We start from the raw sequence: 288358 nt of genomic DNA on the forward strand, positions 1-288358 counted from the left end.
ATGAACTAGCTGCAAGGGCTTACTACTTGATAGTTTATCTTTGACTTTGAATGATGTTCCTGTTATTTTTCCCATCTGACAGGACATGCAGATAGTATTTTGAGGCCTTTTATTGTTGGTAGATCTCTAACTACTTTCTTCTTGCTAAGTTTCATGACATGATCAAAGTTGAGATGCCCCAATCTCCTATGCCATAGCCAGGATTCATCTTGTTTGCTGATGTAGCATTCCTCATTCTCTTACTTCAATATATATACATTATTCTCAGTTCAAACTCCTTTATCCAAAAGCTTCCTTGTAGATGTTGACCTAATTTCATAGTCTTGAGCTCTAAAAATAATATCATAGCCTTTGTCACACATCTGACTTACACTCAACAAATTATGTTTTATATCATCTATAAACAGTACATATTGAGCCTTTGCTAGTCCATTATTTAAACAGATTGTACCCTTTCCTTTAATTCTACTTGCTTCATTATTACCGAATGTGACATTTCAAGTTTTATTTTTATTGAGGGAAAAAAACTTTCTTTGATCTCCTCTCATATTTCTATAGTAACCACTCTCAACGTACCATTTATTATTTTGATATTGAGCATGAAAAAGTAAGTCACACTTGTCAGGTTTCTTTTGTTCTACCTTCTTTCTCCATTGCATGCATCCAATTGTTTTAACATTTGCGAATCCATTCTTTATCATCTTAAAATTTCCAAAATCAATTCTTCTAACATAAGCTCCAAATTTTTTGAGGTAATAACAATATCCATAAATAAAATATATGTACCTGATAGAGAATGTTGTTTGTGAATCTAACCAACTTGACATTTGTTAACCATGTCTTCTAAAAAAGTGAGGTATCTGATAGGTTGTGTATTGATTGTCCATTTCTTTTGCTTCATGTACTACACCGACAATGTCCTTTTGTAGTTGTTCTCTTCGTGATGAAATGTTGCTCAATTTTTTTTCTTAGATTGATGTGAGTTGTCATCCTCTCTCCTAGCATCTTTTACAGAGGTAATTTTCCTTTTATGCTCTGCCTTAGATTTATTGGATTCTCGTTCATAACCTACCCTTGTCTTTATGAGTGGAGACATTTGAGAATTCAATATCACATCCATTTTTTCAGATCCCTTTGTCTATTGAATATTTATATTTAGTTCAATATGAGCCTTCTCTAATTTTTCTTTAGGGATACCACCTCTTCCTCCAATTTCTCACACTCCTGGTTTTTCTCTTTTATCTGCTACAGTAAAATGTCTTCCACCTTCTTTGCTTCTTCAAGTTCACCTTTCAACTTGATAATGTCTTCTGCATCCAATTCTTCCTTTGCATATTTTAATAGGATATCTTTCTTCTTTTTATTCTTAAGTTTAAGCCTTTCTATTTCATCTAGGGCACTAATTAATTCCACCTCAAGGTCTACATCACCTACCTCTTCTTTTTCATATTCCTCACAACCATTTTCAAGTTCTTCCAAGGTCATTAGTATAAATTCACTTGTTCCATCTTCACTATCAGATTCGTTAGAGCTTTTAGGTCCACCACTATCTTCTTCAACATAGAAATTTTTCTTTTTGAATTGTCTCTCTTTTTGTATTTTGTTAGACTTGTTATTCTCTTTCCCTTTAAACTCATTTTCCCCGTTCTTAAAAGGGAATTTTGATGCATAGTGTCCCACTCTTCCATAATTAAAACACTTCAAGTTTTAATTTATACTTACCTGTGCATTTCTTCAAGCTTCTCATGAAAGTTTCTTCTTCTTCATCAAAACCTGAGCATGATGACTCCTTTTCCTCTGTGGGCTTCTCTGCCTTGAAAGCTACCACTGTACTAGCTGCCTTTCCTTTTGGAATTCTCATCTCATACATTTTCAGAGATCCACATATTCGATCTCTGTTGAAGGTATCAAAGTTTGATGTTTCTTCTATAGCTGAAACCTTAGGATTGAATTTAGAAGGTAATGACTTGAAAATTTTCTCAACTATTACACTTTCGTTGATTGTTTCACCTAGACTCAGCATGATATTCAAAACTTCATCAACTCTTAGAGATAATTTAGCTATATCTTCATCTTCATTCATTCTCAATGTTTCAAACTGAGTTTTATACACTTGTAGCTTGGCCATCTTCACCTTTTTATCTCCTTCATGAATATTTTATAATTTATCCCAAATACCTCTAGCTGTCTCACAGTGTATTACTTTGATAAATTTACACTCACAAAGACCGCTCAGAAGTTCATTCATAGCTTTTTCATTAGCTACAAAGTTTAGTTTGGAAGCTTTATCACTACTTGCTCACTAGTTGTTTCCTTTCGTTCTTCATACCACACCAATACAACAGACTAGACTTCTACTCCTAGAGACATTGAATATGTCATCATTCTTACTTTCTAGAAGGCATAGTTTGTACGAGTAAATATGGGTGCCTTATCTATTGAACATCCTTCTTAGATAACCATTTTACTTACTTAGTACCTCCTTCCAGTTGTTAGACTGATACAGAACGAACTACCTCCGATACCAGTTGATATTTAAGAAGGGAAATTACTGAGAAGGGGGGGGTGAATCAGTAGTTTGTTTGTTTATTTATGTTCAAGTTATATTATTCTTATGGATTTAATGATTTATGCATGTGCTCAATAGTTATTGTATTTATTTTGTAGATTTCAAGAAGAACGGTTTGCTAATATGTTTATCAAGACTACATTGCATTCATACAACATGCAAGAATCAAACGCATGAAGACACCAGATATAAGTGGAAACCCTGGAGGGAGAAAAGCACAAACTCTTAGGCTAATAGTGATGTGAAGGCAAGATGCTACTCCTTTTTACATCAGATTTTTTATAGGCTCCTACATATAAGAGGTTCCTACCTCAACAAAAGATTCAACTCCCACTAGTTTTCTGCAGGCTACAACCAACATGAGTTTTCTACGTCAACATGCTACAACATATTATTTTTCAAGTTGCAACATAGAAAATAATAGAAGTTTCTCAAATCATAAGTGTTGGTTACCTCATATCCAATTTTGTTGTCAAGTTTTTTGTTGAACTATTCATTCTCCTTACACTTCTTCTCTTCCTCTACTGCACATCCTTTTATTATGCAGACCACTTCCATACATAGTGAAAAAGGAACACTATCCCATTCCACATTGTCTATTTTATAAGAAAGCCCTCTTGGTTGTTTGTCTTCTTTGGACGAATATGAAATGAAACATAGTCTCTTTGACTTCCAAAGCTACCCACAAGTTTTTCCTTTAATTTGCAATTCAGAAAATTGTTTGTAAAACGAAATAGAGCTTAATTAAAACACATTCAGAAAGAATTACAAGAGATAAGTCAAATTTGGATTATACACATTTTCTGCTCAACCAATTATATGTATTCCAACTTTTGTCTCAATGTTTAGCTTTCACAATGATTAGCATAGACTTTGCACTTCACATCACTTTCAACCTTTTATATTCAACATAAATTATCATGAGTGAGCTTAGTAACATCAATAAAATTTATAAACATTAATAAAAAATAAAACTTGACATCAATGCCAATATTGCCAACAGAAAGGTGCACCTATTTGAAAAATACATGTAGGCATCGAAAGGAGGAGAAATCTGAGTGTATATCTAGATATCTGGGTTTTGACAAATGGTATTAGTATGAATTATATTTGGTAGAGGGTGCATGAAAAAGTAACGAGAAAGAAAAAACCAAATCCAATGCATGAGAGAACATAAACAATCCTAATAGAAATATTTCACAACCGCAAATGTTGAATTTCAATCAATAGGAAAACAGTACATCGGTTTGATATTTCAGATGGGGCCAAATACAACTCAGAAATATATTTGAGTGTAGACAAAGGTGCCATAATAATAATTCGAGTTTAACTAGGAAAGGGACACCTTCAGGCGCAACCAGGAAACACATCTGAGTACGAGAGAAGTAATCGTAGTTAATTTTCGAACGTTTACATTGTACCATTGAAGAATAATAATATGAATTAAACCTCCTTTATAAGGTAAATTGAGAATGAAATTTCCCCTCAAGAATATTACAAGCATCCACATAGTCAATTTATAAACAACTTAAACGATTGAGGCAATCTCTTTCATATTTTGGTATATAGAAACTCCTATTAATTCATTGAGTAAATTCACACTGTAACTAAGTGAGTTTGTAGCATAAATTTGATATGGCAAGTGTGGAGAATGAATATTTAAAGAATAAATCACTTCACATTTGAAGTATCATGGAATCTTGTTTCTATATACAGTTCACAAGCAATTAGAAATAAGAACCTCGGGATGGGGCCTTTCATCTAGTTTATTACAACTTACATTAGAGAAAAGAAAATAAAGGAGATACAAATAATAGTCGTGAGTACTCCAAATTGAATTCCCACATGTAGAAAGATTTGGGAAAAATAAAATAGACCATTGGATATACAGCTAATACATTCCAATACTATAATAAAGAAGTTTGTTAGTAAACCAACCCTTATGGGAGGTCTTGTTGGGAAAAGTATCCAATACGGAATGACCCTATCCCACTCTAAGGGTGACAGTACCTCAGCAACAACTGAATGCAAAGCTATTCAAGATTACTTCTTCATGAGATGAGAGAGAGAAAAGAAAGGGGATCCACTAACCGTTATCTTCTGCTAATGGTTGATCCAATCTTCCCTCTTTGCTGCTTGCTCCTAGCTCCTTGCTCTTTCACCGGCCCAGCTACACAAAGATCCTGTAAAAGCACAAGAAAAGGAAACTACAAGAAGCATACATCCATAATCGATTCAGGGATTAGAATAAATCAAATATACAAGCATCAATTCACCATTAAGACACATGGATATAGAAGAACCTCAAATACTTTATTAATGGAAGAAGTAAAGTTCTGAGAGTGTTACAGCCATAATAGGCCCAATCCAGCAACACCTCCCAGCAGAAAGAAATCTCCTCTTCAACTCCTTCAAGCAAATCACCCAATAGTTCTATGCTCAAACCAACAGCACTTCCTTACTTGCACAAAATTCCAGCCTCCTTAGACCTCATGAGAGAGCTCTATATATAGGAGTTTTGGAGAAAGGATGAGTGAGCTTGAGGCTGGCATGAAGCTGACTAGTGTCCTTTCCCACTTCAGTTATACTTCAGTTCTTGAGTCCACTTGGAGTTTCTTGTTTCCACTTGGAGATCTAGATCCTCTTACTCATCACAAGGCGAATACCCTGATCCAAGTGTCATTTTGGAAGCTTCCTGGGCATTTGACACCTTGCAGAATGATTGTGCCACTTGGCCAATCTCGCCCAGCACAGGTAGCCTGCATTGCTTTTGACATTCAGCGCAGGTACAGAGTGGAGCAGTTGACATTCAGCATAGATGCTCAGTGGAGCAACTGACATGATCCAGAAATAGCTTGTTTTTGAGTGTTTTCAGGTGGAGAACTGATTTTCAGTGTTGTGGTTTGTTGACCTTGTTCCTCTAGGGGTAGGAACAACATGTTTATGGACTTTGGATCCCTTAGATTATCGACATTTCATGCTTCATGCTGTTAGGCACAAAAATGTCTATAACAGTTGTCCCCTAAAGTATGAGGTCGCTTATCGGGTGAAATGCTTTATGAGGAGGATCCGAAGTTCATTCAATCGGTGAGAGGTGCCCTGTAATAAAATACAATACAATACATTATTTTTCATTCTGCTTTCATGATCTAGCTGAGGCGGGCATTCCCATGCTCAGCTTTATACATTCATTTTGGTACATAGAACAGACGATCGTCTGGTGGTAGACTGATAATTCTCTGCTGAAATTATCATCCTTTGAGTAGGATGATCATCTGCTGCAATGATGTACATAACAAATGTCTTTATATCCTGAATATATATATCGCAGCCCGGATGGATGAAACTAGATCCGGGGTCTTCAAACTCGTTCGATCTTCACTCTAAGTACAAGTCGATCCATGTGAGAATTGCGCTGAAGTCGAACATGGAAAGACATCGCTTGATTACCGGTCAATATTGTAAACCGTTAACAAGCGCGAGGGGAATCACCAATAATGACAATGACCCTCAAGGTATTGCAGTACAATTCACATGGTGTGAATAAAGGACTTGGCGTTGAACACCACGCAAAATCTGCTGGTCGAAGGTCATTAATGTATACATGTCGCCGGAAGTGAGAAACCTGCCATTGAGGCATGCAAGCTTCAAAGTACTGGGGAGTTTGTTCCTAGATCAACTTCTTGGATAATGAGCTGAAGTCGACAAGAAGCGATCCGTCAAAGGAGGGCCTTAATGAATCCCACATCAGTGACACGGAACGGAGCTAATGATTTTAGTGGAGGTGAAAACAATCTGTGAAATATGATTCAGGGTGGCGATCATGAGTGGATGAAGGATAATGTATGGCAGTGGATGGGACACGGTTGACTCTTTCTGAACAATATCTCTTGAACATATAACGACACTGATGTGATGGACTGGTAGTATTACCCCAAATGTGGATGGTTTGGCGAGGACCATGGTGATGAGACCAGCGAATGAAACAACCCAACCCGATGTGATACGGAGGACAAAGTGTCATGTTCAAGAGCGACTTGCTACCATTAAATCTTTGAGGTTCTCCCAATTTTTCCCCAGTCATTTCTGACCAGTACCTCTTTATTTTTGTCAAGCTTGAGGAGGATAACATATGCTTGTTCTATAACCTGCCCTTCGGGGAAGCCCATCGCTATGTTTTAACGAGCCTAGCGATAGGGAAACTCGTTCTCGTCTAAAGACAAGTTTGTCGCTATTTAATCATTTTAACGAGTCTAACGACAAGGAAAACTCGGTCCTTTTCATTTTTAGAGATTCTGAAAAGGCACAGAAAGTTAACTCCAAAATTACTTTTTCATCATCTAATCCCTTAAGTCCGAAAAAATATAAAACAATACAGAAGGGATGAGTTTTCGATAACTTTAACGAGCCAAATAAAACAAGCGCTCGACCTTTTTGTGCAATAATCCCTCAGGTCCAAAAAGATTAAAATCTAGAGGAGGGATAGCTCTTCCGGTCCTTTTAACGAGCTGGAAGGCCAAGACTCGGCAAACTTTTCATATTTTACGAGTTAGATGAAAAGAGCTCAAAGAAGACTCGCCTTTTGAGGAACGAGTGATAAACAAGGATAGTAGCAGATTCCAGGTACATGTTGGAATTTTCCAATCACGGCAGTGTCACAAGGATGGCTAGGTGAAATCACTCTTCGCAGCTGTTCCTCAAAAAAGGTAAACAATCATATCGAGGTGAACGATTGGCCAAATGGAATGGAGGTGGCGGGTGCAAACACGACCAAGGATTTTTATGGCTAATAAATTTATGATCACAGTGGTTATTTACCAAGATGGGTTCATTTTTTAATGAGCTTGAAAGCGCCAAAACAGTGCTCAATGCTTATGTTTATTTTTTAACGAGCATGAATTCCCCGTTAAAACTGCTCGGATCTCGCTTTTCTATTTTTTAACGAGCATAATTTCCGCGGTAAAACTGTTCGATTATACCAGTCGTAAGATAAGAATGTCTCTTGTGAGATAGCTATTTTTTTATGGAGCTTTATCTCACGAAGCTATGCTCCTAATTTGGCGAATTTTGACCTTTGCCCCACATCCTTTCTTTACGCAAGTTAGGAAACGACTTATCCAAAAAACAGATAAATAACTGCTCTTCGCTTGCACTCCAAAAGGTTTGCATGCCCCCAGGTATAAAATACAATTTCAAGGCTGCCCCTACTTATCCGATAAAACATTTGTTTTAAAGGGTGAGGCTTACCTCTTTCAGGTTACCCAAAAATTGTTTTGTTAATCTTTCAAACTGAACACTTCTTCGGCGATGTCTACCGAAGTAGACAACGGTGGGTGAAAAACAGATTATTTCACTCACATAACTTTGACAAAAGAATCTTATTCCAGAACAACCCCTCTTCCTAGACGGATGGTGTATGGACTAGTCATATTCTCCCGTGGAAATCTACTCTATACCCAAGGTTTTCTCTGCCCAAAGCAGACCAGGATGCATGCCCCCTGGGTTCCAGTCCCGTCTTTCCGAATCACTCGCACTCATCGGGAAGGAGGACTGGGGGTGGAGACATTTCTTGATTGAATAGACCATTCAGGGTTGGTATTTGACTATTTGCGATGCGTGATCCTGGAAATGAAAGTTGGTCTACGAGCTTGACCATTCTTCCTTCGTGTGGAAAACACATTACTCTAAAGAGTGAGGAGACTATAGCTCCCATGCAATATATATAGTCTCATCCAAGGAGTAGGTTATAATCCAAGGGTCCTTGAACGACCATCACGTTCATTTAAACGATCTTCCCTTTCAATGTAACAGGCACATTGGGGAGGATCCCTAATGGTCGACTGGTTCCTTTATCAAAACCTGAGAGATTTCTTATCTCAGGCAAAAGCGCCGGGGAACCCAGTGCTTTCCAAGCAAAAGAGGAAAGGATACTCACAGATGCCCCTTCATCAATGATAGTTCCAGCCATTACCATTTTGTAAATTTTGACTATGATTCTGAATGGTATACTGGCTGGTAACCGGGGTCTGCCTAGTTGGTTCCAATCAAAGGACACAACCATGTTGCTTGGTGGTGGGACCGAATATACGGCCGGATACGATCCTGACGATGTTCCTTCCTACGATAAAGGAATGGGCGCATTGCCCTGGTGCTCATCAGAGTCTGTGTTGATGAAAAGAATATGGATGGTTTCATCCTTATTCTCTTCAGTGAGGGTGTCATTTGAAGATGAATCTTCAGTGACGATGTCATTTGAGGATGAAACCTCTGAAGGAAGAACCGGGTCAACTGCCGTATCGACCTTTAGACTTTCGTCTGGTCTGGATTCAGTAGGTTCATTTTCAATGACTGACGCTTCAGCTGACCACTTGGGCAGGCCAGCTGTATTTTCAACCAACGAAGGACTTGGCACGAGTTTTTTTATCCAGGAGGAAGCATTACCGGTGAAACCGGACGATCTTCCAAAACTCTCTTCGCCTCGTCTAAGAAGGAACAACGGTGGATGGCGTGATGGCCTTCACATAGTCTACAGGGGGATCTTGCTCCCCCTCTTTGTCTTGAACCTTCACTTTCGCTGGTTGACGGTAAGCAATCAACATGGCTACCAGAGGTTGATGCTCCTGAATTGTGCCAACGAGGTGACCAATCTCTTAGTATCCGGGGAATACAGGGACAATCTCTATGGAAGTGGTCTCCCCTACATATGACACATGGCGATTTAGGCCCGGTCTGTGCTGTGTGTGGATTTTTGTCAGATGTCTTTTGCTTGCCCCCAGTCGCCTTAGGCTCTTTCTTCTTCTTCTCCTTCTTCTCCATGGGAGCTTGGCTTTTGCCGGCTCTACCCTGCGAAGATGAAGGATTGGAGGAAGAGTTATAAGAAGTAGAAGGCTGGTGGGAAGCTCTAGACTGATCTAACTGTTGACTCGACTATTCAGGAACCATGGTGGTCTGAACTACATTGGTTGAGAATAGCCAAATAGGCAGGCCAATTGTCAGTCCTGGAAGCGACAATGTGGCCATGTGGGGTGCACCAACTTCTCCCCAAGAGGAGAATGGACTAGGATTTCCATCATGTGGAATTCCTTGGTTGGGGCGTTCCATGTTCTCAACTTAAGATCAACGCGGGAATGGGAGGTGATTATGTTCCATTTAAAATAAATTTTATAACGACGCTTAGACACAACTTGCTTTTTCACTTTTTAAGAGTCGAGAAAAAGCTAAAGATGACTCTAGTCTCCTTCGATGTTTTAACAAGCCCGAAGTGACAAATGCTCGGATGGACTTTTTCAGTTATAGAGTTTGAAAAAGGCCAAAAGAAACTGCTCTGGAGTTCTAGGCAGAGGGTGTGCCAAACTTTTCGCAAAACCACAGAATACATTTTACGGTACGAGTGGTCGATCTTCGTGAATACTGTGTTCACTGCATTGTTATCAGTAGGGCGGCCGACACGGTTTCCTATTGGATAAAGGTTTTGTTCCTATAGGGGTCTCCCAATATATACGCGACGATACGTGGGAGCACAAGTCCGTATTGATACTTATCGCTTCACCATGGAGGAATCACCCAACCACTCAACGCTAAGATATCACGTTTAACGACGCCGGAACACGTCTCTAGCTTAGACCTCTATGTGTTTGCGTTATGTTTCAATGCGTTGTTATGTAAATTCAATTTATTTTAAGGTTGATCTTGTTTAGCAGTTTGCCTTTATGGATCACCACGAGATGTATGATAACACTCCTAAATGCAGTCTAAGATGATAAGCAAGCTTTTCAATCTTTCAACTTTGAAAATATTAACTACTGAGGGGAAAGAAAGATAACATATTTTCACACGGATCATAGAGCACACACTAATGCACTTTTTCCTAAATCAACATGCAAGCTGTCAAAATGCACATGCACAATGCAGGTATTTCTTTTCTCTTTCTTAATGTTGGCGTAATGCAAAAAGAAAGCTGTTGTATAATTTTGAATTCAATTTCAAGTGAAAGCAAACAAGCTTGTCCAAAATCAAAAGACACCTTAAGATTTACTTGTTTCGACACTAGAAATATATAAACTCAAACCAAATGACGAAAGTAAAAGCTCAATTAGCTATGAACAGCAAACAAACTAACTCTTAAGATCAAAACGACACTTTATCACAGGTCTAGATCTAAGAGGTCACAGCAAGACTTGTTCACTTTCGTTATGGGAAAATGTAAATGATATAAGAAATACACAAAGAACAAACATATTTTCTTTATACAACTGAGGCAGAATAGTGGCAAGGAAAGTTGGTTTCAGATAGGCACATTGACTGGTAACAAACAACAAAAACAAGAGTGAAAACAGGGCAAGAAACAACAGGAAACCCCAGTAGCACAAGGCAAGACTGGTCCAGCGCAGGTGGGACACTGTCTCTTTGACCTTTAGCGCAGGTATCCCCTTCGGGAACTGCGCTGAAATGCAGACAGCCTTTGTACAGCCTGCACTGAAGAACGAAACTTTTGTTTCTCTTGGTTTCCGGGTCACAGATTGCTCAAAAATTCACAGTTTTTGCTCAAATCAGAAGCTATCAGTCAAGGACACACTAAGGGATGACAAGGAGGATGACAAGCTATCACCAAGAGCTTATTAGAGTCCTTGTGGATCAGCTCTTCAAATCATAAACTTGCCCAGAAACTGAGCTAGAGTTTCTGCCCTCTACTTTGCATTTGAAAGATTCAAATACAGTTCAATTCGGTACTCCCTTTGTTTATGAAATGAATAGCAAAAACACAAACAACCAACAAGATACGATCCCCAACGGAGTCGCCAATTTGTTGTTGGGAAAAGTAGCCAATACGGAATGACCCTATCCCACTCTAAGGGTGACAGTACCTCAGCAACAACTGAATGCAAAGCTATTCAAGATTACTTCTTTATGAGATGAGAGAGAGAAAAGAAAGGGGATCCACTAACCGTTATCTTCCGCTAATGGTTGATCCAATCTTCCCTCTTTGCTACTTGCTCCTAGCTCCTTTCTCTTTCACCGGCCTAGCTACACAGAGATCCTGTAAAAGCACAAGAAAAGGAAACTACAAGAAGCATACATCCATAATCGGTTCAGGGATTAGAATAAATCAAATATACAAGCATCAATTCACCATTAAGACACATGCATATAGAAGAACCTCAAATACTTTATTAATGGAAGAAGTAAAGTTCTGAGAGTGTTACAACCATAATAGGCCCAATTCAGCAACACCTCCCAACAGAAAGAAATCTCCTCTTCACCTCCTTCAAGCAAATCACCCAATAGTTCTATACTCAAACCAACAGCACTTCCTTACTTGCACAAAATTCCAGCCTCCTTAGACCTCATGAGAGAGCTCTATATATAGGAGTTTTGGAGAAAGGATGAGTCAGCTTGAGGCTGGCATGAAGCTGACTAGTGTCCTTTCCCACTTCAGTTATACTTCAGTTCTTGAGTCCACTTGGAGTTTCTTGCTTCTACTTGGAGATCTAGATCCTCTTACTCATCACAAGGCAAATTCCCTGATCCAAGTGTCATTTTGGAAGCTTCCTGGGCATTTGACACCTTGCAGAATGACTGTGCCACTTGGCCAATCTCGCCCAGCGTAGGTAGCCTTCATTGCTTTTGACATTCAGCACAGGCACAGAGTGGAGCAGTTGACATTCAGCGCAGATGCTCAGTGGAGCAGCTGACATGATCCAGAAATAGCTTGTTTTTGAGTGTTTTCAGGTGGAGAACTGATTTTCAGTGTTGTGGTTTGCTGACCTTGTTCCTCTAGGGGTAGGAAAAACATGTTTAGGGACTTTGGATCCCTTAGATTATCGACATTTCATGCTTCATGTTGTTAGGCACAAAAATGTCTATAACAGGAGGATATCTTGGCTGAGAAATTGTTATGCACATACATATACAACAGTGGAGAAACCTTATCTTAAGGCACATAGAATGAACATATTAGCAGCGAAAGCATGAAACAAAACAATGGCAAGGTAATGGGTTGTTAGTGGAAAGAAGTTATTTCATGGTGTGGAGGAAAAACAGAGCCCTGATACCATATTATCTCCTTACCAGTAGACATACGCTCAAAGAAATCTCAGAAAATACTGAGTAAAGAGGTGATCGTTCAAAGAATTATTAGGTTTCGGAAGAAGAGAAGACCAATCTTAATACCCATAATCGAGAATACACCTCCAGGTTCCTCTTTTCTTGGAAGATAAAAACACCATTAATATCATCAATTCAGGCCTATAATGATGCATAAATTGTTGGATACTATTCAACAGAGGATACACAGAAAAAAAAAGGACATGTAAAGACCTTACAATTAATGAAAACCCCAAACTCCTAGGTACCAAAAGACTCTGGAAGACTATAGTTGGGATGAAAGAGGTTATTTCTTAAAACACATATATTGGTATACCTTTTAGAATTAAAATGCTCCGAAAATAGAAAAATAAAATTCACCCCAAAATTCGCGAGGACAAAACATATGTTTTCTAGCAGATTTGAGAGAAAAAATTCAAACTAGTGATTGTATAAAATAAAACTCACATGTGAAGAATGTGTTGAAACCATTGAAGAGAGACAGCTGGGAGTTGTCTTAGCTAACTGAAGCAAGACCTAGTGTCTATACTCAAAGGCTTTGCATTAATACAAAATAATGAATATAGTACTATAAATAAATCATAGAGAGGAAACACAAAAACACAACATAACATTGAAATTACTAGTCATGTCCGATGAAGAGAATGGATGGAAGCATCAACATGCCATCGAGTAGAGGAGCTCACTTGTAAATCCCTTGCTTTTCCTCCTGTTGGTGAGCTACCATATTAACACCAAGCAGAATGAAATGGAAAGGACACGAAAGGGTTAGTTAGGTTTCAGTAATACATGCTACACTATCCAATAATCCTCCAATCATCTCGACCGTTCATAGAGCAGGTCTAGATTCCCATGTGAATATCACATGGCATAGGTTGTTGTGATGAGCCTTGATTTGTGACACAATATTCCAGGAGTACAATACCTCCACCACCTTAATTTCCCAAGTATTGATTACCTGAATATGGAGATACGTTGTGATAAATGAAATTATCACCAAACAAACTTGTTGTGGGGAAAAGTATCCGACTCGGAATGACCCTATCCCTACTCTAAGGGTGATAGTTCCTTAGCAACAACTGAAAGTAAAGCTTTGATATTTTTCCTTTATGAAAGTACAGAGAAGGAAGAAAATATTGACCAACCGATGTCTTTCGCCTTTGTCGATCCTGTCTTCTCTCTTTGCCTCTTGTTCCCAGCTCCTTGCTCCCTTTGCCGGCCCAGCTACACGAAGATCCTGCAAAAACAAGAGAGGGAAACTACAAGAAACATGTACTCATAACTGATGCATGGATTAGAATGAATCAAATATACAGATAAAAACAATACATCATTGCAATACAAGTATATAGGAGAACATCAAAGCTTTATTGATAGAAGAAAAAGGTTCTGAGAAGGTTACAACCATAAATGGCTCCAATCCAGCAGCACCTCCCCAGCAGCAAGAAATCTCCTCTTCCCCTCTATAAAAGCAATCACCCAATAGCTTTAACTGTAAACCAACAACACTTCCTTGCTTTGCACAAAATTCCAGCCTCCTCAGACCTCATAGAAGAGCTCTATATATAGGATAAAAGAAGAAAGGATGAGTCAGCTTGAGACTGACATAAAGCTGCCTTGTGTCCTTTCCCTCTTCAGTTAATCTTCAGTTCTTCAGTCCACTTGGAGATCCTTGCTTACACATGGAGATCAAGTACCTCTTACTCATCACAGGGCGAATTCCTTGAACCAAGTGTCAGTTTGGAAGCTTCCTGGGCAATTGACACCTTGCAGAATGACTGTGCCACTTGGCCAATCTCGCCCAGCACAGGTAGCCTTCCTTAGAGTTGACTTTCAGCGCAGGTACAAGGAGGAGCAGTTGACATTCAGCGCAGTTGCTCAGTGGAGCAGCTGACATGATCCAAAAATAGCCTGTTTTTGAGTGTTTTCAGGTGGAGAACTGATGGGAAGTGCTGTGGTTTGCTGACCTTGTTCTTCTAGGGGTAAGAACAACATGTTTAGGGACTGAGGATCCCTGTAATTATTGACATTTCATGCTCCATGCCGCGAGGCACAAAAATGTCTATAACAGTTGCCCCCTAAAGTATGAGGTCGTTTATCGGGTGAAATGCTTTATCCAGAGGGTCCGAAGTTCATTCAAGTGCTGAGTGGTGCCCTGTAATACAATACAATGCAATATATTATTTTTCATTATGTTTTCATGATCTAGTTGAGGCGGGCATTCCCATGTTCAGCTTTATAAATACATTTTGGTACATAGAACAGACGATCGTCTGATGGTAGACTGATAATTTTCTGCTGAAATTATCATCCTTTGAATACGATGATCATCTGCTGCAATGATGTACATGACAAATGCTTTTATATTTCCTAAATATGTATCGCAACCCGGATGGATGAAACTAGATCCGGGGTCTTCAAACTCGTTCGATCTTCACTCTAAGTACAAGTCGATCCATGTGAGAATTTCGCTGAAGTCGAACATGGAAAGACATCGCTTGATTACCGGTCAATGATGAAAAACCATTAACAAGCGCGAGAGGAATCACCGATAATGATAATGACCCTCAAGGTACTGCAGTACAATTCACGTGGCGTGAATAAAGGACTTGGCGTCGAACGCCACGCAAAATCTTCTGGTCGAAGGTCATTGATGTATACCTGTCGCCGGAAGTGAGAAACTTGCCATTGAGGCATGCAAGCTTCAAAGTACTGATGGGGTTGTTCCTAGATCAACTTCTTGGATAATGAGCTGAAGTCGACAAGAAGCGATCCGTCAAAGGAGGGCCTTAATGAATCCCACATCAATGACACGGAACGGAGCTAATGATTTTAGTGGAGGTGAAAACAAACTGTGACATATGATTCAGGGTGGCGATCATGAATGGATGAAGGATAATGTATGGCAGTGGATGGGACACGGTTGACACTTTCAGAATGACCTCTCTTGAACATATAACGACACTGATGCGATGGATCGGTAGCATTACCCCAAAATGTGGATGGTTTGGCGAAGACCATGGTGATGAGACCGGTGAATGAAACAACCCAACCCGATGTGGTACGGAAGAAAAGTGTCATGTTCAAGAGCGACTTGCTACCATTAAGCTTTGATGTTCTCCCAATTTTTCCCCAGTCATTTCTGACCAGTACCTCTTTATTTTTGTCAAGCTTGAGGAGGATAACATATGCTTGTTCTATAACCTGCCCTTCGGGCAAGCCCATCGCTATGATTTAACGAGCTTAGCGATAGGGAAACTCGTTCTCGTCTAAAGACAAGTTTGTCGCTATTTAATCATTTTAACGAGTCTAACGACAAGGAAAACTCGGTCCTTTTCATTTTTAGAGAGTCTGAAAAGGTACAGAAAGTTAACTCCATAATTCCTTTTTCGTCATCTAATCCCTTAAGTCCGAAAAAGTATAAAACAATACAGAAGGGATGGGTGTTCGGTACTTTTAACGAGCCGAACAAGACAAGCGCTCGATCTTTTTGTGTAATAATCCCTCAGGTCCAAAAAGATTAAAGTCTAAAAGAGGGATAGCTCTTCCGGTCCCTTTAACGAGCTGGAAGGCCAGAACTCGGCAAACTTTTCATATTTTACGAGTCAGAAAAGAGCTCAAAGATGACTCGTCTTTTGAGGAACGAGTGATAAACAGGGATAGCAACTGATTCCAGGTACAAATTGGAATTTTCCAATCACGGTAGTGTCACAAGGATGGCTAGGTGAAATCACTCTTCGCAGCTGTTCCTCAAAATGGGTAAACAATCATATGGGGGTGAACGACCGGCCAAATGACGGTGGAGGTGATGGATGAAAACACGACCAAGGCTTTTAAGGCTGATAAATTTACGATCGCAATGGTTATTTACCGGGATAGGTTCATTTTTTAATGAGCTTGAACTCTGGTGGAAACTTTTGCTCACGCTTTTCTATTTTTTAACGAGCATAAATTCCGCGGTAAAACTGCTCGATTCATGGTCAAATTTGATTTTTTACTTTTACTAGCTTTTCTCTTTTCAAATGTAGTACTTCACTTTCAATTGCTGCAACAAACTTTGTTAGAAATGGACAATATTTGCATGAAAATGAGATTATAACCCTAATATTTAACTTTAAACTGTGTAAAAAGTCATAAAAAGGTGTTTTTACCTCTCATTTACCATTTCATTTGCATTTTGCTTGTTGGAGCTCTGGAGGTGCCTCTTCTTCCTTGATTTTCACCAGCTGATTCCGGGAGATTCTGTGGACGATTTTCGGCGCCGTTTGGACCAGGTAGGAGCTAAACCTTAGCCCTTCACTTTCATGGTTTCCTTTTTCAGTGTCATGCACATTTTTCAGGGTTTCTGAGCCTCAGGGGTTTCATCAAGGCGCCCTGGCATCAGCGCAGGTTCTCCTTTCGAAACTTGTGCTGCATGTCAGGTTGTCTTAAGGCAGACTGCACCTCAGCGCAAGGGAGAGACTCTCTGCCTGTGCTGGGCCTAGAAAAACTGATCCTGCATGTGATTTTCGATGATTTTTCGCCAGTTTTTCATCAAAATTAGGAACTTACTCCTTCTCTTGTTTGCTTGCAGGGAACTTTGAACAAAATGTCCCTTACATGGCGAGAACGAGAACATGAAGCAGAGGACATGGTTGCACTCCATGACCCGGTCACGGTGAACGCGCTTCGGAACTGTGGCCTACTGAAGTTCTTCCGTATCTCTAGCATGAGAGCACAGATTTCTTTACTGCAGTATATGCTTGATGCTTGGGATCCCGTTAACCAAGTATTCCAGATTAGGGGGAAAACCATCCCCTTGACCATAGAGGACATGTACTTCTTGACTGGGTTGTCAAGGTGGGGTGCCCCCATTTCTTTGTCAGGTACGGCTCGAGGGACTAATTCCACCAGAGACTATATCCGTCAGTATTGCCGGGAAGGTTCACAGCCGAGCAAAGACGGCAAGATCAATATCCGTGACATCACTGACAGGTCTCTTAGGTCCATTCTGTTTACCATTGGTAGGATGGCCGTTAGCGCAGCTTTACATGTTGCCAACAGATCTTACATGCAGCACGCCTTGGAGTGTCTCCAACCGAAAGTGTTTAACTGGTGTGATGCAGTACTTGTTCAGATGAAAAGTCAATTGACCAAGGTAAAGGACGGGAGGCTGAAGAATTTTGGATTTGGTTCTATTCTGACTGCCTTCGCCTTGGAGAAAATCCCATTGATGCAGCCTCAGTACATCATACTTGACTTGCCTTCTCCGACCGAGCCACGCATGCAGAGGTGGGTTGACCACATGTCCCGACATGCTGGTCAACCTCAGATTACTTTCACTGAGGCCTTCTTTAGGTGGTTCGAGCGTCAGGAGATGGTGTTTTCTGAGTATCCATATGTGGGTATGGACTACCGAGGTGATCCGGACTTGGTGCTACCGGATGGCGAGCAATGGGGCGCTATTGGTAAAATCTCTGACCATATCACTGTTTACTGTTTTTACTCATGATGTTACTGTGCAAAAACTAATCAAACTCTTGGGTGCATGCAGATGTTGGTCCTGTTCGTCCAGCAGCCCGTCCACGATCGCCAGCTGCTGCCCCAGCAGCAGAGCCTGCTAGGAGAGTTGTTATTCGCGACCTTGGTGATACTGAGACACTTACAGCTGTGCAGGAGCAGGTTGAGAGCCTTACTCGTGGTCTTCCGGATGTACAGATTGACGAGTTACCTTGTTGCAGCGGCACACTATTGGCGTGCCTAGAGATGGACTCGTCTTTTGCGCATGATTGCACAGACCGTGACGTACTATCATGAGCACCACTAGGCTAGGGTGCCCCCTAGCATCTTTTTGAGTTCTAGGTCATACGACCAATTTTGTTTTGATTACAGCACATCATGTACAAACTATAAACAGCTTTATATATTTTGATTTTCGGGGTTTATTCTGGTTTATTTGCGATCCACTTGCATAGCACCGATGCATCTCTTTTTATATATGTCGTAAATGTCTATCTAATACATAGTTTGCTAATGAATCTGTTAATGTGTTCAAGTTTCTGGAAATATGTTGGTATTGAATTGAATCAAACTCTCTTTCCAAAATCTTAACCCTTAGAAACATTCGATAAATAGCTGGATTGCGGACTGAATATATACCAGTGAGTTGTAGTATCACAAGCTGTGAGTCTAGCCTAACAATTAGTCGGCGTATACCATGAGCGATGGTATCAGAGAGGAGTTCAATCAACGCGCTATACTCAGCGATGTTGTTCGTTGACTGCCCAATACACACACCTCTGAAACTCACTAACTCGCCGCTTGGATCAAAAATGGCCCAGGCTGCGGAGGACAAATTCCGCGTACTACGACTCGCTCCGTCGGCATATCCTACATATGTCTCAGAAAAATTCGACATCTGCAACAAATGAGAAGGGTGGATTACTAAACCGAAACAAACACTTTAGCGAAAACAAAATACAACAAAAGCACTCAGGTTACTATTCAGGCATAGTAACGCTTGAGGTACAACCCGTTGCGGGGTTGCGCCAGTGGTATCCCGTCATAATCCATTAACTCGTAGGCTCCTTTTGCTAACACCCTTTTAACAATATAGGGACCCATCCATAAGGACTTAAATTTTCCTGCTCCTAATTTGTCGGATTCTTGGTCGTAAAGCAAAACCAAGTCACCCTCAGAGAAGATACGAGGTTTGACATTCTTGTCGAACTGTGCCTTGACTCGTTTCTTATGGGCCTCGTTCGCCAAAGCAGCGTCACGACGGTTTTCATCCAACTGGATCAATTCCAAGAAACGAGCCTCTTCTTCTGAGGTTCCGGGGAGGAGGTCAATTGCGAGTTTAAGAGACGAAATTTCGCACTGGATCGGTAAGACTGCCTCCAGGCCATACACCAATTGGAATGGTGTGAACCCAGTGGCGTTCTTTACCGAGGTTCGGTAAGCCCACAATGCTGAGTACAGGAGTAGGTGCCATCTTCTTTTGTGAACCCCGATCATCCTTTGCAACATACGCTTCAGGACCTTGTTGATTGCCTCAACTTGTCCGTTGGCTTGTGGATAATATGGGGTAGAGCTGTCGTGAGATAGCCCTAGTTTGGCAGCTAATTCAACCATCATGTGATTGCGAAAATGCGATCCATGATCTGTCACTATAGCCTGCGGAACGCCGAACCTGGTGACTACATGATTAAAAAAGAAAAGGGCAGCTGTTTCACCAGTGTTATCCAATGTAGGCATCGCCTCGGCCCATTTGGTAAAATAGTCAACAGCGACTATAATATACCCATGCCCCCCGGTCGAGGTGGGGTTACATTGCATGAAATCGATGCCCCACTTGGCGAAAGGCCCAACAGCAACTATAGGCTGCAAAGGTGCGGGCGGTCTCCTGGTTTTGCTATCAAAGATTTGACACGCATGGCAACTTCTGACAGCTATTATGCAATCTTTAAACATAGTTGGCCAGAAATATCCTGCTCGTAAGATTCTTTGTGCTGTTGCATATCCAGATTGATGCCCCCCGCACGCGCCTGAATGACAATCATTCAGGGCTTTCTCGGCCTCCTCATGGGTAAGGCACCTCCTCAGAACCGTATCGACACCACGACGGTAAAGTGTATCACCGACGATCATGTAGTCTTTAGATTGGTATCGTATACGCTTCTGTTCCGAGTGTGAGGTATTAGGCCTAAATTTTTGGGTTTGGAGATAAACAATGATGTCTCCATACCACTCATCGCTTACTGATATCAGAAAAAAATTTCATCCACGATTGACTCTTCTGATGTTTCATCGTTGGACGACGATGGGAGATCGCATAATAATTCCGCGAAAACTAGAGCTTTCTTTGATTTGGATTTTACAAAATCCAAATCAAACTCTTGAAGGATCGCTATCCATTTTGAATATTTTCCCCCAAGCAACTGTCGCGACAGTATATACGTCATGGGGTTGCAATCTGACAGAATGGTAGTTTTCCTAAAGAGGACATAATGTCGAAACCTTTGAATCGCTTGAACAGCAGCAAGCGCTAGTTTTTCAACATAGGAATATTTACTTTCTGTGTCATTTAAGTTTTTACTTAAATAATAAATAGGATGTTCAATTCCATCGACTTCTTGCACTAAGACCATCGCAATGGTCGTATCTGCTGCAGCTAGATACAGGTTAAAATCTCTTTGATAGTCCGGGGCGTACATTAATGACGCTCTTACTAGGGAATCTTTCAGAGCGTCAAAGGAAGCTTGCGCAACCTGGTCCCAGACAAAAGGTACATCTTTTTTCAAAAGACGAGTATAACCTTTGGCAAGTTCTGCGTAATTTGGAATGAACCTCCTCAGAAAGTTTGCTTTCCCTTGGAGTTTCTGAATCTGAAGCAAATTTGAAGGTGGAGGCAAATTAATGATTGCCTGAACCTTACAGGGGTCGAGACGAATCCCATCCTTAGAGACTACAAAGCCAAGTAAACGACCAGAACCGACGCAAAACACACACTTGTGCGGATTGAGTCTTATCTTGTAGTGTCGGCAACGTAGAAATATTGCTCTCAAATGCCGTGGATGATCAGTCCGCTTCCGCGAATGAGCCGGAAGATCGTCGAGGTAAGGTTGAACGATGTTCTTGATGTCATGGAAGGCATAATTCATTGCCCTCTGAAACGTCGCCCCTGCGTTCTTTAAACCAAAGGGTAATTTTCGATAAGCGAATGTGCCCCACGGACAAATAAATGCAGTCTTAGACTGGTCCTGTGGGCGGATATTTATTTGATTATACCCGGAAAATCCATCCATAAAGGAAAAGATTTCACATCCGGCGCATTCATCAATTATCTGGTCGATGAAGGGTGTAGGGTAGTTGTCCTTTGGACAAGCTTGGTTTACATCCCTATAGTCGACGCACACTCTTATCGTCCCTTGTTTTTTCATAACAGGGACAATATTCGATACCCAATCGGTTAGAGGAACCGGGTAGATGAATCCAGCATGGAGAAGTTTTTCAACTTCTGCCTTAATGGCAGCGGCTTTCTTGGGGTGCACCTGCCGAAGCCGTTGTCTTACTGGTTTGACATCAGGATACATTTTAATCTCATGTTCAACTATGCTCGAGTCAATGCCTGGCATTTCATCATATGACCATGCAAAGACATCTCTAAATTCGCGAAAGAGAGCACCATATATTTCCAGTTCTGAAGGGGAACAACTTTTGCCGACATGAATATTCTCTACAACATCAGGTTTTGTCGAGATGTTTATGGCTACGGTCTCTTCAATATTGGATAGGTTTCACTCTGAATCCACCGTATTTACAGTATTTGTTAGGAATTCAAACACTGAAGGGTGATATAGGTCGTGTTGAGTTTCTTCTTCACACTCTGGAAGAAGGGAACGATGGTGGTGATCATTCCATGGTGCCCCCTCAATCATCATTGATTGTAAGATTCCTTCGTCAGTCCCATGAACTTTTGACCATGGATCTAATGGGGTACCATATTCTCCAGACCTATCTACCCAAACGCTTGACGAGCGTTGATTTGGGCTCGCCTCCCATGCCTGAAACATTGATTGCTACAATATTTCTATAGGGCTAGGTGGCAAAACCACTTGATAATCCATGACGACTTTGTCTCCTGCGACCTTCGAAGAAGATACCATGTTGCATGTTGCTACAAACGGGATATCCCCTACATGGAAAGGAGGTGGCAACGCGAAAGTTCCCATCATTGTGGGATCTTTTAGCAAGCCTACTCTGATATCTTGCACTGAATGGTCGCTCCCATGGATCATGGGAATGCTTCCAGTAACTTGTGAACCATTAGGGAGGAAATTCTGCTGGTCGACGATCGTAATCCCTCCTTCAAACGGGAATGCGATCTTCCTAAAATATGTCGACACTACAGCTGCCATGGCATATATCCATGGTCTTCCCAGTAGGATGTTATAGTCAAGATTGCCATCAATGACTTCAACATCAATTTCCACTGTTTTTCCTCCTAGTTCAACCTTAAAGTTATTTAGGATACCGTACGGAGTGTACGTCCTACCTTCAAATGCTTTCAATGTCGTCGAAGATCGCGACAAGGTTGGAGATCCAAGAGTTTTCCAGCAACTCATCGACATGATACATGTCGATGCTCCCTCATCAATAATCGTTCTATGAACAGTTTTGTTGAGTGCTTTCACTTGAATAAGGAAAGCTAGTTGCGCTGGTAATGAGGATCATATCCTCTGTGATCAAAGGATACAAGATTGGAATCTTTAGGATCCACTCCACCAATTGCTGATAACAATGCCTGCCTTTGGGATGGACAATTTTGTAGTACCTCAAGAGTCGACATAGCAGATGGCGATTGGGCCAAATCTTCCACTATGTTATAATGCTGCGCCGCTCTGGCGCGAGGATTAAATGTCGACTTGTGTACTACTCCCTTAGGTGGCTTTATTGTTAATTCATGCGTGAGGGGGGGTACAGCTTCTGCCGAAGTTGTTGTCGAACTACTGGGTTGATCTTTCCCTTTGTCGTTCGACACCGGCGGATTCCCATAATCTTTATTCCTGTTCGAGATCAAAGCATCATTTTGCTTAGAAACCGACAACATAAGCACTTGTGACGGGGAAGCATTTCCACTATCAACCATATTTTGACCTGGGGTGGGAAATGGATCAGTCAACACAGCTGAAGTTTGGGAACTTTTAAAGAACCTCTTTAACTCAGCTTTGAATGGACAGTTCTTTGTCGAATGATCCTTTTCATCGCATATCTGACATGGATAAATTTGTTTCCCTTGCCCAGGAGGGTTTGAAGGAGTTTTTTGAGGGGATGACTCACCCTGTTTCTTCTTCTTCCCTTTGTTTTGTTTCTTCTTGCTTCCTGGTTGATTGCAGTTTTTGCCTTTATCCGTAGATACAACATTTACCTCCGAAGCAAGAATCTCTTGATTTGCTTTTTGATTCGAAGTCTTACGGGCTTTCTTATTTGAATCCTTTGTCGACTTAGCGTTTGCAGTTCCAATCACGCCATCACCGGCATGAGAGTCACTATTTGATCCGGGAGGAGGAGGGATTGAAAATTCTGGTCTGGGGGCGTCAGGTATCTTATCATAGAGCGTGCCCGACTGAGTATATACTAAGTCCAAATATTGAGCACGAGCAATAACCTGCTCCTCTGTTACGACGCCTCCCTTGGCCACATCTTCTGTTATAGCAGGAAGAAGCGACTTTATAAAGCACTCAGCTAATAGCTGATCTGGAACATAGGTCTTTACCATTCTGCGACGACGACGCCACTCATGTATATGATCTGATATATGTGTGGCCGTTGTCTGCTTGAAATTGGTCAAGATCTCTGTTCCAGTTTCGTACCTTATAGGTAACTGAAAGTGTGTTAAGGAAGTCGTGGCTAGGGAACTAAAATTGTCGAAAGAGGCTCTAGGTAATTCAATATACCATTTAGCCGTCGGACCAGTCAATGTCCTCTGGAAAAGGCGAAGCCTTATCGAATCATCATTCAAGGTATTCGACGAACACCACAGATGGAATGTCATCACATGATTCGACGGGTCTTCGCCAGGATTTCCATTGAATTTAGGAATGTCCGAAGGAAGTTTGTGAGGAATCGCTGGCCACCAATGGGCATAGGCGATTGGATCGTTCGTCAATCGATGTAAATCTGGTAATTCTAGAGTCGCCACGAATGGCAACTGCTGATTCAGGTTTGGCGAGGCGTACCCAGGATACGATGGAATCGCCTGAGCAGTAGGTCTTTGCATACCAGCATAATGCAACTGATTTTGATATGACTGATATGGCTGGTGGGCTTGGCCACTGTAAAGTGGTTGATTTAACCCGTTCTGAATATAGGGTTGCCCACTATTCGCAAAGATCTGTTGCTCAGATCCCTGGTACACCTGTTGAAACTGAGGTTGTTGGTATTGCACCATCCATGGTTGTGAAGCCATGTTTTGCTGTGCGACACTAACCGACGGACCAAGTTGCGGGGTTATGGTTCCCGTTTGTATCTGTGTCGTCCCGGCAATTGGCGATTGTGGTTGTGTTGCAGGGTCAATGGGTTGTTGCATTACAACTTGGGGTTGACATACAACAGGCATCGATTGAACTTGCGAGACGGTTACAATTGCTGGCGTCGTTGGGATACTAGACATAGGTACACACTATTGCATGGAATATACAACTCTTGGTTGTTGGGGTAACATAGGTACCCAACCACTCGTCGTTACTTCAGTCAAACCTGAATGTTGTTGAAAACTGTCGTATGGGTATCCCCCCGGAAGGGGAAGTGAAAGGGCATATTGCCCCCCATATGGTAACAATCCGGAACTCAAGGGTATAGATTGCCTTTGAGGACTGGATGGCCCAAACTGATTTCCAAAGGGATCAATTTGTCTAGTTTCAACATAAGAATTACCGGGTATTATACCGGAAGAACAAACTGGAACAGACCAAGTTGTCGTAATAGTCGCTGGGTGGACTCCTTCTAGCTGATGAGAGCTAGTCGGTACAGCTGGTATGCCGGCAAACATCATTGGAGTGACATCAGGAGTTTCTGCTGTCGCTGTGTCATTTGGCACAGTCCTAGATGTCGACGGTTGCTCAGACATTTTAAGTCTATCCAATAAACTGCCTAACGATTCTACAGGAACTTCCAGTGGCGATGGACAAACTTCTGATGCAGAAGGAAAAAGAGTGGTGCCTACTCCAAAATGAGTTGGAGTATTTGCTTGCTGGTCCTCTACGATTTCCTCTATTGCAATCAGACCAGGAGGAAGAGGAAGATCGTCAGGTCCGTAAAAGATCTCTGAAGCCGAAGAAGGGGTTGCTTCGACAGCGACAGTTGTTTGAGCAACAAGACTCTGTGGACTGGTTTCAGATGGAACTGGTTCAGTTATGCAAGTACTTGTCGTCAGACTAGGATCATTACAGCTGTCCCTCTGTTGCTGTTGAACTTCTTCAATAGAGGCAGGGATTCCAAAAATATTAGGAGTGACCAGAATCTCAGATGTTGTCGGAACTGTTGTTCTAACTTTAATGGGAGATTTTGACCCGGTCAAGCGAGTTCACTTCGTCCGTACTACTCTCGATTCCGGAGACAAAGACGGTTGACTCGCGAGTCTCCTCGAACGACGGAGTTTTAATTGACTTTCCTCCATGGTTGCGGATTATTTGATCAACTAAAATACAAAAAGGGGAATTATGTTTCCGTATTGAATGAATTTTATTAGACGCTTTTAGACACAACTTTGCTTTTTCATGTTTTAAGAGTCGAGAAAAAGCTAAAGATGACTCTAGTCGCCTTCGATGTATTAACGAGCCCGAAGTGACAAATGCTCGGTTGGAATTTTTCAGTTATAGAGTTTGAAAAAGGCCAAAAGAAACTGCTCTGGAGATCTAGGCAGAGGGTGTGCCAAACCTTTCGCGAAACCACAGGATACGTGTTACGGTACGGGTGGTCGATCTTCGTGAATGCTGTGTTCACTGCATCGCGATCAGTAGGGCGGTCGACACGGCTTCCTAAGGATAAAGGATAAATGCCTATAGGGGTCTCCCAATATACGCGACGGTACGCGGGAGCACAAGTCCGTATTAGTGTTATCGTCCCTCAGGAGGAATCACCCACCTTCGTAGAGATCGACAGTCACTACGTTTAACGATGCCGGGACACGTCTCTACCTAGACCTCTATTGTGAGCGTTATGTTACAAAGTGTTTTTAGATTCATTCAATATATTTTAAGTTGATCTTGTTTAGCAGTTTGTCTTTCAGGATCACCACGAGATGTATTGGTACAAATTCCTAAATGCAGCTAAAATGATAAGCAAGCTTTACAATCTTTTTAGCTTTGAAAATCCTAACTACTGAGGGGAGAGAAAAACATTATCTTTCCACACAGAGCACAAAGCACAAACTAATGCACTTTCCCCTAGATCAATCACGCAAACTTATCAAAAAAATGCAAATGCAAGATGCATGTATTTCTTTTCTTTTCCCTTAATGTTGATGTAGACAAAAGGAAACTGTCGTATAATTTTCGAATTCAATTTGAAGCGTACACAAACAAGTTTTGTCTAAAATCAAAAGACGCCTTACAGGTACTTGTTTCGACACTAAAAATGTATGAATTCAAACCATAAAATGAGAAACAAACAAACTCAAACAGCCATGAACAGTAATAAAACTAGCTCTTAAGATCACGACGACACTTTTATAGTTCAAGATCTAAGAGGCCACAGCTATACTGGTTTGCTTTTCACAATGGGAAACTGTAACTGAAACAAGAAATACTGAAAGAACAATCACAGTTTCATCACAAAACTGAGGCGGAATAATGTCAAGGAAAGTTGGTTTACATCAAGTACAAATGACAAGCAATCAGCAGTAAAATAACAGTGAAAACAGGGCCAAGACTCAGTGGGAAACCTCAGGAAGACATAGCCTAACTGGTTCAGCGCAGGCTCTGGTCTGTCAAACTGACTCTCAGCGCAGTTCCTGAAGGGAGTACCTGCGCTGAAATGCAGACTGCCTTTGGACAGCCTGCACTGAGACACGAGAGTTGCGTTTACAAGGGTTTCCGGGTCATAAAAAGCTCAAAAATTCACTGTTTTTGCTGAAATAAAAAGCTATAGGTCAAGTACAAGCTAAGGGATGATCAAGAGGATGAAAAGCTATCACAAAGAGCACAAGAGTCCTTGTGGATCAGCTCTTCAAATCATAAACTTTCTCAGAAACTGAGCCAAAGCAGCTGCCCTCTACTTTGCAATTGAAGGACTCAATTGCAGTTCGATTTGGTGCTCTCCTTGTTTATGAGATGAATAGCAAGAAACACAATAAACCAACAAGATACTGGGATCCCCAGTGGAATCGCCAGTTTGTTGTGGGGAAAAGTATCCGACTCGGAATGACCCTATCCCTACTGTAAGGGTGATAGTTTCTTAGCAACAACTGAAAGTAAAGCTTTGATATTTTTCCTTTATGAAAGTACAGAGAAGGAAGAAAAGATTGACCAACCGATGTCTTTCACTTTTGTCGATCCTGTCTTCTCTCTTTGCCTCTTGTTCCCAGCTCCTTGCTCCCTTTGCCGGCCCAGCTACACGAAGATCCTGCAAAAACAAGAGAGGGAAACTACAAGAAACATGTACTCATAACTGATGCATGGATTAGAATGAATCAAATATACAGATAAAAACAATACATCATTGCAATACAAGTATATAGGAGAACATCAAAGCTTTATTGATAGAAGAAAAAGGTTCTGAGAAGGTTACAACCATAAATGGCTCCAATCCAGCAGCACCTCCCCAGCAGCAAGAAATCTCCTCTTCCCCTCTATAAAAGCAATCACCCAATAGCTTTAACTGTAAACCAACAACACTTCCTTGCTTTGCACAAAATTCCAGCCTCCTCAGACCTCATAGAAGAGCTCTATATATAGGATAGAAGAAGAAAGGATGACTCAGCTTGAGACTGACATAAAGCTGCCTTGTGTCCTTTCCCTCTTCAGTTAATCTTCAGTTCTTAAGTCCACTTGGAGATCCTTTCTTACACATGGAGATCAAGTACCTCTTACTCATCACAGGGTGAATTCCTTGAACCGAGTGTCAGTTTGGAAGCTTCCTGGGCAATTGACACCTTGCAGAATGACTGTGCCACTTGGCCAATCTCGCCCAGCGCAGGTAGCCTTCCTTAGAGTTGACTTTCAGCGCAGGTACAAGGAGGAGCAGTTGACATTCAGCGCAGTTGCTCAGTGGAGCAGCTGACATGATCCAAAAATAGCCTGTTTTTGAGTGTTTTCAGGTGGAGAACTGATGGGAAGTGCTGTGGTTTGCTGACCTTGTTCTTCTAGGGGTAAGAACAACATGTTTAGGGACTGAGGATCCCTGTAATTATTGACATTTCATGCTCCATGCCGCGAGGCACAAAAATGTCTATAACAAAACTAAGGCGCAATATGCGATAAATTTTTATTCTAAAGAAAGTGTGGCCAGGGGATTAAGGTGGGGGGGTTAGGAATTGAGACCGTTGTCTCCTAGGGGTCCGACTTACATATTACAATTATATAGAGAAATAAAATGTTGGGGAGCATTATATAAATAAATTAAAAAAATAGAGGAGGGGAGGGTGTATTAACGTTAGTCAACAAAGAAATCAATATCATGGATTGTCAAGTTCACAATGAACTGAAAGTAATAATCAAAATGTAATAATAATGAGGATAGTATAAAAAGGAATACATTATAAATGAGCAATGTGACAATCTTTCTAAATTTATTTAATAAATATTGTTTATGATAAGCCATAAAATTACGAGAAAAGGTGGTAAATTATAAATTCACTTACGAGATAGTTAGAATATACTTAATTCTCTCCCTAGAGATAAATACTCATAGTTGGGAAAAGGAAGCTAAGAGGATGAGAGGGAATAAAAGCCGAAGAAACCTTGTGAACTTGGTAATTCCTTGGAGGGGGTCCAAGAGAGGAGAATAATGATGTAAGCTTGTGACCCTCAGACAAGACATTATTTAGGGTGGTAGGACACTGCGAGATAAAGGATTATTGAGATGGTTGGTTAATGGAATCCCAAAATGTAGCCTAGGTGCTTAGTTGAATTTCTAGAATAGGAATTAGTTGGGGTCAAGGAGAATATTGAAACAGACTAGTTTTATTCACTATTCATATAATTTTCTTGAAAGTGAAACAGCTTAGGGGGAGTTTTGGAAGTGGATATTGTACTCATTGGTTGGGTGGGGCACTCTTTTCCTTGGAGGTCGCATGGATGGTTCAAAAAATTAAGGAAAAATATAAGTATCATTTGTGTGTTTTGTGATGATTCCTTTCAGATGAAATTTGTTTCTGTAGGTTGCTATGGCATAAATTTTCCTTACTCAAACATAATAAAATTTTGTAGTAAACTAGTGATTGATACGATAAATGGAAAATATGCAAGTCTAAGGGTGAGTTAGATTAGCCCTCGGGCAAATCTAGGCAAGCACCAGTAGCCTACAAGAAATTCTAAGTTCAATAGAAAGGACTGGAGAAGGTAGGCAGGTCCATTTCTAGACCCACACACATTACTCCAAACCCAAACATAATTATAAAATAGAGTTATCTTAAAATTCAGTCTAAAATGAATGAGAAAGGAAATTGTCACATTATTAAGTATATAGGAAAATTAAAAAGACATCATAAATAAATTATTGTTTGGTTTAAACTATTTTGTATGGGTTAGTTCCACGCTAGAGCCGACCCTTGTCAACTAGCCTGTAACAGTTTTGAACTATACTTATTTAATTCAAATACGGAGATAGGTCGTGGGAACTAGGACCCATCAAACCCTATACTTAAATAAAATATAGCAATATCATTATCTTAAAAGTAAGGAAACTTCGCAAGAAAAATATAAATAAAATTGTTTTTTGTTGAAAATAACCCCATAAACTCTTCACACTAAACATTAGTATCTTAATGACAAGAAATAAAATTTGCAGGGACAGATTCATTAGACAACCTAGAAGGATGAAAATATATAATATATTTGTATATATAGCTTATCAATAGCTCATGGGAATTCCAAAATCTAATAAATCATGAAAAAATAAATTCTCTAATAGAGCATTTAAATTTTACAGACATGAGCAAACTAAAATAAAAATTGTAAGTACAAAGTCATATATGGCTTCATCATAACAACCATTAGCAACGCAAATATAAGGATTCCACTCATTAGGAAACTAAGTTATGTTGGAGAAATAATTGATTCATTACAACTATAACCTAGATTGATATACTCTATGGCTTACGATTAATAGAAAAATTGATCGACAAAGAGATTATAACCTTCATCTAAGTTCAAAATGTATAAATAAATTCTTTAAAATATAAATGATTTTAACCATGGCGGAGGGCCATAACCTGACAGTAACAAAGAAAAATATAAAGTGTTATATATTCCATAGTATATATTTGAATTCACTTTACAAAGAAACATACATTCGAAAAGTTTAGAATTTCATAGACTCAAGGGTTGCCGAAGGTCGCAAGTCTATAAATTTAAAAACATCTATGTAATTAATGCAAGAAAAATAACCTAAAACACTAAATCCAAACATGTCGAGAAATTTGGGTAGGTTATGGATGACAACACGCTCACCTATAACATACAATGAATACTTAATCAAAAAGAGCCTGACACCCATTGATCTAAAGAAAGGCACACTCTATATCCAATCCTCTTGAGATGGAAATGCATACTTGTATATGTCAATTGGGGATCCCAATTAGACTAGAGAGAAAAATAATACTATACTTTAATAGAAATATAAGGTGCACGATCACATATATTTTACCTTTGTTTGACATACCAAGAAACCCTATTTATTTGTAGACAATATAGACCAATCCAAATTAATTATTATTGCTTTCAAGGCAAATCCCCTCTGTGGACAAAGGCGATCCCTCTAGCCAAATGAGTGTGTCTAGCAACAAACTAAAATATACTTTCCTATGTTATGTTTGGAAAATGAATAGAGAAGGAGAAACCTACATCCCTCTGGTGCTAATCGCTCAATCCTTTGGAGATGACTTTGAATATTTCACTCCAGGCCTCACTCCTTACCTTTTCCTCATGCTTGAGTACTTGCAAGGAAGATAAAAGAAAAATGTAAGATACACGAGAATATATGACATAAATCAAACATAAACTACTTAATAGATCAAGGAGTATTAAGCTAAAAGCATAAATATTTACACAATTATGGAAAGTGAACATAGATGTATATATTAATAAGCTAAAAAGGAAAGAATATAACATGTGCTTTGATGTTGGAGACCTCCTTTGGGTGGATGTCCAAGTCCAAGTAAAGACTCTTCAAGAACTCCTTCTTGAAGCTAGAATGGGTAGCATGTAACCATAATCCTAGCATAGGGATGCAATTATTAATGACCAACCAATTGGGGATGAAAGGGGGTAAATTTATAGGAAGGGATAGGGAGTTAGGGATCCACAAAAGAGGGAGGAAGGTCCACATCTCAAGGGGAAATCCCATGATGATAAGATACAGAGGTCCAAAAGGGAGAGCTCAACCACATCAACAACAACCAATATGCATCTCATTGTTCTCGAAGGTTCTAGTGCATGAAGCTTCTCCTCCAATTTGGAAAAATAGGACAGAAGAGGTTAAACGTAGGTTTTCCTATGAAAATCTATGCTGATAGCTATAGCGTATAACTGTTCAACCTTCCATCAGCACGATAAGGCAATGGAGAAAGACATGCTGATGCTAAAACTTGGGTTTTTAGTCAAGCTTCTTCATAATGGATTTAGGGTAGTTTTCGTTTGATTCTTCAAGGAGGTTTTCATATGTATATCATGATTGATATGTTGCACAATAGTCAATTTTTTGGAACTTCGGGATATGGAAGGGGAAGCGAAAAGGAGATATGACAAAATATTGTGTAACATATGACACATAAAGCATGAAGGAAGAAGAGGGGCTGATGGTTGGTATGCTTTAAAATTTAATGCAAAGATGAGAACAACATTATCAGGAGACTTGCAAATCAAGCATATACATATACATATATGAAATCTCTAATGATCATGCTTAATGATACATAAATAAGAATCTAATAATACATGAATCCATGGTATGGAAGCAACCATATGAATAGAAGGGATCATGTAAAAAAAAACTTAGAATGGTTACAACCATCCGAATAGAAAGGATCACGAATATGGATCCATAGTATGGTCGTAGCCATCCATCTAGAGGAAACATGTGTACAATAATGAATAACTCATAACTCCATGCAAACTCAACTTTATCATAAAAAATCCAGGTATTTTGCTCTATTTCAACCCAATCAATGTATGAATTATACCATGTGAATAGATGTATCGAATTTGAACTTGATAGAAAAACACTTGATTACCAGTTAATGAAGCAAACCATTAACAGGTATGAGAAAAACCACCAATAATGGCAATGGATCTCAAGGTACAATCAACACAATCCACGAATGTGAATAATGAAGATGAAGTCAAACACTCGTGGAATCATTTGATTAAAGGTCAATGATGTAAACCAATCGTTGAATGTGAAGAACTTTCCATTGAGGAATGCAAGCACTAAGATACTAGAAGGGAGTTTCTAGATCATCTTCCTTGATAATGAGATGAATTCGACAGGAGGTGATATGTCGAAGGAGGGCGATAATGAATCCCACATCATCGACACGAATGATCTGGATTTAAACAGGAACGCAACGAAATATAGAGATAACCGTATACACAAAGATGCAATGGAAATAATACTTCATTTCATTAATGTACAACACAGAAATATGCTTACAAATAGAAATGGAAATAAACCAGCCAGGGCGATGGTAGCTTATCTCTGAGAAGAGATGTGGCAGCTACATGCCTCTAAACTATGTCAAAATGAGCCTCGAAGGCCTATTTATTGTTGAGAAACAATGGGAAAACTTGAAAATCGAGAAACCTAACCCTAGAAGATGAAACGGAAAATTATGGGCCCTGTTTGGGTAAATTGGTACATCAACTTCGTGGGGTCATAACTTTGGCATAAGATCTCCATTTGATGCGCACAATATCTCCTTAGAAAGATCCATCCAAGAACTAAAAAATTTGGGAAGAGAAACATCGGTCCATGGACCCATGTCGTTCTCTGTTTTCCCAAAAAACATTGTTTAGGGCCTCAAAACGGCTCTGAAATTTCAGGACTCGAAAAACTGCTAAAAATAGTAAACAGTGCTACATTTAAGGAAACTGAAAATTTGAAAGAAGCAATGGTGCGGGTCCAAGTGGACTTGGAAGGTGGCCACCAATATCAACTTGGATCATTCCCCCGCCCCGCCAAGGATGTAATGGTCCCCATTGCGTTGAGTTCCTCCATGAGATGAGGAAACATCTGCTGAACTTCGTCCCTGGTGAGCCACCTGCCCTGGTGAAGGAGCTGGCCTGCTTTGAAAACTTGATACAATTGGATATTTTGCTAGCAAGTGTACTTCATCTGTGTGTCCACAATCCAATCAGTTGCAGCTTGTTGCATGCAATATGGATTTAACTCTGTGGGTGTGAGTTGTTCTGCAATGTCGAATGTGTCGGGGATACCCACCCGGTCTGAACCTTAAAAGCAACTCTTTTTCCGTTTGGGATGGTGGGTCCGACTGGGGATAATGGGACCAGTTTCCCAATTTGTGTGTGTGTTTTGAGAATTGATATTTCCTTTCTAATAATTTCTAAGTAAAATGATTTTATTCTAAATCTAATTTAATAACCTACAATTGTATTCTAATGAATATAACTATCTAATTCTAAAACTAACCTGGGATTTGATCTTTCAATTATATCTAAAATAATTTCTAAATGCAATTGGCAATAAAGATCATTCAATTGTTATGAGAAAAGAATTCAATAAAGATGAACCATTTCGTATAAAAATTTAACGAAAACAAACATGAAAAAAATATCACATAATAAGTCACTTATATATTAAGCGTAAATAGAATAGCCATCACCGTACAAAAGTTTCAAATGATAACTCAGATATTCAAGCATTCACATATAAATAACTGAACATAAATATCACCTTAACACATCAGCAGAAATCGTTAAGAGATAAAAGTACCATTGATAACAAGTTCTACTCATGAGCTTCAGCAATAATGATTTATCTCCTTTTAATTCAACATCTACTAAGAGTACAAAAGTGTAATTTTAGTAGCAGATATTAAACACAGATATCAATAAATCTTGTTCCATTCATTCATCAAAACCTCCTTAGAGGGTGCAAAAGTGCATGTTCTGAGGAAACGTTTTTGACAAATTTCATGACCCTTCTCTAAATGCATGAGAGGGGTTGAAATACTACTAGCTAAATCTAAAAATAGTTTATTACAAAAATATAGGAGGAGGTTTAAATGACCATCCTCATCTAAGGCAAAAATAAATTAAAACTAAAACTAAAACTGAATCTGGAAATTAACTATCTATGTATCTATTCTCTGTGGTCACAAGCATTTAGCAATTGCTTGAGGAGAGTTGGTTGGCCGACCTCCTACTTTAGTTTCCCTATGAGAATAGAATCAGTAAGAGCTGGCGCTATCTTCTCAGTAGAGTTAGTGAGACATTTGAGAGTCATGCATTGACTGTGTGGTTTAACCAAGTACTGCCAGTAAGAATACTAATTCAACTTGGTTAACCTCTTGATGGATTCTGCTCTATCTTTAGCCTTTCATCTCCATCTTTTCTGTAGATGCTGTGCATTTGGTAGAAATCCTCGAGTGTTCTCCAATATGAGATTTTCCCGTTCTAATTTTTCATTGACACGGTCGATAACATTGTTTGCCGTTGTGGCTGCTTCTTCTGCTGCTTGTTTTGCTTTCCTAATCTATGCATCCCACTTATTGAAGAGCATTTCTTTGTGGGCTTCGTTGATTATGGGTGTGTCTGCCTTTTTTCCTTCCTCTGATTCCTACCAAACCAAATACTCAAAAACTATTTTATAAATTGAATCATAATCATGTCGCATGTCCATGGCTTGATTAGTAAGTTTGTCACTTATCTCGCAATAGGAGCTCCATTGCGATATTCTTTGGCATAACGTTTCTTGTTGCTGCAAGAGTTGGTAATTTAAGGAAATGACTTCTGTGACAAGCTCTGTAAGCTTGGGATCATCTTTATGGATCTTTTGCATCACCTGTAACTGATTTTATTTTTCGACCAAACTGTTCTGGTATCCGAGTTGCATTTGTTGAAAATATTGCTGTAATTGTTATAGCATCTTCTCTGCTTCGCTGTTGGAACTGGCTTGCTATAGCTATTGCTACAAAATCTGTATTTGATCCTTTATTTCCTTGAGTAGTTGTTGTACTTTAGATGCTTTATCAATGGTTGCAGAAGTGTAGGCTCCTACGATCTGAGATAATTTAGTGACATTTTCTGTAGGTTCAGTGGTAGGATCTCGTCAAAGGACGTCTAACTGCTCTGCCTCAGGTGAGAGCATGCTTTCCAATTTTCTTTTCTTTCTTTTCCTTCTTACCACTGCCTTATGCTGCGGACTATAAAATACATCTAGAGGAGGAATTTCCTCTATTTTGAGCATGATTTCAGAAGACGGGGAAATGGGGATATGTTCCATTGCTAGAGCATTGCTGATTGTTCCAATGACCATACCATTCACTGTTTGTACATTACCCTCGAGTGTCTTTGTGCTTTTCCCCTTAGTGTTAATTAAATCATTGAATGCCTCCCATTCCTTATCTAGGTCAGTTCTTACTAGTGGTGGTTGAATGATGAGAGGGGGAAGATTTACCTGTGGAGTAGTCAAAACCTATTGTTCTGGGTTCTCTTTAGATTGGGCAGTACCTCTTACTGACCCTTCACTTTTATTATGGTCACTCTTGGACCTTTTAGAGTGTTCTGATGATTCCTTCCCAGACTTAGATCTAGAATTGTCTGTGTTTGAACTTCCACTTAGAGTCATACTTGGAGCTGGCTCCCTTATTTGTTCTAAGCGTAACTTATCCAAAGGGATGTTAGCTAATCTCCTTTCTCTGTACAATTTGAATTCTTGAAATTCTGCTGGAGGAAATTACATTTGGGCTGAATGCAGAAATTCTTTCAGTGTACTTTTCTGCTGAAATATATCATCAAAAAGATCATCTTCTTTGGAAAATACTTTTATTTTGATGGCAGTAGTGAAATTCGTAACGATATCATAAGGATCGAATTGGCTTCCTGGAAATCTGAACAATCGTAGACATAATATATCGTCTACTTCTTTGAATGCATGACCTATATTAAAGAATGAAAAGGCTGCACTGGCCATAGGAAATTGCAGCCAAATGGCCTTCTTCTTGTCCTTTAGCTCTTTGTTCATACCTCCCACATCGTAGGTTTGGTAAGAAATCTCTCGTGCCAATAATTTATTAGGGACATATAAGGGTAGGACATGAGGGGAAGAAAGGCTTCCAAATACTCTGACATAGATGAAAAGCTCTTCTCCAAACCATCTTGCGATAGGGAGAATATCAACTTCTGCATCAGGAGAAAATCTTGGAGCATCCTTATTATAAAACATTCTATACAGAGATAACATGACTCCATGACAAACTTTGTAAAAATACGGAATAAACTTAGTATCCCATAATTCCTTATGATAAACATGAATTGGCAAGAGATCCTGAGTAGTCCATTTCCAACCCATTAAAGGAAACATGGAAACATAATAGATCGCATCCATACCATAAGCAGCTAAATAGAAGGGAGGATAAATTCTCTGAGTAGTAGTTCTTTTGGACCGATAGTGCAAAATAGTTGTGGCTAAATTATCAGACAATATTTTAGTCCAATCCACAATAGTAGCATTAGTGGCAGCATCTACTAAGGATAGCCATTCAGATGAAAACTTGTTGATGTCGGGCTTCCAAAAAAGTCTACAGAGCATAGCAGCAACAACGCAATATAGGGAAGAGAGAGAACCAATACTATACATACCGTGTTTACCCCTTTTTAGTGGTTCGTCCCTTATTGACCAGTCATTGGTGCATTCTACCAAATCTTTATTTTCTTTAGCAAACTTCTCCATGAACTGTTTGTTGTAAGTTACCTGTGGCTCTGGTAGATGATACGTGGTCCTTAAATCTTGTGTAGTGAATGACCCAATGAGTCCTTGGCTCTAAGTCTTAAACTATCTGTCTATTATATCAACGCTATCCAACACCCATTTTACCATTTCTGTGTATGGAAGAATCTTGGGTCTCGCCGTTATCCGGTGCAAGAATGAACATGCTAGTTTCGTAATTGACACCTCAGATGACCCACGTGAGTCTGCAGTTGTTGTAACCTCAATTACTGTAGGATTTTCTTCCTCGAGTAGATTGTACATGCCTTCCCAAGTAGTGACATCAGCGTCTCTATTACAGATGATGTCTGTGTAAAAGGGCATCATGTCCTTGTCTTCAGAAATTGGAGCTTTTCCCTTCTTTCCCATAATATTCTGAACACTATTGTGTATACCTTTCCGCTTTCCACTCCTGTAATTTACAAATAAGGAAAGAGTAATGATAAGAAACAATGTGATGGGAAAGTTTTAAATGCTGAAATCGTATAAAATATATCACTTGATGAACCCCAAAAATGAGTAACTTATTGGGCTCATTTTGCCTATTGTTGTTCATCAATCCACTATTTTTCATATTTTATGCATGTTTTTTGAGTATATTTATGTTATTTGAACGAATGAGGATAGTCACTTGACCAAGAAGGCTAACACGTCGTTATTGTAGATATTTGGACAAATTTTGGACCAAAGAAAAGCAGTTATGAGCCAGATGACAGCCAAGAATGAAGGAACAAGGGTGAGGATTCATAGGAAGGGTGTCTCCTGCACTAAATGGCCCCTTCCTCGAAATCTCCACCCTCAGCTCGGAGTTTAGCAGGCCACTGAAAGGGATTCCCAAGGGCAGTTGAGCAGTTTTGTGTAAAGTGACTGATCATTGGCAGTTTGAGAAGTCGAGCCCCTTGGGTTAAGGATGGTTGTTGGAGACCCTCGTAGTGCATAAGTAGGAAGGTTTCCAAAATTCGTATTTGACTTTTTGAACAGTTGTATTTTGCACTATAGTGCTGCTAGTTTCGCAGCTCATCTTTGTAGTTTCTGATGTACAACTTTCTGGTGACATGGTTGTTTTTTGAATAATGAAAAGCAGTTTCATTTGGCATCAGTCCTGAGTTTTTTCTTAGGAGCCTGTAGCTCTTGGGGTTGGGCCCAACCCAAGTGCCAATGCTTCCTTCTTGTATTGTTATATGTTTTGAATCTCTTTATCAAATAATTTTTGTTAAGTAGATTACAATTTTTCTTGATTATATAGGTCATTTTTGATGATTAAAAAGGCTTTTTAGGTTCATATTGTTTTGATAGGTTAATAACAGAGAAGATATTCAGAAAAAGGCCATCAAGCACCCCTAATCTCACCTCTCCCCCTGTGGGACCATGAGCTGAGACCAAGGTGTCCTTGCCGCTACACAAAACATTGTCTTTGCTTCATCATGCAATTGTTACTATAGATTCTCATATGCAGAAGTTGATACCAGTTGAGGTTACATGTTCAGGTTCATGATTACTTAGTTTGGATAGCTATTTCACATGATTTCGTTGCAATAAACTTCTTCTCATTTGCTTTGCTGATATTCAGGTCAGATTAGGTTAAAGTAGCAAGGTCTTTAGTTTTTCGAGTCTTTGTTTGAATAGTTTGGGAAAATAACTTGTACAACACCTATAAAACCTCTTTGCCTACCCATAATCCATCAATACCACTTGCGCCACCCTCCAACTCTGATTCTTGCCTCACATTTGCTACATTCCCTCACTTTGACCTAATTTCCATATTTTTGTGCAACATTGCTTTACCCCTCCTTGAACAAATCCAACCATCCTTATCACTCACCCACTTCGTTCACCAGGTCCTGGACGATTCCACATCATCATCAACCTCCATACCCACTTCTTCACCTATTTTCCACCATCAACCCTTCAAAAATCTCCTTTCAGAACATCTTGTAGAAACATCCTGTAGAAGCCACAGAACATCCTGTAGGACCCCTGCAGACTTCCTGTAGAAGCTCACGAAAGTGGTTTCTTGGAATATGACCACTGTGAAACTCTTTGGAAGGGTGCTAGGGACCCCTTAGGCCCTCTTCTAACCTTCCCAACCTCCTGCAAGCACCTACTCCATTTTCCTTTTCTAGTTAACCTCTGCACATTCAAAAACAATTAAAGCATATGGAAAATAATCTTGACGAAGCACTCAAAAATACAACAAGATGTTTTCTTCATATTTCTCTTCAGAAGTAGCTTAGTCACATGCATTTTACCTTTCTAGAGTTTAATGGCATCCATTCCTATAACTTCATCCTTTTACTTGCACCAGTAGGGTTAGTCGGTAAAACTAGGATTTGTTAGGGTTTGCGTTCCTTTCTAGCTTTCAACTTCTTTCTACAAGTAGATTAGCCTCTGGTTGACTTAGCTTTCATCCATCACCGTTAAAAGCTTCTTCTGAGAACTCATAGAAGTTGGCTTAATCTCCTAGCGGACTTGTGCCAGCTAATCCAATGACGCCTGTCGCAAGAGCTAGTACTTGTGCATATAGCACCGTCGCTTCCAAGTTTGTTACGAACTACCGGGTTGATAAAAATAAGGAAGGAAGTCCCAGGAGTTGCAACATTATTGTTGCAATACTGGAGCCCACCATCACCCTATGTGAAATGACCTTCCGATCAAGTCCAAACCCTATTTCGTTAATGATCATCAACTAACTCATTAAATTAACATTAATGCGCATAACTTGGCATCGGATTACGAAAACGTTTTGAATGACGAGCTGTATAGATGTGCGATAAAGCGATTTTGCGATTTGCTTCACAATATCAAAGATCAGAATATCGCTAATCCATTTCATTTGAAAATCATATATTACCATATGTTTCTGTGAAATGCGATTTGCGAGACGCGTCATCACATATCGGCAGCTTGAGGTATTTCACCTTGAGTGATACTTGAGGCATATGAAACTGCGATGCGAAGAATTTCTTTAGTGTGTGATCTTGCATCACGATTCCGCAATCTTAGGAGCTTTCTTATATGATATTGTCCTTTTACCTTCTTTGCAATTTGACACTTTATTGTTGAGAGAACGGTTTTGTTTGAACTTATCATAAAACTTATGTCCTTTTGGATTTTTGTGGGTATTCTCTTAAGTTTATGATAGTAAGATTTATTCAAAAAGGGAATACAAATTCTAATTTATTTTTTTAATTTTTGGATAAATGGTCCCCACTTATTTAGTATTAGTAATAAAAATAAATAAGAAGGGGTTTTGTTGCTGGCCACAACAATTGGCGATTCACTTGGAAGAACGAGTTATCTCTACTTTTCTTTTTAATTTTCTAAACTTCCAAAACAGAAGGATTTTTTAGAAAATCAAACTTTATTATAGAAAGAGAAAGTACACTATGCTTTCAGCTATTAATGATAGTTTGTTTCTTCTATGTTAACTTTGATTATTTACTTCCTAGAGCTAGTCCTTGTATTTACATCAGCCACTACTTGGTTTATAAAGATAAAAACAAAGTCTTCTCTGTAAATGAGTTTTAAATATGCTCATTTGTGGCAGGTAGAGCCTTTGCTACCAGCAAGTGGTTATAGCCTTGACAAAGTTACCTATTACCCAGCAATGATCCTGTATCCTACTTTGATAAATATACGATTTTCAAAGAGAAATCCATATTCACACTTATTGCTTTTATTTTCTTTTAATCCTTTAAGAACAATGCCTTGGTTTGGTAGCCAAATTATGACAGTGCCACTCACTTTATTTACAACTTTGTTGGACAAGTTGTCTCGTGATGAGACCCCTTGTCTTTTGATTACAACAATCTTGAGTGATTGCCCTATTGTGGTATGCAGTTTTGGCAAAGTCAGCGAGCTATAATATCTATGATCATGATAAGTTGGCTCATGATGAGACCTCTTATTCTTTAAGCTTAAAGTGTATCACTAGATTATTCCTTGAAGTTTGTAATTCTCTAAGTGGGGAGGAAGTCATTGTTTCCTTAAGAATAGCTCTAGACGGCAATTGTAGAGTTTTTGGAAAGAGCTTTTCTACAGAGAATCTTTGTTTTGTTATTGATGCTTTTCATTTGACTGATATAAAACAAATTCGCACTAAAGGTCGCTTTTTATCAAAATCTACAAGGTTGAAAATAGTATCATTTTCAGGCTTATAGCCTTTGACTATATCTTTTAATAATAATGACCAATTTTCCAAATTAGTTCTATTTATAGAAGCGAAAAAACAAAATCTAAAAGAAATACTAGTCTTTTTCGTGAATTCCAAATGAAACCATTTACAACTGGTTTTATTATCCAAATAAAGGAAAAACTAATTTACAATAACGGAAAAATGATCTCCTATGTAAAGTATTTTTTGAGGATCTTCCGTTAACCGGTAAAGATTCTCTTTTTCCTGCTAAATCCTGTAACATAAAAGTAGATGGACCTATGATTTCCACAATTTGGAAAGGGCCAAGCCACATTCGTTGGAATTTCGTATGTTTTCCTTTTTCTTCGTGAGCATTATCCCATTTTAAAACTAAATCTCCAATTTGAAAGTCCTTTCTAGATACCATGTTTGAATCAAAAGAAGCCTTTACTAATGCTTGGTGATGAGCATGAGTTATTTTAGCCTGTTCTCATTGCTCTTCTAGCTTAAGGATTTGTAGCTACCTTAGTTGTAAGGATGAAGTTGGTGTTTGGTCAATAAATTGAACTAAGGAAAAAGAGGGAATTGCTAGATGCATCGAATGGACCACTTCTTTCCCATAAACTAAATTAAAGGGAGAAGTGCCAATGGAGGCTTTCTATGTTATTTGGTCTGCCTATAGAGCATACATTAAAGATTTGTGCCAATTCTTATGATTTTGATCAATGGTTTGCTTAATGATTCTGATTAAGTTTTTATTTGTTGATTCAACCAACCCGTTCCCTTGTGGGTAATAATTGGCAGAGTATTTAAGCTTAAAACCTCTTTTGAGCACAAATTCAGTCATAGCATTGCCAGAAAAATACGATGCATTATCAAACATTAAAGCAGAGGGTAAACCAAACCTGGTGATTATGAACTGATCTATGAAATCAATGATGTGTTCAGCATTAGCTGTCTTGAGAGGAACTGCTTCTACCCATTTAGTAAAATAATCTGTAGTTGTAAGGATATGCCCATGCTGTTTAGAAGAGTGAGGAACAATCTCACCTATTATATCCAATACCCATTGATAAAAGGTTTGATCGATATTGACTGGATGTAAAGGCAATGATGGTTTCTTTTTTCTTCCAGCAGCAGTTTGACAAACTTGATATTTCCTTACATGGTTATGTGTGTCTTTGAATAGTGTAGGCCAATAGTACCCTGCGCACAAGATTTTAGGTGTTGTAGCATCTCCAACATAATGTCCACCTACTGGTCCATCATGGAGTTCCTGCAACACCTTTTCAGCTTCAAATTTATTTCGACATCGAAGGAGAACAGAATCATAATTCATCCTAAAAAGTACATTGTTCACGACTTGATATTGCTTAGCCTTCAACCTTAGGGCTCTTTTCTTTGTATAATCTAGGTTTGAAGGAGCATATCTGTTCTTTATATAAAATATGATATCAACATATAATGATTCAATATCGTTTAGGCTTACCTCATACATTTTTACTTCTGAAGACGGTATTTCAGAAATAATCGATGCTCCAGCTAGCATTTTGCAAAATCCTTGACCTTTTACAATATTTGCTGGTTTAATTTCAACATCGTATTCTTGTAAGGCATTAACCCAATTTGCTCTTTTCTCACCCACATCTTTATGTACTAAGAGATTTCTTACCGCTAGAAATGGTACTATGATTTTTGTATGGGTTTTAATTAGGAAGTGTCTAAAGTGTTTGACCACTTTGAAAATAACATAAGCTTGTTTCTCGATGTCAGAATAATTTAATTTGGCCCCTTGTAGATTTGAACTGAAAAAGGAAATTGGGGCTTCGCGTTGTCTTGATTTGCTTGAGTGAGTATCACAGCATATGATCTATCAGAGGCAAATGTATACAAAATGAAAGGATCAGAGAAATTTGGAGTTGCTAAGGATGGGGCGTTTACAATCGCTTGTTTAATCAGGTTGAATGCTTCATATTCCTCTTGGCCCCATTTGAAGATTGAATTATTTTTAATCATTTCTTGTAAGGGAGATACGATCCTTGAGAAGTCTGGAACAAATCTCTTAACAAAATTAATCTGGCCAAGGAAGGATTGCATGGCTTTCTTGTTGTGAGGCAAGGTTATTTCGGAAATCTCCTTAATTCTATCAAGATCAATATGGATTCCAGATTTTGACACTATAAATCCAAGAAGTTTTTCTTCACTTAATGTAAAAAAAGAATTTTTTGGATTAAGTGAAATCCCATACCTTTGGCAACGTTGGAAGATCTGTTTTAAGTCTCTGAGATGATTACCATATTTTTTAGAATATACAGTTATATCATCCAAGTAGATTACTACTGATTTGTTTACTAATCCCTTAAATGTAATGTCCATGGCTCTTTGAAATGTGGAACCAACGTTGATTAGACCAAAGGTCATCTTTTTATATGCATTAGTACCCCATTTGGTTCTGGATGTGGTCTTTAATTGATTGTCAGGATGGACCAAAACTTGGTTGTAGCTGGAGGAACCATCCAAAAAGGACATTAATTCTAATCTTGTAACTGCTTGCAATATTTGCTTCATAGGAGGAAAGGGAAAATTATCCTTTTGCCAAGCTTTGTTAAGGTTTTGAAAGTCAATGCAAATTCTAATGTCTCCATCTAGAATGTTGAACGGGAAAAATGATTTTGGCTTTTAATAATTTATTAACCTTAGAATTAATCTGGCTTTCCAGATTAGGATGGATATTTCTCAGCTTTTGCTGGACAGGTTTTTCATCATTTATCATTGGGATAGTATGCTGAATGATGGATGTGTCGTAAGTCTTAAGGTCATTGTAGTTCCAGGAAAAGAAACTTTTGTATTGTTTAAGGAGATGAACATACGCTAATCTTTCTTTAGGGGCTAAGCCAAGACCTAGATTGATATTTTGTAGCTTGGTATCAGTTCCTAGATTTACTAATTCATAGTTCAGAGCTGAGCTTTGAAGTTTTGAATTGGTATATCTTTTGAACCGGTCTTTCAAATCATATAGGTCTTCCAGCTTGACTACTGATTTTGGCATAGCATTATTAGTACTATCTTGTTGCAATTGATTTCATGTTGGTCCTCATAAATTATCTGATTAGTATAAGATCCATCTGATGTGAGGAAGCTTACAATATCGGTCTCATCATTGAAAAATCTCTAATTGGTAATATTATTAGGAATCTAGGGTATAAAGATCAATTAGATTGAGAATCTGTCTGGGATATAGTCTTCTGAGGGAATGAGCTTGGAAGCTACGTTTGCCAAGAGGTCAGCACTAGCATTTTGGAGTTTCGGAGTTGATGAAACATTGAATGCTATAAAATGTTCAGTCAGATCTTGAACTAGAGATTGATAATCCTTCAAATGACCTAATAGAAAATGTATAGCATTCCATACCTTTCTAATAACAATTTCAGAATCTCCGAATACTTGTAGATACCTAATATCTAGTCCGATTGCCTTGTATAATCCTTCGACCAAAGCCTCGTATTCTGCAGTATTATTGGTGCAATCGAACTCAAGTCTAGAAGTTAGCATAGTTTTGTTCCCCTCTGGACTAACTAATACGTATCCTACTCCTGCTCCATTGTTGGAATTAGAACCATCAAAAGATAACTTCCAAAAAAAATATTTATTTACAGGACTATCTACAAAATTAACACATTTAGAATTATCTGTTTGAGAAAATCTTTCTACTTAATACAAAACATAATGTTCTAAGTAAGGGAAAGTATGAGCATTAAAATTTCCTAAGAAAGAGTCAACAAAATAGTTGCCAATTATATTGTTGCTATATGCTACAGGTTCATTTTCTCCTTCCAATTATGTTACTATGTATTTTTTATGTCTTTCTCGCTCAACCTTTATCTGATTTGGTTTACCATTGTAAGGGAGCCACATATGCAACCAGTCGGTTGCAAAGTGTCCATGAAGATTTTTAGACCAATCTCTACTAAGAATTAAGCCATAAAATTCTAGAATGTCTCCAACTAAAATATCAATAACTTGACATACCTTTGGATTAGATGACAACCTTATGGTAACCTGATTTAGTTCACCAATCACTTCAACCTCCAACCGATCCAGTTGAACTATGCGTACTACAGATTTTTGAGGTTGAACATTCAACTTTGCACATTTTGATTTAGATAATATATTAGATGAAGCTCCTGAATCTACTAAATAATTATGCAAGTTTTTTTGAAAACTTCATAAGTAAGAAGATATGGGGGAGTATGAGATATTGACCTTCCTCCAATTAAAGTGATATCGTTTGGATCAACCTTATTAGTCACATTAGTTGGAGGTCTTCCCATCTCATGAGAAGCTTGCGATATTACAGCGACAGGTAGAGGTGCAACAGGTATTGCATGTAACTCTTTCAAAAGTAGCTTTTGCTGATGATTTAACTTGTTCAATTCATGAAAAGTAATGTTAGCCCTAATATTCTTTATGTCTTCTATGATATTATACTCCATCTCATCAGAAACAATTAATGTTTTATATGGAGTTAATGAATCAGATTGAATTGGGCTTTTTTGAGTCGCTTTGGGTGACATTTTCTTATCTACGACTTTATCTTTCGACATTGAGCTTGCGGTCTTTGGTTTAGGAGTCGGTTGTGGAGGATCGAGTTGATTTCTACTTTTGGTACTAACTAGTTCTGCCTCTTGATCCTCTTCATCTGGGAGGATGAAGTCCCACATTCCCTGTACTTCTACAACTTCTTCTTCATCAATAGGGTCCTCGTTAGAACCTATTCTTCATCTCCTGATTGTGCATTTGTAATAGCATTGAGGGGCTTAGAATTAGTTGAAGGATTTTTCCTATAAGTTGTGTAAGGATTTTTTGAAGAAGTCTCTGCTACTTGTTTCTTAATGTCAACCATTTCGTTAGACATGGTTTTCAAAAATTTCTGTAATCCTTCCAAATAAAATGGGTGTTTTGATTGTTTTTTCTTGGGATCTTCTTTAAAAGTGACCTTCTTAGATTTTCGTTCATCCACAGTGTTTTTCTTTTCTAATGCTATGATACGTTTCTCTACCGCTATTGCTTCCTTCATATTTTCATCTAAAGTTGTTTTATTAGCCCTATCAACGAAAATTGCTATGTTTGACGGTAGAGCAGATATGTACTCTTCACTTCGAACTTCTTCGCTAGGCTTGGAAGCGATAGGAATTTTATTCAAAAGTTTATTGAAACACGAGTTAAAATATTTGATAGGTTCCCTTGATTCAACCCTAAGATTAGACATGTCATTGATCAGTGTCACAGTAGACCTGTCATCACCAAACTTAGTCAAGAATTTCTCTTGGAAAATTTCGCAACTAGTGATAGATCTGGATGGTAATGAAAAATACCATGATCCAGTTGCTCCTTCCAAAGTGTAAGGAAAGAGTCGTACCATATCATCTTCATTAGTAACTCCATTGAGATTTATAGATAACATAAAGGTGTTTTTGTGTTCTTCTGCTGGCATACCTACCTTAGGATTAAACTTAGGCAGCCATTTTTCAGGATGGATAGGTATTTGACTCAAGGGCATAGGCATTAAGACAGCCCCTGGGTTATTCTATGGGGTTTGGTCCATCGTTGAACTACTAACAAAGGAAAGCGCAGAAGATGTTCCTTGCGATTGGGAAGATGAAGATATTATAGTTCTAGATGATTGAGAAGCAGATGTTGAAGTTCCAGTGGTCTGGTGGACAATAATTTGAAATGGAGGGGTGAATGGTTGACTTCGCGGTGGAGAGATTGAGATGGATGATGATGATGAAATAGTCTCACTATCAGACTCTTTAGGAGATTTCCTTGCTCTTTTCCTTTTAGGTAGAGGTAATTCGGTTGGTTCAATACCATACTTTTCACTATGCAATCTGGTAAGAGGATGAGAAAGGTTATATTGTGAAGTCACACAACCTTGATATTTTTCAGATTTTTGGCATGATATATAAAATCACTGAAGTTTATGGATCAAAGATTCAACTTCAGGAGGTTGAATAGTAGATTTCTCTGAAATGTTTGGATTTTTGGCAGTGGTTGTTGTTTTATCAACTTCTCGCTCAAGATTAAAAGATTCGAAATGCAATGGAGAAGTTGGGGGACATGTTGAGGGCGATTTACTCTTAGAATGGTATCTAGATTTAGATTTACTTGCCATTCATAGTTCGGGCCCTCCTTCTAGCGCCAAATATGTTGAAGCCCCGAAAATCGGGTCTACAACAAGGAGGATACCCACCCAGTCTAGACCTTAGAAGTACCTCCTTTTTCGTTTGCGATGGTGGGTCTGACTGGGGATAATGGGACCAGTTTCCCAATTTGTGTGTGTGTGCTGAGAATTGATATTTCCTTTCTAATAATTTCTAAGTGAAATGCTTTTATTCTAAATCTAATTTAACAACCTACAATTTTTTTCTAATGAATAGAAATATCTAATTCTAAAACTAACCCGGGATTTAATCTTTCAATTATGCATTCTAAAATAATTTCTAACAGTAATTGGCAATAAAGATCATTGAATTGCTATGAGAAAAAAATTCAATGAAGATGAACCGTTTCATATAAAAAGTTAGCCGAAACAATTGTGAAAAACATATCGCATAATAAGTCACTTATATATTAAGCGTAAATAGAATAGCCATCACCGTAAAGAAGTGCCAAATGATAAATCAAGCATTCAAGCATTCACATATAAATAGCTGAACATAAATATCACCTTAACACATTAGCAGAAATCGTTAAGAGATGAAAGTACCATTGATAAAAAGTTCTACTCATGAGCTTCAGCAATAATGATTTATCTCCTCTTAATTCAACATCTACTAAGAGTACAAAAGTGCAATTTCAGTAACAGATATTAAACACAGATATCAATAAATCTTGTTCCATTAATCCATAAAAACCTCCTTAGAGGGTGCAAAAGTGCATGTTCTGAGGAAACATTTTTCACAAATTTCACGACCCTTCTCTAAATGCATGAGAAGTGTTGAAATACTACTAGATAAATGTAGAAATATTTTAATACAAAAATATAGGAGTAGGTTTAAAAGACCATCCTCATCGAAGGCAAAAATAAATTAAAACTAAAACTAAAACTAAAATTGAATCTGGCAATTAACTATTTATGTATCTATTCTCTATGGTCACAAGCATTGAGCATTTCCTTGAGGAGAGTTTGTTGGCCGACCTCTGACTTTAGTTTCCCTGCAAAAGTAGAATCGGAAAGAGCTAGCACTATCTTCCCGGTAGAGTTCATGAGACATTTGAGAGTCATGCATTGACTGTGTTGTTTAACCAAGTACTGCCAGTAAGAATCCCAATTCAACTTGGTTAACATCTTGATGGATTCTACTCTATCTTCAACATTTTGTCTACAGCCTATCTGTAGATGTTGTGCATTTGGTGATGAGCCCCAAAAATGGACAAATATTTGGGCTCATCCAACCTCCTAATTTGACTTAATCCACCATTCTCATTTGTTTATTGCATGTTTTGATTATATTTGTGTTAATAGAGTGAATTTGGTTAGTCATTATGCCAACAAGTCTAATGGGTGCTTTGTGTAGCCTTGTTGGTCAACTTGGAGACAAAATTGAAGGTCTTAATGAGCACTTGGTAGCCAAATTCGTGGGAGAACAAGCTAGAGGATTTGTAGGAAGGTGTCCCCCTCATTTATGGACCCTTACCTCGAATTCTCCACCATCAGCTCGGAGTTCAAAGGCCACCAAATCAATGAGCTCAAGGGCAGCCAAACAAGTCAAGTTGGACTGCTGTTAACTACAAGTCTTGGGCAGCCAAGTCCCTAACTTTTAGGAGGACTGTTGGGTCCTCAAATGGTATAAATAAGAAGGCTTGGGGCCTCATTTTGGTTAGCTAGTTGGTAGTCATTTTTGTAGCTAGTTAGTCATTTTGTTTTAGACATTAGTTAGCTAGCTTGTAGTTCGATTTTTAGGCCATGGATTAGCTTTGCTTTCAGCTCATTCTCAAGCTCTCCTTATGGACAGTTTTGATGTACTTTTCATTTCTTGATTAATAAAGATGGATCCAGCTTTGCACCAGCTCTAAATCTTTCATGGGAGTCTGTAGCTCTTGGGGTTGGGCCCATCTCAAGCGCCCAGTACCTCCCTTGTGTATCTTTATGTGTTTGCTGCGTTCTTGAAATAAAAATCTGCTCTTTAGATCTTGCTTTGTTATGGTAGTTGGTTTTGATGGGTAACGTAGCTTTTTATGCTTAGAATCGATTGGTAGGAGTTTGTTATGCATTTAGATCTTTTGGAATTCTCTTTCTCACGTGAAGTACATGGTTCTCTTTCCAAACAAAGCTGTTGTTCATTTATTTCATTGACAATTAGATTAAGTTAGCTAGGACTTGGTTTGTTTGCAAGAATTCATTGATTCGTTTAAATGAGCATTGTGCAGGGCATCTCTATCATCTTCATCACCTCCTCAATTTCTATTTAACCTCAGTCTCACTCATTTACCCTCCAGCTCTCTCATTTCCCACATAGCTCCATCTCCTTCAACTTTCGTTGGTTCCATCCTTCCAATCATCAAACCATTGCATACACTCTTCCCTCATCTGATTTTCCAGCTTCTACAGCCATCACCAGCCTCATTCCTACCTTACACATCTCCCCCTACCATTTCACCACCCCTCCATCACGCCAAACACTCACGGTAGGTCATCCTGTAGCCATTTGTAGACATCTTGTAGAACCCAGAGTATCCTGTAGGATCCCCTGCAGACATCTTGTAGGAGGCCACCCTCTCGGTTGCTGAGCATCTGAATGCGAGGAACCTCTGTGGATGGATGCTAAGGATCCCTAGGGACCTCTCTTAGCCTCCCCAACCTGTCCCACGCTTTCCTTCCTTCTCCATCCCATCTGCACAACCAAACCCTAGTTAGCACAAAATCACAATCATTCCATACACTTAAAGGAAAAATACAAAAACATAACTTTCATGATGCAAGTAGTTTAGATCCATGCATTTTCACTTATTAGAGGTAATGACAGCATTGGTAGAAGTTGCATTTACATTCTTTGCATTGTAGAGGTTAGACTAGTCAAATTAGGGTTTCCTAGGTTTACATGCTTTGATTTGCTTTCAGTTCATTTTTGTCAAGTAAAGTAGCTTTCCTTTGAGATTAGCTTTCGTCCATCAATTAGCAAGCTTCTTCTGAGAGCCTATAGAAGTTGGCTTGAGCCCTAGCGGAGTTGTGCCAGCTGACCAAGTGACAGCTGCGACAAGAGCTAGTACTTGTGCATATAGCACCGTCGCTTCCAAGTTTGTACGAACTACCGGGTTGATAAAATTAAGAGACAGGAAGCCCCAGGAGTTGTAGCATTATTGCTACAATACTGGAGCTCACCATCTGTTTTGCGTCGTTGCCGGGGAAGTGACAGAGTATTGGTGATTGTTGATATTCTTCTATTTTCTACTACAACCTTCTGCTAAGTAGTTTATTTCATTTCCATTATGCAATTTCATTTATGCAAAAGTAGATTAGCATTTCTTGCTTTCATAGATTAGCATTTCCTGCTTTCATAGATTAGCATTTCTTGCTTTCCTAGAATAGCCTTTCAATTCCGCAATTTCAATTCTGCAAGCGTAGATTAGCATTTCAATTCTTGCAATTTCATTTGAGCAAAATAGAATAGTCCTTTCCTTCTTTCATTTCAATTTCGCAAGAAAGTTAGTTGCAGTTCAATCATCTCGTGCTTTGTAGGAGTAGAGATAAGTTAGAAAAATGATTGCACAACCCCCCCACTGCTTCACACAGCCAACGTTCTTCTTCGATGGCTGTGATGAAGAACCCCTGGGTGGACATCAAGACATATCTGAAGAACCTCTAGGGGAGAAGAGGAAAAAAAACACTCCTCTGAAGCAAATGGCTACAAGCAGAGATGTTGGGAGCAACATCTTGTCCAAGGATGAATTTGAAAATCAGATCAAAGATTTCAAGAGTGATATGAGGCAGTTTCTTGCCATGCAACTCGATACCTTGTGGATCCAAAAGAAGCAAGAAGAAGCCAAGAGGGCTTTGGTCATTTTTTGTCCTAGGTGCCTTAAAAAGCATCCCAGGAACGAATGTCCAATGCACTCCCTAGAAGTGTGTTTTGTATGTGAAGAATACCATCCTACAGATCAGTGCCCTTCCTTGCCCAGAATCAAAGCCGCATATCAAAGAGCCAAGGGAGCCACTGAATCACTCTATTATATGAATCAAAGGAGGCCACATGGACCTAGATCTTACCAGCAGGAACTACAAGGGACACCCGAGACCTATTATGACCCTTATCAAGCCACCTTCATGCCTTCTTGGGGTCCCCCTGCTCATCCTTCCTGGTTCACACCTCCTCCTTATTCCTTCACAGATCCATATTATGCCCAACCAGCTGCTCATTCGTTTCACTCTTATGCTCAGCCACAACCTCAGTGGAATGCACCTTATCAGGAGTGGAGGCCCCAGTACAACTCTCATTCCGCTCATTTTCCTCCACCACCTGCTCATCCACAACCATCGCCTCCTCCTCCACCAAGGCACCCCCAAATGCCTACCCAACCACAATGCCATCCATCTCCATCTCAATTTCACACCCCCACTCAGCTACCCGTACCTCCATTTCCAAAACCATGCAATGGAGTAGCTCAACCCAAATGCAAAGCTGAGGCACAACATGTGCAAATGACTCCTTTTGAGCTTAATGATGTTCACCAAAGCTCAAGAAAAGTAATGCAAAAAAGAGAACATCTTGAAAGCATTGAAGGATCACATCCAGCAAAAGAAGATTCAAAACAGGAGATCAAAGAACCAAGGGCTGCACTTGATGAAGAAAAGAGATCAGAATCAGAGATCGAGAGAGTTCCCTCATGGTTACCATCAAATCCTCCATGTATTCCAGAGAAAAATCAATAACAAGAGGAAGATCAGAAGGTCGTGATAGAAGGTGACATGAAGAATGATCCAAATCAGCAAGATGACCAAGGATATCAAAGCTATATTGAGATATGGTTTCAGAAGGTCACTAAGTTGCAGCAGTACTCTCCTCCTCAGCTATGTTTTGTACTTTCAAAGTCAGATCATGTTGTCTCTGAAAGTTGGATAGTTGTCAAAGCATGCATTCTGAGCCTTTACATCATCTTGTCTCTAATCTCGATGTGCACATGGCTCCATTGGAAGTATTCTTATACTTGAAAATGATTTTGTTTTTCAAGTAGGGTAGGGTAGAAAAAAAAATGAAAAAAAAAAGAAAAATAAAGTAAAGAAATGAAAAAATGAAAATAAGAGAAAAATAAAAATCTAAGGTGAAAACCCCCTTGGAGGCGCCTTAGATTGGCTCATTGATTGAAAACCTCCATGAGGCGGTCAATGGGTTGGAAAAAAAGAGAAAAGAGAAAAAGATCTTTGGGTGAAAACCTCCCTTGGAGGCGCCCAAGGCAGGCAATTAGGGTGAAAACCTCCATGAGGCGCCCTAGTTGTTTTTAAAAAAAAAAAAAGAGAAAAAAAAAATAAAAAATAAAAAGCTAATCTCCATTTCATGTTGCAGTAGTGACATTGCAGGTTGCAAGAAGGACATTGTAGATCAGGTGGATCACTCAAAACAAAGACAAAGGAGTTTTTGTGCCTTCTACAGGAAGTTTCGTATCTTCTACAGGAAGCTTAGAAAAAAGCCAAATTGATCTCCGAGGAGGACCTGAAGGCTTGGAATGTGTCCATGAGGCCTACCCACATCCATGTTTCCATTCCTCAGCCCCTTCCCATCATTTTTTTCATGTCATTATGCTTCTTTCCTCAAAACGGTGTCTTCTACAGGAAGCTCTGTATTTCTACAAGAAACATCCTGTAGAACCTTTGGAGGAGCCAAATACAATTTCAAAAGTGAATCTAATGGTGGGAATCTGTTGATTAGGCCTACAAGAACTGGTGTGTCCATCCCTTGCCTTCATCCATCACTTTTTCCACCTCCTTGTGCTTCTCATTGTGCTTCTACAGGATCTTCCTGTAGAAATTGTGGGAAACTAGGCATACATTTCAAAAAGTGGTTTTGCAAGCATGGTAGCTTCCTCAAAAGTTCAAGAGTCCTCCTACAGTCTTCCAACTCATCCTCCATCATCTCCATACCTGCATCACAACAAAAATTCATTTTGTCATACCATGCAAACACATGCAAAATGCCTTGAAGCCAAAAACACATAGAACAGAATTTGTTTTTGCCATAACTTGAGAACCATGCATCCATTTGACAAACCATTTTATGGGGGATTGTACAAGGTCGATGAAAACATGCCTGAGCAGTTTCATGCAATTCCGGTGCACGGTTTCCAAGAAATCAGCCTCCATCACCATCAGCCATTTTTGCATTTTCTCCATAACCGTGCATCTGTTTCAAAACCTGTTTCATGGGGAGATGCACATGGGTGATAGTAGCCTACCCAAGCAGTTTCAGCTGATTCCTATGCCCGGTTTCCAAGAAATTGACCTCTGAAATTTCAGCCATTTTCCATTTTTCTCGAAATCCGTACATCCATTGATCACGAATTTGCTATGGGAGATGCATAATGGTGGTAGAAACATGCTCAACAAGTTTCAGATCGATCCGATTTCGCGTTTGGGAGAAATGTCGAAAACAAGTTCTGGTTCGGGGAAGATGCGGCAACAACATCTTGAATGTGCAAATTTGAACGTGGAAACGATTGTCTGGAGCTTGGATCCGTCCAGAGGACACCTGCACAGAGAAAAAAACAGCCATGAATCATCAATCAAGCCACCATGCAACCACATCAACACATGCATGCAGCAAAGCTTCACGGCAGCCAACTGACTTTCAGGTACGTGACAAAACCGATTCCTCTGTTTACATGAATCTAATCTGAACATTGCATGAATGAATGAGATGGTTAGGATTAAAAAAAAATCGGTGGCCAGCTAACTAGCCACCCACATCTAGTTCAACAACACTTGGTGGGTGAATGAGACACGTGCGCTCAGCCATGCACGTGAAGGAAAAAAACGGACAGTGTTGGTTGTTTAAACTCCAGTGCAACGGGTGGATGAGATCACAGGCAGAGAACACACAGTCGACAACTGCAGTTCATGATGGCACAACAATTGCATGGGCTAGCACACGTATGTGCCACCTCACCCCAAAAATCACGCATGTAATCTGAGCGCTCAGCTGAAATTCGAAGGCTGTTGTTCACCTGCACTTGCCACATCATCAACTGAAGTCTGCACAACCTATTAACTTGTCATCCTCCACCAAGCTTTCTCGGCCATATATTTTTTTAACCCACCTATGCAATCACGTTCTACAGGAAACGGGTGGGGTCTTCTACAGGAAAGTGCAGCAGAGCAGAGAAGCTTGAAGAAATGAAGTCAAGGTTGTTGCAAAACAACTACAGCCCAAGAACAAATGGATTGCTTCTCCGCGGTAGAGTTTGGACAGGCTAAACAGGGATAAAGCACAAAGTCTTGAGCAAAAGAAGCACTTGAATGAAAGCGAGGAAAAGAGCTCAAGATTACGAAGTTTTTCCAAATAGAACATTATTTTCTGATTTGAAATGTTATGCTTCTTCATTGGTGAGTCTTCACCAGGGAATTGATTATGGGACAGAGCTGTATATTTTGAAGTGATTCATTTGAATCCTTCTTGGAGGAAGCCCCGGCTTCATTGAACGATATGGAAATCAAAGAGTAAGAATACCTTTGGTAGGTTCTTTCATCTCTTAGGAGTTGTATGAGATTTTCTTCAAAATCATTTGAATTTATCCTGGACCAATATGGAACATGGGGAGAATTAATTGTTGAGGAAAGATTCCATCTTTGCAATATGATCATGAATTCAAAACAGAGCAGTAGAATGTTGATAACATAAATGAATTCAACAGTGTCTATAGTTCTTATTTTCCTTGAAACACATGCAGAGCCATAAATGAAACAATTGACTGCCAATTTTATCTGAGCCTGCAAGATCTTTTCTCAGTTGAAAATGATTGCAAGGTCCTGTGCGCTACAGTGAAAAAATGAACAGATGGACTGAAACAAGGTGTAGCTGTCAGTCGAAAAGTTATGAAGATTGGCACCTGTCTTTTGTGGGAGATGACTTCGTCTATCATATTCTAAGGGGACATTATCAGAGAGCTACCTTACTGATTGAGAGTTAATACGGTTGTCTGTGGTCATGCTATTCAGCCCCAGCATCAAGTTTTGGTGCCAGGGTAAAGGAAAATAGGAGCTACAATGAGAATGCTTATAAGGGTTGGCTCGAAAATTGGTGGAGAGTCATTTCTGAGGTGGAAGCAACAATAGGGACTGTTGCCATTGCTCAAGTTTTAAGCAAGGATTTAAACTTTGCTCATCATCTAATTGAAACGAATAACTGGAAAGAGGTTAGGGTCGTCTTTGTTCTTTCGGCAGTCGCAAAGGAGAGGCAGGTGGACGATATGCGATTCTTTGAGGACTCAAAGCCATTGATAGAATGAATGAGGGGAGGATATACAATAACTAGAACCTACTGCTTCTAGATGCAATAAGGATGGCTAATGACAGTAGTTCCTCACATATCTACAGAGAGTAAAACCCTGAAGCTGACAAGTCTTGCAAATAGGGCCAAGGAATTACAGTATGGGATGATTGCAGCAAGATGAGGTTTTATCATTCCCCACTTAACAGATTCTTGAGTAGTTTTTTATTGTGGCTATGTGCTCTATCCTGAAATGGTTTGTGCTTTACCCCGGGATGGGATATTACAGGCTTGAGTCTAGGATAGCCACAACCAAGCTGAAAGGAAAAACACCCACAGCCGAGCAAGATATAATGGTGCTGTCTGTTTCTACAGGAAGACAGAGTCTGTTTCTACAGGAAGACAGAACAGTTTCTACAGGAAAGTCTGAAAAGCGGGAAGCCAAAGGAGAAATTGGCCGGAACGCTAGCCAAGGAAGTCACCAAGGCCATCAAAGACAAGGGGAGAGATTTGGTTTCTCATAGGATGAGCAACACTTTCAGTAGGGGGGTGATGATGAGCCCCAACAATGTACAATTATTTGGGCTCATTCAACTTCCTAATTTGACTTAATCCACCATTCTCATTTGTTTATTGCATGTTTTTGATTATTTTTATGTTAATAGAGTGAATTTGGTTAGTCATTATGCCAACAAGTCTAATGGGTGCTTTGTGTAGCCTTGTTGGTCAACTTGGAGACAAAATTGAAGGTCTTAATGAGCACTTGGCAGCCAAATTCGTGGGAGAACAAGCTAGAGGATTTGTAGGAAGGTGTCCCCCTCATTTATGGACCCTTACCTCGAATTCTCCACCATCAGCTCGGAGTTCAAAGGCCACCAAATCAATGAGCTCAAGGGCAGCCAAACAAGTCAAGTTGGACTGCTGTTAACTACAAGTCATGGACAGCCAAGCAAGTCAAGTTGGACTGCCGTTAACTACAAGTCTTGGGCAGCCAAGTCCCTAACTTTTAGGAGGACTGTTGGGTCCTCAAATGGTATAAATAGGAAGGCTTGGGGCCTCATTTTGGTTAGCTAGTTGGTAGTCATTTTTGTAGCTAGTTAGTCATTTTGTTTTAGACATTAGTTAGCTAGCTTGTAGTTAGATTTTTAGGCCATGGATTAGCTTTGCTTTCAGCTCATTCTCAAGCTCTCCTTATGGACAATTTTGATGTACTTTTCATTTCTTGATTAATAAATATGGATCCACCTTTGCACCAGCTCTAAATCTTTCATGGGAGGCTGTAGCTCTTGGGATTGGGCCCATCTCAAGTGCCCAATACCTCCCTTGTGTATCTTTATGTGTTTGCTGCGTTCTTGAAATAAAAATCTGCTCTTTAGATCTTTCTTTGTTATGGTAGTTGGTTTTGATGGGTAACGTAGCTTTTTATGCTTAGAATCGATTGGTAGGAGTTTGTTATGCATTTAGATCTTTTGGAATGCTCTTTCTCACGTGAAGTACATGATTCTCTTTCCAAAGAAAGCTGTTGTTCATTTATTTCATTGACAATTAGATTAAGTTAGCTAGGACTTGGTTTGTTTGCAAGAATTCATTGATTCGTTTAAATGAGCATTGTGCAGGGCATCTCTATCATCTTCATCACCTCCTCAAGTTCTATTTAACCTCAGTCTCACTCATTTACCCTCCAGCTCTCTCATTTCCCACATAGCTCCATCTCCTTCAAATTTCGTTGGTTCCATCCTTCCAATCATCAAACCATTGCATACACTCTTCCCTCATCTGATTTTCCAGCTTCTACAGCCATCACCAGCCTCATTCCTACCTTACACATCTCCCCCTACCATTTCACCACCCCTCCATCACACCAAACACTCACGGTAGGTCACCCTGTAGCCATTTGTAGACATCCTGTAGAAACCAGAGTATCTTGTAGGATCCCCTGCACACATCCTGTAGGAGGCCACCCTCTCGGTTGCTGAGCATCTGAATGCGAGGAACCTCTGTGGATGGATGCTAAGGATCCCTAGGGACCTCTGCTAGCCTCCCCAACATGTCCCACGCTTTCCTTCCTTCTCCATCTCATCTGCACAACCAAACCCTAGTTAGCACAAAATCACAATCATTCCATACACTTAAAGGAAAAATACAAAAACATAACTTTCATGATGCAAGTAGTTTAGGTCCATGAATTTTCACTTATTAGAGGTAATGACAGCATTGGTAGAAGTTGCATTTACATTCTTTGCATTGTAGAGGTTAGACTAGTCAAATTAGGGTTTCCTAGGTTTACATGCTTTGATTTGCTTTCAGTTCATTTTTGTCAAGTAAAGTAGCTTTCCTTTGAGATTAGCTTTCGTCCATCAATTAGCAAGCTTCTTCTGAGAGCCTATAGAAGTTGGCTTGAGCCCTAGTGGACTTGTGCCAGCTGACCAAGTGACAGCTGCGACAAGAGCTAGTACTTGTGCATATAGCACCGTCACTTCCAAGTTTGTACGAACTACCGGGTTGATAAAATTAAGAGACGGGAAGCCCCAGGAGTTGTAGCATTATTGCTACAATACTGGAGCTCACCATTTGGTAGAAATGCCAGAGTGGTCTCTGAAATGAGATTTTCCCTGTGTAAGTTTTCATTGACACAGTCGATAACATTGTTTGCCGCTGTGGCTGCTTCTTTTGCTACTTGTTCTGGTTTCCTGATCTGTGCATCCCACTTATTGAAGAGCATTTCTTTGTGGGCTTCATCGATTATGGGTGCGCCTACCTTTTTTCCTTCCTATGATTCCTGCCAAACCAAATACTCAGAAACTCTTTTATCAATTAAGTCATAATCATGTCACAAGTCCACGGTTTGATTAGTAAGTTTGTAGCTTATCTCGCAATAGGAGCTTCATTGCAATATTCTTCGGCATAATGTTTCTTGCTGCTACAAGAGTTGGTTATTTAAGGAAATGGCTTCCATGACAAACTTTGTAAGCTTGGGATCATCATATGCATCTCTTCCATCACTTGTAACTAATTTTCTTTTTCGACCAAACTGTTCTGGTATCCCAGTTGCATTTATTGAAAATCTTGCGGTAATTTTTATAGCCTTTTCTTTGCTTCGGTGTTGGCACTGGCTTGCTGTAGTTGTTGCTGCAAAATCTGTATTTGATCCTCTTTTTCCTTCAGTAGTTGTTATACTTTGGATGCTTTATCAATTCTTGCAGAAGCATAGGCTCTTGCGATCTGAGATAATTTAGTGATATTTTCGGTAGGGTCAGTGGTAGGATCTCGCCAAAGGATGTCTAACTAGTCTACCTCAAGTGAGAGAATGCTTTCCAATTTTCTTTTATTTCTTTGCCTTCTTACCACTGCTTTATGCTACGGACTATAAAATACATCTATTGGAGGAATTTCCTCTATTTTGAGCACGATTTCAGAAGACGGGGAAATGGGGATATGTTCCATTGCTGGAGCATTGTTTATTGTTCCTTTGACCATATCATTCACTATTTTTACATTACTCTTAGGTGTCTTTGTGCTCTGCCCCTCAATGTTAATTAAATCATTGAATGTCTCCCATTCTTTATCCAACACAGTTCTTACTGGTGGTGGTTGAATGATGATAGGGGAAAGATTTACCTATGGAGTAGTCAAAACCTGTTGTTCTGGGTGCTCTTTAGATTGGGCAGTATCTTTTACTGACACTTCACTTTTATTATGGTCACTCTCGGACCTTTTAGAGCATTCTAATGATTCTTTCCCAGACTTAGATCTAGATTTTTCTGTGCCTGAACTTCCACTTAGACTGATACTTGGAGTTGGCTCCCTTATTGGTTCTAAGCGTAACTTATCCAAAGGGATGTTACCTAATCTCCTTTCTCTGTACAATTTGAATTTTTGAAATTTTGCTGGAGGAAATTTCATTTGGTCCAAATGTAGAACTTCTTTCAGTGTAATTTTCTGCTGAAATATATCATCAAAAAGATCATCTTCTTTGGAAAATTATTTTATTTTGATGGCAGTGGTGAAATTCTTAACGATATTATAAGGATCAAATTGTCTTCTTGGAAATTTGAACAATCGTAGACATAACATATTGTCTAATTTTTTGAATGCATGACCTAAATCAAACAATGAAAAGGCCCCACAAGCCATAGGAAATTGCGGCCAAATGGCCTTCTTCTTGTCCTTTAGCTCTTTGCTCATACCTCCCACCCTGCAGGTCTAGTAGGCAATCTGTCGTGCCAATAATTTATCAGGGACATATAAGGGTAGGACATGAGGGGAATCAAGGCTTCTAGATACTCTGACATAGGTGAAAAGCTCTCTCCAAACCATCTTGCGACAGGGAGAATATCAACTTCCGATTCGGGAGAAAATCTTGGAGCATTCTTATTATACAACATTCTGTACAGAGGTAACATGACTCCATGACAAACTTTGTAAAAATATGGAATAAACTTGGTATCCCATAATTCATTATGATAAACATGAATGGGCAAGGGATCTTGAGCAGTCCATTTCCAACCCATTACAGGAAACTTGGAAACATAACAGATCACATTCATAACATAAGTAGCTAAATAGAAGGGAGGATAAATTCTCTGAGTAGGAGTTCTTTTGGACTGGTAGTGCAAAATAGCTGTGGCTAAATTATCAGACAATATTTTAGCCCAATCCACAATAGTAGCATTAGTGGTGGCATCTACTAAGGGTAGCCATTCAGATGAAAACTTGTTGACATCGGGCTTCCTAAAAAGTCTACAGAGCATAGCAGTAGCAAAGCAATACGGGGAAGAGAGAGAACCAGTACTGTACATACCATGTTTATCCTCTTTTAGTAGTTTGCCCGTTCTTAACCAGTCCTTAGTGCATTCCGCCAAATCTTCGTTTTCTTTAGCAAACTTCTCCATGAACCATTTTTTGTAAGTTACTTTTGGCTCTGGTAGATGATACATGGTCCTTAAATCTTGTGTCGTGAATGACCCGATGAGTCCTTGGCTCTGAGTCTTAAACTGTCTGTTTATTATATCAACACTATCCAACACCCATTTTACCATGTCTTTGTGTGGAATAATCTTGGGTCTCACCGCTATCCAGTGCAAAAATGAACATGCTAGTTTTGTAATTGATGCCTCAGATGATCCACGTGAGTCTGCAGTTGATGTAACCTCCATTACTTTGGGATTTTCTTCCTCGATTAGACTGTACATGCCTTCCCAAGTAGTAATGTTGGCATCTCTGTTATAGGTGGTGTCTGTGTATAAGGGCATCATGTCCTTGTCTTCACAAATTGGAGCCTTTCCCTTGTTTCGCATAATATTCTCAACACTGCTTCTGCTTTCTGCTCCTGTAATTTACAAATAAAGAAAGAGTAATGACAAGAAACAAGGTGATGGGAAAGTTTTAAATGCCAAAATCGTATAAAATATATCACCCTACGTGAAATGACCTTTCGATCAGATCCAAACCCTATTTCATTAATGATCATCAACTAACTCATAAATTAAAATTAATGCGCATAACTTGGCATCGTATTACAAAAACGTTTTGAATGACGAGTCGTACAGATCTGCGATAAAGTGATTTTGCAATTTTCTTCACAATAGCATAGATCGCAATATCTCTAATCCGTTGTGTTTGACAATCATCTATTAGCATATGTTTCTGTGAAATGCGATTTGTGAGACACGTCATTTCATATCGGTGGCTTGAGGATTTTCACCTTGAGTGATACTTGAGGCATATGAAAACTATGATGCGATGAATTTCTTCACTGTGCGATCTCGCATCGCGATTTCACAATCTTAGGAGTTTGCTTATATGATGTTATCCTTTTATCTTCTTTGCGATGTGACACTTTATTATTGAGAGAACGGTTTTGCTCGAACTTATCATAAAACTTAAGTCCTTTTGGATTTTTGTGGGTATTCTCCTATGTTTATGATAGTAAAATTTATTCAAAAAGGGAATACAAATGCTAATTTGTTTTTTTAATTTTTCGATACAGGGTCCCCACTTATTTAGTATTAGTAATAAAATTAAATAATAAGGAGGGTTGTTGCTGGCCACAACATGACCATATTGGAGTGGTATGAGTTTCCGATAAGCTCTGGTAAGGCGTTCCTTTTGCAAATGCAACGAGACATTGTCGCGCACTTGAAACTTGTGTGGCACCCGATGTTGATCATGTTGTTGCTTGTACTTGGCCTTTGATTTCTCCAGAATGTCATGGACCTATTGGTGAATATGTTGGATGTGCTCAATGAAGTTGTACCCACACTCATTCAAAGAAGAGTTTAGCAATGGCTTTTGCTGTGATATTCTTCTTGCAGGCGGCCATAATGGCCATCTTCAATAACCTATCGAATACCACAAAATCACAGTCATTTCCATGCTTAGTGGAAGGAAGACCTGACATGTAATGCATGGAGATGGATTCCCAAGGTGGACTAGAGGTAGGCAATGGGGTATATAGACCTTTCTTCTTGATGGTTGGTTTGGCAATGGCGCAAGCAGTGCACAATCTGATGTACTTCCCATCATCATGTTGAAGATTCAGCGAATAGAAATACTTCTGCAGTACTACCACCATTTTCTTGGACCTGAAATGTCCAGTAGCCCAACTATAGTGTGCTTCCCAAATCATCTTGGCATGCTTGCTTGAAGGAACACAAAGGTGACCCAGGTGGCATAACAGGGCATCCTGGAGGTCAAAATATAGAACATGCTGACCCTCCAAGAGTGTCTGGTATGTGTGGCTGAATTCTGGGTTGCTTTTGTAGAGAAGTGACCAATCATAAGTCTCATTCCCACAAGAGTTGAGCACAATGGTTAAAGCCATGATCAGTGGTCGATTGAGACAATCTCCAACATTATTGGTGCTACCGTTGTTATACTTGATATTAAAATGGATCTATTGTAGGTCTGTGGACCACTTTTGATGGCGATCATTCTGCGATTTCCGTTCGGTCTATATGAACTACAGGGACCGCTGGTCTATGTGGATGACCGTTTCCTTCCCCAAAATATAATGCTTCCATTGTTAGCATGCCTACACAATGGAATACATCTCTTTGTCATAAGTGGGATACTTTTGAACTGTGTCTGAAAGTGTCTCACTGTGATATGCCATTGGATGCTCATGTTGAGTAAGGACTGCCAAATAGCATAGTCAGAGGCATCTGCCTCAACCTCAAATGGTTGTTGCAAGTCTAGTAATGTAAGCATAGGTGTTGTGCAGAGGTGATCTTTCAACTCTGTGAATGCCCTCTCTTGAGATTCAAACTCAAAGAATTTTGCTTTCGCTCCTCCCTTGGTGACTTGACTCAAGGGCCAACTGATATGAGAAAATCCCAACACGAACGAGTAGTAGAAGTTGGAAAGACCTAGAAAGCTGCGAAGCTCTGTCAGAGTGGTTGGAGATGGTCAATCTTGAATGACTTGGATCTTGGATGGATCCACATGCACCCCCTTTTCATCAATAATGTGTCCTAGATACTGAACTTGGGTCATGCCAAAAGTGCGTTTCTCCAGATTGGCACATAACTTGTGTTGCCGCAGCGTCTGGAGAACCTGTCGGATCTGGTGGAGGTGCTCTTCCCAACTCTGGATGAAGATCAGGATGTCATTCAAGTATACCACTATAAATGAGTTGGTGAATGGCCGCAAGATGTCATCCATTAACCTCATGAAGGTTGCAGGAGCATTCGTCAATCCGAAAGGCATCACCAACCATTTGAACAGCCCCTCCTTGGCTTTGAATGTAATCTTCCACACATCAGAGGGTTTGATTGGTACCTGGTGGTATCCTGGCTTCAAATCGATCTTGTTGAAATATTTTCCCCCCTTCAGTTGGTCCAAGAGGTCATCAATCTATGGGATCGGGTACCTATTACAGACAGTGATCTTCTTCAGCACCCGATAGTCAATACAGAGTCTCCAAGCCCCATCCTTCTTTTGTACCAACATGATTCAGCTCCCAGAGGGTGATGAACTTCGATGGATGTAACCTTTCTGCAACAGTTCTTGAATCTGCATCTTGATTTCATTAGTCTCTAGAACAGAGCACCGATAGATTGGTCCATTGGGCAGCGGCGCACCTAGGGTCAAATCGATGGAGTGCTTGACCTGACAGTGCAGAGGAACCCCTGCGGGGGAGGTGAAGATGTCCTCGTACTCCTCCACGACCTTGTCCATCTGTATTTGTCGTGCGGAGGGGCCCTGTCTAGAGGTTGTGGCCATCGTCTTCTTCTTTCCTTGGGGGCGTATCATCAGGAAAACAAATTTCTGACTTCTAGAAATGAACTTACTGCATTGTTTTGCAGTAATCAAAGAGATTACAATAGGCGGTGCTACCTCCAGTATCCTGTACAACTTAGTTCCAAAAGTAACAATAACAACATGGGGCGTTGATTCATACAAAGCATGCCACTTCCACAAGTATGGTTGTCCTAGTAATACATCACAAACTTCAAGGGGAGAAATGTCACATGATACCTCATCCGTGAAGGGCTTGATGTTGTATGTGACGTGACACTGCTGGCACGTGCGAAGATCCCGTCCTTGGTGAAGCCACCCGATGGTGTACAGTTGTTGACGTGCTATGGTTGGTAAGCCTATTCGCTTCACAACCTCTGTTGAAATGAGGTTCTTTTGGCTCCCGTTGTTGATAATGAACTGTAGCGAGGAGCCCTTTACCCACATCTGGGAGTGGAACAGACGCTCCTCCTCCTTTATATCTTCGGGTTCCTCCTTTTGGATCTTCATGGTGGCAACGGTGGTGTTGGGCTCCGCATCGATAATCTGCTTCCCTTTGTCATTCCCCTTGTCGGGTTCTGACTAAGAGTTGGAACCTACACCTGATTTTGAAACCTTTAGCTTAGCCATGAGTGACTGCTAGGCTTGACACTCACTTATGTTGTGAGTGTAGCTCTTATGGAACTCACACCAATTTCCCGTGTCCCTTTTTGGCTCTGTGATGTTCTTATTTTCTTGTAGCTTTGGTGGGTTGTCTTGGGTTGCGTTGCATTGCCTTTTTCCTTTGTTTTGTGGTTTGGAGGCACCTTTCCATTGCTTCAAATTTGCAGATCCAAAGTCTCGCTTCTTCTGTTTAAACTTTTGGTCGACCCCAACGACATATCAATATGCAATTCCGACTGAGGAAATATTCATGAATTCTATTTCTTCCTAGGTGTAATTGTGCAGGTAGCTGTGGTATTTGAGTACCAAATGCTGCTCTGAATCCTTGATACCCAACTTTATGTGAAGGGTATGGAAAATATTGGTGAACTCCAACACGTCTTGGTCCCTTCCCTGCCGAAGTGTGGTCCACTTTATGTATTGATCCTCATAGCTTCTGATAGGGTAGTATTGCTCCTTGATGGCATCCCAGAACGAATTCCAAGTGGGTATGACCGAAAATAGTGAGCCTCTACTTTCATCCTTATGCTTGCAATAGGTTTCCCACCAGTCCATGATGTGGGGGGCTGCTCTGAGAAGAACGAAAATAATCTTTTCCAGACTGGAAAAATCATGAATAGAAAAATAACCCTCTAGAATATTTAACCATTTATCAATGGAATCTGTGTCTATCTGACCCGCGAATATGAGAATTTCAAAATTAACTTGTACATTAAATGGTGTGGCGTTTCCAGAGTAGCTGTCAGAAGCTCATGCGTTGCTCCTAGGTAGTTGTTGAAGGATTTGGGCAAAGTTGTCCATCATAACGTTCCCTTATTGCTTGAGGGCTTCTTCGAGCAAGATTTTGATAGGATCTGCTGCCCCCTCATCTTTCTTTTCATCCACCATGGGAGGTCGTCGGGATTTGCGAGGCTGGACTTGCAAAGGTTCGACCATTTCGAGCCCTAACTCCTTATATCCCGACCTCGTTAGGGACATGCAAAGAAAAATAAAGAAAAAAGCAAACTGCTCTTATACCACTGATCCAGATTTGAACAAGAATGCAAAAAAATACAGAGATAACCATATACACAAAGATGCAATGGAAATAATACTTCATTTCATTAATGTAAAATACTGAAATATGCTTACAAACGGAAATGGAAATAAACCAGCTAGGGCGATGGTAGCTTATCTCTGAGAAGAGATGTGGTGGCTACATGGCTCTGAACTGTGTTACAATGAGGCTCGAAGGCCTATTTATTGTTGATAAACAACAGAAAAACATAAACATCCAGAAACCTAACCGTAGAAGATGAAATGACAAACTGTGGGCCCCATTTGGGTAAATTGGTACATCAACTTCACGGGGTCATAACTTTGGCATACAATCTCTGTTTGATTCGCACAGTATCTCGATAGAAAGATCCATTTGAGAACTACAACTTTGGGAAGATAAAAAACGGTCTATGGACCCATGTTGCTCCTTTTTTTCCCAAAAAATGTCGTTTAGGGTCTCAAAACGGCTCTGAAAGTTCAGGACCCAAAAAACTACTAAAAATAGTAAATTGTGCTACAATTAAGGAAACTAAAAAGCTGAAACAAACAATGGTGGGGTTCCAAGTGGACTTGGTACATGGCCATCAATATCCACCCGAATCAACGAAACAAAAGGTTATAGTAGAGTAAATAAGTGTGATCCAAGATTGTGGCAGAAAGTCAAATAATGCATGATTGGTAAAGAAATGTAGATATAAATTCTCTTAAACATATCGGCAGCACGACTCTGTAGTTTGGTAGTGTTTGACTCAACATAGGATCACAGGTCATGATGATGAAGTGGTATAATCAGATGAGAGACAAAATCGATTTCCCAAACCCAGGAAGGAAAGTGACCAAGTGAGGATGTCCCAAACCAAACACGAGTAACAAATGAGTGTCATGTTCAGGAGTGACATATTGCCTTTATAAAAACACAAGAGATGATCTCTTTCAACTTCCACCCCACCATTTATGGCCAGTACCCCATATATTTTTTATCGTACGCTTGAATGGGATAACATATGATGGCGATATAAGTTCATCCTTTAGATTAATCCATCCTAGTAATTTTTACGAGCCCTAGGAAGGAGAAACTCGATCTCATCATATGACAAGTGTTGCATCATTTATTTTTTGAATGTCCGATGAAGGTGAAACTTGACATCTTTTTCATGTTTAGAGAGTTCGAAAATGAAGCGAAAAAGAAAACTTTAAAGGTCCATTTTCGTAAATTGTCAGTTGAACCCAAAAAGGTAGAAAACAATATCCAAGATAATCTATTAGCCATGTTTGACTAATATATTCGTTTTTCATAAAATAGTCTATCTCAATCTGGAAAAGGGTTAAACTGATACTGAGTAGACTTCATTTCATTTACTTTAGTAAAGTTTGAAACGACAAGTACTTGACGATATTTTCATTTTTCGAGAGTCGGAAAAGAGCTTAAAGATGACTCTAGGGAGTCGCTTTTTCATTTATTTTTGAGGAGTCCAAAAAAGTGATAAAATAAAACTCGTTGAATATCTCAAGATAAATCACCATCAGTAAGAATACATGACCTGTCACTACACAAGGAAATTCACATTGCTGATTTCGAGAAAAATTATTAAAAAGTGAGTGAAACATACCCTAATTTGGTAAAAATATTATTAAAACTTATAAATAGGGAAAAAAGTAAGTCACTTTTTCCATTTTACCAATGTTCAATTGTCAGAGTATTTTTACCTCATTTCACCTCAATTTTCAAGCAAGGAGCATGATCAATCCAGGACACCATTCTCTAGGTCACTTATTGCAGGTAAGAGATATATTTGTTCCCTTCATTGTGGTAGTCATTTCATGCGTTTTAATCCATATGATAGGCTTCAAAGATGACTTGAAAAAAAATCATATCGTGGGTGATCAGCATGGGTTTTACCCATCAGACTCGCGCTTCTCACCCTGTGGTCAATTAGGCCCTTGTGCACGGAACGCGAGAAAATTCATAAATAGATTGCGCCGCGATAAAAAATTAAAGTGAAATCATCCATGTAAAATAGTTTATCTTGGATTTTCTCTCCATGGATGCTCATGAACTATTCATTTATTGATTTTCCATAGGATAACCAGTCCAAAAGGGTGATTGAATGGAAAGAAAGGGGTTATGAAGATGAAGACCATCAGGCTATGCAAGATCAAGATTGTGTTGATGCCCTACGAGCATGTTGATTCCTTAAGTTCTTCATGATTCCAGGGATCAGATAACAACTTGAGTTATTGTAGCACTTGATCAGTTGATGGGATGTAGATTTCAAACTATTAATGTTCAGGGATCAAGAGCTCAAAATAGAGGTCAACAACATTTATTTCATCACTGCGTTGTCTAGAAAGGGACAACGAGTGCAGTTGTCAAGATCAAGCATTGGACGAGAGAGGATGGATATGCTCATTGGTGATGCCTTACCTAGAGGCCAAAAAGACCCATAGTGGTAAAATTGATATAAAGACCATTACCAGCCTCCCACTATGAACAATCCTTCATACCATCTCCTAAGTAGCTGGGGCACAAGCATTGCATGAGGTAACAAAGTGTCATTTCCAGTATGAAATCAAGTGTGTGAATCCAACAATTTTCAATTGGAGTGAGGGTTTGTTGGTGTGCATGAAGTGCCAAGTTACCAAGTGCATGTGAGGGAATCTGAAACAATTTGGTTTCCAAACTAGTTTGGTGATTTTCATCCTAGAATGTTTTGCATTGTTCCATTATTAGTGGTTGGAAGTGGATCCATGGACATCTAGAGGTCCACAATTACTTAGATGGGGATAGTTGATGCCTTGACATGGAGGCGGCCAACAAATGTCATTCCCTTCGACATTTTTTGGATGCTTGTGTCTGTAGATAATCATAGTTGAAAATTAGGTGTATGCCGACACAAATTTCCAAGGAGACCCAAATCTTCTACTTCCTCCAATGGCATAGTGGACCGATCCAGGTATAAATTATTTTTAAAGTTTTTGAATTTTTTATATATATTTTTATATGTGTACGAAGATTTGACTTATGAAGTTCTGCAAATGTTGGACCAAGGAGACCTCCAGGGGTTTCTCCAATAGGCAGGCGATTAGCACGATAGATTGAGGAGGCTTCTTGTGAGGAGGGAGCAGATCCTATCGTGGAGGTAGTGCGTAACTTGTAAATTTTGACCAGGGAGATCTCAGGGTATGCCTCGATCGATGAGTTGCCATTATGCTACCAGAGGAACAACATAGGAGTTTCCACCAGACTGCATTGGTGGTTGGGCTAAGTCATTAGGGTCATCTCGTGTTATCATGAACACCATGTGGGCGAATAGCCAACTTTAATTTACGTTCTGCAACGTTGTAGGCTTTTAAAGCCATGTGTCTCAGAACAAATTTTTTGTTATTTTGATGTAGAAAACGCCTTTGCAAACTCTCTCTCTCTCTCTCTCTCTCTCTCTCTCTATCTCTCTCTCTCTCTCTCTCTCTCTCTCTCTCTCTCTCTCTCTTTCTCTCTCTCTCTCTCTCTCTCTCTCTCTCTCTCTCTCTCTCTCTCTCTCTCTCTCTCTCTCTCTCTCTCTCTCTCTCTCTCTCTCTCTCTCTCTCTCTCTCTCTCTCTCTATATATATATATATATATATACATGTTTTTCTTTTTACCATGTTTGATATGTGATGCTTTTTGATTTGAAACTTTCACAAATGTCTATCTAATACATAGTTTGCCAATGCATCTGTTAATGAGTTCATGCATCTCAGAATGTCATGATAAGTAATAAAATAAACTTCTCATTCCAATACATTATCCAAATTTGAGGGTTTCCATATGAATATTGTCCATTAAGATGTAGTACAATGAGGTGTGAATCAATTTTGATGATTAAGTCTCTAATTCCAAGAGCAATAGCTTCTGAAAAAATCTCAATGACTGCACTATATTTGGAAATGTTATTAGTCGTACGACCTAAACATATACCTTGTAAATTCACTAACTCATCATTAGTGTCATAGAATTCCCATGCAACAGAAGATATATTTCATGTACTACGACAAGCACCATTAGCGAAACTGATGTAACAGTTGGATGACATCTGTAAACCAAGTAGAGCATGAGGTGAACAAAAGAAAACATTTGCAAAAGGAAACTAACACACCAAAACCACACTACACACTAATGAAAACACTCTAATGTACATAAGTATTTACATGGATCATCACGCATAATAATTATTTAGGTAAAGCCCATTTCAGGGCTTAGCCAAAGAATTTCCTTCATAGTCTACTAACTCATAGGCACCTTTCTATAAAATGTGCTGAATAATGTAAGACCCATGCCACATTGGTTCGAATTTCCCAGCTCCGAATTTGTCATTGGCTTAATCATAAAGCAAGAACAAGTCATATTGAGATTTAACTCATTTCTTTTGGGCTTCAAGTAGTAACGTTGCACACCAATGAGTTTCATTGAGCGTTTCGAGGTAAAGTAAATGTTCCACTTAAAGTGCGGTATGAGGAGTAATTCGATAGCTCGTTTCAATTGCCTCCAGACCATACACCAGCTGAAAGGGTGTGAATTTGTTGCCATTCTTAGTTGTGTTTCAGTAAGGCCAAAGAGCTGAAAATAACATGAGATGAAAATTTGATATATGCATCCCAATGTTGTGTTGAAGCATAGTAACCGAGACTTTGTTGACTTCCTCAACCTGGCCACTAGCTTGTGGTTAATAAGGTTTTGAGTTATTGTGATGCAAACCTATCTGAGTAGTGAGCTCTGTCATCATGTAATTTCGGAAATGAGATCCATGATTAGTAATGATTTCTTAAGGGACAAAAAATCTAGGTATGACATGGTTGAAAAGAAATTGAGCAACATTTTTACCATTAGCATCACGTATGGGCATAGCCTCGACCCATTTAGTGAAATAATCAATGGAAACAATGATATAACCATGCCCCCCAGCCGAGCGAGGATTACATGTCTTGAAATCAATACCCCATTTAGCAAATTGGCCAACAATAACAACTAGGTGTAGGGGTGCGTGTGGGGCATGCTATTTATGGTTGTAAATCTTGCAGGTGTGACATTTTTTGACTGTTAAAATGCAATCTTTAAAGATTGAAGGCTAGAAATAACCTACATGAATTATTTTCTAAGCAGTAGCATAGCCTCACATGTGACCATGACAAGCCCTAGAGTGGAAGTCATTTAGGACTCTCTCAGCTTCTTTGAGTGTAAAACGTCTACGAAGGATAGAACCAACACCAACACAGTACAAAATATTGCCAATGATTTGATATGGTTGGGATTGATGTTGAATGTGACGATGTTAAGAATTGGAAAAACCCAATCGAAATGTTTGGGTCTGCAGATAGACAATAATATCCCCATATCAGGGGTCAAGAGTGCTGATGAGAATGAGAGTCTCTTCAGGAATGGTCTCATCGACAGCCATATATTTGGTTGCAAAGGGAAGGTCACAAATAAACTCAATGAAAACTAGTGATATATTTGATTTGGTTGTAGAAAAATCCAAATCAAACTCCTGAAGAATAAAAATCTACTTAGAGTATTCCCCCCCCAGCAACTGACAAGTTAGGATGTAAGTCATGGCATTCCAATTGGAAATCACAGTAGTTTTCCGCAAGATAATATAGCATTGAACAATGTGAATAGTTGCTAAAGGAAGTTTCTTGGCATGGGCATACCAGGTTTCGGTACTGATAAGATTTTATCATAAGTAGTAGATCATGTGTTTGTTTCCATCATCATTGTCTTGCACTAGTACCATGGAAATAGTACTATTAGCTACAAAATTAAAACTAGAATATAAAAAATTTAAAATGTAAATCAGTAATTAATTAAATATGGTTTTTACTTTTCGTTTTTAGAATAAAAAATATTTAAGAGGTAATTATTTCAATTTTATTACATTTCAATCAATTTAATACATTTATAGATAGTGCATTTTTAAATGGGAAAATTCTTTTCAAATTTCTTATAACTTTTAAGTATCTCTTTTTTTTTTTTTGTCTTTTAATTTGTTTTACATCTATTTTTTCTTGTTTTAAATCTACTTTTTCTGTAAAATTTTATATCGTAGAAAAATAAAAATAATTTTATTATTTAAAAAAATATATTGTTTATTATTTAAGTAAAGAGTATTTTTTTAATTTAATTATTATAACAATTGTAATAAAACTTTATAATTAATTGTAATAAAGATTTTAACAATATGTCTATTTATTTTTTATATTATTTTCATTTAAAAAATTTAAAACAGGAATAAACATATATATATATATATATATATATATATATATATATATCATAAGCTTGGAAGTTTCTTTCTATTCCATTTTTAAAAAATAGGCAATTTTTACATCAATATCCAACATGATCAGATGGCCTCAATCTTCCCACTGCAAAAAGAGGTATACTGGCCATCTAAGCACATTATATGTCATCCAAAATATGAATATTTTATGACCATCTAACAATGCTATATAAGTTTGATTGCCTTTAAACTCCCTATTAGCTATACTCAAAGCATGCAGACTAGTCATTTATACATATCAAAATATGGGAAACCAAACTATGTGTATCTGGTTATTACTCATCAGACCAGTCTATGGCCACCAAATCTTTTTCACAACACCTCGGTAGTTTAGTCTGAGGGAGACAGGGGATTTGCATCTCTATACCGCTAACGCGAGAAATTTGTCGTTTAATCTCACATTAGATAAGTTGAAATTCCTTATGAATTTCCTGAAACTCAATTTATGTCTTAGATGTTCCTGCAAAAGAGGTCATCAAATATTTTTCCACAATGTTTTTCGTTATCCAGTATAATTACACTATCTGTTGGAACTAGGTATACCATCCTCAAGAATGTCCAGGGTCTGGGACAAGGATCTCCCATTCCTCCATATCCAACTCTATGTTTTCAAATTGTTGCTTTAATCTTGACTCCCACCCTGATATTAATTCACAAATTTGAGGTGGTGTGTTGGCATGATAGGCCTCGATTGCCTCCTAAATTAAGCTTGTGGTGTTTTGATGACCTTGACCCCTAACTGCTCGTGGCTGGGACAGTTAACCACAACATACCACGAGCTCCCCTTGTTGTGTTCCCCATGATTGAGGAGGGTCATCCCATTAGGTTATCCTGCAAGCCACAATGGTGAAATAGAAACCAATACTCAAATACCAACACCGTTTTCACCCAAGACCTCGTCCTAAGTAGAGACAAGCTCGTAGGAAGACAACCTAGTGTAGGGTCCTAATGACTCTAGGAGATATTCAAACCTATCGAAGTGAAATAAAATAATAAAATAGGTTAATAAGCATTAGGCCTAGAGGACACATAATTCCTCGCTACATTGACCTTAGCTCAACGGAGCAAGCCCTTAACATCATCCCACAAGTCACATAACATCCTTCAGACTTGGGCTGTAATCAATTTGGGTGTTTTCTTCCCCAATTCACTTGATATCATGCCATAAAAATGATTCATCATAGATATTAAATATTGAGAAAGAGCCCCCATACAAGAGTACTAGACCGAAATCGAATGCCCATTCCAAGAGTGCATGCACATCAAGAAAAACCAAATTCCATAATAGAAATATATAATTCAACAATATTCATCCAAACCAGCAATATAAGATTTACTACAAATTTCGACAGGTTTTGTTACTATCACATCAATCCATATCAGAAACATCCATCCACAAAATTATGAAATAATATATGAACACAGGGATAATGTTGTGCACAAAGAAAATGAATTGAACATACATGGAACAACTGCTTACAAATTGAGAGACATTGTCATCTACTCTCGGGATTTTGTTCTGGTGAGTCCCCTTATCTATCGCCCTGGAGGACTCCATAAGACTGATTTCAATACATACAAGCCAAATTGAAATCTTTACATGAAACCCAGCATGTGTTCATTCTAGTGGAAGCTAGTGCTATACTTTAATTGCCTTCACTCATCTTGCGACCTTATGCATGGGAAATTGTGTGTGGGGGACTCCATTCAACCACCCAATGTCCTTTCCCGTAATTCCTCTGACCATGGCATGGATCCCATATATATATATATATATATATATATATATATATATATATATATATATATAGATATATATAGATAGAGAGAGAGCGAGCTATTTTTGTATCTATATATTATGAATTTCAATCTTCTTAGTTCTTAAATCCTAATATCGAAAAGTGGATTTCATCTTTTTCATAAAAGAAGATATGATAGTATATTTTCTAGATTGTAAATTAAATAATAAAAAAATGAATTGACTAGTTTTTTGCCAATCATTGTTTTAATTTTCACATATTCATAATATAACTAAAATAGTATTTAAATAAATTATTGATATATTTTTATTATAAATTTTGAAAATAAAATTAAACTTTGATATTTAAAATTTTAGGAAGAGATGTTCTTGCCTAGTAAAGATTGGAAAATTTAGCATGATTTTAACCAAACCTTATTGAAATTTTTGGATATCCAAATTACAACTCTTAAGGTTTAGAATTTTGGGTACCGAAGTGAAAGCACGCTGCTCTGGTGGCCTGCTCACTAACTCCGAGAGTCTTCCTTTTTTTTATTTGTGTGGAGAAGACATATTTTTCTCTGACGTTTTCCACCTTTGAAGTTCCTTTTATTGTCCTTTATGAAGATTGTGTTACATTCTTAAGGTTCCGGCTTATGCACTTTGAATTTTTTTTAGTCAAGAAAAATCGTTTTCGAACTCCTCCCTTCATGTCCACACACCTTCAATTTGTTTTTCTTTACCAAGTAGAGAAGTGCCTTTTATCTCATGAGATAAATCCTTTCTCCTTTTCTTGGCATGTCATCCTATTAACTATCCCTTCCGCTCGTAGGATATAACGCATTCAATAATGTGTTGAACATCGAATTAATCAATTGATGCCCAAATAGTAAAAAAATAATATGCAAATTCCACATCACAAACCAAAAATAATTTATTTATTATAATATTTTAATTCTATATTTTTAATTCTGATTAGTTCTCTCTACTTGAGTGTTATTATTGATGAAATAGCTTGAAATTTTTAGTTTCTAATGAATTTAGACTCAAAATAATAACCACATATTTCTTCTATTCAATATGCATAAGGTAAAACATATGATAGAAATGAATCCAATGACATGTAACCATTCAATCACAATTAACATAGTATTTCCAATGGGGAACCCAACTGGGAAATTCCCTCCTCTATTTCGTTAATCAAGATCATAATATAGATGTATTACAATGACAACTTTAATCCTTGAAGCTACACCTACACTAAAATACTAATCTCCTCCTCCTCTAACAAACACTTATATAAAATAGGCCTCAACCTTACTCCTACTTCCTTGCACAATCGTTGAGGAAATTAACCCCTAAAAAATAGGATAATTCCCTATCTACTTGCACAAATCCTAGAGGAATTGATGACCTACTCTAATGAAAAACCTGTACTCTCAACTAGTATACACTTGACAATTACAGTTTTCCTTTTCCTCCACCTCAACTAGGAAATTTGAATTCCATCCATGACTAGGGTTGTTTTCAGAAAATTGATTAGTTAACTGAGATATCGGTGAGTTAAAAATAGTTACTATTACACAATTTAACTCCTACTGACTCTATTCTAGACTAGAGCTCTGATAACTGAGCTTAACTAATAATAACTCCACTAGATTGTTGTATTTTAGAAATAAACTCATGCCCAACTCTACCTCTAGCCTACAGAGTCAAATTGATTGATGTAACTATGTGCTTCGGCCATGTTTCTCTTGCTAAGTGCAAATCAAGTCATCCTTCTAATGTGGAAAATCCAATTTTTCCATTTGAATAATGTGCAAGTCAAATGAAGCCTTTTCTTGCTACAATTGAACACTCCCTCTTAGCAAGAAAAGGGTCCTTTACCACCCTAATCCTGCTCCTATGGAAATCAAACTTGCCTCTTTGAAAAGCCTTTTCCAAAATATCTACATCTTCTCCTCTATAGGAATATATTGTAACATGATGATCCTCCTCTACACATAATCTCTTAGATGATGATACTTGATGTCTATATTCTTGGAGCTATCATGAAACACTGGAATTTTAGAGAGTTTGATATAACTCTGGTTATCATAGTGGATGAATGTAGGATCCATCCCTTGACTAAAGTGACCAACCATGGCATTCCTATTCCGAATAACCTCGCTTGTTTCTTGACTAAGAACCATATACTCAATCTCCATTGAGTTGAGTGCTACATATATTTGTTTTGTGCTCTACCAATAAACTATTGTTGACCCAACATTTAAGATAGCTCCCAATGTGCTCTTCCTATCGAATGGACTCCCTTCCCAATCTACATTTATGAAGCCTTGGAGCTTCACTCCATGAATCCTCTTGTAACATAAACCAAAATATATTGTGTGTCTAAGGTATTTGCGAACATGTTTTTACGCCTTCCAGTGAAGCTTGTTAGGATCTACCATAAAATGACTAATTTTATTAACTACAAAACAAATCTTGAGCCTAGTGTTCGCAAAGTACATCAAGCACCCCACCAATATCTATAGATAGTACCATTAACTTCCTTTCCTGTAGAGGTTGCATCTTTCCTCTAGTTAGTAGCTCGAGGAGTGTCCATGGGTTTGCAGTATTTCATATGGAACCTACGAAGGATTTTAGATGTGTGCCTCCCATGACCATCAAATACCTCCCCATATCCCTACCACATGTCCAAACCAAGGAATTAGTGCATCAATCCCATATCCTTCATCTCAAAATCTCTTGCAAGGTCCTCCTTGCAATACTGGATCAACATCGCATCTCCTGTTAGTATCAATTCATCTAAAGATAGGAATAATATGAGCATTCTATCATCTACCAAAATGTAGTAGATATTCTCATATCCATCACTCTTAATGAAGCTGAATCCACTCAGATAGGAATCTATGCACGTATTCCAAACACGAGGTGCCTTCTTGAGACAATAAAGGACTCTCCTAAATCTACACACCATTTCAAATGTCTCAAATCTTGTAGGCTTCTCAATGCAGATCTCCTCCTCAACCACTCCATTGAGGGAGGTAGTCTTAACACGCATTTGGTGGATCTTCCACCCAAACTATGTTGCTAATGATAGTATGGTCATGATAGAATAATATCTTGCCACAAGTGTAAATGTCTCCTCATAATCAACTCCCTCTACCTATGAGAATTCTTTGAAAAAAAAATTGTCTTGTACTTCTCAACGCTTCCATTAGCTGCAAATTTCACCTTATACACCCACCTAGAGGAAATAATATATTTGCACTTAGGTATAGGCATAACCTCCCAAGCATCATTATTAATGATGCAGTCATACTCCTCCACCATGGAATCAACCCACACCTGTTGTCAAATGGCCTCCTCAAATGAAGAAGGCTCATAATCTATCAGTTCCGTCATGAGTGCCATATATCTGGTATATTTGTCTAGTGATTTCCTTTGTTTATGAAAATAGCTAGGAATTGAAACATTCTACTAAGTATCGTGCAACAATATTTCTATATCCTTGGTCCTCTTCCTCAATTCTCTAGAAGGCTCTATGTGAGTGGTTTCCTCCACTCTACCTCCTCTCTGCTCCTCCATATGTATCTACTTCACAACACTGTGTGGATCTGACTAGGGCTCCTCCTTTGGACGTAGAAGCTCGTCCTCTAGTGGAATGCTCATCTCTCACTCTAGAGAGCTTCTCATGGCATTTTCCCCATAAAATATGAAATATCTCCGCATGTAAGTCATCATGCGTGAAGGAGTATACACATGGTAAATATGAGGTGTCCCTGTGTATCCTACAAAGATCCCCCTCTCTACAGTAGGCTCCAACTTGTTCCTGCTATCTGTGGAGACATGAAAATATACCATGGATCAAAAAATATGAAAGTAGGAGACATCTGGCTTCCTCCCAGAGGAATCCTCTTCAGGTGTGATCTTTCCACAAATCTTGTGAGGTCTCCTGTTATGCAAGCACATATTTTTATTTCATGCTTTCGTCGACATGTATAGTAGTAGTCAATGATCATGAAACATTTATCTTACATACCCTACAATGCTTCTATTTTTCCTCTCTTCCACCCCATTTTGTTGTGGGTTTTGAGGTGCAGTAAACTCTCTTCTAATACCCTCCTTGGCACATAACTCTTTGAAGTGATTACGCACATAATTTCCTCCATTATGACTTCTCAGGGATTTCATCTTTTCTTCAGTTTCATTTTCAACTGAGGATTTGAATTCAAAAAAAAACGAATAGACCTCATCTTTCCTCTTCATGAAATAGATCCAGTATTTGCAGCCAAAATCATCTACAAAAATCACAGAATAACAACTAAAACTATAGAAAATGGTCCACACAAATCTGAGTTAACTCACTCTAGAATGGCTCCAACTCTACTGCCTTGAACCTCAAATAGGAATTTGACATATTTTCTAAGAGCGTAACCAATGGAAACATCATGTTGAGAAAGGGTTCATTTTGGAGGTGCAATGGTGATATGTTGCTTTAATTTCAAAGCTCCATGATGTAAGTATCCAAGGCACCTATGCAAGGTCTCTCCAACATTTCAGCCATATACATGTTCTTCTTTGTTTCTTAACAGAACGCATGCATCCACCTCTAACTTGTAGATACTTTTAACCTAAATGCCAATTTGTTTTAGTTGTCTAGTAGAAACATTTTATATATAAGCTTTCCCCTCACTGAACACCACATCATATCCATGGTCTTCAACTACAGCTACAAAAACTAAATTTTTGTTTAGACCAGGCAAATACATTACATTCCTTAGGTGAATATACGAGGTTGACTCCCTCTTATAGGTTACAGTGTCAATCGCTTTACTACTATACCTACCAGCATATCCAAGTTCTATGTGTAATTGTAGGTCCTTCTCCTCGAGGCTATTGAATAACTTAGCTCCTGTAATATGAAATGAAGCACCAAAATATATGTACCATACACTCCCTCATACAGTACTTTCCATGCACGCAATGAGGTGAAATCCAATTCAAATTGTGAAGTGAGAGCATCACCCCTGCTGCTTTTGTAGGCTTATTTCTAGATTTCGTTTTTGGACACTTGGTTGCATAGTGTCCACTTTCATGTAAGTGAAAACATTTTTCTTACGTAGCTCTTTCTTCTTTCCATGGTATGAGTTGGATTACTATTTTCCTTAGGCCTTATTTCCCTTAGCATTTCTTCCTTTTCTTTCTAGAGAAAATTTTTCTTCCTGCTTAGCTTTGGGTGTGACACCATCTCTAGTGTTTCTTTTCATTGCCTCCTGCACCAAATTAGACCAAAGTCTCTCCCAATTTGGTAGCTTGTCTCTTTTATTAACTAAATCTTTATAGTTGTGTGAGGATTTCTAAAGCATAAGGAGTTCTAAGCTCACAAGCTCAGATGATGGCACATTTTCCCCTTATTGTGCAAGTTCATCTCAAACTTTAGTGAATCTAGATATATATTGAACAATAGTTTCATTTTTACCCATGTGAATGTTCCTGAGCTTGTCTCTCAATGGTAATTTCTTGGCATCACTACTGCTCCGAAATAGATCTATGATATTTTTCCACGTTGCAAAAGGAGTTTCCTTTCCATTCAAGTTCGAAACCACGTGATATATTTCATGCTCTAGAATAATCCTCTTTCCTTCTGTTGTGTATTTCTTTCACTGAGTTTTTCTTGTGGATCAGAGTTTGGTGGTTTTGGAGAATCAGTTTTTATGTACTCTAATACTCGATTATCACCCAGGGAAACTTCCATCTTGAATTTCCAAGCACAAAAATTTGAGGTGTGCTCCAATGGATACTAAAGCCTCAATCCATTAAAAGACATTGTTCCTACATTGAAGAAGTTTTGCACCATAAAATATCCAAATCAAAATTTTCTGAGTGAATATATGGAACTTGGTTTCTATGTAGTCTTCAATATCTTTGAGACCATGAAGAAATAACTTGAAATTTTCAGTTGCTAATCAATTTAGACTAAAAAAATTAGACACAAATTTCTTCTTCTCAATATACGAAGGGAAATCATACAATAGAAACACATGTCATAATGCAACCATTCAATCACAATGAACATTTTTTTAATGGGGAACCCAACTGACAAAAACTCCTCACCTATTTTGGATTAATTCAGATTATATTATGGATCTATTACAATGACAAATTCATTCCTATAAGCTACACCTACACTACAATACTAATCTCCTCCTTCTCTAACTCACATTTAGGCAAAATAGGCCTCAAACTTACTCATATTTCCTTGCACAAACCTTGAGTAAATTATCCCATAAAACATAGAAGAATTCCCTATTTCCTTGTGCAAATCCTAGAGGAATTGATCACCCACCCGCATGCAAAACGTGCACACTCAACTAGTATACAATGGACAATTACAATGTGCCATTTCCTCCACCAAAACTAGGAAATTCAAATTCCATGCATGAGTAGGGATATTTTTGATAACTTGATGATTTAATTGAGAAATCAATGAGTCCAAAAAAGTTACTACTACTCAACTGAACTACTACTGACTTTATTCTAGACTAGAGCTCAGATAACTAAGTTTAATTAACAATACCTCCACTATACTACTAGATTCTAGCAATCAACTCACGCACAATTATACTTCTAGCCTAGCATCCCCAATTAACTAATTTAACTGAGTGATTTTTCCATGTCACTCCTGCTAACTGCAACTCAAGTCATCATTCTTGTGTGAAAAATTGAATTTCTTGATTTGACTAAGGCATAAGTCAATTGTATCCTTTTCTTGCTACAATTTACCAATTATGTAATGATGTTTGTGTTGATGATAGGTACAATTTCAAGGCTACCAATACTAACACCACTACTGACACCAGTGATATTTTTCATTTGTCTGTAGCGCTATTTTTATATTCTACCATCAGACTGCACTATAGCTCAAGATAAAAAGCTACTCTATAACTCAATTATATATTTTTTCTTCTAGCTTTCTTTTCCTATGTAGTGGTAGTGCTCAAAGGGTAATTTATTTTTCATATCGATTTACGAGTTGACAAATTTATAATTTTTCATTGTAGATTGAAATTCTATGCGCTAGAGAGAAAATCACTTAACTGAGACATCGATGGTTTTTTCTAGTAAAAAAAGGTTATTTGAGCAGTATGAAAGATTGTAGTGACATATTCCACAAGTAAAGACTCTCTTTGAGTAGTACGAAAGTTTGTATTGATCGATATGTAGTGGCTCCTATTAGCATTTGTTTTAATTATTATGGAAAAGAATATTGTACATACTACTTCAATGTAGTTTAAGGAATGAAGAATGGAAAAAAAGAACAAGAAACCCATAAATTCATAGTTTTAATTTGTATTAGTTATTTAGTATCTGCATTGCATTTTTTGGTCCTTATGGTTAAACGATTATATATATCAATCATTTATAATTTTAAAAAATTTCAAATATGTTACTCTCAAAGACTTATCCTAAGTGACTTACCTGTCCTTTTACCAAAATGAAGACTGAGTTGTTTAAGATTTTTCCCAACCACTGAAATAAATCTATAAATAAATATTTACTTTAATTTTAGATAGAAATAAGCTTGATTATTAAAATAAATCTTATTTTAAACATAAAATAAACTCTCTTAAACATACTATTTGAAAGACATAACCTATTGATATATTCCTTACAAACTAATAATATATACACATTGACATATTTCTTTTACAATATATTTAAAACATGCTATGATAGTTACTTTATCCACACTTCTCTTGTTAGCGGGCTGCAACATTAATTGGGCACATGTAAAACTTTTTGATCATAACTTATAAATGACAAAAGAAACTACAATTAAAATTACAATTAAAAATAATTCAAAAACTACATAGTGATGGTAAATGCACACCATTACACCTTGGAAAACCAATAACCACATGCCTATCAACGTGCACAAATATAAAGCCAATAATACTAATTTAAAAGCATGGAGCAAGCATAGGCTGACTAAAGTTAGGTTTGAACCAAAACTATGAAGAGAGCGGCAGAGTCAAGTGGCGGTATATTGAGAGAGTCAAACTCCCTGACCTACCTACGGTCTGATTCCCTACTGAAATTGTAGCATCAAAAGGCTTCATTTGACTAGTGCCTTAGTCAAATAGAGAAAATTTTATTTTCCACATCAACAGGATGACTTGGATTACAGTTAGCTAGAGTGACATGGACTTCTCTACTAGTTAAGTCAGTAAATTTGAGTTTATAGGCTAGAAGTAGAGTTGTGAAATATCTTATTGCTATGATCTAAAAATCTAGTTGAGTTATTGTTAGTTGAACTCAGTTAATTGAGCTCTTGTCATTAGTTAATTCAGTTGAAGGTCGGTTGATTAGTTATGATTGTTGTTAATTCACTGATATCTTAGTTAACTAGTCAATCAACTAAAAATAGACCCATTCATGCATAAAATTTTAATTTCCTAGTTGCATGGATGGAAAAGGAACATTTGTATTTATAATTGTATATTGTTCAGTGTAGAGTGCTCTTCCACTAAGCATTTGATCAATTTCCTTTGGATTTGCGCAAGAAAATAGGAGGTTGGTTGAGGCTTGAATTGGCTACATGTTTGCTGGAGCAGGTCAGGAAGCAAGATAACAATTTTATAGTGTATGGTGTGATTTAGAGTTGAAGCAAGAAATCATAATTATTTCTCTTTCTTATCTGAATTAAAGGAAAGCAATGGAGGGGTTTTTCCTATTTGGGTTCCCCTGTAAAATCATTGTGTTACCTGTGTTTTGATGGTTGCATGGTATTTCATGTCTTTGTATCACATGTTTTCCTTTCTACAGAATAGTGGAAGAAATTTTTGTCTCTTGATAGCAGTTCATTTTCATTATAAGTAGAAAATTTATTGACATTTCTACATGGTATTAGAGCCTTAGAAGACTACATAGAAACCTTGTTACAAATCTTCTCCCAGAGGAATTTTTATTTGCTAATTTTTTTGCGTAGATTATCTTCAGTGGAGGAAAAATGTGTTTCAAAAAATTGAGGTTTGAGTATGCATTGGAGGGAACCTCAAACTTTTGTGCTTGGAAAGACATGATGGAAGTTGTCTTGATCGATAATGCAGTATGGGAATATACATAAGTTGATATTCCAAAACCAATATCATCAAATGCACAAGCACTTGGTCAGTGGAAGAAATACACAACAAGAGTGAGGAGGATTATTCTGGAGGGTTTCATAGATCATGTGGTTTTGAACTTAAATGGAAAGGATACTCCTTTTATAATGTCAACAACTCTCACAAATCTATTCTAGAGCATTCAAATGTAGAAAAATGAAACCATTCCTTAGTACCTATCTACATTCAATAAGGTTCAAGAAAAACTTCGAGGTGATCCACGAAGATCCGTTGATTCAATTTCACACGTGTTTAAAGTTTCGTCATCAATGTTCATGGGTGTCATTCATTGTTGTCATCGCTTCAGTTTAGCTTCAACAGATCGATAATGTTGGTTATGATCAAGTTGTTCAGGTAATGTTCATAAGCTTTCATGGTTTTCAGCGAAGATTGTTTAGCGCCTCGTTCTCGACTTGAGTTCATCGACAGTTCCCCAAGGTTTGGTTGACAACATGTGTTTTGTTGTTCGACAAATATGATTGGTGTCGAAATGGTTGTATCATCCATCACATAGGTTTGATATTTCGTAAGGGTGTTGTCTGTGGCATAGGTTCATTGTCTGGGTTGTCATTGCAAAGACAGCTGCAGTCGACGATGTGCGTGGGTTTTGTTGTCGCAGGTGGCTTTATGTCACATTGTGACGAAAGATTGTAAAAGGGTTTTTAAGATTCTATACCTAAAACCCTAATGCACTATGCCAAAAATCAAGTCTTCTGCTAAACACCTTTCCCTAAGTTCTAAAACCATGCATCAAATCCTACCCTAAAACTCTAGTCCTAAGTTCTAATCAAACCCATGTATTATAAAAATACATCAAAATCAATGTATCGAATACATTACAACCTATGTTAATACCCTCGGCCTATTGTAATATTAATAAACATTACAAATAACATAAAACAATACAAATGTTATATAAACAGTCTAACCGTCAATAGACTAAACCATGGTGGAGATGCTAACCGTAGCAGAGCAGTGACATGTGATTAGGATAGGGATAAGCCATCAAGGCTTGGGAATTGCTATCTTGACTGTGCGGGAACTGTTGGTCTCTAACTGCATCACACAACATGTGAGCAGTTGGGAGGTAACCGTCAACCAGACGGAGTTTAACACAACCGCAGTGGAACCACTGACATCATAACCATGTGATGTCACCTGCTCACATGAGTTGTCCATACATCCGCCCGGTTAGCAAGTTGCTAATGGGCTATATTAAAGTCAGTTTTGGGTTTTTATGAATTAAATTGGTTTTCAATTAATTCGAGGACCTTAATAAACCCTAAGGTGTCCCCTGAGGTGGCTAAAATCAAACCAACTCAACCTTCAAGTCAGCTTATTCACCCCAATTTGAGTCAAAGAAGTTTTAATGTACTTGCAGGCCTATAAAAGGCAGATTTTCTCATTGAGGAAGAAGAGAGTGGTTTTGGTTTCTGTATGCAGGTTTTCGAGGACATAGGCTGTTTTATTTTCAGTCCTTCACGAGCATTCTGTGTCGTAATTGGAAACCATAAGTGGTGTTGGAAAGCTAGTTTAGAGGGCTATCTTATGATAGAGGTCAGAATTTCCTGTGTGTAAGCTCTGTCGGATTAAATCACTATGTAATCGCTTCCTTCTTCCCCTTCTTAATAAAATGGTCGCCCATCTTGAAAGTGGACACGGAGACGTAGTCCATCAAGGACAAACTACGTAACAAATCTTGTCGTCTGGTATCACTGTGGTTTTGCTATTTCACTTTTGTGTTGCATCTTAATCATGGTTTATCAGGTATCGTAAATTGATCAATTCAAGCAGTTTTCCTCGATTTACCTGCTTTCAGTTAGCATTCAAGCTCATTAATGGCTAATCAATTCTACATCAGTTTTTAATATATGGTCATTTCATATTAGGAGGAGTAGGAGAAAATGTGCGATGATCTAAACTTGTGAGTTTAGCACTCCTTTCTATTATGAAATCTCGACATAGCTATCATGATTTAGTTAATTGATTTGACAAGCTAACAGATTAGGAGAGACTTTGGTCAGATTTGGTGAAAGAGGATATTAGAAGAAACAATAGAGATGGTGTCACATCCATTACAGATGAGAAGAAGATCGTTCTCTAGTTTGAAAAGGCAAGAATGCTAGAGGCATGAAGGACCAAGGTGGGGCAGAATCCAGCCAGAACAATGGCAAGAAGATGGACCTCAGCAAAATAAAAAAAAAATCACTTTCATGGGTAAGGACACTTTACAAGCAAGTATCCCCACAAGAAATCCAAAATGGAGTCTACAACAGGAGTAGGAGGAGATGCTCTAGCATCTCAATTTGAGTTACATTTCACCCTCTTTACTTGAATAACATGAACAGTAAAAGGCAGTGAGTGGTATATATATTCTGGTACCTCATATTGTACAACAACAAAGAAGGAATTCGCAGTAGCCTAAAAGAGAAGGATCTCAAATTGCACATAGAATTTGTTGATGATGGCAGTCATAGAACCAAATGAATTTTTATTGTCACCATTAAGAGGGAGTCAGGCTGTCATTTTCACCTGAAAAATGTAATGTAGGTGCCTAGGTTGAAGAAAAAAAGTATTCTTGTAGATGTAATGGAGGGAAGAGGTTATGGTGTGGTGTTAAATAAGTGAAAATATTTTATGAAGCATGTTGCTACTGGAAAAATGAAACATATTGGAGTTAGAATGAAAAATCTCTACAAGCTAGAGGTACATTTTTCCATGCATGTAGCTATAACTACAGGAGTGAGGTGGGGTACTATAGAGCCTTAGTCCCAGAGTTAGAAATAGCTGGTAGGGTCCATAGCAGAGGTGTAGCAGTCGTACTATACTCTTCTCATGGACCGTTACCCTTGATATAAGTGTTTGCAATATTCAATAGTGTAAGGTTTATGTCAATTGGTGCAGTTATATCTTGAGCGAGAGTTTCAAGCTAATAATATTAGGAGACTCGGGAGACAATTGTAGTTCAAAGGCATAATTGATTCAATATTCTCGATGCTTCTCAGTCGTAGTTGTTGTAGTAGAAACAAAAACAGTGAGAGATAGTGTTATTTATGCTACAGTACATTCCACAAGAGTTCGACTCGGGTTGTGCAAAACCTTTTTCTTGCTAAGAGGGAGTGTTGAAATTGTAGCAATAAAAGGATTCATTTTACTAGTGCCTTAGTCAAATGGATAAGATTTGATTTTCCACATCAACAGGATGACTTGGATCGCAGTTAACGAGAGTGACATGGCCTTCTCTGCTAGTTCAGTAAATTCGAGTTTGTAGGCTAGACATAGAGTTGTGCATGAGTTGATTTCTAATATTTAGAAATATTGTTAAGTTATTGTTTGTTGAACTCAATTAATTGATATCTAATCATTACTCGAGTTAGTTGAAGGTCAGTTGAGTAGTTATGATTTTTGTTAACTCAATGATCTCTCACTTAACTAGTCAAACATATAAAAATATACCCACTCATGCATGGAATTCAAATTTCCTAGTTGTGTTGATGGAAAAGTCTTATTTGTATTTATAATTTTACATTGTTGAGTGTACAATGATTTTGCATGGAGAAGGTGATTAATTCCCTTTGGATTTGCGAAAGGAAATAGGTAATTTCCTTAATTTTTATAAGCTTAATTCCTCCAGGATTCTGCAATGAAATAGGAGGTTGGTTGATGTTTGAATTGGCTAAGTGTTGGCTAGGGTAGGTCAAGAAGCAGGAGAACATATTTACATTGCACCGTGTGCTTGAGAGTTGAAGCAAGACATTGTAATTGTTTCTCTTTCTAATTTAAATTAATGCAAAGCAATGCAAGATTTTTTTCCCAATTAAATTCCCCTATAAAATCATTGTGTTAGGTGTGTTTTGATAATTGCATGTTATTTCATATGTTTTTATTGTTCCTTTTCCTTTCTACATAATAATATAAGAAATTTATATCTCTTGATTTCTATTGATTTCTATTCGATTTCATTAATAGTGAAAAATTTATACAGTCCAAACCTACCTTGAGAATCATGAGGGCCTTGAGATTGGTGTGTAGAACGTATTTAAAGGGAAGAATTGAAACGGTACAATCCGAAAATCCAAAAAAACCAAACGAAAACAAGAAAGTCATCATGTATAAGTTAATCATTTAAATGAATAATGACAATGAAAACCCGAATCTGATCCTTTAATCCTTTTCCAAAAGTGACTTTTCCACATCCACAAAATAACAAATCAATGAAAGGATCCTTTTGCGTTCTCATATATTCATTTATATATATTTTTAGTAATATTTTAATGAGGTTAATTGCTAGCCTTTTCACTTTCCAAAATAAAACAATCTACGTAATTAATAATTAATTAATTATACATTCTTCAAAATTAAACAATCTACCCAATTAATTATTAATTATTTATATATTCCTCATGATCGTTTGAATTGTGGTTTTCTGGCGATAAACTAAATTGGAGGCTTCTCATAAATAAGATAACCAAAAATATATTATATGCACGAGGTAGGAAAAGATTTCCATGGGCCTTCCCTTACATTGCCTATTGGTTCTGTTATATAATTAGTTTTAGTACAAGACCGTTGACATTCATTTAATTTCTATAATATCTACAATTAATATAAAAACGATTATCATTTATATTCATTAAATTTATAAAATAGAAACGATTATCATTTATATTCATTAAATTTATAAAATTGTCCAGAACGTGTAATCAATATAAACATCTCACAAGCGTTATGCCAAATACTAGCATTTCAAAGAGCATTCTTTCATTCATTTTCAAAATCAAAATCAATCTTGATCATGTTTACATCCACTAATCTTAAATCTGTCGAATTTGATCCTTTATGTCCTTTTCTGCTCATGCAAAACACAAACCAGAGGTGCAGTCTAAAATTGGCTAAAGCATCATGCGAGATTATCAAAATAAGACTTGTGTCTCACTTCTGGTGGAGCAGCCCCAGGTTTCTTTTTTTCCACGCAAAATAAATTTGATGTTACTCCCTTAACGATCCTTACTTTGTCGATTTACGAACTTCACCACCCCATTCGTGAGGGTGCTTCCAGGGGTAGGGGTCGGTTTAGTCTCTTCTCTTAATCTTTTCAAATGAGCTCAAGGTCCAACCTCGGGGTCGGTTTAGTCTCTACTCTTAATGTTTTCAAATGAGCTCAAGGTCCAACCTTTCACTAGGGGTCAGTTTAGTCTCTACTCTTAATGTTTTCAAATGAGCTCAAGGTCCAACCTCTCACCTCTCACTAGTAGGGTTGGGACAACCTTTATCAAAAATTTTATGAATTGAGCGAAAGCGTAACTGCTCCAGGTCAAAGAATGTATAGGGTCGGGTTTGGCATTGATATATTTGTTTGACTCTATCCCCAAGAAGGTAGTGTCCTCCTACCTGACCAATATAGGACTGACTAGTGGGCTCCTATTGTCGAACACAAAATTTCTCAAGTTTTTCACTGAGATAACGACTCCTTATTACGAAATTCTCAATTTGATTTGATCAGAAATGTCTTCACCACAATCCTTTAGCATTGATACCACGACAGCCGCACATAAAAAACACATCTCCTCATCACACGTTGACCATCGAAAATTTATGTGATTGTTTTGAACATCAAAAGAGTGAATAGGACACCGACATAGAGAAATATAGTTTTATAACTGAACTCACTCCACCATAAGACTCTTAATGAAGATTTTCACAACCAAGACATAAAATATCAGCGCGATCTTCCAATGGGATTTTGACAGACGGAAATTTGGACCAAAGTTCTTTAGGAAAATTAAAACTTTTCATTAGGCCCGATGATAGCAAGCCCCTCCAGTGGGCATTTCCTGATTGTAGCAGGCCCGTCCGGTGGCCTGCTTATTATGCCCAAGATACTTTCCACAATACTTTTCATTCTTTGAGTTCTCGTTAACTCTTGTGTCGAAATAGTAGAGATATGTTCACTTATGTCAACATAAGCTATAGACCCTATTAATATGTGTGCATACAATTCGTGGTTCCTATATGAAATTGAACCTCGAGGCAATTTGTTTGGAGTCACCCTTTTCTACGGCTAAAATCCTCACCCTTTTTGTATTCAAATAAAACCCAACCTCCTTTGTTTATTTGTGTTTTTCTCCTCTCACATGTAGCAACTCCTTTGTTACTTTTTTTCTCAAACTATGGAAATGAATCTTCTTGTGAGAATGAAACCAAGGACCTCCTTTTATATCATCCCTTTGAAACACTTAACCACAAACTTAGGGGTCAGGGTTGACTCTAATTTGAAGGTCGGAGGTCAAACGTCTGAGCCCTGCTACCATTGAGCTATTTTATGTGATGTCCCTAGCTTCTGTCATGCTTGACCATTGAGTGGTGTTGCCAAAGGCCAACGTCTCAATTTGGCCTCATTTATTTGTTCGTTTCAACTAATACATCGACCACTTTATGGTCGGACTTAATTGTGATAATCCCTTCTATGATAATATGTTGTTATTATTGGATTATACATCGTCCCTTTACACATATTGAGAATGATTTCATATTTGAACAAGTCTCTGGCTACCTGAGTTAACACTATTAGTTGTGGTCCAACAATTTTGTCGCAACTATGTAATATTCCCTTTTCTTTATATGGTCTAAATGGATGTAATCTTCCCATGGTATTTACTATTTACCTTTGGTTTTCAAGGAAAAACAATAAAATAAGGTCTCTAGAGAGTCCATCAAGCTATGAAAGTGGATAGGAGCTAGGAACTTGGGGCCATCAGTAGTTTATCAATATTATTGTGTTTTATTGAGAACTCGACATGGCCAGTTCTAGTTTGATCATGGCACAAAAACATCGTTTGGGCTATGTTTGGTGCATCCAGTTAGGGTCAAAAAGTGTGCTTCAAATTCTAGTTGGTCAATTATGCTGATGAGCAGCCTTGCATGCCATTGGAAAGGGTTTCTATGTTAATCATTCTGGCATGTATTATTTGAAATTGTTAATTAAATAAAATGATTGCTAGCTTGACATGTGTTCTGTGTTTTTCCAGCTTGGTTTATCAAATGTTTTGATTTGAAATTGTTAATTAAATAAAATGACTGCTAATTCTAGCTTAACATATGTTTTGTGTCTTTCCAAATTGATTTATCAAATGTTTTGATTGCAAATGCATGCATTATAATGAGATCTGAAATTTTTTATTAATTGGAAGATTTTGGTGATCCAAATATCTTTATAATTTTCCTATTGGGAATCTTACAGTGGTATCATAGTTGTTCATCCTACTAGCCTAAGGGTTTTATGCAAGGAACTTATGTGGGATTTATTCTCATCGTAGCCAACATTTCCATCTTCGGTGGTATTGAGTATAACCTTATTTGGTATCTTTTCGAAGTTTTCCTATCACCAATTAGAGGAAAACATCTTGATATATATTGTGGTAGAGGGGTTTACAATTAATATATATATATATAGACATTTTTCTGGGTTTTTTTGGGGCATGGTTATTTCCTGTCAGAGGTTGAGGAGTCCATCATATTACATAAGGCCATGAATTGTTGAGATGTGAATCACTCTAGAAAGGGTCTTGACCTATTGTATATCTCTCGAAGCAAGTTCATTCTATGTTGGGAAAGTCAAGGAGATATTTCACTATCATATATTTATATAATGCTCACAATGGTATCAACACACGAGATTGAGAAAGATTTGTATATTTTTGAGGGAAAAATAGTCTAAGGTTGCAAACCTCAATAATGTGGGGATTAGAGGGTTGAAAGGCCAAAATCCAATAGCGTCGGAGTCATATAGTGGTGTTGGTTTGGTTAGGCTAACATAAGTTTGAATTTTGTTGAACACCAACAAAACCCTCAATCACTCACCATTTTGGCGATGACCTACAAAAAAGTCCGAGTCTCATAGAAAGTGACTATGGTAGGTTGGAGAACCAAGTTTCTACAGCCTTGAGGGATATTGTGATGTGGCAATTTTGTATTTTCTTATCCTTTAGCACTTTTGAACTACTTCGAAAAATTACATTCATCACTTAAACATATCATAAACATACATAAACTTCATAGTACTAAAATGAACTACAAATTATAATAAAACACATGAAGACACAAATTTTAATGTGGTTCATCCCAATGTGGGACTACGTCCACAAGAACTATTGCTTATAATAGGGAATTTGTTACAACAAAAGAAATTTCACCTGTGCACACAACTGCAGGTTGTTTGTAAACTAAGCTGCAGATGGTTTGCGCAGTAAGTTGTAGACCCAGGCCTATGCGCCCGTAGCTATGGAGCTTTGCCCTTTGTCTGAAGTACAGATAAAAAAGATACAAACATAGAAAACAGATTTCGATCAATGCATAGATACATTCGTTCCTTCTTTATTATTCATCTCTATATATGCTATTACATCGAGGGATTACATCGGTACATTACCGTGGACCCAATACCATGGTTTCCAAAATACAAGGAAGTATGGTCCAAAACCATCCAACTTTTACAGTGTTATATTCTTTTATAGAAAGTGAGGGGTTTTTCCATGAGGCCCCTATACTCCGTGGTGATTTTTCTACGCAGTCTTTGTTGGGCTTTGCTTCTCTACTGCGTGGTCCACTTTTCACTCCATGACATCCTTTTCATTGTGCACTCCACAAAATTCATAATCCTTTCCCAAAATATACCCAAGCTTAGTTGTGCCCAACAGGCCCACAACACTCACATGTGACTCGTCCCGGATCACTCAATTGCTTTGTCTTTGATATTGTTTGCAATGTTCTTGTATGCCTTGTTGAATTGTTTCAAAATATCTTCCAGTTCCTTTTCCTCACTATGCACTTCTTCTAATAGTGCTTCTATCACATGTTCTACAACCTTGTTTGTTAATTTTGCCTCCCTTTGTTGAAGTTGTTGAAGCTTCTCATCCACTTGCCATGATAGCTACAGGGCCTCATCCTGCCAAGGGTATGTCCACTCTATCAAACTTTTCTCCTCCTTATTCAATTGTTCGATTTTCTTCTATAGATCCTTTGACTCATTAATTTTTGTGAGCCTTTGTGAGATTGGAAAAGTCTTTGCAACTCCCTAACTCTCTTCCAATTATTGCTTCTTATTTTGCATTTCCTCCTACATTTTCTGAACATTTGGATCTTCTTGCATTGAAGTCCAAATTTGCATTCTCTCATCCAGTAGCTTTCCACAGTCTTCCAATGTTGCAAACATGCTCGCCATCCCACTCTTTAGGTTAATCTCCCTCTGTTTATGCACTTTTAGGGGCATGTATGGCTACAACTTCATTTTCCGCTCACTCATCTGCATCTCATACCTAAATTACATTGTGAAAATTTTATCCTTATGCTCCTTGACTACAAGGTCAAGCTTCGTTAACTTATCCTTTGTTGAATCATCCTCACTGACATCCATGTCTGGAATTTTCCTGTAAGTAGCTTTGACCACATCCTCCAGTCTCTGCTATTGTAGCTCTGCCTGTCCCTTGTTCTTGATGGCATGGTTCAGTTGTTTCATCAGTGTAGTGTGACCTTGTTATATCTAAATGTGTTAAGTGTGAGGTGCATTATTCACACTATTTGAGCTTATTCGTTATAACTTGATGCAATTCATGTAGGATCAGAGTGAGAAATGCAGTCATGTTCATATTGACATGGTCCCAACCTTTTTCTTGATGCTTCTCTTCAGCGTAATCGAACTGCAGAGCTCTGGAATGTATCTACATTATTCTCTTCCTGAATGTAGTTTCCATGAGTATTTATCGATGGAATCCTTGGCCTATCTATGTTGTTGATCTGGATGTTTGTGCCCAAATATTCAGATTTGTAATACTCTTCTCCACACCTATGATAATCTTACCATTGAAATCTTCCAACCTATTCGAGGATTCCATTGGTATCTCATAAACCTTGTCTCTGATTTGATCCAGGTCACCTTCAGTGAGAAGCATTAGTGTTATTTGTTTTGATTTATCTGCCTTATGTTGCTTTCTGCTCTTAATGGTAGCTCCACCTTGGCTCTTTCCTTTCTCCACAATAGTTTTCTTTGTTTCTGCATTTTCTTTCTCCTTAGACATATCCTTGCTTCCTTGAGGATCCTCATCATGGTGTTATTCTTCCTATTCCTCTTCCTCTTCTTCCTTCTCCTTGTCTTTTTCACTACTTTCGCCATGTTGTGAAGTGTCCAGATCTTCTTCTTTTGTTGCTTTGTATCCTGCTTCCTCCAGCGGAGTTCCATTCTGTAGGACATGTCTATATTACTTCTACCAGATCATCTTCTTTGACCATATATGGTAATGCATGTCATTCATTCTTTACATCTTTGTGTGCCTATATGTATAATTTATGGAAATACGCCTTGAGCCTTGCCACAAGGTTTCATTTTTTGTGAAAACTCAACAAAAGGCAAGGGTTTTGGTCTACTAGCATGTGTAGATCCATTTGGTATAATATAAAAAATATCCTATTCTGCTATGCTCGTGATGGTTGAGTGGTACTCCACAATGAAGCATACCTCGCAGCCTCACATACATATTCTTCTATTAGAGGAAATTGAATAACCTCTGCATCCTTCCATGCCAACATAGCAATGACTAAGATTAACGAAGTGTAATTAGCAGATGTACCTTTTTCCTGGGCCTCTCTATAGTTGTCCAGGAATTCATTCAATAAGTATCCAACCCAGTTACGCTAGACTCCATTTGTGCATTGCACGGCTAAAGACACCACCTATGCATGAAATTCATTGGCATGACACTTCCTAATGATCTTCTAGGCCAAAATATCTACGGTGAAGCAGACTTCTTGGTCATTGATTGAGTTTATTTCATAGCTCTTGTTGTTTATGACCAGCCCATACTTCTTCTTCATATTCTCTGCCACAATGTGGTTGTCAACCTTTCCCAAAAACTTCTTTGCGGGGTTCTGCCCTTGGTAAGGTAAGGCATTGATCCTCCAAATTAGCATTTAGTCTATGGGGACCTTATTTCCTATCCAAAGGTGTCCATCATGTATTAATACCAATAATTGGTGCACACAATTTGTGTTTGTTGAGTTTCTACCTAAGTGTGACATATTCAACATGTTGACTAGTCTAGATTGTGCCAACCCATTTGCCCACAATTTTAGTTCTAATCTTGTCACTCTGCTATCTAGGTATTGAACTTGTTGTAAGTACTTGTCTAGTGTGAACTGAGGGTACTTATTTTGGTCCCTAAAATCTCTCCTAAATATGGCACAACTTCCGGCAATAGTCATGTGAATGTCCCATACTTCGTGTCTTTGGAATCCTTTGATATCTTGGAATTTGGCTTCGTTGGTAGGATATATGAGGGTAGAGGTGATATGAACACTGCACCACATTCATTCACTGATAGTTCCTCCACTTATTCTTTAATATTAACTTTCTCAAGTTTATTCTTAGGTTTCACAGGTTTTCTGATGTCTGTTGTTTTTGTGGCAGTGGTGTTGTTGTTGTGGGTGATTCTACTATGAGTGCTTCAACTAATGGCACATACATATTTGTGGTTTCCGTGTGTCTAGAAAAACCATGCTCATGAAAATTATTTAGAATATCCTCTAAATATTTCTCAGGTGACATACACAACGAAGTCTCCTGCAACTTATCTGCACTATTAATCACTTGAGCTCTTGATTTAGAAAAGTTCTTAATCTGAGTGGGAGTGAGATATTTATAAAAATTATAGCCTTCAAACCTCATCATTAGATTTGATTTTGTCCTCATTATGATCAAATTTCATCATTAAATGTGTATTTATTATTAAATCCTACCAATCTATCATCTTAAATAAAACCTTGTGCTTGTTTTCCCTTTTAACAATCATATTTCTACTTTTCTGGTGAGCTTCAACATGTTCCCTATTATAGCACGCCTTTTTCTTACGTCACGACTTCCTACAAACTTCGACATATTCTCGACTATAGTGAAGTAATTCCTTTGTTGAAGCTCTTTCTATAGTCTATTTTATAGTCTAGTGGTCGCTTTCAACTACATGTGACACTAAGACTTTTCTTCTTTCTTCTTTAGGGTGAAGCTATAAGGGTAGGGTTGTCCCTATATAACTTCAACCTACTGCCATTTACTTTTCCCTGAATTAATTCTCCATTTAACTTCCCTAACTGCACTCTGCCTCCATGAGTAATACACTTAATTACATATGGGCCTAACCAATGTGTTTTGAATTTTCCTGGAAATTTCACAAACCCATAATTATAAAGGAGCAGGAGGTATCCTATTTGAAACTTATTTTTCTAAATGTTCCTGTCATGCCAAGCCTTTTCTCTTGCTTTTTATAATTGTTGATGAAATCTTGCTACAAACTTGTCTTCTTCCATAGCAAGTAATTGCGACATCCTTTATTTCGCATAAACCATTCTAAATCATCTCTGACCTGTTAGCTTTTTGCATGTAGTACTATAAGCTCATAATATTGCTAGAATCCTAAGATCCCAGTCATCCCTGTTTACATTGCATACCTTGGTCAGTGCATTCTCCAAAATTTTATTGAATGCTTCCACAGTTCCATTTTCCTGGGGATGATAAGGAGTGGTATTTTGGTGGTAAACTTTAAATTCCTTAGTTAATGCTTCAATCATCTTATTTAAGAAATGTGATGCTTGATCACTCATTAATATCTTTAGTCACCCATATTTGGATAGTATGTATTAGATGAACTTTCAAACAATTTATGTGATGCAATCCTTTACTGGTTGTGCTTCGACCCACCTTGTCAAATGATTATATACCTTGCACTAGTCCTTTTTCCTAGTTGATTGATTGTTCCAACAAAATCAATACCCCATTTATCAAAATCTTGCAATGTTACTTGTGGAACTAGTGGAATTTCATCTCTCCTTGAAGTTTTTCCTATTCTTTGGTAGATATCACAAGCTCAACATTACTCCTTTTCAGCTTTGTGTAGTGTGGGGCACCATAATCATTCTCTTAATTTTTTCTTGGTAGTTTCTTTTCCTCCATAATTTCCACCAGCTGCACCACTACGAGCTTTTGTTAAAATTATTTGTCTTTCATGCTCAGGAACATACCTATGTATTATTTCATCTAGTCCCATAATATACAAATGTCCTACTACTAGTGAGAAAATTTCTTCCTTAACCACCAATTTTGTCTTCTACTATGTAGTGTATTCTAAAGGGGCCATCCCTATGGTTAGAAACTAAATAATATCAGCAATATGATCATCTGCAATGTTGATTGCAAACAGTTGCGCATCAAGAAGATTTTCCTGTATATTCGTTGGTTCTTCTCTTTTTTCTAGCCTTACCAAATGATCAGGTTCAACATTTAGTCTTCTTGACTTAGGAAAAAATTCAAAGTCATACTCCTAAAACAATAATAACCATATGAAAATCTTTCCTCCTAAAATAGGCTTATTGACCAAATATTTTAGTACAGAGTGATCTATAAACATCTTGAAATGTGATCCTAGCAAATAATGTCTAAACTTTTGTAAATCATATACCATAGCCAGTCCTTCCCTTTTTGTAGTTGTATAGTTCTTTTCTTCTTTAGACACTTTCCTACTTGCAAAATCTATAGGGTGATTGATTTCTCATGCACTAGGGTATGCCAATACCACTCCAAAATCTATGCATGAAGAATACACATGAACATGAAATTCCTTATTCTAATATGGGAATACTAGGTTAGGAACAATAACCATCTTTTCTTTTAGTGTGTAAAGGAGTTTTTGACATTATTCATTCAATAGGAATGTTACATCTTTCTTCTGTGGTTTCTCCATAGGAACAGTGATCTGTGCATATCCTTTGATAATTTTTTTGTAAAATCTTGTATGTCCCAATGTGTTGCGAAGTTGCCTCACTGTCTTTGGTGGAGGTAAATTTATAATAATAGCAATCTTCGTAGGATCCACCATCAATCCTTTTTTCAAACAATATGTCCCAACAATATACCAAAAGGTACACAAAATATGCAGTTTTTGATATTCATAGAAATATGATATTGTCTGCATGTGTCAAGCATATATCTTAAGCTTGCAATATGTTTCTTCAACAACCCAAATATTGTCCAAGCATTGAAATATACTTCTAAATACTTATGAATATATTATTTGAAAGTTTCAACCACCACTCTTGAAAATATGGCGGCGACATTCTTCAGTTGAAAAGGAATCATTGTATATTGATGTGAACCCCATTTTTTAGTGAAGGTGGTCTTATGTAAATCCTCTCGTGAAACTCTAATCTGATGGTAGCTTAAACATCCATCTGTAGATTAATAGGCTTCCTCACCTCCTACATTGTCCAATACTTCATTAATGAAAGGAGAAGGGAATTGTTCATTCAAACATGTATCATTTAACTTCCTTAAATCAACACAAATCCTGATTTGTCCTTGTGTTTTCTTTTCTTGTACCACCATAGGACTTACCCACTCTCATTCTTCCATAGGTTCAATGATTCCAATTGCTATCATTTTTTCAAGTTATTTCTTCACTTTTTCGTTGTTCTTTGGGTTCATTCTATGAGGTCTTTGCTTAATAGGCTTTAGAGGAATCTTCATAACTCCTAAATCTTCTACTATTCCCTCCATATCTGAAAAGTTAATGGGGAATAACTCGTGGTCTTCATGCAGAAGATCTGTCACTTTGCTGATTGTTTCTTCATCCAAATAATATCCTAGGGTTTCAAAACTTCAACTCCTCTTTTGATCCTATATCCAGCTTCTTTGCCTTCAATGGCCTTGTTATATCAGAAATTTCTAATTCAGGTCCATTCACATCATGGTAGCCTTCAGATTCTACCATGTCAATATTGCAAGGGTCTTCATCTTATTCTACAGTGATGTTGTAGCATTCGATTAAATTGTATAGATGCCCAATCAAGCTACCAAGTGAGAGGAATTTCACTCTCAAAAATATTCTTTTTAACTATCTGAAGCATTGAATCTATACATTGACAATCATCTTCATAGCTAAATGTCAAGATAAACCCATCAACCATCTTTCCCCAATTCACGGTTCCATGTCAAAGTTTTGTTTATAAGTACCAATTTAAGGAATTGTCTCCAATGTGTGGATGAATCCATGCACCCATTATTCTTGTGGAATCTCCTTCCATGTTGTCATGCACAAATTAATGTGCTCTCCAGGATCATTTTGACCATCATATTTGTCTACCAACTCTGCTTTTACTTGACTAAACTTTATCCATATTAACCCTCAACATTCTTTCCAAGTTCCTAAATTATTCTTTTGTGTACCCCATCATATAGTAGGAGTAGCTCTTAGGGCTATCATATCCAGAGCTAACAATATTTGACACTCTGGTTGTTGCTTTTCATATTCTTCAAGAAAAGTAGTTATATCACCCTAACCATCATAAAACGGTAAGTCACATACCTAACTTTTCATACAACTAATTTCTTTAGTAACTCTTTCACATCACCTCATAGATACTTCATGTAACCTATTTTTCCAGTTTCCCAATTCTTCTTTAGAATCTCAAGCAGAGGAACTGTCATGCTCCGAAATTAACTTACCTTTAGTAGTTATTACGATCTTATTTTTATTTTTCATCTGATAGATGTTATCTATATCAGCTGTGTTGTACTCCTCCTTAACTGGTTCAGTATACCTTTCTCCTTTTGATGGATCCAAGTGAACAATCACTCGCATACTGTTGCTTTCGAATATCATTTTCCATTTCTTTAAGTTGATTATAGCCATGTTGGCAAATGCCCAATCTAGTCCATGTAATGCAGGGTAGGGGTTACTGTCATCCATAATTTCTACCAGTTCAAAATCAGTAGTAGTGTGACCCCTTCAATGTCTATTATAATTCCTAACAGTCTTCCTAGAGGAACAATCTTTTGTTGATTCACCATTCTTAGCTGAATAGGTGACCATTACAACTTTGGTTTTCCCATTAGCTCCCATGTTTTCTTTGTTAGGACATTATCTTGATATCTGAGATCTAAAATAACTTGGTCCATGTCATATCCTCCTATTTGTTCACTAAGACTCATTTCCTTTCCAGTTCTCTTCTGTCTACGTAAATTGTTAACTTCACACATTTGACTCCACGGTACTTCTATATATGCACAGAAATTTATGAATTCCTAAAACCCTTCTACAACTCTTTGATCTCGCAATAATTTCATAGAAGTTTGAAGAAAATATTTTAAAGTATGTACCTTACATGATGTATTATGTTCCTATATTATAAGAGCTTGGCTTTGTGTCATCTATGTTACACCATAACTATTCTTCTAATTCTTCTATGCGCTACATGTCGAAGTTCCTATATACATAAATCTTCTCTTCACTTCCATAAAGACTTCTTTTTCCTTCTGAACATCAAAAGGAATGAACTTTCTCCACAATCTTTCTTACCCATGTGGCTAAATATTCCTTTTTTCCATCTACTTAACCATTCCTAGTCGTGGCTTCACTCCTTGTTATAATATTAATGCAAGGTTCATCGATCCTTCGTTCCACAGTCATCATCTGAATGTTCTATGTCAGCTATCGATTTTATTTTTCTTTCATTTCTCCATAAGTACCAGACACTCAATTACATGATCAAATTATTTGCAATACTTACATGTCGTAGTAGGATTCTGACAATCTCTTGCAAAGTGACCTTCCTCGTTGTAGTTGTAACAAGTAATCTATCCATGAAATCAACCAGCTTTGTCACCTCAACCTTTTCTTGGATAGCTTGTTGGGGGGAAAAGTATCTAATGCATAATGCCTCTATCCCACTCTGAAGGTGATAGTACTCCAGCAACAACTGAATGCAAAGCTATTCAAAGTTTCTTCTTTATGAGATGAGAGAGGGAAGAAAAGGATGATCTACTGTTATAGACAATTTTGTGCCTTGCAGCATCAGGCATGAATTGTCAATAATCCAAGGGATCCAAAGTCCCTAAACATGATGTTCCTCCCCCTAGAGGAACAAGGTCAGCAAACCAATAGCTCTCAGATCAGTTCTCCACCTGAAAACACTCAAAAAAAAAGCAATCCTGAAATCAAAGCAGGTGCTCCACTAGGCTTCTGCGTTGAAACTCAGCTCCTCCATGGTGTACCTGCGTTGCAAAGCAAGTGGAACAAAGGCCACCTGCGCTGAGCGAGATGGGACAAGTGGCACACTGAGTCATTGCTCTGGAATCTTCCAAAAATGACACTTGGATCAGGGATTTCGCCTTGTGATGAGTCAGAGGCTCCGTTTCTCCAAGTGGAAGCAAGTTTCTCCAAGTGGACTCAAGAACTGTAGATCAACTGAAGAGAGAGAGGACACAAGGCAGCTACACATCAGTTGCAAGCTGACTCATCCTTTCTCAGTTCATCTATATATTGAGCTCTCTCCCATGAGCTCAGGAGGCTGGAATTTTGTGCAAAGTAATGATATGCTGTTGGTTTCACTATAGAGCTATTGGGTGATTGCTTGAAGGAGGTGAATAGGAGAAATTCTTTCTGCTGGGAGGTGTTGCTGGATTGGGGCCTTCAATGGTTGTAACTCTCTCAGAACTTTACTTCTTCATTAATAAAAGCTATTGAGGTTCTTCTATATGCACTTGTTTCAATAATGTATTGTGATAATTGTATATTTGATTTATGCTAATCCGTGAATCAGTTATGATTGCATGCTTCTTGTAGTTTCCTTCTTTGTTATTCTGCAGGATCTCATTGTAGCTGGGCCAGCAAAAGAGCAAGGAGCTGGGAGCAAGCATCCAAAGAGAAGAGTTTGGATTCGACATTAAGCGCAAGGCAACGGTTAGTGCATTTCCTCATTCTCTCTTGCTTTCGTAAAGAAGTAAACCTTAAGTAGTTTTCTTTACAGTTGTTGCTGAGGTACTATCACCCTTAGAGTGGGATAGGGTCATCCGAATCGGATACTTTTCCCTACAACAAACTGGCGACTCCACTGGGGATCGTATCTGTTTGATTGTTTGTAGTATTTTTCTATTCATTTCCTGAACAAAAGAGTACCAAATCGAAAAGCTTTTGACTATATCAAAAGCGAAGTAGAGGGCAGCTACTCTAGCTCATTTCTGAGCATGTTCATGATTTGAAGAGCTGATATACAAGGATCCTTGTAAGCTCTTAGTGATAGCTTTTCACCTTCCTTATCATCCCTTTGTGTGTGCTTGACTGATAGCTTCTGATTTGAGCAAAAACCGTGAATTTTTGAGAAAATTGTGACCCAGAAACTGTGAAAACGCAACTTTCGTTTTCCAAAGCAGGTAGTACACAGGCTACCTGCTTTGCAACGCAGGTCCCGAAGGGGCTACCTGCGCTGAGAGCCAGACTGGCTGTGCAGCACCTGCGTTGGCCCAATTTTGCCTTGTGTTGTTGGGGTTTCCTCCTTTTCTCTTGCCTGTTTTCACTATAGTTTTTGCAGCAAGTTGTCTTTCTTGTACCTGTTCTGAAACCAACCTTACTTGCCATCATTCCGCCTCTGTTATATAACGAAATTGTACTTGCTCTTTTGTATTTCTTACATCATTTACAATTTCCCATAACGAAAGTGAACTAGTCTTGCTTTGGCCTCTTCGATCTGAACCTGTGTTAGGCATTTTGCTGGTCTAAAGAGTTAGCTTGTTTGCTGTCCATAGCTGATTAGTCTTTTTACTTTCGTCATTATGGTTTGATTTCATGTATTTCCAGTGATTAAACAAGTAAATCTTAAGGTGTCTTTTGATTTTGGACTAGCTTGTTTACTTTCGCTTTAAATCGAAATCAAAGTTATATAACAACTTTCTTTTTGTAATACATCAACATTAAGAAAGGGAAAAGAAAATACATGCATTGTGCATTTTGCATTTGACTGATTGCATGACGATTTAGGAAATATTGCATTAGTGTGTGCTCTATGATATGTGTGAAAAGATTTTCCTTTCTTTTCCCTCAGTAGTTAAGATTTTCAAAGTTGAAAGATTGAAAAGTTTGCTTCTCATCTTAGACTGCATTCAGAAATTTGTTACATACATCTCGTGGTGATCCTTAAAGGCAAACTGCTAAACAAGATCAACATTAAAATAAATTCAATTTACATAACAACGCTTTGTAACATAACGCAAACACATAGAGGTCTAGGTAGAGACGTGTTCCGGCGTCGTTAAACATAGTGACTGTCGATCTCTACGAAGGTGGGTGATTCCTCCTGAGAGTCGGTGGCACTAATACGGACTTGTGCTCCCACGTACCGTCGCATATATATTGGGAGACCCCTATAGGAACAAAGCCTTTATCCATAGGAAGTCGTGTCGACCGCCCTACTGATCGCGATGCAGTGAACACAGCATTCACGAAGATCGACCACCCGTACCGTAAAACGTATTCTGTGGTTTCGCGAAAAGTTTGGCACACCCTCTGCCTAGAACTCGAGAGAAGTTTCTTTTGTCCTTTTTCAAACTCTATAACTGAAAAAGTCCATTCGAGCATTTGTCACTTCAGGCTCGTTAAAACATCGAAGGCGACTAGAGTCATCTTTAGCTTTTTCTCGACTCTTAAAACATGAAAAAGAAAAGTTGTGTCTAAAGCGTCGTTAATAAAATTTATTTTAATCGGAACATAATCACCTGTTATTCCCACGTTGATGTTTCAGTTGAAAAGTATGGAGCCCACCAACTAAGGAGGTCACCTTGGCGGAAGTCCCAATCCCTTCTCCTCTTGGGGAGATGTTGGTGCGCCTCATATGGCCACATTGTCACTTCCAGGATTGACAATTGGCCTACCTATATGGCTCTTTTCAACTAATGTAGTTCAGATCGCCACTAATCCTGAGCAGTCGAATCAACAGTCAGACCAGTCTAGAGCTACCCACCAGCCTTCCACTTCTTACAATTCTTCCTCTGATCCTTCATCTTCGCGAGGTAGAGCCGACAAAAGTCAGCCTCCCATGGAGAAGAAGGAAAAGAAGAAGAAAGAAAAGAAGCAGAAGGGGCCTATGGCGAAGGCGACTGGGGGCAAGCAAAAGACATCTGACAAAAATCCACACACTGCACCGACCGGGCCTAAATCGCCATGTGTCATTTGCAAAGGGACCCACTTCCATCGTGATTGTCCTTATATTCCCCGGATACTAAGGGACTGGTCCCCCAGGTTGCACAATCCGGTAGCATCAACCTCTGATAGTCATGTTGATTGCAGTCCGTCAACTAGCGATAGTGAAGGACGAAAAGGGAGACCAAGATCACCCTGTATGTTGTGTGAAGGCGATCACGCCATCCACCGATGTCCATTCTTAGATGAGGCGAAGAGAGTTTTGGAAGATCGTCCGGTATCACCGTTACGACTTCCTCCTGGATACCAAAAACTCGTGCCTAATCCCTCGATAGTTGAAAATCCAGCTGGCCCGCTCAAGTGGTCAGCTGAAGTGTCAGTCATTGAGAATGAACCTGCTGAATCCAGACCAGACGAAAGTCTAAAGGTCGAAACGGCAGTTGACCCGGTTCTTCCTTCAAAGGTTTCATCCTCAAATGACACCGTCGTTGAAGATTCATCTTCAAATGACACCCTCACTGAAGAGGATAAGGATGACACCGTCCATATTCTTTTCATCAACACAGACTTTGATGAGCATCAGGGAAATGCGCCCATTCCTTTATCGCAGGAAGGAACATCGTCTGGGTCGTATCCGGCCGTGTATTCGGTCCCACCACCAAGCGACCTAGTTGTATCCTTTGATTGGAATCAACTAGGCAGACCCCGGTTACCAGCCAGTATCCCATTCAGAATCATCGTCCAAATCTACAGAATGGTGATGGCTGGAACTATCATTGATGAAGGGGCATCTGTGAGTATCCTTTCCTCTATTGCTTGGAAAGCATTGGGTTCCCCGGCGCTTTTACCTGAGATGAGAAATCTATCAGGTTTTGATAAAGGAACCAGTCACCCGTTAGGGATTCTCCCCAATGTTCCAGTTACATTGAAAGGGAAGACAGTTCATATGAACATCATGGTCGTCCAGGGACCCTTAGTGTATAACTTACTCCTTGGACGAGACTATATATATTGCATGGAGGTGATAGTGTCCTCACTCTTTAGAGTCATGTGTTTTCCGCACGAAGGAAGAATGGTCAAGCTCGTAGACCAACTTTCATTTCCAGGATCACGCATCGCAAATAGTCAAATACCATCCCTTAACGGTTTATTCACTCAAGGAATGCCTCCACCCCCGGTTCTACTTCCCGATGAGTGCGAGTGATTCGGAAAGAAAGAACTGGGACCCAGGGGGCATGCACCCTGGCCTGCCTTGGGCAGAGAAAACCTTGGGTATAAAGTTAATTTCCACAGAATAATGGGACTAGTCTGTACCCCGTCCGAAGGAAGGAAGAGATGGTTGTTCTAGGATAAAGTTCCTTTGTCAAAGTTATGTGAGCAAAATAATTGGCTCCCTTTGTCTAGAAATTAGGCTCTCCTGAGGAAGGAGATCCATTTGTGGCGGCAAGTAGCCACCATCTTTGAAGGCAAGCCTCACCCATTAAAACATATGTTTTGAAGGATAAGTAGGGGCAGCCTCCAAAGAAAGAGATGAAATTGCTGCGACAAGTAGTCACCATCCTTAGCAACCTAGTAATAGACATCGCCGGGAAAAAGAGTTTAGTTTGCGGCAGCGAAAATAACCATTTTTCGGATAATAAGTAAGAGGAAGAACCTAGAAATTATACTTTATACCTGGGGGCATGCAAACCTTTTGGAGTGCAAGCACGGGACGACTATTTATTTTTTAAATTTTTAGGTCCTCCCTTTAAACCTGTAGGTCTAACCCGTTAAACTCGTAGGATTAGCCGTTTCCAGCTTGCATAAAGAAAGGATGTGGGGCAAAAGTTAAAACTTGCCAAATAGGAGCATAGCTTCGTGAGATAAAGCTCCTTAAAAAATAGCTATCTCACCTGAGGCATTTCTTGTATTATGACTGGTAGAATCGAGCAGTTTTAGCAATGTTCATGCTCGTTAAAAAATAAACGCAAGATCCGAGCAGTTTTTAGCACATAGTTCATGCTCGTTAAAAAATAAACATAAGTTGTGAGCAATCTTCCCCTAGAGTTCAAGCTCACCCAGAAAAAAAATGAACCGGTAAATAACCTTGAGAAATGTAACCTTTGACTGCCATATTAAAAGCCATTGGTCGTGTTTATATGCCATCACCTCCATCCGTTCATTTGGCCAATCGTTCATCTCCATATGTTTGTTTACCCATTTTGAGGAACAGCTGCGAAGAGTGATTTCACTTAGCCATCCTTGTGACACTGCCGTGATTGGAATATTCCAACCTGTACCTGGAATCTGCTGCTGCCTTGTTCATCACTCGTTCCTCAAAAGACGAGTCTTCTTTGAGCTCTTTTCACTGACTCGTAAAATATGAAAAGTTTGCCGAGTTTTGGCCTTCCAGCTCGTTAAACGACCGGAAGAGCTATCCCTCCTCTAGATTTTAATCTTTTTGGACCTGAGGGATTATTGCACAAAAAGATCGAGCGCTTGTTTTGTTCGACTCGTTAAAGCAATCGAAAATTCATCCCTTCTGTATTGTTTTATACTTTTTTGGACTTAAGGGATTAGATGACGAAAAAGGAATTCTGGAGTTGACTTTATGTACCTTTTCAGACTCTCTAAAAATGAAAAGGACTGAGTTATCCTTGTCGTTAGACTCGTTAAATTCATTAAATAGCGACAAACTTGTCTTTAGACAAGAACGAGTTTCCCTATCGCTAGGCTCGTTAAAACATAGCGATGGGCTTGCCCGAAGGGCAGGTTATAGAACAAGCATATGTTATCCTCCTCAAGCTTGATAAAAATAAAGAGGTACTGGTCAGCAATGACTGGGGAAAAATTGGGAGAACCTCACAGCTTTAATGGTAGCAAGTCGCTCTTGAACATGACACTTTGTCCTCTGTATCACATCGGGTTGGGTTGTTTCATTCACCGGTCTCATCACCATGGTCCTCGCCACACCATCCACATTTGGGGTAATGCTACCAATCCATCACATCAGTGTCGTTATATGTTCAGGAGATGTTGTTCTGCAAAGAGTCAACCGTGTCCCATCCACTGCCATACATTGTCCTTCATCCATTTCATGACCGCCACCCTGAATCATACATCACAGTTTGTTTTGACCTCATCACAATCACTAGCTCCGTTCCGTGTCACTGATGTGGGATTCATTAAGGCCCTCCTTTGACGGATCGCTCCTTGTCGACATCAGCTCATTATCCAAGGAGTTGATCTAGGAACAACCCCTTCATTACTTTGAAGCTTGCATGCCTCAATGGCAAGTTTCTCACTTCCGGCGATAGGTATACATCAATGACCTTCGACCAGAAGATTTTGCATGGTGGTCGACGCCAAGTCCTTTATTCCCACCATGTAAATTGTACTGATGTACCTTGAGGGTCATCATCCTTATCAGTGATTCCTCTCGCGCTTGTTAACGGTTTACATCATTGACCGATAATCAAGCGATGTCTTTCCATGTTCGACTTCAAGAAATTCTCACATGGATCGACTTGTACATCGAGTGAAGATCGGAAGAGATTGAATACCCCAGATCTAGTTTCATCTATCCCGGCTGCGATATATATTCAGGATATAAAGACATTTGATATGTACATCATTGCAGCAGATGATCATCCTTCTCAAAGGATGATAATTTCAGCAGAGAATTATCAGTCTATCATCAGACGATCGTCTGTGCTATGTACCAAAATGAATTTATAAAGCTGAGCATGGGAATGCCCGCCTCAGCTAGATCATGAAAAAGTATGAAAAATAATGTATTGTATTGTATCTTATTACAGGACACTTCTCAGCATATTGAATGAACTTCGGATCCTCCTAATAAAGCATTTCACCCGATAAACGACCTCATACTTTAGGGGGCATCTGTTATAGAAAATTTTGTGCCTTGCAGCATCAGGCATGAATTGTCAATAATCCAAGGGATCCAAAGTCCCTAAACATGATGTTCCTCCCCCTAGAGGAACAAGGTCAGCAAACCAACAGCTCTCAGATCAGTTCTCCACCTGAAAACACTCAAAAACAAGCAATCCTGAAATCAAAGCAGGTGCTCCACTAGGTTTCTGCGCTGAAACTCAGCTCCTCCATGGTGTACCTGCGTTGCAAAGCAAGTGGAACAAAGGCCACCTGCGCTGAGCGAGATGGGACAAGTGGCACACTGAGTCATTGCTCTGGAATCTTCCAAAAATGACACTTGGATCAGGGATTTCGCCTTGTGATGAGTCAGAGGCTATGTTTCTCCAAGTGGAAGCAAGGTTCTCCAAGTGGACTCAAGAACTGAAGATCAACTGAAGAGAGAGAGGACACAAGGCAGCTACACATCAGTTGCAAGCTGACTCATCCTTTCTCAATTCATCTATATATTGAGCTCTCTCCCATGAGCTCAGGAGGCTGGAATTTTGTGCAAAGTAATGATATGCTGTTGGTTTCACTACAGAGCTATTGGGTGATTGCTTGAAGGAGGTGAAGAGGAGAAATTCTTTCTGCTGGGAGGTGTTGCTGGATTGGGGCCTTCAATGGTTGTAACTCTCTCAGAACTTTACTTCTTCATTAATAAAAGCTATTGAGGTTCTTCTATATGCACTTGTTTCAATAATGTATTGTGATAATTGTATATTTGATTTATGCTAATCCGTGAATCAGTTATGATTGCATGCTTCTTGTAGTTTCCTTCTTTGTTATTTTGCAGGATCTCATTGTAGCTGGGCCAGCAAAAGAGCAAGGAGCTGGGAGCAAGCAGCCAAAGAGAAGAGTTTGGATTCGACATTAAGCGCAAGGCAACGGTTAGTGCATTTCCTCATTCTCTCTTGCTTTCTTAAAGAAGTAAACCTTAAGTAGTTTTCTTTACAGTTATTGCTGAGGTACTATCACCCTTAGAGTGGGATAGGGTCATCCGAATCGGATACTTTTCCCTACAACATCTACTAACCGTTATCTTGCGCTAATAGTCGAGCCAGTCTTCACTCCTTGCTGCTTGCTCCTAGCTCCTTGCCCTTTCACCGGCCCAGCTACACATAGATCCTGTAAAAGCACAAGAAAAGGAAGCTACAAGAAGCATACATCCATAATCGATTATAGGATTACCATAAATCAAATATACAAGCATCTATTCATCATAAAGACACATGCATATAGAAGAACCTCAAATACTTTATTGATAATAGAAGTAAAGTTCTAAGAGAGTTACAACCACAATGGGCCCAATCCAGCAACACCTCCCAGCTGAAAGAAATCTCCTCTTCACCTCCTTCAAGCAAAACACCCAATAGCTCTATACACAAACCAACAGCACTTCCTTACTTGTACAAAATTCCCAGCCTCCCTAGACCTCATGAGAGAGATCTATATATAGGGTTTTTGAGAAAGGATGAGTCATCTTGAGACTGGCATAAAGCTGACTAGTGTCCTCTACCACTTTAGTTAATCTTCAGTTCTTGAGTCCACTTGGAGAATCTTGCTTCCACTTGGAGATCAAGACCCTCTTACTCATCACTAGGCGAATTCCTTGACCCAAGTGTCAGTTTGGAAGCTTCCTGGGCAGTTGACACCTTGCAGAATGACTGTGCCACTTTGCCAATCTCACCCAGCACAGGTAGCCTTCATTAGTTTTGACCTTCAGTGCATGTACAAGGAGGAGCAATTGACATTCAGCGCAGATGCTCAGTGGAGCAGCTGACATGATCCAGAAATAGCCTGTTTTTGAGTGTTTTTAGGTGGAGAACTGATTCTCAGTGCTGTGGTTTGCAGACCTTGTTCCTCTAAGGGTAAGAACAACATGTTTAGGGACTTTGGATCCCTCAGATTATTGACATTTCATGCTCCATGTTGTAAGGCACAAAAATGTCTATAACAGTTGCCCCCTAAAGTATGAGGTCGTTTATCGGGTGAAATGATTTATCACGAGGATCCGAAGTTCATTCAATCGCTGAGAGGTGACCTGTAATAAAATACAATACAATACATTATTTTTCATTCTGCTTTCATGATCTAGCTGAGGCGGGCATTCCCATGCTCAGCTTTATAAATTCATTTTGGTACATATAACAGACGACCGTCTGATAGTAGACTGATAATTCTCTGCTGAAATTATCATCCTTTGAGTAGGATGATCATCTGTCGTAATAATGTACATATCAAATGTCTTTATATTTCCTGAATATATATTGCAGCCCGGATGGATGAAACTAGATCTGGGGTCTTCAAACTCGTTCGATCTTCACTCTAAGTACAAGTCGATCCATGTGAGAATTGCGCTGAAGTCGAACATGGAAAGACATCGCTTGATTACCGGTCAATAATGTAAACCGTTAACAAGCGCGAGAGGAATCACCGATAATGATAATGACCCTCAAGGTACTACAGTACAATTCACGTGGTGTGAATATAGGACTTGGCGTCGAACACCACGCAAAATCTTCTGGTCGAAGGTCATTGATGTATACCTGTCGCCGGAAGTGAGAAACTTGCCATTGAGGCATGCAAGCTTCAAAGTATTGAGGGGGGTGTTCCTAGATCAACTTCTTGGATAATGAGCTGAAGTCGACAAGAAGCGATCCGTCAAAGGAGGGCCTTAATGAATCCCACATTAGTGACACGGAACGGAGCTAATGATTTTAGTGGAGGTGAAAACAATCTGTGAGATATGATTCAGGGTAGCGATCATGGGTAGATGAAGGATAATGTATGGCAGTGGATGGGACACGGTTGACTCTTTATGAACAACATCTCTTGAACATATAACGACACTGATGCGATGGATTGGTAGCATTACCCCAAATACGGATGGTTTGGCGAAGACCATGGTGATGAGACCGGTGAATGAAACACCCCAACCCGATGTGATACGGAGGAAAAGTGTCATGTTCAAGAGCGACTTGCTACCATTAAAGCTTTGAGGTTCTCCCAATTTTTCCCCAGTCATTTCTGACCAGTACCTCTTTATTTTTGTCAAGCTTGAGGAGGATAACATATGCTTGTTCTATAACATGCCCTTCGGGCAAGCCCATCGCTATGTTTTAACGAGCCTAGCGATAGGGAAACTCGTTCTCGTCTAAAGACAAGTTTGTCGCTATTTAATCATTTTAACGAGTCTAACGACAAGGAAAACTCGGTCCTTTTCATTTTTAGAGAGTCTGAAAAGGTACAGAAAGTTAACTCCAAAATTCCTTTTTCGTCATCTAATCCCTTAAGTCCGAAAAAGTATAAAAAAATACAGAAGGGATGAGTTTTCGATAGTTTTAACGAGCCGAACAAAACAAGCACTCGATCTTTTTGTGCAATAATCCCTCAGGTCCAAAAAGATTAAAATCTAGAGGAGGGATAGCTCTTCCGGTCATTTAACGAGCTGGAAGGCCAAAACTCGGCAATCTTTTCATATTTTATGAGTCAGTTGAAAAGAGATTAAAGAAGATTCGTCTTTTGAGGAACGAGTGATGAACAGGGATAGCAGCTGATTCCAGGTACAGGTTGGAATTTTCCAATCACGGCAGTGTCACAAGGATGGCTAGGTGAAATCACTCTTCGCAGCTGTTCCTCAAAATGGGTAAACAATCATATGGAGGTGAACGATCGGCCAAATGAAAGTGGAGGTGGCAGGTGCAAAACACGACCAAGGCTTTTATGGTTGATCAGGTTACATACTTAATGGTTATTTACCGAGATGGGTTCATTTTTTAACGAGCTTGAATGCGCCAAAACACTACTCAATCTTATGTTAATTTTTTAATGAGCATGAACTATGTGCTAAAACTGCTTGGTGATAAGTTCGCATGCCCCCAACGTAATAACGCAAATCGAGGTGCATGCCCCCCAAGCTTCATTGCATTCAACTCGGTGGTTGGAATGAAGGTTTACCTTTGAGAAAGGGGATTTGTTTCATTTTTTAATGAGGTTGACACAAGATAAGAACCGTCCTCTGACTCCTTGTTTCATTTTTTAACGAGGTTGACATGAGATACGAATTGTTGGTAAGGTAAATCCCCTCTGTGGATAGAGGCGATCCCACTAGCCTATCACAGAACTAGCCACAAACAAACCACGCTGCTACGCAAGTTCCTAGTTATGCATCAAAGGTGAATCAAGAAGACTAACCTGGAGTCCAACGCTATGATTGAAGCAGAGTTGATATCCTCGCTCCCTTGCTCCAACAGATCATAAACGAACACCTGCACATGCAAAGGAAGAGACAAATACCAACATAGAAACTACCAAGGCACAACTATATTTCAGTCAGAAAGGAAATAAATCAACATATCACCATGATAGATAATGAGATTGGAACTATAACAGCAGTCGCTCATCAATTAATAAACAGGAAAAGTTACAACCATTGTTCTGACGTCGACCCTTCTCCTGGCTGGGTGAGTAACTATATGTGTCTTGACATGCATCTCCTCTCCGGCAGCATAACCTCTCTAGCACTCATTAGCATTCTCTCCATGACCAATAATCATCACTACCATAACTCAATCACCAAATCACTAGCATAACACTAACACCAACACTCTCTTTTGCACTAGCTTGTCCAATGCATAATGACAAGCTTATATAGATGGAGAAGGGAGGAGGATGCGATGAACCGGGACACCTTTCGTGGAATTAGCAAAAGCCATAAAGATGGATAAAGCTCGACAAAAGACTGCTTTTCTATCCTCAGAAAAGCTCCATGTAATGAAGGAAACAACAGTCGGACGTGCATTAAGGCAAAAAGCACGACTAAATTTGGTTGGCGCGACTGTTGCTCTAAGATAGAGCGCCAATGGTCGCGCCCTCTTTTGAGGATCTCCATCATTGGCGCGGGTAGGATACTGTGGACTTGCGCCAATGGAAAAAGGGCACTTTTTAGGGATGATCTGCAGAAGGTGTCTTAAGGGAACATGGAGTACATACTCAGGGGAACATAATGCAAGTGTTTTTAGCCCTTGTCACTTCTTATAACTCCCGGAATGAGTCCTCCAAGGTACGACAAGAGGAGTAACAGGGATGGTGACAAATTACTGTGTAACAGATGCCCCTTAAAGCATGAAGTCCGAGAGGTGGAGAGGGGTGAAATGCTTTACTAGAACGCACATGAGAGCACACAAGAGCACATATAGTTACTGCCGCCGAGGAGCTGTATTAAGAGACATGACTGATAGTTCAATTACATGATGTACGTGGCATGGTCGCAACCATCCATAAGAGAGTACATAAATAATCTGGATCCATAGTATGGACACAGCCATCTGGTTAGGATCAATGAACTGACTCAGGTATGGTCGCAGCCATCCAGTGAATGAGTCAAGTACCAAGAATCACGCCTGGATTACAACAGACACAATCCAGGGTCTTGCGCTCCATCTCGACCCGAGCAAGAGTACAAGTCCAAGCATGTGAATATAGGAGCTGAAGTCGAACATGCATGAACATCGCCTGATTACCAGTCAATAATGGAAACTGTTAACAGACGCGAGAGGTGCCACCAATAATGACAATGGCCCTCAAGGTACTATAAGTACAATCTACGGCGTGTGAATTAATGTGCTGAAGTCGAACACCCGCAGAATCATTCGATCGGAGGCCAATGATGAAAACCTCACGTCGAACACGAAGAACCTGCCATTGGGGCATGCAGGCTCCAAGGCACCGGAAGGGAGTCTCTAGGTCAACTTCCTGGATAATGAGCTGAAGTCAACAGGGAGTGACCTTGATCGAAGGTGGGCCATAATGTTTCCCACATCATCGACACGAGACAGAGAGATAATTTCATGAATCAAGATTGTGCGAAGTATCAGAGGGAGGTTGTTTATTTGCAGAGGTCAACTTCTCTTGAACATATCGGCGACACATTAACGGAATTGGCAGTATTTGACATCAATGTATCAAAGGTCATTATGACGAGGCAATGAGTGAATGAGAGGTCAAATAGGGTACCCAAATCCATGGAAGCAAGTGAAAGATATGAGATGAAATATCCCCACCCTGGACACGAAAGCAAAAAGTGCCATGTTCAAGAGCGACATACTGCCGTTACGGTAACAATTATGGTTCAAAAAAATTTATTTTCCCCCACCATTTCTGGCGAGTACCCCAGTTATTTTTAACAAGCTTGATGGGGATAGCATATGCTTGTGTTGTGACAAAATCCGATGTCATTAAGTTTTAACGAGTCTGACAAAGGAAGAACTCGGCGTCTTTTCTTGTTTAGAGAGTTTGAAAAGACAGCAGAAAAGGAAACTCCAGGGATGTCCTTTTTCGTAAAGTTGTGTCTCTCGGGCCCAAAAAAGTATAAAATAATACCCGAAAGAACCGCCCGATCATTACGATCGAGGACTACTTTTCATGATTAGTGACTTCGACCTGAAAAAGTAAAAAAGCGGTCAAAACCACGTCGTTTCGTAACCACTAACGAGTTTGAAACGACAAAAACCCGGTAATCTTTTTATGTTTTAACGGTCGACAAAAAGAACCTAACACGACCGCCCCTTATCACCATTTAACGAGTCAAGAGGAGCGACTCGGCAATCTTTTCCTCTTTAAATGGTCAGAAAAGAGCTGAAAGCGGACCTCCATTTTTATTTTCTTTAACGAGTCAAAAAGGGAAAAATACTCGGCAATCTTTTCATATTTTACGAGTCAGAAAAGAGCGTAAAGGCGACTCGTCCTGAAGGAACGAGTGGTATAAGGGATAGCAACTGGTTCCGGTAATGGTGGAACTTTACTTGAAACACGTAAAGGTTAAGAGGCTGGCTAACAAGACCACTCATCGCTGCGGTTCCTCAGGAAAGGAGAACAACCAAGTGAAAGCATATGATCGGCCAAAAAGATGGTAGCGATGGAATGAAACAACCAGGGCTCATCTAGCAGAATTTTAGCGGATAAAAGACAATCACGGGATGTAACTGGGTTCATTTTTACACAAGCTTGAACCATGAAGAACTTTGCTTGGATTCGGTTTCATTTTTACACAAGCTTGAAACGAAAAACTATGCTTGTTAAAAAATATTTTGTTGCATGCCCCCAGCATGATTATACCAATCAAGGTACATGCCCCCCAAGCTTCATGGCATTCACGGAGTGGATGGAATGAAGGTTTACTTGGAAAGACTTGATTGGAGGATGCCCACGGGCTTTAGTCACGCGCCCGGGCGAGCCGCCGTCATTAGAATGACGGGGTAGGTGTTGGGGCATTTCCTGTGGAAATAATACCATTTAGGAATGGCAAATGGCTATATGTGAAGTGTGAACCGGGGAATGAAAGTTGGTCTACGACTTTGATCGTTCTTCCTTCATGCGGAAAGCACATCACTCTGAAGAGTGAGGACACAATAGCACGTATGCGATAAATATAGTCTCGTCCAAGGAGTAAATTGTAATCTAATGGACCTTGGACTACCATGAGACCCATTTGGATAGTCTTCCCTTCTAACGTGATAGGTACATTGGGAAGAATTCCTAAAGGTCGAGTGACTTCTCGATGGAAACCTATAAGGCTTCGCATCTCAGGTAGAAGCAGTGGGGAACCAAGTGCTTCCCAAGCTATTGAAGAAAGGATACTCACAGGAGATCCTTCATCAATAATTGTACCAGCCATAACCATGCGATAGACTTGAACTATAATTCGAAATGGTATGGAGGCTGGTAACCGAGGATTGACTAGGTGATCCCAATTAAAGGAAACAACTAGGTTGCTCGGAGGTGGGACTGGATAGACAGCCGGATATGCCTCTAATGGAATTTCTTCCTGTTGTGAAGAAATGAGAGGGATGCTCACTTGATCATTAACGTCTATGTCAATGAATAGAATTTGGACGGTGGGTTCATCATTCTTGGCAGTGATAACATCATCTGAGGAGGTAACTTCTGAAGGCGAAACCGGGTCACTTGTAATCCGGACCGTTTGACTGTTGTCTGGTTTGGATTCAGATGTAGGATCATCTAGGGGTGGAAGTTCTGAAAGCAAAACCGGGTCACTTGTAAGCCGGACCTTTTGACTTTCGTCTGGTTTAGATTCAGATGTAAGAGCAGCTAAAGATGGAACTTCTGTAGGCAAAACCGGGTCGCTTGTAAGCTGGACCTTTTGAAAGACCGGGTTACTTGTAAGCTTGAACTGTGGACTTTCGGTGGGTTTGGACTCAGGGGGTTCATCTTTGATGATCAAGTGGTGCGTAGATGATGAATATAAATCACTTGTTCCGACCAGGGACTGGTCTGGAACAGGCTGAGCAACCTTCTTTCCGACCAGGTACTGGTATGGAACAGGCTGAGCACAGGTAGGTTCAGGAAGAGAAAGCTTGACCAAAGAGGAATCATGTTTGATCACTTGGTTAGTGGAGAGACGCTCTGCAGGTGTAACAAGACGCTGATATCCAGCAGGTAGTTGGGGTAAGGAATCAGACAGACTTGCCAAAAGACGGGAAGCTTCATCCATAAGTGGACAAAGGCGAAGGAGATGATTACCTTCACAAAGTCGACAAGGGAAACGAACCTTCCCTTTTCTGTTACCAGCTAGTAAGGTGTCGTCAATTTGCGACAGAAAGGGACGAGTCGGGTCACGGGACCATATATCTAGCATCCTGAGAATGCCAGGACAATCAGAAAGAAAATGGTCCCCTTTGCATAATCGACAAGGAGACCGGAGCTTCCGCGGAGGAGCAGAAGGTGGTTCCACTTCTGATAGCTTCATGGTAGATACGACCTTTCCCTTAGGAGACTTCTTCTTTTTGGTCTTCTTCTTCTTCTTCTTAGCCACCTGGTTAGTGAAATCCAAGGTTTCACCAGGCGAAGTAGAAGATGAGGACACAGCAATAGGCGAAGAAGGGAAGGGGTCCACCTTAGAATCAACATGGTGTTGTTCGGGTGGAGGAGGTGGTGGTGGGACAGGATTCATCACACTTGAGACCACCGAGTTTGAAAACAACCATACAGGTAAACCGATGGTCAACCCAGGCAAAGACAATGTTGCGATATACTGAACACCAACATTTCCAACAGAAGGAAATGGGCGAGGGTACCCATCAGGAGGAACACCTTGGCTGGTGGGCACCGGAAAGGCTGCCATTGAATGAGAATTAACCCTACTCAAGCTAACGCACGCAAAATCTAATTGGGTAATGTTATCGTGGCCAATAGATTTTAAGACACTGAACTTAACCTTTTCATTTTTTAAGAGTCGAGAAAAGGGTAAAAGATGACTCTAGTCTCCTTCGAATATTTAATGAGCACGAAGTGACAAGACGCTCATAGGCACCTTTTCGTTTAGGGAGTCCGAAAAGGGTCAAAAGTGACTGCTCTGGAATTCTAGGTAAAGGGTGTGCCAAACTTTTCGCAAAACCACAGAATACTTTTTAGGGTACGGGTGGTCGATCTTCGTGAATGTTGTGTTCACTGCATTGCGAATCGTAGGGCGGATAACACGGCTTCCTATGGATAAAGGCTTTATTCCTATAGGGGTCTCCCAATATACTCGATGGTACGTGGGAGCACAGTCCGTATTGGCAGCTACCGTTTCACCGTGGAGGAATCACCCAACCACTCGACGATAAACTACCAGGTTTAACGACGCCGGAACACGTCTCTAACCTAGACCTCTAGAGTGTTTGCATTATGTTCCAATGCGTTGTTATGTTCATTGAGTTCATTTTAAAGTTTATCTTTGATTATGTTTCAGTTTTTTGGTCCTACCGTGTGTGATATCTCGAAAACTTCTTACATGCAAACTATATGCCGAAATTAAATCATTTGATTCGATGAATTCTATCTACAGGAGGGTTGAGATCTTTTTCACAAACGAAATGATCACTTCAACAAAGAAAAAAGATCCTAATGCAGCTAATAACAAGAAACAAAATTTTGTCTTTTTTCTTTTCAATAGCAACAAATAACAATAAATGCTAACTACTATAATGCAAGAGATTTTTAGTTTTTCTTTCCTTTAAGATAGCATGATGCATGTAAACAAATTCTAAGAGATATGCACAATCCAAGTTCAGTCAATGAAATAGAACCAATTCTAAAACACAAAATGAACCATCCAAGCAAGGAAAAACACAAAAACTAGTGAACTTCAAAGAGGCTAGAAGTGAAGTATTCAGAGTATAGAAGATCAAGCTTTAACAAAGCACTGGATAGGTGTAGAACAATCAACAAGTTGACTGGATGATCAAGAGACCGAAACTTCCCACAGAAGGCTAGACATGCAAAGTCACTGGAAATAAGAAAACAACTGAGGGATACAGGCTAAAACCAGTCAAGCAGAGGTTCAACACAGTTCCAGAGGCTGAAAGAGATATATAAAGAGAATGAATGAGCTTTCCACCCACACACAGGAAAAATTTACAGAGCTGGCGCGACTGTCAGCCTGCAACTTGCGCTACCACAGAATTGGCGCGAGTTGCTTTTGAGCAACGTGCGCCAACTGGCACGACTGTCAGAGAAATAACCGCGCCAATTAAGCTTGCCAACTAAAAAGATAAATGATACGACCTCAGGACGGGTTGACAGTGCTCAGATGGGTCAAACAGTAAAGAATCAACTCAAAACTGACTCAGGAAGCTCATGCACTCAAGCAAGCAGAATAAAATTAACATGCAAGACAGAAATCAAAGAGTTACTCCCCAGCGGAGTCGCCAATTTGTTGGTAAGGTAAATCCCCTCTGCGGACAGAGGCGATCCCACTAGCCTATCACAGAACTAGCCACAAGCAAACCACGCTGCTACGCAAGTTCCTAGTTATGCATCAAAAGTGAATCAAGAAGACTAACCTGGAGTCCAACGTTATGATTGAAGCAGAGTTGATATCCTCGCTCCCTTGCTCCAACAGATCATAAACGAGCACCTGCACATGCAAAGGAAGAGACAAATACCAACATAGAAACTACCAAGGCACAACTATATTTCAGTCAGAAAGGAAATAAATCAACATATCACCATGATAGATAATGAGATTGGAACTATAACAGCAGTCGCTCATCAATTAATAAACAGGAAAAGTTACAACCATTGTTCTGACGTTGACCCTTCTCCTGGCTAGGTGAGTAACTATATGTGTGTTGACATGCATCTCCTCTCTGGCAGCATAACCTCTCTAGCACTCATTAGCATTCTTTCCATGACCAATAATCATCACTACCATAACTCAATCACCAAATCACTAGCATAACACTAACACCAACACTCTCTTTTGCACTAGCACTTGCACTAGCTTGTCCAATGCATAATGACAAGCTTATATAGATGGAGAAGGGAGGAGGATGCGATGGACCGGGACACCTTTTGTGGAATTAGCAAAAGCCATAAAGATGGATAAAGCTCGACAAAAGACTGCTTTTCTATCCTCAGAAAAGCTCCATGTAATGAAGGAAACAACAGTCGGACGTGCATTAAGGCAAAAAGCACGACTAAATTCGGTTGGCGCGACTGTTGCTCTAAGATAAAGCGCCAACGGTCACGCCCTCTTTTGAGGATCTCCATCATTGGCGCGGGTAGGATACTGTGGACTTGCGCCAATGGAAAAAGGGCACTTTTTAGGGATTATCTGCAGAAGGTGTCTTAAGGGAACATGGAGTACATACTCAGGGGAACATAATGCAAGTGTTTTTAGCCCTTGTCACTTCTTATAACTCCCGGAATGAGTCCTCCAAGGTACGACAAGAGGAGTAACAGGGATGGTGACAAATTACTGTGTAACAAGAACCATCCTCGGAGCCCACTGTATTTACAGTATTTCCATTAGGGTGATGATCCATGCTGACAAAATGTTTAGGAATCTTCTGAATCCATTAGATATAGAAGATTTCATATTGTAGGTTTCCACTGTGGCCACTTCCGCCAGATTTCTTGCAGGCGGTAGGGCCAAAGTACCCATTAAGGAAGGGTCTTTTAGGAGACCTACTCCAATATTTTGAAGCGAATGATCGCTTCCATGGATCATTGGAATGCTTCTCGTAACTTGTGAACTGTCGGGGAGGAAAGTTTTTTGATCGACGACTGTAATCCGTCCTTGAAAGGGAAATGCAATCTTCCTGAAGTAGGTCGACACGACTGCGGCCATGGCATATATCTAGGGACTTCCTAGTAGGATGTTGTAATCGAGGTTTCCATCGATTACTTCAACATCGACTTCTACTGTTTTGCCCCCCAGTTCAACTTGCAAGTTACTTAAAATCCCGTATGGAGTGTATGATCGTCCATCAAATGCTTTTATGGTTGTTGACGATTTCGACAAGGGTGGTGAGCCTAAATTTTTCCAGCAACTCATCGACATAAGACATGTAGATGCCCCCTCATCAATAATTGTTCAATGAACATTTTTGTTGAGGGCTTTCACTTGAACAAGGAAAGCTAGTTGAGCTGGTAACTTAGGGTCATATCCTTTATGATCAAAGGCCACAAGACTGGAATCCATTGGGCCAATCCCACCTATTGCTTATAATAAAGTTTGCTCTTGGGAGGGGCAATTTTGCGGTACCTCAAGTGTCGACATAGCGGACGGCGATTGGGCCAGGTCCTCTATTATATTATAATTCCGTGCTATTTTGGCACGAGGATTAAATGTCGATTTGTGTACTACTCCTTTTGGAAACTTTATCATTGGTTCAGGAATGATGGGTGGCACAACTTTGGTCAAAGTTGTTGTCGAACTACTAGGTTGTTCATTAGCCTTGTTATTCGACAGTCGTGGATTCCCATAATCTTTACTCCTTGTAAAAGCATTATTCTGCTGCTTTGAGGTAGACAACATAAGCACTTGGGATCGGGAACCATTTTGATTAGCAACCAGATTTTGACCTGGATTAGGAAACGGATCAGTCAATACTGTTGGGGTTTTTGAACTCTTGAAGAGTTTCTTAACTTCAGCTATATGTGGACAATCTTTCGTCCAATGATCCTCATCGCATATATGACACTCTGCCGGGGGTTTCCTTTTTCTCCCTGTCTTTTTCTTCTTGCCCCCTGGTTGCTTCAGTTGTTTGCCCTTGTCGGTTGACATGGCATTTACTTCTAAGGTAAGAAGTTCTTCATTTGCATTTTGAATATAAATTTTGTGCTTGCCAATCACGCCATCGCTGGTGTGACAGTCATTGTTTGATTTAGGAGGAGGAGGAATTGAAAATTCCAGTCTAGGAGCGTCGGGTATTTTGTTGTAGAGCGTGCCGGACTGAGTATAAACTAAGTCCAAATACTGTGCACGAGCGATAACTTGCTCCTCTGTTACGACTCCCCCCTTGGCCACATCTTCCGTTACAGCAGGAAGTAACGACTTTATAAACCATTCAGCTAACAGCTGATCGGGAACATATGTTTTCACCATCCTACGACGACGACACCACTCATGTATATGATCAGATATGTGGGTGGCAGTCGTCTGTTTGAAGTTGGTAAGGAGTTCTGTTCCCGTTTCATACCTTATCGGTTATTGAAAATGGGTTAAAAATGTTGTGGCTAAGGTACTGAAGTTGTCGAACGAGGCTCTAGGCAATTCAATGTACCATTTTGCCGCTGGACCCATTAACGTCCTCTGAAAGAGGCGAAACCTTATCGAATCATCATTCAGGGTGTTCGATGAACACCATAAATGGAATGTCATCACATGATTCGACGGATCTTCACCCGGATTTCCATTAAATTTAGGAATATCTGACGGAAGTTTATGCGGAATCGCTGGCCACCAAGGAGCATAAGCAATTGGACCATTCATCAGCCAGTTTAGATCTGGTAATTCTAGAGTTGCTACAAAAGGCAACTGTTGGTTCAGGTTAGGCGAAGCATATCCAGGATAAGATGGTATCGCCTGAGCAATGGGTCTTTGCAGACCAGCATAATGCTGGCAACTTTGACAAGGTTGATGGGCATAACCGTTATAGTATGGTTGCTCATTACTTACAAAGACTTGTCACTCAGGTCCTTGATATGATTGTTGGAATGGCGGTTGTTGAGATTGAACCAGCTCTGGTAGTTGGACCATTTGCTGTTGACCAATACTGGATGATTGACCAAGATGAGGAGTCACAGTACTTGTTTGAGCCTGAGTCGCTCCAGATAAGGAGGCACTACCCTGAGATTGTGATTGAGTCGTTGAGACAAGAGGTTGTTGTATTGCAACCTGAGAAACTTGGGGTTGACATACAACAGGTAGCGCTTGTACTAGCGACGCATTCACCATAGCAGGTGTGGTGGGAATATCCGACACAGGGTGCACTGGTTGCATCGAATATACAACCCCTGGTTGTTGAGGCAGTATTGGTACTCAACCTCTGGATGTAATTCCAATTTGACCTGAACTTTGTTGTAAACTCCCATATGGTTGTTCTCTAGGAGGGAACAATGAAAGAGCATACTGCCCTCCATAGGGTAAAAATCTAGTACTTAAAGGGTAAATTGGCCTTTGAAGACACATTGGATCAATTTGTTGAGTTTCAACATAAGAAATACCAGACGATAATCCGAATGAAGATATAGGAACTAACCATGTCGTCGTCCCTGATGGGACTCCGGCTTGTTGTTGAGGACAATTTGCCGGGACAGATGGTATACCAGCGAACATCGTTGGAGTAGCGGCAGGAGGCTCTGCCGCTGTTGTGTCGGACGACACAGTCCTAGACGTCGACGGTTGTTCAGACATATTGAGTCTATCCAATATTGTTCAGACAAGAACTTCACTGGTGATAGACTAAATTCGAAGATCAACGAGGGAAAGGTGATGATTATTCCGTTTAAAATAAATTTTATAACGACGCTTTAGACACAACTTGCTTTTTCACTTTTTAAGAGTCGAGAAAAAGCTAAAGATGACTCTAGTCTCCTTCGCTGTTTTAACGAGCCCGAAGTGACAAATGCTCGGTTGGACTTTTTCAGTTATAGAGTTTGAAAAAGGCCAAAAGAAACTGCTCTGGAGATCTAGGCAGAGGGTGTGCCAAACCTTTCGCAAAACCACAGAATACGTTTTACGGTACGGGTGGTCGATCTTCGTGAATGCTGTGTTCACTGCATTGCGATCAATAGGGCGGCCGACACGGCTTCCTATGGATAAAATATATATGCCTATAGGGGTCTTCCAATATATACGCGACGGTACGTGGGAGCACAAATCCGTATTAGTGCCACCGACTCTCAAGAGGAATCACCCACCTTCGTCGAGATCGACAGTCACTACGTTTAACGACGCCGGAACACGTCTCTAGCTTAGACCTCTATGTGTCTTTGTTATGTTTCAAAGCGTTGTTAGGTTCATTCAATATATTTTAAGTTGATCTTTTTAAAGTTTTCCTTTGAAGGTTCACCACGAGATGTTTTGATACAAATTCCTAAATGCTGTCTAAGATGAGAAGCAAGCTTTTTCAATCTTTTCGACTTATGAAAATCTTAACTACTGAGGGAAAAGAAAGACAACATCTTTTCACACAGATCATAGAGCACACACTAATGCACTTTCCTAAATCGACATGCAAACTGTCATAATGCACATGCACAATGCAAGTATTTCTTTTCTCTTTCTTAATATTGATGAAGTGCAAAAAGAAAGCCGTTGTATAACTTTGAATTCAATTTCAAGCGAAAGCAAACAAGTTTGTCCAAAATCGAAAGACACCTTACGATTCACTTGTTTCGACACTTAGAAATATATAAATTCAAACCATATAACGAAAGTGACAAACACAATCAGCTATGAACAGCAAATAAACTAACTCTTAAGATAAAAACGACACTTAATCACAGGTCTAGATCTAAGAGGTCAATGCATGACTGGTTCACTTTCGTTATGGGAAACTGTAAATGACACAAGAAATACAAAATAACAAATACAATTTCTTTATACAACTGAGGTGGAATAATGACAAAGGGAGATGGTTTCAGATGGGTCCACTGACTGGCAACAAACAGCAAAAAACAAGAGTGAAAGCAAATCAAGACACAGCAGGAAACCCCAGTAACTCAAGCCAAGACTGGTCCAGCGCAGGTGTAACACTACCTGTTTGACCTTCAGCGCAGGTAGCCCCTTCAGGAACTGCGATGAAATGTAGACAGCCTTTGTACAGCCTGCAATGAAGAACGAGACTTTCGTCCGTCTTGGTTTCCGGGTCACAGATTGCTCAAAAATTCACAGTTTTTGCTCAAATCAGAAGCTATCAGTCAAGGACACACTAAGGGATGTAAAGGAGGATGAAAAGCTATCACTAAGAGCTTATTAGAGTCCTTGTGGATCAGCTCTTCAAATCATAAACTTGCCCAGAAAACTGAGCTAGAGTAGCTGCCCTCTACTTTGTATTTGATGGATCCAAATACAGTTCGATTCGGTACTCTCCTTGTTTATGAAATGAATAGCAAGAAACACAACAAACCAACAAGATACGCTCCCCAGTGGAGTCGCCAATTTGTTGGGGGGAAAAGTATCTAATGCAGAATGCCTCTATCCCACTCTGAAGGTGATAGTACTCCAGCAACAACTGAATGCAAAGCTATTCAAAGTTTCTTCTTTATGAGATGAGAGAGGGAAGAAAAGGATGATCTACTAACCGTTATCTTGCGCTAATAGTCGATCCAGTCTTCACTCCTTGCTGCTTGCTCCTAGCTCCTTGCCCTTTCACCGGCCCAGCTACACACAGATCCTGTAAAAGCACAAGAAAAGGAAACTACAAGAAGCATATATCCATAATCGATTATAGGATTAGCATAAATCAAATATACAAGCATCTATTCATCATAAAGACACATGCATATAGAAGAACCTCAAATACTTTATTGATAATAGAAGTAAAGTTCTGAGAGAGTTACAACCACAATGGGCCCAATCCAGCAACACCTCCCAGCTGAAAGAAATCTCCTCTTCACCTCCTTCAAGCAAAACACCCAATAGCTCTATACACAAACCAACAGCACTTCCTTACTTGTACAAAATTCCCAGCCTCCCTAGACCTCATGAGAGAGATCTATATATAGGGTTTTTGAGAAAGGATGAGTCATCTTGAGACTGGCATAAAGCTGACTAGTGTCCTCTCCCACTTTAGTTAATCTTCAGTTCTTGAGTCCACTCGGAGAATGTTGCTTCCACTTGGAGATCAAGACCATCTTACTCATCACTAGGCGAATTCCTTGACCCAAGTGTCAGTTTGGAAGCTTCCTGGGCAGTTGACACCTTGCAGAATGACTGTGCCACTTGGCCAATCTCGCCCAGCGCAGGTAGCCTTCATTAGTTTTGACCTTCAGCGCAGGTACAAGGAGGAGCAGTTGACATTCAGCGCAGATGCTCAGTGGAGCAGTGGTGAGCTCCAGTATTGTAGCAATAATGATACAACTCCTGGGGCTTCCTGTCTCTTAAATTTATCAACCCGGTAGTTCGTACAAACTTGGAAGCGACGGTGCTATATGCACAAGTACTAGCTCTTGTCGCAGTTGTCACTTGGTCAACTGGCACAAGTCCGCTAGGGCTCAAGCCAACTTCTATAGGCTCTCAGAAGAAGCTTGCTAATTGATGGACGGAAGCTAATCTCAAAGGAAAGCTACTTTACTTGACAAGAATGAACGGAAAGCAAATCAAAGCATGTAAACCTAGGAAACCCTAATTTGACTAGTCTAACCTCTACAATGCAAAGAATGTAAATGCAACTTCTACCAATGCTGTCATTACCTCTAATAAGTGAAAATGCATGGATCTAAACTACTTGCATCATGAAAGTTATGTTTTTGTATTTTTCCTTTAAGTGTGTGGGATGATTGTGATCTTGTGCTAACTAGGGTTTGGTTGTGCAGATGGGATGGAGAAGGAAGGAAAGCGTGGGATAGGTTGGGAAGGCTAGGAGAGGTCCCTAGGGATCCTTATCATCCAACCACAGAGGTTCCTCGCATTCAGATCCACCCACCGATCGCTGTTGAACTAGATGAGGGTGTCCAGTTGGCTGGCCACCGATTCTCTTAACCACAACCATCTCATTCGTTCATGCAATGCTTCGAATTACATTCATGCAACAAAGGAACAAGGTTAAGTCACGTACCTGCAAGTCGTGCGTGGTTGCTTTGTGAAGCGTCTTGCTGCATGCATGTGTTGATCTTCATTTGCTGCATGTATGGTAGCTTGATTGATGATTTATGGCTGTTTTCTCTTGTGCATGTGCCCTCTAGACGGATGCATGCAACAAAAGTTCATTTCCACATTCAGATTTGCACATTCAAGCTGTTGTTGCTGCATCTTCACCAAACCAGAACTTCTTTTTGCCATTTCTCCCAAACGGCAAACCGGATTGAGCTGAAACTTGCTGGGCATGTTCCTACCATCATTATGCATCTCCCATAGCAAATTCGTGATCAATGGATTCACGGATTTCGAGAAAGATGGAAAATGGCTGAAGAATTCAGAGGTCGATTTCTTGGAAACCGTGCATCGGAATCGGCTGAAACTGCTTGGGTAGGTTACCATCACTCACATGCATATCCCCATGAAACAGGTTTTGAAACGGATGCACGGTTATGGAGAAAATGCAAAAATGGCTGATGGTGATGGAGGCTGATTTCTTGGAAACCGTGCATCGGAATTGCATGAAACTGCTCAGGCATGTTGTCATCAACCTTGTAGAATTCCCCATAAAGCGGTTTGTCAAATGGATGAATGGTTTTCAAGTTATGGCAAAAACAAATTTGGTTCTATGGATTTTTGCCTCAAGGCTTTTTGCATGTGCTTGCATGGGATGACAAAATGAATTTTGTTTGTGATGCAGGTATGGAGATGGTGGAGGATGAGTTGGAAGACTGCATGAGGACCTCTGACCCCTTGAGGAAGCTAGCATGTTCGCCAAACCACTTTTTGAAATGTATGCCTAGTTTCCCACAATTTCTACAGGAAGATCCTGTAGAAGCACAATGAGAGGCACAAGGAGGTGAAAAAAATGATGGATGAAGGCAAGGGATGGACACACAAGTGCTTGTAGGCCTAATCAACAGATTCCCACCATTAGATTCACTTTTGAGATTGAATTTGGCTCGTCCAAAGGTTCTACAGGATGTTTCCTGTAGAAATACAGAGCATCCTGTAGAAAACACAGTTTTGAGGAAAGAAGCATAATGACATGAAAAGAATGATGGAAAATGGGTGAGGAGTGGAAACATAGATGAGTGTAGGCCTCATGGACATATTCCAAGCCTTCAGGTCCTCTTTGGAGATCAATTTGGCTTTTTTGTAAGCTTCCTGTAGAAGATACGAAACTTCCTGTAGAAGACACAAAAACTCCTTTGACCTTGATTTGAGTGCTCCTCCTGCCATGAAACATCCTTCTTGCAACCTGAAATGTCATTGCTGCAACATAAAATTATTGAATGATGATTAGCTTTATTTTTCTTTTTCTTTTTTTTCTCTTTTTTTTTTTTTGAAAAACAACTAGGGCGCCTCATGGAGGTTTTCACCCTAATTGCCTACCTTGGGCGCCTCCAAGGGAGGTTTTCACCCAAAGATCTTTTTCTCTTTTATTTTCTTTTCTTTCCAACCCATTGACCGCCTCATGGAGGTTTTCAATCAATGAGCCAATCTAAGGCGCCTCCGAGGGGGTTTTCACCTTAGATTTTTATTTTTCTCTTATTTTCATTTTTTTCATTTCTATACTTTTTTCTTTTTTTTTCATTCTTTTTTTCTACCCTACCCTACTTGAAAAACAAAATCATTCAAGTATAAGAATACTTCCAATGGAGCCATGTGCACATCGAGATTAGAGACAAGATGATGTAAAGGCTCAGAATACATGCTTTGACAACTATCCAACTTTCAGAGACAACATGATCTGACTTTGAAAGTACAAAACATAGCTGAGGAGGAGAGTACTGTTGCAACTTAGTGACCTTCTGAAACCATATCTCAATATAGCTTTGATATACTTGGTTCCTTTGCTGATCTGGATCATTCTTCATGTCACCTTCTATCATGCCCTTCTGATCTTCCTCTTTTTGTTGATCTTTCTCTTGAATACATGGAAGATTTGATGGTAACCATGAGGGAACTCTCTCGATCTCTGATTCTGATCTCTTTTCTTCATCAAGTGCAGCCCTTGGTTCTTTGATCTCCTCTTTTGAATCTTCTTTTGTTGGATGTGATCCTTCAATGCTTTCAAGATGATCTCTTTTTTGCATTACTTTTCCTGAGCTTTGGTGAATATCATTGAGCTCACGAGGAATCATTTGCACATGTTGTGCCTCAGATTTGCAATGGGGTTGAGCTGCTCCATTGCATGGTTTTGGAAATGGAGGTACGGGTAGCTGAGTGGAGGTGTGAAATTGAGATGGAGATGGATGGCATTGTGGTTGGGTAGGCATTTGTGGTTGCCTTGGTGGAGGAGGAGGCGATGGTTGTGGATGAGCAGGTGGTGGAGGAAAATGAGCGGGATGAGAGTTGTACTGGGGCCTCCACTCCTGATAAGGTGCATTCCACTGAGGTTGTGGTTGAGCATAAGAGTGAAATGAATGAGCAACTGGTTGGGCATAGTATGGATGTGTGAAGGAACAAGGAGAATATAACCAAGGAGGAGGTGTAGACCAGGAAGGATGAGCAGGGGGATCCCAAGAAGGCATGAAAGTGGCTTGATAAGGGTCATAATAGGTCTCGGGTATCCCTTGCATCTCCTGCTGGTAAGATCTAGGTCCATGTGGCCTCCTTTGGTTCATATAATAGAGTGATTCAGTGGCTCCCTTGGCTCTTTGATATACAGCTTTGATTCTGGGCAAGGAAGGGCACTGATCTGTAGGATGGTATTCTTCACATACAAAACACACTTCTAGGGAGTGCATTGGACATTCGTTCCTAGGATGCCTTTTAAGGCACATAGGACAAAAAATGACCAAAGCCCTCTTGGATTCTTCTTGCTTCTTTTGGATCCGCAAGGTATCCAGTTGCATGGCAAGAAACTGCCTCATATCACTCTTGAAATCTTCGATCTGATTTTCAAATTCATCTTTGGACAAGGGACTGCTCCCAACATTTTTGCTTGTAGCCATTTGCTTCAGAGGAATGTTTCTTCTTCTTCTCCCCTAGAGGTTCTTCAGATATATCTTGATGTCCACCCAGGGGTCCTTTCATCACAGCCATCGAAGAAGAACGTTGGCTGTGTGAAGCAGTGGGGGTGTTGTGCAATCATTTTTCTAACTTATCTCTACTCCTACAAAGCATGAAATAGATTGAACTGCAACTAACTATCTTGCGAAATTGAAAGGACTAATCTATTTTGCTCAAATGAAATTGCAAGAATGAAATGCTAGTGTACGCTTGCGGAATTGAAATGCTAATCTACGCTTGCAGAATTGAAATGCGGAATTGAAAGGCTATTCTAGGAAAGCAGGAAATGCTAATCTATGAAAGCAGGAAATACTAATCTAGGAAAGCAAGAAAGGCTAATATACTTTTGCATAAACGAAATTGCATAATGGAAATGAAATAAACTACTTAGAAGAAGGTTGTAGTAGAAAATAGAAGAATAGCAACAATCACCAATACTTTGCCGCTTCCCCGGCAACGGTGCCAAAAAGATGGTGAGCTCTAGTATTGTAGCAATAATGCTACAACTCCTGGGGCTTCCTGTCTCTTAATTTTATCAACCCGGTAGTTCGTACAAACTTGGAAGCGACGGTGCTATATGCACAAGTACTAGCTCTTGTCGCAGCTGTCACATGGTCAGCTGGCACAAGTCCGCTAGGGCTCAAGCCAACTTCTATAGGCTCTTAGAAGAAGCTTGCTAATTGATGGACGAAAGCTAATCTCAAAGGAAAGCTACTTTACTTGACAAGAATGAACGGAAAGCAAATCAAAGCATGTAAACCTAGGAAACCCTAATTTGACTAGTCTAACCTCTACAATGCAAAGAATGTAAATGCAACTTCTACCAATGTTGTCATTACCTCTAATAAGTGAAAATGCATGGATCTAAACTACTTGCATCATGAAAGTTATGTTTTTGTATTTTTCCTTTAAGTGTGTGGGATGATTGTGATCTTGTGCTAACTAGGGTTTGGTTGTGCAGATGGGATGGAGAAGGAAGGAAAGCGTGGGATAGGTTGGGAAGGCTAGGAGAGGTCCCTAGGGATCCTTAGCATCCATCCACAGAGGTTCCTCGCATTCAGATGCTCAGCAACCGAGAGAGTGGCCTCCTACAGGATGCCTGCAGAGGATTCTACAGGATACTCTGTTTTCTACAGGATGTCTACAAATGGCTACAGGATGACCTACCGTGAGTGCTTGGCGTGATGGAGGGATGATGAAATGGTAGAGGGAGATGTGTAAGGTAGGAATGAGGCTGGTGATGGCTGTAGAAGTGAAGAAATCAGATGAGGGAAGAGTGTATGCAATGGTTTGATGATTGGAAGGATGGAACCAACGAAAGTTGAAGGAGATGGAGCTATGTGGGAAATGAGAGAGTTGGAGGGTAAATGAGTGAGACAGAGGTTAAATAGAACTTGAGGAGGTGATGAAGATGATAGAGATGCCCTGCATAATGCTCATTTAAACGAATGAATGAATTCTTGGAAACAAACGAAGTCCTAACTAACTTAATCTAATTGTCAATGAAATAAATGAACAGCAGCTTTGTTTGGAAAGAGAACCATGTACTTCACGTGAGAAAGAGCATTCCAAAAGATCTAAATGCATAACAAACTCCTACCAATTGATTCTAAGCATAAAAAGCTACGTTACCCATCAAAACCAACTACCATAACAAAGCAAGATCTAAAGAGCAGATTTTTATTTCAAGAACGCAGCAAACACATAAAGATACACAAGGGAGGTACTGGGCGCTTGAGATGGGCCCAACCCCAAGAGCTACAGCCTCCCACGAAAGATTTAGAGCTGGTGCAAAGCTGGATCCCTCTTTATTAATCAAGAAATGAAAAGTACATCAAAATTGTCCATAAGGAGAGCTTGAGAATGAGCTGAAAGCAAAGCTAATCCATGGCCTCAAAATTGAACTACAAGCTAGCTAACTAATGGCTAAAACAAAATGACTAACTAGCTAAACGAATTGACTACCAACTAGCTAACCCAAAATGAGGCCCCAAGCCTTCTTATTTATACAATTTGAGGACCCAACAGTCTCCCTAAAAGTTAGGGACTTGGCTGCCCAAGACTTGTAGTTAACAGCAGTCCAACTTGACTTGCTTGGCTGCCCTTGAGCTCATTGATTTGGTGGCCTTTGAACTCTGAGCTGATGGTGGAGAATTTGAGGTAAGGGTCCATAAATGAGGGGGACACCTTCCTACAAATCCTCTAGCTTGTTCTCCCACGAATTTGGCTGCCAAGTGCTCATTAAGACCTTCAATTTTGTCTCCAAGTTGACCAACAAGGCTACACAAAGCACCCATTAGACTTGTTGGCATAATGACTAACCAAATTCACTCTATTAACATAAAAATAATAAAAAACATGCAATAAACAAATGAGAATTGTGGACTAAGTCAAATTAGGAGGTTGAATGAGCCCAAATAATTGTACATTTTTGGGGCTCATCAAGCAGCTGACATGATCCAGAAATAGCCTGTTTTTGAGTGTTTTTAGGTGGAGAACTGATTCTCAGTGCTGTGGTTTGCAGACCTTGTTCCTCTAAGGGTAAGAACAACATGTTTAGGGACTTTGGCTCCCTCAGATTATTGACATTTCATGCTCCATGCTGTAAGGCACAAAAATGTCTATAACATAGCCACCTTGACCACCATGTTTTCCACTTCCTTCATGTCCATGTTCTTCATCTTGCATCCTATATGCATCAACACAAGACTCATGCCCTACTAATTTTTAGAATTTGTAATATAGGTTTCTTGGAGTTTGGACATACTTATGCAATAGGTAGCAATATTCTACACAATGTTCACATCTAGTTTTACATATCACACATTGATCTGATAATGAGATCTAAGACAATTAATAAGGTATTACAAACTCATGTGCATGGATTTGCCTATGTTATTTTATGCAATGTATCGATAAGATTGCGAAATACACAAATAACGAAGTAGTAAACAATAACATAATAGACAATGCATAACATAGAAAATCTAATAAGGAGTTCACCCAATACTCCTGGGCTACATCTCTTGGTCCAACCTTGAGTGGTGACCTCTCTATTATGTCTTCAAGCAGAGTTTCAAAATAGTATGATCTCAATTTGAGACCCAATACACAACAAATACAACAACAACAGTTTGCATAAACCTCTTAAGCCTGTTTGAGTACACAAACTCTCTTAATCACTCTCTGTCTCTATCATAGCTCGGTCTCAGCTCTGCCTTCAATATTACTTCCCCTTTTTTCTCTCTGTCTATGGCTTTAAAGCCAATTTTTGTTTTATGTTCACTTCCTCTTCTCGGCTTTCTATATCCCGGCCTCTGTCCACTGGAATCCCTCCGTCAAGCATTAGAAATCATGGCATAACACCTTTAGGGGTGGTGGCCACCTGTTTTGCAACAGATGAGTGCTTTGGGCCTTTGAAATTCTTGAAACAACCACTTTCTTTTAACATAGAGAAGCACAAGAAAAATCCGCCAAACATTGCCTATCACACTTCAAGTATCTGTCAATCTACCTTATACTCTTATTGAATCCACCTATACATCGAAATCACATCTCCACCATTGATCTGGGAGATCCAAATCCAATGTCTATGGTTCATTTCGGGTGATCCTTTCATATGAGGGTTAACCACCCGATGAGGGTGGTTTTCTCTCTCCTCACCCTCGACACATGGGAGCCATTATATGGGATCGGGTGGAACCCAACCTGTTGGATACCTATACCAATAGGTTTCATATTTCATGATTGGCAAAGAGAAAGGCCAAATATGCTCTGCTTTGAGTTCACAAAGATCCCATATTTCCTAGAAAGCAAGAGGTGGGTAAAGTGTTTCAAGTATTGAGGACCTTATTTCAATTTTGTGGATGATTCAACAGTCTAATCTGGATCATGCCATCTTTCAATTTTGAGTTATAGAATAGAGAAAGAAGTCTGGCCAAACTGCTTAATCTTGGCAGACAACTAGTTTAGGTAGAGAAGCAAAGGTTCCCAACAGCTTAATCTGGGACCTTGGAAGAGATAAGGGTAGAAGTAGATAGAAAGGAAAAAGAAAAAGCCAAAGAAAAGAAAAGGCAAGTAAGGGTTTGCAAGTCCAAATGCACCCTCTATGGAGAAACAAAAAATGCTAGGAAAATAGCTGGGTAGGCAGTTGTGGTTGCAGAAAGGGTATTTTCATCATTACACATATGTCAAGAGGTGTTTTGCCAAAGCAAAATCTATCAATGAACAAAGTGGTTAATCCCATCATATTACAGCAAGGAGCATAACTAACCTCCCTCTTCCCCTCTATTCCATTACTAACACTCCCTTTCTTTAGCTGAGATTTATGAAGAGAGATCATGGTTTTATGGTGGTTCTAGTTCATTCAGAATCCACATTTCTTGTCTAAGATCTTTTCATTTTGATCTACTCTCAAAACCAAGTCAATTTCAGATAAACTCAGTAAAAACCCCTTCATTTGCTCCCTTCATTCATATTAACCTCTAATTGTACTATATAGCTCCCCTATTTTACCCTTTCCCCTAATAATACTAACACTATGGTGTATAAAGCCCCAAATCTTATAAATACTCCTTCCCCCTGGCATTATAGCCATATGTTCTTCAAAAGGGACCAAACTGACATCTGGTCACTTTGGTGAACCTGTCCCATCCCATTCCCCCTTGCTGCAAGTCAAACTGCTCCTCAAACCACCATTTGCATTGGAAAACCCTTATAAAACCCTCTTCCGCCTTTAAATCCTTTGCAAAAGTTACCAAAGCCAAAAAACCCGCCTCTGGCGCATTTCCAAAGGTTAGCGCATTGTTTGTTTTAAATAATAAACAATGAATAAACAATGAAAAACCAACAAAAACCCTCTACCCAAAGTTTTCCGCCCGCATACAACCCGAGCATCTTCCTGTTCCGCCCACCGTCGGATCAAGGCCCGAAGATCCGACGATCCACGTCAATATCGGAGCGGCTCCCACTGCTGTCCTTTACCGCCCGAGAAGGTGACGTTGCGTCACGTCAGTACCTCTCCACGTGTCAAACGCTAAAGCCTCTCGGAGCAAGGCCTGACACATTCAGCGTCGTACCTAAACCGCCCCGAGAAACCGTAGCGGTTAACCCTAACCGTAACCGCTATGGTCCTAACCGCCACCTGTTTTCCGCCAACGGATCGCCACGTCACATCCACCTGTACTCGCTCCCGCTATTCGTCCACCTGGCCGCTGACATGGCTGCCACCTCATCGCCCCCTTGGACCAATAGTCTACCGCCACGTCACCCGATGACGTCAGCTGACGTCACCTCACCTTGACCCACCAATGACGTCATGCTGACGTCATCACTAAAAAGCGCCAAAATGGTAAAAAAGTCTATATTTACCCAAAAAACGTGTTTTTTCCCACTTTTCACTCCTGTCGCTGTTGTTCTCTCTGCATGACCGTTTACGTTCGAATTTCCGCCAACCTGTTGATTTAACCCGGGCGACCTCCTCAGCAGCAACCGTGCACACCTGCACAACCTCTGTTCGTCAATTAACAGGTATTTACCATTGTTCTGCCCTCCATACGACTGTTATTGAAATTTAAGTTGCTCAGAAGGCTTAAGACACCTTGAAACTACATTTATACCGCCCATTTCCCTCTGCACGTCCACCATTGTAACTGTGAAGTCCAAAAAACACCGGCCGAGCCTTAATACCTGTATTTTCGCCCAGAAAGCAACACTCACTGCGTATTCTCGGCTAATTCCTAGTTGGTCTCAATTTACCCGCAAAAAGAGGACATAGTCAGACCTTAGAGAAGCTTTGCTCCTAAAAAACAAACAGTATTTCAATTGCTGTTGAGTAAATTCCCCTCTGGTATCCAAAATACAAACTGTCTTTACAGAGAATCACCTCTATTCTGTGTTGCTTCCATTTTGACTATTCACCTACAACTGTTGCACTTTGAAGAACTATGGAGACTCCTATTGCTCTAAATATCAAGCCCCTCAATGCTCCTCACCAGGAATTAGCATGGAAAGCCCTGGGAGACATGGATTACCAAATGCTGGACTGGTTCCCTATGGGAACCAAATACAATATCCAGATGATGAATGAGTTAAAAGCCCAGCACCTGAGTGGGGCAGACATCTTGGGAATTTGGGACTCAAATTTGCCCATCTACAACCTTCCCCAAGTAAATCCTATGCCAGAACTGATCTACAGCTCCCAGGAATGCTATGACCCAAGCCAAAGAGCTGTCATCAGCCCCACAGGCTCAATCCTGTTCCAGATTACCCCAGAGAGTATAAATGGAATGCTGCACTTCCAAACTGCCAAGCAATTGACTCCCCTCTTTATGCAGAATTTGATAAACAAAGGGACCAAGCTGTCAAATGACCAAATCATTAAAATCAATCAGTTGTTTGTAAGACCAGGCTCTGAATCAGTCAGAACCCCTCCTATTGGGTATCACTATTTGAATGAATTGGGCAGGATGTTAGTGGATTTAATCAGTTATGTCCTAGGATTCAGGGGGATAGAGGATGTGGATGATAGCCTAATGGCAATGCTGTGTATATTCTCTCCTGGTAAACCCCCAGCTGTACATTATGACTATGCAACCTACATTGCAGATAAAATCCATGAGCAGTTTATGAACTTGAAGAGGGAAAGACTATTCAGGTATACTTCATATATATACCATCTATTCTTGTTCTATCAGCCAGCCACCTTCTCTGTTCCTTTGAAGCCACTCAATGCCCAGGGAATTCCAAGGTCAGTTGTGTTCTGGACTTCTGTTTTTCATCATACCTCTGTATCACCTTACACATACACTGAGTTCATTGACTTATTCATCTATCCAGTCATGACAGTATTGCATGGTACTCCTCCTCCTAGACTAACTGATGACATGAGGAGAATTCTCCATTTGAATAAGTCCTACAGCATTGGTAATTGGTACTTCTACCAAAACCACACAGTCATCAGGATATATGGCTATGAGTTGAACCCATTTAGGTTGCCAAGATATGTCCCCATGAGGCTTTTTGCCTTGGAATATTTCAGACAGTTTGGGAACTCAGACTATCTTCATTTTCAGAGCAACAACAAGAAGTCACAGTTGAAGGTAAGGAACCAGCTGGGTCCTTTCCTATATAACAAGAAAGAAGAGGGATGGAAAGAGGCAAACACTATCCTGGAAGGCCTCAGACTGCAAACCAGCTTTGAATGGATACCCTATGACCCCAATCATGCTATCTCCCTCAGGAGGATTAGATACAAATTGGGTAGCTATGCACACAAGAGACAACCCGAGATTGAACAGTATGCCAATGCATCAAATTGGGAAGAGGGTACCCTAGAGGAGGAAATTACTAATGAAGAGTTACTTGAGAGAGAGGCTAGAAATATGCAAAAGGAAGCTGACTTGGAAACTTGTGGACAGGTGCCCCTCTCCTACAAAAAGCAACTTGGAGCAGCTGCTACATCATCAACAGCACAGCAGCAAACTGCCGAGAAAGCACAACAGACAGCAAGCAGGGATAAAGGGAAGCAGGTGGAACAGCCACCTCCATTGACAGAAGAACAAGTGGACACATTGCTACAGCAGCAAGAAGAGATGGAGCAGCAGGAACTTGGGCAGCAACAAGAAGAGGAACAGTTTAGTGAACAGCAGCCCTTGCAGCAAGAAAAAGTGACTGATCCTCCAAGCTCCACTGAGCAACAGGCTCAGACAATAGTGCCTCCTAGGGCAGAAACTACTGTTGATACCTCGGTCCTCCAAACCCCACAAAAGGAGGACTTAACCAAGAAAAGGGATAGAGAGACTCCCCTGACTTCATCCATCAATCGGGGAGAGAAAAGACAAAGACTAAATGACTCCCAAGAGGATGACATAGCAGTGAGGCAAGCAATGGGCATGGGCCCACCCAGTGGAGAAGTTTCAGCCAGTTCATTTCAGCATGAACATGATAGAACTATAGGAGGAGAGGTCAGCTCCTCCAGCCAGCACAGAGAAGGACAGTCAAGCATCAAACAGCAATTTATTGACATTAAGAGGAGGAGTGATCCTATTAAAATACAGCTGTACGATCATTTGCTGAACCTGGCTCCTACCAATCAGCAAAGACTCATGTCCGCCTTTGATGTAAGTGAAGGCAAGATGATCATGAGTCACTTCATGCCCACAACGCTGCATCCTCAATCTACCTCGGATTACCTAAGAACCAACATGGAGGTTCTGGCCAAAGACATACACCCTATGGATAAGATTGAATTACATAAACAAACTGGTGAAATGGTGTATGCCTCCTTGGCAGGTGAGACATTGGAGAACTACAAATTGAAGAGCAGCCTTGATAATACAGCCTCTCAGCTGGAATTGGAGAGAGCATCATCACAAGCCAAGGACAACAGGATCAAGTCCTTGGAAGAGGTAATTATAGAAATAGGACATGATCCTAAAGATGTTAAGGGTATCCAAGAACTCCTGAAGATAAGGGATGCAGACATGGCGGCTTTAAGAAAGAAAATCAAGCTCCCAGCCACCATCCACCCACAAACAGACGAGGTTGCCCAGCAAAGGCAGGAAAAAGATGCTACAAACCTGCTGGTATCCCTGTACAAGGAGCTGGTTCGGACTCAAGACCAGCTAGGACAATCAGAAGCTGCAAAGGCAGCACTACAAACAGCAATGAAGCAAAGAGAAGAGGGCCAACCCTCCCAGCCTCCTCCTGTGATAATTAATCTTGAGGAAGTCCCTCCAACAACTACTCCTCCTCCTCAGCAAACGGGAACTACAGCACCATCTACAGCAACAACTACACCAACACCAGGACAGACTCCCAGTCTGGATATGCAGAAGCTACAAGCTGAGATCCAAGTTCTTGAGTCCCAAATGAAAGAGCTTGATGAAGTCAAGAAGACTTTGGCCAAGGTGAATGAAAAATTTGACAAAAGCAAGCAGAATGAAGCAACAAAGGAGAGAGAGATAAAAGCTCTAAAAAAGAGAATAGCTGAACTAGAAAAAGAGCTTGCACTAGAGAAGGTAACAGCAGAACTAAAAGCAGTCCTCTGGAGTAACATCGGTCGATCCATCACCAATCAGTGGCAGTACATTGAGACTATGGATGAGCAAATAGTACTCATCACAAAGGCAAACAAGGAAATACACAGAGCAAGAGCAAGCCTTGGCCACATGCCAGATGCTGCCAGCAGAATGGTCAATGTTTTAAATAACAAAACTAGCTCTCAACTAGCTGCCATGGGAATTACTAACAGGACTGAAACAATCTACTGAAACAATCTCAGTAGTTAAACGAGTCCTGACACTAAGAAGCCTAGTTGGAACACTGGAGAGGAGAACACAGGACATGCAGACTGAAATCAACAAATTCCTGGACAGATTCCTGGCATTACAGAACAGGGGCCTCCCCAGCATTTTAAGCAGTGTAGGAAGACTGCTCACCCTAGAAAATTACAACAAAAGGATTGATGCCCATGCAGTAGCACAAATTGCAAAACAGCCCAGTACCTCAGCAGACACAGGGCCAGCATCGGGGCAGAATCTGTATGATAGGGTGGATAATCTGTTTTTTATTATGAATGAAATTGATCATCTGTTTGATACACCACCGAATTTCTTTAAGTATACTGAGGCAGATGAGACTATGGGGGCAATCATAAATCATCAATTGCCCACACAGGAAGTATGGAGGAATTTGACACAGATAATTTTGTCAGGCCAGAACCTGTAGCGCTAATTTTCTCCAGTACATGAGCAGTCATGCGCAGGCACAATTTTGATGAATAAAATCTACAAGGAAGAGGCAGAGGCTGAGCCAACTCAGCAGAGCTATTCTCTCACGACAGCAGCAGTCACAATCACAGGTGACAAACACAGCATACAGCGCACAAGCCATAAAGTCGGGTTCTCCAGCATTTAATCAAAGTATCTCAACCGACTCAGCAGATCCCAAAGGCCAAAATATCTTCTGACAGAACATTAAAGCGCCTTTATCTTGTATTCAATGCTGTAATAAATTTCTGATAATAATATCTCAAAGTTGGTAAGAACATTAAGTCTGAGATAACTCAGGACTCAGATATTTTTGTAAACAACCGCAAGTATATATTGGCCCCTCACAGAAGCTTAAGGGTTGTTGTTATTTTCCTTTTGGAACTCTCACTTGCTGTAAAAATTCTCAGAGAAATAATACAAAGGGAGAATGGAATTTCCAAAGCTTGGTGTATTTGATGCGTTGTGATGAATGGTGAACGTTGCAGGATTTCAGAGTGTTTCATAAAACAATAAGTTTTCTTAAATCTCTGTATTACATGTTTTCGAGTCTTTTGTTCTCTTTTGTTGTCTAAATATTTTACACTTAATAGCAAAGTAGAAGAATAGTTCCAGGATTTAATCACTGATTACCCTGAACTCAAACTGAGCTATTATCCATGTTTTCTTCAGATACAGTAAAAGAAGTGTAATTCTTAGTTGCTGCACTTTAAAACTATATCTTTTACAGTGATAGATATTCCCAGGGATTCAAGTTTGCCCCTGAGACATCCATCCATTTCTTATAACCAGTTTGGTGAAAATACTTAAACATTTAGTGAAAATCCTTGAATGCTCTCACTGCTTGTTTTTCCTGTTCGTGTTATAAATCAAAATTTGTTCTATGAAGTATCCAAATGGCCCTGTAAGTTTCACCAGTTCATCTCAAGGTTTCTAAACACCTACAGCCATAGACTCCATTGCCCAATGATATTTAACTCTTTAAAAATTACATCACAAGAGATCTGAAAGAAATTCTTCAACCAAAACATAAACAAAACCTGTGCATAATAGCTAGCCTAAAACCCTATCATAAACAGTTACAAATCATAAAGAGAGAGCCCTCTCTGATCACAGTTTGGCTAGAAACAGTGATCCAAAGATTGGTTAGTGGTTACCCCGGCCGTATTCCCTTGGGAGTCATAGGGAACAACCTGGGTGTTAACATAATTGGCGACTCCACTGGGGACTTCTTAAAGTTTTTTCAATTACTATCTATCTTCCAAAGCTACCATCAAGCCTGAAACTAGCCAAGAGGCCTTAGGACTGTTTCTGTAAACACAGGGACAGCTCTAGGGAAGAGCTAACTAGGGAATCTTCATCCTAGCTTTGAAACATATATAGTCATTCCTGAATTCTTACCTAGTCCTTGTACATATAAAGCCTCCTGTATAAAGTTCTAAAAGAATATTTAGAAGCTGGCTCCCAAAAGAAACCCAAGGCACACTAGGGCAAACCCTGACCCTAATCAACCCATCGTTGTTGATAATCCAAATATCATTCCAAAGAACATTAGGAGACAGCAAAAGCAGGAGAAGCTTGCTGATTCAGATATAAGTTCAGACCAACCTATCCTCATTCCTACTCCTTGCAAAGTCCTTTTTCGGTCCACCCCTAGTTCCCCTAGTTCATCATCAACACCTCAAAGCCCTCCTCTCCCATCTTCACCATCTGCACATACTCCCTCAAACAGTTCCCCGCTTATTACCCATCCTATTAACCCTGTTACACCTGTAATCCCTGCTGTCCCATTTATTCCTGTCAACCCCATAAACCCCATAAACATGGCTAACAGATATGCACCTCTGCAGATACCAGCCAATGCTCCAGCTTTACCCCAAGACTACCAAACCAAAATCTCATTTTTTGACTCCCATGGCCCTTTGACAGCTGTCCAGCATGCTAAGAAGATGCAAGACCACTTTGAGACCTATGAAATAGATGATGACAGTGTCAGGATGAGAATTTTTGTTCAAAGCTTAACCGGGGATGTCAGAACTTGGTTTAGATCCCTGAATGCAAATTCCATTGCAACCCCTGAGGTCCTGTACCAAGAGTTTACCAACAGATGGGAGAAGAAGAAAGATCCTCTACATATACTCGGTGAATATAACACTATTAAAAGAGGTCCCCAAGAAACAGTTTTGGAATATTGTGCTAGGTTTAACAATGTATATAATGCTATCCCCCAGAACTTAAGACCCCCTCCTGATTTGGCCCTGTATAACTTCCCTGACGGTTTTGACTCTGATATGGCCTATCAGCTGAAAGAAAGAGATCCCCCAACCCTTGCAGAAGCTCAAAGAGTTGCAGTCACTGTAGAGGCCAACCTAATTGCCAAGAGAAACAGGGCAAAGCTGGAAAAGAAGGCTGGCTTCAGAGAAGAGCCCTCAGGTTTTGATCAAAAGTTGGATGCTATACTAAACAGCATGAAGAGACTGGGTGAAAGAGTGGAATCAGTTGAAAGAAAATCATCATGGGAGGCCTCACAAAGCAACCCTCCTAGAAACCCAAATTTTAGGAGAACTCAGAACCCAAACATAGGAAAAACAAGTGCAGACCAAGATATCAGACCCCCTTTTCAAGAGAACTATGCAGAAACTTCTTCAGCCAATCAGCTCAATGAAGACCCCGAAATCAACTTAATGGGTCTGGATGGTAAAAGCCATGTATTTTTAACACAAGAAGACCATGAGGAGGATGAAAGCAAAACATTCCAAACTAAATCAGGAGAATCCTTTGACTTTAAACAAGGATATGATACTGCTGTCTATGAAGTCCATAAACAATACAAACTAAGGAGTAGGACTGTGAATGTAAATCAGCCTGAAAAGACAAAAGAGAAACAACAGTCTAGAGAAACCTCAGTCACAGAACTTAATGACAAAACAAACTTGCCTACAAAAGAAGTAGTGGTTGAGGAGGTTACTGAACTACTGTCCCCACTACAACAGCCCATGGCGACCTCGTCCTCTCACCCTAACCCAAACATTATCCCTCAAGACATGAATGTAAGGGGCAGGTTCCAAAATCAAGATGAAATCCAACAAGAAGATTTAATCAACAGAGAAAGGACTGCTACCCGTGACTCCAAAACCCAAGTTGACAAACCCTTTGACCTAGGAGCAGAGATCGGCAAGTTAAAGGTAGCAATTCCCCTTTCAGAGCTAGCCAAACATGACATATATAAGCAACAGATCAAAAAATCCCTTCAGCTCACCAATAGCAAAGATGATGTAAATGTGCTAGATGACACTCCAGAATTACTGTTTGGCCCCGAGGTAGATGGAAAAACAGTAGTCACAGGGGTTTTACCTTTTTATGTCAGCCTGCATGTTCATGATAAAATACTGCATAATGCAATGTTTGACTCAGGTGCCTCTCACAACCTGATGCCAAAAGCAGTCATGGAAAGATTAAACTTGGATATAACAAGGCCATACAAAGACCTGTTTTCCTTTGATTCCAGTCAAGTCAAATGTTTAGGCCTAATAAAAGATTTATGTGTGTCCCTGGTTCAATTTCCCAACAAGACTATTCTAATGGATGTTGTAGTTGCTGATATCCCACCCAAATATGGGATGCTGTTATCGAGATCATGGGGAGCCAAGCTCCAAGGCTCCCTGCAATTGGACATGTCATATGCAACTATCTCTGTCTTTGGGCAACCAAAAAGACTTTACAGGGAAACACTCATGAAGTATATGGTCAGCAGTGAAGAAAAGCCTCAAAATTTTCCAATATATGCTGTCCATTCGGACATAGACTCCTTCATCCTCTTCAATGACAGCACAAGCCTCTCAAACAATGACATTAGGACCGAAGCACTCATACAAGAACAAAACATTGATCAAACAAGTAGCACCTGCCAAACTTCAATCAGCCCAACAATACACATTAACCCTCCTCTAGTTGTCAAAGATTGTCAAACAAGTGATGAAATTGTCCTAGAAAATAAATGGGAAAAGAAACCCCAACTCATGCTCACATTGCCATCCCATGAACAGAATTTTAAATCTCCTGTTCAGCAAGACATTCTGTGGGTGCTAGAGTTTGATGGCTCAGTTAACAAGTTAGGGGCAGGAGCTGGAGTGTGGATACATAATAAAGAGAAAGATTATGCAGAAGGCAGGGCTTACAGATTGAATTTTAAGTGCACTAACAACATGGCAGAATATGAAGCTCTGTTACTAGGCCTCAAGATAGCAAAATCATTACAAGCACCTAGCCTCTCCATCATGGGGGACTCTGACCTAGTAATTCAACAAGTAAAAGGAAATTTTGTCACCAATGACAAGAGATTGAGGTCCTACAGGTCTGCTGTAATTGAAATATTAGAGACCTTCTCTGAGTTTGTTATCACAAAAATTTCAAGGGGCCACAATCTCCATGCACACAGCCTGGCAACATTTGCCAGCACCTTCAAATTCCCATTGGAACCCAACAATTGTTTCACAGCAGAGGTCAAATACAGACCCTCTATTCCAAACAATGTCAAAGAGTGGCAAGTATTTGAGGATGACATGCAAATAAACAATTTTTTGACCTTGCAACAAGAGTTCACAGGATTAAATATTGATATTGATGGAGCATGCCAATCACAAATGCTTGAGTCAGCATGTCAATCACAAATATTTGAGGGAACAAGTCCATCACAAATACAGTTTCAACAGTCAGCTCACCCAATGTCACCTAGGACAGCAAAACAATTACTGACTCCAACCATTTTCGACAATGAAAACATTCAGCAAATTCACCAAATTGACTGTGAAGAGGTGAGCAACGCTGAAGATGAAATCATACAACTCAAAGACAATTTCCTTCCAGCAGGCCTTACCCCACTAGAGGACATTTTTGACTCAAATGATGTCCCCAGAAAACCAAAGATGCAGCCATTAGATGCAGCAATTGAAGAATGCAACATTGGTACCACTGACAAGCCTAAAATAATAAAGCTATCTGCTGCTTTGCCCCCTGATCAAAAACCCAAATACATTGATCTCTTTAAAGAGTTTCAAGATGTCTTTGCTTGGGGTTATGAGGATCTAAAGTCCTATGATACCTCTGTTATCCAGCATACTATTCCCCTCAAATCTAATCAAAAACCATTCAAACAGAAATTGAGAAGGATCAATCCTATGCTCCTTCCTTCCATTGAAAAAGAATTACAGAAAATGTTCAAAGCTGGTATCATAGCACCAATCAGGTTCTCTGAGTGGATTTCAAATTTGGTCCCTACAAGAAAGAAAACTGGTGAGATTAGACTTTGTGTAGACTTAAGGAATTTGAACCAAGTGTCACTCAAAGACAACTACCCCTTACCCAAAATGGATCACATTCTTCAAAGAGTAGTAGGGGCTTCAAGGATATCATTGCTGGATGGTTTCTCAGGTTTCAATCAAATCCTGGTACACCCTGATGATCAAGACAAAACTGCATTTACTACCCCATGGGGAACTTTCAAATATGTCAAAATGCCCTTTGGATTGAAAAACGCAGGGGCAACGTTTCAAAGAGCAATGGACATTGCTTTTGCAAAAGAGATTCATGACTTCTTGGTCATTTACTTAGATGATCTAACACCCTTTTCAAAATCTGACCAAGAACACTTGAAACATTTAAGACAGATTTTCATAACATGCAGGAAATATGGTATTTCCTTAAACCCCAAGAAGTCATTATTTGGCTTGGAAGAAGGGAAACTTCTAGGACATATTATTTCAAAAGATGGCATAAGAATTGATCCAGATAGGATACAAGCTATCCTACAAATGCCCCATCCCAGGAATGTCAAGGAGTTGCAAGGATTTTTAGGGAAAATCAACTTTTTAAGAAGGTTTATCCCGAATTTGGCAGAATTAATCAGATTACTAAACAATATGCTAAAGAAAGATTCAAAGGTCAAATGGACTGTTGAAGCAAAACAAGCCTTTGAAAGTATAAAGTTAGCCTTGACTCAAACCCCAGTGTTAACCAATCCTCAGTTTGACAGAGACTTTATCATTTTCTCCTTTGCCTCCCAACATACTATTGCTGCTGTATTATTACAGAAAGATGACCAAGGGAATGAGAAGCCTATTGCCTTCTTCAGCAGAGCTCTTAGAGATGCCCCCCTAAAGTATCAAATAATGGAAAAACAAGCCTATGCTTTGATCAAAGCTATTAAAGACTTTAGGATTTACATCCTTTACTCCCATGTTGTGGCTTATGTACCAAGTCCTATTGTCAAAGACATTCTCACCCAAGAAAACTTAGAGGGCAGGAGAGGAAAATGGATTGCCAATATACTAGAATTTGACATTGAAATAAAACCCACAAAGCTAATAAAAGGGCAAGGTTTGGCCAAATTAATGACAGAAGCAAATTTCCAAGCCTTAGACATCAACCAACTGGACAGTGAAACAGAGCTGGCGACTCCAAAGATCAATGTAGCCTTTGAACAATCTCCTTGGTACTCTGATATCTGTTATGTGTTACAAAACCTGTGTGCTCCCCCAGGACTGTCCAGAACTAAAAGTAGGTTCCTAAAAATGAAAACATCTAAATTTTGTGTAATAGATGGAAATTTACTTTGGAAAAACCATGAAGGTATTTTGCTGCACTGTCTAATAGAGAATGAAACTAACAATATCATGCAAGATTTCCATGCTGGAGACTGTGGTGGACATTTGTACTGGAAGTCCACTGTGGACAAGATATTGAGGGCTGGTTATTACTGGCCTACTATGTTCTCTGATGTTAAGAAATTTACAGCCTCATGCCACAAATGCCAACTGTTTGAAGGCAAAAGACAGTTGCTGCCACTTCCTTTGAAGCCCATTGCAACAGAGAGACCTTTTCAACAATGGGGCTTGGATTTCATTGGGGAAATTCATCCCTCATCTTCAGGGCAACACAGATGGATTCTAACAGCAACAGACTACTTCACCAAGTGGATTGAAGCTGCCCCATGCAGACAAGCAAATGATTCAGTAATCATTCAATTTTTGGAAAACAATATACTGGCTAGATTTGGCTGCCCAGACAAGATAATAACAGACAATGCTGCTGCCTTCAGATCCAAGAAGATGGTGAACTTCTGCCATAAATTTCACATTACTTTGGGCCATTCTACAGCTTACTATCCTCAAGGAAATGGCCTTGCTGAATCATCAAACAAAAGTTTGATAAATATCATAAAGAAAGTGCTGGAAGAGAACAAAAAGAACTGGCATAAGAAACTAGTAAATGCTTTATGGGCAGACAGAATAACAACTAAAAGATCAATTGGGACCAGCCCATATGAGTTAGTCTATGGATTAGAGGCCAGATTTCCTTCATCACTAGGAGTGCCGGTTATGAAACTTCTGCAAGAGAGCCAAGCAGAGCCAAATGACATGCAAAGAAGGATTAACCAGATAATTTGTTTACAACAGACCAGAGAACAAGTTTTCAGCAGAGTGCAGATACTACAAGAGAAACTGAAAAGGGCTTTTGATAGAAGAACCAAAGCAGAAGATTTCAATGTAGGGGACAAAGTTTTAAAGTGGGATGCAAGAAGAGAAGAGAAAGGGAAACATGGAAAGTTTGACTCTTTATGGAAAGGACCATTTGCTGTCCAAGCAGTACAGGGGAACAACACCTATTTCCTCAAAAGTCTTACTGAAACTGACTTGGATGAAGGTCCTGTCAATGGCAGGATGCTGAAGCACTACTTTGACTATTCCCCATGAGTGGAACCTAAGGATTCATTGTATATATACAGATGTACATATTATCTTCTGTTTTAGATTGTAAAAAGTAGTTTTCCCAAGTGATTCACCAACCAGCAAGAGGCTGATAGAATCAGAAGTCTTCCAAAAGAGAAACACACCATTTTGACACATTGAGGCAGCAAGTTTCAAAGATTGGTATGAACAGCTAAAGAACAAGGCAATCTGACCTGCTGTTCTTGGTCTTTCAAAAGAAAAACCATCCCCATGTGGAGCCACTGTTGGATACCTATACCAATAGGTTTCATATTTCATGATTGGCAAAGAGAAAGGCCAAATATGCTCTGCTTTGAGTTCACAAAGATCCCATATTTCCTAGAAAGCAAGAGGTGGGTAAAGTGTTTCAAGTATTGAGGACCTTATTTCAATTTTGTGGATGATTCAACAGTCTAATCTGGATCATGCCATCTTTCAATTTTGAGTTATAGAATAGAGAAAGAAGTCTGTCCAAACTGCTTAATCTTGGCAGACAACTAGTTTAGGTAGAGAAGCAAAGGTTCCCAACAGCTTAATCTGGGACCTTGGAAGAGATAAGGGTAGAAGTAGATAGAAAGGAAAAAGAAAAAGCCAAAGAAAAGAAAAGGCAAGTAAGGGTTTGCAAGTCCAAATGCACCCTCTATGGAGAAACAAAAAATGCTAGGAAAATAGCTGGGTAGGCAGTTGTGGTTGCAGAAAGGGTATTTTCATCAGTACACATATGTCAAGAGGTGTTTTGCAAAATCTATCAATGAACAAAGTGGTTAATCCCATCATATTACAGCAAGGAGCATAACTAACCTCCCTCTTCCCCTCTATTCCATTACTAACACTCCCTTTCTTTAGCTGAGATTTATGAAGAGAGATCATGGTTTTATGGTGGTTCTAGTTCATTCAGAATCCACATTTCTTGTCTAAGATCTTTTCATTTTGATCTACTCTCAAAACCAAGTCAATTTCAGATAAACTCAGTAAAAACCCCTTCATTTGCTCCCTTCATTCATATTAACCTCTAATTGTACTATATAGCTCCCCTATTTTACCCTTTCCCCTAATAATACTAACACTATGGTGTATAAAGCCCCAAATCTTATAAATACTCCTTCCCCCTGGCATTATAGCCATATGTTCTTCAAAAGGGACCAAACTGACATCTGGTCACTTTGGTGAACCTGTCCCATCCCATTCCCCCTTGCTGCAAGTCAAACTGCTCCTCAAACCACCATTTGCATTGGAAAACCCTTATAAAACCCTCTTCCGCCTTTAAATCCTTTGCAAAAGTTACCAAAGCCAAAAAACCCTCCTCTGGCGCATTTCCAAAGGTTAGCGCATTGTTTGTTTTAAATAATAAACAATGAATAAACAATGAAAAACCAACAAAAACCCTCTACCCAAAGTTTTCCGCCCGCATACAACCCGAGCATCTTCCTGTTCCGCCCACCGTCGGATCAAGGCCCGAAGATCCGACGATCCACGTCAATATCGGAGCGGCTCCCACTGCTGTCCTTTACCGCCCGAGAAGGTGACGTTGCGTCACGTCAGTACCTCTCCACGTGTCAAACGCTAAAGCCTCTCGGAGCAAGGCCTGACACATTTAGCGTCGTACCTAAACCGCCCCGAGAAACCGTAGCGGTTAACCCTAACCGTAACCGCTATGGTCCTAACCGCCACCTGTTTTCCGCCAACGGATCGCCACGTCACATCCACCTGTACTCGCTCCCGCTATTCGTCCACCTGGCCGCTGACATGGCTGCCACCTCATCGCCCCCTTGGACCAATAGTCTACCGCCACGTCACCCGATGACGTCAGCTGACGTCACCTCACCTTGACCCACCAATGACGTCATGCTGACGTCATCACTAAAAAGCGCCAAAATGGTAAAAAAGTCTATATTTACCCAAAAAACGTGTTTTTTCCCACTTTTCACTCCTGTCGCTGTTGTTCTCTCTGCATGACCGTTTACGTTCGAATTTCCGCCAACCTGTTGATTTAACCCGGGCGACCTCCTCAGCAGCAACCGTGCACACCTGCGCAACCTCTGTTCGTCAATTAACAGGTATTTACCATTGTTCTGCCCTCCATACGACTGTTATTGAAATTTAAGTTGCTCAGAAGGCTTAAGACACCTTGAAACTACATTTATACCGCCCATTTCCCTCTGCACGTCCACCATTGTAACTGTGAAGTCCAAAAAACACCGGCCGAGCCTTAATACCTGTATTTTCGCCCAGAAAGCAACACTCACTGCGTATTCTCAGCTAATTCCTAGTTGGTCTCAATTTACCCGCAAAAAGAGGACATAGTCAGACCTTAGAGAAGCTCTGCTCCTAAAAAACAAACAGTATTTCAATTGCTGTTGAGTAAATTCCCCTCTGGTATCCAAAATACAAACTGTCTTTACAGAGAATCACCTCTATTCTGTGTTGCTTCCATTTTGACTATTCACCTACAACTGTTGCACTTTGAAGAACTATGGAGACTCCTATTGCTCTAAATATCAAGCCCCTCAATGCTCCTCACCAGGAATTAGCATGGAAAGCCCTGGGAGACATGGATTACCAAATGCTGGACTGGTTCCCTATGGGAACCAAATACAATATCCAGATGATGAATGAGTTAAAAGCCCAGCACCTGAGTGGGGCAGACATCTTGGGAATTTGGGACTCAAATTTGCCCATCTACAACCTTCCCCAAGTAAATCCTATGCCAGAACTGATCTACAGCTGCCAGGAATGCTATGACCCAAGCCAAAGAGCTGTCATCAGCCCCACAGGCTCAATCCTGTTCCAGATTACCCCAGAGAGTATAAATGGAATGCTGCACTTCCAAACTGCCAAGCAATTGACTCCCCTCTTTATGCAGAATTTGATAAACAAAGGGACCAAGCTGTCAAATGACCAAATCATTAAAATCAATCAGTTGTTTGTAAGACCAGGCTCTGAATCAGTCAGAACCCCTCCTATTGGGTATCACTATTTGAATGAATTGGGCAGGATGTTAGTGGATTTAATCAGTTATGTCCTAGGATTCAGGGGGATAGAGGATGTGAATGATAGCCTAATGGCAATGCTGTCTATATTCTCTCCTGGTAAACCCCCAGCTGTACATTATGACTATGCAACCTACATTGCAGATAAAATCCATGAGCAGTTTATGAACTTGAAGAGGGAAAGACTATTCAGGTATACTTCATATATATACCATCTATTCTTGTTCTATCAGCCAGCCACCTTCTCTGTTCCTTTGAAGCCACTCAATGCCCAAGGAATTCCAAGGTCAGTTGTGTTCTGGACTTCTGTTTTTCATCATACCTCTGTATCACCTTACACATACACTGAGTTCATTGACTTATTCATCTATCCAGTCATGACAGTATTGCATGGTACTCCTCCTCCTAGACTAACTGATGACATGAGGAGAATTCTCCATTTGAATAAGTCCTACAGCATTGGTAATTGGTACTTCTACCAAAACCACACAGTCATTAGGATATATGGCTGTGAGTTGAACCCATTTAGGTTGCCAAGATATGTCCCCATGAGGCTTTTTGCCTTGGAATATTTCAGACAGTTTGGGAACTCAGATTATCTTCATTTTCAGAGCAACAACAAGAAGTCACAGTTGAAGGTAAGGAACCAGCTGGGTCCTTTCCTATATAACAAGAAAGAAGAGGGATGGAAAGAGGCAAACACTATCCTGGAAGGCCTCAGACTGCAAACCAGCTTTGAATGGATACCCTATGACCCCAATCATGCTATCTCCCTGAGGAGGATTAGCTACAAATTGGGTAGCTATGCACACAAGAGACAACCCGAGATTGAACAGTATGCCAATGCATCAAATTGGGAAGAGGGTACCCTAGAGGAGGAAATTACTAATGAAGAGTTACTTGAGAGAGAGGCTAGAAATATGCAAAAGGAAGCTGACTTGGAAACTTGTGGACAGGTGCCCCTCTCCTACAAAAAGCAACTTGGAGCAGCTGCTACATCATCAACAGCACAGCAGCAAACTGCCGAGAAAGCACCACAGACAGCAAGCAGGGATAAAGGGAAGCAGGTGGAACAGCCACCTCCATTGACAGAAGAACAAGTGGACACATTGCTACAGCAGCAAGAAGAGATGGAGCAGCAGGAACTTGGGCAGCAACAAGAAGAGGAACAGTTTAGTGAACAGCAGCCCTTGCAGCAAGAAAAAGTGACTGATCCTCCAAGCTCCACTGAGCAACAGGCTCAGACAATAGTGCCTCCTAGGGCAGAAACTACTGTTGATACCTCGGTCCTCCAAACCCCACAAAAGGAGGACTTAACCAGGAAAAGGGATAGAGAGACTCCCCTGACTTCATCCATCAATCGGGGAGAGAAAAGACAAAGACTAAATGACTCCCAAGAGGATGACATAGCAGTGAGGCAAGCAATGGGCATGGGCCCACCCAGTGGAGAAGTTTCAGCCAGTTCATTTCAGCATGAACATGATAGAACTATAGGAGGAGAGGTCAGCTCCTCCAGCCAGCACAGAGAAGGACAGTCAAGCATCAAACAACAATTTATTGACATTAAGAGGAGGAGTGATCCTATTAAAATACAGTTGTACGATCATTTGCTGAACCTGGCTCCTACCAATCAGCAAAGACTCATGTCCGCCTTTGATGTAAGTGAAGGCAAGATGATCATGAGTCACTTCATGCCCACAACGCTGCATCCTCAATCTACCTCGGATTACCTAAGAACCAACATGGAGGTTCTGGCCAAAGACATACACCCTATGGATAAGATTGAATTACATAAACAAACTGGTGAAATGGTGTATGCCTCCTTGGCAGGTGAGACATTGGAGAACTACAAATTGAAGAGCAGCCTTGATAATACAGCCTCTCAGCTGGAATTGGAGAGAGCATCATCACAAGCCAAGGAGAACAGGATCAAGTCCTTGGAAGAGGTAATTATAGAAATAGGACATGATCCTAAAGATGTTAAGGGTATCCAAGAACTCCTGAAGATAAGGGATGCAGACATGGCGGCTTTAAGAAAGAAAATCAAGCTCCTAGCCACCATCCACCCACAAACAGACGAGGTTGCCCAGCAAAGGCAGGAAAAAGATGCTACAGACCTGCTGGTATCCCTGTACAAGGAGCTGGTTCGGACTCAAGACCAGCTAGGACAATCAGAAGCTGCAAAGGCAGCACTACAAACAGCAATGAAGCAAAGAGAAGAGGGCCAACCCTCCCAGCCTCCTCCTGTGATAATTAATCTTGAGGAAGTCCCTCCAACAACTACTCCTCCTCCTTAGCAAACGGGAACTACAGCACCATCTACAGCAACAACTACACCAACACCAGGACAGACTCCCAGTCCGGATATGCAGAAGCTACAAGCTGAGATCCAAGTTCTTGAGTCCCAAATGAAAGAGCTTGATGAAGTCAAGAAGACTTTGGCCAAGGTGAATGAAAAATTTGACAAAAGCAAGCAGAATGAAGCAACAAAGGAGAGAGAGATAAAAGCTCTAAAAAAGAGAATAACTGAACTAGAAAAAGAGCTTGCACTAGAGAAGGTAACAGCAGAACTAAAAGCAGTCCTCTGGAGTAACATCGGTCGATCCATCACCAATCAGTGGCAGTACATTGAGACTATGGATGAGCAAATAGTACTCATCACAAAGGCAAACAAGGAAATACACAGAGCAAGAGCAAGCCTTGGCCACATGCCAGATGCTGCCAGCAGAATGGTCAATGTTTTAAATAACAAAACTAGCTCTCAACTAGCTGCCATGGGAATTACTAACAGGACTGAAACAATCTCAGTAGTTAAACGAGTCCTGACACTAAGAAGCCTAGTTGGAACACTGGAGAGGAGAACACAGGACATGCAGACTGAAATCAACAAATTCCTGGACAGATTCCTGGCATTACAGAACAGGGGCCTCCCCAGCATTTTAAGCAGTGTAGGAAGACTGCTCACCCTAGAAAATTACAACAAAAGGATTGATGCCCATGCAGTAGCACAAATTGCAAAACAGCCCAGTACCTCAGCAGACACAGGGCCAGCATCGGGGCAGAATCTGTATGATAGGGTGGATAATCTGTTTTTTATTATGAATGAAATTGATCATCTGTTTGATACACCACCGAATTTCTTTAAGTATACTGAGGCAAATGAGACTATGGGGGCAATCATAAATCATCAATTGCCCACACAGGAAGTATGGAGGAATTTGACACAGATAATTTTGTCAGGCCAGAACCTGTAGCGCTAATTTTCTCCAGTACATGAGCAGTCATGCGCAGGCACAATTTTGATGAATAAAATCTACAAGGAAGAGGCAGAGGCTGAGCCAACTCAGCAGAGCTATTCTCTCACCACAGCAGCAGTCACAATCACAGGTGACAAACACAGCATACAGCGCACAAGCCATAAATTCGGGTTCTCCAGCATTTAATCAAAGTATCTCAACCGACTCAGCAGATCCCAAAGGCCAAAATATCTTCTGACAGAACATTAAAGCGCCTTTATCTTGTATTCAATGCTGTAATAAATTTCTGATAATAATATCTCAAAGTTGGTAAGAACATTAAGTCTGAGATAACTCAGGACTCAGATATTTTTGTAAACAACCGCAAGTATATATTGGCCCCTCACAGAAGCTTAAGGGTTGTTGTTATTTTCCTTTTGGAACTCTCACTTGCTGTAAAAATTCTCAGAGAAATAATACAAAGGGAGAATGGAATTTCCAAAGCTTGGTGTATTTGATGCGTTGTGATGAATGGTGAACGTTGCAGGATTCCAGAGTGTTTCATAAAACAATAAGTTTTCTTAAATCTCTGTATTACATGTTTTCGAGTCTTTTGTTCTCTTTTGTTGTCTAAATATTTTACACTTAATAGCAAAGTAGAAGAATAGTTCCAGGATTTAATCACTGATTACCCTGAACTCAAACTGAGCTATTATCCATGTTTTCTTCAGATACAGTAAAAGAAGTGTAATTCTTAGTTGCTGCACTTTAAAACTATATCTTTTACAGTGATAGATATTCCCAGGGATTCAAGTTTGCCCCTGAGACATCCATCCATTTCTTATAACCAGTTTGGTGAAAATACTTAAACATTTAGTGAAAATCCTTGAATGCTCTCACTGCTTGTTTTTCCTGTTCGTGTTATAAATCAAAATTTGTTCTATGAAGTATCCAAATGGCCCTGTAAGTTTCACCAGTTCATCTCAAGGTTTCTAAACACCTACAGCCATAGACTCCATTGCCCAATGATATTTAACTCTTTGAAAATTACATCACAAGAGATCTGAAAGAAATTCTTCAACCAAAACATAAACAAAACCTGTGCATAATAGCTAGCCTAAAACCCTATCATAAACAGTTACAAATCATAAAGAGAGAGCCCTCTCTGATCACAGTTTGGCTAGAAACAGTGATCCAAAGATTGGTTAGTGGTTACCCCGGCCGTATTCCCTTGGGAGTCATAGGGAACAACCTGGGTGTTAACACAACCCAAACAACTTACTACCTTTCGGTTCTCCCCAAATCCTACCTATTTTATTATTTCCCTTTTATATTAAAAAATGTGTTAAAACATCGAAAATAACACAAAAGTGGTTTTGGGTGGATTTGAAATGATATACATTTTCATTCCCAAACCCCTTTGGGTCTGGGTTCCATCGCATTGACACTGTTTCTTTGTATTTCATTAAATAACGAAATATGAGAAAATGCATTTAAAATGCCTTTCATCAGATCTCAAATCTCATGCAATAATGTTTATATATCCATTGGGTCTGGTTCATCGCGTCGAATACATATATATGTATAAGTCCCACTCCTCTGTGTAGCTCCAATTGTGATATCATGATGTGATTGATTGCAATTGCATACGATAATAACCCTAGTCCATTGTAAGCACTCTTTGTAGTTTCTGATAGTGATCCTGCGATGCAACATGGGCCGTCGATCTGCGCGCTTGATCAACGGTCCTTGTTGACCCTGCCAATCGCTACCGCAAAATTTGTATAGTCTCTGCCGATATCCACCAATTGCCACTATTGATTGCAATCCGCCGATCATATCTGGACCGTTGATCAGCCAAATCTGATGGCTACATGCATTCCCTGTTCAAGCTCCGCTACTCTATTTTTCAACATTTTCTTTGTGTTTTTGGCTCCCGATTGCGTTTTTCGCTTCTTTGTGAAGGTTCAATTATGCGATAATTTTGATGTTTTAGAGGATTTTTGAAGACTTCGAGGATAAATGGATCCATTTTGGATCACGACTTCCCATTTAAAAAGGCTTTTGGACCACCAAAAGTTGGTTCTCAGGAATCTCTCATGTGAGGATACACCTTCCTCACTTGCCCAATCTCTATCCATTTTGCAATGTTGGGTTTTGAACCTTGGAGCCCAATTCTAAGGTACTCCACATCCCCTCTGCATGTAGTCCTCACCTTCCTATCCAGAACTATATCTTCCTGTAGTTTATTGAGATATTCAAGCAATAGATCATCAATGAAAGGAAATTGAATTTTCTCTTCAGGATCTTCAATTTATGAAGGTTCAAACAGTCTTAAGTTTTCTACATTTACCACTGAATAGATGTGCATGTATGATGGCAGATCAAGGCGGAAATCATTCTCACCAATTTTCTCGAGTACCTTAAAAGGCCCATGTCTTATTGGCTTCAACTTCTTTCCTTCAGCTTGCATTTTGTCCTTACTGATATACAGCTAGACTTGATCGCCAACTTGGAAGCTATCCTCCATCCAATGCTTATCATGCCTTGCCTTGTACTTGGCTTGGCTCTTTTCCAGCTGTTCCTGCACTAGCTGGTGAATTTCTTGGATTAGTTCAATGAACCTAGTTTCTCTGTCCACATTGTTGTGTCCATCAACCGCTATGTCCTCTTCAAAGACAAAATCCAAGGGAGACCTTGGTATAAAACCAAAACAAGTCTCAAAAGGAGATCTTTGTGTAGAAGAATGTTTGGCATAATTGTAAGCATGTTGCACATAACATAAATGTTAATCCCAAATCTTGGGATGCTTGCTGCAATAGCCCCTGAGCAACTGTATCACTGTCCTGTTGACCAGCTTTGTTTTTCCATCTATTTATGGATGAAAGGTTGTGCTCTTTTTCAATTAGGTGTCCATCAATTCCCACAGACTTGAGCAAAACTTCCCAACAAATCGGGAATATCGATCAGATATTATGGAAGTGGGTAACCCGAAATGCACCCAGACATGCTGAAAGAAAAGTTTCATTGTTTGTTCAGCTGTAATCTATTGGTTACAAGGTATTAAAATACACATTTTGCTGAACATGTCCATAATAACATATAAATAGTCATGACCTTTTCTAGATTTTGGAAATCGCCCAACAAAGTCCATGGAAACACTTTCCCAAGGACCAGAAGGAATTGGAAGTGGTGTGTGGAAGCCTAGTTTTCTATTGTTGGGCTTGCTTTAACACATGTGGTACACCCTTTAACATATCCAGAAACTATTTCATGCATTCTTGGCCAATAGCAAAATCTTTGTAGCTGTGCAATTGTTTTACTTACACCAAAGTGACCTAATATCAGAGAAGTATGTGCTTCCCGAATTATGTTAACTCTTTCAGTTTGTGGAATGCATAGCTTTCCAAAATGATACAAGAGTTGGTCCTTAACATGATAATCCAATTCTTCTACTTGTTTGCCATGATTTAAAGTTGTGTATAGATCTTTAAAATCTACATCTTGAGCATATTGTCTAATGTGGCTTTCATGAAATGCTAAATTATGCTTAAGTATAGTAGATGCATTTATGATTGGTCTAGACAACATATGTGCAACTTTATTGTGTATGCCTTTTTTATATTTGATGACTAGATGAAACTGTTGCAGAAAACCCATCCATCTATAGTGTCTTCATTGTTGCAATTTAGTTTATGAGTGCAAATATTGAAGTGGCTGATGATCAGTATGTATAATTGTTTCTTTGCCCATTAAGTAATGTTTCCACTTTTTCACACCCTGTAATAATGCATACAATTCTTTATCATATGTGGGATATTTAACTACTACAAAATTAAATGTCTCGGAATGGTAGCCTATGGGTTTACCATGTTGCATCAACAATGCTCCCATGGCATAGTCACTAGCATCTGTTTCAATCTCAAATGGTCTTTGAAGATCTAGCAATGCTAGTACTGGTGTTGTACTAATTTTTTCTTTCAAGGTGTTGAAGGCTTTCTGTTGTTTTCCGCCCCACTGAAACACCTTGTTCAATCCTGTCAAAGCATGTAAGGGAGCTGAAATTAAGGAAAAGTTAGCAATAAACTTTCTCCAATACTGTGTAGCATCTAGGAAGCTTCTAACTTCCGTAGCAGATTTGGGTTTAGGCCAATTTACAATGACATCAACCTTAGAGGGATCTATCTTCAATTCACCACTCCGTACAATATGATCGAAATAATTTAAAGATGTTTTGCCAAATTCACACTTTGATAACTTAACATAGAGATTTTCTTTTTTCAAAACATCTAGAGTCTACTTTACATGCTTCAAATGTTCTTCCCATGTTTTACTGAAAACAAGAATGTCATCTAGATATACAATTACAAAATCATCAATAAAAGGCTAGAGTACATCATTCATAACTCTCATGAAAGTGGTAGGAGCATTAGTTAAGACAAAAGATATAACTATCCATTCATACAGCCCTTGCTTTGTTATGAAAGTAGTCTTCCATGCATCTTTCTCTGCTACTCTGACTTGATGGTAACCACTATGTAAGTCTAACTTGTAAAGTTAAAGAACTTCTTTCCGCTGATCTAATAGATCATCAATGTGAGGAAGGGGACAACGATTCTTGATCGTTATTTTATTCAGTGCTCTGTAGTCAATGCACATCCTCCACGAACCATCTTTCTTCCTCACCAACACGATTGGAGATCCACATGGTGATGTGCTTGGTCTTATGAACCCTTTCTTGAGTAGCTCCTGTACTTGCTTCTTGATCTCTGCATTCTCTAAAGCGGATAACTTGTACATTCTGATGTTAAGCAATGGAGCATCTTGCTACAAATTAATATCATGTACAATTTCCCTTTTGGGTGGCAGACCTTTATGTTCTTGAAATAGGATATCATATTTGGAAACAACTTTTTGCAAATCAGCTTGTTATTTACCATCACAACCTTCAAATACAGTGGCTTTATCAGGTTTCTTTTCCTTTACAACCATCAATAAAAATTGCTTGCATGAATTTACAATTCCTTTCATTTTCCCCGAGTTTATGAGAGTATAATTATTCTTGAGTTTATGAGATCATAAAATATACTCTATTCCATATTTAACAAGTTGATAGCTATTTTTAGCTTTATAGAAAATGGATTTTCTATCACACAAGTAAGGACTTTCTAAAACAATTCCACATATATCAGAGGGAACAATATTTAACTCAACCTCATCTACAAATCTTGACCCAAAATAAAACCTAAGTTTACATTATCTAGTCACTTGTAGCTTTGCTTTATCACATACCCAACCTAATGGATATGGCCTCTTGTGAGGTGTGGTTAGTAATCCCAACTTCTTTACAATTTCTTCATAAATTAAGTTTACTTGTGAGCCACTATCAAATAAAGTATCAACCTTTTGATGCTTGGAAATAACTCTAATATCAAAAAGCTCATGCCTTTTCCTCTTATTTTCTTCATTATCAATAGTTTGTGCAGAATTACTATTAGATGATTCAAAGTTTTTACCTTTCATACCTGTAGCTATGATTGTTGTTTCATCACTTGAGTTTGACCCCAAATATTTTTGTATACCAGGAGCAATCTTCTTCTTCTTGCCATCGAACTTCTTGGGTTTCAGCTCCGGATGCAAAGACCAACAATGTTCATCATCTTGTCCATCCTTCTTGCAGTGAGTGCATGAAGGTTTGTCCTTTTGTACAACATTTTCCTTCCTCTCTTTCCATTTATGCTTCCTCTTTTCCTTGTTCTTGCTTGTAGTGGGTTTTGATGATCCCCCAATCTCTGGGTTCACATTCTTGCCTCTAGCCTCTAGATGTGTAGCCTGAATAGATACCTCATCTATGCTAGTAGGGTTAAACATGAGAATGGTGTTCCTCAAATAACTATGCAGACCACCTATATACTTCAACAAAGTTTCAAGTGAGTCTAAATAAATGCCTAGAATTAAACCTCTTCTTCTAAATTCCTGGGTGTAGCTTTGTACACTTTGCCCTTTTAATTGGCGAAGAGTTTGCTAACTCATCATAGCTTGCTTCATATAAGCTACTGGAATAGAATTGTTTTTTAATGGAAGAAACAAATTCACTCCAGACATAAAGAAATTTACCATGCTTCTTCAAGTCAGCTTGTGCCTTGCCTTCCCACCAGACTAAGGTAGTTCCTCCAAGGCGTAGGCTGGCAAGCTGAACTTTACTTCTGTCTAAATCAATATTCTACACCCTGTAATACACATCAATTTGTGTAATCCAGTTATCTAGCTTCTCTACATTTAATTCTCCATCATATATTGGAAAATAAAATTTAACATCTAATTTAATTAAAAATGTTTTCTTCTTTTTATTTTCAGGGCTATCAAGAGGTGTGGATAGAGGAACCTCTCTTCCTTTCCCTTATCCTTCAGAATGGCCATCTAGAAGAGATTCTTCTATTCCTTTGTCTTGTTTGGAGGTTGAAGAATCTTCACCTTTAACTTTCTTAAATTCTCGATACATCTCTTCTATGATGGCTCTCATGTTCATCAAACTGTCCATGAACTAAGAGTGTGATTCCAAGGGATTTTCTTCTGCCAATTTCCTCCTAGGATAGACTCTACCAATTTTTGGGTTAGTCTCGATCAATTATCCTTCTCCTAATCTGAGCTTTTACGTAGTTAGCATTCAACATTCCAGCACAAGCTTGTTTAACGTTAGCAAACCTAAAGCTCTGATACCACTTGATTCGATAATGAGATCTACGACAATTAAGAAGGTATTATAGACTCATGTGCATGGATTTGCCTATGTTATTTTATGCAATGGATCGATAAGATTGTGAAATACATAGGCAATGAAGCACTAAACAAAAAAATAATAAACAACATATAACGAAACAAATGTAATAAGGAGTTCACCCAATACTCCTCAGCTACATCTCCTAGTACAGACTTCGGTGGTGACCTCTCTATTATGTTTTCAAGTAGATTTTTGCAATAGTATGAGCTCAACTTGAGACTCAATACATAACAGATAAAACAGCAAGAGTTTTCTTGAACATCTCAAGCCTCTGAGTACACAAACTCTCTTAATCACTCTCTTTCTATGTCTTAGCTCAGTCTCGTATCTGCCTTCAATACAGCTTCCCTTGTTTGCTCTCTGTCTGTGGCTTTAAAGCCAATCTGCACTATCTGTTCACTTCCTCCTCCCAATTTTCTATGTCCTTGCCTCTGTCCACTCGAATCCCTCTGCTAAGTGTTAGCAAGCATGGCATAATGCCTTTAGGGGAGGTGGCCACTTGTTCCATAATGGATGAGTGCTTCGGGCCTTTGAAATCCCTAAAATGGCCGCTTTATGTTAACAGAGTGAAACACAGGAAAATTCCACCAAACATTTCCTATCGGACTTCAAATATCCACCAATCTACCTTATACTCTTATCGAATCGACCTATACATTGACATTGCATCTCCACCATTGATCTGGGAGATCCAGGTCCAATGTCTATGGTTCATTTTAGGTGGTCCTTTCATACGAGTGTTAACCACTCGATGAGATTGGTTTTCTCTCTCCTCAGCCTAGACACATGGCAGCCATTGTATGGGATCAAGTGGAACCTAGCCGAAAACACTTACTACCTTTGGGTCCTCCCGAAATCCTATTTGTTTTATTGTTTCCGTTTTATATAAAAAATGCATTAAAACATCGAAAATAACACAAAAATGGCTTTGGGTGGATTTAAAATGATATAAATTTTCATTCCAAAACCCCTTCGGGTCAGGATTCCAATGCATTGGTGTAGTTTTTTGTATTTCATTAAATAATGAAATATGAAAAAATGCATTGAAAATTCCTTTCGGTTGATCTCAAATTTCATGCAATAATGTTTATATATCCATTGGGTCCAGCTGATCGTGTCACACACACACACACACACACACACAGATATATATATATATATATATATATATATATATATATATATATATATATATATATATATATATGTATGTATGTATGTATGTATGTATGTATGTATGTATGTATGTATGTATGTATGTATGTATCTATGTATGTATGTATGTATGTATGTATGTATGTATGTATGTATCTATGTATGTATGTATGTATGTATGTATGTATAAGTCCCGCTCCTCTGTGAAGCTTTGATTGTGATATCGTGATGCGATTGATCACAATCGCATATCACGATAATCTCGATCTGTTGTAAGCGCTCTTTGTATTTTCCGATAGCGATCATGCAATGCAACGTGCGCCATCGATCTGCGCTCTTAATTGATGGTCCTCATTTACCCCGCTGATCACTATTGCAACATTTGTATAGTCTCTGCCGATATACGACAATTACCACGGTCGATTGTGATCCGCCAATCATATCTAGACCATTGATCGGCTAGATCTGATGGCTACTATGCATTCCCTATTCAAGCTTCTACTACTATGTGTTTCAACATTTTCTTTGTGTTGCTAGCTCCCGACTGTGTTTTCCCATGTTTTGTGAAGGTTCAATTATGCGATAATTTTGATCTTTTAGAGGATTTTTGAAGACTTAGAGGTTAAATGGATCCATTTTGGATCACACACCGTAAGATGGATTGCCGATTTGACGGATTCAGTGTTCCAATAGCCATGTAGTTTCTGAAGAGAGGGAACTGCTCTTTAGAATGGCCTTCTTCATATCTTGTATCTACATAGTCAATTTTTCTAGCTGACTTTGGATCTATTTCATTCCTGCATTCATATCCCCAATATGCAAAGCTTCTAATTTCATCGCAAGTTCTAAAGCTTTTAGCTTGAGTTTCTATCTTTAGTTGTGACAAAGGAAATCTTATATGTCAAAGAAATGTAGCGATAAGACATTCTTTATGTTGTTGTGGAGCTATTTCAAATAGCATGAACATTTCACCTCACACTTAAACATTCACATAAAAGAGCATGAATGGAACCATTTGTTGGCTTAGGTTGGACTGACCTAGGTTCAGATTTTATTGCACACGAAAAAAACCCTGAATCAATAGCTCTTTTGGAAACAACCTACAATCAAGTCACAGTCTCACTCGAAGTGACTATGGGAGGTTGAAGAACCAAGTTTCTACAGCCTTGACAAAGACTATGATGTGATTTTTTTATTTTTTATCCTTTAACAACTATGAACTACTTCACACTTATATATTACTTAGTAGAATTACATTCATCACTTACACATATCATAAAAATATATAAATGTCACACTACAGAAATAAAGTGCAGATATTAAGAAAACGGATGAAGACACAGATTTTATCATGGTTTATCCCAATGTGGGACTATGTGCGCAAGAAATATTGATTAGAATAAATAATTTGGTACAAAAAATAGTTCTTCACATATGCACACAATTGCAAGTTGTCTACACACTAATTTGTAGATGGTTTTCACACTAAGCTATAGACCCAGGTGTTACAGATCCATTTGGGCGCATCACTCCCATCATTTAGATCACTATTTTAGGGCTCATTAAACCCTAATTTTAGTTGCTACATGCCCTAAATAAGTCACCCTTTTGAATTCCTCCTTCCCAGATATTTTCATGACATGAAGACATCCTGAAATGACCTCTAGAGGGACCAACACATATAGGCCCATCTAAGGTGCGCTGCAGAGCAGTTAAGTCTATTCCAGGGTGCTCTATAGAGCACTTAGGCTTTGTCTCAACTGCGTTGGATGAGCTTGAGCAAAATTCACATAGGATTTGGAGAATATTCTTATCTTTTGGATTCATCTAGAAGGTTCCCTCACTTATCAACTCCTATGAGCTCTAAAATGGATGAGGAATGAGTTAAGATGCATCATATCCTCTCATCCCTTCCTCCATGGAACTAATTCTAATTATGGAAGGCCATTCAATACCATCATTTATGAAAAAACCTCCTTCATCTCCATATAAATTGACCACTCATCTAAGTGATCAGGAGCTAGACTATGCTGAAAGAATTGACTTTGAGACAAGTATTATTATGCTACAAGTTTTTCATGCTTATGATGTGATGTGGATGTGATCCAATATGGAGGAGCGACTTCGAATCAGACAGAATGGTTGCAATTCCTTCTTCTATTCAATAAATTATTTGAACCTTTCTCCCATATGTTTGTACTGTCTTATGATGCTTATATGTGTCAAATGTATCTAATTCCATTCACATGTATCCTATAGATCTTTTGCTTTGATTGGTTCTTTGTCTTCTGTTTATTTTTACAGGTACTTCTCAAGCATGTTGAGTATGGGAAGGAGTGATAGGATCGAAACAAAGTAGACAAGAGGAAAGTGGAACTACAAGTTGGCCTTCTCATCTTCTTTGTCTTATCTATTTCTTATAGGAAAAGACTAAAATGCTTTAAATTGTTGTTCTAGATATGGCTACTTATCTCGGGAATTAGTATTTATTCGTAGATACCAAATTCTGCAAAACAAATTGGTGACTCACATGGGCATTCTCAGTAACTTGCAAATTGAACTAGGGGGAAAAAAAATTACTGTTGAGGTTGAGGTAGTTGACAAACCCTTCGACTACAATGTTTTATTAGGAAGGCCATTGGTATATGTTATGTCTTTTGTGGTTTCCACATACTTTGGTACTATTGTATTCCCTCATAAGGGTCGAATCACAGTTATCGATCAACTTTCCTTGTTGCATCTAGTTCTTAGGCTAGGGGAAGCATTTTGTAGGTACATCGACCCCCACTGTCACTTCAAAGTGTTGGTGTAGGTCTATTTAAAGATCCTTCCATAATGGGTACTTTTACACTACCGTCACCATCTTATTTGGTGGAAGTGACAAGACTAGAGACTTGCAAAATGATTTCCTCCACCTCATTTGATTTAATGAGGATTACCAACAATTCTGAAGTTGGTAGTAATATTGAGGTTATGCCACTAAGCTCCATTGAGATTTCATAGCAATCATTTTTCTGGCTTTTGCGGCAAAACGAAATCCACTTTCGCCAATTGTATGGGTATATTGTTTGTTAGAATATGGTACTTCTTCAGATCCGTTTTCATGTATACATTCTACGGATGAAGGAATCGTCCAATCGATGATGATAGGAGAAGATCATTGGGAAGACTATCATCATTATTCCCATCTTACATATGACAACGAAGATTATTCAAATGAAGTAAAACACCCTTTATTTGTTTATTTCCTTTTGAATTTAGCTTTCATAGACACAATAGATTCTGAGCAAAACCTGTCAAATATTGAAGAAATGATTTATATTAATATTTCAACCAAGCCTAATTTTGTAGAAAACATTCATGTTGGCAAATCTGGTTCTCCATCAAAACTTGATAGTTACCTTACTCTCTTTCATGAATTTAGAGATAAATTTGCATGGTCATATGAGGAGATGTCACGAATTGACTCTAGTATTCTTGAACATGAAATCAAAATGTTCAGTGGTGTCAAACCAGTACGATGGCGGCTTTGACCTATTCATCCAAGGAAAGTCATTGTGATTAAGGTAGAAGTTGAAAAGCTTTTGCATGTTGGTTTCATTTACCCCATACCTCTTACTAACTGGGTTTCCAACATTGTTCCTGTCATGAAGAAACACGAGACAATTCAAGTGTGCATCGATTATAGGGATGTAAATTAGGCATGTCCAAAAGACAATTATCCTACTCCTTTTATCAACCAGATTATTGATGAATGTTCTAGATGAGAAATATTTTCATCTATGGATGGTTTTTCTAGCTACAATCAAATCAATATCCGCCCACAGGACCAATCTAAAACTTCTTTTATTTGTCCATGTGGCACATTCACATATATGAAACTCCCATTCAGTTTGAAGAATGTAGGGGCTACCTTTCAGAGGGCAATGAACTATGCCTTCCATGACATCAAGCACATTGTTCAGCCTTGCCTTGATGATTTGCCTGCTCATTCATGAAAGAAGACTAATCACCCGCAACTTTTAAGAGCAATATTTTTACAGTGCTGACACTACAAGATATGACTCAATCCGCACAAATGTGTGCTTTGTGTTGGTTCTGGTTGATTTCTTGGATGTTTAGTGTCTAAATAAGGAATTTGACTCCATCCATTAAAGGTTCATGCAATTCTTGACTTTCATCCACCTTCAAATATTTTACAGTTACGAAGACTCCAAGGGAAGGCTAAGTTTATGAGGAGGTTCATTCCCAATTATGTTGAGATGGCTAAACGTTTTACATATCTTTTGAAAAAGGGGATACCCTTCCATTGGGATCAAGTTGTGCAAGCTTCCTTTGATGCTCTTAAAGATACCTTGATTAGAGCGTCATTAATGTATCCTCCGAATTATTAAAATGACTATTACCTATATCTCGCCATTGTAGATACAACCATTGGAATGGTTTTAGTCTAAGAGAAAAATGGGATTGAACATTCAATTTATTATTTGAGTCACAATCTCAATGATACAGAAAGTAAGCACTCGTATGTCGATAAACTAGATTTGGCAGTTGTGCAAGCTGTTCAAATATTTCACCATTACATCATGCTCCGGAAGACCAATGTAATTTCAGATTGCAACCCTATGACATACATTTTGTCAAGTCAATTGCTAGGGGAAAAATACTGAAAATGTATAGTCATTTTGCAGGAGTTCGATCTAGAATTCATCAAGTCCAAATCAAACAAATCTCTCATTTTCGTCGAGCAACTTTGTGACCTTTTCTCGACCTCCATTGTTTCAACATCTGAACCATCAATTTTGGATGAGTCTCTGTTTCTCATATCATCATTTGACCCATGGTATGGAGATATACTTATCTATCTCCACACCCAAACTTTCCAGCCTAATACCTCTCACTCGCAACAATGACGTATTCGATACCAAGCCAAATATTATCTGATCATTGGCGACACTATTTACTGTCATGGTATCGATACAATTTTATGGAGGTGCCTCACACATGAGGAAGCTGAGAAATCATTGAATGATTTCCATTTAGGTGCTTTTAGTTGAAACTTATCTAGATATGCTACTGCACAGAGAATTCTCCATGCCAGTTACTTCTGGCCAACTATATTCAAATATTGTATTATTGTCATCAGAAGCTGTCATGCATGCTAGATTTTCACCATTGCATCCAATCATTGTTGTTGGACCATTCACCAAATGGGCCATTGACTTCATGACATGTATCCCCACCTCATCTAGGGGGCATGGGTATGTTATAGTTTTCATTGACTATTTTCCAAAATGGGTCGAGGTAATGCCAACACTAAACAACAGTGGTGAAATGGCTGCTCTTTTCTTTTTTAACCATATGGTTGCCCAGTTTGGTGTACCATAAGCCATAGTTACAAATCATGGCTCACATTTTCACAACCACATGATGGCTTAGTTGAATGCTATGTTGGGATTCTCTCATGATAGTTCTACCCCTTATTACCCACAACTGAATGGACAAGTTGAGGACATCAAGAAAATCCTAAAGCAGATGTTGCAAATAATGCTAGGGGTTCATAAATGAAATTGGCATTCAATCCTATACTCTGCCTTGTGGGCACATCAAACCTCATTGAGAAATGCAACTGAATTCACAACCTTTTAGTTGGTGTATGGTTTGGAAGCAGTCTTATCAATAAAATGTGAAATTTCATCTCTCAAACTCGCGATTGACCTGTTACCTAACACTTCTGAAGAAGAAACCCCTTTCTTGGAACTAATCAGTCTTGATGAAACCCATCGTAATGCCGCATTGGCTAATGAAGTGCATAAGAAACAAATCAAGGTGAAAAATGATAGAAATTGTCTAGCCTCGTATCTTCTTAGAAGGAGACTTGGCCTTGCTTTATGATCAGGAAGTTGATAAACATAGAGCAGGGAAATTTGAACCAATGTGGATGGGTCCTTATATTTTCAAGCATGTTTTGGCAAAAGGTGCCTACGAGTTAGTAGATTATGATGGGATTCCATTGTCGCAGCCCCAAAACAGGCTGTACTTGAAATGTTACTATGCTTGATTAAGTGTACTAAAACTCACTGCATATATTCTTTCATTTCATGTGTGTGCGTTAGTCTGTGTCTTTTAGAGTTTTTATGTGGTTAGTAATCCACTTTGCATTTGTTGCAGATGTCGGAGTCTTCAGAACCATTTGTTAGTTATGCTGATGGTGCTAGTCATAGTACGCAGGACCTATCTTCTGCGACATAGGCCATTTTCACTCTAAGTGGTGAGTTAGTGAGTTTTCAAGGGATTTGTATTGATCAATCGATGAACAACATCACTAAGTATAGCGCGTTGATAAAACTTCTCTCTGATTCCATTTCACTTGGCATTCCCCGAATCATCGTTAGGATGGAATCACAACTCATTGTACTACAAATAACAAACATTTATATTGTTCGAAATCCAATAATTATTCACATGTTCCTTAGAGTTCGTATTTTGGAAAGGTATTTTGAATACATTCAATATCAACATATTTCTAGAAACTTTAACACATTAATTGATTCTCTAGTGAACTATGTGTTAAATATATATTTGTGACACATGTAAAAGTAATATTTTCAATTCACATCATGAATTGAATAGGGTTGCACATAACCATACAAAACTCTGAAAGTAAAATAGGTAGGAGTTCTAAAAGTTTTTACAAAATTTGTGTCCAAGACACATTTCGTCATCTGACCCAAAAACTCAAATGCATGCAAAAACATCCTAAGTAGATCTAGTGGTGCTCATGATAATAGGTCACAACCTATGCTATCATGTGCAAAAGCCTTGCCTGATGGCTAGGAGCACTAATGGTGTGGTGTTGCAGCCTCATAGGTAGCTCCCCAATGTGGACATCTAGAATACCAAGGGTGAATCCCTTTATGTGATCCTGCAACTCTGCCTAGGTTTCGGTCAAATCCAAGTCCTGGAGAACTTCTCTCCCAATTATTCTCCATGTTGGCCCACCTACACCTTGTTGGTGCCCCACAGGTCGAACAATACCCACATCTACATGAATGAGAATGATTTTAGTTTAGTCTTGGAAACATTAGAAACACAAAAAATGTGTAGAAACTTGAAAAGTAAAAAAACACTTTGGTCAAACAATTTAGCTATAGCACCCCACTGTGCTCCAACTAGTAGAATCAAATCTAGATCTCTATGGAAATCCATCCCTAAGTATGAGATGTTATTGATCAAACCAACTGAAGAATGTAGTAGAAAAAATGATTGTTGACTGACCCACATGTCGAGCCATCAATTCAACCCACCTCTGCATACATGGATCTCTAGGACCAGCTACACCAAGTGATACATGCTTAGTTTGCATAAATGGGATTTTCTCTAAGCTAAAAGTGATTAAGATCGAACCATAGTAGAAGTTCTTCGTCTTACAACTTTTTACCTTGATCAGTTGTTCTTTCAATGAAGAAAGCATGGCCTTGCACTAGTTGAATACCTTTGGCTCTAGACTCTCAATTGCATATTGCATATATGATTTGTTCACCAAATGTAGTGTCAAACGCCTAACCAATTTTATGATTGTGAAGAGGATCGTTCTCAAAGGAAAATCACCTACATCCCTGATGTTTATTTTCCCATCCTTGCTAGGCTATGTACTTGGCCGACAAAACTTTCGAATGTAATCTCTCACCGTTTCATCTCCATGGGTAAATCCAGAAAGTGAAATGGGGGAACCTTGCCTCGATAGTCTAGTAAGAAAGTAAATATTATCAATGGTAATAAGGCACATCTTATCCCTTATGTGAGATTTTTGATCTATCGGATCCGATGCATGAATAAGGAACTGCAATAGTTCTATTTGTTGCCTCATTCCAAACAACTTGTAGTATTTGAGTAACCCACAGTTTTTGAGGGCCTCAACTGTACCCAAATTGTTTAGGGCAACTATATCTTGTTCTCCATGCTCTCTTTCTCACCATGTAATCAACATTCTAATCCGATGAAATCCTAAAACACACTCATAAGCTTAGTTAGGATCCTTTCCATGCGAAAAACATGTCGAACTCTGGAGCAAAAAGATAAAACAAATTGGGGAAACTCGCCTAGCGCAGCCTAGGCACAGAGACAATGCACTACAGAGAAGGTAGCATTTTATCTGGTTTCTCTTCAATGCAGTTTTTGATGTGAAAACCTGCACTGATCCGAGGGAAAAAAAGTGAAACCCCAAAGGTTGCAAAAAACCATAAAACTTGCATGAAATGACAAAAGGAATGACCTGAAAAGAAAGAGGACGGGTAGAGCTCCTACCTGGTCCAGTTGGCATGAGAAATGGTCCACCAAATATCTCATAATCAACTGATGAAGTTCAAGGTAAACAAGTAGCCCAGAGCACAAAACAGAATGGTAAGCTCCAAATGGTAAAAATGTCATGGTAAAAACTTGTTTTATGTTTATTTCATGTTCATTAATCGAGTAAACATTAGTATTTGCCTATTTTTTCCTATGAAGCAGGTATTTTTAATCCAATTGGTGGTGTTTTGAGAAGGCTTTACAATTGACTTACAAAATTCGACGTGCTCAATTGTAAATTGTACCTTTGACCACAGAGAATACTTTTATCTCTTTTTTTATCTTTGTTAACAATGAAAAGGAACCCCCTTGGAGTTCTCTTTAAGATCTTTTCAGACTCTCTAAACATGAAGATATTGCCGAGTGCTTGTCCTTTTTAGCTTGTTAAAGGATTGGAAATGACATCTCTCTCATATTGTTTTATGCTTTTTCGAGCTTGAGAGATTAATTTATGAAAAGTAACTCATGGATTTTTCTTTTTATCCATTTTAAAACTATTTAAATATGAAAAGGATCGAGTTATATTTGTCGTTAAACTCGTTAAAATATCAAATAGCGACAAACTTGTCCATCTAGACAAGACTGAGTTTCACCTTCACTAGAATCATTAAAATATCAAATAGCGATGGATTCACCCAAAGGGAAGAATTATACAACAAGCATATGTTATCCTCCTTAAGATTGATAAAAATAAAGAGGTATTGGTTATCAATGACTGGGGAAAATGGGAGAAAAGGGGAAAACCACTTTATGGTAGTAGGTCGCTCTTGAACATGACACTTTCACTCCATCACTGTGACTATTTGGGTTGGGTTATCATATTGATGGTTATAATATCATTGGTATATCATACCATCCATCACTTTTTTTGGGTCAATGCTACCAATTCATTTTAGTTTCGCCAACATGTTCAAGAAAAGTCATCGAGTTAAAATTCATCCTTTGCAATACCATAAACCTTCATTTTCATGATCGCCATTCCTGAACCTTGTGTCATCTATCACATTCAATCTCCACAATCACTACACTTGTTTCATGTTGTTGATGTGCGATAAATAAAGGCCCTTTTGCCACAAGTCACTTCTTGTCAACATCAGCTCATTATCCAAGAAGTTGACCTAGAAAGACCCTTCGAGTACCTTGAGGCTTTCATACATCAATGGTAGGTTTCTTGCTTATGGAGATAGGTTGACATCAATGACCTTCGGCCAAAAGACTTCTTATGGTGTTCAACATAAAATCATCCATTCACATGATGCAAAATGTATTGTAGTACCTTGAGGATCATTATCATTATTGATGATTTCTCTTGCATTTGTTAACAACTTACATCATTGGCTCGTAATCAGACGGTGTCTTCCCATGTTTGACTTCAGATCACATATTCACATGGCTAGACTCGTACTTGAGTGAATGATTGAATGAGATAGAAGACCCTAGATCTAGTTTCGTCCATCCAGATTGTGATTTTAGGAGTACTAAATCATATGTACAATGTCTTTACATTCATGGTCATTCCGGTCACGGGTCTATATCCATAGACAACTGTTTATGTAGATGTAATGAAATTTTAAGTTGAGCATGGGTATGCCTTCCCTTAGTGATTCATGTAAAAATCAAAATACCATGATATATGTATTGTAATTGAGGCAGGTCACCTTCCACTTCGAAACCTCCTCATCACATTGTAAAGCATTTCATTCGACATTGGCATTTTTCTAACTTCATGCTTTAGGGTGTAGCTATTATACATCCATTTGGGCACACCACTCCCATCATCCAGATTAGTGTTTTAGGGCTCATCAAACCCTAATTTTTGAATGCCTCCTTCTCACACAGTTTCATGACATGAAGACATCCTCAAATGACCTCTACAGGGACTAGCGTGGGTAGGCCCATGTAAGGGTGCATTGTAGAGAAGTTAAGTCCATTCCAGGGTGATCCGTAGCGCACTTAGGCTTCCTTTCACTTGTGTTGGGTGATTTTGAGTGACATTCTGATAGGGTTTGGGGAATATTCTTATCTTTTGGAGTCATCTAGAAGGTTCCCTCACTTATCAACTCCTATGAGCACAAAAATGGATGAGGAATGAGTTAAGATGCATCCTATCCTCTCATCCCTTCCTCCATCAAACTAATTATAATTATGCAAGGCCATTCAAGATCACCATTTATGAAAAAACCCCCTTCATCTCCTTATAAATTGACCACTCATCTAAGTTATTAGGGGCTGGACTATGTTGAATTGTAAGGAGATAATGTTGCTATGAGAATTAGCTTTGAAGCAAGTATTGTAATGCTATAAGTTTTTCATGCTTTTGATGTGATGTGGATGGGATCCAAGCTAGAGGAATGGACTTGAATCAGACACAATGATAATTCCTTCTTCTATTCAATAAAGTATTTGAACCTTTCTCCAATATGTTTGTATTGTCTTATAATGCTTATATGTGTGAAATATATCTGATTCCATTCACTTGTATTCAATAGATCTTTTTCTTTGATTGGTTCTTTGTCTTATGTTTGTGTCTACAGGTACTTCTCCAGTGTGTTAAGTACGTAAGGAGTCATAGGATCGATAAAGAGGAGACAAGAGGAAAGAGGAACTACAAGTAGGTCTTCTCATCTTCTTTGTCTTATCTATTGCTTATAGGAAAAGGCTAAAGTGCTTTCAATTTTTGTTCAAGATATGGCTACTTATCTAGGGAATTAATATTTATCCTAGATACCAAATTCTCCAAAACATTCTCTCTTTAGTTGTGATAAAGAAAATCTTATATGTGGAAGAAATACAACTATAAGACATTCTCTATGTTGTTGTGGAGCTATTTCAAAGAGCGTGAACATTGCACCTCACACTTAAACATTCACATAAAAGAGCGTGAACGGAACGATTTGTCGGAGGTTGGCCTGACCCAGGTTTAGATTTTACTATAGACCAAAAGAATCCTAATCACTATCTCTTTTGGAAACAACCTGAAATCAAGTCACAGTCTCACTCGAAGTGACTATGGGAGGTTGCAGAACTAGGTTTCTGCAGCCTTGAAGGATACTACAATGTGATTTTTCTTATTTGTTTATCCTTTAACAACTACGAACTAATTCACACTTATATATTACTTAGAATAATTACATTCATCACTTACAGAGATCATAAAAATATATAAATGTCACATTACTGAAATAAAGTGCAGATATTAAGAAAATAGATGAAGGCATAGGTTTTATCATGGTTTATCCCAATGTGGGACTACGTCCACAAGAAATATTGATTAGAATAGATAATTTGGTATAAAATTTAGTTCTTCACATATGCACACAGTTGCAGGTTGTCTACACACTAAGTTGTAGATGGTTTGCACACTAAGCTACAAACTCAGGCCTCGGCGCAATCAGCTGCGGGGCCTCACCCTTTCTCTAAAGTACAGATCAAAGAGATACAGCCATACAACGCAAATCTGGATCATTACATAGATATATGCCTTCCTCCTTTATTATTCATTCTTATGTATACTATTAAATGGAGGGATTACATCGCTACACTAACATGGACCCAATTCTATGGTTTCCAAAATACAAGGAACTATGGTCCAAAACCATCTAAATTTTACAATGTGATATGCTATTACAAAAACTGAGGGCCTTCATCACAAAGAACCTATTCTGGATGGTTATTTTGCTGCGTAGTCTTCATTTTCCTCATCTTCGTGGTCCACTTCACACTCCACTGAATCCGTTCTACTACATGCTCTACAAAATTCAGAATCCTTGCCCAAAAACTGGCCAAGTTGGGTAGTACCTAGCAAGTGGGTCGATAAATATCAGAAGCCAATCCACTAATTGTTAGAGGTTAGTGTATGAAGCTGAGGAGGTGTATATCTGTAGAGCTCGAGAGTCTTATATACTACCCTAGTAGGAACATTGGAGGTCACGATTCCATCAAAGTTGGAGGGTCGATAGGCTCTATTTTGTGGACAAGGCTAGGTAGTTGCGGCTCCCTAAAATTCAGAGGTCAAGCACTCAAGGGACAAGTATAAGTCAATGACTCATCATTTAGGAGCCAAGAACTAGGTATTGTATTGTTGGTATATAGTCACCCAAAATCTTGAAGGACCGGCCTATTGATAACGTTCAAAGAGCATAGTTTATTGAATAGGATAGGAAACCATAACACTTTAATGCCAAAATTTGATGGTCATTTAGTCATTCTCTGTACACACCACCTATTGTTGGAAATATTGAGAGGGGGGGTGAATCAATATTTCTTTTTCAACTATTATTTTACCAGTTAAAACATTTATATTCAGAACACAAGATGAACAACAAGTATCAATGCTTTTATAATATAATCTTTGCAATAAAATAGATACAATATATAAATGGTTCCAATCAGTTTCTAAGCACCAACTTGGAATTTTGTGAGGATCCAACCTCTAGAGCTCCAACCCTGTTTCACCAAGGCAAAAATCTTGGACTTAGGAGCACGAAATCCTAAGGACTTCAATCCTTCCAGTTCCTGAGACACCAGTCCCAAGGACACCAATCCTTCCTACTTCTGATGCACCAATCCCAAAGACTCCAATCCTTCTTACTTCTGAGTCATCAACCCCAAGGACTCTGATCCTTCTTACTTCTAAGGCATCAACCCCAAGGACTTCGATCCTTCTTACTTCTGAGGCATCAACCCCAAGGACTCTGATCCTTCTTACTTTTGAGGCATGTTTGATAGAAATGTTCTGCTCTCATAACTCTTCTTTACTAAGTTCTATCTGTTTACAGCTTCACTGTAGTCTCCATGCTCCAACATCAATGAAAACCAGTCTTCTTATGAAATAATCTTTGTATCTCTTCATACTGTCCACGCAGAGTCTCTAATATATGACCTCTAATAATGTCTCCACACAACTTTAGTGAGTCTACTATTAGTTGTACTAGGCTATGCATAACAATCAACTTTCTATTCAAGCATATGTTTTGACTGTCACAGTAAATGCTTTAGCATAACCACTTCTCTGTTGGCTACTTATCCCTTCAAAGAATGTTAGATAAAACTTTATTCAGTACATCACAAAATTATTCTTCAGGCTGCATTGTATACTTGATTAATTCTTTCACAGGGTAACATGATTAGCTGAGAAGCTCACCCTTCGAATGCCTCCTATCCTGCTGGTCCCTTGGCCCTTTCCTCTTCTGCTTGACCCTACAGTTGCCTCTATTTCCTCTTGTTTTTTCAACAACACTCAACTTTTCTTGTTCTCTGATTTTGTATCTTCCTGAAGCCTCTGACCGTTGGTTTCCTCTTTCCACTGGATCTTTGGCTTCCTCCTTGGTCGTTGTAGTTTCCTCTACCTTGCTTGATCCTTCGGGTTCCCTCCTTGCCTGTTGTGGCTTCCTTTGTCTTTTCATGCTCACCAACCCTCCTAAGACATATTGATTCAATGACGAAGACTAAATACACTGAGAAAAATTGTTGTATATTAAAACTGTAACAAAGCCCCCTTTTTAAATGATAATAGGCATACAAAAAAATTTATTGTTTAATGGAGAGACTGTACCAATCAGGAGACCCCACTTGCCACATCCCCATCGCAATTGCAATCGCCATGATTCAGCCCACTGAACTATGAGAACCATTATTCATGCATTTTAGCCTCCAAACCCCACGCAATAGAATTATTGGGAATACACAGAATGGAAAAACCCAAATAAATGCTTAGGGCCAGCATTCAAATTCATTACGCCCGCATCTATAAGCCTTATCGAGTCTGTTGTGTAATCGCAATTGGCAGTCGTAGCTTCCGAAGGTCCTGTACAAGTTGAGCCCATACCATTACCGATGGCTGATCCCCCTACTAGACGCGATATAGTATTGAGCTGTGTTACAATTGGGCCATCAAGTCCACGACATATATCACAATCGGTGCTTTCAAATTAGCAAGACCTTAAGTTCTTGCGATATAGCAGATGAAACATACAATAAAGTCATATTATAATGTTTAAGTGGGTCTGCATGCTTTTCCGCTCTTTTCTATGCTCCGCTCCTTTTAGCTCTTCCGCACTTCTTTTGTTGGCATATATTACTGCTGATATGGCTTTGGTAGGTCCAACAACTGTGTTTTTCTCTTCTAATAGCTTTGTTTGCTCCTCCGATATGTTCTCCTTTGGTGTGTATATATATATATATATATATATATATATATATATATATATATATATATATCTATAATATATATATATATGGCTCCTCATGTAGTTCCGATAGCTCTGTTTTGCCTCCTCTAGCATGTTAGCTCCTCTTTTATTGGTTTCTTCCTCTTGGTTCTTCTTGGGCATCTATTACATGAAATTCTCCTCCGATGTGGCTCCTCTTGCTCCAATGTCTTCCATTGGCTTTGCATTGACCTCCTCTGGTGGCTTCTGCCTTTTCCGATATGCCTCTCTTGCTTTGATATTCTTCAATACTCTTAAGCATAAGCAATAGCTTTGATATGCCTCCTTTTTTAACTCTTGCTCATTCCTTTGCTATCCTGATGGCCTTGCTCCTGTCTGTTCATGAATCTGTTCTTCTTCCCCTTCATGGGTCATCTAGTATCTAGAATATTGCCATATTGACATCAATGACAACATAGGACAACAATACCCCCCTTTGTTATTGATGGTACTATTCTTCTTCTCTCCCACTTTGACATCAATAGCAAAGGAGTACTCTGGGACTCCCCCTATCAAACTTCTTTTGTTCTTCATGAATGGTAGGTCTTCATGGATCTGTGACTCTCCCTGTCATAGTGCTCTTCTTTTTACTCAAGATAGAATGATTGATGTTTTATCATCAATTAGCACATTATTCCCTCTTCATGTCTCAGAACTACTTTATCATGGCCTCAACAATGCCTAAATATGCTCTACCTCAATGCTATCAATCAGATTGCAAATAGCATTACCTCAAATGTCTAAGTTCAGGTTTTTATGCTTCAATCCATATTGTTGTCTTCTATAGTCAGAATTGAGAAGCCTTCATAGTCTGAATCAAGAGAAAATGGCACTGAAATTTTCTTTCTTATTATCTTTCTTCAGATCTGAGTTCCTTTGTGTTTTTTTGCTTCTCTTTAAGTCACTGCCATCCAATGTTCAACATCATTGCATTTGGATGAAATGGTGAGAGGTTGTGCCTCATTGTTCCTATAATTTCTAAGTGGCCACTATCAACATCAGTTATATTTTCTTGCACAACATTCTCCTTTCTATGAGCCATCTTTTCCTTGTGTTCTTGTACATATCTCTACAAGTTATTTCCGCTAGAAGATTTAGATATCCAGTGTGTGACTGTATTTAAAATTCATTTTGCTGATTTGCATCTTCTTGTAATGCTTCAGTTTTGTTATATGCTACCAGCTACTCTTACCTCAATGTCCATTCCAGATGTATTTGTTTGTTTGAAGAATGCCTCTATTAGTGTCCATAATTTATATATTCTCATATTAAATTCCTGAGTCAAGACATTTAACATCTGTAATATTAGCACCATAGTTATTTACCATGTTTCTCTAGCATTATATGACCTTCTCTGTTCCTCAAAATACTACTTAGTGATTAAGTGGAAATTTGTAGAAATTCCTAGCTGTATATCACCTGATAATGCAATATACTAAAGAAAAATAGTTGATCTACTTCTACAACCAATTTAATAGAAGCCTAGTCGAACATGGAAAACATCAATAAGAGCACATATAATTGATAATAAGGAATCAATCACACATAACATAGAAGATATAACTTGGAGAAAGCCTCAGCCTGAAACCCCAACTCTATATTATCATAAAAGTGGAAATATAGCCATTACTACAAAAAGATTCAGCTCAAAAGCTGTCCTACTCTCTCTGCAATACCTGTGTTGCTCATAGACAGTCAAAGGCCTCTATCTAACCTCTGGTCTACCCTCCAAGCCTCCTATTTCTTTGCGCAATTCTGATTTGGGTCCAGTGTAACCACTTGTGTGAATTTGTCTCTTCACACACTCACTAACCTCTGATCCAACTACGTAGTCCTAAAGGAGATAAATCCTTCTCCATGGATGAGCTCCCTTTATAGGAAAAATCCATCCAACTGATAGTACACTGTCCCTCCTCTGATCTCAACTAGGTCTCTGTCTGAACTGACATGCATGAGTTATTCATGAAAGAATATTCAGTTATTTGAAGTGCATCAGTTATATGCAAGAATGTATTAACTAATTGAACTCACATTAATTTAAACAAACTGTGTAAATCAATCTAACTGGACTTGACTCAGTTAATTGAGCCAACTAATTACAACTCAAACTAGAACTCATCCTTATTTCTTTAACTGATTGATAAATTCCTCAATTAATCGAGAAATTGTTGCATGTCCTCACATAGACTTCATGTTTGATTTTTCACAACTAGTTAACCCATGTTGAATTAATTAATTTATTTTTAAACAACTTTTAAGTTCAAATTCAAATTCTTCTTCCTATTTTAGTCCACGGACTGACTAAAATTGGAATCCATCCCAAACTGCCAAAAATAACAATGTTATTTTTAGCACTTCCATTTTTCATTCCCTTTTGTTCAATCCATCATTGGTACCCAAATTTCTATTTATAGAAATGCTATTTTTAGCACTTCAGATTTTAGCATTTCTTGTTGCTATTTTCAACAAAATCATCTTTAACAACAATCCAAAGAATGGTTATAGGATGATGCTATTCAATGGAGTACTCTTGAGAAATGATCTTTATCAGAGAATGAATGTTAATATAGCTCAACAAGGATTTCATAGGGACCCTTTCACTAATAGCTTCTGCAATAATGATCAATAATCATAGGCTCCCCTTAACTGTATGCATCATCTCTTTTAGCAGAGTCTTCCCATCAAATGGTTAGATTGTCAAAATTCTGGCCAATGACCTGTGTTATTGGCTGGAGAGTTCAAGGGACTTTCAGATTGCATTTGATTCCTTCTCCATAGTTGTCTAACTTTCTTATTTTGCATGGTTATAGCTTGTGTAAGAGCCCAAGTTAAGTTACAATCGCATGCAATATGACCAATGTTATGACACTTGAAGCATTCTACATTGTTCATGAATAAGAGTTCATGGTTTCTTGCTACAAAGTTGTTTCTTGGAGATTGTTGGGGACCATAATATCTATCTTTATGAGATGGTTGGGGACCATAACATCTATCTTTATGATATGCTTTACAATCTTTTGCCATGTGACCAAAGTTTGTACAAGAATAACAATAACCAAAAAATGAACTTTGGTACCTGGGAGATCGATATTTCCTTGATGTACTTCTAAAGCCTTTCTACCCTGAGATCCTTTGATGATAACCATTTCCCCTCACATATTTGACATCATCTAGATTTCTTCTTGGAGAAGGATTTCTTCTATTGTAGCCTTGATTTTTCTCCTTGCATTTGTTGGAACTGAGAGCATCACCATTTCCTTCTGGCTTCTTCACATCCCTTTTGTTTGAATCATTATCATTCTTGTTTGAGGATTCACCTACACACCTGAGACTTGATTTATCGAATGGACATATGTGATAGCTGAGCATGTCATCCAAGGCCTCAGAGCTCTTCAAGATCTTGTTCATCCCTTCAACCTTTTTTCTCAGGAAGACAATCTCTTCTTCCAATCTTTCACACTCATTATTCTTCTTAGCAAGTTGTTTCTTAGTTTCTTCCTTGATACAAGTAGCTTCATCTGTTTCTATTTTAATGGAGGTGATATCTGACTTCATTTTGAAGATTTCTTCATCCTTTTCTTTTAGTTGACATATCATGGTGTTCTTTCCTTTCCTACTTCATCAGCCTGTCCTTCTATGAGTTCCAATTCTTCCATTTTCTTCTCATCTCGTTGTGCTTATTTCCTTGCTTCTTGTAGTTGTGATTTGAGAGAGGAGACCTCTACCTTGTACTGACCAATCTCTTCTTCAAGTTTGTTCAAGCTCTAGTGCCTTTGTTCAAGTTGACTTGACAAGGTGTCTTCTCGTTTCTTTTCTTTATCCAATTGATTTTTCATGGATATGACTTCTTCATGATGCTTTCTTTTGATTTGATGAAATTCCTTCTTAAGCTTAGCAAGCTCTTCATCCCTTTCTTGTACTTGAAGTTGGACAATGTCAACTGTATCCCTTCTTTGATCTTGGTCACCAACTAGTGCTATCTTCTTAAGTTCCTTATTTTCCTTGTTCAAATTCTTAATCTCTTCCATAACAGCCATAAGTTGAGCAAGGAGATCTTCTACAAAAACTTTTTCATTCTTTTCATCTTCTAGGTCTACTTTGGCCTTGATGTCGTCATTCTCATTTTCAGCTTCTATGATGGGTTCAGGATTTCTTTCTTAATTTCCATCATCTTCTTGACTGAGAGTCATGGTCAAAGCTCCTTTTGAGTGAAGGTCATTAAGTTTGTCCCATATACCTTTTGCTGATGAATATTTTCCTAGATTGTTCTTTATAGAATCAGGTAGTCCATTCAAGATTTCCTTCATTGCTTGTGCATTGTAGTCCTTGGACACTCCACCCATCTTGCTATCATCAATCACTGATTTCTAGATTTCAATGCCTTGAGTCTATAAGAATTTCCTCATTCTTTCTTCCCATATATTAAAGTTCTCATTGAACCATGGAGCCTCCTTAAATTGAATGTCTTATATTTTAGTGTTATACGGAGACACATCCTTAGGAGGATTGCAGACTTTCTTCCTTGACTTAGTCGTTTCTATTCTAAAGATCAACCTTCAAGCTGTTAGGCTTTTAATGAAGGTAATGGCTCTAATACCAATTGTTGGAAATACTAGGGGGGGTGAATTCGTATTTCTTTTTCAACTATTATTTTACTAGTTAAAACATTTATATTCAGAACACAAGATGAACAACAAGTATTAATACTTTTATTACTATAATCTTTTTAATGAAATAGATACAATATATAAATTGTTGCAATCAGTTACCAAGCACCATCTTGGACTTTTGTGAGGCTACATCCTCTAGAGTTCCAATTATGTTTCACCAAGGCAACAATCTTGGACTTAGGAGCACCAACTCCCAAGGACTTCAATCCTTCAAGTACTTAAGACACTAACGCCAAGGACACCAATCCTTCCTACTTCTGAGGCACCAATCCCAAATACGCCAATCCTTCTTACTTCTGAGGTATCAACCCCAAGGAATCTGATCCTTCTTACTTTTGAGGCATCAACCCCAAGGACTCTGATCCTTCTTACTTCTGAGGCATCAACCCGAAGGGCTCTGATCCTTCTTACTTCTGAGGCATGTTTGATAGAAATGTTCTGCTCTCAGAACTCTTCTTTACTAAGTTTTTTCTGTTCACAGCTTCACTGTAGTCTCCATGCTACAACATCAATGGCAACTAGTCTTCTTATGGAAGAGTATTTGTAACTCTTCATACTATCCACACAGAGTCTCCAATAGATGACCTCTGATAATGTTTCTAGACAGCTTTAGTGAGTCTACTACTAGTTTCACTAAGCTTTGCATAAGAACCAATTTTCTGTTCAAGCATATGTTCTTACTGTCACAGTAAATGCTTCAGCATAACTGCTTCTCTATTCGCTACTTCTCCCTTCAAACAATGGTAGATAAAACTTTATTCATTACATCACAAAACTATTCTTCAGGCTGCATTGTATACCTGATTAATTCTTTCATAGGGTAACACGATTAACTGAGAAGCTCACCCTTCGAATGCCTCCTATCTTGTTGGTCCTTCGGCCCTTTTGTATTCTACTAGACCCTACAACTGCCTCGATTTCCTCTAGTTTTTTCAACAATGCTCAAATTTTCTTGTTCTTTGTTTTTGTACCTTCCTGATGCCTCTCACTATTGGATTCCTCTTTCCAACGGCTCTTTCACTTCCTCCTCAGTCACTGTAGTTTCCTCTGCCTCTCTTTATCCTCTGGATTCCCTCCTTGGTTGTTGTGGCTTCCTATTTCTCTTCTTGCTCACTAACACTCCTGGGACATGTTGATTCAATGGTGAGGATTGAATACACAGAGAAAAACTATTGTATATTAAAATTGTAACAGAGCCCCCTTTTTTTAATGATAATAGGCATACAAAAAACTTTATTGTTTAACAAAGAGACTGTACCAATCAAGAGGTCCCACTTGCCACGTCAAGTCGCAATCAAAATCACCATGATTCAACCAACTAAACTATTGAAACCTTTATTCATGCATTTTGGCCTTCAAACCCCACACAATATAGTTATTAGGAATAGACAGGAATATATGGAAAAAATCGACTGAATTCTTAATGCCGGACTTCAAATTCCTTACACCCGCATCTATAAACTTTATCAAGTCTATTGTGTAATTGCAATCAACAGTGGTAGCTTCCGAAGGTCCTGTATAATTTCAGCCCAGCCTTGCTGGACGCGATATAGTATTGAGTTGTGTTACAATCATACCATCGGGTCTACGACATATATCACAATCGGAACTTTCGAAGTGGCAAGGCCTTAAGCTCTTCTGATATGTTGGATGTGACATACAATAAAGTCATATTGTAATGTTTAAATGGGTCAGCATGCTTTTCCGCTCTTCTCTATGTTGCGCTCCTCTTAACTCTTCCACTCTTCTTTGGCTAGCATACATTAGTCTTGATATGGCTCCAGTAGCTCCGATAACTATGTTTTTCTCCTTTGATAGCTCTGTTTTCTCCTCTGATATCTCTATTTGCTCCTCCGATATGTTCTCCTTTGGTATATATATACGACATATATATATGGCTCCTCCTGTAGCTATGATAGCTCTGTTTTGCCTCCTCTAGCATGTTAACTCCTCTCTTGTTGACTTCTTCCTCTCAGTTCTTCTTGGGCATGTATTACATGAAATGTTCCTTTGATGTGGCTCCTCTTGCTCCAATGTCTTCCTTTGGCTTTGCAGTGACATCCTTTGTTGGCTTCTGCCTTTTCTCATATGCCTCTCTTGCTTTGATATTTTGCAATACTCTTAAGAATAAGCGATAGCCTTGATATGCCTCCTTTGTTAACTCTTTCTCATGGCTTGGCTATCCCGATGGTCTTACTCCTATATCTTCATGGATCTATTCTACTTCCCCTTCATGGATCATTTAGTATCTAGAATATTGCCATATTGACATCAATGACAACATTAGTCAACACCTGGAGCCGAAGGAATGCATATTAATTAGGAGTAAGAATTTTTTGTAGTATCAATAGTGTGGTGTTCAAGACGCCATCTCTTTTTATGATCATTGTGTTGAGAATAAGCCGCGAAGGAACACTTGCGCAGATAGTGGAGGTCAACAATTTTTGTAGTCGTAGAGGCCAATGTGTTGGTAAGGTCGGCGAGAAACATTTTAAGTGCGCAGATTTGTGTAGCCATATACATTTAAACACTTTAATTTTAAGTTATGCAAGCCTTTAATTTTGCATACCATTGGGAATTGTTAATGTTTTGATGCTACATTCTGTATTCCTTTTTAGGACTCTCTCTTTTAGCTCATTAACAATGTTAAGGGAGTATATATATTTAAACTGGTGACAATAAAAATCTTATAGTGTTGAAATAAAAGGGTTTTCAGACTATGTAGTTATGTATTTTGAATTTGATCTTGACATGACAAGGAAGAGGTTTAAGCAACATATTAATCACTCTATTAAAGGTTGTGGATAATGGACATAGTGGAGCTAGTAATTTTCCGTTGTGGTTGCAACTTCTTGAATACACTATTCACACAATAAAAATCTTGTTTTGATTTAAAAGATAAAGTGGGTTGTGCATGGAGGGTCGATTCCTTAGGTTTGTTAGTAGCACCTCAAAGCAAATCGAACTAGTGTGAATAAGGTTGATCGATTAGTGAGGACAACCTGCCTGATCGATATAATTGTAAATAAATTTGGTATATGAAATTTTTGTTCTATGTAGCATATAATATGTAAGGGCAATCACAACTGAAGTGAACTAGTCATTGGTTGGAAGGTTGAAAGAAATATATTATCGGGACATAGTTGCTAGCAACCCAAATGGCGATTTCCCTATTCTTGCAATTAATGGTTGATGGGTATTTTCACTTACGGAATTATCACTAAACGTGATCGCCGTAGAAGTGATTCATTGAAGTTAAAAGTATGATGAGAAAAGACTTCAGGAAACATGCCACTACATTTCAAAGGGTTCATAAAGTCTAGGACAAACTCAACATAGAGAGTGACTAAGTCATGGTACAACAACGTCGACAAAATTGCAGTAGTTGAATGGATTGTTGGTGTGATAACCATGGGAGGAAGAGGTAAAATATTTAATTAGTTATTTCTAGAAGATTGGGTCTTACCCATCTCTTTGAACTTCTTTTTCACATTGTAATGGTGTGAGGAGGAATCTTCCATGTGATTTTTTTTGCTATACAGTCCACCCAATATTTGTATTGAAATAAAAGACAGCCTAGTCTCTTTTTGTTTGGTGTATGGTATAGTCAATATAAGAAGGGTGGGTTTTATTGAATATATATATATATATATATATATATATATATATATATATATATATATATATATATATATATATATATATATATATATATATATATATATATATTAAAAAATAAATAAATTGTATAGATGGATAGTCTCATAAAGTAGGAGTCTACGAGGAGAAATTGCCAAGATTAGCTCTTGCTATTATCTTCCATGTTTGTGGCTATAGTATCTTTGGGAAAAAAATATGAAGTGAAATATTTTGGAAGGCATGATTGACATGATGTAATCTACCTATGAATAATTAGTGTATTCCTATATATTTTTCTACTTTGTTATGTGAGAAGATAGGTCATCTTGAAGAGATGCTAGAAAACAACCAAAAAGTTCTTGATGAGATAGTGAAAATATATGGTTATTTATGCACCAATACCTCCTTAGACAAAAATAAAGGTCAAAACAATAGACCATTCACGAAAATGGTCGATTTCATTATGCAGTAAAAGCACCCATGGGAAGTGAAGGAAGGAGAAGGAAGATAGGCTAAGCTCTTCACGCTTGAATATAAGCTACAACAAATGAAATTAGTCTTAGACCTTCATAATTTGGAGGAATTAAAAACATGTCTACCTAGGGTTGGGTAGCCAAAACAGAAGAGACTCAACTGGGCTCTCAATCCATCCATGCTTGCGTTCATACAACCCAAACTCTAGGAGTATCCTTGTGAAGAGGCACGGCTCACAATTGCCTCTTCTTTGAGAAAGATCATATCTTTAGCATGACCTCTACCACTTTACAATCATGACCTCATAAAGGAGATGTTGATGTTATAGAAGAAACCTTTCAAGGGTTGAACAACATGATGCTTCCTACCATTTAGAATTAGCAAAAAAATTTAGAACCCATGGAAGAATTCAACTTTGGCATCTTTATATTGAATTTTGAATTTGATGACTTAATCTTTTAGTTGCTTCACAAATTCCATATCAACATTATATTATCTCATCCAAACCAAGTCAAAACAAGCATGCAAAAGATTGTGTCCTTTTTCTTATAAGGATATGCTAACATCTACAAGATACTAAGATCCAAACTATTGACCATTTTGAGAAACGAACTAATTATTTCACCAGTCTCAAATGATCTAGTTGAAAAGTTGGTCATGCAAAACATAAAATTGCTCAAAAGGGTGCTGACTAAGAAGGAGATAAAGAGGATTGATAGAGGAATCAAGAAGGAAGGAAATAAAACATGCAGTAAGGATAAACTAAGAAGTAGAGGACAATGCTTACAAGGATCCTTGGGAACTTAAAAATTTACATCCAGGTGATAGGAAGGAGTCAACAAGGTCAAAAGAAGAAGAGATTATTGAGTATCTTTCATATTCAAATTATTAACCATAGTAGCCATTTTTCTGTGTCGATGTTTCAAGTCTATAAAAATACTCATCGTTGGGACAAATCCAAAGAGAAGAGAAGAAATGAAAAATAATTAATATGGAATGGAGGAAACGAAATGAGAAACAATCGACCATATATCATAATAATTAATAAGATTATCATTATATTCAATTTTCATAGAGAATTTATTAATAATTGGGTTCATATTAGGAATAAGAAGAATTTATAATCTAATATTATTATAAATATGAATTATAATCATTATTAGTGATAATAATTATTATTAATAATAATAATGTAGTTAATTAACAATATAATAACATCATTCTCTATAAGGGTGTATTTATTATATACAATTTTTAATAAGGAATTTATTAATAATTGGTTTAATATTAGGAATAGTTTATATCAAAGATGATAAAAATTTATAATCTATAATAATAATAATAATAATAATAATAATAATATTATTATTATTATTATTATTATTATTATTGATGTACTTAACTAATAATATAATAATATCATTGTCTATAAGGGTGAATAATTGTTAATGCTTTAAGGATTAATTATAATATTTAAAACAAATTATAATAATTTTTTAGTTATAGGGGTTAATAATTAATAACAATGATTGTTACCCTTGTTATTAAATTTTTATAGTTGAATCTAAGAATAAAGTTAATAGTCAATGTTTAATGGACTATCAACTTTAATCTTATAATAGGAAAATTCAAATAAAGATATTGATTGATTATTATTTAGGATGTTACAAAGTGAGAAGGAAAATGGAATGAAAATATTAACGAGGGAATGAATGTGAGGGAAGGAGGAAAAGGATTGATTGGGTGAAAAAGAGCAGTGGATATGTTAAACGAGTTTAGCCTTGCTTGTGAGCAATGCGGTCATGAACGAGTAATGAAATCCAACTCCTACTTACCCCAAAACCCCGAACTATATTACGATTGTGAGAATTCTTAATAACCTCTAGGGCTTCACGGATCTTCCATTTGTATGGATGATTTTCATTAGCAATTATCTTCGTGTCTTCGAGGCAAATATGGTTACATGTCCTACCTAAGTGCTCAACAAGTGTTGAAGACTGAGTTCTATCATTTTGAATGTCAGTGCCACATACTTTGAGTCTTATCTTGAGGGATATTCTTATCTCTCCAATGTCATGCTCTCCACATAAACACATGAATTTATAAACACCCGTTTGTTGAAGGCGCTCTCAACTATCTTTAATTGATCTCATCCTCAGTCTTATGGATGATAGGGGTTCAAAGGAGGTTTCAATATCTTTCTTTCTAAGAAACTTGGCCAAATTATTTGTGACTCCTTGTATGTATGGTAGATAAGCCTTATTTTAAGACTCTTAGGAGCCTGTTGTTAGAGGTCTTACTCACTTTCTACTCCTCGCTCTTTTGATGGTCTTAATGATGTTTTTATTTTTATACCCAATGCTTCCAAATATCTTTCTCAAATACTTGATTTATTCATCAAAATAATATGTGCCTGATATTCATAAGGATCTTCTGAAGAGGGTGTTGAGCACGCCCATCTTTTGTGTTGGTTGATGGTGTGACTTAGCATGAAGGTAGGTGTTTGTATGTGCTTTCTTTTTGAACACCTTATGTCCATGTGATCCATCATCATTCCTAAGAAGGAGAATGTCCAAGAATGGTATGCTAATGTTTTCTTCAACTTCCATCATGAATTGAATGTCCTTAGATAAACTATTAAAGTGGTCTAGAAACTTACCTAACTCTTTGTCCCTGTGAGGTCAATTCCCACTAGTGTCATCAATGGACCTAATCCAGAATTTCAGTTTTAGTGGGAAGGAATGAAGGGCCTTCTTTTCAAATTTCTCCATGAATAGGTTGCATACTATAGGAGACAACGGGGACCCCATAGCTACTCAGTATGCCTGCTCAAAGAATTCACCTTGGAAGGTGAGTAAAGTAGAACACAAACATATCTATCCAAGCTTCAAACTTTAGGGGTCTTTGACCTTGTTTACCACTTGGACAACTTCATCGAAAGGGATCTTAGTTAAGAGTTGGAAAACCCAAGACATTGTCTTACAGAAGAACAAGAAAATTGAGGAGCTCATATGGGTATGTTTTGAGTTAGTGACCAAGATGTCTTGTGTAGAGGAACATCTCAAGTTCCTCACAAGGAAGCAAGAGGAGTACATTTTTGAGTTTCAGAGAAGCCCTCTTCAGGATTACATAAATAGGGCCTCTCGCACTACCAAACCACCTTTAGACATTAGGGAGAGCATGGAAGAGTTCTCCAAATCGATCATGTTGGGTGAAAAGATGGAGCAACATCAACATAGTTGACTTACTCCATGTGCAGGAATTCATGCATTACATCCTTCCCATCAGATGGATTGGCGAGAGATTATGAGTTGGAACTCTATTGATCAGATGATTCCTAGGAGGATAATCCTATCCAAGGGTATATTGTAATTTGGGCCCTTAAGAATAGATAGATATAGAAGGACGAGATGGTATCATAACCCTATAATATTCCCTTTTCTTGATGTGGTCAAAATGGACAAAATCTACCCATGGTATTTAGCATGTTATTTTCCCATGCAATCTTCCCATATTATTCGCATTCATTTTTCGAGGGAAAATAATAAAATAATATTTCTAGAGAGTCCCTCAAGCCTATTTAAGGGGGGTAGGAGCTAGACATATGGATCATCTAGAGTCTGTCTATATTATAGTGTTTTGTTGAGGACTTGGCATCACCAATTCCACTTGATACTAGGACTAAAACCTATGGAGACCTTGATTGGTTGATCCATCCAAGGTTCACATTTGTGCTTCAGTACTTTTGTTTTCTTGTGCATTGAGTAGTCATGTATGTCGACGCAGTTGCTTAAGTATTTTTCTTGTAATGGGCATGCCTGATTTTCTGAGTATTAATTGAAATAGAGGTTTCATTTTTCTAGATCCCTCTCTGCTCTGTGTTTTACTGATTGTGGTTTTACTAGAACACCTTAATGTGCCAGATGTATTGAATTTTTTTTAATTTGGGATCTTACAGTGGTTTTGGTTAGAAGATCATAATTGTGTAACTTCGATGGGATTTATTTTCACATTAAATTGTATTTCCCATCTTCGAGGGTACTCCATACCACCCTAGATGGCCTCTTATTTTTTAGTCAATTATTGTTGGAAGGGTTTTAATGATAAATCTAGATCTGTCCATTCTAGATAACCCTTACTAATGCATAAGGTTCTGAGACCACTCGAATCAAATCTTTTTGTTCATCATTGTAAGCCTATGGGATGTTTATACACCGTATAAATTGTAGTTGAGAGAAGAGATTCTAAGGGATGTCAAATCAGTTGCGTATTCATAAAGAGGAGCAGTCGTATTTGATGGACATTGGGCACACATATCTCCAAATGCTTGTATAAGTCATTCACCATTGTCATGTCGAGGTTCATCAAATCAAGTGGGCCATTTAAGCAGCAGAGAATGTTGTGTGCCAAAAGCCTCTATAGGTGTAATCTAAAGGTAATGATGATGCTTCTCGTGAGATTAGAAGATATTCATTATTTTTGTAGTCCAATGAGGTGACATTTTTGGTTGCAAGTAGAGTGTTGACCCATCTTGTTCTAATAGACACAGAGGGAAACAACAACATTACTCAATCATAGACCTTACTCAATCACAGATAGCATCATAGACAATAGAAGAGATAAATTAACAACAAAAATAAATTGATAGTATAAGATAAAACAAATAACAGGTAACTGAAATCACTTCATATTACACAATAAGACTGGGCCTTGGCTTCTGTTCCTTGGTGATAGAAATTATAAATTTATAGAGGCTGAAGGGGGGTCTAGAATCTTGCATGTGATTCAGATGAAGATCTAGAAACTAATGGTGATGTGGTAGGTTCAATGCGAGTGTGGTGGTGATGGCTAGGATGGTGGAGTGTTAGGGATTCAGTGTCGGCATTAGCACAGTGTGCATCTATTTGGCTCCACACTTAACATTCTCCCAGTTGAAGCAAAATAAGAGTCATGAATCAAGTCACACCGAGTCCTACCATGCCTCTACATAACTCATGTTTATTTCTTGGTACAATATTAGTGAGCATATCAGTAGGGTTCCTATCTGTATGGATATTTTCCAAATATAACTTTTCTTCTTCCAAAACATGTCGGATCCAATGGTACCTTAAGTCAATGTCCTTGGCTTCTGAGTTAAATGTTGTTCTTTTTTCCAACTGAATGACACTTGGACTATCACAATATAGCACCTACCTATCCTGCTTTATTCCTTTATCTCCTACAAATTGTTGCATCCACAACATCTCTTTACAAGATTTTGTTGTAGCTATGTACTTTGATTCTGTTCTAGAGAGAGATATTATTCTTTATGCCTTGACACCCAGGATAGTGCTGCACTAGAAAATTTAAACAAATAACCTGTAGTGGGCTTTCTAGTGTCCATATCTCTACCCATATCCGCATCTTTGAATCCTTCAAGTATAGTATAATTATGACCAAAACATAAAAAATAATGACTAGCACCCTTGAGATAACTCAAAATGCATTTTACTACTTGCCAATGTTGTTTTCGTAGATTGGCAAGGAACCTGTTGTTGAACCTCAGAATTACCCTCTCCTTGACAACTTTTCTCACTTCTTTCCATTGATTTTCCCATAAGAATATAGATCCCCATCAATGATAAATGATAGATTTTGCCTTAAGGAGGGCATTAAATTTTTGACATGCTATATTTTTATGTTTTTGCTATTTGGATAAGTTTTTCCAAATTAGCTATAGAACATAGCCTATTTTGTAGCTAATTGTGTATTCCATAGCTATTTCCATGGTCTGGTAGGTTCTAGGTGTCAAACGAAGAAACCGGCCACATGGGCATCTCTAGAGTAAGCTCCACATGAATCCTATCCTTGTCACTCAGCCCAGATCGATAAGAAATCCAACTCAAGACCAAAGTCAAAGGTGGAGTCAAACATATGAAACCAAGAAACAATAGGAATCTTTGTCTACTCTTTCGTGGTTAATTAATAAATCCAACAATTATATTGCAACATTAAGTCAGATTAGCCACCTCTGTTAACAGTTTTGTGCAATCATATTTCTTGAATTCAAGTCACCTATAGATGATCAAACATTTACGCAGTCTTGTTGTTATACGTGTAGACCACTTGTAGCTAATTTTCCTCAAAGACAGTTATTAATATTTTCTTTTAAATATCTGTTGAATAGAACTGAGAGGGGTTCAAAGTTTTTGATGTATTAAGCTCAAACTTTCAGCTTTGTAATATTAAACTTTTGTTCTTGTTTATAATATAAAGTTGTTTGTTGACCAATGATCATTTGAAATAGCATTTTCAACTAGTTATCACCTCAACCAAGTCGGTTGCAGAGGACCCCTACACTAAAGGAGGTTTTCTTTTCACCCTTTTTTGTTCAGTTTTAATTTCACCATTTACTTTTAGCAGTGTTTCTAACTTAGGTTGATTTCTTGTAGTTTGATTTCTTTTAGTTTTGATCAGTAGCATAATGTTAGAATTCAATTGTGTAGTCTTGTTTCTCCAATCCATTTTATAAAGGAAACAACTTTGTTTTCTAAATAGAGTAAGGTTGAAACTAATGAGAATGCATTTTTCACTAGTTTACTCACTATTTTTGTTATTTATTTTCTAGTTCAAATTGTCAATGCACTCTGTTAACGAATGTTATTGATCACCATTCCCACCTGATACCCATCCTAAACTAAATGGTTAAAAATTTACTTTACACAATGGTTGAAACTAATGAGTTATTTTATGCATGTTTTATTTTGTTCTCTAGATCATAAAGTATAGAAAGGTGCTTGTATTCCATCTCAAGAAGGTTATCTGTCAAAATTGAGGGTTAGAGTAACTATAAGTACTTCAGTTAATTTCATTCTTTGTATTGATTTCAACATGCCTTATAACTTCACCTTTTAATTTTAGGAATTAGATTCATGACTTAGGATTAATGACAAGATAGGATAGATGTTGTGTTTTACCTTTTTTTAACTTATATTTTGACTAGTTCACCTTTAGGAAGTTTAGATTCAGTTTCTCATAGTTCAGTTTGTACATGATTAGGAATCCAAGAATAGAAACCCCCAAAACAATATAAAAATACAAAACAATGAAGTAGGAAGGGTTAACGAAGCACATATAGTGCACTACACTTCATCAACTTAAAAACCTTGGTTAATAATTCATGCAAGAAATTTAGGAAACTAAATTGACTAAACATTTTTGCACCAGTGCTCGGGAAGTGTAATTAGGTAACCTTGCCTCTTACATAAAAAGAAAAAATGATATGCATAGAGAAAGAGACTCTAGGGGTACATTTATAGCTAGAGGCAGGAGTTCAATTCTTACAACTCCACCTACTCCACCAAGAACAAGAAGAGATACACTTCCATCTCAAGCTCATACTCCTAGACATAGAACTCCTAAGGTTCTAAGGTCATAAATCTAATCAAAAGGATCTCCTATTTCATCTACCAAGGTAGTCCTAGAGGAGAGAAGCCATGGGTCTCCAATAGAAGGAGTAGCATTTTCACCATCATAGGGGAGCACATTTTAGTTGAGGGATTAGTAATACCTATTGAGAAAGAAGAAGTAGAACCTCTCTACCACATACCATTAATAGAGGAACCATTGGAAGAGAAAGTAACCTTGCAAGTTGAACCTTATATTGACTCTGAAGAAACTATAATGGCAGAAGAAGGAGAGGATGGAGAATTCACACTATTTGGAGGAGGGGGTAGAGGAAAAGGTAGCAGAAATAATGGAGGAGGTAGAGGAAATAGGGAAATATATAATTCTTTGGATAACCTATATTGGATGAAGAAACAAATGCCACAATGAAAAATATCTCACCTTCTGTCCTACCAAATTTCCATGGGCTAAAAAGTGAGCATCCTCAAACATTTTTATTTTAGTTTGAAGTCTTATGCAGAACCTATGATTACTTAGAAGACTCTCAAAAACTTAAGTTGTTTCCTTCAACATTGAAAGGAGTTTCTTTCATTGGTTCATGGAGTTGGTCACTCAGTCCATTAGAGCATGGAATGACATGAAGAAATCATTTTTGGACAAGTATTTGGATTATTGCATGCCTACCAATCACAAGGATGAAGTGTTCAAAATGATACAAATAGAGGATGAAAATTTTGAGGATTTAATTGAGAGTTTCAACTATAACATGAAAAGAGAAAAGATGGAAAATTTAGATGAAGATACCTTAAAAGATTTTCTATTAAAATACATTAGAGATGAGTGGATAGATATCCTTAACATGATGGGGAAGGGAGATATCTCTCAACCCCACTAAGCGACATAGGAGAATTATGTGTTCATATCTCAAGAAGGAAATCCAAAGCTGGGAAAGGTCCAAGAGATCCTTCTCTTGTTATAGTGGATAAGTATGCAATTGGATCAGTGAGTAGGGTAGAAATTGGGAATATGCTTGATGAATTCAAAGTAGATATTTTAGGGAGCCTTAGTGAGCAAATAGACTTCCTTAAGTTGTAAAACAAGCAAAAAACTGAGGCTGATTCTTTAACTATTTTCTATCCGAAATGAAGAAAAAATACACTTTAAGAGAATGTCCTTTGGATGCAAAAATCATAGATACTTGTATGATTTGTTTAGAAAACCATGAGACCAAGGGTTGTCCTTCAATTCCAGGTCTTAAGGTTATTTTTCAAGAATAAACAGTTCGAAATTCAGCATAATCTCTTTGCTTTGTCTCTAGAAGACCTTGGCAAGGGCCACAAAATCAGGGATTTAACAATCAAATGTATCTTTAGCCACCACCAAATTGGAATTCTTTGCAGCAACCTTGGGATCAAGGAGTAAAAAATCCTTATGGAAGATTTTCTTAATATTATCAACATCCTCCATCATATCAAAATTATCCTCCCCCACACATTCCATAACAAAATCAGCAGCCACAACTTCAAAATCAAAACCCTCAACTTTCACTACCATTTCCACAACAAATGCCACAATAAAACCAAAATCCTCAAGTCTTACTGCTATTTTAGCAGAGACTAAATTAGCTACCTACCCAACCATTACCAAACCACAACAATAAAAATCCTCAAAATACTTACATGGTGGAAGGACAACAATTTCCAACTTATATGATCACTCCTCTAGATCCTAATGACGTTCAACTAAGATCAGATAGGATATTAGAAAAGGGAAGGCATTGTGTAGTTATTCAAGAACAAGACAATTCTGAAGAAGATTCTCTACAAACCAATAAAAGTTTTGAGGGAACATCTCTCCAAAACCAAAATACTGAAAATGAAAAACAGAAAGAACCAATGAACTCAACTCCTATCATTAAGCAATCAGTATCTGCTTCTGCACCTCCTTTTCCTGAAAGATTACAAGTTGATAGAGGATTAGAAAAGTAGATTATGTTGCCTAATTATGATTTTCTAGATGAATTGAAAAATGTTTGTATCAAAATCCCTTTGTTACAAGCAATTAAAGAGATTCCAATCCTAGCTAAAACAATAAAGGAGTTGAACATAAAGAAACTAGGAAGAAAACCAAAAGAAACAAAAAGAATTCATCTGGTAGGAAAAATAACAAATATACTGATGGAAAAAATTGCCATACAAAAATATGTAGATCCAGGAAGTCCAATTGTGAAAACACATATCAATGTAGTTGAAATTCCAAATACATTGATTGATTTAGGAGCAGAAATAAACATCATGAGAAAACAAACCATGGAACAACTCAAGCTTCGTAATCTTCTTTACACACCTAAATTATTGCAATTAGCAAAGAAATCTGTAATCAAAGCAGATGGTGTGTTAGAAGATATTTCAATATCATTATATTCTTGGGAATATCTTGTTGATTTTATGATTTTAACCCCTAAGCACAATCTAGGAGGACATCCACTTATATTAGGAAGACCTTGGCTGGCCACAACTGATGCTTTCATTAGTTGTAGATCGGTGACATGTATATTCCTGATGAGAATTCAAAAAATAAATTCACTATATATCCTCTAGCAAGAATAATCACATAAATGGATGACAAAGAATGGATTGATGATGAAAATGGAATTCAGCCTCTCTTTACCATTTTAGACATTAGTGAAGATAGTCAAATCTTGAATACAATGGAAATTTTTGAATCATCTCTAGAATATGAACATGATCAATTGCAAGAAAAATCTAATATTGAATATTTTTAATCTAGGTAGATGTCTCTTTATTTAGTTGAATAATTTGGTAGCACTACAATTGAAATCATTCCAGGAAGAACATTGAACATAAACAATAACTTGGAGAAATTACAACAAGAAAAGTTAATCCAAACATTACAACAACATTCTACTGCATATGCATGTGAATATACTAACATGAAATGAAATAGTCCTAAGACTTGTATACATCACGTCTACATTGAGGAAAATTGTAGACCTATCAGACAGCCTGAAAGAAAGATGAATCTAAATCCTAGCGAAATTGTGAAAGAAGAGCTGCAAAAACTGCTGAATGTAAACTTCATTTACCCAATTTTAGATAGGCAATGGGTTTCCCCTTTAGTGATTTTCCCTAAAAGGAATGGTAAATGGAGGGTGTGCATTGATTATTGAGAATTGAGTAAACATACCCTTAAAGATCATCTTCCTTTGCCCTTTACAGATGAAGTGTTAGATACATTAGCAGGTAAGAAGTATTTCTCATTCTTGGATGGTTTTAGTGGCTATAATTAGATTTAGGTGGCACCTAAAGATCAAGATAAAACCACATTTACTTGTCCATGGGGAACCTATGCCTATTGAGTACTTCCTTTTGGATTATGTAATGCACCTGCAACATTCCAAACAACAGTACTAGGAATTTTTTCTGATCTAATACATGATTGTGTAGAGGTATATATGGATGAATTTATAGTCTACGGGAATACATTTGAAGAAGCTTTGGAAAATTTGGAAAAAGTTCTTAAAAGATGTAAGGAAGAAAACCTTTCGCTAAGCCATGATTTTTTTTTTATGATGTTTATAGAAAGGATTTTTTAGGACATCACATTTTAGGAGATGGAATTGAAGTTGATAAATATAAAGTTGAAGTCATCTCTAAATTATCAATTCCAAATTGCCAAAAGGATGTTAGAAGCTTTCTAGGATTTACGGGATAATATAGATGATCTATAAAATGTTTCACTAAAATAGCATCCCCACTCTTCAAATTACTCGCCAGGGATTGTGAATTCAATTGGAATCCTAATTGCCAGTTAGCATTCGAAACTTTAAAAACAAAAATTTCTAAAGCACCCATCTTGAGAGGTCCAAATTGCAAACTACCTTTTCACATTTCAACAAATGCTTTAGATACAGCTCTGGGAGTTGTATTAGGACAAAAATATTTGATTCCCTATGACATCTACTATACAAGTAAGAACTTGACTCCGACTGAGTTAAATTATACTGTAACTGAAAAGGCATTTTTAGTTGTTGTTCATGCAATCATTAAGTTTAGACTTATATAATAGGATATGAAACTTTTGTTCATATAGATCACTCTGCAATTAGATACTTAATGAATAAACCTATTACTAATGGCAGAGTTACAAGATGGCTATTACTCTTGCAATAATTCAATATTACTGTGCTAGATAGACCTGGAAAACAAAAGACATTTGTTATTTCTTGTCCAGAATTCAAAATATCAAAGATGACAGTTTGGTTGAAGATAACTTTCCTGATGAATATCTTTATGAAGTAGCTACTCAGACCCCTTGGTTTGTATATATTACCAATTACTTAGTCACAGGGAAATTTCCTTCACATTTGTTTCCTAGAGAGAAAAGAAAAATCATTCAAGTAAGTGCAAGATACTCATGGATCACTAATGAATTGTATAAAACAGGTCAAGATCTCATGATCAGAAGATGTTTGAGGGAAGATGAAATTCTTGAGCTTCTTAAGGCATGTCATGATGAACCGTGTGGTGGACACTTTGCTGACAATAGGGCATCCTATAAAATCCTTTCTTTAGGATATTATTGGCCATCCATCTTCGAATATGCCAAAGAATATGTCAGGAGGTGTGATAGCTCCCAAAGGGTAGGAAAACCTGCCACCTCAAATGAAATTCCACTACAAATTCAAGTACTCATTGAACCTTCTGAAAAATGGGCCTTGGATTTGGTTGGACCAATTAATCCCCCATCTAAGTGTAAGAATTATATGTTGCTATGCACTGATTATGTCACTAAATGGGTAGAGGCTAAAGCATTACCTTTTTCTAATGAAAATTCTGTAGTTAATTTTCTTTTTGAGAACATCTTCTCTCGTTTTGGTGTTCCAAGAGAAATTGTGATAGATCAAGTATCTTAATTTACGTCTAAAATGGAGAAGAGTCTTGTGGAAGATTACAAGATCAAACATAGGAAATCTACTCCTTATCATCCACAAGAAAATGGTCAAGTTTAATCTACAAATAAGGTGATTGAAGGAATTCTCACTAAGATTGTGCATCTACATTGAAGAGATTGGGCAGAAAGGCTTCCTGAAGCCTTATGGGCTTATAAAACTACATGGAGGAACAAAACAGGACATACACCATATGAACTTGTTTATTGGAAACAAGTCATGTTCGCTATATAGTTTCAAATCAAATCCTTCAATATGGTAGTCCAATTGGGACTCAATTTATCAGAGGCACAGAAACATAGGTTGGAGCAACTCAATGAGCTTGATGAAATCAGGAAGGATGTAGTTCAAAGAACTAGTATAGTCCAACAACAGAGGGATAAATGGCATGATAAATATATCAAGGAGAAGAAGTTTCAAGCAGGAGATTGCGCACTGTTGTTCGATTCAAAGTTCAAATATTCTCAAGGGAAGTTTCAAACTCATTGGCTCGAGCCATATGATATTGAATAAGCCTTTAATAATGGAGCAGTAAGGATAAGGACAATAGATGGAAGAAAAATACCTATTTTTGTGAATGGTCATCATTTGAAGATACATCGAAAACCAGTTTCAAGGAAGGATTTCATTAAGATTTTCCATAATAACTTTGAAATGAAGTTAGTGAAGAATAACTATTCTTCTACACTAACTTAGTATTTATTTTTCCTAAAAAAAACTGATGAAAAGAAAACATAAAAAATAATAATAAATTGTATGAGTGTGAAAACCAATCATTGATTGGCATACTTATACAAAAAATATACAGTGAAAATCAGAGATTTCTGACATCCTATATTTTCCGTTTCCTTTCTGTAATAAGTAGTGACAAAAAGCTACATTTATTTCTAGATTAGAGTTTGCAAATTCATAGCCTCATTCCATCTCATTATCTTTTCATTTTATTTTATAGTTTCATTTCATCTCACTGTCATATTCCATTTACATTTTATTTTTTAAGTTTAATGCATTTCACACTATTTCCCAATTTTATTTTACATCTCATTTCATCTCACTGTCATAACCCATTTCCATTTCATCTTTCAGTCATATTGCATAACCATACTTCACTTTTCCTTCTTTTCACATTTTGCAGCTGATTCCATTTTGTAGCTAATCTGATTCTGCAGCTACGACTTACTTATCAGCTCTGGCACAATTGGACAACTCACAAATAAATCATGAATCCAAGAAATTGAAGAATCAAGTTTTCAAGACCATCCTTGCTAAAAGTACCTATGGATCAACACCAAAGGAGTTATCAAGAAAAAGGTTAAGTTCTAAAGTTAAAATTCAAAATTTATTTCAGACAGCAAGTTAAAAATATAAGTCATATATAATATGAATAATCATATGTCTCCTTAACAAGTCATCATTTGATTTGATTGCCACTTCATTATACCACATCTCTGCCACATCTTCCATACTCGATATCAAACGGTCCATAATAATTTCATCATACCACATCTTTGCTACACTCTCCATACTTTGTACCTAAATGGTCCCTAATAACTCCATCTGTTAACGGTCAAGACTACGACGTGACCAATGTATACACGCCTCTCCAAACCCTCACTATCTACTTATTCCACACAAACCCATAGTTCTTTTTCACCATACCCACAGTCAGCCCATTTCATAAACTAGGAGAGTAATTCTGAAGGTTAAAAAAATTTGTGAAACAGAAGCCATGGGACTCATTGTCAGGAGAGAGCCAGTAGGAGAAAAATATATGGAGGGATTCCTGCAACTCAAGGAGATGTTGCAGAAGGCTATATGGCTCAATTTCATTGAAAACATTGATGGCTTCCACAAAGAGATCACAAAATATTTTGCTAGATCATTGGATGTTACATAAGTAGAAATTGGTGACATTAAGTTTGCAGTAACAAAATCATACATAGCAAAGGCTATAGAACTGCAAAGACATGGTGAGAGATGGTTTAAAAACAAGGAATTCCATAGTGAATCATGGAAAGTAATCCTCAGGAACCCAGGTATGGATGTGTCTGCATTTAGAAAAGGAATTCCTATTTTAGCACTGGAAAATAAATGGAGAAGCATGCTTTCGATATTACTTAACTTCATTACTTGTGACGGGAAATTCGGGTGCATGTATGTCTATCATATACGTTTATTGATGAAAATTCTAGAAAATGGAGATATGAACCTCCATTTCTTCCTACTAAACATTTTAAGAAGGATGGATTCAAATGTATAGAGGAAAATAGAATTCCTAGACACAACCATGTACCATCCTGGGTTGGTAAAAATATTGGTTGAGTTTCAATTGAAAATAATAGGAGATACTTGGGAAAATTTCTTGATAAGAAATTATTTCCAAGAGGCACCAAAATCACCTGAAGAGGGTAATGTCAGAAGGAGTAGGAGAAAGAAGACCGGTATAACCATTCAAAGCAAACTTGTGTCCTCCACACAGAAAAATGATGAAGAGCTAGTCTCTGAAAAATTGATAGAGATTAGGGAGCAGATCAAGAAAAAAGGGAAGATGAAAACAAAGTTGGTGGAATTATTGGAAACAAACCTAAATCTTCATTATTACAAGATGATGAACAATTAATATCTGAATAATTGACAGAGATTAGGAAGCAAATCAAGAGAAAATAATAGATAGGAAGGGAAAAAAAGGGTACAAAGGAGGAGAACATAAGCTCTCTACAACTTAGAAGGAGATCTAGACTCTGTGGTATGGCAAAGAAGGTATCATCAAATGGAATAGAGTTCATAAATCTAGAAGAAGAAACCCCAGTACCATCTCCTGATGATGTTCCATTTACACACAGTCTTCAAGATTCTCCTCAACAATATTTCGAAGGTAGCCCTAGCAGAGGATCTTCAGGCATAGACACAGTGTAGTAACAAATTTATGATTATATATAATCACTGGAAAAGAAAAGTGCCTCAATGAATCAAGAATCCTCAATTAATCCAGAACTCTCTATCAATACACAAGAACCTCTAACTGACTCTCTCAAATAGGAAATGTATGAGTTAGAGATATTGAACAGACATGTCAAGAAAGAAAATGGAACCATGAGGGAACAAAGTAAATTCGATAAAGCTATTCATGATAATACAATGCTACATCTAAGGCTATGGTACAAGAAGAATAGGAAGTTTAAGATCAAGAATAGAATCTTGAACAGAACAATCATCAAGCTAAAATACAAGCTTCTTATGGAGAAACCCAGGATTGCAATCACTTTAAAGAGGAACAAGAGAAGAAAATTAGATGTACTAGCAGAAGTGTCTGAACAAATGCAATAGGAAAGAAGAATTCGTATTTTTGAAAAATTGCATGGGGACATGAAATGATTTTGCAGTGGGCGTATGTTGAACCTCAGAATTACCCTCTCCTTGACAACTTTTCTCACTTCTTTCCCCTGTTTTTTCCATAAGAATACAGATCCCCATCAATGGTAAATGATAGATTTTGTCCTAAGGAGGGAATTAAATGATTGACATGTTATATTTTTATGTTTGTTCTATTTGATAAGTTTTTCCAAATTAGCTACCAAACGCAGCCTATTCTGCAGCTAACTATGTATTCCATAGCTACTCCATGATCTGGAAGGTTCTAGGTGTCAAACGAAGAAACTAGCCACATGGGCATCCCTAGAATCAGCTCCACATGAATCCTATCCTAGTCACTCAGTGCAGATCGATAAGAAAGCCATCTCAAGACCAATGCCAAAGGTGGAGTCAAACATATGAAAACCAGAAGAAATAAGACTCTTTGTCTACTCTTTCATGGTTAATTAATAAATCCAACAGTTATGTTGCAGTATTAACTTGGATCAGCCACATGTGTTAATGGTTATGTGCAACCATCTTGCTCGAACTGAAGTCACCTATAGTTGATCAAAAATTTACGTAGTCCTGTTGTGATACATGTAGAACACCTATAGCTAATTTTCCTCAAAGAAAATTGTAAATATTTTCTTTTAAATATAGGTTTAACAGAACCAAGAGGGGTTCGAAGTTTTTGATCTATTAAGCTCAGACTTTCAGCTCTGTAATTTTAAACTTTTGTTCTTGTTTATAATATAAATCCATGTGTTGACCAATGATCATTTGCGAGAGAATTTTCATCTAGTTAGCAGCTCAACCCATTTAGTTGTATAGGACCCCTGCACTGAAGGACATTTTCTTTTCATTTGTTTTCTTTTTAGTTTTAATTTCACCATTTTCTTTTAGCAATGTTTCTAACTTAGGTTTATTTATTGTAGTTTGATTTCTTTTAGTTTTGATCATTAGCATACTGTTAGAATTCAATTGTGTGGTCTTGTTTCTCCAATCCATTTTATAAAGGAAACAACTTTATTTTCTAAACAGAGTAAGGTTGAAAGTAATGAAAATACATTGTCGACTAGTTTACTCATTGTTTTTGTTATTTATTTTCTAGTTCAAATTGTCAATGCACTATTTTAGCAAATGTTTTTGATCACCAATTCTAGTGGATACCCATCTTCAACTAAATGGTTAAACATTCACTTTACACAATGGTTGAAACCAATTAGTTACTTTCTACATGTTTTAGTTTGTTCTCTAGATCATAAAGCACAGAAAGTTGCTTGTATTCCATCTCAATAAGGTTATCTTTCAAAATTGAGGGTTAGACTAAGTGGAAGTACTTTAGTTAATTTCATTCTCTGTATTTATTTCAACATGTCTTACAACTTCACATTTTAATTTTAGGAATTAGATTCATGACTTAGGATTAATGACAAGATAGGATAGATGCTCTGTTTTACCTTCACTTAACTTAGATTTTGACTAGTTTTAATCTCTTGGTTCACCTTCAGGAAGTTTAGATTTAGCTTCTCATAGTTCAATTTGTACATCATTATGAATCAAAGAACAAAAAACCCCAAAACAATATAAAAATACAAAACAATGAAGTAGGAAGGGTTAACTAAGCACATATAGTGCACTAGACTTCATCAGCTTACAAAATTCGGTTGATAGTTCATGCAAGCAATTTAGGACACTAAATTGACTAAAGACTTGCTCACTACTCCCATTGAATATGAAATTTCTGGTTGTGTACATACCATGGCATACATCAAGCCACCAATTGACGAAGCATAAGGAATCATGCTCATCTCTTCCTTCTCCTTGTCATCACTAGGACATAATTCAATACTCAGCTTGAAGTGGGTTGCAAGGGGTGTACCAACTGGCTTGGCACCCTTCATATTAAACCTGTTAAGCACCTTCTTAATATATTTTTCTTGTGAAAACCATAATCTTTTGTTTTTCCTGTCACGTATAATCCTCATGCCCAATATCTGTTGTGTTGGTCCCAAATCCTTCATTGCAAATTTGCTGCCCAAATATTTCTTCAACCTATTGATCTTATTATTATCATGCCCAACAAGGAACATGCCATCCACATATAAAAATAGTATGATATACTTTCTTTTATCATACCTCTTGATATAAACATAATGGTCAACTTCCAACCTGTGAAAACCATGTCCCAACATGAATAAATCAAATTTCTTGTACCATTGTCGAGGTACCTATTTCAAGCCATAGAGACTCTCCTTCAACCTACAAACAAGGTCTTCTTTTCCTTTTTCAATGAAGCCTTCGGGCTGATCCATATAAATTTCTTCCTCCAATTCACCATGAGGGAAAGCAGTTTTTACATCTAATTGTTCACATTCTAAGTCTTAAGCAACAACTAGACCAAGAATGACTCTAATGGATGACATTTTAACAACAGGTGACAAAATTTTAGTGAAGTCAATACCTTATTTTTGGGAAAATCCTTTCACCACCAACCTTGCTTTATACCTCTCCTTCTTTTTGGCATACTCATGCTTAATCCTGTAAACCCAACTGTTTTGTAGAGCCTTTCTAGCTTTTGGGAGGTTTACGAATTCCCAAGTTTTATTTTCCAGCAAAGATTTCATTTCTTCTTCCATTGCTTTCTTCCATTCTTTATTATGCTCAACCTTACAAGCTTCTTGAAAACAATTAGGCTCACTTTCATGAGCCAACAAAATATAGTTTGAAGGAGGATACATTTATGAAGGCTTATGGGGCCTAGAAGATTTGTGAACCAACTGTGTGCATTATCAATTTGAATCTTTTGTAAAGGTTCCTGCAAGATTCCTTCTTCTTATTTTTCATCATTTTCCACTTGTTGTTCTCGCTTCTCCTGAATTTGTTGTTAATTTTCTTGCATTGGTGCGATGTTTTCCTGATACTCTTCAAACCTGTCAATAACGTTCTTGATCTCTAGCTCACCTTCAGTCCTCTTAAACTTTTATGACTGATTAAATATAACATCCTTGATTCTAATAATTTTATGTTTGAATAGATCCCGTATATGATAACTAAAATCTTCATCTGCATATCTGAGAAAAATGCATTACATAGATTTATCATCTAGCTTAGTTCTATTTTCTTTAGGAATCTGTACAAATACTTCCCATCCAAAGATTTTCAACTGAGAATAATTAAACTTCTTACCAGTCCAAACTTTTTGATGGGTACCGCCATCCAAGGCTGTATTTGGAGATCTATTTATGAGGTAGCAAGTGGTCCTAACTGCTTCAGCCCAAAAATTCTTCTCCAAACTAGAATTGGACAACATACTTCGCACCTTTTCCATAATGGTGTGATTCATCCTTTCTGTGACACCATTCTATTGAGAAGTAGCAGGCACAATCTTCGCGTGCTTTATGCCAAATATATTACAATATTCCTTGAATGCATTTGAGAAATATTCTCCACCATTATTTGTTCTTAAACACTTCAGCAATTATTAGTCTCTCCTTCAACAACAATATGAACTTTTTGAAATATTTCAAACACTTCACTTTTACTTTTCATAGGATATGCCCAAACTTTCATAGACGTATCATGTATAAATCTTACAAAATATGATCCCCCTCCTAATGATTTGATGTTAACAGGCCCAAACACATCTGAGTGTATCAATTCTAACACATTTTTCTCTCTATCATGGCCATATCTAAGGAATGAAACCCTTCTTTTTCTACCATGATTACAATGCTCACAAAGATGAAGATTGTAGGATTTCAAACATGCTAATAAATTTTTACCAACAAGGTTTTTAATCTATTCTTGCTCATGTGACCCAAGCGCTTATGCCACAGATCTACTGAATTTCCTTATTTTGTGATAGTAGCCAAATTTGATTTTCCTGTCAGTGTCTTGAATGTGTATAATGTTCCTATCTTGGGCCCTTTAGCTACAACCAATGCTCATTTGCTAATTTTCCAGCCTCCTTTTCCAAAGCTTGTGGAATAGCCTTCATCATCCATTCATCCCATAGAGATCAAAATCATGCACATTTATAGGACATGCCTAACCTATTTCAACAATATATATTGTCGATCCTTCATCTTGATCTAGACATCTCCCACTGCAACAATACTGCAAAAATGATTATTCCCCAAATGCACTCTACCATAATCACCAGGATTATATGCAACAAAAATATGTTTGCATGGGGTTACATAGTTAGATTCCCTAGAGTCAAGGATCCAATTAAAGCTACTACTAGATGTATATACACATGCATCCTCTACTGAAAAGGTAAACAACACATCACCATTTGTGGCTATAGTAGTAGTCTAACCTTAATTTGTGTTGGATGACTTGTGATTTGTATTGGGCAGTCTCTAATCGTTTTGACCTTTCTTCCATAATTGAATTCTTTATTCATGTCCCCATGTTTGCCACAATGAAAGTATATGATCATGATCCTCCTTGGTTTTTATTGGCCTCTCGATCTGGATCGCCCTTGTCGACCTCGATCAATTCTCCTACCATGGTCAGCTAGAGCTAGAGCTTCTCCTCCCTAGTTTTCCGCAATTCAGTTGCATCGTAGCTCCTCATTCATTAAATTATTGTTGACATCATCAAACATCAGGGTCCCTATTGTTTCTGAAGTGCTCATAGCTACAATTAAATTTTTGCAACTTTCTAGGATACAACACATTAGAAAAATGACTCTAATTTCATCATCTAAAATGATTTCAATAGAGGAAAGTTGATTAGTAATAATATTAAATGCATTCAAGTGCTCAGCAACATAATCACCCTCCTTCATCTTGACATTATAAAACATCTTCATCAAGGAAACTTTGTTTGATATTGTGTTCTTCTCTTATAGATCATGGGGCTTCTTCCATAATCCTTCTGCTGTCTTTTCTCGAGAGACATTGAAAGACACATTCCTTTCTAGAAATTGGTGGATTATTGCAATCGTCTTTCTATCTAGCTTATTCCACTCTTCATTTGTCATTGATGAGTGTTTATTTGTTGTGCCCCCAATAAGAAAATACTGATCTTTTAAAATTAGTATATCCTCCATCTTTGATTTCCATAGGGAAAAATTACTCCCGCTCAACTTCTCCATATCTGTAACTATTGTCTCCATTTTCAATAATGTTGATGCCCCAATAGCAAAAAACTCCACTTAAAGGTAAAAGTTTGACCATTACTCTTTAAACTTTAATAATTATGAAATTTCTCATTTTTAAAATATCCTTTTCAAAAAATTTCTCCCCTTTTTAAAATATACTTTTCGAAATTTCCACATATAATTATACGTGTTTCCTAATAAATATAAAAACATATATATTATTTTAACCTTTATGATAAAGACAAACACTTCACACATACATGGATACTTTGATTTGAAAAGAAAACATAAAGAAGTCCATGTTTCATACTCCAGCGACACATTTCACCATATATCCATGTTGTTTCTTCTTGCAACAATTGCCAAATTGAGGTGATGGGACTTAACTTTGGGTGTGGGATTGCGCCACCGGAGATGGAGCCAGGGCCAAAGGGGCTTTCGTAGGAGGCCTAGAAGCAATGGATGAATTTATTTCTCCTCTTATTGATGCAAGTGCAATTTATTCTCCACAAATTCAATCTGCAGATGTACATGACAACAGGCAGGCTTTTCAAGTGAAGGTAACTAGAATGTTTGCCACAACATTAATTCACTCAACTGGCTATGGAAGAATCTTTCACTACCCAAGAAGCGCTCATAATATTGATCACTAATGATGCATTTGGAAACAGATCCATGCCAAAGGACTTTAGAAGTCCAGATTTTAATAGCTTAAACCAAATATCACAACGGATAGCTCCGCTTAGCTCCAGGGCTCAACAGACAATCTACTCTGACGCCTCCACCATCAGCTCTGATACCAGTTGATAGACCTTACTCAATCATAGATAGTAGAAGAGATAAATTAACACCATAAATAAATTGACAATAGAAGAGAAAACAAATAACTAGAGAATTGAAATCACTTCATATTATGTAACAGGCCTCGGCCTTGGCTTGTGTTCCTTGGCCAGAGAAGTTACAAATATATAGATGCTAAAGGAGGATCTATAATACTACATGTGCTTTAAATAAAGATCTAGAAACTAATGGCAGTGTGGTAGGTTCAGCTCGAGTGTGGCAGTGATGACTGGGATGGAAGAGTGTTGGGAGTTGGTGCCAGCATTAGCACAATGTGCATCTCTTCAGCTTCACACTTAACATGTTCCTCTAGAAAAAAAGTAGTTGATTAATCTACTCCTACACTCGGAAAAAAAAAAGGGCAAGATTGTAAGTATTGGGAGATCACTAAATAATAACCATAATAGTGAAAGAGTTTGGAAGGTTGAAGAATCATATGGTGGAGTGCAACCATCGTGACAACTCCCTAGGTTGAGAATAGCCATATATCATCCATCATGCGGTTAGACAAATAGGAAGATGGCAGTAGTCATAAGTTTGTGTGAACCATACATCTATTATACCAATAATTGCAAGGTTGTAAGACCATATCCATCAACACCAAATCATGTAGGGTCAATCTATTGATTGAATATCACTATAGAGGAAGATGATGAAGGAATTACGACCAAGAGCAAGATTGGGAGCCACCATTTCACTGGAACTACTATGAGTTTAACGATAAATATAATTATGCAGATTAGAGGTCAAGTATGAGTTTACTTTTGTATTGAAAAGCGATATTTGCTCACAGGAGGTCGCTTTCTAGTTAACCACATAAGAAGTGTTGGCATTATGATACATATGTTGTACTTGATGGCAACCCACTCATCTCAGATAATAAATTATAGTGTAGAGAAAAGTTCACGCACTTATATGTATAGAAAATTTTATTTCATGTAGAGAAAAGTTTACGCACTTTTATGCAGAGAAAAGTTTATTTCATGTAGAGAAAAGTTCACGCACTTTTATGCAGAGAAAAGTTTATTTCATGTAGAGAAAAGTTCACACACTTTTATGCAGAGAAAATTTTATTTCATGTAGAGAAAACGTTCACGCACTTTCATACAAGGAAAAGCGCGTATATGTTGGAGAACTTACCTTTGTTCCATGGTAGTTAGTCCTTGGTATTTGAACCTATGGTTTTGGACCATGGTAAGGAAAAGCACGTATATGTTGGAGAACTTACCTTTGGTCCATGGTAGTTAGTCCTTGGTATTTGAACCTATGGTTTTGGACCATGGTAAAAAGTTCACGCTCTTTCATGCAAGGAAAAGAGCGTATATGTTGGAGAACTTACCTTTGGTCCATGGTAGTTAGTCCTAGGTATTTGAACCTATGGTTTTGGACCATGGTACCTCGTCAAAAGTGTTGATCTCACACACTTTTATGGTTGGTTCATGGTATTAGTCCGACAGTTTTTGATCCTATAGTTTTGGTCTGTGGTATTGTGTCCAAAAGTGTTGATCTCACGCACTTTCATGGTTGGTTCATGGTATTAGTTTGACAGTTTTTGATCCTATGCTTTTGGTCCGTGGTATTGCATCCAAAAGTGTTGATCCCAAGTATTGAGTCCGTGGTATTGTGTTATTATGGTTTTGGACCGTGGTATTGAGAAAGGACTATGGCTATAAAAGAGGAAGGAGATCATTTGGCAAACCATCTTCTGAATTATCGAATATCTAATCAAGTGCTAGATCTAGAATATTGTGATTGGGTTATGGTGCAGATCTGCATCTGAATAAAGAAGGAACCTGAGCGTAAGGAGAAGGATAAGTCCTATTGATGGGTCAAAATCTTAAGGCTGGAATAGTGGTATCTCTATATGATTTTGATATGTGATATGTGGCATACGCTTGATCTATAAATCTAATAATCTGGGTCTGAATTATTGATGCATGTTTTATTTTACACATGTTATGATCTGGGTATGTCTGATGTAACAACTACAAAATTATAAGGAAATATTTGCAGATCTGTATGCAGGTTGGCTTTGGTGAAATCAGAGATTGATGATGTAAGTGTAGTTGATGGGTTTTTGATGTTCTTGGATCCAGTCTGACAATTAATGAAAAGTGGTCCTTGAAAGAAAAGTAGTAGGGGGTTGTAGCTCCCTTCTAGGAGAGACTAGAAAATGAGAGAGAGAGTTGTAGCTCTCTGCAGGTTGTAGCCTGCGTACTGGTAAAGGACTGCACCAGTAAAAAATCATTGTAAAAGGAGTTTCTTATTAAAAGAATATAGGGACATATTGCAGCAAGTGGTTTTCACCCACATTGGGTTTCCACCTTATATCTGGTGTTCTTTTGTGTGACTATTTGCTTTTCTTGTTCCTGCTCATTATTTTATCATTCTGACATACAAAGTAATGATCAATATTTGAAGAATTATTCAAAGTATAAATAAGGAAGATATATTGAAAAGAATTTGATAATACTGATTCACCCCCCCTCTCAGTATTATTTCCAACAATTGGTATCAGAGTCGGGTTCTTCTGAAGAAGCTTGATCGCTTGAAGGAAGATCTAACATCATGAGCAACTACGAGAGGGAAGCATCAATCAGGGCACCGATTTTTGATGGGACAAACTTCGTATATTGGAAGGTAAGAGTTACTGCCTATCTTCAATCTTTGGTTACAAAAGTATGGGACATTATAGAAACAGCGTATACTTTTCCATTAACTACTCCTACAGATTCAGCTGAGAAGAAGAAATATGAAACAAATGTAAAGGCAGTTAATACTCTTCTAGGATGTCTATCTCAATCTGAATTCGTGAAGGTTATGCAACATAAATCCGGAAAAGAAATATGGGACAAGATTGTTTTGAGCTACAAAGGAGATGAACAGGTAAAACGTGCGAAACTTCAAACCCTCAGGATTCAGTATGAGAATCTCAGAATGTATAGTGATGAAAGTGTGGCTAACTATTTTCTTCGTGTGGATGAGATTGTTAATTGTATGAAAAAATTGGGTGAAGAAATAAAAGAGGTTGTTGTGGTTGAAAAAATTCTAAGATATTTGTCACCTAGGTTTGAATCTAAAGTTTCTGCTATAGAACAAAAGGAGAATCTACAACATCTTAAAATGTCACAACTACATGGAATTCTAACTTCTTATGAAATGAGAAAAGGAGGTCCATCTGATAGGAAAGAAGCTGCCTTCAAGGCTTCAGGTAAAGGAGAGTACTATGAATCAGGACATGGGTCAGAAGAAGAAGAAGAATCAAATTTTGTCAAAAATCTTCAACGGGGTGTTGGAAGGTTCAGAGATAAGTTACCCTTCAAATGCTTTTCTTGTGGAAGAGTAGGTCACTATGCTGCCAAATGTCCTCATAAGGATAAGATCGACAAGGGAAAGGAACCTATTAGACGGAACAAGAAACAAAATGCATATAAGAAAAGCTACTACACTCATGAAGACAGTGATGGTTTATCAAATAGTGATGAAGATGAACGAGGTAATGAATATAAACTTTTAATGGCCTTTGAAGATGATGATTACATGGATGCTATAGATGTGGATAGTTTTTATGAAGAGATTTCTAGACTTAAGACATGTATAGAAGAAAAGAATATGATCATTGATACTCTACAATTTCAAATTGATGAAAAAGAAAAATATCTTGAAAAGTTAGAAGGTGAAATTGTTGGCCTTAGAAAAGAAATTGAGAAAACAAAGGCTATTAATCTTAAGTTTGTCAAAGGATCTGAAACTCTGGATGAGATCATCAATGTACAACATTCTGCGCTAAACAAGACAGGTCTGGGGTATAATGGAGAAACATCTCAAGCATCCACCTCAAAGATTTATCTTGATGCAGCAAGAAGGAATGAGCAGAAGCACAATGAAGACTATCAGGTAAACAAGGGGCAATCTGTCTTAAGGATGAACAAAAGCTACAACCAGCCACAGGTAAAATCTTCTCAATTTACTTCAAGAATGGATGACAATAGAAATTACAATCATTTGGCCAGTAGATTTGATAATCGCAAAAGTTTCTTCAATGGGCAATGTTTCTCTTGCCATAACTTTGGTCACAAAGCAGCTCAATGTGTTGCATATAAAACAATCATGACTAGAGAAGCTCAAAAACAAAGAAGTATGATCGGGATTACAAAAAGGACCTATAACAACTTTTCAGCTCTTGAAAATGAAGTTGAATGTTATATTTGCAATAACTTTGGTCATGAAGATTCTGAATGCAGGAGCAGGTTTCAACAGACAAAGGAACAAGCCTCAAGCACCAGAACATGGAGAATAAAGGAACCACAAACAGAAAGATGTGGGATAGCCTTTTATGCAGAGGGACAGGAAAATCTATGCTACATCGACAGTGGATGTTCGAAGCATATGACAGGTGATAAAGAAAAACTTGAATCATATTCTGCTTTAGAAAATGGAAAGAAAGTTTCTTTTGGAAATGATACTCCAGCAACTATAAAAGGAAAAGGCACAGCTCAGTTAAAAGAAAAGGTCAAATATAGAAATGTTTTGTATGTTGATGGCTTGAAGCATAACCTTCTGAGTGTCAGTCAGATGTGCGATCAAGGAACTGAGGTAATATTTCGATCAAATGGATGTAGCGTTCCTGATATTGATATAGAGAAAACAATGATCAAAGGTAGAAGAACTCCAAATAATCTATACATATTTGAAGAAGGAAAACAACAATGCTATTTGAGCAAGGATGATGAACACCGGTTATGGCACCGGAGGTTGGGACATCTAAGCTTTTCACAAATAAGGAAAGCATGCAAATATCAGGCAGTTTGTGGTCTTCCAGATATCAAAATTCCAGACAACACCATATGCAAATCATGTCAGTTTGGAAAGCAAACCAGAACTAACTTTCCAGAGAAGGAAGGATCAACTAGCATGCCTCTTGAGCTAGTCCATACAGATGTATGTGGTCCATTTAGGAAAAGGACACCTCGAGGAGAAGAATACTTGATATTATTCATTGACGATCTCTCCAAGTTTGTTTGGTTAGGACTTATGAAACACAAAGACGAAGCATTCGAGAAATTCAAATCCTTCAAAGCCTTGGTTGAAAATGAATCAGGTTACAAAATTAAGTGCCTCAGGTCTAACAGAGGTGGGGAGTTTACCTCAAACGAATTTTTCGATTTCTGTGAAGAACATGGGATAAGAAGAGAATTGTCTATAGCTAGAACTCCTCAGCAAAATGGAGTGGTGGAAAGGATGAACAGAACAGTCCAACAAATGGCTCGTCCTATGCTGGATGAGTCTGGAACTCCCACAACTTTCTGGGGTGAAGCCGCATATGCTGCAGTTGTTATTCTCAACAAAACAAATGTCCGAGTGAACAACACTCAAACTCCTCATGAGCTCTGGTATGGTGAGACTCCTTCGGTAAAGCACTTCAAAATCTTTGGGAGAAAATGCTATATTAATAATACTGATGAGCAACTTGGCAAACTTGAACCTAGAGTAGATGAAGGCATTCTTCTTGGTTATTCTCCATACAGCAAAGCATATAAGTGCTACAATAAAAGACTTGGAAGAATTGTTGACAGCATTGATGTAGTGGTTGATGAAAAGGGATACATTCCTAGGCAAGTAAATCATTAAAATATCGAAGAAGATGAAGACTACCCTCAAAGACCGAATGATGAAGAAGAAGAACCTCAAGGAGCACCAGAGGAACATATAAGAATAGAAGAGAAGACTCCATCCCAGTACGTTCAGAAGAATCATCAGAATCTCAGATTTTGGGGCAGAAAGAAGCAGGTGTATAAACAAGAAGAACAATTGCAGAAGCTTCAAGCTATTTGGCATTACTCTCCTCCACTGAACCACAAAATGTAAAAGAGGCATGCAAAGATGAATGTTGGGTCAAAGCAATGGATGAAGAACTTGAGCAGATTGAAAAGAACAACACTTGGGAGTTGGTTCCTAGACCAAAGGATAAGAATTTTATAGGGACAAAGTGGGTCTTCAAAAATAAGTTGAATGAAAATGGGGAAGTAATTAGAAACAAGGCAAGACTTGTCTGTAAAGGGTATGCGAAGCAAGAAGGAATAGATTTTGAGGAAACTTTTGCTCCTGTTGCAAGACTTGAGGCCATCCGAATGTTCCTTTCTCTCTCAAGCTTTGAAAAGTTCAAAGTATTTCAAATGGACGTGAAGTCAGCCTTTCTGAATGGAGACTTAGAAGAAGAAGTATACATTGAGCAGCCAGATGGTTTCATTCTTGGAAATGATCCAAATCTTGTATGCAGATTGAAAAAGGCTCTCTATGGTCTTAAACAAGCTCCAAGGGCTTGGTACTATCGTTTGGAGAAATATCTTCATCAACAAGGTTTTTCAAAAGGATCAGCAGATAGCAATCTTTATATAAAAATTGAAAATGACAAATTGCTAATACTTGTTGTGTATGTAGATGACATTATCTTTGGCAGCAATGAAGAATCTATGAGTCAAACTTGCTTGGAGAATTGACATATTTTCTTGGTTTGCAAATCCAACAAAATGAAGGAGGGATCTTGTTGTCTCAAACCAAGTACCTCAAGCAGATTTTAAAGAAATATGGTATGGAAGAAGCAAAACCAGTATGTACACCCATGGTCACAGGATGTAACCTCAGTGCAAATGATGAATCAGCAGCAGTGCATCAACCAACTTACAGATCTATGATTGGAAGTCTACTTTATTTGACAGGTACCCGACCAGACATCATGCATGCAGTGGGAATAGTTGGAAGATTTCAGGCAAATCCAAAGGAAACTCATCTTCAGGCAGTGAAGAGAATCTTCAAATATCTTCAAGGGACTCAAAACTATGGCTTATGGTATCCTAGAGATACAGATCTCACACTTCATGCTTATACAGATGTAGATTGGGACGGAAGCGTGGATGATAGGAAAAGCACAAGTGGTGGTGCATTCTTTATGGTTTCCAAATTAGTATCTTGGTTCAGCAAGAAACAGAGTTCGATTTCCTTGTCTACAGCTGAAGCAGAATATGTTGCTGCTGCATCTTGCTGCACTCAACTCCTTTGGATGATGCAAACCTTGCAGGATTTTCAAATCAATTGTACACCACCCATCTCCATCTTATGTGATAATACAAGTGCAATCAGCATTTCAAAGAACCCAGTCATGCATTCAAAAACCAAGCACATACCAATCAAGTATCACTTTCTCCGGGAACAAGTGCTTGAACAAAAGGTCAAGTTGGAGTATGTTCCTTCTAAGGAACAGGTTGCTGATATACTCACCAAACCATTGCCTAGGGAGACATTTGAATACCTCAGGAAAAAGTTGGGGGTTGTTGATGCATCATCGTGTTGTTGAATCTCTTCTGATTGTTGGTTGTACACAAGGTTCATCTGAAGTATATGCGTACATGTGCTGGGTTGCAGATTGGTCAAAGATCGAATGGCACAGGTTCAGGGGGAGCATATCATGCATTGTTGGCATTATGGAGGAAGTACAGAAGGAGATCATGGATGTTGGTATGAATATTGTTGCAATACGTCTCTATCTGTTTCATGGTCATGGATTATGGTTCTTCTTTGCAGATCTGGTTTATAGTCAGGGGGAGCATAACCCTTTGCCCTTGATGTGAAAGGGGGAGAGTGATTGGTTGTTGTTGCCATCAAGTCCAAAGGGGGAGATTGTTGGCATTATGATACATATGTTGTACTTGATGGCAACCCACTCATCTCAGATAATAAATTATAGTGTAGAGAAACGTTCACGGACTTATATGCAGAGAAAAGTTTATTTCATGTAGAGAAACATTTACGCACTTTTATGCAGAGAAAAGTTTATTTCATGTAGAGAAAAGTTCACGCACTTTTATGCAGAGAAAAGTTTATTTCATGTAGAGAAAAGTTCACGCACTTTTATGCAGAGAAAAGTTTATTTCATGTAGAGAAAAAGTTCACGCACTTTCATGCAAGGAAAAGCACGTATATGTTGGAGAACTTACCTTTGGTCCATGGTAGTTAGTCCTTGGTATTTAAACCTATGGTTTTGGACCATGGTAAGGAAAAGCTCGCATATGTTGGAGAACTTACCTTTGGTCCATGGTAGTTAGTCCTTGGTATTTGAACCTATGGTTTTCGACCATGGTAAAAAGTTCATGCTCTTTCCTGCAAGGAAAAGAGCGTATATGTTGGAGAACTTACCTTTGGTCCATGGTAGTTAGTCCTTGGTATTTGAACCTATGGTTTTAGACCATGGTACCTCGTCAAAAGTGTTGATCTCACGCACTTTTATGGTTGGTTCATGGTATTAGTCTGACAGTTTTTGATCCTATGGTTTTGGTCCGTGGTATTGCATCCAAAAGTGTTGATCTCATGCACTTTCATGGTTGGTTCATGGTATTAGTTCGATAGTTTTTGATCCTATGGTTTTGGTCTGTGGTATTGCATCCAAAAGTGTTGATCCCAAGTATTGAGTCCGTGGTATTGTGTTATTATGGTTTTGGACCGTTGTATTGAGAAAGGACTAAGGCTATAATAGAGGAAGGAGATCATTTGGCAAAGCATCTTCTGAATTATCGAATATCTGATAAAGTGCTAGATCTGGAATATTGTGATTGGGTTATGGTGCACATCTGGATCTGAATAAAGAAGGAACTTGAGCGTAAGGAGAAGGATAAGTTCTATTGATGGGTCAAAATCTTAAGGCTGGAATAGTGGTATCTCTATATGATTTCTATCTGTGATATGTGGCATACGCTTGATCTATAAATCTAATAATCTGGGTCTGAATTATTGATGCATGTTTTATTTTACACATCTTATGATCTGGGTATGTCTGATGTAACAACTGCGAAATTATAAGGAAATATTTGCAGATCTGTATGCAGGTTGGCTTTGGTGAAATCAGAGATTGATGATGCAAGTGTAGTTGATGGGTTTTTGATGTTCTTGGATCCAGTCTGAAAATTAATGAAAAGTGGTCCTTGAAAGAAAAGAAGTAGGGGGTTGTAGCTCCCTTCCAGGAGAGACTGGAAAACGAGAGAGAGAGTTGTAGTTCTCTGCAGGTTGTAGCCTGCGTACTGGTAAAGGACTGCACCAGTACAAAATCATTGTAAAAGGAGTTTCTTATTAAAAGAAGATAGAGACATATTGCAGCAGGTGGTTTTCACCCACATTAGGTTTCCACCTTATATCTGGTGTTATTTTGTGCGACTATTTTCTTTTCTTGTTCCTGCTCATTATTTTATGATTCTGACATACAAAGTAATGATCAATATTTGAAGAATTATTCAAAGTATAAATAAGGAAGATATATTAAAAAGAATTTGATAATACTGATTCACCCCCCTCTCAATATTATTTCCAATAGGAAGGAATTTAAAAATTGTAACATGCTGAAAAGTTGAAGTTGACATAGAGGAGGTCATAGTCTTGGAGGGTGTCGGCATATTGGAACAACCCTAACAACATATTGACTCACTTATTTGAGGGTGTTAGAGGACCACCATATTTGCTGAAGGATGTTGTAATGCCACCCACTAATAAGTAGCAGAGTTCATAGACTAGCCCATCAACCATGGGCCATAGGCATATCAATTGGGCTAGGCCACGTGACCAACCTTGGAACCGGGATGCTTGATCTGGCCAACATCAACTATAAAGGAAGTGGGCTGAGTGAGTCATAGGTGTGACATTAAGACTAGATTGTGAATAGTGGACCATAGGCATGGTGTGCTTGTGAGCACATTGAACGGGCGAGGTGGATCACCTACCTTTGGAACAATGAAACCAGGCCAAAGCCTAAGGGATGTGGGCATAAGAGCCATTGTGGACCCAAGGTACGATGAGGGATGACATTTTGATCATGCTGTGGAGCGGAGGCTGATAATTTTATTGGGACAAGACCTTCAATGAACCATCCAAATCTCTCAAACTTGGAAGGCTACGATCCATTATATTTTCAAGTAGATCGAGTCTCTTTCTTTAGGTCCAAGTTGAAAAATGTTCGTCAAATTTCCAGACTTGGAAGATTAAAGAAATTTTGCTTTTGAGAGAACAAAAACCCACATATCTGAATATAAATTGAAGAGGATCTAATTTCTCCCTTTTCCTATGCACACTAGAAGATCATCATTACTCTTAATTCTAGGAGAGTGATTCCTCATTTGGTAAATGTAGGTTTGCCAAATTAATAGTGGCTTAATTCCATTAATTTCTTGACACAAATTTAGTCTAAGTCTCTTATGATCTCGTCAGAATTTTTCTTGTTTGAAAATTAATTACCTTTTGGTTTTTAATTGAAATTTGAGATAAATATTTAGGCAGCTAGCATGAATCCCAAATCTCAGGTTTAGTTTATAACTTATGTGGGCTTTGACATGGGCACATCATGTATCGGCCTTGGGAGGTATATGCATTGTTTCAAAGGAAAAAGCTATGACTGGTTGATGGTGGTGGTGTCTACTATTGTTGTTCAACAAGGCAGGCAATATGACTTGGGATTTAAATGGGGTAGAATATCTAGACATCCATTGACAGAATATTTCTCACCATCAATGGAATTTGAGGAGGAATCTATCAATTTGTAATTCAAGAGTTTGTAGCGGTACTATCTTTTGGACATTTCTAGTTTAAAAAGTTGAAAACAAGATTTGAAGTCAAGAAGAATTGTGAGGATAAGGGAAGACTATAGAATGATTCCATATTTGCGAAGAATTGGATAAGGACAAGAGTTTCAGGAGCAGATCGTAAGGGATCACCGTGTACATTATGTTTGGAGTGTAAATTTTTGTGTTACAAGGAAAAAAAGAGGTATGAAAAATCATTCTAGCTCGAACTATCTCTGAGGAAGATTTTTTGAAGTGCCCATGGGAGGTGAAGGAAGAACAATGAAGAGGGGCTAAGCTCTTCACACTTGGATCTGAGATAAAATGAATTAATTTAGTTATAGACCTTCGTAAGTTGGAGGAATTAGATGCATGTTGGGCTCTTAAGCCATCCATGTTTGCATTGATACAACCCAAAATTTGGGAACAACCTTGTGAAGAGGTCAGGGTCACAATTTTTTCTTGCCTCAGTAGGGTCATAGCTCTAACATAGCCATTGCTTCCCTACAATAATGATCTCATGAGATACAAACTACAACTGATAGTAGAAGCCGTTCAGGGGTTGAATAACATCATGCTCCCTACCTTTAAGAAGTGGTGAAGACTTTTAAAAGAAATGGTAGAGTTGATCTTTGGGAACTCTATGCTAAATATGGAATGCGATGACTTAATCTTTCAATTACTACAAAGATTTTACACCAACATTATATCATCTCATCTACAGTGTGTAAAATAAATCATGCAAAATATTGTGTCTCTATTCTTAGAAGGAGATGCTAACATCTGAAACATACTAAGATCCAAATTGTTGACCATTTCAACGAAGGAACCAAAGTTATCACTAGATGCTTATGATATAGTCGAGAACTTGGTAAAGAAAATCATATAATTTTTTAGAAGTGTGTTGACTAGGAAGGAGCTAAGAAATATTGATCAACGAAGAAAGAACAAAATTTGCAGCAAGAATGAACTAAGGAGGAGAGGACTATGATTTATCTGCAAGGGGCCTTGGACCCTTAACCATTCATGTCTAGGTGATAAGGAGGAAACAAGGGCAGAACAATTAGAGACTCCTTCAGATCAAGGGAATTCATCAATAGGTTTTCAAGGCAGAACCTATGAAGGGTGTGAGCTATTATGTAAATATGGTGAGTAGCAACACAATTCTTTTCAGGGAAACTTGTTGGACTAGTTGATGATAATCAGACACCTTCATAAATTACATGGGGAAAGGAAGGAGGTAATTCCTCTTGGTGATGTTGTTGATTCCATATCCTAGAGGACATCTGCAAAGTGTATGGCCAATCAGTTGTATATAAAAGTCCACCAGTACATCCATGTTTAAGAACCAAAGAAGGTGGATAGTAGATTGTCCCCATTTGTGGAAAAGGTCACAGAGAAGATATTTAAGGAGAACCAAGTGAGGGGACAAAAGTAATAAATCAGAATCATTAGAATGATCATGTGGGGAAATGTGACAAATATAGTATGCAGGATGAGCCATTTATAAAGAGTCAGTCAAAGGTTCAAGTTGGAGCTATGATAGTTGAGCATTCAATGTAGGCAGATACAAACACATTAAACACGACACCAGAATCACTAGTAGAGGACTTTCGTGGAAAGATCACACATTTCAAGACACATTTTATGATGTTGAAGTAGAGAGTTGGGAGAGCCTGAGACACCATATTAGAGGAGAACAGAAAAATTGAGGAGATCATTGAGGTATGTGGTGAGTCAATGACCAAGCTGTCAAGTGTAAAGGAACCTCTCAAGTCCCTCACAAGGTAGCATGAGGAATATAGTTGGGAGTTCCAGAGTAGCCCTCTATAGGAATACATACATAAAGCTTGTAGCACTACCAAACTGCCTTTATACATTGGGGAGAGTACGAAAGAGTTCTCCAAAATTGATCATGTTGGGTTACCAAGTGGATAAGCATGAAAATATCCCATGTGTTGGTATTCATGCATGAGATCCTTCCCATGGGATGGATTGGTTAGAGGTGACGAGTTGGAACTCTATTGATGGGTTGATTCCTAGGATGATACCCATAACCAAGGGTGTATTTTAGCTTGAGCCCTTAAGTATGGGCAATGATGGAGGATTGAGATGGTATCATAACCCACAAGCCCAAGGACTTAGGTGACATTGGGATCCAGATGAATCTGTTGAAAGTAGGATTAGATGGAGGATTGCTTGGGATATGAGGACCGGAGGATCAATTCATGATCATTTGGAATGGAGGCATGAGATAGCATACTCATTCGTATGCGATCCAAGTATCAATGTCCAAATGTTGATACTATGGATAGATTTGGATTTCTTGAGGACAAGCAATATTTGGGCAGGAGAATTTGTAATATTTCCTTTTCTTGGTGTGATCGAAATTGACAAAATCTACTGATTGTATATTCTAATGGGATCTTCCCATAGTATTTTCATTCATTTTCCAAAGGAAAACAAGAAAATAAGATTTCTAGAGAGCCCTTCAATCCTATTTAAGGAGGCGTAGGAGCTAGGCATATGGATCATCTAGAGTTTGTCCATCTTATTATGTTTTGTTGAGCAATTGGTGTGGCAAGTTTCACTTGATTGTAGGACGAAAAACCTGCAGAGACTTTGGTTGGGGGATCAATCCAAGGTTCACATTTATGCTTTAGTGTTTTTATTTTATTGTGTATTAAGTAGTTGTGTATGTTGAGCAAGGGGGTCCATTATCGTGCTTCTATTGGGCATGTGTCGTTTTCTAAGTATTAATTGAAATGAGGGCTATAATTTTCCAAATCCCTTTGTGTTTAGTGATTTCTTGAATGTATTTTTATTAGAAAACTCTAATGTGCCAAATCTAATGAAAATTTTGCAGTTCGGGATCTTACAAACCCACATGTTCTAGAGTTTAGGTGGAATTGGGATCCATGTGAATCTATTGAGTGTGATATTGGCCGAAGGATTGTTTGTGATCTTGGTGCCAAAGGATACTTTCAAGATCATTTAGGATAGAGGCATGGAATAACACACTCATTTGTATGGTATCTTGCTATAAATGCACAAATGCTTCTATTGTGGATAGAAGTTTATTTCTTGAAGGAAAAAAATCTTTGGGGGTAAGAATTTGTAATATTCCTTTTTCTTCATCTGGTCAAAATTGATGGAATCTTCCCATGGTATTTACTGCAGTATTTTCCCATGTTATCTACCCATGGTTTTTATAAGAAAAATTGAAGAGAAAGAAATGATGGAGCAAAGGTATACTCTTCTTAGTATTATGAATTTGTTAAATAATATTACATTGGAAACATAAGTAATAAATAACTAGAATGAAAGTCGACTTAAAGTCGACTAAGTGAAATTGAACTAGGACACTTGGAGGGCTAGTTTTGGCACCTAACAGATGGTTGGAATTAGGTCCTCCAACTCTCCCCCTTACTTACAACCACATAATATTTCAATTAAGATCTCTATTGGACTATGTCTAATCTATGCTTAGAATTAAAAAAATTGAACTTTTCTTCTTCTATTTTTCCAGATTATGTAACCTCTAAATTGTTTCAACTTTTTCTCTCTGTTGTATCCTTCAAACTTTAGTTTCTTCATTTTCTAAATTTAGGTCTTCCATTGCTTTAGGTTATCTAAGCATGTGATGGAATTCTTCAAAAAATGACTTGTATGTGGGTTGCTGCCACATATTATGTTTTTTCATGTTCCTTTCATGTAGACATGATGTTGCAAGCCATGCTTCAAGGATATTTAATTGTTCTTCAAAATCATTTTGTGGACCTAACATTGGAAATCAATGGTAACTTTAAAAACATCTACAATACCACATTGGTTTTGTTCCTTCTGCTCTGTAATGAGAGATTTCTCCTGTTGTGCTTCTTTCTTTGCCTCTTTTCATTTCTTTTTTTCGCTTTGTGGGCTTCCTTGTTTTCCTTTTCCTTTATCAATGTCTCTATCTTTATTTCTTCAGCTTATGTACTAACATGTGCTATTGCAGACAGGTTGTCTTCCACTCTCTCACCAAATAGCATCATGTCAATATGATGTTTTGGTTGCATCACCTGCAACCATTCATCATTAGTCAACATTTTTTTATCAAAATTTATATTAGCAATACTAATTGTTGGATTTATGAAAACATTGACTACTTTAATGGCAGCTTCGTTGTCCTAGGTCAGCTCCATTGCTGGATTCACCAAAATTTCATCCGCAAATTGTGTTGTTAGATTCACCAAAATTTCATCAGCAAGTTGTGTTATCACCAAAGAATTGATCATCTAGCCTAATTTACTAAATGGATCGAAGTACACTATGTAAAGCCAATTTTACCATACTAAAATTGCTTTCACTGTCAGAAATTAACTAATAAACCACCTTTATTAAGTAATTTATAGTTAAACCCATGAAGAATAATTAAATAAATAACTATTTATTTGAATAATTAAACCATTGATTTATTATTATTCCTTGTTAAATTTGACCCTGACATGAAAAATAAACAGAATAAACATTATTCATCTTATTTTTTTTCTAAGAATAACTAATTAATCATTAATTAATTACTCTTCTTTATTAAGTTTGACTAAATCCCTTAGCAATAATTATATAAATAATTATTTGTTTGTTATTCCTTAACTAATTCCTTGAGATAATAAATAAGTCATTTATTTCTTTATTATTTCTAAATAAAAGTTTAAATACCTTTTCCCTCCTAAAGAAATATAATAAAATATTCCAAGTGGTAATTCCAAGAATGGGACCAATAATATTTTATTATTGCTCATTATTTGAGGATAACTCAATATTTTTTTATAAATAGGAGGGTTTTCCATTCACTGTTCACTTTTGATTATTTTCATTGTTGCACTCATTGTTGTAACTCTAATTATTTTCATTGTCACACACCATATTTTTGTTAGGTTTATGCATTATAGAGGAGAGAGACTCTACATAAGTTGAAAGTGTTTGAGGATTGCCAAGAACCCATCCCATAGAGGACGAATGATAACATGTATTTGTTCCCTGCACAGGTGTTAATAAAATCATTCTTTACAAATCTGGCTTCCATTGGATGTTTTTGGGTTATTAGTCTTCATTGTATTGTTTAACTATGATTGCACCATAGATCAGGATTTTGGCAGGTTTTGTTTCTACAAAAAGCTATAGATTTACAATGTTTAGTAGTCATTTCTATTGTTGATATCGTTTGTCATCCATAATCTTAGGTGGGCTCTTTTCGTAGATCGTTAAGAAGAAAACACTCTAACAAATTGGAGACTCTGTTGGGGATTTTATACTTCGGATCTAGAAACTTGGGTGACGTTTGGTTTACAGCTTAGGGTTTCCTCTTTTTTCTCTTCTATTAATTTTTCCTAGTGTTTTAACCATAGATATGATAAATTTATGATTTTTGTAAGCTTTATGGTTGTTTCCAAAAGTCACAGGAACTAGCCACGATAAAGGTGACGCATTTTTCTGAAATTTGCAGTCTGGAAGTCTTGGAGAAAAAATCATAGTTTTCAGCCCAAAAGGTGTGATTTGACCTCTAAAATGCAGCTTTCTACCCAAAAGGTGTGATTTCATAAAAAAAGGGTCAAAACCTATGATTTTTGGGTTTTAGGGTTTTTCTAAGATCTATTTCTATGTTTTGCTGAGAGCTATCTGTTGGGTGTCTAACCTTTGTCTCATCCTACTTAGGCCTTGATCTAGTCTATTTTACTCATCGAAGTCGAATTTAGACTCCCTTAGAGCTTCTAGTACACTTCCACCTTTCTAGGAGGAGCTCAGCTAACTCATGAAAATTCTAAGTTTCTGCAGCACTTTTAGCCACATTTTCCAGATTTGTAACCTTTTGTTTCAGACATGATAAGATATATTGCTACCACCCATAGTTTCACATTCAAACTTCTCTTAAGGTCCCGTTAGTTGCCCTAGGTGTTTCACCTATCTCCCTATCATTTTACAATGATCTTCCCCTCTAGTTTTTTGTTGTTGTTGAACCACTTTCTAGCAGCTTAGAGTCGCTTGATCCGAGTCACACTGATATTCAAATCACTTGACCATTTTAATGTATTTTCCATAGATTTAGCCACCTACTAGTACAGTGTTTGCAAGCCTAGTTTGGGTGGGGTTTAGTTAATTGTTTTCTTGTTTGGTTTTTTTTATTTATTTCAGTTTATTTGTAGCAAGCTTTTTTCCTTTTTAAACATAATTTGGGCTTAATCAATTAATACACTTGCACACACAATCACACCTTAAGAGAAGGTTCCTTGGTTTACACTGCCAATCGAAACTTAACATAATAAATTTATCTCACTGCAAAAGAGACAAAAGATATATTGTTGATCTCCCTTCACCATTTCTGTGTTCTATGTGTCCTTCCATCATTACGCCACCAAGGCGTGAGTTGCGAAGACTATTAGGCCTTCAACCTCAGTTTCTGCTTGGGTTTATTACTCCTCCCTGTCGGGTTACATTTCATAGCCCTCTAAGTCCCCATCTTGCCTCTTCTCTTGATTCCTCATCTTATTTCATACCTCCTTCACTACATATAGTCACTTGTTTAGATCCACAGCTAGTGCGGGACCCCATTCTGGTGGTGGCTCCAGTGCTATACTGATAGTCCGATCAAGCGAAACAGTCTCAGGAACCATTCTGGAAGCCCCCATGCTCCCCTTTATGGCTAGTTTAAGTCTACTAGATATTAACCAGGTGATAAACGACCCCATACACCATGATGCTGGTTGGCCCTCTATGCCGACTAAGCTTCCCTCAGACATCCCAAAGTTCAAGAGTATTGCTAGAGATGATCCTACCAACCATGTTTGATCCTTCCACATGTGGTGTTCGTCCAACTCCATAACTGATGACTCCATTCATCTTCTGCTCCTCTAACAGACGCTCATTGGAGACGCTCATTCCATTTTTGTGATTCTTGCTAAAGTGTTCTTATCCTATTTCCAGTTACCTCTCTGATACAACACTGGTAGTGAGATTTTGACCACATTACGTCAATCCTCCACTACTCACCTTTCTGACCCTGTTCAAGAGTGGCATCGAAGGAGTAGAACATGTCGTGCCTTGCCTTTCGGAGACTATGTTTATCTAGATTGTTTTCTCAATATCATTTTATCCCCTAGCGGGAAAGATGTGGCATTCCATTTTCCTCAAACTGAGGAGGAAGCTCTCTAGACCACTTTGAGATATGATCTGATTTACGCTCAATCAGGTTATGTCTATACAGTTATTCCAAACCTCCCTCGTCCTAGTAATGCTAACGCATCAGGGGCATCTCACGTCGCCAATGGTATCTTTGGATCCATTTCAAACTCTTCGCCATATTCTCAGTAGACTTATGGATACCTATAGTGGGGCACTAGTTCCTCCAACATTTATGCCCCTCCTACTAGCAACATGTTTCTAGGTCCCCAAACCATCTACCAAACTACTGCTCCTTCCTATGCACATCATGGCACTCGAACCCCTCAAGCATTAGCACTGCAGCCTCCCGTACATCCTCAGTCCCAACAACCACCACCCTGTCAAGGTCAGGTGTTTGCACAACAGAGTGATACCAATCTCAAAAATTCGAAGAAAAAGAAGAGGGGTAAGGGTAACAAGGGTAACCATTGTAACCATGGTAACCATCCTAATGAAACCCAGGGGACTCAACCTAACCCCAAAAACCAGCAATAGGGTGGCCAGCCCAAGAGAAGCAAGGTTGTTCATATGAATAAGCCTTGTGCATGTTATGGTGTACATGGCCACTATACACATGAGTGTCCCCTTTTACCCCATATGCGCCAACTATGGGAAGCTCAAGTAGCTTCTCAAGGTCAATAATCACCTTATAATCCTACACCTCCTCAACTGGTCATCCTCAGAAATCCTTTCCCTTAGCAAGGATTTAGTACTGCTCAACCCCAGCCAAGTCAAGCAGCCCACCTCCTCCAACCTTCTAGTCCCAGTGACTTCGAGATGCTAATGATGAACTCTAATGAGGTTAACCCCTCCAATATCAACCTCCAAACTTAATCACATCAATGTGACAAGCCCTCCACTTCTTCTGTTGTCAAGTCCCAAACAAAAGTGTTCGACGAGCCTCTTATGATACCAAATGGTCCTTTACGTATCCCTCAACCCAAATTTGAGGCCATTCCCAAGATCCCAAAGGGACAATTACACCGTAATGCGACTTCTAACAGAGTTGCTCATACATATAATATAGTAGATGACTTAGCGCAATCACCTGTCGCCATGTCGACAATGGAAGTCCTCTAGTCATGCCCTTCCCAAAAGGAAGCTCTATAAACTTCCTTGGGTGCAGTGGACCCTTCGAACGATCATTTGATCTTCTTCCTGGTTGATACATTAGAGCAACCCCCATTACCTTCATCTGTTGCTTTCCAGATACCAGTTAGAGTCCATAATTTCGTCATCTCCAGATCCATTATTGACGAAGGCACATCCACCTATGTGATTTCCTCTTCTCTTTGGAAATAGCTCAAGTCAGTCGAGTTGTCCCCCTCCACCACTACCTTGCCTGCTTGGGATGGACACTCCTCCTAGCCGCTTGGCATGTACTGCAACTGTCAAATGACTCTTGCAGGAAATAATGTCCATGTCAATATGGAATTCATATATGCTCCTTTCCATTACAACATCCTCTTAGGTCATAGTTACACATATGCCATGCTAGTTGTCGCATCTACGATGTTTCGCAATATGTGCTTCCCCCACGAAGGGAAGATCATTACCATTTATCAGTTGACTTACTGCGAGCCAAAACTCGTGACCTCCCTCGAGTCCATCATCTCATCGATATCTGATAAACAGTCGTTTACTCCTTGTACCACTGCCTCACCTGGAGCTTATAAAGATTCTTCATTGTTAGGTGCCTTCTATGGTCCTCCCTCTCCCATCTCAAAGATTAATTCTATGAGAATTTTCATGTTACAGGTGTCACCCTTGAGTTCCTCACTGACAAACCTTCTTGAGTTTGTTGCGTGCATTTCTATCCAACCATTTTTAACAGAATCCGAGGTATCGACATCAGTATACCCTCCATCTCCCATCCAAGACTATGCGTATGTGGACCTTCTTTCTTAGTTTGATGCACCACGTAACACCGCCACATCATGTAGCCAATCTTCCTCTTGTTTGCCCATCTTCCATTCCGATGAGGACATCATGGAAACCATGTCTATCCCTGAATACCCTTGGGATGATATGAACCTCTGTGCATACTTCCTGCCACAACAGTCCCTTGACCAGTGCGTCGTGGATTCAAAATACTTCATCCATGGTGAAGTCAATTGGTTTGAAAATCCCATACCTACCCCGGATGATTTCGAAGAAGGGAATATGGTCAACATCTCTCCTACTATCAAAATCAACATCTTAGATGAACCAGGGGTTTAAGAAAACATTTCCTTGGGGGAATAGTGCACCCTAAAAGAAATTGAATCTTACACCAAGCTCTTCAAATAATTTCATGATATTTTCACGTGGTCCTCTTCCAAGATGCCTGGACTTGATCCAGCCATCGTTGAACACCACATCGACACATGGCCCAATGCCACTCTTGTTTGGCAGAGGTTAGGACCCATCCATCCTTCTCATTGTGAGGCCATCAAAGCTGAAATCGATAAGTTGAATCAGGCTAATTTCATCTATCCCATTGAGTATACCACATGGGTATCCAACCTGGTTCATGCTCTCAAGAAACAAGGCACCCTTCGTGTCTGCATGAATTTTCACGACCTGAAAAAAGCTTGTCCCAAAGTCAACTTTCACACACCTTTTATTGACCAAATCATTGATGAGTGTGGGGGGAACGATGTTCAATCCTTTATGGATAGATTCTTCGAGTATAGCGAGATCAAAATATGTCGTGTCAATCAGTTCAAGCAACATTCATTGGTCCGTGGGGAACTTTTGCATATCGAGTCATGCCATTTGGCTTAAAAAATGCTAGAGCCACATTCCAGCTAGCCATGTCATACTATTTTCATGACTTGGAGCACATTATCCTTGCTTACCTCGATGATCTCACTGCTTATTTGAAGTCTCGGGCACAACATATTCATGATTTTCACACCATTTTTCTCTGATGCCACAATTATAATATTTGTCTTAATCAATTGAAATGTGTCTTTTTTTTTTTTCGACTGTCTATTAGGCTTCATTGTGTTGAAATATGATATCACTCTTGACCCCGTGAAAGTTCAAGCCATTCTCCAACTTCCAGCTCCCTGTACCTTGTACTGGTTACAAACCTTTCAATACAAAGCCAACTTCCTTCACAAGTTCATACTTGACTATGCTACCACCACACGTGGGTTTCTCAGACTCCTTCACTCCACCATTCCATTTATTTGGGATGGCCATGCTCAACAGTCTTTGGATGCCCTGAAACATGCTCTCACTTCTACACCCTTCATCAGTCCCCTCGACTTCACCAAGGACTTCATCTTATACATCCTAGCTTCAACCCATTTAGTCGCTGGGGTTATTATTCAAGAATATGAGGATCTGAATGAGCATGTTATCTATTATGTTAGTTAAAAATTAGTAGATTCCCCTGTGAACTACTCCCATAAAGATAAGTTGGCACTAGCTATTGTGTTTTCCATCCAAAAGCTTCATCACTATATCCTCATGCATAGCACCAGGGTGATAACAAACTCCAACACCATGACCTTCCTATTGAGTTGGCAGATCATCGATGGGAAGTATGCACATTGGATCGTCATCCTGCAAGAATTAGATATCGAGTTTGTTACACCTAAGAGCAAGAAAGGTTTGGCCCTTTTCGAACTCATTTTTGAATTACCCACTGGTGCACATGATCTTCCAGTTAATGATGAGCTCTCGGGTGAATACTTTATTCGTCATCAGTTCATACGATCCTTGGTACATAGGTATTATCACATATTTATGAACCTAGAAGTTCGCTCCACATATTTCCCTTGATGATTGGTGACAGATTCGATACCAAGCCCCTCGCTACATCCTCATTGGTGACGACCTCTATTTTTGCGGCGTGGATTCTATCCTTTGTCGTTGTATCACTCACCCTGAAGCAGAGAAAGTGTTAAATGCCTGTCATAGTGGTGCTTGTGGTGGTAAACTCTTTGATATGGCCACTACCCAAAAATTCATGAGTGGTGGTTATTTTTGGCCTTCTCTCTTTAGTGATTGCATTGAGGTAGTCAAACACTGCCCCAACTGCAAACATTTTGCCCCAAATGCAAGAACCCCACCAGCTCCCCTCCATCCTATCATCGTCGTTGTTCCTTTCTGTAAATGGATCATTGACTTTATGGAGTGTCGACCACCATCTGTTAATAACCATACGTATATTATCGTGGCAGTTTATTATTTTATGAAATGGGCTCAGGCCATTCCAACATTCAATAACAAAGGAGTTACCACAACCTTTTATTCTTTAACCATGTTATCGCTCGATTTGGGGTTCCAAAACAATTGGTCTTTGACCATGGCCAAAATTTTGAATATGAGCTATGGTGCGAAATATCCTCATTGCTGGGCTTCCAGCACCAGTATTCATCATCTTATTACCCCCAAGGTAATGGACAAGTTGAAGCAGTCAACAAGATTCTCAAGGCAATGCTTCAACACACGGTGAATAAGCACAAGACCAACTAGCACCTTATGCTCTTCCCAGGTTTGTGGGCCTACAGAACTTGTGTTAAAACGAAGACCGGGTTTATTCCTTTCCACCTTGTCTTTGGTGAGGAGGCAGTCTTACGAATCGAGTGCGAGATCCATTCCCTCCACCTAGCTATTGAACTTCACCTTGACACCCAACCATTAGAACAAAGACTTGTCATGCTTGAATGCACCTCTAAAGACCGTTGTATTGCTTTGAAAATCATTGAAGAAACCAAAAATCTCACCAAAGCTTAATATGGCTGAAAAGTCACCCCTCGTGCCTTTCATGAAGGTGATCTTGTTCTCGTGTATGACCAAGACCATGATACACTTGGGCAAGGGAAGTTCGAATCATTATAGCTAGGACCTTACATCATTTGTAAGGACTTAGGTAAGGGGGCATTCCTCCTAGAGGATTTTGAAGGCCAACTCCTTCCCAATCCTCATAATACACTCTACATTAAGAACTTTTATCCATAGCATTTCTCATTGATTTGCATGTATTTATTTCGGTCATGCATTTGGGTAGGCTTCACAACACCATTTGATGATTTGACACTTCACTAGGAAACCATGTTTCCGAGAAGGTCACTTCGTCACCCATCAAAATTGAATTTCATCATATAGTGACACTTGTACCTTGTGGTGCACCTCCTCTAAATACTTATCGTACCATATGTTCATTGTTGTCATGAGTAACCACCCATACTCATATTTTCATGGTCCCCAATTGGCCTAGTTTGTGTGGTAGTGCCATCGAGTCACCCTTGTTCAAAGCATCTGTGATGAGTCACCCTTGCATTCTTGGAGTCTATTTCATGTCCCATCATATCATGTCACAGTATTCCATTGATATTTACATACTGTTCATCTCGTGTCACCCATTTTGGCTTCTAGTCATACTGTCCCCATCCCCTCTAGAGTTGAGTCAGTTGCCACAAGGTCAACCATGCAATTTATGCTCTGACAAGGGAAGTCATCTATTTGTCCCTTAGTACCATTTTACCATTATGCCTGGTGTCTGTCCATCAATCACAATACTATTTTCCCTCCTTCTTTAGTTGAGAATCCTCATTGTCTCATCTATTGTGGGACCTATTCTATTGACATCAGCTCATTTATTCCAAAATAACGATCTAGAGGGTGGTGTATCTTGGTTCCAGCTTCCATTCTTGTTCAGCACATTGGATCAAGAAGAGGGTCCCATTATTGCCCTTTTTCTTTGTTGTTTCATGTTCATCATCCATACACTTGATGGCCCAGTGATGCAGCAGATTGTACGAGTTATTCCTCGGTGTGTGTGAGATGCTTCATACCTTATGAGGGGGTGGCCCTTCAGGTAGCCCCCCGCATGCCCGAATGCATACCTACTATGCTACAACCCCAGATGTAGTTTTACAGAGTTGATGGGTTTGGTTCCTACCATCCACACTGTTCATAGCATGCACTTCTCCTCCAGATGACCCATTCAGTTTTACATAGTACTTCCTTGTTTAGCATGGCTTCTTTGGTTGTTCTACCCTCCCACCCACCCATTTTTCAACAGAAGGGACTTTGTATCTCATGTACTTAGATATTATTTTATTTAGTACTGCCTCATGTTTTTACTAGGTGGATTATCTATATTGGACACATTGTATTATTTTTTGGCTCTGTTATGCTAGTGTGTCATGTACCATTCAACATGTACTTTATTGCTCAGTTTCGTATTTCTAGGTGACCCATTATTTTTGTACTAAGTTATCTTGTTGAGTATGGGTATGCCTGCCCTGCCTCATTGAGGTCTGGTACAACAATAAGGAAGGAGACTTGCATTAGTCTCGCCCCCATTATCACTATCGTCTCTCAGTTTCAGCTTCATTGGTCTCTCTTTCTCTCTCCTTGAGTCCCTTGTGTTGTCTAGTGACTTTTTATCTTGGTGAGTATGGGTATGCCCGCCCTGCCTCATTGAGGTCTGGTACCACAACAAGGAAGGAGACTTGCATTAGTCTCGCCCACATTATCACTATCGTCTCTCAGTTTCAGCTTCATTGGTCTCTCTTTCTCTCTCCTTGAGTCCCTTGTGTTGTCTAGTGATTGTTTATTTACAACATACTTCGGTCATACGTTTTGCTCCTAACACTTGTACATTGGGGGGAAATCTGTTATCACCAAAAAATTGATCATCTAACCTAATTTACCAGATGGATCGAACTACACCATGTAAAGCCAATTTTACCATAGTAAAATTGCTTTCACTATGAGAAATTACCCAATAAACCACCCTTATTCAGTAATTTATAGTTAAAAACATGAAGAATAATTAAATAAATCACCATTTATTTGATTTTCTGCTAGGAATAATTAATTAAACCATCATTTTATTATTATTCCTTGTTAAAGTTGACCAAGTCATGAAAACTAAACAAATAAATCATTATTTATCTTATTTTTCTCTAAGAATAACTAATTAATGATTAATTAATTACTATTCTCTGTTATGTTTGACTAAATCCCTTAGGAATAGTTAAATAAATCATTATTTGTGTATTATTCCTTAACTAACTCCTTGAGATAATAAATAAGTCGTTTATTTATTTATTATTTCTAAATACATGTTTAAATAATTTTTCCCTCCTAAACAAACATAATGAAATATTCCAAGTGGTAATTCCAAGAATAGGATCAATAATATTTTATTATTGCTCATTATTCGAGGAGAGCGCAATATTTTTTTATAAATAGTAGGATTTTCCATTCATTATTCACATTTGATTATTTTCATTGTTGCACTCACTATTGTAACTTTGATTATTTTCATTGCCGCACACCATATTTTTGATGGGTTTATGCATTATAGAGGAGAGAGACTCTACAAAAGCTGAAAGAATTTAAGGATTTCTAGGAACTGATCCGATAGAGGTGGATTGGTAACATATATTTGTTCCCTCCAAAGGAGTTACAATAAAATCGTTGTTTACAAATGTGGTTTCCATTGGATGTTTTTGGGTTATTACTGTTCATTTTATTATTTAACTATGATTGCAGCATAGATCAAGATTTTTGCAGGTTTTGTTTCGACCAATAGTTGTAGATATACAATGTTTAGTAGTCATTTATATTATTGATATCATTTGTCATCCACAATCTTCAGTGGGTTATTTTCGTATATCATTGAGAAGAACACACTCTAGCAAGTTGTGTTGCTAGACTCACCAAACTTTCATCAACAAGCTTTGTTGTTGGAATGACCAAATTAACGTCCACTTATGGATGTGTGTAGTGGGGTTCATGAGAATCTCCATGCTCCCTTTCTTCATCTTATTGAAACTCTGCACACATCATGCACTTGTGGCTGAGAATAGTGGGATTCACTAAATTTTCATCTTGCTGTAGATCTAGTACTATAGCTGCACCTCCATCTTCAACTTCAATACTCCCCCTTACACCAAAGCTCCTCTCAAGAGTATCCCAAGCCTCCTTGGTTGTCTCAGCATATGAAATGATTAGAAGAATGACATTCTTCTTCCTTTTCACCTCTAAATCTAAACATATCACAAACATCTCCTATTATCTCTTTGACCTTCTTATCCTCCTAGCTTTTCCCATTTGTTGAGTGTTGGCTCACTATGACTCAACAAGATAAAAAAAAAATTTCCGTTTGTTCTAAAGGCGACACTTTCACAAAAGCTTTATAAAAATATCACAATGCCCATTTTTATTTAATCAACTTTCAACAAAAACTCTCACCTTTTAATAAATATGCTCCCTTCCTCATTTTTTAAAAATCCTCTTCATCACTCAAAATACCATTTTAAAATCTTGAGTAACAAAATGCTTCATAAAAAAAATTCTTAACATAAAGAATTTTGTTTTTTATGCAAATATGATGAGTCTTTTTTAAATAGGACTTTGTGTACTTTTTTTATTCAAATAAACTTTCCTTTTGAATATCCAAGTAATGGTTCAATATAGACTTTATTTTTTGACTTTTTGAAAAGGCTCGACCTTTACTTCGTTGTGCTCTTTGATTTTGCTAAAGAGACATGAAGGGTGGTGAGACCACGTGCTAACTCCTTTCTTGACAGTGAAGGGCAACATTAATGATCTAACATAATAAAGATATAGGAAGTTGATTTTTCTATCACAGAAAGAAGGTTGGTGAGATCACGTAGTAACTTCTTTCTTGACACTAAACAGAAGTGTTAGTTCTCTAATGCACGCAGCGCACAAGAAAATCACATGATCTTGTGAGAAATAGTGTGACTATTTGTTGAGCCCTTTTGCATTATAACGCTTTGATCACAACTAGCATGACATGTTGTAGCTTCAACCAAGAGATAAAAAGCACAACCAATATTCTTCTCTCTTAAAGAGACTTTCTTTCTCTCTTCTTCTTCAAAGTAGGCTTCATCAAACTTTTGCCTCGTTTTCAAATAGTCTTATGCAGGTTCTCCTATTCTCTTTTCTTTTGTCACTTCACTCACATCGCTGCTCTCTTAGGGAGTCTTATGCAAACTAGCTTAAATTCTCTTCTACTCCTCTCAAGGAGTCTCACGCAGGCTAAGATATGATACCGTCGCAAAAATTGAAGAGAGAAAAAAGATGTAGCAGAGGACTACCCTTCCCCATATTACAAATGAGTTAAATACTTAAGATTACATTCGAAACATTAGTAATAAATGACTGGAGTGAAACTCTACTTAAATTGGACTAGGACACTTAGAGGGACAATCTTGACATGTAATAGGTGGTTGGAATTAGATTCTCCAACAATTAACCCATTTTTTCAAGGAAAAACAATAAAATTAGGTTTATAGAGAGTCCCTCAAGCCTATACAAGAGATAAGAGCTACCCATTTGGGGGCATCCCAAATTTATCAATCTTATTGTGTTTGTTGAGAATTCAGTTTGGCCACTTCTAGTTTGATACTAGGACAAATCCGTGGAGACTTTTTTTGGTAGATCCATTCAAGGTCCATAAGTGTGCTTTAGAGTTGAGTTGGTCAAGTCTATTTGATGAGAAGCCTTGCATGTATTTTTTTGGGGTATAGGCACTTATATATTTTTTTGGGGTACAAGCCTTATGTATAGGCACTTATTTATTTTTGGGGTGGAAGAGCGATCCCAACTAATTTATAGTAGAAGAGGTTATTCGTTCATAGAAGCATGTAAGACCTCTGATTTACATTTTCTCGTTTAGAATTTTCCCTTCTCCATTTCTTCTAGTTAGATGAGCTTGCACAGATAGAGAAGAAGGTTGAGTGCAGGCATGAGGTTTCACAGTGTGGACATAGCTTCATGGTTGAACTAGGAATTCCCTTACAAATTACTCATATCTTTCATCAAGACTTCATTGGTCGAACGTTATAACTAAGCACATAGAATATGGGCACAGTACTAGGTAAGTAGTCCAGTGTCACAAGACTCTTTATATATCAACCACATACTCATACAAAAGCAAGAACTTAGTAGAGGGCAGCCCTTATTGACAAAACTAGAAATAGCATGATATTAAATGAGCAGAACCAAGCAAAGAAAAAATAGAAAAGCAAAGCGAAAAGACAACAAGCAGTAAACAAAATATGTACATAGTGTGGGTCACAACCCTGACTTACTAAAAATAATGCTTTAAGTCTTCGTCGTTGACAGGAAGGTTGTCAGTCCACTTGTTAAGTGATTGCAGATGGTACATGTCTAGGCCAAGGTTTTCTTGAATAATATATGGACCAATTCATAGGGACTAGAGCTTCGCATGTTTTCCTTTATATTCATGGGGTTTTTCACATTTCAAGAGTAAGTCACCCACATCGGAGTTAGTGTTCCCTACAAACTTCTTGTTGAACCATCTCTTGATACTATTCTAGTGGAGTGTGAATTTTTATTTTCATTCATCCTTTCTTCCTGCAACTTGTCAAGTGTATCCATCATATGTGGAAGTATCAAACAAAGCTTGCCTTGAGATTCTTGGGAAAATTAGAGAGTGGGCAAGTAGATGTTTGGTGAAAGGATGGATTCTATCCAGTTAACCAGGAAGTATGGAAAAGTTCTCAGAGATGGCTTGGGTGTTACACGGTTAGCGCATAAAGAATTTGTCAAAGCATAGTGCCAATTATGTTGTTTAGAGTAAATGGTCTTCTTGATAATGTGAATAAGGTTTGTATTTGTTGATTCAATGGGGCCATTTCCCTGTGGGCAGTAGTTAACTGAGTTCTTAAGCATGATACCATACTGCAATGCAAAATCATAAATATTTAAAGATGAAAACTAAGTTTCATTGTAAACAACAAGTGATACCAGAACATAAAATTATGAGATGATGTTCTATTGAAGGAAGGTTATGACTTCCTAGTCACTCACTTGCTTAAGAGGAACTGCTTATGTCCAATGTGTGAAGTAATCTGTAGATATCATGATATAGCAGTGTTGTTTAGAAGAATGTGGGAATATTTCCCCAATGATGTCAAGGTCCCACTATTGAAATGGTTCAATCATTGCAATAGGATGCAACAGGGTTTCTAACCTTCATGTTCTATTGGGACATCGCTGACCGACTGGGCATTTGTAGGCATAAGCATGTACATCCTTGGATAATGTGGGCCAATAAAAACCAGCTTGCATGAAATTGTGCATAGTGGTGTTTCTCGTGAAGTCACCCCCACTGGTCCGTCATGGATATCATGCAAGACCTTCTCTGAAACAGGTGCCTCCAAGAACTTGAGAAAAAATCCATTGATGTGCTTTCTGTAAAGAACTTCATGCACCAACAGATAAGGTAATTTGAGGCAAATTTCCCTCTTCTATCTCATGGAGAAATGAAATGGTATGGTGTCATGCTCAGGGTATTCGGCACATCTTCATACCAAGAGTTTTTGTATGAAGTGGGTTGTGCTCGCTCTACATCGGACATCTTGATTTCTTACTCCCAACCAGTGAGCTCTTCTTCCTCCTCCTATGCATGCACTACTTCAGTTGTGAGTCTACAGAGACCATGACCCTTGACAGTGTGAACTGGCTTTATGTCAGTATCATATTCTTGCAAGCTTTTCATCTAGTTTGCATGTCTTTCACCCAGCTCTTGATGTACAAGTAGTGATCCGACTATTGGGTGTGGCACAAGGACTATGCAATGGTTCTTCAACAAGTAGGGTCAAAAGTGTTTCAATACCTTGTAAACTGCGAATGCTTGTTTATCAATGGTGGGGCAGTTGATTACGGGTCCCTACATGCTTTCGCTCATGAAGACAAAGGGATTTTTGTCGTTCAGCTCATCCTTCTGAGTGTGTATTGTAGGAAGGAAATTGTCGTAGCTGAAGGTATATAACAAGAAATATTTCTTAAATTCTGGGTAGTAAACTCCAAGTGCATCTACTATAGTCTACTTGATATGGGTGAATGAATTCTTTTCCTTCTCACCCAAGTAGTAGGTTGTGTCTGTCTTAATAATATCTTGCATAGGTTTCACTATCTACACATAAGACAAGATGAACTTCTGGAGGAAGTTTATCTTTCTGAAGGAAGTTTATCATTCCGAAGAAGGATTGAATGGCTTTCTTGCTTGCTGAGTGAGGAACTTTTGTGATCATATGAACTCAGCTTGGATCAACCTTGATCCCACTTCTGACAATGATGTGCCAAAGGAGATTCCCCTCAAACACTGCAAATACGCTTTTGTTAGCATTTCTCAAATATCCTCTTGAGATGGTGTATGTGTTCAAACCATTTTCTGGAAAAGTTAGTCACCTCATCTAGGTACATCAATACGTGATGTCCACGGTTCTCTAAAAGGTTGCACCTGCATTCACAAGCCCAAATGGTATTCTTCTCTAGGCGAATGTACCCCACTTGGTACGAAAGGTAGTATTCAGTGTAACAGGTTTCACTACTAGAACGTGGTTGTAGCCCAAAAAAACATCGAGCAAAGAAAACATTTCCACTCAAGATACTATCTATAAATATGTTCCATCGATGACACAGGGTAATTGTCTTTGTACAAGGCGTGGTTCAGGCTTTGGAAATGAACAGATAAGTAGATCCCCCTATACTTATTATGTACAGGAACTAAGTTAGAAACCCACGTAGAATGAAAAACTCTATAAATGATGTATGCATCCAACAACTTAGTCATTTGTTTTTGTATGAGGGGTTAAATTGATGAATGTACTTTCCTCAGCTTTTGTTGTAATGGCTTGACCCCATCTTTGATTGGAATCACATGTTCGATTATTCACGTGTCATATGATTTCAGATAACTGCATGTCCACGTGAACACATCCTGGTATTGTTTGAACAATCGGAAAAAGCCTTTCCACTGCGACGGTCTGCAACACCTACTGTGATTGACGAAACTTAGTTCTTGTTCTATTCCTAGGTTGATATGTTTGTGCATCGTGGTGGAACCATGGGTTTTGATGTTCCCTGGCCCTTGAAAGCAGTTCTGCAAGTCATAGATATTTTCATGAGATACCATACACTTGGGGATGAGGTTTCCTTTATTTTCATCAGTTGTGGCATTACAGATACTATTTGTGCTCACCTTCATCAATCATTGCATCCTTGAAGACATTAACATTGTCCATGAAGTGAAATATCTTTTGATCATCATAAAAAAAGCGTAAATTAGTTATGTTATTAAGGATAGAAGGCTTATACAAAATTTCAACAGTAAACCTATCCCTAAGCAGTGTCATCCTAGCAATTGGGTTAGCTAAGGCATCGACAGTTGCATTACCCATTCTTGAGACAAGAATGATATTGAAATCATGGAAGTTAGAGATCAGTCGCCATACCTCTTCCTGATAACTGTTGAGATGAGGTGACAAACAGTGTATGGTGTTACATACCTGTCATACCATGATTTCTGGATCACCTACCACTTTGAGCTCATCAACATTGAGGCTAATGGCTTTGTGCAAGCTGAATACGAGTGCTTCATATTTAGTAGTATTGTTCATGCCCTAGAACTCTAAGTGGTTTGAGGTCAAGTGTTTCCTATGCTTTGGGTCTACTAAGGCACACCCGGATCGAGAGCCATCTTGTGTCTTTGATCCATGAAAGTACATCGTCCACAACGTTTTGTACACGGACTACTTGACGTGTTATTACTACTATTGTTGTGACTACTACTGCTGCTACTAATGTTACAATGTATTATACATGTTTCATTACCATTAGTTGGGCAAAGAAGGAGACCCAACTACGTGTCAGGTGGAGCTGGAGTTGGCTGTGTGAGATAACACTGATCGAGGTGCATATTGGTGGCCACCTGCCAAGTCCACCTAGACCCCCACCATTCTTTCTCTTAGCATTTTCAGTTTCCTTAATTGTAGCACAACTTACTATTTTTAGCAGTTTTTCGGGTCCTGAACTTCTGGAGCCGTTTTAAGGCCCTAAACGACATTTTTTGGGAAATCTAGGGGCAACATGGGTCCATGGACCGATGTTGCCCTTCCCAAAGTGGTAGTGCTCGGATAGATATTTCTAACGAGCTATTGTACGCATCAAACAGAGATCGTATGCCAAAGTTACGACCCCGGGAAGTTGATGTACCAATTTACCAAAACGGGGCCCACAGTTTGGCATTTCATCTCCTAGGGTTAGGTTTTGGAATGTTAAGGGGTTTCCATTATTTCTCAACAATAAATAGGTCTTCGAGCCTCATTGTAAGACAGTTTAGGGGCATGTAGCCACCACATCTCTTCTCAGAGATAAGCTACCATCACCCTAGCTGGTTTATTTCCATTTCTGGTTGTAAGCATATTTTAGTATTTTCCATTAATGAAATGAAGTATTATTTCCGCTGCATCTTTGTGTATATGGTTATCTCTGTAATTTTTTGCGTTCCTGTTTAAATCCGGATCGGTGGTATCAGAGCGGTCTGCTTTTCCTCTGTTTTTCTTTGCATGTCCCCAACAAGGTCGGGATATAAGGAGTTAGGGCTTGAACTGGTTGAACCTTTGCAAGACCAGCCTCGCAAATCCTGACGGCCTCCCATGGCGGATGAGAAGAAAGACGAGGGGGCAGGAGATCCCATCAAAATCTTGCTCGAAGAAGCCCTCGAGCGACAACCGAATGCGATGATGGACAGCTTTGCCCAAATCCTTCAGCGACTACCCAGGAGCGATGCATTGGCTTCCAACAGCTACTCTGGAAACGCCACGCCCTTTAAGGTACAAGTTAATTTTGAAATCCCCATATTCGAGGGTCAGATAGACGCAGATGCCATAGATAAATGGTTAAATCTGCTAGAGGGTTATTTTTATGTTCATGAATTTTCGAGTCGGGAAAAGATTGCTTTCGCTCTTCTTAAAGCAGCCCCCCACGTCAAGGACTGGTGGGAAACCTACTGCGAGCAGAAGGATGAAAGTATTGGCTCACTATTTTCAGCTACACCCACTTGGAATTCATTCCGGGATGCCATCAAGGAGCAGTACTACCCTGTCGGATGCTATGAGGATGAATACATAAAGTGGACCACGCTGCGGCAGGGAAGGGACCAAGACGTGCCGGAGTTCACCAATCTTTTCCATACCCTTCACATAAAGTTGGGTATCAAGGATTCAGAGAAACATTTGATACTCAAATACCGTGGCTGCCTGCACAAGTACATCTAGGAAGAAATACAATTCCTAAACATCTCCTCGCTCGGCACAGCATACCGATATGCCGTAAAGGTCGAGCATAAGTTTAAACAAAAGAAGCGAGACTTTGGATCTGCGAATCCAAAGCAGGGGAATGGTGCCCCTAGACCACAGAGCAAAGGAAAAAGCCAAGGCGGAACAGCCCAAGACAACCCGCCGAAACTACAAGCAAAGAACAGCGCCGCGAAGCCGAAAAAGGACACTGGAAAATGGTGTGAGTTCCATAAGAGCTCCACTCACAACACAAGTGAGTGTCGGGCCAAGCAATCACTGGTGGCTGAGCTAAAGGTTTTAGAATCAGATGCATGTTCTGACTCTGAGTCAGAACCCGATAAGGGAAATTGAAAAGGGAAGCAGATCATTGATGCGGATCCCAATGCCACTGTTGCTACTGCCAAGATCCAGAAAAATGAACCCGAAGATCCAAACGAGGAGGAGCGTCTCTTCCACTCCCAGATGTGGGTAAAGCGCTCCCCGATACAGTTCATTGTTGATAGCGGGAGTCAAAAGAACCTCATTTCGGCAGAGGTCGTGAAGCGGTTGGGCTTACCGACCACAGCACATCCACAACCATACACCATTGGGTGGCTTCACCAAGGATGAGACCTTCGCGTGAGCCAGTAGTGTTGCCTTCCATACAACATCAAGCCCTTCACGGATGAGGTACTCTGTGACATTGCTCCCCTTGAAGTTTGTGATGTATTATTAGGACAACCATACTTGTGGAAGCGACATGTTGTGTATGAATCAAGACCCCGTGTTGTCATTATTACATTGGGAAATAAGTTGTACATGATACCATAGGTAGCACCACCTACCACCATCTCTTTGATTACTGCAAAACAATGCAGTAAGATCATTTCCAAAACCAGGAAATTTGTTTTCCTAATGATACGCCCTCAAGGAAAGAAGAAGACAGTGGCCGCGGCCTCCAGACAGGGTCCCTCTGCACGACAACTATAGATGGACAAGGTGGTGGAGGAGTACGAGGACATCTTCACCGCCCCTGTAGGGTTTCCTCTGCACTGTCAGGTCAAGCACTCCATCGATCTGACCCCAGGTGCGCCGCTACCCAATGGACCAATTTATCGACGCTCCGTTCTGGAGAACAATGAAATCAAGAGGCAGATTCAGGAGCTCCTGCAGAAAGGTCACATCCGTCCAAGTTCATCGCCTTGTGGGAGCCCGATCGTGTTGGTACAGAAGAAGGATGGGACGTGGAGACTTTGTATTGACTGTCGGGCACTGAACAAGATCACTGTTCGTAATAGGTACCCGATCCCGCGGATTGATGACCTCCTGGACCAACTAAAGGGGGCGAAATATTTCAGCAAGATCGATCTGAAGTCATGATATCACTAGGTACCAATTGAACCCTCTGATGTGTGGAAGACTACCTTCAAATCCAAGGAGGGCCTTTTCGAATGGTTGGTTATGCCTTTCGGATTGACGAATGCTCCTGCAACCTTCATGAGGCTAATGGATGACATCTTGCGGCCATTCACCAACTCCTTTGTAGTAGTATACTTGGATGACATTTTGATCTTCAACCAGAGTTGGGAAGAGCACCTCCACCACATCCGCCAGGTTCTCCAAACACTGCGGCAACACAAGCTATGTGCGAATTTGGAGAAATGCACTTTTGGCATGACCCAGGTTTAGTATCTGGGATACATCATTGATGAACAGGGGGTGCATGTCGATCCAGCCAAGATCCAAGTCATTCGGGATTGGCCATCTCCAACCACTCAAACAGAGCTCCGCAGCTTTCTAGGTCTTGCCAACTTCTACCGCAGGTTCGTGTTGGGGTTTTCTCATATTACTTGGCCCTTGAGTCAAGTCACCAAGGGAGGGGCAAAAGCAAAATTCTTTTGGTCTGAATCTCAACAAAAGGCATTCATGGAGTTGAAGGATCACCTCTGCACGGCACCAGTTCTCGCGTTACCAGATTTACAACAACCATTTGAGGTTGAGACAGATGCCTTTGACTATGCTATTGGGGCAGTCCCTACTCAACATGGACATCCAGTGGCATATCACAGTGAAACACTTTCAGAAATAGTCCGGAAGTACCCCAATTATGATAAAGAGATGTATTCCATTGTACAGGCCTGCCGAAAATGGAAGCATTACATTTTGGGGAAGGAAACGGTCATCCACATAGAACACCGACCCCTGTAATTCATACAAACCCAAGGGAAATTGCAGAATGATCGCCATCAGAAGTGGTCAACATACCTGCAATAGTTCCACTTGAATATCAAGTATAAGAAGGGCAGCACCAGTAATGTTGCAGATTGCCTCAGTCGACCACCGATCATGGCGTTAACCACCGTGCTCAACTCTTGCGGGCACGAGACTTCTGATTGGCCACTTCTCTACAAAAGCGACCCAGAATTCGGCCACACATACCAGACACTCTTGGAGGGTCGGCATGTTCCAGATTTTCACCTCCAGGTTGCCTTGTTATGCCACCTGGGTCACCTTTGTGTTCCTTCAAGCGAGCATGCCAAGATGATTTGGGAAGCACACTACAGTCGGGTTGTTGGGCATTTTGGGGTCGAGAAAATAGTGGCAGTACTGCAAAATTATTTCTATTGGCCGAATCTTCGACAGGATGTTGGGAAGTACATCAGATCGTGTACTGCCTGTGCCATTGCTAAACCGACCATTAAGAAACACGACCTCTATACCCCATTTCCTACCCCTAGTCGACCTTGGGAATCCATCTCCATGGATTACATGTCAGGCCTTCCTTCCACTAAGCATGGAAATGAATGTGCTTTTGCGGTCGTCGACAGGTTTTCGAAGATGGCCATTATGGCGGCCTGCAAGAAGAATATCACAGCAGAAGCCACTGCTAAACTCTTCTTTGAACGAGTGTGGGTGCACTTTGGGATCCCACAGTGTATCATCTCAGATCGAGATAGTCAGTTTCTCAGCACATTTTGGTCCAGTCTCTGGTCAATGCTGGACACCAAACTCACGAAGTCCACAGCCTTCCATCCTCAAACTGATGGCCAGACAGAGGTTGTCAATAGGATGATTGTGCACATTCTGCGCATGTATAACTCAAAGCATCCACACACATGGGATGAGAGCCTCCCCTATGTTCATCACAGCTACAACCGAGCTCTTCACAGCTCCACTGGCCATAGCCCTTTTCAGGTGGGTTTGGGATTCCAGCCACTATGCCCCATTGATGTGGCCATGCCACCTATAGCTACTCACATAAATTCAGCTCATGTCCAATCCGAAACAGATAAGGCCACCATATTCATTGAGTGCATCCAACATATTCAACAACTTGTCCACGACATTCTTGAGAAATCAAATGCCAAGTACAAGCAGCGACATGATCAACATCGGGTGCCACACAAGTTTCAGGTGGGCGACAAAGTCTGGTTGCATTTGCAAAAGGAACGCCTTACTAGAGCCTATCGGAAATTGAGACCACTCTGATATGGTCCTTACACCATTAATAAGGCTATGGGAGACAATGCATTTGAGCTCAGCATTCCCCCATTCCTTGGCCTGCACCCAGTATTCAATGTGGACCGCCTTCGGCCATACTTTCCACCATTGCTAGACACATCCGACATTGCAAAACAGCTCAAACCCACAGAATTAAATCAAGATTGCATGGAACAAGCTACAACTGATCGGATCATGGACACACAGATCAAGAACACTCACCAACAGAATATCCAACTGTATCGAGTTGTCAAAGCAGGCCAACTCCTTCAACAAGGCAAGTGGCTCACCAGGGAACAAGTTCAGCAAAAGTTTCCTCATCTCATGGAGGAACTAAACGCAATGGGGACCATTGATTCCTAAGGGGGGAGGAATGATCCAGGTGGATATTGGTGGCCACCTGCCAAGTCCACCTGGACACCCACCATTTTTTCTCTCAGCATTTTCTATTTCCTTAATTGTAGCACAACTTACTATTTTTAGCAGTTTTCGGGTCCTGAACTTCTGGAGCCGTTTTGAGGCCCTAAACAACATTCTTTGGGAAATTTGGGGGCAACATGGGTCCATGGACCGATGTTGCCCTTCCCAAATTGGTAGTGCTCGGATAGATCTTTCTAACGAGCTATTGTACGCATCAAATGAAGATCGTATGCCAAAGTTACGACCCCGGGAAGTTGATGTACCAATTTACCCAAACGGGGCCCACAGTTTGGCATTTCATCTCCTAGGGTTAGGTTTTGGAATATTAAGGGTTTTCCATTGTTTCTCAACAATAAATAGGCCTTCGAGCCTCATTGTAAGACAATTTAGAGGCATGTAGCCACCACATCTCTTCTCAGAGATAAGCTACCATCGCCCTAGATGGTTTATTTCCATTTCTGGTTGTAAGCATATTTCAGTATTTTCCATTAATGAAATGAAGTATTATTTCCACTGCATCTTTGTGTATATGGTTATCTCTGTAATTTGTTGCGTTCCTGTTTAAATCTGGATCAAACACTCAAGTTGTGTTTCCAATAGGTAGTTTCCAAACATTAGTTTCGTGAATGTGAACGGATTGTTCTAACCATTGATGGTAGTGACATTATGTCTCATGTATCTCTTAAATAATACCAGAATCTGATTTCTTTTTCCCTGGTACAAAATCCATAAGTGTGGGAATTCTATGATGAAGTATCCATTCAACTTGCTTGACTAGTATCTGCTAAGTTGTAAGCCATATGCTTTTGGTATGTCCACAAGTACAATGTTGTTGCATTGGTTAAGACAGTCATCATGAGATAACCAGATGATCACGTCTCGTGGTTCAGCGATGGTTGATACGCATGCTCGATCTGGTTGGATGATCTATGTAGATGTCTTGGCCCATTGCGCATTGATCGTCTTGGCAATGGAGAGTGGCATGATGTTAGCTGATGCGCCAAATTCAACCAAACAATTGTGAGCATTGCAGTTAAAAATTTCAAATGACAGGAAGAATGGAGGGAAAACAATTTTTTTTTCTTCCATTTGGAGTGTGTTGAGCATAGTTGTGAGTGAATCGGGAGATGTGCTTGCTCCCTTAGTAGTATAGGTTGCTCCCTTACTAGTATAGGTTGCGTTGTCTCTACATGTTTTCCTGAATGCACACAGTAGAATATCTTGCTGACCCTTGATCTTAGATAACTCAAACAAAGAGATGTTTTCACCTGTTTTATTCATTTCTTCAACAATATTGTAGTCAAAACTGGGTAAAATCACCGAGGTGTCTGGGGTTAGAATTGTGGTTATACTGTTCAGCAGAGTGTTCTGAAGTTTACTGCTCATGGACGCACTTTTGTTTGCAGCTGTCTTCCCGAGCTTGCTTTGTGATTTCTGCTTTGGGGTTGTTGGTGGATCAACCTTCCTCATTAGTTCAAGCTTTTCTTGCACCTCCTCAATAATAAGGGAATTCCCTTGACTTCTAATATTGTATCGACCATTTTTCTTTGGGGATTCCTTCTCGATGTTCATTTTCTATGTTGTGCCCAAGCATTGATACATGTTGATCACCTGCTCAGTACTTGGTGCCTCATCATATGCAACATATTCTTCATCAACTTCATCGTGCGGTTGACACTGTGCATTCTTTACCATTTTTCTCATATCATTGAACATCGAGTCTACAACTCGGTTCCATTTTGGACAGGTCCCTTCCAAGTGACGATATTCATGGAATGAGAAAAATGTGGGCTTCACACACATTTCCATCTCGAACACTGAGTTGGAGCTCTGTGTAGTTTTAGCCGGGTAGTTTCTGCTGCTTAATGACATGATCCTCTTCTATTATTTGGGAGGTGATCTACGAGCAAAAGTCTCAACCATTCATTGCTTTAGTTCAAACACCTCTGTTCTCAAGGTCTTGAAAAGACGAGTAAGGGTTTCAATGTCGCTTGCTTCCTTATCTTTCGCCTTACTCACAGCAGCCTCGGGATTCCTGCTTGCATTTTTGGAGTCCTTTGTTGGTTCACCATCCTTAATGACTCCAACTATGCACAGGTCCTTTTCCACAGTGATAGCCTCTTTGCAATTTTCAAGTAATGTTAGTTTTGCAGCTCACTTGACGAACTGTACAATATTTGGTTGCAATGCAGACGTGTAATAGTCGACATTGATGGAGTGATGAGGTTTTGTGTCTACTCCAAACTTGTTCAAGATGCGTAAAAACCTCTGATTAAAGTCCTTCACTTTCCATTTTGACTCCATCTTGACACTGCCTGACTATTTGAGTAACATCGCACAGGCCTTGTCGTCAGCGAATTTTTCAAAAGACATTCTTTCGAATATACCCTAGTTCTGGATGGAATTGATAGGAAGGTTTTGATACCATATCGCTACTCAGCCATCTAAGGTACACAGAAATATCCATGTAACGTCGTCGTACCATACCTCGAGTGCCTGAAATTATAGGTAGATTTTGTCCAAGTGCTCTTCTACCTTCACTGTTATGTCGGGGTCATAATTTGTCAACATCCTCTCCAAATTCTTTGGCATCTTGTGCAAAGCAGCTGGGAGAGCTAATGGTCCCTTAGTCATCCAATCCAAGTTTTGTTCAGCCATGTCTTTTTCTTCTTTGTCCTCCTCCTTTTCTTCAGAATATGACGGCTCCTCCTCTTAGTCAGTTAGTTCTTCTCTACCTCCACCTCCTCTGCAACCTTCCCTTATGACTCCTGTATCAGATATTTATCCTAGGATCACGAGGGTGTCGTGTTCTCTTTGTTAGAAGTTTGGAGGTTCCTCTCTATTTTCGACAACTATTTCCAAACCAGCAAGAGTGGAAATAATTGCTTCTTCCATTAATGGGACAACAACTCCTATGGGAGGGGTCATTGGCTTCTTTTATGCGTATGGAAGATCTTATATTCTTGGGATCAATCTGACTTCCTTGGAAAAATAACAGGTGATGGGACAGATAGAGTGGGGGTATTGATATGAAATTTCATGTTAACGTCTATGAGGTGACAAGTAACCAACTTTAGATTTGCATGTAGGTGAGAGGGAGTTCAAGTTGCTATCTTGACTAGATGATTAATAAGTGGTGGTGAGAGGACATTCAACCATAAACAACTAGATTCCCTCCTTCTAGTGCCAGGAATATTGACAGTGGTGGATCTGCCAACATTAAAGGGATCTCCCCAGTATGAAGTCCCAACTAGACCTGTTATAGACATTTTTGTGCCTTGCATCACTGAGCATGAAATGTAAATAATTAAGGGATCCAAAGTCCCTAAACATGCTTTTCATACCCCTAGAGGAACAAGGCCAGCAAACCACAGCAGTTTACAAAAGTTCTCCACCTGAAAACACTCAAAAACAAGGCAATTCTGGATCATGTCAACTGCTCCACTGAGCATCTGCGCTGAATTTCAACTGCTCCACTGTCTACCTGCGCTGAATGTCAACTGCAAAGAAGGCTACCTGCGCTGAGCGTAACTGGACAAGTGGCAGACTCATTTCTCAAGGTGTCAATTCCCAGGAAGCTTCCAAAATGACACTTGGATTAGGGAATTCGACTGGTGATGAGTAAGAGGTTCCAAATCTCCAAGTGGAAGCAAGGACCTCCAAGTGGACTCAAGAACTGAAGTGGGAGAGGACACTAGTCAGCTTCATACCAGCCTCAAGCTGACTCATCCTTTCTCCAAAAATCCTATATATAGATCTCTCTCATGAGGTCGAAGGAGGGTGGATTGTAATTGCAAAGAATTGTTGTTGGTTTGTGGTTAGATCATTGGGTGTTTATGCTTTGAAAGGGGCTGAAGAAGGAATTCCATTCTGCTGGGAAGGAGATGTTGGGTTGGAACCTTATGGGTTGTATCTCTTCCTGAACCTTGTTTATCAATCAATAAAGCTTCTTGGTTCTTTCCTATATGTTGGTGTTTATTGTATGATTTGCATTAGTGTATTTGATTTACTTCTAATCCTGAATCATTTATGAGTATGTATATTTTCCTTTGTGTTGTGTCCTTCTCTTGTTGCATGTAGTTGTTCTCTTGTCACAGGTAGCTATTCTCTTGTGATCTCGTGGGAGCAAAAGCAAAGAGGCAAGTAGCTGTGGACACCCAAAGAGGAGAGGATCTATATCGAGGGACAATCGAAAGATAATGGTAAGTCTACCAATCTCCTCTCTTTCATATTTCATAAAGGAAGAAACCGAAGTAGTTGCATTCATTTGTTGCTATGGCACCATCACGCCTTAGGTGGATAGGATCGTCCTGCATAGGCTTTTTTCCCCACAACAAATTGGCGACTCCGCTGGGGAAGAAATTTTTTTTAGTCATTTTGTTTGAGTTTGCATCATTGTTTACTTCATAGACTCAACGGCAACAATCGAACTGCTTTGTAAAGTAGAATGTTGCTGCTTTGATCCTTGACTGGGTTTTTGTCTATGATCTTAACAATGGACTCACAAATGACTTGATGATCCTTTGTGATAGTCTTTAGTACCCTTTCAAAGCATCCCTCTGTTTATACCTTGCTTGTGTTTCTGATTTGGCCTGAAACAGTTGATTTTTGAGCATTTTACGACCCGGAAACCAAGAGAAACGAGAGTTTATCCTTTCAGCGTAGACACTGTGAACGCAGTCTGCATTTCAACGCAGGTCCCGTGAAGGCTACCTGCGCTGAATGTCAAACTGACAATGTTACACCTGCGTTGAACCAGTGTGGCCTTGTGCAGCTGGGGTTCCTTGCTGTCTTTTGCCCTGTTTTGATCTCTGTTTTTGCTGCCTTTAACCAGCATAGGTACCACCTCTGATACCCCTTTTCTTTGCTTGTATTCCGCCTCATTTTTGTACAAAAAGACTGTCAGTGTTTTTATGTGTTTGTGGCGTCATTTATAGTTTTCCTTTGCATGAGCGAAATAGTCATCCTGTAGCCTTGATTCAGATCTGATTGAGTGATTGATTGTGATCTTAAGAGAGAGTTCATTGGTTGTTTGGAGTTTGATTATCATTTTCTTTTGCTTATTAGTTTGAATTTGTCACTTTTAAGTGTCGAAACAAGTATTTCTTTCAAAAAATCGCAAAGTGATTGTAATCTCTTCTACCCTTGCTGATTTGGGAAAAAGTAAACTTGCTTATTTTCAGTCATTTAAAAGCAAATTCGAGGTTGTGCAAAAAGCTTTCTTTGTAGGCATTTATACTAAGAAAGTGAAAACAAACACCTGCATTGTGCATTTGCATTTTGATAAGTTTGCATGTTGGATTTAGGAAGAGTGCATTAGAGTGTGCTGATTGCTCTTTGAGAAAAGATAGTCGCTCTCTTTTCCCTTAGTAGCTAGGATTTTCAAAGTTGAAAGATTATAAAGCTTGCTTATCATCTTAGACTGCATTTAGGAATTTGTACCAATACATCTCGTGGTGATCCTCAAAGACAAACTTTAAAAAGATCAACTTAAAATATATTGAATGAACCTAACAACGCTTTGCAACATAACACTCATCGTAGAGGTCTAGGTAGAGACGTGTTTCGGCGTCGTTAAACGTAGTGGCTGTCGATCTCTAAGAAGGTGGGTTATTCCTCCTGAGGGACGATAGCACTAATACGGACTTGTGCTCCCACGTACCGTCGCGTATGTATTGGGAGACCCCTATAGGCATATATCCTTTATCCTTAGGAAGCCGTTTCGGCCGCCCTACTGATCGCAATGCAGTGATCACAACATTCACGAAGATTGACCACCCGTACCGTAAAATGTACTCTATGGTTTTGCGAAAGGTTTGGCACACCCTCTGCCTAGATCTCCAGAGCAGTTTCTTTTGGCTTTTTTCAGACTCTATAACAGAAAAAGTCCAACCGAGCATTTGTCACTTTGGGCTCGTTAAAACATCGAAGGAGACTAGAGTCATCTTTAGCTTTTTCTCGACTCTTTAAAACTGAAAAAGCAAGTTGTGTCTAAAGCGTCGTTAACAATTTATTTTAAACGGAACAATCACCCTTATTCCCGCATTGATCTTTGGGTTGAAAAGATGGAGCACACCAACCAGGGAGTTCCCCTTGGTGGAAATTCTACTCCCTTCTCCTCTTGGGGAGATGTTGGTGTGCCCCACATGGCCACATTGTCGCTTCCAGGATTGACAATTGGCCTACCTGTATGGCTCTTTTCAACCAGTGTCGTTCAGAATGCCACCATTCCTGAACAGTCGAGTCAACAGTTAGATCAGACAAGAGTTGCCCACCAGCCTTCGACTTCATCTTCCTCGCCTCCTTCCTCTTCGCTTGACGGAACTGGTCGGTCAAAGAACCGAGTTCCTAAGGAGAAAAAGGAGAAGAAGAAGAAAGAAAAGAAGCAGAAGGAGCCTAAGGCGACTGGGGGCAAACAAGCATCATCTAACAAAAATCCACACACAGCACTCGTAAGGCCTAAATCGCCATGCGTCATATGCAGGGGAGACCACTTCCATAGAGATTGTCCATGTATCCCTCGGATACTAAGAGACTGGTCCCCCCGTTTGCACAATTCGGTAGCATCGACCTCTGATAGCCATGTTGATTGTTCACCGTCAACTAGTGGGAGTGAAGCTCCAGGACAGAGCGAGAAAGCTAAATTTCCCTGCAGACTGTGTGAATGCGATCACGCCATCCACCGTTGTCCCTTCTTAGACGAGGCGAAAAGATTTCTGGAAGATCGCCCGATATTACGAGAGAATCTTCCTCCTGGATATCAAAAACTCTTGCCAAGTCCCTCGCTAGTTGAGAATCCGGTTGACCCACCCAGGTGGTTAGCCGAAGCACCTGTCATTGAAGATGAACCGTCTGAATCCATACCTGACGAAAGTCTAAAGGTTGAAACGGCAGTTGACCCGGTTTTGCCTTCAGAGGCTATCTTCGAATGACACCATCACAGAGGAGAATAAAGACGACACCGTCCAAGTTCTCTTCATCAGCACTGGCTCTGATGATCAAGGGGGCAATGCCACCATTCCTTTATCGCAGGAAGGAAGTTCATCAGAGCGCTATCCGGCCGTTTACTCGGTCCCACCACCAAGCAACCTGGTTGTGTCCTTTGACTGGAACAAACTAGGCAGACCCCGCTTGCGAGCTAGCATACCATTCAAAATTATTGTCCAAATATATAGAATGGTAATGGCTGGTACAGTTATTGATGAAGGGGCATCTGTGAGTATCCTTTCCTCTATTGCTTGGAAAGTGCTAGGTTCGCCGGCGCTTTCGCCTGAAATGAGAAATCTATCAGGCTTTGATAAGGGAACCAGTCGCCCTTTAGGGATCCTCCCCAATGTGCCAATAACATTGAAAGGGAAGACCATTCAAATGAACGTGATGGTCGTTCAAGGACCCTTGGATTATAACCTACTCCTTGGAAGAGACTATATATATTGCATGGGAGCAATAGTCTCCTCACTCTTTAGAGTAATGTGTTTTCCGCATGAAGGAAGAATGGTCAAGCTCGTGGACCAACTTTCGTTTACCGGATCACACATCGCAAATAGTCATATATCATCCCTAAATGGTCTATTCACGAAAGAAGTGTCTCAACCCACGGTCTGTCCTCCTAATGAGCGCGAGTAATCCGGGAGGATATGACTGGAACCCAGGGGGCATGCGTCCTGGTCTGCTTCGGCAGAGAACTTTGGGTATAAGGTAGGTTTCCGCGGGAGAATATGACTAGTCCGTACCCCGTCCGTCTAGGAAAGAGGGTTGTTCTAGAATAAGATTCTTTTGTCAAAGTTATGTGAGTGGAATAATCTGCTTTTCACTCACCTTTGTCTATTTCGGTAGGCATTGCTGAGGAAGTGTTTTGTTTGGATCCCGAACGAAACTATCTTTGGGTAGCCTGAAAGAGGTAGGCCTTTCCCGGTAGAACAAATGTTTTATCTGCAAATTGAGGGGTAACCTTGAAATCATACTTTATACCTGGGGGCATGCAAACCTTTTGGAGTGCTTGCAAGGGGCGACTATTTATTTTTTAAATTTTTAGGTCCTTCCCTTTAAACCTGTAGGTCTAACCCTTTAAACTCGTAGGATTAGTCGTTTCCAAGCTTGCATAACGAAAGGATGCGGAGCAAAGCGTAGTGAGATGAAGCTCCAATAAAAAATAGCGATCTCACATGAGACAATCCTATCTTATGACTGGTATAATCGAGCAGTTTTACCGCGGAATTTATGCTCGTTAAAAAATAGAAAAGCAAGATCCGAGCAGTTTTAGCACATAGTTCATGCTCGTTAAAAAATAAACATAAGATTGAGCAGTGTTTTAGCGCATTCAAGCTCGTTAAAAAATGAACCCATACCGGTAAATAACTATTGAGTATGTAACCTGATCAACCGTAAAAAGACCTTGGTCGTGTTTTGTGCACCGTCACCTCCACCGTTCATTTGGCCGATCGTTTACCTCCATTTGATTGTTTACCCATTTTGAGGAACAGTTGCGAAGAGTGATTTCACCTAGCCATCCTTGTGACACTGCCGTGATTAGAAAATTCCAACCTATACCTGGAATCAGCTGCTATCCCTGTTCATCACTCATTCCTCAGAAGACAAGTCTTCTTTAAGCTCTTTTCAACTGACTCGTAAAATATGAAAAGATTGCCGAGTTTTGGCCTTCCAGCTCGTTAAACGACCGGAAGAGCTATCCCTCCTCTAGATTTTAATCTTTTTGGACCTGAGGGATTATTGCACAAAACGATCGAGTGCTTGTTTTGTTCGGCTCGTTAAAACTATCGAAAACTCATCCCTTCTATATTGTTTTATACTTTTTCAGACTTAAGGGATTAGATGACGAAAAAGGAATTGTGGAGTTAACTTTATGTACCTTTTCAGACTCTCTAAAAATGAAAAGGGCCGAGTTTTCCTTCTCGCTAACTCGTTAAAATCACTAAATAGCGACAAACTTGTCTTTAGACGAGAACGAGTTTCACTATCGCTAGGCTCGTTAAAACATAGCAATGGGCTTGCCCGAAGGGTAGGTTATAGAACAAGCATATGTTATCCTCCTCAAGCTTGACAAAAATAAAGAGGTACTGGTCAGCAATGACTGGGGAAAAATTGGGAAAAAATCAAGAAGTCTTTGATGGTAGCAAGTCACTCTTGAACATGACACTTTTCATCCGTACCACATCGGGTTGGGTTGTTTCATACACTGGTCACATCACCATGGTCTTTGCCACACCATCCATACTTGGGGTAATGCTACCGATCCATCACATCAGTGTCGCCATATGTTCAAGAGAAGTCGTTCAGAAAGAGTCAACCAGGTCCCATCCACTGCCATACATTATCCTTCATCCATTCATGACCGCCACCCTGAATCATATGTCACAGATTGTTTTCACCTCCACTAAAATCATTAGCTCCATTCCGTGTCACTGATGTGGGATTCATTAAGGCCCTCCTTTGACGGATCGCTTCTTGTCGACATCAGCTCATTATCCAAGAAGTTGATCTAGAAACAACCCCTTCAGTACTTTGAAGCTTGCATGTCTCAATGGCAAGTATCTCACTTCCGGCGACAGGTATACATCAATGACCTTCGACCAGAAGATTTTGCGTGGTGTTCGACACCAAATCCTTTATTCACACCACGTGAATTATACTGCAGTACCTTGAGGGTCATTATCATTATTGGTGATTCCTCTCGCGCTTGTTAACGGTTTACATTATTGACCGGTAATCAAGCGATGTCTTTCCATGTTCGACTTCAGCGCAATTCTCACATGGATCGACTTGTACTTAGAGTGAAGATCGAACGAGTTTTGAAGACCTCGGATCTAGTTTCATCCATCCGGGCTGCGATATGTATTCAGGAAAATAAAGACATTTGACATGTACATCATTGCAACAGATGATCATCCTACTCAAAGGATGATAGTTTCGCCAGAATTATCAGTCTACCATCAGACGATCATCTGTTCTATGTACCCAAGTGTATTTATAAAGCTGAGCATGGGAATGCCCGCCTCAGCTAGATCATGAAAGTAGAATGAATCATAATGTATTGTATTGTATCTTATTACAGGTCTCCTCCCAGCAAATGGATGAACTTCAGACTCCCCAGGATAAAGCATTTCACCCGATAAACGACCTCATACTTTAGGGGGCAACTGTTATAGACATTTTTGTGCCTTGCATCACTGAGCATGAAATGTCAATAATTAAGGGATCCAAAGTCCCTAAACATGTTGTTCCTACCCCTAGAGGAACAAGGCCAGCAAACCACAGCAGTTTACAAAAGTTCTCCACCTGAAAACACTCAAAAACAAGGCAATTCTGGATGATGTCAACTGCTCCACTGAGCATCTGTGCTGAATGTCAACTGCTCCACTGTCTACCTACGCTGAATGTCAACTACAAAGAAGGCTACCTGCGCTGAGCGTAACTGGACAAGTGGCAGACTCATTTCTCAAGGTGTCAATGCCCAGGAAGCTTCCAAAATGACACTTGGATCAGGGAATTCGACTGGTGATGAGTAAGAGGTTCCAAATCTCCAAGTGGAAGCAAGGACCTCCAAGTGGACTCAAGAACTGAAATGGGAGAGGACACTAGTCAGCTTCATACCAGCCTCAAGCTGACTCATCCTTTCTCCAAAACTCCTATATATAGATCTCTCTCATGAGGTCAAAGGAGGCTGGATTGTAAGTGCAAAGAATTGCTGTTGGTTTGTGGTTAGATCAATGGGTGTTTATGCTTTGAAAGGGGCTGAAGAAGGAATTCCATTCTGCTGGGAAGGAGATGCTGGGTTGAAACCCTATGGGTTGTATCTCTTCCTGAACCTTGTTTATCAATCAATAAAGCTTCTTGGTTCTTTCCTATATGCTGGTGTTTATTGTATGATTTGCATTAGTGTATTTGATTTACTTCTAATCCTGAATCATTTATGAGTATGTATATTTTCCTTTGTGTTGTGTCCTTCTCTTGTTGCATGTAGCTGTTCTCTTGTCACAGGTAGCTGTTCTCTTGTGATCTCGTGGGAGCAAAAGCAAAGAGGCAAGTAGCTGTGGAAACCCAAAGAGGAGAGGATCTAGATAGAGGGACAACCGAAAGATAACGGTAAGTCTACCAATCTCCTCTCTTTCATATTTCATAAAGGAAGAAACCGAAGTAGCCACATTCATTTGTTGCTAAGGCACTATCACACCTTAGGTGGATAGGATCCTCCTGCATAGGCATTTTTCCCCACAACAAGACCTCACACCATTTGGTGTAGGAGTCCCATCCGGTATGATGGTCTGGTTGCCATTATCTTAAGGATACACCTTAGATCTTCCTTGTCAGCACATGAGAATGATATTCTTAGCCTTCAAACAATGAATTTCGTGTGCGTGGTGAGTGCTTAGTGTAACTTGTGTCTAAGTTCATTCCTTGCAAAGGGAAAGTGTTAGAGTGAGTCTCAAGTCAAAAGGGAATAGTCTCAACTCAGTTAGAGACACACAACATAGAAGGACATGCGTAGCTTCCATTGGAGTAGTCCACACAGATGTGATAGTCACAAACACAAAGTAAACAGATAGCATGTACAACACCAAGTGGACTAGTGTACACGAGTGCGACAATCATTATAAAAATTTTACAAGAATAAATTTATCTAGTGTCTTGCAGAATAGTCCACATAGGCGAGACAATGGTAACAACTAATACAACACATTTCCAACAACATATGCACTAAAAAAACAATAATAGTTCAACTATATTATTATAGGTTAAAACAACATGCATTACAAGCATCCAAAGAATAGTCTTACAAATGAATAGAATACATGTATGAAAATGTTTTAGCCGGTTAAGAGACTTCTGAATTAAGTGAAAGTTCCAAGACTCATTCGTACACCACACATCAGTAACCCAGATAGCAGAGTGTTGGAGCCACTAATCGCTCCTCAAAGAAAAGACTACAGAATCTCAAGGCTATGTAGGAGGAGCCAAGGTGAAAATTCCTTTGCATGTAAAAATGAAGGGTATGTATAGCCAAGGATGAACTTGAATCTTTTGACTCTTCAACTTCCCTCATGAATTTTTGACTTACATTACTCTTTAACTTCATATGTGCATCTCTTGGACTTCCGTCTTACCTTACATTGATTACAGCAGTATGCACCAGCGTTCTGATGTGGTTGAGATGACTCATGACATGATTTGACATGACAATGCTGGTATGTTAACGCTCATGGTGGTGGCCATGTCGAGCTGCAGTGTTGTTGAGTGATGAGTGTGCTCTTGGTGTATCATAGCTTCACCTCCACATGACAAGGTGTGTTGAATCTTTGATGGTCTTACTGTTCTCTTGATGTTGTAGGTGCATGTATCTTGTTCACTAGTACTTGGCATGCTTCATGTGTTCATCTGTTCATATACAAGTCTCTTAGAATGCGCTCCTTGTCCATCTCATTTGTCGTCACACCATGTCTCATCCATGTACCTGTCTCTATAATAACTCATGACGAGATGAAATCAAACCCAAAAATCCCCTAGTCTACCATGATACATCATCTCTCATTCTCGGGATTGGGTGACTGGGAGAGAGGACAAGGCGCTCAAACTACATATAGCACATTTTGGGTTAGGATGCGAGGCTTTAGGGCACTGTCGAAAAAAAACTACGCAGAGGTCACTAAGAGATTGGGTTTAGAAATCTGGAACAACAGTGACATCTGTAGGATCTGGCTCAACTGGGAGGAAAAATTGTGCAATTCTTCTGGGGAAGGCAGTGCAGGCAGCAGGAGGCACTCATAGTGAAAACTCTGTTGATTTCCAGAGGAGGTAGGGATTAGGCGACGAGAGCTTACTGGCAAAAACTGCACAAGTCTGATAGGCAATTAAGTAGGAAATGTCTTCATAGTTTTCGGGTTGAGAGGGTTGTTGGGAAGCAAGTGGTTTGTCTATGATAACTACAAAATTTTGAGGAGGTGTGGCAAGCAGGCCGACAAGGGGACTGATAGACAAAATTGTACAATCTCCAGAGACAATGCACTGAAAGAAAATAGGTGTTTTTCCCTCATGTTTGTGCAATTTCTTCAGTCAATGTAGATAGACAAGATGACACCTTTTGCATAATTTTGGGGATGACTGCAACACTAGGTCATTGCATAATAAAATTCTTTGGATGACCAATGGGAGGCTTAATGGATAGGTTTGTAGGAAGCGCAGACTGAGATGGATTCTTGAGAAACTTTGTACTGTTCTGGCTGACAATTCGCCACGTTGATTCTATGATTACGTAGTGTAGAGAGCCTGGAAGGTAGCCTGAAGGTTTGCGCAATTCTGGGTAATAGGGTTTGGTCACTCAGGGCTGAGACTACATAATGAACTCAGTGGAGGTCCGGAAGATGGATGGTGGTCCAATCTAACGATATTCAAAAAAATGGTTACATGTGTGAGTGAGTGAACTCATGTATACATGACCTTGCAAACACACACTCAACGTAACTCGATGATAAGACACCTCAAACTAATAGGAAAACGTGCTCAATGTGACTAATTAAATGGTGCAAGTGACAAGTGTGACAGTTGAGATAGATCATTGAATGACCATGATGACATTTGCATGACATTGTCTGCAAGTTCTTGTGTGAGTGTGGTTGATGTCTACATAGTGAGCACAACTTGTACACACAAAGACAAACCTTGAACATAGCCAGAACAAGACCGCAAGCATGACATTGCAACCAACATGTTAAAAGATGACCCATAAATGGTTGAGAAAAGAGGGTGTAAAGACTAGACACAAGCTCATGGCACTAGTCAAAGTGTTTGAAATTATCAAAAAGAAAAACCAAGGAAGACTCTCAGATTGGATGCAGGCCAAAATTTTGGAGGGTGTTCTAGTTGACTGAAAACATTTTTCCCTCTCTTTATTCTTGCTGATAACATGGAATGAAAGAACCTCTAATGCTTGTCATACAAATAGAGACAAGTTCCCAACTTCAACTTCCAGGTATATTCATAAATCATCTACTGTAATTGTAAATTTATATTTATTGCTGGAGGAATCATCACACTTCTATGGAATTTGTAATTTCTATTTTGGGAATCCTAGTTACGAGTTCGGAAAGTTTACCAAACCCTGTGATTTTTGGTGTAACTGTAAAATTTTTTTATGTTATCAGAAGACCCAGGTTTGATTCCCCCTAGCTGCACTTGAGGAGGGTGTTGGAGGAATCACCACATCTTTACATCTCTATGCAATTTGTAATTTCCACCCTGAAGATCCTAGTTACCCATTTGGAATGTTTATCAACACGAGCAAATTTTGATGTAACGACCTCTTAATTTATAAATACTCTTCCCCTCTAGTCAATATATCAATATATCCATTGTTTTCCAAAGTTAAGGAGTTGACTATTTAATTTGAGTATATGCCATGGTTATTACTTACAATTATTGGTATTGACACAAGAGGGCTTTATGGAACAGTGTGTTCGAGCAAGACATAGGTGAAGGCGCTAACTAGATGCATCGAATAGTTAAACACAACAATTTCAGTTGATGCCCATCTACAATGTTGAGAGCAATGAATATCATTTGAGAGATTCATAATACCAATCATATATATTTAATTTGTTGGGATGTTGATATAATTGAGATTATTCCACAGATTTGCAAAGGCACACACCATTGAATGAAAGCTACGATTATCACACTCTTAATCAACTTCAACAAGTTATATTTTCTATGGGCCATTTCGTACATTTCAAATTCTCTATGTATAGTTATACGTATAGAAAGAATAGGAGGAATGGTTTTTGTGATACCCTTTTAGTTACCTATCCTTTTTATGATATAAAAGATTTATTGGTAAAATAAGAAAATTTTTACATTCCATTAACTTATCTTTTATAGGAAATTGATATAAATTTATATCAAATAATTTTAACTTAAATAATTAAAAAAATATTATTATCTTTATTTATATATATATATATATGTATAATAAAACATTCAATTTATTAATATTATTCATTAAAAAATACTTTTTTAAATGTCATATATAGTTGTTTTATATTAAATATTATAATTATCTATTCCTTTTATGATGTAAAAAAATTATTAGTAAAATAAGAAAATTTGTATATTCAGTTAATTTATCGTTTTATACAAATTTGGCATAATTTATGCCTATTAGACTTAGTAGAATAATTAAAAAAAATATTATTATCTTCATAGATTTTTGTTTACTTTTTTAATTTATTAAGTTAATTTATTAAATATATGTGTTTGAATATTAAAATATTCAATTTATTTTCCATATTGAAATATTTAATGTTATGATTAGTTTTATAGATATTATATTAGTTTATTCAGAAAATATATATCTTGTTGTTAGGATTTAAAAACATTTAAATGCTTTATATTAATAATTATTTTAGATAACAACCCTTTCATTTCCATATTTATCTAGCACTGACCAGAACTAAATGTATGATGATATTGATTAGTTCTTCCCTACTTTGGATTCATATCAATCCGTATATCAATCGATTAATCATTTACTATGAGAAATCTATGAATTTATACCCATTCTTTGATTGAAATGTGCATCAACCTTTTTAATGACATTATCTATTGTTTACACGATTCTTTAAAGCACATATAAGAAATACTCTCTTTTGATAGAAGTAATATATTTTATATGTGGTGGGCTAACTATCTATTTAATTTTGACTAAACCACTACCATTTTGTGTCAGATCACACGTACTAGAATTTGGACAATATTTTCCAATTACTTTTTTAAACGTATTTCTAATTACTTTAAAGAAACATTACAAATAACTTTTAAACAATTAAGTTTTGCATAAAGAGCTATATTAAAAGTGACTTTATTTTTTAAATTTTTGGATTCCTCAACATGGGGAGTTATCTTTCTAGATACTTAAGGAAAGTAAAAGTTGTAAAAATAATGTCTACGTATTTCAAACAAACTTTTGAGTTTATTCAATTGGTAGGATAGGAATTAAGAGATGAGAAAAAAGGGATTGCACAACACAAATCACACTATGATATTATTCATTACAATAATTACATATATAGGGCACAACACAATGACTTCGACATATCTATATCATGAGTCCAACTGATTATATAGGAATCAATACATTTTAAACATACGTCTAGGGACTCACAATGAAAACTACACATAACATGGAAGTATTACTTCCAACACCCTCTCTTAATGCTTACATGGAAAACACATATTATAACAAGAATCTGATATTTTTCTGACTTGTCATCATCGGGACTCACATCCACTCTGGAATCTCACAAACACCACTCTTTTCTCACCACCACATCTTCAAGCTATCACTTAACCTCCATTTAAAATATAACTGCCACTGACCATCATTGATGAACTTTGTAAAATTGACTCTTCTTGACTACACGGAAGAATAGCCTAGATATTGATTATCTCTATGGACATGCTTCCATCCTAATACTACGCATCGAAATACATACTTCTAGTTATATAGGTAAGTTGTCTATGTATTGAGCTTATCCACTAGTCCATCATACAAATGAAAATATTGAAAATATACACTTTCATACATATGAAAAAAACATGTAACTAATGTTCTTGAAGCATCGAACAATGACAAGACACATTAGCATATAACAGACTCAACATAACCAAGTCAATGATGTATTCTCTCGGCATCGAAGAACATTGAGAACCATTAACTTTAAAGATGTTTTTCTATTCATTAATTAGCCTTTCAATTTTAGAAATAAAATCATAATAGATTTGCACACCAATTTTCTAGACATGACCAAAAAAATATTCTAACTGCCAAAAGACATACTACAACAATGACATATATGTGGCTCTAACGTCTTTGACACCATGGATAGTGAGGAACGTCATGTCGATGCCAAGCTTTTTATGTTTGATGCCTTCCTCCTCATGGGCATGCAACGAAAATTTTGACTTCGTAAATCACATGCACCTTCCACTTTGTCAAAGTTGATGAGCGTATTCATGCACCATTTCCAATAAGCATAGTTTAGAGAAACTATGGCGATCAATACACTCTTGTTGTAGAAATCCTCTAAGTTAGATGAAACTTTTCTTGAGGTGTGATTGAATTCATGGCCTATGGATGTCGCATGGCAAGATCCTGCATGAGAAGATGCTGATCCAATTTCCATTAGAACACGATGCACCAGTCCATGGAAAATTTTAAAGATGGAAATTTATCTTAAAGTTTAGAAACCTTGACGAACCCAACTATTCCATAATATGAAATCTATAAAATGTTTGGAGAAATTTTTGTAAAAATATTCAAATTTATAATATTTTTATATATTCTATATACAATTTTTTGGCGATTTTTAGGGTAAAATAATTTCATTCTATAAAATTTCGGCAAAACATTTTTACAAAAATATGGAAATTAGTGAATTTTGTTTTGGAAAAAGTATAGAAAATTAGCCCATAGGTGAATAGTAGCCCATAAAATTTTCCCTGCACACCACTATCCAATTTGCTCACTTGCATCTCTTGTCCTTGGTACTTATGGAGGATCTTCAAATGCAGTTTCCAAAACCTCTGTATGCCGAGATAGTGTAAGCAACCATTCCACTTGGCAAGGCTTGTGTTCAATTCTGGAAATGGTGTAATCAACATTCATTTCCTCCACAAACATCCTCCTCTCATGATCATATGCTTGTATTGATTTTCCCATTGAATATAGTTGGGTAAAAATAGATGTGCAATCCAAAGTAGAAAGATCTCAAAAATTGCATGCTGATGTAAGAAAACCAAGTACATTACCCTTATGTAGAAGAACTCTTCAGAAAGTTGATTCAATCAAACACACACCACATGAGCATCAACATGCGTGTATGGTTGTGGATGAAGTTTCTTTGCATGAAATTGGGTACCTGTTACACTAAAATATCATCACCATGATTATTTGCAGTCAGTATGGGCCTATCATCACTTGTACTATCCTCCTAAGCAAGTCTAAGACCTCAGCTCTTCAAATCAAGCTTTGGAAGTGGGAGAAAGACATTAAAAATCAATGTAACTCTGGTTCCGCATTTTCTCTCATGGTCACCTACGGTCCCGCACCTTCTGTGTACAAAATTTGCGTACCTACCCGCTCTGTCCCTAACGGTGTAGGTGCGGACCCATGTGAAAGTCAAAAGGAGAAATTTTTATCTTCAAAAACTCACTTTGGATTAATTCTAGAGTTTTCTAGAAGGAATTTTGACGTGGATTGTTCGTTCTGAGGTGGTTCATGCATCCCAAAAGAGAAGGAGCTAATCCCTTGACTAAAGGAGCTATCCCTTTGAAGGAGGGCTTTATCCCTTTGAAGGAGGACCTAGTAACTTCCCTCCATTGCACTATAAATACAGGCATTGGGGTGAGTACTAAGGAGGTTAGAAGCTGAACATTTTGAGGGTAAATGCAGGTGAAATTAAGACTCTTTGGTTGAGCTTGAGAGGAGAGATCACATACCTCTTGGTTCCATTGGAGAGTGAGTGAAACTTGTCAAAATAGAGGAGACATCTTGTTGGGCCCTAGGAGGAGCTTGTACATCGTCAAGGCAAACGTTGTAAAGTTCTTCTTCTTTTGAATTAATACAATCAAACTCATTTTTCTCAACAAGTATCTTATGTTATTTGTTTCATGGACTCCTTGACATTCATGTTAAATATGTTTTATGCAATTGGTTTTTCAGGTGCTATTTAATTTGTTTTCCTTGTTTTTGTTTGCAGATTCGCGAAGAGGAGCTCATTTGGATCAAAAGAGCGAGGGCATCCACAAGCTTGCGTTGGACCAAAGGTAGGCCCTAAAAACACTTGTTTGCTATTGTTTATTGGAGCATATTTAGAGAAAGATAGTGTCTGGTTGGTTTGCTTGTCGTTAGGTCTTTTTTAGATTCTAGGAAGGTCTATCTTGTCCGCAAGATCGACTCATTCCGTGCAACAAAATGGTGACTCCACTGGGGATTTCATTGTTCTCCTTGTCTATACTTTGACCTGAGAAACTGTATTTTCTGTTTTTGTTTTTGACTTGATGATTGTGGGATTGGGTGCATTTAGTTAATTTTGAGTTAGTTTTCATTTTTCATATTTTTGGGAGAGGTACGCACCCTCTGAGTTAAGCACAGTGCGTACCTGTACGCACTTTTTCTTTGTGCATACAGCGTGGACGCACCTGTGTAAACAGGTTGCCTGCGTACCCTATCAAAAATTTGAAAAATTTTAAATTTTTCTCTTTTTTATCAGTTTAGAATTTGTTTATAGGTTTTAGCCATTGCCCAGACCTGCTTGTTCCCTGTCAAACACTTTCCTTGGTTTAATTTCATTAGCATTAGGGTTTTAGGTGGAATTCCTAGGAATTTTGCTTGTTGGGTTTGTTTTTCATTTTTGGTTGTGTAGTGGCTCTGAGCTTAGAAGTCGTAGGGACCTCAGATTACCTTGGTGTCTACCAGTCTTCTTATGAGTCCGACCATTTATGAAATCTCCCCTTGTTGAGGAATTCGCTTTGAGTTTTCTCATTTCAAAATTTCGAAAAGCTTGTAGTTGAAAGTTTGGAATTTTCAATTTTAAAAAAAGAAAACGAAAGATTGGTTGTTTTTTCACTAGTTGTGATTCTGCATAGATTAGTCCTTAGCTCACGTTTAGCTAAGTAAAACATCCTCAAAAAGACTTTTAGTAGGCTTTAACTTCAAGTAGCTTTTTACAGTTTGTAGCTCTCAATGTTAGTCATTTTATTTAGCTTTGAGTGTTTTATTTACAAAATATAAAAAACAAAATCTCTTTTGGAAACGTTTTTCTTTTGTAGTGATTAAGCACTTTGAAAAGAAAAGGGAAAATTGTGTGAAATAGCTAGTTGTCTCGTTTTGAGTGATTTGGAAAGGAAAAGCTCTTCTTGTAATTTGTTTAATTGAGAAGATTTGTGTTTACAAAGTATTTGCATTCTCAAACTCTTTCTTAGTTTAGAACTTCATCGAAGAGAAAAGATTGTTTAAATCATCTTAGGTGCATCTTTTTAGTGATTTCGAGTCGAGTCTTTACACCACGAGTTTCATCTCTGCCACCTCTTGACTTAAACAACAACCACTAAAATTAATGCTTAAAGTAAAATTCACCTAGTAACATTTATTTCTAGGGCTATGATACACCAACTTAGCTTAGGCTAGTGTCTTGGAGTAGGAGAGTAATTAACTCTCCAAGATAGTAAAAACAAACAAGTAGTTGTATCTTGTGGTAGGAAGAAATCCAATTGTTGCATTTATGCTCTGGGAAAGATCCTCTTAAAGGAGAAGCACGAGATCGTGTCTGAACCAATGTGGGAATCAATCCTTCCTCATTGGGAACGACGCCAGATATTCATGTATTAAAAACAGTAAACCTCGAATTAACCATTGTCGAGGAGCCATGGGTCACTTGTTGGTAAACCTTGGATTATGTCAAGGAGCCTTCAAGGGGATTGAGCTTGCTACTCTGCCCTTGCATGCGTATCGAATCGTAGACTATTCCCCCAGGTGTCGGAGCAGACGTCGGCTAGACTCACTTGGATTTTCTGGGGGGTTCACTTCACTCGAGACGGTCAAGTGGAGGAACTTGGTCCAGTCTATTCATTAAGCAAGTTGCCGGGGTAACTGTTCCAACCGCCATTTCTGTACTGAATTCTGCGATGTTGGATTTCATCACCAACTAGTGTTTTCGGCCCGGAAAGTTATTGTTTGTGTGTGTTTGATCTCTAGATTCTTTAGGCCTGTGATTCAAATTTGTTTGGTTCTTTAGAGGCTTTAGGTGGTTTTCATTTAGACTTTACTTTGTTTGCGTGTGAAGTAGTTAAAAGTTTTTAACTGTGGCTGAATTACCAAGACAGTCCCGTAGACTTCGGGGCCATTCCCGTGAGTTTGTAACCATGGCTGATTTACTGAGGAAGTCTCGTAGACTTTAGGGCCAACCTCCTGAAGAAGTCCCAAGCCATATTGAAGGCTTGAAAGTCCTCGTAACTCCTAGTGGCAGTAAAGTTGGGTCACCTGAAGAAGGAGAGTCTTCGTTGGTTGTACATCTTGATTACCAAACTCTAGTAACAGGTTATAATCCTGAATCTATTTCGGTTTCCGAACTTGCTGGTAGCTTTTCATCTACTAGTGATATAGGTGAAGAACCTGAGATATCTGAACCTGTTACTCCAACATCGGGGTTTGTCTCTCCAACTTCTAGTGGTCCTAATTCACCTAGGGCAGAAAGAATAATCATCGAAAATCTTCCTTTTGGTTTGATAGCTATTGAAAAACTTGCTCCGGAAGAAGAAGTAGGCATCCCTATCCCTGAAAATAAAACTATTATTGATCTAAGGGAGCGTGAATCAATTTTTTACGGTCCACCTAGAAGTACTACTTGGTATCTTTCTTTCACTAATTATTTGGAAAACCCAGTGTTAAGTTTTTCACCACCTTGTGCTCCTTATCACCCTAGAGGTTTTTATACTCCCGTCAATATGTCAGGTCAGTCGTCCATGTTTACTCAATTGCCTAAATCTTTTTTGTACAGTGGTCCTTCTGTTCCCTCTGGGTATCAGTCACTTTCTGGTACTTTTTCGGGAGCATCTCCTCGGAAATAGGGTTATTCACTAGAAGAAATGGTGCAAAGCCGTTGAGCGTAGAAGACATTCTTATGTTGACAAGTTCTATTCCCAATTCTCAACCTCAAGGTGGCCAGTTACCACCTGGGGGGCAGCATCAATTAATGCCTGGGGGGCAATCTCAAGGTACACAATTTGCATCTGGGAGGCAACCTCAACGACAGTACGTGCGTATGGTACAATACGTTCCTCAAGATCAACCCCAGACTCAATATGTACCCCAATGTCAACCCGAGTATCAATTTATACCTCAAGGTCAACCCCAGTATCAGTACGTGCCTGAGGGGTAGCTACCCCAAGCTCAGTACTCGAACCAAGGTTTCCAACCACCCCAAGGTCAATCTTATGTTCAAGGAACGGGAAATGTACCTTTCAATTATCAATCCTACCCTCAACCAGGTTATTGTCCTAAATTTTCTCAACCTGTTATGGGTCAGTACCCCGGAATGAACATAGTGTGGGATCCATCGCAAACTCAACAGGTGTTGCAGCCAAGTGTACAGTTGTCATCTCAAACTGGACAACCCTTAGTTTCTGGCTCATTCCAGCAACCAGTCCAGTCTAACATTCAAACTTTTGTACCTTCGGTAGTTTCACAGTCTGGGCCTACTGCGCCTCGTACTCCATCTAAAATGATTGCTGCAACTTCCGCAATGTCTGTTCAATCTGCCCTACCTACTTCTGGAGTATCGACAGCTCTGGTTTCTACTGTTCTTGTATCTACTCCTCAAACATCTTTACCACCGTCTGGATCCACGATTCAAACTATAGTTCAGATGCTTGTAGGACAACCTGGTTTAAGTACGGTTGTCACAAGTCAACCTCAATTCACCTATCAACCGTACCAGGGATAGTACCAATTCGGTCCTGCTGTCCAGCAGCCAATTTATCAGTATCAACCGTATCCCGGGTACACTTATCAATAACCTCAACAACCCCAGTACGGTCTGGTTAATCCTGGTTTTCCGGGAGGATACAATATCCCGAACACGATTCCTATTCCTAGTTATCCCGGATATCTCCTCCTGGGGCTGGTCTCATGACCCTGAGATTTAGGGATCCTAATCGGCAGTTACCATTTATCCCAACTTTGGACTTACCTGATTTGTCATGCCTAATGAACGATCTGATTAATTATCTTCCATCTTGGCTGCCAATGCCGAATAAGTTGCCCAGTGACATTCCCAAGTTCGAAGGTAAATCTGGAGAGGACCCGTCGAACCATGTGATGACTTACCACCTCTGGTGTGCGTCTAACTCCATCACAAATGATTCGATCCATCTTAGACTTTTCGAGCGCACTCTAACTGGTCTCGCGGCCAAGTGGTACATTGAGTTATCGCGAGGCACTTTTTATAATTTTAGTCAGTTAGATACCTCGTTTTTAACTCATTTTCAGTTGCCAGTCAGATATGACAATGGCACAGAACTGTTAACTTCGCTAAAACAATCGACATCCACGTACATTTTAGATCATATTCATGAGTGGAGACGTCGACGACGTTTAGTGAAGGTATTTATTCCGGATCAAATCTTGGCTGAGTGGTTTGTAAAATCTTTGTTGCCAAGGATCACTGAAGATGTTGCTAAAGCCGGAGTTGTTACTGAGAAGCAAGTGATTGCTCAAGCACAGTACCTTGACTTGGTCTATACTCAGTCAGGTACGTTACACGAAAATATCCCCGATCTTGCGAAGTCAAATCAAATCACTGCAGTTCCTTCGGGATCTCATGCCGCTAACGGTATGATTGGTACGGTTAACACTAAAAGTAAGAAGAAGTCTTCCAAGAATTTTTCTCCTATCATAACCTTGCGTGATTCCCCGACAGGAGATTCTTTTGCAGAGGTTTCCGCTGATATTCACGTTGTAGAGTCACCTACGGCTAAATCAAAATCCGGTGGGAAGAAGAAAGGAAAGAAGAAGAATAAAACGGACAAAAGTTCAAAAGAGAAATCTGAAAAGGCGGAATCCAATGATGAAAAGCACAAACCTTGTTATCCATGTCTCATTTGTGATGAAGAACGTTTTACAAGAGACCACCCTCATTGAGCAGAGGTTGCGAAGATTGTCAAAGGTTCCCAAACTCCTGCTGTCTTGAAGGATCCATTTCCAAGTCAAGATAGCAAGATGATAGGTTCTTCCTTTAGTACCAATGAATAACCCATATTGATGATGTCCCATGTAAGGATTGCGACTCGATCGCAAGATTATGGTAGTAAAAGTCCTATTGATGGTAAAGAAGCAGAATCTTCTCATTCTAATCCATCAACCTCAATTCCTGGTTCCAATCCACTACAGATCGAGAAACCTAATCCAGACTTAGTAATCAAACCGCTCGCCAAAGGGTATACTTCGAAAGTCAGCTTTCAATCCACATGCGAGAGCAGCTCAAAATTATAACATTGTTGAGGATTTAGCTATTTCACCCTCAACAATGTCGACTTTGGAAGTGCTGCAATCATGCCCAGCCCAGCGTAAATTACTTTTGTCGGCTATAGGAGATGTTGATATTCAGGACCCGAACCTAATAATCTTTGACCTAGAAAATAGTACACCACGTTTGCCTCATCAACTGGCTTTCCAGATCCCAGTGATAGTAAAAAACAGGCCTATTCATCGGACTATAATTGATGAAGGAGCTTCAACGTGTATTATGTCGATACAGTGTTGGATATCGCTTGGTTCTCCTTCACTAAATCAATCCCTGACAATTCTTAAGGCCTTTGATGGCTGTGGGTTTCATCCTTTTGGCATTCTACAAGATTTGCCTATAGGGGTTGAAGGAAAAACCGTTAGTCTAGATGTGGAGTTGGTTGATGCCCCTCTAGACTACAACCTTCTCTTGGGTTGAAGTTGGTCTTACGCTATGACAACGGTCGTTTCATCGGTCTTTAGAGTCATAAAGTTTCTACATAATGGAAAGATCGTAACAATAGACCAGCTGGCTTACTTTTCATCCGACCCAGCCTCTTTGGAAAGTATTCAGCATGTCGGTAAAACGACTATCCCATATAAGGATGTTGGAGTAGGATTAGTTAAAGATGTCGGTTTACTGGGAACTTTTCCTCTTCCTCCAATCAACGCATCATCTTCATTTGCAACTATTCATATGATTACATCAGACACCATTTTTTATGACGATCCTTGGATCGTTCCTTCTGAATCTGAAATAGACTCATTTGGTAATTCCATGCCTTTGAGTCCATATGAAATTGCCTATGAAGCCGTGTAGTCTTTTGCCAACCCGTGTTCAACCGAAAATGAATTAATGAATGTGGTCCGTGAGGAATCACTTTTCACATCAACCTCGGATTTAACTACGTTTTCTGAACTTGTTCACTATGATGAGAAAATTCGTGAAATCCTATGTGTAGAAGATTTACAGTGGGAAGATCTCCATCACAGATCTTCGTTTTTACCTGCGGATGATCGTTTGTAAAATGATTTCTCATCAATCTTTACGACTGAATATGTCAAGGAACCTCAGAATCCAATGAAACATCCCGATTCAGAGTTAAATTTGGTAAACATCTCTTCAACTATTCTCATTGACATTTCGGTTAAGCCCGGAATTGTTGAGAACATTCATATAGGTGCCTCGTGTACAGATGACGAAATTCAATTATATAAGGCCCTATTTCAAGAATTTCATGACGTGTTTGCCTGGTCCTATGAAGAAATGCCAGGAATTGATCCCGCGATTGTTGTTCATGAGATCAAGACTTACCCGGACGCTAAACTTGTCCGGCAACGTTTGCGTCAGATTCACCCACGAAAAGCTGCTACAATTAAAGCAGAAGTTGAAAAACTGTTGAAAGCGGGTTTCATTTATCCGATCCCACTAACGGATTGGGTATCAAATATTGTTCCGGTTAACAAAAAATAGGGAACAATAAGAATATGCATCGACTATAGGGACATTAATCGAGCCTGTCCAAAGGACAACTACCCAACTCCCTATATCGATCAAATCATTGATGATTGTGCTGGCAGCGAAATATTTTCCTTTATGGACGGTTTTTCTGGATATAATCAAATCAACATTCTACCTGCCGATCAACCAAAAACGGCTTTCATTTGTCCATGGGGGACATTTGCATATTGCAAATTACCTTTTGGGCTTAAGAATGTCGGAGCAACTTTTCAGAGGCTGATGTCTTATGCGTTTCATGACATCAAGCACATTGTGCAACCCTATCTCGATGACTTGCCTTCTCATTAATTACATCGAGCTGATCACCTCGTCCATTTACGAGCAATCTTTATGAGGTGTAGGCATTATCATATTCGGTTGAACCCACACAAATGTGTCTTCTATATAGAAACGGGTCGATTGCTGGGATTTGTAGTTTCGAAAGCTGGCATTCACGTTGATCCCTCGAAGGTCGAAGCTATCATCAATTTTCCTCCTCCTTCGAGTCTTCGCCAACTCCAAAGTTTGGAGGGGAAAACAAATTTTTTACAACGATTCATTCCTAACTACGCTGAGGTTACAAAGGGTTTTACATGGTTGTTGAAACAGAACACTCAATTTTCTTGGGATGAGATAGCTCAGAAATCTTTTGATGCACTCAAACACGCGTTGACCCATGCACTGTTGTTGCATCCTCCCAACTACAACGAGGATTACTTCTTATATCTCGTCGCCTCCCATTCCACCATTGGAATGTCTTAGTTAAGGAAGATGAATTCGGAATGGAACATGTGATATATTACCTTAGTTGAACATTAAATCCAACTGAGCTAAAATACTCACATGTGGAGAAATTGGCATTAGCAGCCGTTCAAGCTATCCAACGTTTTCGTCACTACATTTTACGACGTAAAAATACGGTAATTTCAGATTGCAACCCTATGATCTACATTTTGACCAAACAATTGCTATGGGGAAAGTACTCTAAATGGATCGTTATCCTGCAGAAGTTCAACTTGGAGTTTTAGAAATCTAAGTCTAAGAAATCTTTAGTTTTTGCAGAATTAATGTGTGACTTCCTGCGTGCTGACACGGAAACTTTGGTAGAGGAGCCCATTGCGGATGAATCTTTGTTTCTAATCAACACTTTAGATCTGTGGTATGGGGATATCATCACCTATCTCCAGACCCAATCCTTTCGGCTAGAAATTTCAAGGTCGGAACGTCAGAAAGTTCGATTCGAGTCCCAACAATTTAAAATTATTGGAGATACTCTTTATCGCCATGGGGCGGACTCTATTTTTCGACGTTGCTTAACTCACGAAGAGGGTGAGAGGGTTCTAAATTACTGTCACTCTGGAGCATGTGGCGGTCATATGTTTGGGTATGCCATAGCCCAGAGGGTTCTAAATGACTGTCACTCTGGAGCATGTGGCGGTCATATGTTTGGGTATGCCATAGCCCAGAGGGTTCTAAATCACTGTCACTCTGGAGCATGTGGCGGTCATATTGTGCGCTTTGGTTTGGTGTCCCACAAGCGATAATCACTGATCATGGGCGTCATTTTCGAAACGTTATGATGACCGAACTTACAGGCCAGCTTGGTTTACGTCACGATAGTTCAACTTCTTATTATCCACAAGCAAATGGTCTGGTTGAATCCATCAACAAAGTCTTAGTTATCATGATCTGACAAATCATTGGGATTCATCGATCGAATTGGCACAACATGCTATTTTCAGCGCTTTGGGTGTACCGAACTTCAGTAAAAACATCAACAGGGTTCACTCCTTTCCAACTAGTCTATGGTTTGGAAGTTGTGTTACCCATTGAGTGCGAAATCCCGTCACTGCAAATGGCCATCGAGTTACTTCCAGCTACTTCCGAAGAGGAAAAGCGTTTGTTATTAGCTCAATTAGATGAGAATCGAGGTGATGCTGCATTAGCGATTGAGACTCACGCAAAACGTATGAAAGCTCAGTATGATCGGAATGTGACCCCTCGAAATTTTTCGGAAGGAGACCTAGTGTTATTGTATGATCAAGCTAATGATAAATTAGGCGCTGGGAAATTCGTTCCTATGTGGCATGGTCCCTATATTGTTAAGCGAAAGCTAGCGAAAGGGGCCTATGAATTGCTGGAATTTGATGGGGACTCCTTGGGTAAACCCAGAAATGGCCTTTACTTGAAGAGGTACTATGCTTGAAAGAATGAGGTATGGAGATTTTTAGTTAGGATAGTTTTTCTTTCTAGCTGGTGTGTTTTAGTTTAAAAACAATAGTGTGCTTAGATTAGAGAGTGTTTTTCCGTCATTTTTCCTGCTTATCTTGGTTTTACTCTTGATATTGCAGATGTCGATGCCTCTCCAAACATACATTGGGTTTGCTGATGGTGCTTGTCGTAATACACGGAACATCTCTTCCGTAGCTTGGGTTATCTATTCGCCCTCTGACGAGTTAGTTTCTATGCATGGGGTAAGGCTCGGTCAAACAACAAACAACATTACAGAGTACAGTGCAGCGATTGAGTTATTGTCTGAATCTATTTCATTTGGGATTCGGAGTTTGATAGTGAGGTTAGATTCTGAACTCGTTGTGTTACAGCTTAATAGAGTGTATGCCATTAGAAATCCAATGTTATTAAGATTATTTTTGAGAGTGCGTCTCTTGGAACGTGAGTTTGATTATATTGAATATCAACATATTCCAAGGTCTTTAAATACATTAGCAGATGCAATTGCTTCTCAAATGTTAAATAGACATTTTCAATAATCATACATGTAAATTTAAAACCATTCCATAATATGATTTACAAGATAAGCCAGTAATAGTGATATATATATAAGAGAGTGTCAAAAAATACATCGTCTTCGATCATAGGTTGAAAAACACCTTATGATCGGCAAAAATGATAAGTACAAAAACAAAAATGTCACATGTGCCCACAAAAGTCGATCATCCTATCACTGGTGATGATCTCTATAAGAAACCACTACCCGGGCCACCTTGCAAAGGAACCCCCTAAAAGGTCCCAGGACACCAATCACATAGCGCTAAAGTCGACGAGGAATGTCGTCTATAGTGGTCTCAGGAATATCCCCTGTCAAGCGCTCAAGATGACTCTCCAACTTGGCCAAAACCTCTACTGATTCTTCCTGTGGGGCTGGCGCGGGTGAAACTCATTGCCTCCTCTCGAAAGACTGGAGAGCGGCTGGTCGCTGTGGACCCACATCTGCATTTGAAATTTTTACTATCAGTTTTGAGACGATGGAAAAATAAATAAAAAAATAAATAGGAAAAGTTGAAAAGGATTTTACCTGACTCGTCCCACTGCTCTCCTGGTGGAAGAGCCATGTCTAGGTCACCACGGAAATCCATCCCAGCGTAAGGGAAGTCCTAAATGGAAAAAACCTTACTTTCCAACCATTGGAAATACTCAGGTTTGAACCGAGCAACTTCTGTCCTCTCGTCTGGGTGACGGGCCATGACTGCGACCCATCGCATCAGTTTGGGCTCTCGAGGAAGCCCAGCTCCAATAGTAAGGTGTTGTGGGATGAGCATAGGAACCCTCTCCAGGCCAAAACTCATGAAGAAAGCCCCATAACCAAAGGTCTTTAGTCGTCCGCTCTTGGCCCTGGTCAGTTGGCCTTTCACATTGGCCAGCACAGCATTGCACCAGTTGAAGATGGTGCCTCGAAAGCAATCAACTACCATACGCATCTGGGATCCGGTGGCAATATGTAATGCGGAAGCTCCGCAAAGTCTGGTGACAGTAAACGTAATCACCATGAGCTCAAGAAGGGATATGGTCTTTATGTCCATCCCTTTGTCTTTAGCTTGGCTATTGCAGTACTCTAGCCGGAGGCTATCGACAGACTGGCCACCTGGCCTAGTCCCGAATAGAGTCAAGTCTTCGCCTCTCTTAGGAAAACGAGTCAAGAAATAAATGTCCTCTAGCTCGATTTCGAGTTGGTGCCCGCCAATGAAAAAACACTGGTCTTGTATGCTCCATCTGTCAACCAGCCACTGTAAGAAATCTACCTGAGCCCTCATGCCAGGAATGGTCCAGAATTTGTACAGTCTGCATGCCCTCAAAGCATCAAGTGAAGGTTGATGATTCCATGCGGCAGTATCCACATCCTCATGCTCTCGTTCACGCCAATCTAGCATGATATACTCTCTGCATCAAGTATAAATATTAATTAGATTACTAGAAAACATTTTGATTGGTACATTTTTGAGAAATTCTGGCTTCAAAACCCTTGTGGCGGGGTACGCACCCTCCGCGTTAGACACAGTGCGTGGGTCCGCACTTTTTCTACACGGAAGGTGCGGACCCGGAGATTTTTCGCAATGGAGAAAAAGTCGGGGTCTGCGGGTCCGCAATGGTAAACCTGCAGACCCCCGCGCGCGGGTTTTGCGCCTAAAAACCCTCCCAAAAAATGAAATGAGGGACTAAATAAAAAAACTAAATGGTTGAAAATGAAGAGTACGATGATGTGGATTACCTGGAGAAGACGACACTCGATTCCGACAGTTGGATTTTCCACAATCTTCACGGGAACTTTTCTAAGCAAAAGCACTATTTTCTCACCCAAACTCGAACGGTAAAAATGAATTGACAAAGACCCTTTTTATAAGTTTTTTGAGTAAATGAATCGCAAATTTGTTTATGTTTCACTTTGAAAAGGTATTTTGCAACGATTTTATCCATTTCAAACAGGTATGAGTAATGTTTGTGTTTTTGTGCAGAATAAAGGATTATTCAGGCGAAATCTATCATTTTCAACGAAAAAACAAGTAGAGTCATCTTTAAGCCCTTTTCTGACTCCTAAAACATGAAAAGATTGCCGAGCGTTTCTTTTACACTCGTTAAAACGGAATTAAAAGACGGTCCACTTACAGCTCTTTTCTGACCGTAAAAACATGAAAAGATTGTCGGATTTTTGTCGTTTCAAATTCGATATTGGTTATAAAACGATGTGTCATTGATCGCTTTTTTACTTTTTCGGATCAGTGACAATAATAACGAAAAGTACTCCTTGGTCGTAAAAGATCAAGTGGTTCTCTCAAGTATTATTTTATACTTTTTCGGGCTTGGGAGACACAAATTTACGAAAAAGGTCAACCCTGGAGTCTTCTTAAGTTTTTTCAGACTCTCTAAAATTGAAAAACGCTGAGTTTCTCCTATACTGGACTCGTTAAAATTCCATAGTAAAGGACATGTTCAATTACAAACAGGAAAGAACCACTCCTTCTTAGGGTTCGAATTTAAACTAAGTTGGACTCATCTGAAGGATGAGCTTATAATCAAGCAAATGTTATCCTCGTCAAGCTTGTCAAAAATAAAGAGGTACTTGCCAGAAATGGTGGGGGAAAAGAGAGGAAAATGAGCCTGTTTGTCATACTTTGTAACCACTCTTGAACACGACACTTTTATTCACCTGGGTTGGGAAATCCTTTGCCTAATAGTTGATCAAACCACATTGAAAGTCTTCAGCCGGTTTCTGGGTATTAACTTTGGGTCAATTGTCACCAAGCCATCTGTCGTGTCGTTATGTGTTCAAGAGGTCACTTCCAGTAAGCCATTCATATGTAAAAATATATGTCATCCATCTTGACCATCCCTGAGTCAGTCCTTCCAACTAAATTTCTTCAACTTGATCTATGATTTCGTGTGGTGGGCTTGCCTACGACGGATCGCTTTCTATCGATGTCAGCTCATTATGTAGAAAGATGATCTAGAATTCATCAGTACCTTGAGATCTACATGCCTCAATGGCAGGTTTCTCGCCTTTGACGACAGCTTACATCATTGACTTTCGATCGAAGGATTCCGTGATATGTTCGAAATCAACACATTTACTCACATCTCATGGATTGTACTGGGTACTTTGAGAGCCATTGACATCACTGGTGGTTTCTCTCACACTTGTTAACAGTTTACATCATTGACTGGTAATCAAGTGGTTTCTACCATGTTCGACATCAACACATTTATTCGCATGGATAGAATCGTATTTTTTCGAGAAGTAGAAATGAAGACCCTGGATCTAGTTCCTACCATCCAGGTTGCGGGGAATTTTGTATTCATTGTATTGTGGACTATTTTTAAACATATGGCTGTGTCCATACTACGTTCACATGAGTCCATACTTGTGATGTTTTACAAGATCATTCCTATATCAGAACAGTAGATAGTTTTCTAGTTAGTTTTGATCTGAGTATGGGAATGCCTACCTCAGCGATGATATGATCTCATATATATATCTTGCATTGAATGTTTTTACAGGTTCCGACCAGGCTCTCCACAAGATGATCCTTGAAATGATAAAGTACTTCACTCTTCCTATATGATAAATGAAATCATCATCTACTACAGACTTCTCACTTTAGGAGGCAATCTGTTACACTAAAATATCGTCACCATGATTATTTGCAGTCAGTATGGGTCTATCATCACTTGTACTGTCCTCCTAAGCAAGTCTTAGACCTCAGTTCTTCAAGTCAAGCTTTGGAAGTGGGAGAAAGACATTAAAAATCAATGTAACTCTGGTTCTGCACTTTCTGTCATGGTCACCTGCGGTCCCGCACCTTCTGTGTACAAAATCTGTGTACCTACCCACTCTGTCCCTAACGGTGTAGGTGCGGACCCCTGTGAAAGTCAAAAGGCGTAAGTTTTATCTTAAAAAACTCACTTTGGATTAATTCTAGAGTTTTCTAGAAGTAATTTTGACGTGGATTGTTCGCTCTGAGGTGGTTCAAGCATCCCAAAAGAGAAGGAGCTAATCCCTTGACTAAAGGAGCTCTCCCTTTGAAGGAGGGATTTATCCCTTTGAAGGAGGACCTAGTAACTTCCCTCCATTGCACTATAAATACAGGCATTGGGGTGAGGACTAAGGAGGTTAGAAGATGAACATTTTGAGGGTAAATTCTGGTGAAATTAAGACTCTTTGGTTGAGCTTGAGAGGAGAGATCACATACCTCTTGGTTCCATTGGAGAGTGAGTGAAACTTGTCAAAGTAGAGGAGAAATCTTGTTGGACCCTGGGAGGAGCTTGTACAACATCAAGGTAAAGGATTTAAAGTTCTTCTTCTTTTGAATTAATACAATCAAACTCATTTTTCTCAACAAGTATCTTATGTTATTTGTTTCATGGACTGCTTGACTTTCATGTTAAATATGTTTTATGCAATTGGTTTTTCATGTGCTATTTAATTTGTTTGCCTTGTTTGTGTTTGAAGATTCGCGAAGAGGAGCTCATTTGGATCAAAAGAGCGAGGGAATCCACAAGCTTGCGTTGGACCAAAGGTAGGCCCTAAAAGCACTTGTTTGCTATTGTTTATTGGAGCATATTTAGAGAAAGATAGTGTCTGGTTGGTTTTCTTGTCGTTAGGTCTTTTTTAGATTCTAGGAAGGTCTATCTTGTCCGCAAGATCGACTCATTCCATGCGACAGTACCCATACACCTCAAAGCATACATATAACAGATCTATGGATCCGAAGAACATAAAGAAAAACCTAAGAATTCCAACTGTTCTGGTCAAGAACTTCATGCACTTTGTCTCGTGCCTAGTGGTTAGCCACATGCTAGCTAAAAGAGAGCTTAATACAAAAGGAGTGAGCCCTTCTCCACTCTCACAAGGCGTCAACTGATGAGGACCGCGGCAAAAGGCACTTCTAGATACACAATGTTGAGAATGAAGCCACCCAATTCTCCGCAGAAGAGAAATTTCTCTATGTGGTGCTATTTGATGGCCAGAGACCCACATCATACACAAAAATATGATACAAAACACACAAGAAATAGAATATAGTAATATACTCTTACTATCTACACACTAATCCTATAGATCAACCCTCAAATCTTTCTATTTTCCTGAGCCCTCTCATTAGAGAGTTGGGCTTAGATGGGCTTTGATACCATGATAGAAATTGAGAGATGAGCAAAGAGAGATTGCACAACACAACACAAATCACACTATGATATTATTCATCACAACAATTACATATATATAGGGCATAAGACACTAACTTTGACACATCTAGATCATGTGTCCAACTCACTACATAGGAATCAACATGTTCTAAACTCACACATGACATGGAAGCATTACTTCCAACGTGACTTTATATTTAATGGTTCATTAGCTATCACCTGCAATTAATATTATTTGAGGTCTTCAATGATGAAAATATGCCCAACTTTAAAATAAAAACCGAACATTTTCACTATTATTATTTGAAAGTGAAAGATAAAATATTTCAATGGTTGTTAATAAGTCTCATGATTACATGAAGAAAAAAAATGATACAAAAACCTTTATGTATATTGAAAAAAGGATATGTTATGATAAATAGTTGACAATGCCCTTCAATTCTCCCTTATAATAATCTAATAAGAAACTTTCATCACAAAATAATGTGAACAAATATGATATCGCAGTTTATAAAAAAAAAAGTATCCAAATAGAGTTCTTATTATCATTTTCTAGGGAGACATAATGCATTCATGAATTATTTTGTTGTTTTAATTTCATTTTTTATTAATATAAAATTGTATGTCTTTATATTTTTTACTCTAATTTTTTAACTATGTTTTAATTAATTGAGAGTACCTAATCTATGGCCTTGTTTAAATGTGAGAGTTGATTCATACCTTTCAACGTTCCATATAAACTAAGTGATATGGAACACTAGCTATATGCAACCTTATTCTACCTTTCCTTTATTGAATCTTCTTAAGAAAACCCAAACTTATGGTCTCACCTTGCACCAATTTGATTGAAGGTCAGATCTGATTTACGCTTCAGAGGTTGCCCTTGTGTCGTGAGCGATTTACCAACTCCAAAATCTTTGACTATGTGAACTCTATTGTCAACTTTGATTGAGATTTAATCTCGAAAAAATCGACAAAGGTCAGGTTTGAACTTGATTTCGCTAGTCTGATCATGCATTTGGTTGGTATCGAGGATGGTTTTGTTTAAGAAAATTGAATAACATGCAACAGGTCTAACTCCTGGTTACCAGAAATGAACGATGGCTTTGATTTGGGTCTTCTTAGTGACTGTTGTATTATAGACCATCAACCCATGCTCTCTTCAAACCTACATGTTTCTGAAGCAGGGGTCTTCACTATCCTTCTCTGAGGTACAATAAGACTAAGTCTGGAAATTCCCCAACAACATTATGACTTGCCCTTCCCTTTGTTTTGACTGAATATCTTATCCATACACATAGCTCGGTGAAATTTCGATACTCGAAGCTATATTCATTTTAGAGAGTCGACACAAGACCCGTAAAATGATAATTGAGAAGTCTTTAGTGGGCCTCTCCCTATCGATTAGAATATGATTGTGTGTAGGGACTAAATGGGAACCTTCAAATCCACAACTCCTCCCTTGATTTTCCTTCCATAATACACAACGCTGAGATAATTGTTCCCCTCTTACTAAGGAAGTCATTTACGGAGGCGAAGCAATTGCTTAGACAACGAAAAGTGGCTAGAATCCTGGTAAACAAATTTCAAAGAATATTGTAGAGGTAGTGTTTGAATATGTTTTTGATGGTGGAAGTGGATTTAGCACCACCAAAAACTTCTAGGATAACTAAAATTATGAATTTTAATAGCTTTTATTTGGATTTATAAAAATCCCTACTGGATTTTTTCAAAATATGGCGTGAATTTCAATAAATTTATGGGAAAAGAATTATAATTGTTAGATTACGACCTTACTAAGTTCCAAACTAACCGAATTGGAATTTACATCGAGTCTATGTAGAGGAATCATGCACACATACACAGCTAAATTGGAATTTACATCGAGCCTATGCGGAGGAATCATGCACATGTACACATAGGTGACTCAAAAAAACTCAATTTAATTATTGTTAATATGTACAAAGAGATCTACAAATATTTTGTCCCAACGATTTATCCAAATGCGCTAGCGAGCTACCCTCTTTCCTATGCACAACTTGTTTGGTACATTAACACTACTCAGAAAATATATCTTCATAGACAAAGAGGAGCTAGATAATTGTCCAACATCTAAAACTACCTAGAACCTTTTTTTTTACATAAAGCCCATCTAAGAAAATTATCCCAACTAAATTTTCTAGAAAGAAGTGTCAGCTACATGGGGCGTAACCTAGGTTCAAAAGTGAGTTTAGCCAAGCAGATCCTAGTACTACCGGCCCTTTCGGCAACAGTCCGCAGTGCATGGACTAAGGTCTCACCCAAGGTAGTATGTGAGGGTGATGGGATCAGGTTTTGACACCCTAGGGATGTCTTGGGGAAGTCTGGGGAGTTCGTGAACCGATCCTGTGTGCTTGCTCCATGCAGGCATCTGTCCTTCACAGCCTCTACGACTACTTTCGCGCAGCACTATAAAGAGCACAAAGAGGTGTTGTTCTAGATCTTGTATCCTTACTGTGCTTTTATTATATATCTTAACTTAAATTTGTGGGCCCAATATCCTCATTAATCATTCAACATTTATAACCGGTGAGTGCATCCATAAATTGTAAAAAGGTGCATAAATATCATAGAATCAATAAACACATAGTATTTTAGAATCAACTTATCTTTTATTAATCATCTGTTCAAATACAATCCCAACTCTTCCCTGTGCACTTAGCTACAAGGGTCCGTGCACATAGCTTTGGACTCTACCACGCCTTTGTGCATTCAGTTGCAAAGCCTCATACTACTGCTATGACCCAAGACTCAGACTTACAAACTCAAAGCGAATTTCTTATTCAAAAACTCATATTACTTCTCAAAGCTAAGATTCCCTTCCACACTTAGAGCCTTAATCTATTTATACAATCCCATGGTTCGTGGACCATGGGTAGGCCATCACATTCTATATTAAATTACATTATTCTAGGGTGGACAACCCTAGACTCTCGTGCTTCACGCCCACATTTTGCAGAGTATTTACATTACATTCACTGAAACTCGAGCTTTAAACCCCAAACAAATGCTATGGTAGGATCCACTACCCAACAACCCCCCAACTCCATCATTGTGACTCATCCCGAGTCACTCAGCTAGTGCGGTGATCTTTGCGCAGAGTCTATCCTGCAACTTCTGCACTTTTTTTACATCTGCAACACATTCTTCCACTATCCGTTGTACCAGTTGTGCGTGTATCTCCGACGCTTCATTGTCAGGATCAATTCCCTGTGTGAGTGCATATATGCCCTGCATCTATGTCAGCTTTCCCTCGATCTTTGCGGTGACCATGAATGCTTCCTCGAGCCAAGGCTGGATGGATGCTTTAAGCATTGCTTCTTTTTGATGTGTGAAACCCACCTATTCCTTTAGAGCCTGGGCCTCCCTCACCTTGGCCAATCATTGAGTAAGGGTGACCATCTCTACGGTCCTCTGGACAACGTCATGGCCCTACTGCAACTCTCTCGCTTCTGTCTCTAAACGTTGTAGCATTGGGTCTTCCTACAAGGAAGTGAGGGTGAAGAGTGACTAATCTAACAAGCCTTTGAAATCATGTATGGTGCGCTCTATTGCCTCCAACCCTGATTGAATGGCGCGGTGGTACTGCTCTTTGACTTTCGGGGGTGTAGAGGGCTATGCCTTCAGCCGTAGTTCCACGATCTATAGGTTGAGGTCCAACTAGATCCTCATTAATTCCTCCTTTGCCTCAAGGATTCCACTGGCCAATTTGTGGATCCGCATACCTACCGGTAAGTCAATTGCAATCTCTAGCTCGAGGACGCGACAACATGCTTCCTCGATGATTTGCTCCAACTCCTAAGTCTGCGCTACCACTTAATCGTGTTGGAGGCTTAGTTGCTTGATGTTGATTCACTATTCAATGAGCATCTGTATTGCGCGTCCTTCTTAGCGTGGAGCTCTATCGTCGCTCCATCCTACAGCTAGTATAATATCTCTCACAGAAGGGAAGCGAAGTTTAGGCCAAGTTCCTTGAGTTGGCATCCCATAGCTCTGTCCTCCGTGTTATTCATTGTCAGTGCTCCTTCTGATAGTGCGACGGTATTAGCCATTTTGGCCCGTAGAAACTGCTCTGTTGCTGATGTACCCATAGCACCGTAGACGGCTACCATTCCCTGTTGTGGGGGCCACACTTGAAGTTCCTGAAGTTGCTCCCGGAGCACCCCCAAAACATTTTGCTGCTCCGTTGTTGCTTCTTGGAGTGCCTCCCTGGTGACCTCACAAACTGTGTCTCCGGTGTTGTATAGGTAACCCTTGGTCAGTGTAATAGGTTCCCCATCTGAATTCAGAAACCTTGGTCTTTTTCTTAGAACCTGTGCGGCTGCTTTAGTTGTGGTGGTGATGTATGTGGGTCCGCGCCTACCACTGTGTCAGCTTTCCCTTGTCCTATCGTTAGGTTCAAGCCTCTTCCTTCCTACGTCATGGTTGCCTCAGACGATAGTACTATTGTTGCCTTTTCAGAAATGGCCTTCGCTGCCTCACGGGAGGCCTATACTTCTTGAGCTAGCTGCTCGTTCTGCTTCTGCTATGCTAGCATCTTGGCAGCATCCTTCTATCTTTGAATTGTCATCTCATCATGCTCTGCAAGATCTGGTGCACACCATTCCGGTGGCCATGAGTTAAGCACCATGAAAAGAATGTCATCAATTGCGATGAAGGGGAATGTGGTCCATTTCTACTTTGGATCCTTCCACGCCCTGATATACACATTGTGCATATCTACTTTAAAGTTTGCAAAGCTCTGGAGACTGTTGTATACCGCGGGGGATAAGCACGACCGTTTTTTGATCCACATCCGTATGCTCGTCTCCATGAGTATCCAGAAGATCTTGATTTCACGGATGCATGTGGCATGCCTTCTCACCCAGAGCAATGGGTATTTTGCTTCTTCTAGCAAGTCCTGGTCAAGGGGAGGAAACTGACTATCCTTAGGGAATTCTCTTGTAACCAATAAGATGTATAAGAGTAACAATGCATAGTGGAATGTCTTACCATGCTCCCGGGCCTCCCTATAGTTTGTTAGGAGCTCCTCACAGAGGAACTGTGCCCAGTTAAACTGTAACCCTTTTGCACATTGCTCGTCCAGCACGATGACCGTTGCTGGTACCTCATTGCCATGGCATTTTCTCATCACTTTTCCTACCAACAACCAGGTAATGACTCAGACCCCTTTGTCTTGAATGCTAATAATAACGTAACCCCTCTACTTTTTCTCCAACTTATATTTCTTTCTCATGGCCTCTACATTCGCCAAGTCTCCACTTATGCCAATGATTTTTGTGTGGTCCCTTCTTGTATAAGGAAGCTGAGAAATCCTATGAATAAGCTTTGCCATGATGGGAATGGGCTCACCAGCCACAAGTACCCAACACGCACCAGGAAAAGCAGTTGCTTGATGAAAAATATCGTGATTGGTGCCCAATGAAAGTGTGGAATCCATATGAGGTGGAGTAGCCCAGCCTCCTCCACCCCCTGCAGTCATTTCCGTGGTTGCAGCACTATAATTTCCCTGTCCTTGTTTTGTTTTATTAGTTAGCTAGTTTCCAAATGTGGGAACTTTTCGCTCTCTGTGAGGTCCTAGTCTTCAGACTTCATCGTGGGTATGCAGCCCATAACCGAACCTTCAACCAGAATTCCCTCGGGGAGGAACAGGGTTTTCAGTTTGCTTTTAACGACATCGAAATCTTTAGGTATTTTTACCCTCCCTTTCTGCGGAGGGACATACTTGGGAAGCTTTGCTATGGCACATACTAGCGGGATGTCTTCCTGCATTTCTACCTCTACCTCAATCTCTTCTACAAATTCCTGGAAATCTTCCTCCTCATCATCTCTCTTAATATTAATCGTTTTTCTCCCCTCCTCCATAGACATCTTGCCAAACCACGGGTTGCGCAGAGACATACAGACTGGTCTTGCTCCCTATGGGTCTTTTCTAGTTGTTTGCGTTCGGGGAAATTTTGGAATTTTCGGAGCATCGCCCACCGGTGACATAAGGCTCGGTGCGGCTTCCTTGGCAGTCGACATTGCTCTGCTCAGAAGGTCCTGCATCCCCTTCGACAATGCTTCCAACACTAAACTTGCTTTCAAAGCCTCTAAAGCCATAAAGTCCATACGTAATAACTGAATTCTCAAGATGCCAAGGGTTGTACATTGTAGGAACATCTGGGATTTATAGGCCTACTAGAATTCAAATTTTACCATTCCCCCCTCGTTTGGTTCATTAATGCCATATTGGCAGCAGATTATTTCAAATCAAGTTCTGACGTTGTGTCTTAGTTGCTCGCTGACTGCTTCTTATTGTCTTAAATGCAATACGTTATCATGAACAATGACCACAACGGTCACTTCCTAGTCTACCTGCATGACAGTGTGGCCTCCCATGCATAGGCGCGACCTTTGGGATAGACTGGCCCTGTGTGCAGTCCTCCTATCGCACCGCTTCCATACATACTCTATTATAGTCTCGCGCTCTCTTCCAACTATTTGGAGCACTGAGACTGTGCGTTCTACGGATAGTCAGGTTGTTACTCCACCCACGTGAGGCTTCCTTGCACCTTCCAGCCTAGTCCGCAGGTACCCCAAAATTACCCTGACATTAGTTAGCACTTCGCGTTCTTCTTTAGATGGTGCATTCCCCCAATTCCTTTGTCTGCTGAGGTGCAACCATAGCCATGGTAGCAAAACTACAAATCCTTCCAATGCGGTAGTGTCGCTACCTACCTTTTGTTCTATCGGGCTTAGTTTCTTGGTGCGGCCTGCCTGCATAATTTCAGTTTCCAGTTTGTTGATTTCTTTGTCCAAGATCTTTCTTTTCTTCATTACTCATACTCAATCTTCTTCGAGTTCACGAATTTTCAAATTCCCCTGCCGAATGACTTCCTGAATCTGCATATGTTTGGCCCCATGCGGTAGCATAATTTCTTCATCCTGCTCCTTATGACTCGTTCTAATTATTTGAGGATTCCTTCCTCCCCAACCTATGGCCTTGACTCTGCCCATCAGCTTTAGGATTGTTTCCGTGCTCAGATTCTTGTACATGGCCCTAGAGGCCCATCAAACCGCTGGTATGTGTTGGTCCCAATTAGTCCATCTAGCTTGGGGAACCTTATTCAAGATACTGCATACCCTCTTGAATGCTTCTATGTGGAACTTTTGTGGTGCATGACGCTTTTCCTACTTTTGCAGCTAGTTTCGAGTGTTGATCCTTAGTCTGGAATGTGCTTGCACAACACACGTCTGCACCCATTGACACAGGTGGATGTGCAAGATGCTTCATCTTGGATGCTCGACTCTAGATTGATATTGGGGTCTTCTAAACCGTAAGCATATCCATATTCTACATTTGCGCCAATTTCCAATAGTCTTTATATGTGTACTCCACCATTATGTAGGTGTTACACACATCGCCCATTCCAGCACATAATACCGTTGTTGTTTCGATACTGCACTTTCAAATTTGTCCAGGAATTCATCCACTGGTGTTACTCCATCATATGTTGGAAATTCTCTTACTTTTGTTATTTTGTGTTGTAGGGATCTAGTCATCATGTTGCAATTTGGCATCGTTACCTCCTGCAACCAGTTCTGCGAGCATTCTACTTCCTTGCCTAAATCCAAAGTGCAGGAACTATTGCACTCCCATGAGATTCTCCCATCTGCAGTCACGCTCACCTGATCTTGGTCTTACACCGTTGTCTAGTAAATGCAATCTCGCTCATTGTCGTTGTCATCGTCGCGCATAGGTTCAATGTAGCATGCTCCTTTGGCTAGATCTAGTGGAACTACTACACGTAGGGACTTTTTCTCGAATATCATCTTCTACTTCTTCAGGTTGATGATGGAATTCATATTAGTAGCCTTGTCTATTCCTAGCAATGCGGGATAAGGATTGCTATCATCAACAATCTCAATTACTTCAAAGTCCACCTGCATGCTTGTGCCTTCGATATCAACTGTTACTCCTTGCAACCTTCCCATGGGAACGATCTTCTATTGGTTCGCCATTCATAATTGTATAGGGTACCATTGCAAACTGGGCATGCCCATGCATTCCCAGGTTTGCTTAGGTAAAACATTCGCATCAAACCCCAGGTCGAACATTACCTGATCCATTTTGTATTCACCAATCTACACCATCAATCTCATCTCCCTTCCAGTGCACAATGTATGCTTTCCCAGTTTCTAGACTACGCGTGGTTCACCTGACCCTAAGTACCTAGTGATCAGCTCTTGTACTCCTTTAACTACCCTATTATCGCGTAACAACTTCATTCATGTCTCTAAAAAGGTAGTAAGCATAGAAGGATCCATCCTTGGCTCTAGTTGATCCTTACTAGCTGAAGTAGAGGGCTCCATGAGGCTCTTCTTAGCTTCCATAAGCGTCTCCTTTATGCGTTCTAAGTCAAACATAGGTTCCTTTGCAGGAGCCCTGCAAACCCATGTATCTTCCTTGGGCTGATTCCCCTTATCTTCCCCTGTGGTCACACCACTTCTGAGCATCATGTTCATGTTGGGGTCTTTGTAACAGGGTTCAGATTTCGTCATTTGGATATTCTGAGTCGGAGGATACTAGAGTACCCCTTTCTCGCACATTTATGTTATCAGCGTAGGACAATCGATAATTTCATGATCAAACTGATCACGATATGAATAATACATTCTCATTGGATTAGTACAATCGTAGGTGTATTGTCCTGGTCCTATGCAATTGTAGCAAATCAGTTGTTTGCGGCCCCTTTCTGGCCCCATTCCTCCTCATCCTCGACCTCATCCCTAAAAACCAACAAGCGCCATCACCACAGTTGGGTGGAGGCCTCGCATTCCGGTCTGCATTCTATAGGTTGGGGCTCAGTCCATCATCAAGTCGTAGCTACAACAAGTACGCTCTTCGTGGCCCACCAATCTACAATAATTACAAAATAGTTGCTGGGGAGTCTGTGTATACTTCTGCAACAAATGACAGTTATCCATCATGTGCTTTTCCCCTATCTAACAACTCATGCAGCAAAGTGCGGGTGCCACACTTGGCCTTGCCCGTGCCTCTGGTGTCAAAGGCATTGGTCCCCCTCCTGCCAAGTAGTTCACAAATACTGGACAATGATCCTTGTTGTGGTCCTGGCCCTTACATTTTATGCACCACACTTCCTTGCACGCGTCTGACCATGGTGCCCTATCTTGCTTCAAGCTCTGCATTTCCAGGCGGAGATTTTGTAGTTGCGCATGGATCTGTTCAACTCCTAGCCCTAGATCCTATATCGGTGTTTCAAGCAACCTCATCGCCATTTCCAATGGTTCGGCCTAGGTTGAAAGCTTCTGCTGTGACAGCGTTGTCCTCAAGTGTGGTGTCAAGGATGCCACAAACCATGTGCGCTGTTGCACATTCGTTAGCGTCATATTAGCCTCACAAATCATACTCTTTAGCTGCTGATCTATATCCCATGGGGTCTCACCTAGAAGCATCACGATCTCTTTAAATTTGATGATTGACTGCATCTATGATTTTGGCCACCTAAATTCTCTGTTAAGAGCATTCTAGATCTCTGCTATTCTTGTATTTGGGTGATCATTGAAATTCTTGATATACCATGTCAACGTGTGATCCTACAGTGCGCTCACCAATGTAGGTTTCTTAATGTTGTCATTCGTGACCCCTTGTGCTTCCCAAACTACTCTTACCACAAACCAGAACTGATCCGGATGCTCATTTCCTACTCCTCTGAATATGGGTAGCTTGATGCGCTTGCCACACTGAACTATGGTGTTGGTGGAGGTTGAGTGGGTGAAGATGTAGGTGAAGGAGGTGAAACAGGTGGTGGCATAAGTGGAGGCATTAACTGTGGAATGCATTTCCTTATCATACTAATCGCACTTCTCGGAGAGACTCGAGCGAACTCTTCCTTGCTCTCTCGCGAAGGTGAAATCAAGGGACTATTTCCTAATTCCCCGCTACCTTTGTAGATTCTTCCACTTTGCATTATTCCAAACATTAATGTAATCGCATCACCCATTTTTCACATAAAAACATCTTAATCCAGGTATTCAGTGATTTAATGTACCTACCTCACGGTCCCTTGAGAAAATGTCACTCTGCTTCGCTGCAGCTCATGGTTGTCTCTATCGCAAACTCAGTGATAAATCCCCCTATTATCCGGTCGATCCAATGGTCCACAACTGATGCGATCTTATCTTCTGATATCTCTAGTCTGCGCACTAATTCGGGTGTCCACACTACCAGTTCATCGAGCTTATACATTCCTTGGCTATCGGCTAACCTCGCGATCCATTCATACAGTTAAGAGGGGAACGATGCAAAGAAGATCTCATGGATTTCTATATATATGTAGTGATCTAGCGACCTCTTCTTGAAATCTACAGAGTTTTGTTCTCCTGTGTCATGAACGCGTGAAGCTTCTTGTCCAACCACTCTTCAATTTCCTCCTTTGTAGGGTTCCAATGGCATGTCATCAGACATCGCTTAGGCAGATCCTAGTCCCAACAACAGAACAATTTGTTTGCTATGTGGGGCCTAACCTAGGTTTAGTAGTGAGTTTAGCCAAGGAAATCCTAGTACTACCGGTCGTTTTGGAAACATTCCACGTTGCGCGGACTGAGGTCTCACCCAAGGTAGTATGGGAGGGTGCTGGAACTAGGTTTTCGTACCCTAGGGATGCCTTGATGAAGTCTGGGGAGTTTGTGAACCGATCTTGCATGCTTGCGCTGCTCTACGCAACCATCCGTCCTTCATAGCTTGTGTCACTGCTTTCGCGTAGCTCTATAAAGAGCACAAAGATATGTTGTTCTATATCCTTTATCCTTACAATGATTTTATTATAGATATTAAGTTAATTTTGTGGGCCCAATATTCTCATTAATAATTCAAAATTTATAACCAATGCACACAATCATAAACTGTAAAAAGGTGCATAAATATCACAGAATCAATAAACACATAATATTTTAGAATCAACTTATCTTTTATTAATCCTCCATTCAAATACAGTCCAAACTTTTCCCTGCGTGCTCAGCTATAGGGGTCTGCGCACATAGCTCCAGTCTCTACCAGTCCTTTGCGCACTTAGCTACAAAGCCTCCTACTACTACTACAACCTAAGATTCACACTTTCAGACTTAGAGCAAATTCCTCATTCAAAAACCCATATTACTTATCAAAGCTAAGACGCGGGCCATGGGTAGGCCAACACATTCTATATTAAATTACGTTATTTTAGGGCAGACAACCCTAGAATCTCGCACTCTGCAACCGTATTTTGCAGAGTCTTTACATTACATTGACCAAAACTCGAGCTTTAAACCCCAAAAACATGTTAGGAGGGGGATCCACTGCCCAACAAGAATGCAGTTTTCCTGACATCAAATTCTCTTAATTTCTAATATATACCAAACAAAATTTCAAATTCTAAAATCTAGATGGCTCAATTAAGTGATAAACAAATGACTCACCTTTGCTGATGTTCCTACATCAAACTCCCTAAATGGAAAAAAAATGGCCTCTTAGTCAAATATCTGCAAAAACCTCCAAGATCCCAAACAAAGTGTTGTTATTGTTTACACATATGGTCGTGTTGCAAGTTCAGTGTCAACTTCAGCTTTCCAGGATCTGATACTTGATTCTGTGATGTGCTACTTGCTTTTCCTAATGGAATATTGCACAATGAGATGGATGTTTGTAGTCCTCTTCCTTCCTCGATGCTAAATTCTACTATGTAGTTGCTTCACCTATGCCATGATGATGTAGTTCCCTCTATTTAGCATTGTTGAAATTAATCACTCTTTCCTTATTGTTGTACCCTATCTCAAACACTCCTTCATGAGTACCATTAACTAATCAACCTCCATGTCCAATCTACTTTCTTGCTGACACATGCTTCTTCTCCCTTGCTGGATTAAATTATTGCTACCATATATCCTCCTATACCTTTCCCATGACTGTAAGATTTCATTAGATTCTTCACCATATAAAAAACCTCCTACATATTGAATGCAACTATAACAACAAAACTCATCCTCATTTCTACCTTTAATAATATGTAATATGGAAAATCGTTGGCTCATTTTAGAAATAAAATTATTTCCCATATTTCTTGTTTGCAAATGAAATATATTGTCTTGAGATGTACTTATCTCATCCTATTTATGGTTTCCTTTTCTTAACAACATTTATTGTCCTTCTTCTGCATCCTTGACTATGTTGTCAATAGTTTTCTTATTTCTTTTCTAGATGGTTTGTACAATTTTAACTTCCAATGAAAAAAATTGTTTGCATAATATAGCTCTATATTTTTTTGCAGTCCTTCTCTTCCTCCATAACGTTTTCTACAGGAATTGCAAGAATCTCCTACAATTTCTCTTCATTTCTGTCCAAAACACATGGTTTCCATGTCAAGTTCTCTATTATCCTTATGAAAGATTGTTTACTAGTATTCTTTGAATTTTGAACTCAAGTTATGCCTGCACATGCAACATACATGTTATGGGAAACATTTTCTCTCTCTTGAATCTCTACTACAAATGCATGGATATTGTCTCAGGAAAGTGAATCCTTCCTCGAACCCTTTCACTATATCCTACAAATTCTTGGATGACACTATTGTCATTGTGCCATGGAACAATGGATTTCTCCACATAAGAATTCTCATCCATGTCTAGGCATGCTTCTTCTTGAGATAATCCCATCTACCCTAGTTCATAATTGTCTTCAAAATCCACCCTCATTTTCTCCTTTCTTGCAAGAGACAATGGTGTCTCCTCCTTCTTAGCAACAAACTCTTGGTTTTCTTCTTGTCCTTGGCCTCTTTTCACCTCCTTTGGACTAGCTAAATTGCACTATACTAAGGGCTTCTCACCAACTCTCCCTCCATCATATTCATACTGAACCAATCCACAAGCCTGCAAAACATGTAGTTTCTTCTCTTTTCCCAATTTCCATTTATCTCCATCCCATGATAAAATATTTTCAAAATGACCCAATAAACACTCAATAAAAGAAGACGTAACCAAAAAATTATACCTCTGAGGTTAACACTTCCTCTCACATGCTTGACGTGTTTTAGCCTGAGATTCTTCATGTTCTTCACGAACACTATCTTCATGAGATAACTTTGTATCTCCTTTCTCTGTGATAGTGCCTTTATGTTTTCCACCTTCTAAATCAACTTCTTATTGTTGTACCTTAT

Source organism: Pinus tabuliformis, chromosome 4_2, assembly GCF_031772625.1.
Source record: "Pinus tabuliformis cultivar Carrire ecotype Pingquan chromosome 4_2, CPIR1, whole genome shotgun sequence".
Classification (NCBI taxonomy): Eukaryota; Viridiplantae; Streptophyta; class Pinopsida; order Pinales; family Pinaceae; genus Pinus; species Pinus tabuliformis.